Below are 260800 nucleotides of genomic sequence, written 5' to 3'. Positions count from 1 at the left end.
ACAAATCCAGAAAATCACCGCGTCTGATTTGGCAAGATTATTTTTAAACTATGGTGGAAAATAAGTATTTGGTCAATCACAAAAGTTCATCTCAATATTTTGTTATAAATCGGAACCTCGGATTACGAGTAACCCGGTGTGTGAGCATTTCGCTATACGAGCAAAGCTTGCTGAAAGTTTGTAACACAGTGTGCGAGCAATGCTTTGCTATATGAGCAAATACCGCAAACAATTCTGGTCCCGTACCTTCACCGCGCTCTGACCCGCTCTGGCTGCTTTATGTGGTCCGCAGGCACGTGGATTCGGTAACAATCGCAGCCAGTGCAGGGGCTGCTGCTGTCTGCTTCATGTCAGCCGGCGCTGAGCTCTCTGCACACCTCCCAAAGGCAGCATGATGGCCAATCAGAGGCAAGCGGCTCATGTGTATTACGTCAGCGCGCTGGCCAATCAGAGGCAAGCGGCTCATGTGCATGATGTCAGCGCACCGGCCAATCAGAGGCAAGCGGCTCATGTGTAGGACGTCAGCGCACCGGCCAATCAGAGGCAAGCAGCTCATGTGTATGATGTCAGCGCGCCGGCCAATCAGAGGCAAGCAGCTCATGTGTATGATGTCAGCGCGCCGCCCAATCAGAGGCAAGCAGCTCATGTGTATGATGTCTGCTGCTGAAGCACTGACAGCGGCAGCCCCTGCATCCGGCGTGATCGTTACCGGGTCCACATGCCTGTGGACTGCAAGAACCAGGGAAGAGGCCGCCAAGGAATGGAGGATAGGTGAGAAATGGGTGTGTGTGTGTGTGTGTAATGGCACAATAGGGGACCAAGATGGGGCATTGCTACAAATTGTGGAACAAATTGTCTGAATTTCAATTATTTCCTATGGGAAAATTTGCTTTGCTATTCAAGTAACTTGGATTACGAGCACACTCCCAGAACGAATTATGCTCATAATCCAAGGTTCCACTGTATATCCTTTGTTGGCAATGATAGAGGTGAAACGTTTTCTGTAACTCTTCACAAGGTTGGCACTCACTGTTGGTTGCATGTTGGCCCATTCCTCCTTGCTGATCTCCTCTAGAGCAGTGATGTTTTGGGCCTGTCGCTGGGCAACACGGACTTTCAACTCCCTCCAAGTTTTCTATGGGGTTGAGATCTGGAGACTGGCTAGGCAACTCCAGGACCTTCATATACTTCTTATGAAGCCACTCCTTCGTTGCCCTAGCGGTGTGTGAGATCATTATCATGCTAAAAGACCCAGCCATGTTTCATCTTCAATGCCCTTGCTGATCGAAGGAGGTTTGCAGCCAAAATCTCACAATACATGGCACCATTCATTCTTCATGTACACGGATCAGTCGTCCTGGTCCCTTTGCAGAGAAACAGCCCCAAAGCATGATGTTGCCACCCCCATGTTTCACATTAGGTATGGTGTTCTTTGGATGCAACTCAGCATTGTCTTTTCCTAACATGATAAGTTGTGTTTCTACCAAACAGTTCTACTTTGGTTTCATCAGACCATATGACCTTCTCCCAATACTCTTCTGGATAATCCAAATGCTCTCTAGAAATATTCAGACGGGCCCGGATAGGTACTGGCTTAATCAGAGGAACATGTCTGGCACTGCAGGATATGAGTCCTTGACGGCGTAGTGTGTTACTGATGGTAGCCTTTGTTATGAGGGTCCCTGCTCTATGCAGGTCTTTCACTAGATCCCCCCGTGTGGTTCTGGGATTTTTGCTCACCGTTCTGGTGATAATTTTGACGCCACAGGGTGAGATCTTGCGTGGAGCGCCAGATCGAGGGAGATTAGCATTGGTCTTGTATGTCTTCCATTTTCCTATAATTGCTCCCACAGTTTATTTCATCACACCAAGCTGCTTGCCTATCGCAAAATCAGTCTTCCCAGCATGGTGCTGAGCTACAGTTTTGTTTCTGGTGTCCTTCAACAGCTCTTTGGTCTTCACCATAGTGGAGTTTGGAGTGTGACAGTTTGATGTTGAGGACAGGTGTCTTTTATACCGATAACAAGTTCAAACAGCAGGTGCCATTACTACAGGTAATGAGTGGAGGACAGGGGAGCCTCTTAAAGAAGTTACAGGTCAAAAATCGTACATATTTTTAGGTAACTAAATACTTATTTTCCACCATAATTTGCAAAAAAAATCTTGCCAAAGCAGACACGGTGATTTTCTGGATTTGTTTTCTCATTTTGGCTCTCATAGTTGTGGTCACCTATGATGTCAATTACAGGCAAATCTCATCTTTAAAAAAAGGTGAATGTCACGGGGTCCTGCTCCCATATCACACAAGCAACAGAGCGAGAGATGCCGGTACAATTCGAAGAGCATTTATTCCAAGCAAATCAAAACGGTCCATAAGATAATCCACAAAATAGAGGGTAAAATTAGTCCAGTAACACAAATATAGTCCGTTAAGCGATAACTAAATGTCCAGGTCTCCCTGAGAAGCCACAGCTTCCCTCAGAGGTTCAATCTTCTTCCTTCTCTCTTCAAGTTCCCAACAGACTGCCTGAATCTCCCAGGTAAGCAAAGCGTTTACAGTTGGCTGGACTCTAGGCCCACCTTCCCCTACACCCAGGGACGGAAGCTCCTCAAGAGCCTATAACCTTGCACTATAGTGGGTGATTACTTACAAACAAACAATAGAAATGTACACAGAAGCAGTTCAAATAATGGACAGTGAACCAGGCTAAAAATAGGAATCTGTACAGCAAGATACACCTCCCCCATATCCCCACCATCACAGGAGAGAACTTGCACAATTGGTGGCTGACTAAGTACTTTTTTCCCCACTGTAGATCACTGTGTAATGATTATATAATATATAAAAATACAATAAGTATGGAAAGTATTCAGACCCCTTTCACGTTTTCACTCTGTTTCATTGCAGCCATTTGGTAAATTCAAAAAAAGTTTATTTTTTTCTCATTAATATACACTGCACCCCATTTTGACAGAAAAAAAAACAAATGTAGAAATGTTTGCAGATTTTTTAAAGCACAAAAACTGAAATCACAGGTATTCAGACCCTTGCTCAGTATTGAGTAGAAGCACCTTTTGAGCTAGTACAGCCATGAGCTTTCTAGGGAATGATGCAACAAGTTTTTCACACCTGGATTTGGGGATCCTCTGCCATTCGTCGTTGCAGATCCTCTCCGGTTCCGTCAGGTTGGATGGAGAACTTTGGTGGACAGCCATTTTCAGGTTTCTACAGAGGTGCTCAATTGGGTTTAGGTCAGGGCTCTGGCTGGGTCGGTCAACAATGGTCACAGAGTTGTTCTGAAGCCACTCCTTTGTTATTTTAGCTGTGTGCTTTGGGTCATTGTCTTGTTGGAAGGTGAACCTTCGGCCAAGTCTGAGGTCCAGAGTACTCTGGAAGGGGTTTTCTTCCAGGATATCTCTGCACTTGGCCGCATTCATTTTTCTTTCAGTTGCCACCAGTCGTCCTGTCCCTGCCCCCATACCATGATGCTGCTACCACCATGTCTTCCTGATGGGATTGTGTTGGACAGGTGATGAGCAGTGCCTGGTTTTCTCCACACATAGAATTATCACCAAAAAGTTCTAAGTGGTATCTTCATCTTATCAGACCAAACAATTTTATTTCTCATCGTCTGGGAGTCCTTGTGTTTTTTGCAAACTATGTTAGCTTTCATATGTCTTGCACTGAGGAGAGGCTTCCATTGGGCCACTGTGCTATAAAGGCCCAACTGGTGGAGGCTGCAGTGATAATGGACTTTGTGGAAGTTTCTCCCATCTCCCTACTGCATCTCTGGAGCTCAGCCGCAGCGATCTTGGTTTGTTTGTTTTTTACCTCTCTCACCAAGGCTCTTCTCCCACGATTGCTCAGTTTGGCTGGACAGCCAGGTCTAGGAAGAGTTCTGTTGGTCCCAAACTTCTTCCATTTAAGAATTATGGAGGCCTCTGTGCTCTTAGGAACCTTGAGTACTGCAGACATTATTTTGTAACCTTGGCCAGATTTATGCCTTGCCACAATTCTGTCTCTGAGCTCCTTGGGAAGTTCCTTTGACCTCATGATCCTCATTTGGTGTGACATGCAGTGTGAGCTGTGAGGTCTTATATAGACAGGTGTGCACCTTTCCAAATCCCGTCCTATCAGTTTAATTACACACAGCTGGACTCCAATGAAGGAGCAGAACCATCTCAAGGAGGATCACAAGGAAATGGACAGCAGGGGACTTACATATGAATGTCTGAGCAAAGGGGCTGAATACTTATGACCATGTGATATTTCAGTTTAAAAATTTTTCAAAAAGTTCTACATTTCTGTCAAGATGGGGCGCAGAGTGTACATTAATGCGAAAAATAATGATTTTAGAATTTACCAAATGGCTGCAATGAGACAAAGTGAAAAATTTAAAGGGGTCTGAATACTTTCCGTACCACCGTACATCCCTCTATGTGTAATGACTATATAATATATAGGAATAGATCCCTCTGTGTGTAATGACTACAGTATATAATATGAGTTTCACTTTTTGTATGAATTACTGAAATAAATTAACTTTTTGATGATCTTTAATTTATGGACATGTATGTGAGGTTTGGGTGTGGAGCTGGTGTTTTTATTGATATTCTGGGCTTTATGAGACCTTTTTATCTTTTTTCAATTGCACTCTTTTTGCTGCAACTGAAACTTCCCCAATCTTGTCAGTTGTAACAGAGTATAAAAAGGGCTATATACAGTGGATGTTCGATACTCCTGTGCCATCCGCCTCAGCTCGGGCACCAGTGGATCCACCATTGCTGCGGAAATCGCTGTAGCTGTAAGTTCAATGATTGTCTCATAGGAGCGCGTGCTTTATAGATGAACCTCTATGCAACATCCCATAGTCACAATGACGATAACTGTGCTGTAAGGACATTGCACCATTAGCTCTACTGCATATTAAAAAAAAAAAAAAAAAAAAAACACACAAGTAGTAAACATTACAGATCTCTATGCGATGACAGCAAGCAGAGATAACGATAGATTTGATAATAGCAGATTTATTGTTAAAGCCACAAAATACATATATGCAATGAGTAACCCCTTAATAACCAGATCAGACAGGGTCATTATAGCTGTAATAATCCATGATTGCTATGATTGATGTGGCCGCCATGGAGCAAGACAAGCTGAGCTCCACATGGGGCAGATGCCAGCCGTGTAAAATAGCCGACATCTGCCTCAGTGTTTAATAAAATGTAATCCCCTACTTGTTTTTCCCCAAGCAACAAAAAAAAAAAGTTTTCGCCAGGTCCATAAAAGTGATCTATTAAACTATGAAAGTTTCTGTATAATAATCATAAAGAAAAACAAAACTAAAACACCAAAGTTACAGGGCTGTTATCTTAACGCCCCCACAAAAAAAACCCCAAAAAACATTAAAAAGGCAATGAAAGTAAAAAAAATTAGTGTCCACGAATTTTAAAAATTAAAGAAAAAAAAAAAAAAAAGTAAAAGTTTGCCCTACAAAAAAAATAATAAAAAAAAATCATGGGGTGGGAAAGGGTTAAACATTCTGTTTCCCCATGACACAGGCTGCTGTTATGGCGAGCCTGGCTGCGGTAATCACAGGGTTACTAACTGGTGTAGACACTTCAAGGCCCAGTTGTGGCGCAGGTGCGGGTAGTTACATCATTTTAACAGCAGAGGAGAACAGGGAGCCATTATCCACCCGCCACACTGAGGCTCTGCATCGCTCACCACCAAAATTTAGAGCACTCATTAAGGGGTTAAATAAGGTGAGACCCAGAAGTTTTGCGAAGTGCCTTTAACTAAATACGAGTCCCCCACTCGTACTTGTCCCTAGTCTGACATTTAGGAGTTGTATTTGGCTCTGAAGACTGGCGACTTCTCCCTCTTTAGAACTTATTTCCTTCTTCTTCCGCAGCAGGTCTTCCTTGCGGTCCAGTTCTTCCTTCTCCAGCTCCTTCTGCCTCTTCATCTCGGCCTTAATCTGATCTGTGGCCTGTTTCAGAAGCTCCCACTGAACGTTTCGCTTTTGCTTCCTCTGAATCCCTCGATCGGCCTCTTGGAGACACACCTGCAGAAATTTCAGAACTTTACAGTCGGTGTCCGCACTGCGAGAAGCATTGGTAGTGGTGTAATTATCAAGATGGAAGATTTGTTGGGGACCCAGGTCTTCTATTAATTTTTTGATTTCGGCAGTATTTCGACCTCTGTGTTTCGTGAGAACAACAATAGGAAAAATTCCTCAAAAAAAAAAAAAAAAAGGGATAAGTCAACTTTATATAGCAGTGCTGGATATATTATATACAAATCACTACTCAGCATACAATTTATTTAGCGCTAAAATGTTGGATAAGTAATGTATGTACACAGTGACTGCATCAGCAGAATAGTGAGTGCAGCTCAGGATTATAATACAGGAGGTAACTCAGGATCAGTAATGTATGTACACAGTGACTGCACCAGCAGAATAGTGAGTGCAGCTCTGGAGTATAATACAGGAGGTAACTCAGGATCAGTAATGTAATGTATGTACACAGTGACTGCACCAGCAGAATAGTGAGTGCAGCTCTGGAGTATAATACAGGAGGAAACTCAGGATCAGTAATGTATGTACACAGTGACTGCACCAGCAGAATAGTGAGTGCAGCTCTGGAGTATAATACAGGAGGTAACTCAGGATCAGTAATGTAATGTATGTACACAGTGACTGCACCAGCAGAATAGTGAGTGCAGCTCAGGATTATAATACAGGAGGTAACTCAGGATCAGTAATGTAATGTATGTACACCGTGACTGCACCAGCAGAATAGTGAGTGCAGCTCTGGAGTATAATACAGGAGGTAACTCCGGATCAGTAATGTAATGTATGTATACAGTGACTGCACCAGCAGAATAGTGAGTGCAGCTCAGGATTATAATACAGGAGGTAACTCCGGATCAGTAATGTAATGTATGTACACAGTGACTGCACCAGCAGAATAGTGAGTGCAGCTCTGGAGTATAATACAGGAGGTAACTCCGGATCAGTAATGTAATGTATGTACACAGTGACTGCACCAGCAGAATAGCGAGTGCAGCTCTGGAGTATAATACAGGAGGTAACGCAGGATCAGTAATGTAATGTATGTACACAGTGACTGCACCAGCAGAATAGTGAGTGCAGCTCAGGATTATAATACAGGAGGTAACTCAGGATCAGTAATGTAATGTATGTACACAGTGACTGCACCAGCAGAATAGTGAGTGCAGCTCTGGAGTATAATACAGGAGGTAACTCCGGATCAGTAATGTAATGTATGTATACAGTGACTGCACCAGCAGAATAGTGAGTGCAGCTCAGGATTATAATACAGGAGGTAACTCCGGATCAGTAATGTAATGTATGTACACAGTGACTGCACCAGCAGAATAGCGAGTGCAGCTCTGGAGTATAATACAGGAGGTAACTCCGGATCAGTAATGTAATGTATGTACACAGTGACTGTACCAGCAGAATAGTGAGTGCAGCTCTGGAGTATAATACAGGAGGTAACACAGGATCAGTAATGTAATGTAATGTATGTATGTATACAGTGACTGCACCAGCAGAATAGTGAGTGCAGCTCTGGAGTATAATACAGGAGGTAACTCAGGATCAGTAATGTAAATGTATATACAGTGACTGCACCAGCAGAATAGTGAGTGCAGCTCAGGATTATAATACAGGAGGTAACTCAGGATCAGTAATGCAATGTATGTACACAGTGACTGCACCAGCAGAATAGTGAGTGCAGCTCTGGAGTATAATACAGGAGGTAACTCCGGATCAGTAATGTAATGTAATGTATTTATACAGTGACTGCACCAGCAGAATAGTGAGTGCAGCTCTGGAGTATAATACAGGAGGTAACTCCACGTGGGTAACGCTATGAAGAGGCTTCACGAGGCAACATCACACCAGTTCTACTTCCACTACACTAATAACTGAACTGCGTGACCATCGAGCAAATCTAGAGCGTTATTGGTTATTACAAAAGCTGCAAGCAATGGACCTTGATTTTTGGGCTTTCAGTGGCAGAATCTAAATCAGACACAGTTAATCTCATTGTTCACAGTTAAGGCATGCATTTCTGTGTGTGGCAATCAGTTTCAATATTGAATAAATCAAGATTATTAGCATTTTATGGGAAAAAGTATTACTCCTTTTTCAGCATAAAATTTTCATAAAATGTAAAGTGAATGATAAATCTAAGTATTTGCTGACCGCATGTCGCAGTCGTCCGTTTTTGGGGTACACCTGTCACTTCTCAGTTTTTGAAGGAATTCTGCAGGAGGTACTTTCAAACATCTTGGAGAACCGACCCCAGATCTTCTGTGTATGAGGCTTGCGTGGATCCTTCTGCCTCTTAATCCGTGGATGATGTGAGATCAGGGCTCTCTGGGGTGGGATTATTACCTACATGACTCCTCATGCTTAGTGACATTGGCTGGATGGTTGGGGGTCGTTGTCTCTGCAGAATAAATTTGAGCCAGACGCCTCCCTGATGGTAGTACATGATGGCGAAGTATCTGTCTGGATTACTCAGCATTGAGGACACCATTAATCCTGATAAAACCCCAACGCCATCTGCTAAAAATGCAGCCCTAAACTTATTTCACCCTCCACCATGCTCCACTGTTCCTGCAGACTCATTGTGCGGCTCTCAAGTTCTTCAGTGAACAAACTACTTCTGTTACTGCCACATGTTGTACATTGTGACATCTGTCAAAATCACCTGCCGCCATTTTTCAGCACCCAAGTTCATGTTTTTGTGCATAGTGGAGTCACTTTGCCTTGCTTTCATGTGGAAGGTATGGCTTTTTGGCCTCAATCTTCCATGAAGATCACTCCTGGACAGACGTCTCTGAATAGTAGATGGATCCCACTGGTTACTGCCAGTTCTGAGCTGATGGCACTGCTGGACATCTTCCGATTTTAAAGAAATGTAAAGAAAATGTGTCTTTCATCTCCTATACTAAGTTTTCTTATCCAGCCACTGCATCTACGGTCCCCAATGCTATCATTATATTGTGCTTCATAACAGCTTGCACGGATCATCCCAAAACCTCAGTCTGCATTCAGATATTTGCCTGGGAGAGACCTTGATGATGCAGTATAACTACCTTATGTTTTGTTCCAGTGCTCCATCTTTCCATAGTGTGTGACTTGTGACAAGAAATGGTCTTCTACAACCTCACCATTGTAGTAGAGTTTGGCAGTTTCTCACCCAGTTTTTAGCCTGCTACACAGCTGTTTCTATTTCAGTCAAGGACTGTTTCAGCCTACGTATGAGAGTGATGATAATTATCACCAATATGGTATAGCTGGTCCTACACAATATCCATGAGTACCTAGAACTAATGCGGTTTTAAAGATCAATGTTGGTCACCACCAAATTTTCACTGTGTATTTTGTTAACTAATCACTGCTGCTGTACATCGGAAAGTATCTCCGTAATCTGTGCTTATCACAATACAATACCTACCAGTTATTTCAAAGGCGTCCCTTAAGAGAGGGCTAAACTCATCCGCTATTTTCTTACTGAATAAACGATCCACACTGAAAAAAAAAAAAAAAAAGTCCAAATCACCTTTTGATGACCAGGACCAATTTTTTTTCCTGGCCTTGAAGAAAACAAGCTGGATGAAAGACACCCAAACCTCATATCCAGCCTATATTACAGGGAGATGTGAGGCCTGGGTGTCTCGTTCAGCCTGTAATAGTGATACCAAAAGAGAGCCTACACGTGTGATCAAAATTGTTTGTACCCCTCGATTAATGAAAAGAAAAACCCACAAGAGGTCAACTCATGAAATCGGCCTGGACAGAATCATCCTCACCATCCTCCCTCAAGAGTCCAGTTGTCTCATGTTTGAAGGTTGCCTTTTCCAGACGGCATGTTTCAGCTCTTTCCAAAGATGCTCGATAGGATTTAGAAATCAAACCATAGAGGTCTATATAGTTAATAATTTGTTCAAAGCCTTTGTTTGTGCTGAAGCTTCCAGAGGTCTCCAGTATGGAGACAGTAGTCACCTGCAAAACACACACACACACTCTTTGCTGTTAAAGGAGTTGTGACTGGCACAACCCGATCAGGTGAGTGCATCACTTCTATATGATTTTGCCCAATATATCGGGTAAGACCCTATTGCGCCTTTTCTCTCCTATTTAGTTACACTTCATGGTTGGCATTTCTAAGGTGATTTGCCTTTTGGATGCCAAACGTTGTGTATTATGGCATCCAAAGACTTAAATTTTGTTCTCATCTGGCCAGACTATATTGGCCAGTATTTGACAGGCTTGTCAAAAATTTGAGCAAACTTTAAACACTCTTGAATCTGCTTTATGTTCAGTAATTGGGTCATGCATGGTGAACGTGCATACAGGCCATGGAGGGGGTGGGGGGAAGACATTACTTTTTATTTGAAACAATTGTAACTACTGATTCCTGGTCTTTTTGTAGCCCTCAACAGGTGCTCCTTGCGTAATGCATGACAGACATTCCTGTAGTCTCCAGCTGTAAAAGGTCTCAGCATTTGGCTACAGAAGCTACTCTGAACTCTCTTTTCCCTGCTTGTGGTTTAGCCTTTCCTCTTTAGGACCCTGCAGATTTCCTCACCTTTTCAGCTGTTAAATACCTCAATCCCCCTTAATCTGTGCTGGTGATAGGTCTAATACACTTAAGTCTTCAGTGCAATCAGTCTGCTTCTAGTCATCTGGAGAAAATCAGGATTACATACCGGTAATGTTTTTTTTTCCAGAGCCACGACAGCGCCACCAGAGAGATTAGAAAGATAACACCATTAGTGAGTTACCACAGCCCGTAGAACCCTTCTTTCTGCCACCTCTGATATGACTTTCAGTAGATCTAGCCGGTAGTGCTTAAAGGTGGTCGGAGAAGACCAAGTGCTGCCCCTCAATTTAAATAAGAGTGATATCCGCACATTCAACCCGGGAGGTAGAATCAGATTTGGTAGAGTGTGCCATAACCCCCTGTGGCACTGTTTTATGCATCTCTAATAGCCTCCGTGACCCATCTAGGAATAGACCCCTTTGATGCTGAGAGTCCTTTCCTGAACCGTAGAAACAAACAAAGCCTTACTTTCCCTCCAGGGTTCCATAACCCCTAGAAACTGAAAAGGGACCTTCTAAAATTGAAGGAAAGAACTTTTTCTCCTTCGGGTCCTGGGGACAGGGACAAAAGGAGGGAAGGACAAGCCCCTGAGAACGATGGAAAGTCCCTGCCACCTTTGGCAGAAAGGCAAGTTCTGTATGCAGGATGACCCTATCATCCCTAATCTGAGTGCAAGGAGGGCCTGTAGGTCACCAACCCTCTAGGCCGGAGTCAATGCAAGTAGGAGAGCCACCTTGAGAGGCAGGGAACCGAACGGAGTTGTGGGCAATGGGCTGAAAGGGGCTCCATAAGAGCATCTAACACCAAATAATATCCCAAGAGGGAAAAACTACACAAGGAACAGGTGTATGCCAGTGACAGTAAGAAAATAATCTTTTACCCCTCTATTTCCTGCCAAATTGCAACTGTACAGTGCCCCTAAGGCTGACCCCTGCATTTTTAAAAGGCACTGACTGACAATCCCAATTCCAGACCGCTCTGGACTTCAGAATCGCCTGAGCAGGGGCCTCTTCCCTCGGGCAATGACCTATAGAGGACAGAATTTCTGCCATACTCTGTTATAAAACCTAGTGGGGTTGACTAAGCGCTCAACCCATCCGTTTCTTACCAAGGGTCTCTTTCAGGGTCAGGTATCAGACTCGGCGCATAGGTGTGGAACCTATCTAGGGTGGTGAGGGAAGCCAGGGGCTAGCGGTAGGTTGTCAGAGGTCACAGTCTCCTTTCCCTTTTCCTGTTGGCTTGGTACTTCCCTGTACCTACCATGACCTCTTAACTCTTGGAAAATTATTCTGTTAATTCATTTCACTGTGTTGGAAATCTTGGAGGCAGCACTTGGCTGTGGCCAATTTATAGTGAAAGTTTTTTCCTTCCCTGGATTATGGCCAACAGTGCTCACTGGAATCTTCAGTAGGTTAGAAATTCTTCCGTAACTAATGCCAGCACAATGTTTTGCAACAAAAATGTTGTAATGATCTTGAGACAGCTCACTGGTTTTACCCATCATGAGATGTTTCTTGTGTAGCCCCTTGGTAATGAGACCATTTTATAGGCCATCAGTTGAACCTTCTGATATTTTTCACCAAATGTCAGGATTGTTTTTTTAATTACTGTTAGATTTCAGTTGGTGTGAGGACTTTCCATGGCTTTTTCTTCTCTTTCCTGTGTCATTTCTCATTATTATATCCAATTTATGGACATCTATGGTTTGATTTCTTTGGCTGTGTGAATTTGATGGGTTGTTACTGACATCCGGTGAGAAATTTATGTCAATAGCACCTTTAGAAATACATGTCAACAATTTCTATTTCACCCCCTGTATGTATGTTTTAGCGGGTTTTAACACATTAATACTGTACATTTTTTTCATAACACATTCCCATTAATAGCTGATGTGACGATATACCTGCGGACGAGCACTGGCACTATGAAATCCACAGAGTGATGGTTGCATCTTTCTTCAAGCTGATTTACAGTTCTCTCATATTCAAACTCCCAATCCACCCTGGACATAGACCGCAGATTACCTACATGTAGAGAATAAGATTAAATTCAAAATACTTCCTATGGGATAAAAAAATCCAGAAGAAAAAAAAAAATCAGAGCACAGAACCGATCTTCCCAGGTGAAGTCAGTAAGGATAAGGCCAACCTATAGTGCCTATAGCGAGTGAAGGGGAAGACCATGTGGCCCCTGACAAGCTGCTCAATGGTGACATACGATCTTGCAGCCCAGGAGATGTCATTGCCCTTGTGCAGCGAACTTTCAGACCTGCAGGCACATACCTACCACAAGCCGAGCAGGCGAAGAAGTGGCTTTGCTGATCCATCCACCTAGTGGATTTAGAAGCCTCGAGCGTCTAGCTATTACCCTGAAAGAAAACAAACCGGACCTGCCTCTGCTGCATACAGATATTCCATAAGGAACCGCTAATGTCCACAGGCAATGCCCCCCCCCCCCCTCTTCCTGATCTTGCAGACTATCCCAAAGGATGGAAGAACAATACCCTTTTGAAGTAAGAAAAGTATAAAGTACTATCAGGAGGCAAGGAGGGGCAGCTTTCAGGACACCCTATCCTTGAAAGCTGAGTAATGGTGGAACTAAGATAGGGCCTGGAAGTCACTAACCCTACAAGCTGATGTGACGGTGTCAGGAAGTCTGTTTCAGAGACAGTAGTTAAATGACATGGACTCCAAGGAATCAATGGGGCTTCGTCAGAGCAGATAGGACGAGAATAAGGCCCCATGGGGGCAAGATACATTGCGCAGATGGCTAGACCATATCCGAACGAACCGGGAGTCCAGCGGACTCCAGACAGCACACAATGGTACCAGGTTGCAAGGGCCCATATTAGAACTCAGTGAACGTAATGACAGACCCAGTGTCAACCCCCTTCCGGAAAAACTAAGATTACCGCAAAAAGTCGTCGGTCCATCAGGGCTCACCCCTGGAAGACAAGAATATTGTCCAGGCTCAGGACCATGCTGGATCTAGTGGATCCCTGGAGGCTCCCTGTTCAAGGACAGGAAACCAACTGATGTGGGGAGAGGTACCGCCCATTTTTATCCTGGAGGTTTCCTGTCCTTGAAGGGCGGATCCCCTCTCTCTCGTGGCGCTGTCATGGGTGCTGGAAAAAGCGCTGCAGTGGTGAATAGCATATACACAACAGGGGATGTGAAGTGGAGAAGAACAGGTGGAATCGTAGAGCGCTTCAAATATTTGTCATGCTTTTTTCTTCACGCGTATCCCGCTTTTTATTCCCTGCCATCTTATTCCCCAATGTCTTGTCTACTTACGTAACTGCGCAGAAACCTCCAACCTCGCGTCTTTAGTCACATTATTTAGGCCCCGGTTGTCGACAATGTAGACCGTGTCTGTCAGCTTGTATTCCTCTCTTGTTGTGGTGAAGGGTTCTGCGGACGTTCCTGATCCAGCCTCATTACTAAACGGCAGATTATGGACCACGCACAGACAGGAGTTGATGAGAGAAGATTTTCCATCTCCCTCCAAGCCAAAGAGTTGCAGACATACTCTGGTGAAGCCGTGTCCTTGAAGGTTTCGGGATGACCCGGGCTTGTAGGAGGACAGAGCTTCTCGCATTGCAGCAACATCTTCAGAGTCTGCTAAAGGTGACTGCATGGCTCGCTGTATACAATTATAAAGATAAAGTCAAAAAAGGTTAAAGTTAACAATAGTATATATGCACAGAGTCTCATTATTGGGTATTTTTAGCTATGTTCTGTTTCGTGCTTCCAGAACAGCAAATTATGTCCAGAGCTGCACTCACTGTTCTGCTGGTGCAGTCACTGTGCACATACATTACATTACTTATCCCGAGTTACCTCTTGTATTATACTCCAGAGCTGCACTCACTGTTCTGCTGGTGCAGTCACTGTGTACATACATTACATTATTTATCCCGAGTTACCTCTTGTATTATACTCCAGAGCTGCACTCACTATTCTGCTGGTGCTGTCACTGTGTACATGTGGCGCCCTGGACTAGCCAGGTCGTCACAGGTAACACACACTCACCCCCCCACCCCCACTAGACAGTAACATTAGTCAAACACAAAACCCTTGTTGCCTCCCTCCAGGGTCTGATGTCCACACCAGGTGGGGCGGAGCCAAGTGGTTGTCCCCACCCACCGAGGAGTTCACAGGCCTGGAGGCGGGAAAAGTGACAGTTGAGTTCAGGAGTTGAGGAGGTTGAAGTGAGAGGAGTGAAGTGGAGAGTGTCTGGGTTTGTGGCCCAGGCACTGACAAGGTTGGCAGACGGTGGTGGCAGTCTGCAGGAGTGGTGAATCAACGCGGAACCGTAGGACCGGGGTCGGGCGGTGGCCCGCCGGTACCGACCGGGGAGCGAAGTGAAGCCAGCACACACAGGCAGGGCCATCGGACCCCGACTAGGCTTGGAGTCACCGTCAACAGTCAAATCCGAGTGTGACCGGAACCCCAGGGGTTTCCTAACAGCCAAAGACCCGTTAGAAGGCAACTGTCCGCACCGTGAGGGTATACAGCTACCGCCTAAGGCTAGAGACCCAAGGGCCAGCGCCTGCGGGCAAACGGGCTTTTCCGGCACCCATACACCGGGGAGCGGACTACCGTTGGGGACCCATCGTAGTCGAAACAGTACACAAAGGTGCAGGGAAAGACAGCCACCATCACCTGTCCGGGGAGAGACACAGCAGCCGGCTGCGGGACCCGTCCATCCAGCAGTTTGGTTTACCGAGGACTTTGTGCATCTCTTACTGAGTGAGTACACCCGTGCCATCCGGCACCGCACCGCGCTGTCCCTGTGTGGCGTCCTGGACAAGCCAGGGGCCACAGAGAACTACACCAACACACCCCACACTCCCGGTCAGGCACACCGAGGTCAGACACAAAACCCTTGTTGCCTTCCTCCAGGGGCTGATGTTCACACCAGGGGGTGGGCCAGGCGGTTGGCCCCGCCCACCGAGGAGTTCACAGTCCTGGAGGCGGGAAAACCAGGCAGATTAGTTGTGGAGTTGGAAGTGAAAGGAGTGAAGTGGCAGTTAAGCAGCCTGAAGTTGGTCTGGGTGTGTGGCCCGGACGGATCAGCAAGGTTGGCAGACGGTGGTGACCGTCTGCAAGAGTGGCCTATCGGAGTTTACCGTAAGGACCGTGTACGGGCGGTGGCCCGGTGGTACCGGACCGGTACGCAAAGAGAAGCCAGCACCATCTGGCAGGGGCTTACGGACCCCGGCAAGGCTAGGAGTCGCCGTGAATTTGCCGAATTCGTTAGTGAAGGGAACCTCCTGGGTTTCCCAACAGCCAAGTCCCGACAGAAGGCAACAGTCCAACCAAGAGAGGGAGACACCGCCAAGGCAACCGTTTCCCAGGGCCAGAGCCTGCGGGCAAAAGGGTCTCCTCCAGTCCATATCCAAGCTGGGGAGCGGGTTACCGGTGGGAACCCATTGGAACCATCTACCGTACATAGGTGCAGGGAAAGGCAGTCACCATCAACCTGCCGGGAGAAACAACACCGCAGCCGTCTGTGGGACCCGTCCATCCAGCCGTGTGTTTTACCGAGAACTGTGTCCTCATCGTTGGCTGAGTGAGTACCACCGTGCCGTGCGGCACAGTGCTGCCCCCGCGACCCTGCACCTCACCAGGCCCCGCAACCCGCCTGCCATCCATCCCTACCCCATCACCGGGCCCTGGGACCACCAATCCCCTACCCACGGAGGGGAGAACTAACAACTAAGCTGCTCCCTGTCACCGCTCCCGGGATCCCCGTCTAGAGCAGCGGTGGTGTCACCAATATCACCACAACCGTGGGTGGCGTCACGGACAATAATCAAAAACCCCCACAATCAACATCCCCTTTTCACTCACGGGCGAGGAACGCCGCTCGAGTCCCCGGGATCCGGCCCACCGCTCGATCCACCACCGAGCAGCTGCAGCAGCAGCGGCCGGACCCGAGCAGTGGGAGAGCACGGCGTCCCCTCCTCCGCCCGCGACAACTGCAACCCTGCACCTCACCAACCCTGCCTCCCCGTCACACCACCGGGCCCTGGGACCACCGACCCCTACCCACAGAGGGGGAAAACAGCATCCCAGCTGCTGCTCCCCACCATCGCTCCCGGGATCCCCGTCACCAGCAGCGGTGGTGCCCATCTTCACCACAACCCGTGGGTGGCGTCACGGACTAAATCCCCCAAAACCAGCCACCCTTTTCACTCACGGGCGAGAAGCGCCGCTCGAGTCCCCGGATCCGGCCCACCGCTCGAGCCACCGAGCAGCAGCCGCAGCAGCGTCGGACCCGAGCGTTAGCAAGCGCGCCGGCGGCGTCCTCCCCGCCCGCGACATACATACATTACATTATCCTGTACTGATCCCGAGTTACCTCCTGTATTATACTCCAGAGCTGCACTCACTCTTCTGCTGGTGCAGTCACTGTGTACATACATTACTGATCCTGAGTTACCTCCTGTATTATACTCCAGAGCTGCACTCACTATTCTGCTGGTGCAGTTACTGGAAACAGATGCTCATTTGAGATATCAAGGAGTGTGTATCAAAATTACCAAGTTAGGCTGGGGCCACAAGGGCACTACTGCAATTGAATCGCATGACTCGGCTACCGCTCTGCTGCGAGTGTGAGCCAAGTGTCATGTGACTGATGCGATCCTGCGATCGCAGCACAGCTGCAGAGGAGAGGGAGTAATCGTCCCATCTCCTGCATTGTCAGCTGATGCGTATATCACACTGTACTCCGCTGTAATGCGAGTGCAATGTGATGTTTCTCTCGCACCTATAGACTTGTATGGGTGCGAGTGTAAAATCGGATTCTACCCGAACCATGCTGCTATTATTTTCTCGGTTCAATTAAGGCTGAGGAGAAAAAATAAACACAAAACACATCGCCCATCTACCTCCGGAAGTGTTGTGCTGTGGGCTGAAAGCAAGACTCTTCCAGAGGTAGTTGGGCGGTGGTTTTTTTTGTTTTAATTTCTCCTTGAACAAAACATCTAAGAACGCAGAGTGTAAGTCCAATCTGAGCCGATTACACTCCCCGCAGCACGCACAACGCAGGTAATCACGCAGACACCAGCACAGCACAATACTCACCATGCGGATGTTCACATCATTTTCAGAGCTCAAACCCCGAACTTCAAGACGGTAGGTTCACTCATCTCTACGAGCGACCCCATAGAGTAACACGGATCCGGGTGGAATGCAATTTTCTTATCGCATCCCACTTGCTTAGTTTTGCTCGCCGTGTGTGCTAGTGCTTAATGCCAAAAACGCAGTTTACTGATTAAACATAGTGTTAAAGGTAATCTGTCACCAGGTTTTTGCTCCCCCTGATGTAGAGACAGAGACCCTGAGTCCAGCAACGTGTTACTTTCTGAGCGGTTTACTTCACTTTTATAAAATCACGGTTTTCTCTGCTGCAGATCTAGCAGTTATACAGCGCTCATGAATATGTTGGACTACCTGCAGTAGTCCTGTAATGATGATTACTGCTGATTAAACAGTGGTTTTATAGAAGCTACACTAATCAGCCCAATAAGTGACACATTGCTGGAATCAGGACCTCTGCCTCTATGTTATCCTGTTCTCACATTCAGTGGCAAAAACCTGGTGACAGATTCCTTTTAGTCAGGAGATGAACCGGGTGACAATATTAATGGAACGTCCTGACGGTGTCTGAGAAGGATCACTGTTTGCTCCGGCCCAATGTATCATGTCAGGGGGCTGATATGATCCATAGACCTCATTGTATTGCCAGGGTAGTGATGGGATGATTGGACTGCAGGCTAGAAAATGCCATATGCCAGACACACTTTGTGCTAGCCATCACGCCGCACCGTACACGCTTACTTTTCACACGCCTTCTAGTCCTAGAGGCCGGGACTTTGGCAGAGCCCTTCCCGGATGATAATAGCGGGGCGGCTGGGCACACCGGTCACAGTCAGATCAAAGGCACCAATACCAGTAATGAAAGTAGTAACCACTGTACAGGTATTAGGGGAGGCTCAAGCCAAAGCCAAAGCCAAAGCCAAAGCCAAAGCCAAAGCCAAAGCCAAAGCCAAAGCCAAAGCCAAAGCCAAAGCCAAAGCCAAAGCCAAAGCCAAAGCAGCAGATCAGCAGCAACACTACTCACCTTCCCAACCAGGCACAGCTGAAAACAATCAGCACTGCCCAGAGGAGATGGCGGGTTTATATATCCCTCTCCGGGGTCAGCTGACACTGCTGAGGTAACACCCGGTCTCCACCTTCATCCCAGAGAGGCAAAGGAAGGGGGTGAGGAAGACTGACTGGAAGAAAGAACCTCCCAGCACCTAGCTGAACCAGAAGACATGGCGTCCCATGTCCCCTGGCAACAGCTCCACTAGAGGACCCCTGCACCGCATAATCGCTGGGAGCAATGATACCTCACCCCCCAGCAATGCCATAACCTGAAGTGAATCCCTAAGGCTACTTTCACACATCTGTTTTTTGCCGTCAGGCACAATCCGGTGAATTGCAGATAAAACGGATCCGGCGCCGTCCAGCATGTTATATAATGGAAGCCTATGGGCGCCGGATCCATCGTAATGCAACAAAAAACGCAATTCTGCGACGGATTGCGTTTTTTAAACTGAGCATGCTCAGTACCACAATGGATCCGTCGAAACACGGAAGAAACGAATGGAAAAAAAACTGGTGCGATGGATCCGTTTTTTTCGACGAATCCGTCGCATACGTTTTTTTGTCGGATTGTGACAGCAAAATCCTGATGTGTAAAAGTAGCCTTAGAGCTCAAAACACGGCCAGAGCGAGCACCTACACTGGCCCCCACATTAGCTCCCACGCTGTGTAATGGCCCCCACATTAGCTCCCACGCTGTGTAATGGCCCCCACATTAGCTCCCACGCTGTGTAATGGCCCCCACATTAGCTCCCACGCTGTGTAATGGCCCCCACATTAGCTCCCACACTGTGTAATGGCCCCCACATTAGCTCCCACGCTGTGTAATGGCCCCCACATTAGCTCCCACACTGTGTAATGGCCCCCACATTAGCTCCCATACTGTGTAATGGCCTCCACATTAGCTCCCATACTGTGTAATGGCCCCCACATTAGCTCCCATACTGTGTAATGGCCTCCACATTAGCTCCCACACTGTGTAATGGCCCCCACATTAGCTCCCATACTGTGTAATGGCCCCCACATTAGCTCCCATACTGTGTAATGGCCTCCACATTAGCTCCCACGCTGTGTAATGGCCCCCACATTAGCTCCCACACTGTGTAATGGCCCCCACATTAGCTCCCACACTGTGTAATGGCCCCCACATTAGCTCCCACACTGTGTAATGGCCTCCACATTAGCTCCCACGCTGTGTAATGACCTCCACATTAGCTCCCACGCTGTGTAATGGCCCCCACATTAGCTCCCACGCTGTGTAATGGCCTCCACATTAGCTCCCACGCTGTGTAATGGCCCCCACATTAGCTCCCACACTGTGTAATGGCCCCCACATTAGCTCCCACGCTGTGTAATGGCCCCCACATTAGCTCCCATACTGTGTAATGGCCTCCACATTAGCTCCCACGCTGTGCAATGGCCCCCACATTAGCTCCCACGCTGTGTAATGGGCCCCACATTAGCTCCTACACTGTGTAATGGCCCCCACATTAGCTCACACACTGTGTAATTGTGTCGCCCTGGGCAAGCCAGGGGACACAGGTCACAACACCACCACACCCACACTCCAGGTAGGCACACCATGCTAACCAGAAATCCTTGTTGCGTTCCTCCAGGAGTCTGTTGATGCACACCAGGGGGTGGGCCAGGCGGTTGGCTCCGCCCACCAAGGAGCTCACAGCTCTGGAGGCAGGAAGTAACCAGGCAGTCAGCTCAGGGACGAGCTTGAGTAAAGGCAGATAGCCCCGGGCAGGGGAAGAGTGAAGTCTAGCTGAGGGCTAGAGTAAACAGAGAAGTGAAAGTGAAGGAAAGAAAAGTGGAAAAGGAGGAGAGCAAGAAGTGGTGACAGAGCAGAGAGTGTGCAGAGCCTGAGAGCCCAGCTTTGTGTAGGGCCAGAACAGCAAGGTCAGCGACGGCGGTGACTGTTTGGAGGGGGACCGTTTGGAAGTTCCTGGAAGGACCCCGTTGGCTGTGTGCCCGGTGGTCTGGAGCAGTGTTCCGAAGGACAGTCAGCACCAGGGCAGGGGCCTCTCGGACCCCGGCAAGGCTAGGAGTCGCCAAATTTGCCGAATCCATCAGTGAAGGGGATGTAGATCCCCCAACAACCAAGTCCCGATTGACGGCAACAGCCCAACCATTACAGGGGAGACACCGCCACCGCCAGGGCACCAGTTTCCCCAGGGCCAGCGCCTGCGGGCAAAGTGTAGAGCTCCTCCGGCCCAGATTGCAGTCGGGGAGCGGGTAACCGGAGGGAATCCACCGCTACCATCAGACAACACAGGTGCAAGGAAGAGAGACGTCACCGTCACCTACCGGGAGTGCAGGTGCAGCCGTCTGTGGGACCGTCCTACCAGCCGTTGGTTTACCGTACAAACTGTGTCCGTGTCTCAGGCTGAGTGAGTACCACCGTGCCGCAAGGCACAGCGCTGCCCCCGCGTCCCTGCGCCCACCGGGCCCTACACTTTACATCTCTCCACTGGGCCCCGGGATCACCAACCCCTACCCACGGAGGGGCAACACAACACCTGGCTGCTCCGCATCACCATCCCCGGGACCCCCATACTGAGCAGCGGTGGTGCAATCACCACAACCGTGGGTGGCGTCACGAACTATAACAATCCCCACACCCAACAAACACCCCCTTTCACTCACGGGCGAGGAGTGTCGCTCGAGACACCCCGGGATCCGGCCCACAGCTCGAGCCACCAGGAGCAACTGCCGGACCCGAGCAGAAGGGGTGAGCGCGGTGTGCTGACACCCTCCTCCCCGCCCGCGACAACTTGGCGTCACGAACAGGATCTTACCGCTCTGCCGTCTGGTAGAGGTGCGCCTTGTTACCGCCGGAGGTATCCGTCAGAAAAATTTCAGAAGCCGCCATCTTTGGCGCGAAAAGTTCCCGCTCGAGCGTCTTCTCGAGCAGTAGAGGCGCGAAGGCCAAAACCCCGCCCCAAGAGAGGAGGGGCCGGAAAGAGCTAAGGGGGACGGAAACAAGATGTCTGCGCCCGACGGAGCCGCTGGAGGAGAGGTGGTCGCAGCCGCAGCGGCACCCGCGGATGGGAATGGGCCTGCCCAGGTCCTGGCCGCACCGGCGGGAGGTGCCGCGGCCCCCGCGCTTGCTCAGGTCATGCCGTTTTCCTTGCCCTATGCACCCGGAGCTGCCTGGCTACCACAGTATGACGGGAAACCGGATGCCCTACAGGCCTTCCGGAAAAAGCTTAACCCGTTGCTAGAGCTGTACCCCCTGACTGATAAGCAACGTGCAGCGATAGTGCTAGGCCAGTTAACCGGTGCGGCGGAGCAGGAAGCGGAGACCTGGGCCGAGGGGGACCGGCTCTCTGTAGCCACCATCTTCGAGAAGCTACAGGCTGTCTTCGAGACCCGGACTGAAGCTGAGCTGAGGATGCAGTTTTACCAGTGCCGGCAACGAGCTGGGGATAGCATTCGGGACTATGCTCTACGTCTGCAGACCGCCCTCCGCACGCTGAAGCGGGTGAACTCTATTAATGAGGCGGATAGCAACAAGATGTTAGTGGAGCAATTTGCGCAGGGGATGAGGTCCCCTGAGGATCGTAAACAACTCCGGCTGTGGGCCCTGGAACACCCTGATGTGGACTTTGCTGTGTTAAAGGAGCGGGCTATCAAAGCACTACAGCCCCCAGCTGCTGAAGTTCTGGAACCCGTCCCGTGGCCCGTCGAGACAGCTCCTGTTATGGCGGCCTCAGCCAAACCGACCTCTGTAATGCCTGCAGCCCCGAGCAGCACAGTTGAAGAGTTGGCAGCCCAGGTCCGTCGCCTGGACGGAGACCTTGCCAAAATCCTTGCTGCACTGCAACCTCTGACCAGATCCCAGCCCCCAGCGCAGATACAGCTTGCTGACAGTCCCGAAGATGTTCTTTGGATGCAGCGGAGAAGCGCTAACAACCCGCGGAGCAGACCTCCAATCTGCTACAAGTGCCGTAAGCCGGGCCATTATAACCGACAGTGCCCGTTAAACGAGCAACCCCTGGGGCCCCGGGCCAATCCTCAGGAGTAGAACACCGTGGCCCCCCGGACTGGCGAGACCGATATGTCGGGGCCCGCCCTATCATCCCCGTGGCTGTGGACGGCATACCAGTGATGGCTCTCTTGGACACTGGATCACAGGTAACTACCATACCGTACACGTTGTATCAGCAGTATTGGGCCACAGACGAGCTGGCGCCTCCAGACAATAGTATAAATTTGATTGCCGCTAATGGACTTCCATTGACCCAGGTGGGGTATAAACAGGTGGCTATGACAGTGGGGCAAGCTGAACTGCAACATCAGGGCATGATTGTGATCATGAATGAACCCAGTGATCATAACCCGAAAATAGTGCTGGGAACCAATGTGATGGAACACTGCATGGCTGATGTGTTGAACCTATTGCAACAGCTAGCCACCACAGTGGCGGGGAGCCGGCAGAGGGCTGTGCAGCGTGAGATCCGCGCCCTGATGTACCGCCAGCATGTAAGCTCAACCGGAGGGGAGATTGGTGGAGTGAGAGTGATGGATGTTGCTCCATTGACTGTGCCCCCTAGGAGTGAGATGATGATTTGGTGTAGGGCAGCAGTAGGGCCTCAGGGGCGTGACTACCCTGCGATGATGGAGCCCATGCCTTCCGAGCACTGGCCCACTGTAGTAGCCGCCCGAGGGGTGGTAGATGTGAAGAAAGGGAGAGTGCCCGTGAGAGTGTTGAACTGTGGGGAGGAAGAAGTCAGGCTCCCCCGGTATGCCACCATTGCCAAGCTGCTCACCCTGGACCCTCACACCATCCATGAAGCCAGTCCATCCACACTCCCACCTACCACCAGCACTTCCCCACCCCAGGGGGACACAAAGGAGTGGCACCAACAGCTACATGTAGGCACGGATGACACCCCTACACATCACAGGGCAGGGGTACACAGGGTGGTGCAGGAGTACGAACAGGTTTTTAGTAAGCACCCCCTAGACTTTGGGCAGATCAAGGGGGTCCAACACCATATTCCCACGGGTGAACATCCCCCTATCAAAGAGAGGTATAGACCTATTCCCCCTGCACATTACCAGTGTGCCAAGGATATGTTGAGGAATATGAAGGAGGCAGGGGTTATTCGGGACAGCTGTAGTCCCTGGGCCGCTCCGTTGGTACTGGTCAAGAAGAAGGATGGTACTATGCGGATGTGTGTGGACTACCGGAAGATCAACCAGATAACCCATAAAGATGCCTATCCGTTGCCTCGTATCGAAGAGTCTTTGGCTGCACTAAGAACTGCAAACTACTTCTCGACCCTTGACCTCACCAGCGGATACTGGCAAGTGGCCGTGGCCCCAGAGGACCGGGAGAAGACCGCCTTCACCACCCCGATGGGGCTCTGCGAATTCAATAGCATGCCGTTTGGGCTGTGCAATGCCCCTGGGACCTTCCAACGGTTGATGGAGTGCTGTCTGGGACACTTAAACTTCGAGACCGTCCTGCTGTATTTGGATGATGTGATTGTTTATTCCCAGACGTATGAAGCCCATCTGGAGCACCTGGCCGAGGTGTTCGCGTCCCTTGCCAAGTACGGGATGAAGTTGAAGCCCTCAAAATGCCATCTGCTGAAACCCAGGGTGCAGTATCTAGGGCATGTGGTGAGTGCGGATGGTGTCGCCCCCGACCCTGAGAAGATCACTGCCATCCAGAGCTGGCTGAGACCAACCACAGTGAGGGAGGTAAGGCAGTTTCTGGGCCTGGTGGGATACTATCGGCGCTTTATAAAGGGGTACACGAAGATGGCTGCCCCCATGCAAGATCTCCTCGTGGGACAGACCAAAGGTGGAAGACCCATTGGAGCCCCACTGTCGTGGGAAGACAAGCATGAGGAGTCCTTTTGCCAGTTGAAGGCGGCCCTGACCGGAGAAGAGGTCCTGGCGTACCCTGATTATGGGCGCCCATTCATCCTCCACACGGACGCCAGTAACGTGGGGCTAGGAGCGGTCCTATCCCAGGTCCAGGATGGAAAGGAGAAGGTGATTGCCTACGCCAGCCGAAAACTCCGGCCGACCGAAAGGAACCCTGAGAATTATAGCTCTTTCAAGCTTGAGCTACTGGCGTTGGTGTGGGCTATCACGGAGCGGTTTCGGCACTATTTGGCGGCAGCAAAATTTACCGCATTCACGGACAACAATCCACTGACTCACCTGAACACGGCCAAGTTGGGCGCGCTGGAGCAGCGGTGGGTAGCCCGGTTAGCCAACTACGATTTCACCATAAAGTACCGAGCTGGTCGTGTCAACATCAATGCAGATGCACTCTCCCGGATGCCCCATTTGTCAGAAGAGGGGTGCGAGGATGACGACCTCGAGGAGATTGAGTTGCCTGCGTTCCACCAGCCGCCTACTGAAAGAGTACAAGTATGTCAGCAACGGGTGGATCTGGACCCGCGGCCCAGTCAAGAGTGGCAGGACGCCCAGGACCAAGCGCCAGCTGTCCGCCTTGTCAAGACCCTGGTGGAACAAGGTGCTATGGGAATAGACCCTGCCGCTCCAGCCGAAGCCCAACGCTTGTGGAAAGGACGAAAACGGCTCTACCTACACCAAGGGAGGCTGTACCGTGAGCTGATCAACCCAAAAACCCATGAGAAAATATGCCAGTTGATCGTTCCTCAAGCTGAGGTTGCTACTGTCCTGCGGGCATACCATGATGGTGCTGGCCACTTCGGGTGGAAGAAGCTGGAGATGCTGTTGAGGGAGCGGTTCTATTGGAGTGGGATGCGTGAATCGGTGGAAGCCTGGTGCCGAGAGTGCGGTCCTTGTACACTGAGGAGAAAGGACGAGACTAGCCAGAGGGCACCGTTACATCCCATCGTCACCCATCAGCCACTGGAGCTGGTCGCCCTGGACCATGTCAAACTCACCCCTAGCCGAAGTGGGTACACCTACGTATTGACCATGGTAGACCACTACTCAAGATTTATGGTGGTAGTCCCCGTTAAGGACTTGACTGGTCGAACCGCTGCTCGAGCGTTCCAGGCCTATTTTTGCCGACCCCATGGGTACCCCGAGAAGGTGCTGACTGACCAAGGCCCGGCTTTTGAAGCAGAAGTGTTTCACGAATTCTGCCAGTTGTACGGCTGCAAGAAGATCCGGACCACTCCGTACCACGCCCAAACCAACGGCATGTGCGAGAAAATGAACCACTTGGTCCTGGGGCTCCTCAAGACGCTACCGCTGGAAGAACGGAACATGTGGCCGGAAAAGTTACCCGACTTGGTCGACATGTACAATAATATCCCGTCCAGCTCGACGAAGTGCACCCCAGCGTATCTGATGAGGGCTCGGCCTGGCCGCCTGCCGGTGGATCTGGAGATGGGGTTGGAGGCTCCGGAAGCACTCCCTTCAACGGCAGAGTGAGAAAGTCGGAGGAGGGCCCAGTACCGGCAAATCCAGGAGTATGTGGAGAAAAACCTCAGTCGAAGTCGAGAACAGCAAGAGCACCGGTTCAACCAGAAGGCGCCTGCAGGTCCTTTCCAGCCAGGAGATGTGGTGCTGAAACGGAAGAGAAAAGCCCACAAACTGGATGACCAGTGGGAGCAAGTCCCTTACGGCGTACAACCCACCGAGTGGGACAATGGGAAGACCTACCAGATCAGTCGTGACCAAGGGGGCACCCTGGCCACAGTTTCTCGGGACCATCTAAAAAAATGCCCCCCAGCGTTGAAAGCAGAGGCTGAAGTACCGGTTCCTCCACCAGTGGAAAAGGCAGCAGAGGTAATCCACACTGTAAGGGGTGACTTCCCAGCAAACTGGCCTACACAGAACGGCGCGGTGATACTTCCAGTGATACTGTTCCCACAACCCGTGGATGAAGAAGTAGTGGAAGCGGTTAACCGTGAGCCAGAACCAGTGCCAGTGCCCAGGGATGAACCTGTACCCAGCCCCCCTGCACCTCCGCCTGCTCCACACTATAGCAGGGAGGAGGAACCAATTGTTCCCTCTACCCCACTGTCTAGCACCACTGACACCGGGCCCCGAAGGTCCACCCGTTCCAACCTAGGTAGACCCCCACTTAGGTACAGGGAGACCGTTCTATGAGTAAGAGGGGCCCGCAAATGTAAAAGAGTGTTGTGTGTCTGTTGAAAAGTTGAAAAGTTTGAAATGATAAGTGAAATTACCGAAGAAGTCACCTGATTTGTTTGTTGATTTGCAACCGGCAGGAGCTGGCACCGTTGTCCCCGTGGGGACCGTTTAAAATGCATGGGAACTATCCATGGACAAGCCCATGAACTTGCAGGGCACCACAAACGTTAAGTGGCTTGTAAATATGTTGGTTACCGTTACCGTTTCCGCAAAGCCGCCTCCGGAGAGGCAGGTTGGAGGGAGGGCCCTGAGCAGAGCAGGCTGGGGCCCAGCCACCAAAGGAACCGGTGGCTACCCTCTGGAGGGGAAGGACAGATCCCGCTCGGGTAACTTGTGCTGGACTGTGGGTCAAGGGGTGCTGCATGGGCTTTAGGGGCAGCATCAGGGCCAGGTTGCTTGGGTGGAAGAGAGCGGAAACCGTGACCGTAAACCGTTGCAACGTTTAAGAGAATGTGCCTCCCGTCTTGGGAAGAGTTTTTGATTAAAAATGTATTATGTTTTGCTTAACCCTGTTATCCCCTTTTTACAGAAAAATAAAACCGGTGTAGGACGGCAGCCCGCGGACGGTCTGCATTTTGCTAAGGGGGAATGTGTCGCCCTGGGTAAGCCAGGGGACACAGGTCACAACACCACCACACCCCACACTCCAGGTAGGCACACCATGCTAACCAGAAATCCTTGTTGCCTTCCTCCAGAAGTCTGTTGATGCACACCAGGGGGGTGGGCCAGGCGGTTGGCTCCGCCCACCAAGGAGCTCACAGCTCTGGAGGCAGGAAGTAACCAGGCAGTCAGCTCAGGGACGAGCTTGAGTAAAGGCAGATAGCCCCGGGCAGGGGAAGAGTGAAGTCTAGCTGAGGGCTAGAGTAAACAGAGAAGTGAAAGTGAAGGAAAGAAAAGTGGAAAAGGAGGAGAGCAAGAAGTGGTGACAGAGCAGAGAGTGTGCAGAGCCTGAGAGCCCAGCTTTGTGTAGGGCCAGAACAGCAAGGTCAGCGACGGCGGTGACTGTTTGGAGGGGGACCGTTTGGAAGTTCCTGGAAGGACCCCGTTGGCTGTGTGCCCGGTGGTCTGGAGCAGTGTTCCGAAGGACAGTCAGCACCAGGGCAGGGGCCTCTCGGACCCCGGCAAGGCTAGGAGTCGCCAAATTTGCCGAATCCATCAGTGAAGGGGACGTAGATCCCCCAACAACCATGTCCCGATTGACGGCAACAGCCCAACCATTACAGGGGAGACACCGCCACCGCCAGGGCACCAGTTTCCCCAGGGCCAGCGCCTGCGGGCAAAGTGTAGAGCTCCTCCGGCCCAGATTGCAGTCGGGGAGCGGGTAACCGGAGGGAATCCACCGCTACCATCAGACAACACAGGTGCAAGGAAGAGAGACGTCACCGTCACCTACCGGGAGTGCAGGTGCAGCCGTCTGTGGGACCGTCCTACCAGCCGTTGGTTTACCGTACAAACTGTGTCCGTGTCTCAGGCTGAGTGAGTACCACCGTGCCGCAAGGCACAGCGCTGCCCCCGCGTCCCTGCGCCCACCGGGCCCTACACTTTACATCTCTCCACTGGGCCCCGGGATCACCAACCCCTACCCACGGAGGGGCAACACAACACCTGGCTGCTCCGCATCACCATCCCCGGGACCCCCATACTGAGCAGCGGTGGTGCAATCACCACAACCGTGGGTGGCGTCACGAACTATAACAATCCCCACACCCAACAAACACCCCCTTTCACTCACGGGCGAAGAGTGTCGCTCGAGACACCCCGGGATCCGGCCCACAGCTCGAGCCACCAGGAGCAACTGCCGGACCCGAGCAGAAGGGGTGAGCGCGGTGTGCTGACACCCTCCTCCCCGCCCGCGACATAATGGCCCTCACATTAGCTCCCACGCTGTGTAATGGGCCCCACATTAGCTCCCTTACTATATAATGGCCCCCACGTTAGCTCCCACACTGTGCAATGGCCCCCACATTAGCTCCCATGCTGGATAATGCCCCCACATTAGATCCCTTATTATATAATGGACCCCACATTAGGTCCCACACTGTGTAATGGCCCCCACATTAGCTCCCTTACTCTATAATGGCCCCCAAATTAGCTCCCACACGGTGTAATGGCCCCCAAATTAACTCCCACACTGTAATGGCCCCCACATTAGCTCCCATACTGGATAATGGCCCCCTCATTAGGTCCCACACTGTGTAATAGCCCCCACATTAGCTCCCTTACTATATAATGGCCCCCACATTAGCTCCCACACTATGTATTGACCTTCACATTAGCTCCCTTACCATAAAATGGCCCCCACATTAGCTCTCACACTATGTAATGGCCCCCACATTAGCTCCCTTACTATATAATGCCCCCCCCCCACATTAGCTCCCACAGTGTGTAATGGCCCCCACATTAGCTCCCTTTCTATGTAATGGCCCCCACATTAGGTCCAACACGATACTGTGTAATGGCCCCCACATTAGCTCCCTTACTATATTATGGCCCCCACATTAGCTCCCTTTCTATGTAATGGCCCCCACATTAGCTCCCTTTCTATATAATGGCCCCCACATTAGCTCCCACACTGTGTAATGGCCCCCACATTAGCTCCCACACTGTATAATGGCCCCCACATTAGCTCCCATATTGGATAATGGCCCCGCATTAGCTCCCTTTCTATATAATGGCCCCCACATTAGCTCCCACACTGTATAATGGCCCCCACATTAGCTCCCACACTGTGTAAAGGCCCCCACATTAGCTCCCTTTCTATGTAATGGCCCCCATGTTAGGTCCAAGACGATACTGTGTAATGGCCCCCACATTAGTTCCCACACTGTGTAATGGCCCCCACATTAGCTCACACACTGTGTAATGGCCCTCACATTAGCTCCCACGCTGTGTAATGGGCCCCACATTAGCTCCCTTACTATATAATGGCCCCCACGTTAGCTCCCACACTGTGCAATGGCCCCCACATTAGCTCCCATGCTGGATAATGGCCCCATATTAGATCCCTTATTATATAATGGACCCCACATTAGGTCCCACACTGTGTAATGGCCCCCACATTAGCTCCCTTACTCTATAATGGCCCCCAAATTAGCTCCCACACGGTGTAATGGCCCCCAAATTAACTCCCACACTGTAATGGCCCCCACATTAGCTCCCATACTGGATAATGGCCCCCTCATTAGGTCCCACACTGTGTAATAGCCCCCACATTAGCTCCCTTACTATATAATGGCCCCCCCCCACATTAGCTCCCACAGTGTGTAATGGCCCCCACATTAGCTCCCTTTCTATGTAATGGCCCCCACATTAGGTCCAACACGATACTGTGTAATGGCCCCCACATTAGCTCCCTTACTATATAATGGCCCCCCCACATTAGCTCCCACACTGTGTAATAGCCCCCACATTAGCTCCCTTTCTATGTAATGGCCCCCACATTAGGTCCAACACGATACTGTGTAATGGCCCCCACATTAGCTCCCTTACTATATTATGGTCCCTACATTAGCTCCCACACTGTGTAATGGCCCCCACATTAGCTCCCTTTCTATGCAATGGCCCCCATGTTAGGTCCAACACGATACTGTGTAATGGCCCCCACATTAGTTCCCTTTCTATGTAATGGCCCCCACATTAGCTCCCTTTCTATATAATGGCCCCCACATTAGCTCCCACACTGTGTAATGGCCCCCACATTAGCTCCCTTTCTATGCAATGGCCCCCATGTTAGGTCCAACACGATACTGTGTAATGGCCCCCACATTAGTTCCCTTTCTATGTAATGGTCCCCACATTAGCTCCCTTTCTATATAATGGCCCCCACATTAGCTCCCATACTGGATAATGGCCCCCACATTAGCTCCCACACTGTATAATGGCCCCCACATTAGCTCCCATATTGGATAATGGCCCCGCATTAGCTCCCTTTCTATATAATGGCCCCCACATTAGCTCCCACACTGTATAATGGCCCCCACATTAGCTCCCACACTGTGTAATGGCCCCCACATTAGCTCCCTTTCTATGTAATGGCCCCCATGTTAGGTCCAACACGATACTGTGTAATGGCCCCCACATTAGCTCCCTTACTATATAAGGGCCCCCACATTAGCTCCCATACTGGATAATGGCCCCGCATTAGCTCCCATACTGTATAATGGCCCCCACATTAGCTCTCTTACTATATAATGGCCCCCACATTAGCTCTCTTACTCTATAATGGCCCCCAAATTACCTCCCACACTGTGTAATGGCACCCACATTAGCTCCCTTACTATAAAATGGCCCCCACATTAGTTCCCACACTGTGTAATGGCCCCCACATTAGCTCCCTTACTATATAATGGCCCCCATATTGGGTGCCACGCTGTGTAATGGCCCCCACATTAGCTCCATTATTATATAATGGCCCCCATATTGGGTGCCATGCTGTTTAATGGCCCCCACATTAGCTCCCTTACTATATAATGGCCCCGATATTGGGTGCCACGCTGTGTAATGGCCCCCACATTAGCTCCATTATTATATAATGGCCCCCATATTGGGTGCCATACTGTTTAATGGCCCCCACATTAGCTCCCTTACTATATAATGGCCCCCATATTGGGTGCCACGCTGTGTAATGGCCCCCACATTAGCTCCCTTACTATATAATGGCCCCCACATTAGTTCCCACACTGTGTAATGGCCCCCACATTAGCTCCATTATTATATAATGGCCCCCATATTGGGTGCCACGCTGTGTAATGGCCCCCACATTAGCTCCTAAACTGTGTAATGGTCCCACTGGTGTTGACTTTTGTTTCCATAAATTGTTTGAGATGAGGAAATCCCCATCGCTGCTTCTACTTAAAAGCCCGACTGTCAGGATGAAATATCCCTGTAGCGGGAACTTTTTAAAGTTTCCCATAAATATCCCTAACGTTTTGTGAGTTGTGTATATCCGATACCTAGAAGTACAGAGCTGCCAGCTTCTTATACCAGATCGGGTTGAGGATAGACGATGAATGTCCTAGGAGACAGAGTTTGGGTTTATGATTAAAGTTTATGAATATTCTTACTTTTGTACATTATTATATGATTTGTCTATATGTATATATACAAAAAATAAAAAATATGAGTTAGTTAATAAAAATCGATCTGCTTTAAAAAACAAATCTGCAGCACCAAGAAAGAAAAGTGGTGGAATGATGGAAATCCCAGGAGGAGACGTCACTGATCCTGAAATGATGGAAAAATTGAAGCAACATTTTCAAAAACATCTGGACTTCTCCGGTCTGGAGTCTGAGCGCAGAAATCCCGGCGCTTCCAGCCTCGGCTGCCAACTTTGAGGTCATTAATGGTCGTCTGAGGAAGCTTCTGCCACTGAATTTACTCAAGATCTCAATATGGTTATGGTGGTCTCCTAAAAAGAGCCACGCCTTGACTAGGTCCTTCCCGGAGGAATATCTGGCTATTTTCCGTGTCGAGACCCCTAACACAGGCTCCACGGACCTTTTTGATTTGCAAGATCTCAATATTGACATTCCCCCCCTGAACCTCAGTAATACCCGTGTTTTTCCAAAAACAAGACATGGTCTCTCATGGTGACACTTACTGGCACTCTCAAAACACTTTGTGTGGCAGTGGCACTCTTCTCCCCCCCACCCTCCCGGCCACATAGAGAAGAAGGAGGGAATCTGGATGATTGTGATGTCACACGTGGCTGCTTCTGCAGGAGCGAGCAGGTCCGGCCAGGAGGTGGGATCCAAGAGGGGGCACTCGGGAGTAAGAAGGTGGGACACTGGAGCGGTAGCCAATCCCACGCCATAGTGCAGTATTTTTTTCAAAAATGTGTAAGAAACACACAATGGAGTAATTTTAATGAAAACATTTTATTAGACAAAACTTTTTTTAAAAGGGAAAAAACACACCACTGTGTGTTTCCCTGTTCTGTAACAAATAATGCAGACAGAAAGGAGGTAACCTCACTATGTGGGGACCAGGATCAGTAGAAAATATGTATTGCACTCTGAATAATGGGAGAGGTCTACATTACACATACTGACACCTATAATGGCAGATTAAATACATTCCCTCAAAGTACAAAAAAGAACATAAAGTCCCAGGGGTCTGAACCCAAAGCGTAAAAACTTACATGAGTCCCTCTGCATGCTAACATACTAATATGTCCATCATATAAGGCAAAAAGGGAAGATATACAGTTAGGTACATACCCAGGGGGTTCAGACGGATGGGGGTTAATCTTGGATCCACGCCCAACGCGCGTTTCGGTTGCCTTTCTCAAGGGCCACCACACGTTGATCATGAAGACATAACCTATCGTCACATAACCTAACCTAGCACTGGAGATGGTGACTAACTAGGGCTTATTTTTGGAGTAGGGCTTATATTTATAGCCTACTCCAAAAATCCCTAAAAAACAAGCTGGGCTTATTTTTGGAAAAACAGGGTATCAGCCAAGGCAGAAAGTGCAATGATTTTTGTTCAGACCCCAACCTGAATAAATCCATATATTTGCACAATGTTGTTCCCATTTTTCCATCATTTGCAGATCAGTAACGTCTCCATCCTATGACTTCCATCGTTCCTTGACTAGGATTCCTTCTAGGTTTAGCAATTTAATGCATATTCACAAAGCTCCTTTCAAGACACTGTACATGAGGACTTGTCTCCAGGCTTTTTACTAGATAGTTTTTGGACCTCTTCCTTCAAAAATGTAGACTCAAGTTTAATTTGCTCAGTAGCCTGAGTGACGAATCTCTCCTGACGGTCTTCAGTCCTCCTCATCCTCAGGCCTCGTTCTGCCTCCTGAATGCACATGTTGAGAAATTCCAGAATCCGTTGGTCTTTTTCCTCCGTACGTTCACAATTGTTCTCGGTGTAGTTCTCCAGACAAATTTTCTTTGTGACACCAAGTTTTCCAAACTTATTCTTCATTTCTTCTCTGTTGTTCACATTGCAGTTGGTGATGACGACAATCGGGTGGACACCTGTTGTGTTACAGAATATACTAATGGTCAGTGATTCTAGCACCCCGCTTCATTGTTAAGCCCCTAGACGTATCAGAACTGTTTTAAAGGGAACCTGTCACCAGATTTGGTGACTATAAGCTGTGGCCACCACCAGTGAGCTCTTATATAGAGTATTCTAGAATACGGTATATAAGAGCCCAGGCCGCTCTGTAGAACATAAAAAACACTTTTATAATACCCACCTGGGGGGGGGTGAAAGGGCGGTCCAGTCCGATGGGTGTTGCTGCTCTACGGTCTGGCGCCTCCTCTCTCCGGTCTGGTACCTCCTCTTTGCAGCGATCTCCATCCTCCTTCTTCTGACACCCGTGTGCATGACGCGTCCTACGTCATACGTCCTACGTCATACACTCTCGCTGGCATTGAGGTCCTGTGCCGGAGCACTTTGATCTGCCCTGACCCTGTTCATGGCAGATCAAAGTATTGTAGTGCGCATGCGCAGGCGGTCTTTAACCTTTCCTCGCACCCGCGTTTTACAGTATTTTGATCTGCCCTCAGTAACGCAGATCAAAGTGCACCTGTACAGAACTGCAATGTCGGCTTGGAAGAAGGAGGATGGAGATCGCAGCAGAGAGGAGGTGCCGGATCAGAGAGAGGAGGCGCCGGATTCGAGAGCAGCGACACCCATTGGACCAGGTATATACTATATATACTAAGTGAGTATTATAAAAGTGTTTTTTTACGTTATATAGCGCGGCCTGGGCTTTTATATACAGCATTCTGGAATACTGTATATAGGAGCTCAGTGGTGGTGGCCGCAGCTTATAGTCACCAAATCTGGTGACAAGTTCCCTTTAAAACGCTCTAAATTGTGAATATATGACCGAAATTACAGATACTTCAAAATATTGTTATCTTTGTCTTTTTTAGGAAACACTCCAACAATTTGTTTACCTATATTTTCCTCAATGGGTTATTATTATTATTATTATTATTATTAATAGTAATAATCTGCATTATTGGAAACATATCAGACAAAAAGATGAAATTAAGTCGGCTGACAACCCGGACATGGTAAATAGACTAAAACAGGTAGATTATATAGACGCATTTAGTAATAATATATTATTAAATAATATAAATAATATTATTATTACGGTATATTATTTAATAATATATTATTACTAAATGCGTCTATATAATCTACCTGTATTAGTCTATGTACCATGTCCGGGTTGTCAGCCGACTTAATTTCATCTTTTTGTCTGATATGTTTCCAATAATGTAGATTTTTTATCCGATGATGCCACAGTCTCATTTTAATGCCCTTACTCCAGGTATCAGCCAAACATAGGTCTAATTTATACTGCATTGTTGTACCCTATGTGATGTATATACAGAAGTTTCAATGTACGGCCCCCTTCACATGTGCACGTGTTGCACAGTCCGTTTTCACCATCTGTGAGGCCATACGTGTGAACACGTGTGTCATCCCTGTGCTGTTCATGTGGCATATACCGGGAAAAAATGCATTAAAAAAATTACTAATTTTTATGTCTTACAGATTTGGAAAAATGATAGAGAGATGGATGGAGGGAGGACGAATGGATGGACATCGGGAGGATGTCAGAATTGGAGCATCGAATGGATGCGCCACTTCTGGGGAGGCTGCGAGCTGCTATTTTTAGGCTTTGAAGGACCAAAAACCATGGGCCTTCCCAGCCTGATAATATCAGCCCCCAGCTGTCTGCTTTACCTTGGCTGGTTACCAAAAATAGGAAAGGGGGGGTCGTCATATTTTTTTTATTTAATTATTTGGTTAATAGACAGCTGTAAATCTATCTATCTAGCTGTCTATCTATATCTACGATCTATTTCACATATATCATTATTTCATATATCTATTTGTCAGCTATTAAATTCATAGAAAATCATCTATGTATCTGACTGTATCTGTGCCTCCATTCGTCCCTCCCGCTCTCTATCTATCTATTATCTTTTCACATCTTTAACACATAAAATAAAACACTTCTTAAATGTATTTCGTTCTGGTACATGTCATCCGTGTGATGTACATGTTTTTCACAGACCTATAGTCTTCTACTGGCCCTTGTCATCCGTAACCAGGATAATTTGGTTAATTCCCAATACCCACGCATGTCTTTAGACTGGTCTATCCCTTCACCTCAATTATTCAACTATTCCAGTTTTGCCATTACAACAATTTTCTTCCAAATGTAGTCCCTTGTATCATCTGTTTCTACTCTCCAACGACTTAATAGACCTCTGTACCTTCACTTGTACACATACTGGCTGGTGACCGGTTCATGCAGCGTTCCCTAAATTGTAAAGTGTTGAGTAGTGATGTTCGAATGCTGGATACTCAAATTGACCAAACTGGACGCTCGGATGGGCTAGATTAGAGTAACGAATATAATGGAAGTCAATGGGAAACTCAATCTTTTTTCCTGCATGCACTACCATCAGCAGTACGTCCTCTTCCCCGTTCTTTACCGCACATCTTGCGCACTTTCAATTAGGTATGCAGCTAAGAACATTATTAATAGGAACTAGGATAGAAAGGACTTTTGGTTTTACAATGCAACAGAAAGGACTGTAAGGCATATTAATACTTGCTTAGATGTCACTAATATTGTATCCCTTCTCCAGCAGCTCTCCCTACACTACATGCAGCTATTAGCAGTAATATTAGAGAATAGAATAGATTAGACATAGCTCTGAAAAGGTCGTTTGGTTTTTTGTTGCAGCAGCAAAGACTGAAAGGTAATAATCTATGCCTAGATGCCTTTAATACACTATCCCTTCTCCAGCAGCTAGCCCTACACTAAATGCAGCTAACAGCAGTATTATTTGAGGATTTATTAGATTTTTTTTTACATTAGATGAACAAGGACTGTAAGATTAGAATCCCTGCCTAGATGTCTCTAATACACTATCCCTTCTCCAGCAGCTTTCCCTATACGAAATGCAGCTATTATTAGAGAACAGAATATATTTTTGTGTTGCAGCAGCAAGGACTGTGAGACAAAAAAAAGTCTAATACAATATCCTTTTCCAGCAGCTCTACCTACACTGTTTCAAGGGTAGAATGAGCCAATCGTCACATCACCAGGTCTTGTAAAGACCCTATGACGCAATGTGACTGGCCAACTTGGCTATGACATTTCAGTCATTGGCAGGCTATCCCTATATGTTTAGTGGCTGAAAAACAGCCGTGAAACATGCGGGGCAGGAACTCGAGCATGGCGCCTGAGCACCAGGCTACTCAATCGAGTATCGAGCAGTGGCAAGATGTTGCTGTGAAATATTTTGGCATTATACAAATAAAAATTATTATTATTATTATTATTATTATTATCAAAGGACGACTGGCAGCCAGGGACTTCTGACTGTGTTTTGCTGGTGTTAAACCCTTCTTGTGTCAATAGCTATTTCTAAATATAATATTATTGACATAGCTAAACTTATTATTATATGATATTGTAATGCAGCTTTCACTTAGCTTTACTGAGATACATCAAATCTGTAGTGAAAGGGCGCCACTCTTGTCCGTAGGTTATATGTGGTAGTGCAGTTTAGTCCCATCCAAATAGGTTCAATACAAATATATGTGATTATCTGACACAACCATGGATAAGAGTGACAGAAACGTCATTAATAAATTAATTGAATAATTCATAATTTACTAATATTGGAGTCAATCACTGATGTCACTGGCAACAAACCTGTGATTCTGAAGGAATTTGTGATCAGCTTTTCAAAGTCGCAACTATTTTCTTCCGTCAAGATATAGTTGCCTCTAAAAAAAAAAAAAAAAAAAGAGTAAGAACATATTCATATAGCACTCTTTCATTTTCCTGATGACATTTTCTTAGTTGCATGGTCCGTAAACAGCTGACAACACAGCAAAGGTGTCATGATTCTTTAGGGTGGCTCTGTTTTCTTGCAGAGCCAATATGTTTTGTGTGTGATGTATTTTCTGGTTCTAGGCCTGGTGGAAGGTGGATATTCGGTAGTGTCTCGTTCCGTATGATCTCTCTGCCTTATCTTGGAGGCGGCTCACCCGGAACGCCGCTAGTTATAGTTCCTGCCACACAGTATGTTTCTGGTTCCCGGGAGTGATTCTGATCTTGTCCTACTACCTTAGTTCCATTCCCCGTTCCCTCTCCTCCCCTGCTCTGACTGAACATCCTGCTTCCCTGACCTTTTTGTGACTCCGGCTCCATGCGCCCATTAGTCCCTTACGTGTCCTCTTAGCCTATGACTCTAGCTCATACCCCAACCTTGTCTCTGTTCCACTTTGGTTATTGACGCTCCTTCCTGGCTACTGACTCTCGGCTCTCACACGACCTCTGCTTCTCTCGCTTCCTCTGTATCGACGTTACTTCCTGGCTTCTGACTTGGTTTGAAGGACTACTCTGTAGACCTCTCCCAATAGGGTACTTGCGACCTCTAGCGATTATGCACCTCATTACACCTAGGTACACACTTGTGCCACCCAGTGGTTTAGCATCACAAAAGGGATCTCATTGTTGACAGTCAGGAGAAGGGTACTAAAAATGACCCAGACAAGAAGGGTTTAAATTTAGCACAATAGTGACATCACCTAGAACCGGTCGGCCCTCAAAAATTGATGAAAATACAAGAATAAAATTATTCCAAGAAGCAGACAGCAACATTAAAGGTGCTGCAGGAATTCCTGGCCAGTACTGGTTGTGTCCTGCGCATGACGACAATCTTCCGCTTTCCTCAGATATACGGCCTGTGGGGTAGGATAGGAAGGTGGAAGCCTTCTCTTACAATGTCTAACACATAAACATACACTAAGTCTGCAAAAAAAACATGAAAATGTGTTATGTCTGATGCATCCAAGGTTGAAATTTTTGGCCATAATTCCAAAGGGTAAGTGTGGTGCAAAGCCAACATTGTGCATCACCGGAAGATCACCATCCCCACAGTGAGGCATGGTGGAAGCAGTATTGTGCTTTGGGGTTGTTTTTCTACAGATGAAACTGGGGCTTTAGTCATGGTGGAAGTAATTATGAACATAACAAATATCAGTAAATTTTGTAAAAAAAATGTTCAGGCCTCTGGTAAAAAAATGAAGAGGAATGGCTTCGCTAGATGAGGACGAATGTTTTGGAATGGCCCAGACCTTAATCCAATGGAAGGTCTGTGGGTGAGTGCTGTACACAGGAGATGCCCTCAATCTGACAGATGTGGAGCTACTATGAGGAAGAGGAGGCAAAGATCTAGATGTCATAGACTCCAACCCAAAAATACTGAATGATGTCAGAGATTGAAAGAGGGCTTCACAAAGTATTAGTGTCACAATGCGTGTGGAGAGAAATAGGGACTGGGGCTCCTAGACTGGCCCTCAGGCTAGTGGGACCACAGAGATACCTCTAATAGTGAGGATGTCTGGGCCGCCTTCCTAGCCCTGCTCCTGGCTAGACCTGATCTAATATCACCTCTCCCCCAACCTAGGGGAGGACCGGGACAGGAGTGGTTAAACCCAGAGATATAAACAAATAGGGGAAACCAAAACTCTATCACACAGCAAGCTCACAAGCACACTCACACAGAGGTATAACACAACAAGAGATAGTGAGGAAAATAAGAGCAGGGAGGAAACAAGACGATGAGTGAACTCCACTACAACTCCAAGCACAAAGCAACACAATCACCAGCAGAACTGGGAAACAACAACACACAGACCAATATTGCATAAAAATATAGTCGGCATGGGCAGACCGACTCCACCATCTTATAAAGGAAGAGATCAAATGTGATAGGTCTCTGCAGCACTAAATGGTTTCTCTTTGGAAATCTTTAGGATAAATGGTCACAGCAGTGCAGTAGAGATTCCCTCACAGATCACAGCTGAGCCGAATTATTAGGCAGATGCCGAACAACATGAAATACCTGAAAACCAACACCGGCAAAATGAAATCTGCAGGACGATCCGTGTACTTGTGCGGAAGCCGCTCTAAGGTCACCTCCAGATTGTCCTTCTCCCAGGTCACCTCCCCAATGTCCCGTAAGGAGCCTGCGAGAGCAAAAGAGACCCATCTTGTGTCATCTGCAGCATAGATACACAGCTCAGCAGACAGCATCACAGGATAGGATTAGATACACAGCTCAACAGGCAGTATCACACAGGAGAGGATTAGATATACAGCTCAGCAGACAGTATCACACAGGAGAGGATTAGATATACAGCTCAGCAGGCAGTATCACACAGGAGAGGATTAGATACACCGCTCAGCAGACAGTATCACACAGGAGAGGATTAGATACACAGCTAAGCAGACAGTATCACACAGGAGAGGATTAGATACACAGCTAAGCAGACAGTATCACATAGGATAGGATTAGATACACAGCTCAGCATGCAGTATCACACAGGATAGGATTAGATACAGAGCTCAGCAGACAGTATCACACAGGAGAGGATTAGATACACAGCTCAGCAGACAGTATCACACAGGATAGGATTAGATACACAGCTCAGCAAACAGCATCACGTAATGGGATTAAATACACAGCTCAGCAAACATCACACAGGAGAGGATTAGATACACAGCTCAGCAGACAGTATCACACAGGAGAGGATTAGATACACAGCTCAGCAGACAGTATCACACAGGAGAGGATTAGATACACAGCTCAGCAAACATCACACAGGAGAGGATTAGATACACAGCTCAGCAGACAGTATCACACAGGAGAGGATTAGATACACAGCTCAGCATGCAGTATCACACAGGATAGGATTAGATACAGAGCTCAGCAGACAGTATCACACAGGAGAGGATTAGATACACAGCTCAGCAGACAGTATCACAGGATAGGATTAGATACACAGCTCAGCAGGCAGTATCACACAGGAGAGGATTAGATATACAGCTCAGCAGACAGTATCACACAGGAGAGGATTAGATATACAGCTCAGCAGGCAGTATCACACAGGATAGGATTAGATACACCGCTCAGCAGACAGTATCACACAGGAGAGGATTAGATACACAGCTAAGCAGACAGTATCACACAGGAGAGGATTAGATACACAGCTCAGCAGACAGTATCACACAGGAGAGGATTAGATACACAGCTAAGCAGACAGTATCACATAGGATAGGATTAGATACACAGCTCAGCATGCAGTATCACACAGGATAGGATTAGATACAGAGCTCAGCAGACAGTATCACACAGGAGAGGATTAGATACACAGCTCAGCAGACAGTAACAAACAGGATAGGGTTAGATACACAGCTCAGCAGACAGTATCACACAGGATAGGATTAGATGCACAGCTCAGCAGACAGTATCACACAGGATAGGATTAGATACACAGCTCAGCAGACAGTATCACACAGGAGAGGATTAGATACACGGCTCAGCAGACAGTATCACACAGGAGAGGATTAGATACACAGCTCAGCAGACAGTATCACACAGGATAGGATTAGATACACAGCTCAGCAGACAGTATCACACAGGATAGGATTAGATACACAGCTCAGCAGACAGTATCACACAGGAGAGGATTAGATACACAGCTCAGCAGACAGTATCACACAGGATAGGATTAGATGCACAGCTCAGCAGACAGTATCACACATTAGAGGTTGGGATACAGCTGGTCAGTCCTACATTATTTCAGAATACTACGGTAGGGTCTGATATTTACAGTCATATTATGTGCTATCACTTACGGAGCTGGGCGCAGGCCTCCAGGATTTCCTCTGTTGCTAGCTTTGTGAATCCTCGATTATCGACGATGACCAGCGCCTCCGTCAGCTCATGCTCATGTCTCCTGATTGTCAGTCCTCCTTGTGAAGTCCCAGCTCCGGCCACATTGTGATACTCCTCGTTCTTCACCACACACACACACGAGTTTACCAGGGATGATTTCCCGTGTCCCAACATCCCAAAGAGCTGCAGAGATACCCGCTGGTACCCGGGCACATTACCAGGGGTGAACTGGTGAACCCTCTCCAGCAGGCCTTCAGGCTGCTGAGCCATCTTAGGTGTGTTACGGAGTTGAAAGTGATGGCAGCCTGGCCGATAAAAGTATGAGAAGACTAGAACGAACAAGGAAGAGAATCAATACGAGATAGAAAATGAAAGAAAACTAAGAACAGAGGAAGTCAGAACATTCTACCTCCGAAGTAAGGGCCTCAGACTGGTGTCACCAAAGTCATCACCGCGTGATAAAACGTTCTGCAACTTTTCAATATAATTTTAAAAACAATTTCCCATCATTTTCAAGATCCCTGCATGCTGTCAATGAATGGATCGCAGGCTCGGAGGATGAAACCAGCTTATTTGTCACCGTTTATCGGATAACAAGTTGATCTATACCAGGTGTGTTAAAATCAAGACCCGCGTGCCAAATCCAGATCATTTTATGTGGTGCGAGGTCAAGACACATAAGAAATTACATTTCGGGCTGGCGAAATAATAGCTCTTGAGCCGATTGATCTCATGGTGGACTTCAGAAAAATGGCGCCAGTGCACATCTGCACATCTGCAGCCGTCTGCGCCATGTTACTGAAATTTTTAAATAAGGATGAAGAAACGACACCCAGAGGCAGCGGAGGTGCCGGACAGAGTTGAAGACCCTTCCACCAGACCCGTCCTACAGATATCAATAGCATAAAACTTCAAACACGGAGGAAAGAAAATATAGTATTATTTTAATCAGTGTGACAGCTCCAATATGGCCCTGTCTGTACTCTACTGATAGGTTCTCTTTACGTAGCAGAGTGGAGGTGTGTGTCGAAACTCAAAATCCAAGATGACACTTGCCCTCTGTGCTGGTGCTGTCAAGGAGAAATTCCACAGTTTCAGAAATCTCCTTCTTAACAGTGAATGTCTGCTGAAATCTCTAATTGAGCGTTACTGAAGGCTAGCAAGGAGGAATTCAGACCAAACAAAATGTTGCTGGTATAAGCTCCTTGTTCAGTAGTAAGAGGAGGTGCACACCCAAGTGCTTTATTTTTTTTTATTACACAAGCCTTTTATAGAGCAGTAATGGGTTAATCTTTTAGTAAAATTCCTAAGTATGCCATTGGCTATATTAAAGTATATGCAGAAAATCCGTGACGTTTATCCATTTTTTGGAACTTCCCCTCCAGCCCCTCCTGTGCTCCAACTCCATATCTTGCAGAGCTTTTGGCACGTAGCAACTCAGCCATAAACTTGAACTTGCACAGATAGCCAGTCCTTGTTATCAACATCTGCATTCCATTCCTGTGTATCAGTCTTCAGCTGCTGACCTTGGTATACACATACTTGCTTTCCTGATACCAGCAGTAATCAGAAAACAGGCTCTCCCTTGTATCAGACATCAGCTGCAGGTTATTAAGCTCCATCTTGCTCCTCATATACAAAAAAAACTTGGTTATAGAAAAGCATATAGAAATATACTGTATATATTTTGTACTTTCACAGTAGAAAAGCATATAGAAAAAATATTTTGTATTCTCACAGTGCCACCTCCTCTACTATGTATTGGCTACGCTTTATGGTGACACAGCCGGCGGTTAATAGAGGGGCAGAGCCAGAAAAATGGAGCTGGTGCCATATTGGAATGAAGGGGAAAAAAAGCTGAGGGGGAAAAAAGCGCAATAGGGTCTTACCCAACGGACATATAAGAATGATAAGAGAATGTGCTCACCTTATGGCGTTGTATGATACCCAACCAGAATTAAGGTATGTAACCACGTGCTAAAAAGTCCACGCACTAAAAAAGCCGAAGCAGATCAGTAACAAAGTTGATGTGGAACTGTGACTGTACTGTTGAAGGTATGACATAAGTCCAAAAGAACTGAATTAAGGTGGTTTTATTCTACGCGTTTCAAAATGTCTCCCCACTTCTTCATCAGGAAATCCACCGATCTACATGGAGCAGGTTCCACCTTTGAACCTTTAAAGGAAATCTGTCAGGAGGTTTTTGCTATGTAATCTGAGGACAGCATGCTGTAGGAGTTGAGAAACAAAAATCAACTGTGCTTCTCTTATCAGGATCCATGCTGTTGTTTACTTAAAATGAAGGCTTAATCACTTGGTGATTTTCATTACTGTACCTAGGTAACTCCTGCCAGGTTGTCCATAATCTGTGATTGACACTTCACAGTCTTTGTACAATCTCTATGGAGAGCCTGGGCAGGCGGTGACAGTTCTCAGCTTTGCTGCTTTGCTAAATCTAAAACCCTAGATTATATCAGAACGGCTGCTGCTAGTAAATTAAGTGATACATCGTTAGACTCAGAGTCTCTTTGCCTACATCCTCCTGCTCTCACATGAGGTAGCAAAAACTTGCTGACAGATTCACTTTTAATCATAGTAGATGTAGCCAGTACTTAACGTAGGGTCCAGCAACAGGAAGCAAGTTCCATCTAAGCAATACTTAGCTCTCAGTGCTACAACTCATGGACAGCTCTTGTACAGCCCTACTACCCAGGGACTGCTCTCGTATAGCCCTACAACTTAGGAACAGCTCTTGTATAGTCCTAATACCGAGGGACAGCTCTCGTATAGCCCTACTACCCAGGGACAGCTCTCTTATAGCCCTACAACTTAGGGACAGCTCTCGTATAGCCCTAATACCCAGGGACAGCTCTCGTATAGCCCTACTACCCAGGGACAGCTCTCGTATAGCCCTACTACCCAGGGACAGCTCTCGTATAGCCCTACTACCCAGGGACAGCTCTCGTATAGCTCTACTACCCAGGGATAGCTCTCGTACAGCCCTACTACCCAGGGACAGCTCTCGTATAGCCCTACTACCCAGGGACAGCTCTCGTATAGCCCTACTACCCAGGGACAGCTCTCGTACAGCCCTACTACCCAGGGACAGCTCTCGTATAGCCCTACTACCCAGGGACAGCTCTAGTATAGCCCTACTACCCAGGGACAGCTCTCGTACAGCCCTACTACCCAGGGACAGCTCTCGTATAGCCCTACTACCCAGGGACAGCTCTCGTACAGCCCGACTACCCAGGGACAGCTCTCGTATAGCCCTACTACCCAGGGACAGCTCTCGTATAGCCCTACTACCCAGGTACAGCTCTCGTACAGCCAGACTCCCCAGGGACGGCTCTCGTACAGCCCGACTACCTAGGGACGGCTCTCGTATAGCCCTACTGCCCAGGGACAGCTCTCGTACAGCCCGACTACCCAGGGATAGCTCTTGTATAGCCCTACAACTTAGGAACAGTTCTCGCAAAGCCCTACAACTTAGGGACAGCTCTCGTATAGCCCTACTACCCAGGGACAGCTCTCGTATAGCCCTACTACCCAGGGACAGCTCTCGTATAGCCCTACTACCCAGGGATAGCTCTCGTACAGCCCTACTACCCAGGGACAGCTCTCGTATAGCCCTACTACCCAGGGACAGCTCTCGTATAGCCCTTCTACCCAGGGACAGCTCTCGTATAGCCCTACTACCCAGGGACAGCTCTCGTACAGCCCGACTCCCCAGGGACAACTCTCGTATAGCCCTACTACCCAGGGACAGCTCTCGTATAGCCCTACTACCCAGGTGACAGCTCTCTTATAGCCCTAATACCCAGGGACAGCTCTCGTATAGCCCTACAACTTAGGGACAGCTCTCATATAGCCTTAATACCCAGGGACAGCTCTCGTATACCCCTACTACCCAGGGACAGCTCTCGTATAGCCCTACTACCCAGGGACAGCTCTCGTATAGCCCTACTACCCAGGTGACAGCTCTCTTATAGCCCTACTACCCAGGGACAGCTCTCTTATAGCCCTACAACTTAGGGACAGCTCTCATATAGCCCTAATACCCAGGGACAGCTCTCATATAGCCCTACTACCCAGGGACATCTCTCGTATAGTCCTACTACCCAGGGACAGCTCTCGTATAGCCCTACTACCCAGGGACAGCTCTCATATAGCCCCGCTACCCAGAGACAGCTCTCGTATAGCCCTACTACCCAGGGACAGCTCTCGGATAGCCCTACAACTACAACTTAGGGACAGCTCTCGTATAGCCTTAATACCCAGGGACAGCTCTCATACAGCCCTAATACCCAGGGACAGCTCTCGTATAGCCCTAATACCCAAGGACAGCTCTCGTATAGCCCTTCTTCCCAGGGACAGCTCTCTTATAGCCCTACAACTTAGGGACAGCTCTCGTATAGCCCTAATACCCAGGGACAGCTCTCGTATAGCCCTACTACCCAGGGACAGCTCTCATACAGCGCTAATACCCAGGGACAGCTCTCGTATAGTCCTACTAACCAGGGACAGCTCTCGTATAGTCCTACTACCCAGGGACAGCTCTCATACAGCCCTACTACCCAGGGACAGCTCTCGTATAGTACTACTACCCAGGGACAGCTCTCATACAGCCCTAATACCCAAGGACAGCTCTCGAATACTCCTACTACCCAGGGATAGCTCTGTTATAGCCCCCAGCCAGTTGGTGTATTGCAGTCTATACTCGTACCATGTTGCATGGAGATCTTCATGAGCCCTTACAGTTACATGTGGCCCTTTGAAGTCAACCATATTATTGATGTGGCCCTTGGTGAAATTGTGTGACACTCCTTTTCTATACTAAGCGTTTATGTAAACTGGTAACAGTGTAAGAAACCGCAGCTCTGAAAGCAGGACTAAATCTAGAAGGGTTTTCCTTGACTGTAAGCAGAGATGTTAAAATGATAAAAAAAGTTCAAAAGTCGCTATAATATGATGATAGTGCTTTATTGACATGATCCAGGGTCTCTCGCTCATGTACTTATCCAACAGTAATAATTGTTATTGGAAAAAAGGTTTTCCAGTTTTAGAAAAAAATTTTTTTCCCAGCTGCAATTGTTTTATTTGCAACTACTGTTTGTCTGCAGCGTTGACGTTATGTCTACAATGCTGCCACCAATCAGGGGCTCGTGCTGTCCTCTCAGGCAGAGCAGCTGAGCATACTGATTGGCTGCAGTGTGGTTGACTTGACATCAGTGTTGCAAACAATCACAGACACCAGTATATAGAGGAGGTCTCCTGTATGGTGTGGTATATAGAGGATGTGTCATGTGTGGTGTAGTATATAGAGGATGTGTCATGTGTGGTGTAGTATATAGAGGATGTGTCATGTGTGGTGTAGTATATAGAGGATGTGTCCTGTGTGGTGTAGTATACAGAGGATGTGTCCTGTGTGGTGCAGTATATAGAGGATGTGTCCTGTGTGGTGCAGTATATAGAGGATGTGTCCTGTGTGGTGTAGTATATAGAGGATGTGTCCTGTGTGGTGTGGTATATAGAGGATGTGTCCTGTGTGGTGTAGTATATAGAGGATGTGTCATGTGTGGTGTAGTATATAGAGGATGTGTCCTGTGTGGTGTAGTATATAGAGGATGTGTCCTGTGTGGTGTAGTATACAGAGGATGTGTCCTGTGTGGTGCAGTATATAGAGGATGTGTCCTGTGTGGTGCAGTATATAGAGGATGTGTCCTGTGTGGTGTAGTATATAGAGGATGTGTCCTGTGTGGTGTGGTATATAGAGGATGTGTCCTGTGTGGTGTAGCCTATAGAGGATGTGTCATGTGTGGTGTAGTATATAGAGGATGTGTCCTGTGTGGTGCAGTATATAGAGGATGTGTCCTGTGTGGTGCAGTATATAGAGGATGTGTCCTGTGTGGTGCAGTATATAGAGGATGTGACCTGTGTGGTGCAGTATATAGAGGGTGTGTCCTGTGTGGTGCAGTATATAGAGGATGTGTCCTGTGTGATGTAGTATATAGAGGATGTGTCGCGTGTGGTGCAGTATATGGAGGATGTGACCTATGTGATGTACTATATAGAGGATGTGTTGTTGTGAATACTGTCTGGTGGAGTTCTGCTCTTGGACTCCCTCCTGTGGTCGCTGAGGGTAGTGGTTAGATTCTGTTCCCCAGTTCTACACACCTGGTTTGCAGATCAAACCATGATTTTGGATACAGGTGTGTGCTGGCTGTTTATCTCTGCCAGTTGTCTGAAATACCAGAGGCTATAGGAGTCTGTCTCTTGTCCCTCTGGCTTCCCCGCTACCAAGCTAAGCTAAGTTCATGGTTTTGCTTCATACTTTTCGTGTTTTATTTGCTTATGCTTTTGTGAATTATCTCTGAAGGTTTTTTTGTATCATATCCTGTTTTGTTTGTGCCTTCAGATAAGGAAGATTTATCTTCCTAGTCAGTCTCTGCTATTTATTTTAGCAAGGGTTAGTCAGCAGGGTAATTGCTAGTTTTTTCCTACAATTTCACCAGAGTCTTGTACGGATTGTGAACGTGCGAGTATTGGATTACTCCTCCTTTTTTGCACATTCCATGTATGAAGTTTTGATAGGGTTTTTCATTCCGACCGCAAGAGTTCCCTATCCTGTATTTAGTATAGAGTGGCCTCTCTTTGCTCCATCTTGCCATTACTGTGAATGTCTTTTCATCTTCGCTCACAGTCAGTACATGTGGGTACATGCTGTGCAGTCCTATTTTTGCATATGTGAGGCCGCATGGCACACTTTAAAAAAAAATATTTTAGTGTTAGGACTGCCCCAGGAGATTTGCCTTGACGTTGGCGGGGTGGCTCGAAAAATTGCAATTTTGTTGCCAAAAATCTCATTTTTTCAATAGTACAGCTTGAAATGTTGGTACTGTGCACACTTTGCAATACATAATATTTTGAGAAGAGGTTGTTTACATGTGGGAGGCTGCCTATTTTTCTTTGAGGGAATCTGTTCTGACACAAGATTGTTTCTTTTCACTTTCTGCCTTGTGAGTTAAGTACTCCTCCGGCTGGGTTGGAAGGAATGTAGGATTGTCTGGTATGCTGCCCAGCTACTTCTAGTGTGGTGTTAAGTTCAGGGCTTGTGGTCGGTACGTTATTACCTATGACTCTGGTGGATTGTGATCATTGTAGTCATTGAACATCGGATCATAACAATGTGTCCTGTGTGGTGTAGTATATAGAGGATGTGTCCTGTGTGGTGTAGCATATAGAGGATGTGTCCTGTGTGGTGTAGTATATAGAGGATGTGTCCTGTGTGGAGTAGTATATAGAGGATGTATCCTGTGTGGTGTAGCATATAGAGGATGTGTCCTGTGTCATGTAATGTATAGAGGATGTGTCCTGTGTGATGTAGTATATAGAGGCGGTGTCGCGTGTGGTGCAGTATATAGAGGATGTGCCTGTGTGGTGCACTATATAGAGGATGTGCCCTGTGTCATGTAGTATATAGAGGAGGTGCCCTGTATGGTGCAGTATATAGAGGATGTGTCCTGTATGGTGCAGTATATAGAGGATGTGCCCTGTGTCATGTAGTATATAGAGGAGGTGTCCTGTGTGATGCAGTATATAGAGGATGTATCCTGTATGGTGCAGTATATAGAGGATGTGCCCTGTGTCATGTAGTATATAGAGGAGGTGTCAAGTGTGATGCAGTATATAGAGGATGTAACCTGTATGGTGCAGTATATAGAGGATGTGTCCTGTATGGTGCAGTATATAGAGGATGTGCCCTGTGTCATGTAGTAAATAGAGGATGTGTCCTGTGTGGTGTAGTATATAGAGGATGTGCCCTGTATGGTGCAGTAAATAGAGGATGTGTCATGTATGGTGCAGTATATAAAGGATGTGCCCTGTGTCATGTAGTATATAGAGGATGTCTCCTGTGTGGTGTATTATATAGAGGATGTGTCCTGTGTGGTGTAGTATATAGATGATGTGCCCTGTGTCATGTAGTATATAGAGGATGTGTCCTGTGTGGTGTAGCATATATAGAGGATGTGCCCTGTATGGTGCAGTATATAGAGGATGTGTCCTGTGTCATGTAGTATATAGAGGATGTGTCCTGTGTGGTGTAGTATATAGATGATGTGCCCTATGTCATGTAGTATATAGAGGATGTGTCCTGTGTGGTGTAATATATAGAGGATGTGCCCTGTATGGTGCAGTATATAGAGGATGTGCCCTGTATGGTGCAGTATATAGAGGATGTGCCCTGTATGGTGCAGTATATAGAGGATATATCGGCTCACATCACACTACACTTGGATTTCCTCCTCTTTCTGAGGTCCTGCAGCTCTTTATCTTTATCTTTATATATGTTTACTATTTGTCTTTGTTCCTCTTTGTTTTTTTCCAACTTTTCTTCCATTTCCCTTATTTTGTTCTCATGCTTTTCTTGTTCTTTCTCTAGTATGTGGTAAACTTGGTCCATGGCATGACGCACATACTCGATCTGAGGATCCTTTGTCGCCCTCCTCACACTTTCTTCCGCCTCGTGCAGACAGGTGTCCAGGAATCTCAGGATTTCCGCCTGTGTCTGGGGATTGTGCTCATGTTTTTCCACCGTGTAATTTTCTACCTGGAAGATCTTGATTGCTCCAAAATTCTTAAATAAGGGATGACAGTCGGCCACCATAGTTGTACGACTTGTGACCTTCGTCAGGACGATGATGGGATAAATATCTACAAGAAATATATTTAGAAAGCGTGAATTATAAAGACAGAAAAAATAGGAAAGTGACTATTAATATAACCGCCCAGTAATGCAGTGCTAAAACATCCATAAGGCCCCCTTCACCATTCAGGACTCCTGCGGAGATCTGTGTGGGAGTCTTGTAGATTTTACCTGTGATTTTGTGGGCTTCTCGGATGAAAGGTTCTATCTCCGCATATCGCTCTGTAGTGAGTAAACTTTCAGCACTGGAAAAAGGAGAACAAATGGTTACTCCCCACGGCCATATGTAGGACATGCATTAGATAGGAGTGTGCGCCCCACTCAGATGTTTTGTAGCACGGCCTTTATGGATCGGGTTCCCACCACAGAATACAAAGGGCTCGGTCATAACTAGAGTTGAGCGATGTTCAAGGTTCGAGGTTCGCCAATTTCATATTCGAGTGATTTTGGGGGCTGTTCTAGATCGAACTAGAACTCGAGCTTTTTGCTAAAAGCTCGATAGCTCGAATTACGTTCGAGAACGGTTCTATCAGCAAAAAGCCAAGCTAATTATGTGGCGCCCCTGAGGCTTCCGTCGCCACAGGTCATTGCACCCCATCCAGCGGTGTGATGCCCCATTCTGAGAGAGGAAGAGAGTGAACTCTGGTCCCCTGGTAAATCCACACTACACCCATTGTTAGGTACATACTGGGACCAGGGAAAGTGGCAGTTACCCCCCCATGCTGCATGCTGGGAGGGGTCGTAAGACCCATCCCTGCTCCTATAGGGTACAGCTTAGCAACTGGGGAGGTGGGAGGAGCCATCTGAGAGCAGACAAAGGGAGGAAGGTCAAGTTTAGTTAGTCTACCTCAGGGAGTGAGAGAGCCAGCATGTAGTTGGAGAAGAAGAACGAGAGAAAGGAGGGAGGAGGAGGCCGGCTGGTGGCAGGCAAGGAGGAGAAAAGAAAGACAAGAAAGAAAGGAAGAAAGAAGGAAAGGAAGCTCCAAGTCAGACAGGAGCAGAGAAACAGAAGGAGACGCTTCCTGGTGAAGATCCTGGGACCCAGAGGTCCAGGTGACACCACGTAGGAGACAGAAGGAGTCACAGGGCCACGGGTAGTCCTGGAGGTACCACGGGCAGTCCTAGAGGAACCAAGGAGAGGTCCTAGAGGCGCCACGGGTAGTTGCAGGCTGCGGTGGCCTGTTCCACAATAACATCGGTGGAGGGATTAAGCTGCGACAGGGGACGGTCCCTAGAGACTGGAGGAGTGCAAAATCATCTCCAAACAGTAAAAACCGAGGCCCAGGGAAGGTTGTAAACTCCCAGGGCCAGAACCCATAGCAGACTTCCAGAAAAGGGGTAATCAGCCGACAGGTGACCCCCCAGCCTGGAGGCTGTAGTGGAGGCCAAGCCAGGTCCATCCTAACAAAGGCAAGGCTAAGGAAGACAGCAGAAGAAAGAGACACTAAGAGAAGGGTACCGGCTTTTACTCTCAGAATCACCCAGAAACGGCGGAGGTCCCTGACGGTGGTCCCAGCAGTCCAAGGGTCCCTACAGCTGTGACAAGAAGTGTGAGTAAAGAACTTGAACTGCACCCTTGAAGTGGTCTCTGTTATTTCAGCTGCATAGACACTCACAAGCACCAACTGTGCAACGGGGATTGCTCCACCTGTGGGGAGCAGTACCACCATTGCTGCCATAACACCATCCTGGAGGCCTCACACAGCAGCGGCGGCTTAATAGCCGCATACCACAGGTGGCGTCACGAACACAACCATTAATAAGCAAGCCACATATTTTACTGACACCCACCAGGGCCACGGAGCCGGGCCCAGCCACCACTGACTACCACCGGACTAATCCGGCCCGGCACCGGGTGTCCCATAGCCCTGGGGTGGGCGAGTCAATTACTAGCTGGCTTTTCACTGTAATAGTGTAAGTCACTCTGTGACTCACACTATTATGAAATTTCAGCGTATAGTGTGCGGGGGCTGCGCGTTCAGATCACTGCTGCTCGGATAATGGCGATCGCCATTTTTTTTTTCTTCTTCCTTCCCTAAACGCGCACGTAGTGGGGCGGGCCAGCATGTCAGCCAATCCCAGACACACACACAGCTAAGTGGACTTTTTGCCAGACAAGCAAGGGCATGTGTCATAGGCGCTCCATGTCACATGTCCTTGCATTATAAATACAGCCATTTTCCCGTCTGGACGCCATTATCTGCCTTCTGCATCTGGGTGACAGTCACCGCTGACGCAGCTCCTGTCGCCGATCCTGCTGTGTACGTTCTACACACAGCGCTATACAGAATAGGGATAGAAGTTTCTTTCAGCCCTTTTAAGGGCTAATTACAGCAGGCTCAGAGCCATAGGTGACAGTCAGGTCCGTGGAAACAGTTTTTAACAGTTACAGATAACAGCGTCTGTGTAGCTAAGCTCAGGGACTACTTGCTGCATTTCACCATTAGGAGGGATAGAAAGTGAGGCTTCCTTTCCTCTACACTGAACCACAACCCGGCCACTGTACCCTCCTGCCCTTTATTGCAAAGCCATTTTAATTGCAGAGTGCTGCCAGTTAGTGCCATCCAAAGAGTGGCTGTTGTACTCCATTATTGATGCCAAGCAATCTCCAGCACCTCTGCATTGAACCCTTCTGCTCACTTTTACTAAGCTATTATACTAGCAAACACAGCAGAAACTTAGTGGCATCCAAAAAGTGGCTGTTGTACTCCATTTGTGTCCCACTTGTGCCAAGCAAGTCCCACCACCTCTGCATTCTACCCTCCAGCACATTTCGCTATGCTAATTTTTAGCAAACAGTGCTGACAGTTGTAGGGCAATAGTTGCATTGTCAAGGATAGTCATTGTTATATCTTCAGCTGTCAATAAAGCTAGACCACCTCTGCAATCTACACCACCTCTCAATTTTTACTACCACATTTTAATTGAACAATCTTGACGCTATCAAAATGAGTGGCAAAATGACAGATGCTGGTGGAAAAGGGAACAGGCGTGTTGGAAAAGGAAAAAAAGTTTGTGTCCATGGGGAAGGTGGTAAATCTACATTAACATCTGCTGAAGATAGGCCATCTTCTAGCAAAAGTAAGATGTCTACTAATTGCCGTGGACAATCCGATGTGCTACCTTTTTTACGAAACAAAACAACTGGAACAAAGATAGATAATGCACAAAAGAAGCACATGCTTCAATGGATCTCAAGTGGTCCAACAAGTGCCCTCTCCTCCACCTCAACTACCGCATCCAAAAAAACCCAGTCCTCTGAGTTGTCATCCCAATCAAACTTGCTTTCTCCCAGCCCTCAAGTCTCCATCCGCCCTGCACAGTATGGTGGAACAGAGATGGCTGAGTCTGCCGAGCTGTTCAGTCACACTATAGCCTGGGAATCAGAGGTCTGCTCCCAAGCTACAGTGAGTACAGAGCAGGAAATGGTCTGCAGTGATGGCCAGAACCTTTGTGACTCAGATTCAGGCTGTGAGGAACAACTTTCTGAGCATAACGTTGACCCTTATTCACAAACTGTAACACCTATTGGTAGAGACAATGAGGAACATATTGATGATGATGAGACGCAGATACCAGATTGGGATGACAACTTAAATATTCGGTCAGGGCAGAAAGAGGCTAGGTCTGAGGGTGAGGGGAGTGCAAACACAACGCTTGATGATGAAGTTCTAGATCCCACCTACTGTCAACCCACAGTCAGGCACTCGAGGAGGTCAACAGAGGCGGTGGAGGAGGATGCAACTGACGACGAAGTTACCTTGCGCATTCCTGGACAGAGTCGGAGTACTGGTAGCACATCTACAACTGCATCCTCAGCCACCACTCTGCCTATGAGCATTATTCGGGGTGGATCAACAGGTCGCATGGCCTCTAAGCCTTGCCTAGCCTGGTCCTTTTTTGACCTTGCAAAGGATCTCCCAAATCATGTGATCTGCAAAATTTGTCGCCAATCTATAAGTAGAGGCCAAAATCTCACCAGTTTGACAACTTCTTCCATGAATCGTCACATGAATAACAAGCATAAGTCCCAGTGGGAAGCTCACCGTGCTGCAATGTAGCCTAGCGGAGCGGACCATCCACCGCTGTCTGCCCCTTCCAGTGCATCCTCGCGCTATTCATCTTCTAGGACTGTGGGGACAGCTGTCACACCTGGTTTTCCACGCACAACTTTCCCCACTGTAACCGCAACAGACTGTTTGATTGGTAGGTCGTCAGTTGGTTTGGAAGAGGAAACAAGTGCGGGTGTACAGCTCTCTCAGACATCGATAGCACCAACGTTGGATGAAGGCAACATCATATCTACGCCTGCACTTTCCTCACAAACCTGCATTTTTCCAGGGACACCCTACTCACCACCATCTCCACACAGCAGCCAGATCTCTGTCCCTCAGATGTGGACAAATAAAAGGCCATTTCCTCCGACCCATGACAAAGCTAAGAGGTTGACTTTATCCCTCTGTAAGCTCTTGGCTACCGAAATGCTGCCTTTCCGCCTGGTGGACACACAGGATTTTCGAGACCTTATGTCTGTCGCTGTGCCCCAGTACCAGATGCCCAGTCGCCACTACTTCTCTAAGAAAGGTGTACCTGCACTACACCAGCATGTTGCACACAACATCACCGCTTCCTTGAGAAACTCTGTGTGTGAACGGGTGCATTTCACCACCAATACTTGGACCAGTAAGCATGGACAGGGACGTTACATGTCGCTGACTGGGCACTGGGTAACTATGGTGATAGATGGTGAAGGGTCTGCTGCACAAGTCTTGCCGTCCCCACGACTTGTGTGTCAATCCTCTGTCTGTCCAAGTTCCTCCACTGCTTCTGCCTCCTCAACCTCGTCTGGGTCCTCCACCTCCGCCCCAAGCCTGCCTGGTCAGGCCACCAGCGTTCTCACTGCGCAGAATGAATCACGCATCCCTCATTACTATGCTGGCAGCAGAGCGCAACGGCATCAGGCGGTCTTTATCTTGAAATGTCTTGGAAATAAGAGTCACACAGCGGCTGAGTTGTGGGCAGCTCTGGAGACTGAGTTTGGTAAATGGTTGTCTCCACTCAACCTGCAGCCTGGTAAGGCCGTGTGCGACAATGCTGCAAACCTGGGTGCGGCCCTTCGCCTGGGCAAGGTGACACACGTGCTTTGTATGGCTCACGTGTTGAACCTTGTTGTCCAGCAATTTTTAACACACTATCCCGGCCTAGACGGCCTTCTGAACAGGGCACGAAAACTGTCTGCTCACTTCCGCCGTTCAACTGCCGCAGCTGAGCGACTTGCATCGCTACAGAAGTCTTTCGGCCTGCTGGTTCATCGCCTGAAATGCGATGTGCCGACACGCTGGAATTCGACTCTCCACATGTTACAATGACTGTGGCAGCACCGCCGAGCCCTGGTGCAATACGTCATGACGTATAGCCTGGGCCAACGAGATGCAGAGGTGGGACAGATCACCCTGATGGAGTGGCCTCAGATCAAGGACCTATGCACCCTTCTGCACAGTTTCAACATGGCGACGAATATGTTTAGCGCTGACAATGCCATTATCAGCATGACGATTCCAGTCATTTACATGCTGGAGCACACGCTAAACACTATTCGTAGTCAGGGGGTGGGACAACAGGAAGGGGAGGAAGTACAGGAGGATTCATATGTGCAAGGGATAACAAGATCTAAAAGGTCCAGACGTTCATCATCACCAAGGCGGCAGGCATGGGACCATGGGGGACACGGATCAACAAGGGCACATGGTAGCAGGCAAAATGTTGAGGAAGGTGCAGGAGAACATGAAGAAATGGAGGACAAACTGTCCATGGGCATGGAAGACTCAGCGGATGAGGGAGACCTTGGTCAAATTTCAGTTGAAAGAGGTTGGGGGGAGATGTCAGAGGAAGAAAGAACGGTTAGCACCTCTATGCCACAAACACAGCGTGGACTTGGTCCGCATGGCTGCGCAAGACACATGAGTGCCTTCTTGCTGCACTACCTCCAACATGACCCTCGTATTGTCAAAATTAGAAGTGATGATGACTACTGGATTGCCACACTATTAGATCCCCGGTACAAGTCCAAATTTTGTGACATAATTCCAGCCATAGAAAGGGACGCACATATGCAGGAGTATCAGCAGAAGCTGTTACTCGATCTTAGCTCGGCTTTTCCACCAAACAACCGTGCAGGTGCAGGGAGTGAATCTCCCAGTTGTAACTTGCCAAACATGGGACGGTCTCATCATCTCCAACAGTCTACCCGTACCAGTAGCACCGTATCTGGTGCTGGTAACAGCAATTTTATGGAATCTTTTCAGAATTTTTTTAGACCCTCCTTTGCAAGGCCACCAGAGACAACAAGTCTGACACATAGTCAACGGCTGGAGAGGATGATACAGGAGTATCTCCAAATGAACATCGATGCCATGACTTTGCAAATGGAGCCTTGCTCATTTTGGGCTTCAAATCTTGAAAAATGGCCAGAGCTCTCCAGTTACGCCTTGGAGATTTTGTCGTGTCCAGCTGCCAGCGTTGTCTCTGAACGTGTCTTCAGTGCTGCTGGGTGTGTGCTGACAGATAAGTGTCGCGGGCGGGGAGGAGGGTGTCAGCACACCGCGCTCACCCCTTCTGCTCGGGTCCGGCAGTTGCTCCTGGTGGCTTGAGCTGCGGGCCGGATCCCGGGGTGTCTCGAGCGACACTCCTCGCCCGTGAGTGAAAAGGGGGTGTTTGTTGGGATTATAGTTCGTGACGCCACCCACGGTTGTGGTGATGGCACCACCGCTGCTCAGTGTGGGGGTCCCGGGGATGGTGATGGGAGCAGCCAGGTGTGGTGTTGCCCCTCCGTGGGTAGGGGTTGGTGATCCCGGGGCCCGGTGAAGAGATGCAAGGTGTAGGGCCTGAAGGGCGCAGGGACGCGGGGGCAGCGCTGTGCCTTGCGGCACTATGGTACTCACTCAGCCTGACACGGACACAGTTTGTACGGTAAACCAACGGCTAGTAGGACGGTCCCACAGACGGCTGCACCTGCCCTCCCGGTAGGTGACGGTGACTTCTCTCTTCCTTGCACCTGTGTGGTCTGGTGGTACCGGTGGATTCCCTCCGGTTACCCGCTCCCCGACTGCAATCTGGGCCGGAGGAGCTCTACACTTTGCCCGCAGGCGCTGGCCCTGGGGAAACTGGTGCCTTGGCGGTGGCGGTGTCTCCCCGTTAATGGTCGGGCTGTTGCCGTCAATCGGGACTTTGGTTGTTGGGGGATCTGCGTCCCCGTCACTGACGGATTCGGCAAATTGGGCGACTCCTAGCCTTGCCGGGGTCCGAGAGGCCCCTGCCCTGGTGCTGACTGTCCTTCGGAACACTGCTCCAGACCACCGGGCACACAGCCAACGGGGTCCTTCCAGGAACTTCCGAACTGTCCCACTCCGGACAGTCACCGCCGTCGCTGACCTTGCTGTTCTAGCCCTACACACAGCTGGGCTCTCAGGCTTCTCCTTCTCTCTGCTCTGTCACCACTTCTTGCTTTCCTCCTTTTCCACTTTCCTTTCCTTCACTTTCACTCCTGGTTGTTTCCTCTAGCCCTTCACTGGACTTCACTCTTCCCCTGCCCGGGGCTAACTGCCTGGTTTACTTCCTGCCTCCAGAGTCCTGAGCTCCTTGGTGGGCGGAGCCAACCGCCTGGCCCACCCCCTGGTGTGCATCACAGACTCCTGGAGGGAGGCAACAAGGATTTCTGGTTAGCAGGTGTGCCTACCTGGAGTGTGGGGTGTAATGGTGTTGTTATCTGTGTCCCCTGGCTTGCCCAGGGCGACACATTCCCCCTTAGCAAAATGCAGACCGTCCGCGGGCTGCCGTCCTACACCGGTTTTATTTTTCTGTAAAAGGGGATAACAAGGGTTAAACATAATATTAGCATAACATTTTTAATCAACTCTTCCCAAGACGGGAGGCACATTTTACTTTAACGTTTCAACGGTGTACGGTCACGGTTTCCGCTCTCTCCCACCCAAGCAACCTGGCCCTGATGCTGCCCCTAAAACCCAGGCAGCACCCCTTGACCCACAGTCCAGCACAAGTCACCCGAGCGGGATCTGTCCTTGCCCTCCAGAGGGTGGCCACCGGTCCCTTTGGTGGCTGGGCCCTGGCCTGCTCTGCTCAGGGCCCTCCCTCCAACCTGCCTCTCCGGAGGCGGCCTGCGGAACCGGTAACGGTACCCAACATATTTACAAGCCACTAACGTTTGTGGTTGCCCTGCAGAGTTCACGGGCTTGTCCATGGATAGTTCCCATGCATTTTAAACGGTCCCCACGGGGACAACGGTGCCGGCTCCTGCCGGTGGCAAATCACTGCAGCAAATCAGGTAACAAACTCGGGTAATCATCTTTCATCATTGCAGAATTTTCAAAAACTTTCAAACAAATAACTCAGTGGTGGTCCCAACGGGGGACGGTGCAACGGGCATCCGCTGCCCTACTCCGGTCCTGCTGCTGCTTCCTCCGAGGGAGGGGGTGCAGAGCTCACCTTGCTCTCCGGGCTGCCCTTCAGCTTTACGTCCAGGGCAAACCACCCCCTCTCTCCGCAGTGCCGAGTGTAACGCACCATGTCCCCTGGTATTAGGTTGCGGCCAGGATGCTCCTCGGGCAGATGGGCATGCACATCCCGCCGGGCTACAAACACCTCGGCCTCCAGGCCCGGTTCGTATATGAACCCGTAGCCCCGGCGGATATCGAAGCGCCGCACCTGCCCCTCGTAGAACGGGCCCCGGACACGGAAGGTCGCTTGCCGCAGGTTCTCCTTTTCCCGGATGGCTCGGGCTACCAGCTCGGCTTTTCTTCGCTCCCTCTCCGCGATTTCCAGGCCCAGCTTGGTCGGCTCCCTGTCCCAGTATGGCTCCGGCGCACGGGTTGAGCCCCGCGGGACATCCAGTACGTTACCCACTGTCAGAAAGGTGGGCGGCGTATCCCGCGGTGTCATGGCCTTGGGCGCTGCCTTGCAGCAACAACCCGGCGCCACCTCAGCCGAGGTGTGGGGGATGGGCACAGGGGCTTTCCGCAGTTGGGCCTTCGGCTCGGAGCGGGTCATCGGCTCCGGCTCGGGGAACTGCTCGGGGACTGTCTCTGGCACACTCTTCGGGGCCTTCCATGGCAATGCCTCCGGCTGGCTTCGGGCTCCGGCTACAGGTCGGTCCGCTGGGGCGGACGGGCTGGGTATCGCTACCGGTTGCGGTGGTAGCGGGCCTAGTGGCGGGGTCACGGCCTCCGGGACGGGTGGCGAAGGAGGCAACGGGGGGAGAGGGCTTGGACCGGGTCCCTCAGCCGCAGCGACCGGTCCCTCCGGGACATAGGGGCGTGGGTCACTCACCCTCCCTTCCTCCGCTTCCGCCTCGCGTCTCCGCGCGGCTGCCACAACGTCCGCCATGTCGGTCTCCCACTCCTCCATGAGGAGCTGCATCTTGACCTGCAGCCTTAGGTGGAGCTGCGCGGTCCGGATCTCCACCCACGCTGCGGTTCCCGGTGCGGGGGCCACGGTGTTTCGGGACGGCATCCACATGGTATCTCCACTGTTTGATTCCAGGAACGGTATTCTGGCAAGGTCCTGGCGTCCTTGCTTTTATAGCGGCGACTACATGCCGCCTGCCGCCATCGCGTCCCCCTTAGCTCTTTCCGGCCCCTCCTCTCTCGGGGCGGGGTTTTGGCCTTCGCGCTTCTACTGCTCGAGAAGACGCTCGAGCGGGAACTTTTCGCGCCAAAGATGGCGGCTTCTGAAATTTTTCTGCCGGATATCTCCGGCGGTCACAAGGCGCACCTCTACCTGACGGCAGAGCGGTAAGATCCTGTTCGTGACGCCAAGTTGTCGCGGGCGGGGAGGAGGGTGTCAGCACACCGCGCTCACCCCTTCTGCTCGGGTCCGGCAGTTGCTCCTGGTGGCTTGAGCTGCGGGCCGGATCCCGGGGTGTCTCGAGCGACACTCCTCGCCCGTGAGTGAAAAGGGGGTGTTTGTTGGGATTATAGTTCGTGACGCCACCCACGGTTGTGGTGATGGCACCACCGCTGCTCAGTGTGGGGGTCCCGGGGATGGTGATGGGAGCAGCCAGGTGTGGTGTTGCCCCTCCGTGGGTAGGGGTTGGTGATCCCGGGGCCCGGTGAAGAGATGCAAGGTGTAGGGCCTGAAGGGCGCAGGGACGCGGGGGCAGCGCTGTGCCTTGCGGCACTATGGTACTCACTCAGCCTGACACGGACACAGTTTGTACGGTAAACCAACGGCTAGTAGGACGGTCCCACAGACGGCTGCACCTGCCCTCCCGGTAGGTGACGGTGACTTCTCTCTTCCTTGCACCTGTGTGGTCTGGTGGTACCGGTGGATTCCCTCCGGTTACCCGCTCCCCGACTGCAATCTGGGCCGGAGGAGCTCTACACTTTGCCCGCAGGCGCTGGCCCTGGGGAAACTGGTGCCTTGGCGGTGGCGGTGTCTCCCCGTTAATGGTCGGGCTGTTGCCGTCAATCGGGACTTTGGTTGTTGGGGGATCTGCGTCCCCGTCACTGACGGATTCGGCAAATTGGGCGACTCCTAGCCTTGCCGGGGTCCGAGAGGCCCCTGCCCTGGTGCTGACTGTCCTTCGGAACACTGCTCCAGACCACCGGGCACACAGCCAACGGGGTCCTTCCAGGAACTTCCGAACTGTCCCACTCCGGACAGTCACCGCCGTCGCTGACCTTGCTGTTCTAGCCCTACACACAGCTGGGCTCTCAGGCTTCTCCTTCTCTCTGCTCTGTCACCACTTCTTGCTTTCCTCCTTTTCCACTTTCCTTTCCTTCACTTTCACTCCTGGTTGTTTCCTCTAGCCCTTCACTGGACTTCACTCTTCCCCTGCCCGGGGCTAACTGCCTGGTTTACTTCCTGCCTCCAGAGTCCTGAGCTCCTTGGTGGGCGGAGCCAACCGCCTGGCCCACCCCCTGGTGTGCATCACAGACTCCTGGAGGAAGGCAACAAGGATTTCTGGTTAGCAGGTGTGCCTACCTGGAGTGTGGGGTGTAATGGTGTTGTTATCTGTGTCCCCTGGCTTGCCCAGGGCGACACATAAGCGCACGCGTCTGTCCAGTGACAATGTGGACAGACTAACGTTCATCAAAATGAACAAGTCATGGATCCACAAGGAATTTACTACCCCTGTGTCATCCTGGGGAGAGTAAATGCTTGTGGATGTGGAATGTGCTGGATGCAAATCTAGCTGTGAAGTGTACAACTGGGGCACAAGTGCTGCCACTGAAGGGGTGTGTGTGGGGCCCAATTTTTGGAAAAAGTGATCTCCGCTTGGAGTCACCTTGCGGTGTTATACATGATTTTAGAAGGGCAAGCCATGCCTATATCTGTGTCTCGTCCTCGTTTTCCTCGTAACGCTGTTTTGTTTTCGCATGAGTATTTGTTCTTGTCACTTTCCCATGTATTTGTGTTGTGAGTTGTTTGTCACCTTTTGGACACCTTTGAGGGTGTTTTCTAGGTGTTTTTATGTGTTTGTGATTGCCTCCCATTATTTCCTATGGGGTTCGAGAGGTTCGTCGAACGGCTCGCCGAACCGAACTCGAACGCGACCTCTGTTCGGCGAACCAAGCTTGAGCTGAACCGTGACCGGTTCGCTCATGTCTAGTCATAACAGAACCTGGTACTTTACTATTTACAAGGCACAGTTCTTTGTCCTTCACGAGAAAAAACAATTCTCCAGATGCAAAACTCTCCGGGACACTTCCTTGTATGTCCCCACCTCACACCGGCCTCAAAAAGCCCGAAACTGGCTACAGTCTGTCTCACGATGCCCTGGAGCCGACATTGTCCAGGTCAGGGTGGCTCTACTTCACACTTCTTCTCTTCAATTCTCTCCCTGTATAGCTGAGCCGAACAGCGGGTAATATGTGATTGGTGAGGACGTTTTGCAGAAGTGGAGTTTTTCCAAGAGTCAGGGTGGTGAGACTGTGAAAAGTTTCAGGGCTGGAGGTGGAGCTTGGCCGGAGTCTCAAGAGGGTCTAAAAATATTGACAGTGTGGGGCCCTGAAATTCACAGGACCAAAGTGGAAACAAAGCACACAGGCTTGGATATTGGAAAACAACAAGAAAACACAGCAAAAATACCCGCTAGTTTCCCAGTTGGGGGCAGATGTAGTGCGCATGCGCGGTCGGTCTTTGACCTTTCGTTGCGGCTGGCAATTACACTACTTTGCTCTGCCCTCAGCTGGGCAGATCAAAGTGCGCATGTACAGGAGCACAATGTTGGACTCTGTGTGGATGATGTAGGACGAATCATCCACATGGGGCTGGGAATGAGGACGATGATTGTCACAGAGAGGAGGCACCGGACCGAGAACAGCGACACCCATTGGACCTGACCGCCTCCTAGGTGAGTAATATAAAGATTCCCTTTAAAGTGATCACTGATTATACAAATGTGATCAAAGTAAAGAAACAAAAAAAATAATTGAGACAATTACCTGTATACAAACACTGGGACAGTTATCTCCTTGGGGCGATCACTGTATTGTCGGTGAATCAGGTCTAATTTTTCTCGGAAGCTTCGGTCCCACTTCACCATATTATTACTGCGCATTTGACCTGTGTAAAAGACAGAGGTGAAATTGAAGGAGGTGCTGGGATCTGCCTGTGCTGCTCAGTGACTTGTGGTTTGCACAAATCTCTAAACATTAAGCTCCAACTTATACTATTTTAGGCTCCAAAGCCAGCAGGAGATTGCCACATTTATGTGATTTTTAACTTTTATATTTCCAATGTATTTTTAGTTTACACAGTAAAGAAATTAAAGCCTCAACAAGCTGCTGTAGATGGACATAGTGTCTGCAAGCGAAAACATCGCCATCTGCTGGTCAGAAATGGTAGTGAGAGGACAAGCAAGAACTTATGAGGTAAGAACATGTTTTCTCGGGGGAGAGATTGGAAGAGACGAAGGGTCAGGTGACAGTTGCTAAATATAAAAGACTCGGAAGTTCCGAGAAGGGGAGGAGCTGGCACCTGGGTCTATAGCAGGACGGTAGTGTGAGCAACGGTGTGATTTACAACCGCAGATCACAGAGAAGAACCAAAACCAGATCCAAGAGAAGATCTGAGACCAGATCCCAGAGAAGATCCAAGATCAGATCCCAGAGAAAACCCGAGATCAGATCCCAGAGAAAACTCGAGATCAGATCCCAGAGAAGATCTGAGATCAGATCCCAGAGAAGATCCGAGATCAGATCCCAAAGAAGATCCGAGATCAGATCCCAGAGAAGATCCAAAATTAGATCCCAGAGAAAACCCGAGACCAGATCCCAGAGAAGATCGGAGACCAGATCCCAAAGAAGACCCAAGACCAGTTACAAAAGAAAATCCACGACCAGATCCCAGAGAAGACCCGAGATCAGTTCCGTGAGAAGACCCGAGACCAGATCCCAGAGAAGATCTGAGACCAGATCCCAGAGAAGATGCGAAACCAGATCTCAGTGAAGAACCGAGACCAGATACCAGAGAAGATCTGAGACTAGATCCCAGAGAAGATCTGAGACCAGATACCAGAGAGGATCCGAGACCAGAAACCAGTGAAGATCCAAGACCAGATACCAGAGAAGATCTGAGACCAGATCCAAGAGAAGACCCGAGACCCGTTCTGAGAGAAGATCGACAACCAGTCCAAAGAGAAGACCCAAGGTCAGTTCCATGAGAAGACCCAAGACCATATCCCAGAGGAGATCTGAGGCCAGATACTAGAGAATATCTAACCTGATATAGCCAGAGCCAAGAGGGGTATAGACGACCAGACCACAGCAAATACCGTTTATGAGCCGTCACCTCCTGCATAAATGTACGGCACTAAGGAGGGACTGAGGCAGCGTTTCAGAGAACGAAGGCAGTCAGGGTACCGAGGGTTCAGAGCAGCTCACTATTTGGGACTTGCGGCCTAGTGGGTAGTATTGTTAACTCTTTTGTGGCCCGTAAAGGGACATTGTCTGTTAATGCCACATCTCCTGGGCGGGGGAGGATGTAAAAGAGTATACATTACATCACAGGATCACAAATTATTCTTTCTTTGTGGTAAAACATTTTTTAAAAACAGGCAGGGAAATGTTTTACCTCACAAAAAGATTCAGCTGTGGGGGGGCGTGGCTAGCTATGGAAGTGTGAGGCTGCTTTTCCTGGAGCTCCTGCTTCACCCTAACAAATCCACCGGCATCCACCTTCATTATGGGTAAATCGACCCGCAAAACCAGGTCCAGGGCTTCCTCACAGCCCCCTGCCATCAAGGGGGACATCGTTACCCTGCTTACCCGCCCCAATCCTCCCCGCCGTGAGCTCCATAATCTCCCGTCGGAGAAGCATGGAGGAGACTCACCACGCGGCAGGCACATGGAGGAGCTGGAGGTCAGCGCGGCCATCCACCAGACTCCCCTGAAGCAGACCGCATCCCCGCCACCACTGACTGGTAGTGACGGAGGGGCCCTCCAACGGTCACCCACGCGGTTGGAGGAAGGAAGAGGGGCAGCAACCCAGGATGGCGTTCCCCCACGTGACGGAGCGGCCGCTTACATGGAGGTGCCTGTTCATGCACAGGTCGGAGCGCACGGGGGAGAGCCTGGAGGAAAGCCCCAACCGCCGACCAAGGTACAGCAGCAGCCGGACCTCGCACGGAGAAGGGGCAGCATGGAGGACCGGCAGGATGCGGAGGCGCGGGATGAGGTGAGGCGCAGGGAGGGAGGGAAAGGCTGCGCTACCCCGACCCACATAACAGAGGCCCACAGGCAAACACAGGTCTCTCCACCACAGTCACCAAGGGAGAGACAGGTGTGCAGGGAGCCGCAGGGTACTGGAAGTACCTATAAAAACATAGGATCCCCTGCCAAGTCCTGCTACCGTGGGGTGGAATTGCAGGAGGGGGAGACGGCTGAGGGGGGGTCGCTGCCTTCCTGTTCCTTGCGCCCACCCACAGAGGCACCTGAAAAACATATATATCACCCCAGATCGGCAGCTGAGGCCCCAGGGTTAACCTCACAAGAACCCATATTGCAGGAAAGGTGGACCGACCCCCCTGCTTTACACACCACTACATCTCCGGCTCGGTGGTCAACGGGATCCTCCTGGCCCTCGGTCTCCCCCAGGGATACTGATGAGATAGAGATGGAGACGAGGCCATCACCACCTAGACAGGAGAAACGGATGACAACCACATGTCCAGAACACAGTGAGGCCGCGGCGGGCCTGATGAGCCCATCCTCATCTCCCACCAGTGATGATCGGAGATCCCCTGTGAACACAATGATGCCTAAACTCACAACATCAGAGGAAAACAGACCGGTAACCCTGGCAGATCTTCGCATACTATTAAATTCGCTATCCACTAAACAGGACATAACTAATCTAACGACTCAGATTGTCTCTCAATGCAAACAAGATTTTGCCATATTTCGCTCTGAGTTATCGGATCTCTCAACAAAAGTTGACTCACTCAACCAATCTCGTGACTCCATGACAAGTACCTTACAAACACTGACGGAAACCGTTAACCGTCATTCTTCTCAAATACAAAACCTCCAATCAACCCTAGACGACCTCGAAAACAGGAATAGGAGGAACAATTTAAGGATTAGGGGCCTGCCAGAATCCATCTCTACCGCAGATATCCCGGCCACACTAACTTCCATTTTCAACGGCCTACTACGGCGCCCTCCAGGCACTTTCATTGAGCTAGACAGGGCCCATAGAGCCCTCAGGCCTCCAGACCCAAAAAACCCACAACCAAGAGACATAATATGCCGGATCCACTTTTTCCAGCTAAAAGAATTAATCCTACAAGCAGCACGCCAGAAACGAACACTCTCTTATCAAGGCAAGCCTATCCGAATCATGCCGGACTTATCCCGCTATACATTGGCCCAGAGAGCTGCTATCAAACCATTACTCACCCTCTTATAGGAGAAGGAGATTCCCTTCAGATGGGGGTTTCCCTTCTCCCTGTCGGTGCGAAAGGGCCCCCAGACCTTTATGCTACGCACACCAGGAGACCTGCGAGAATTCCTATCCGGACTGGGCTTACCTACTATCACATTGCCTGACTGGGTGGCTCTCACGGAGAACGGCTTGAGTCTTCCTGGGAGACCCCCAAAATCATGGGGTCGTCCTCCTTTGGGCCTTCCCCACAGAGACAGATCAAAGGGAAGTGATAAAAGAGAACCGATAGCGGGTCGACACATCACAACCTAACGCTTTTACCTTGACGGGAGACAATAGCACCACTTTAGAACTGTTCATAAAACTCATGTGACCAACTGTCAGGAAAGGCCAAGAGGTGTAAAAGGAAGATGAAAGAAGGAAATGAACCTGAAACCTGCAATCTCGACAATACTTGCTGTGTAGATTGTTCCTTCTTCGGACTTACGGGATACCTTATAGTACTTAGTAACAAGGAGACCGATATATAATGCATAACTCTCTTCAAGTTTAACGGTTACCTTTTACAGGACCTGAGATATAATTCTCCTCTTACCCAGAGTCTAAATGCCATACCACTTAGCCGGTGGATATTCAGTTATATCAGGTTATAATGTTATACTAATTACAGTGTGTTGCAGGCTCCTGTGCTACCTTGTCACTTGCCAGACTAGACTTCGCCCCACATAGGGTGTGAGCCTCTGTCCCGCCTTTCAAGGTTGCACAAGCTCCTGTTCTACGTTAGTACCTTTTTAGTTTTTCTACTCAGAGGCTATACCTCTGTTTCTTGTTGTTATCTGAAACTCTGTCTCTTTGTATCTACTATACGCCCTAATCTCTCTGCCTTTACTTCCCTTACGACATCGCACGTAACCCTACGTTCATCAGAATCACTAAACTGTTCGGCCGGAATGACAGAAGTTCGAATTGCCTCCTTCAACGCCAAAGGTCTGAATACACCGGAAAAAAGAGCGCAAATCCTACAACATTTTCACCGACAAAAGGTACAGATAATATGTTTCCAAGAAACACACTTCAAAGTAAACCACACACCGAATATTAAACACAAACACTATACCACTTGGCATTTTGCCAATAATCCCCTCAATAAATCTAAGGGAGTTGCCATTGCCATCCACAGATCCCTCCCCCACCAACTGATCAGCTGCACGGTAGACAGAGAGGCCAGATACATTATTCTCACGTTAAAAATCGAAGGCCAAACGTTAACCTTGCTAAATGTATACGCCCCTAATCAGGATCAAGCCAACTTCATATCAAATTTGGTAGATGTCTCCTCCCCCTTGATACAGGGGACGGTAATTTTATGCGCCGATCTCAACCTCACACTAGACCCAGTACTAGACAATTCAAAGAAAAAATCGCACCTTTCATATAGAACCATTAAATACATCAAGAAAGCCCTTCTCAGGCTACAGCTGTGTGACGCCTGGAGACTACAACACCCGGCGGTCAGGGATTATACTTTTTATTCTACTCCACATGACTCCTATAGCAGGATTGATTATATCCTGGTCCAACACTCAGCCCTCCCATGGGTATCCTCCACGGTAATCGGTAACATTCTATGGTCGGACCACGCACCAATCTACTGCTCCCTGGCGATCCCCTCCCACTCTAAAACGGTACGCCCTTGGCGCTTAAATGAAAACCTGATTACTGACCCTGTGTGTCGGTCAGACATACAGGATACCATAAAACACTTTATCACAGACCACTTCTCCGACACAACTGCCCCTATTTTCAAATGGGAGGCACTCAAATGTGTGCTAAGAGGGGTCTTCATCAAACACGGCTCGCGCCTGAAAAAAGCAAAAGCCCAAGCCTTGAGCTCCGCCCTACAAACCGTTGCCAAACTTGAATTAGCCCATAAAAATGCGCTCTCGACAGAAACATTAAGAAATCTCCTCAAAGCAAGACAGGAAGTCAAAAAATTATTAGACGATTCTTATAAGCGATACCTCCAAATCGGACGTAGCCGCTTCTATGAATTCGGCAATAAACCTGGGAGGATGCTTGCTAGAGCTTTACGCTCGCAATGCACCCAAAACTTTATTCCCTGTGTCAAGGGGCCTACTGATACCATGGTCCATACTACAGCGGAGATATCAGACACTTTTCGTACATATTATTCAAATTTATACAACCTCCCCAAGCCGGTGAACCCCTCTCACTCAATCACATCCCCCTTCACTATCCCGAGTCCAGAAGCGTTAGCGGACCTAGAAAACCCTTTTGACCACTCAGAATTAGCAGAGGTAATAAAAAACCTACCGAGCAATAAAAGCCCGGGACCGGATGGATTTACAGGGAAATTCTATAAAACATTTGCAGACCTATTGTCTCCATTGATGTTGGTCGCATTCAACTCTATCTCTGAGTCCTGTCCATTCCCGGGTCAATCCTTGGCTGCTATGTAACGGTAATTCCTAAACCAGGAAAAGATCCGCACATCTGTAAAAGTTACCGTCCTATTGCCCTTTTAAATATTGACTTAAAAATTTTTGCTAAATTAATAGCTAATAGGCTAAATTCACTGCTCCCCTCGCTGATCCATCTGGATCAGGTGGGTTTTGTCCCAGGAAGAGAAGCAAGGGACAACACCCTAAAAACTATTGATATTATACACTACGCAAAGACCCATAAAATACCGTTGATGGTTCTATCCCTTGATGCCGAGAAGGCGTTTGATAGAATCTCATGGCCTTCCCTCTCACAAACTCTTACACATATTGGCCTCGGTCCCTCTTTTCGCGCTAAAATTCTCTCACTATATAATTCTCCAACAGCTAATTTAAAAATCAATGGTTCAATTTCAACCCCCTTTACCATCCATAATGGTACCCGACAGGGATGCCCCCTATCCCCCCTTCTTTATATATTAATTATGGAACACCTTTTGGCGGCCATCCGTAACAACCCTGAAATTCGTGGAATCAAAATAGCCGGTAAAGAATATAAATGCTCCGCATTCGCCGACAATCTCTTAATCTATATAACCAACCCAACGTCCTCCCTACCTAACTTGGTGGATCTCCTGGAGGGATTCGGTAGATGGTCCAATTTTAAGATCAATATGGATAAGTCCGAGGCCTTGAATGTGTCTCTCTCCAACGAGACGGTTCGGGTTCTGAGGTCGCATTATCCATTTAAGTGGCCCACGGACAATGTAATAACCTACTTGGGCATTCGGCTACCTTCGGATCTCTCCAGATTGTTCCATCTGAACTTTCAGCCTTTTCTCTCCAGATTGGACACTAATTTGGCCACATGGGAGCGTACGAGTTTCTCATGGTTCGGTCGCATTAACATATTAAAGATGACCATTCTGCCCAGACTATTGTACTTACTTCACACAATCCCCACCTACATCCCAGCATCGTTTTGGGATGGAATTCGGCGACAATTTAGGAACTTCGTATGGGCGTCAAAACACCCGAGACTCCGTTTGGAAACATTAACTCGACCCAAAGATGCGGGGGGGACGGGCTTACCGGATTGTCGTCGTTATTATCAAGCAGCAGCTCATGCTCGAGTCTTGGACCTAATCCACAATTATTCGACGAAAATGTGGGTCTGTGAAGCCCCGCTAGTATGTGTCGGTGCAGTACCTTCAGGGACTCCACGTGGATGGAACAGTCTGGTCACAGGTAGGGAATCTTCGGTTTTGATCGTGACGCCACTCTCAGTATTGCGGTCAGTGGGGACCGCCACTGCAGGTTAGGGGACGCCTGGGGCTGATGGTGGGTGCAGTCGGATGTAGTAGCCTCCTGAGAGTGAGGCAAGCCCCAGGGCCCGGTGTGGGTTTGTAGTACCACAAGTCGCAGAAGAACTCAAACACAGTCTAAAAGTCTTTCAATGTGTTTACTCACTGTTGGAAGGTCACGGTGAGATGCCCGGGCGACACTGTGATAACCAGGTGGAACCAGGAATTCCAGGAGGCCGTTCTGAGGGTAGCTGTCCACTCGCCTTCCTTGCACCCCTTCTGTTTTGGGAGGGTCCTTTGCTTGAAGCGTGGTAGGACCCCTCCAGGGAAGCTGTTACCACCCTGCTCCCCTCTCTCTGGCTCGTCTACCGGCAGCGTGGCCTTGGTGGGATGGCTTCTGGCCCTATCCCCTTATGGGCCTGCTGATTGCTGCTTGGCCCGAGCGCTGCGTAGTAGTGGTGAGGGCATGGAGTATCCCCACCTGTAGATTGAGCAGCTCTGACTGGTTTGCTGCCTGTACTGGGGATCTAGTTCCCCTTGGGTGCTCGGATACCGGGATCTCCGTACTCAGCCACCCCTCTTTCTCTGGATGCTCTTCAGGCCGACCCACAGTACTCCGTTCTCCTCCGCTTTCAGCTACAGCACTCCTCAGGACCTGTCTGCACGGGAGCTTCTCTGCTCCCCCCTCCATACACTTCAACTTCTTCCTCTCGACTCCCCTCTTCCTCTCTCTCTCTCTGCCCTGCTTCCTAGCAACCAGCCCCTGAACACACCCCTAGCTGGGAATTGAAAGTTAACTCCTTCTGGCTACTCAAGGGTCCCCTCTGGTGATGTGGGAAGCCTGGTCACTATATGTTTGTGTGTGCACCTCATCCTGGCCTTTGGAGATTACCTGGAAGCATTGCTCCCGCATGGGTGCAATACTCTGTGGTGCCTGACCAGGTCAGGGGCGCCACATTCCCCCTTAGTTATCATCAGCACGTCCTCGGGCTGCAAAGACAAGAGAAAGAAAAAGGTAAATACAAACTTTTCCCACACAGGGGCAATTATTTACATTTAAACATGCCAGGTACCATTCCACCACCAACCACCCACATGTCCGAAACCCACCCAAAAACCTCCAGGAGGTAGGTCACCGGTCCTTTTGGTAACCAGGTCTGGGCCATCACATTCCCCAGACCTTTCCTCCAATCTTCCTCTCCTGAGGAGAGTGGTGTAAGGTAGGCCCCATAAACAGGTGTACCCGCTTCCGAGTGTTGGAGGGCAGGCCCCATAAACAGGTGTGCCCCCTTGTTGGTGCAGAGCCATGCCCCTCAACAGGCAGACTCTGTGGTTGATACCAAGAAGGCAACTTTGTACAATGCAAAAGTTTGTGGTTAAAGCCAGTTCATAACCAGTGGTCTAACATTTTAAGGAGGTCTCACAATAGTCCTTGTGGGCACATTTCGCTTAAACGTTACCTAACTGTAAACAGGTTAAACATTACACTTCATACCGTCACTTTCAACTAAACTGTACTTTATCTATAGCGTAATGGGAGCTGACCAAAGTTGCTGCGGGTTGATCTACGCAGTACTATACTGTCATCTGTCTGAGGTTGTGTCCTCCCACCCGATGTATGTGTCTCAATGTGAATAATGGGTGTACTGGGTATTGATACCAATGCGTGGTTTTCTGCTTCAGCTACATTTGGCACTTCTAGGTTCTGAATAGGCTCCTCTGGGTCTCTTACTTCTCTAGATTGAGTGAATGTAATGACTGGAATAACAACGGCTCCATTGTATTGAGGCCAACTTGCTGGAAAATCTCCAAGCGCAGTATGGATCATCCTTTCTTTTGGTTCTTGAACTGGCAAAGGGTTGGGAATTTCTTCAGGGATTCTTAGTTGTTCAGGACATTTCTTTAGGCGATCTCTAGAAACGACAGCTGTTGTTTTTCCTCCATCTTTGCTGATAAGGCATGTCTTTTCATTGCTAAGCGTTGATGGTAATACGGTGTAGGGTTCTTCTTCCCAATGATTGTCAAGTTTATGACGCCTTCTCTTTCCTTTGAGAACTATGTCTCCTGGCATCAAAGGAACAGCAGGTGCTTTTCGATTGTAGGCCTTTTCTTGTTTCTCACGCTGCTGAGTCAGGCTTCGCTCCACACACTCTTGTACTTTCTTGTATTGGGCTTGGCGGTTGGAATCCCAATCAGCACCTTGTAGATGGTCTTCAGGGGTCTCAACTCCCATTTCCAGATCTACTGGCAATCTCCCTGGTCTGGCCCTCATCAGGTATGCCGGTGTGCAGTTCGTGGAACTCACAGGGATGTTGTTATACATGTCCACTAGATCGGGCAGCTTTTCCGGCCACTGACTTCGTTCTTCTAGTGGGAGCGTCTTCAGAAGGTCGAGAATGATGTGGTTCATCTTCTCACACATGCCATTGGTCTGAGGATGGTAAGGCGTAGTACGGATCTTCTGGCAGCCGTATAGGTTACAAAACTCCTTAAACACTTCAGCTTCAAAGGCTGGTCCTTGGTCAGTGAGCACTTGATCTGGATAGCCATGTGGTCGACAGAAGTGTGTCTGGAAAGCTTTGGCTGCAGTTTGACCTGTCAAGTCCTTGACTGGTACTACCACCAGGAATCTGGAGTAGTGGTCAACCATAGTGAGAGCGTAGTTGTAGCCTTGTCTGCTGGGTGCCAACTTTACATGGTCCAGGGCCACGATCTCCAAGGGCCGTTTAGTTTGGATTGGCTGGAGTGGTGCTCTCTGGCGGTGCTGGTCTTTCCTTCTAAGATTGCAGGGCCCGCAGTTTCGACACCACTTCTCTAGGGCAGATCTCATGCCCACCCAGTAGAATCTTACTTTAAGTAGGGCCTCCAGTTTCTTCCAACCAAAGTGGCCTGCACCATTGTGATAGGCTTCTAGCACCATCCTCGTATCCTTCTGTGGTACAATCACTTGCCACACCTTCTCATGCGTCCTCGGGTCAATGATGCTCCTGTAAAGTTTGTCTTGATAGATGAATAATCGACCCCTCTCCTTCCATAGGTACTGTGCCTCAGGTGGGGCTCCTTTGTCAAGGCTGGCGCCCGGCTGGCTGATCAGTTTCTTTACCAAGCCTACCGCTGGATCATTTTCCTGGGTCTCCTTCCAGTTGTAGTGAGGTAGTGGGTTCAGGGTCACCTCTTGGCGGTGGGCACGCGACTGCCGACACTGTTTTGCTCCATGGCGATGGAACGCTGGCAGCTCAATCTCTTCAAGATCATCTTCATCTTCACCCTCGTCTGCTAGGTGAGGCATCCTGGACAGAGCATCTGCGTTGCCGTTCTTGCGGCCAGCTCGATACTTGACAGTAAAGTCATAATTCGCCAGTCGGGCTACCCAACGCTGCTCCATGGCACCCAATTTAGCAGTATCCAAGTGGGTCAGGGGGTTGTTGTCCGTGAAGACAGTGAATTTGGTGGCTGCCAGGTAGTGCTTGAACCGCTCTGTGATAGCCCATACCATGGCCAGGAACTCTAGCTTGAATGAGCTATAATTCTCTGGGTTTCTTTCAGTAGGCCTGAGCTTCCTGCTGGCGTAAGCAATCACACGCTCTTTGCCTCCCTGCACCTGTGAAAGCACTGCTCCTAGTCCCACATTACTGGCATCTGTGTACAGTACGAATGGCAGACCGTAGTCAGGATAGGCTAGGATCTCTTCACCCGTCAAGGCCCCTTTCATTTGTCTGAAGGAGTGTTCTTCTGCTTCTCCCCAGTGAAATGGCGGGCCGGTGATCTTTCCTTTCTTCTTTGGGTGGCCTACCAGGAGCTCTTGCAAAGGCGCTGCCATTTTCGTGTAGCCCTTGATGAACCTTCTGTAGTAGCCTACCAAGCCAAGGAACTGACGTACCTCCCGGACGGTAGTAGGTGTGGGCCATTCCTGGATGACTGTGACCTTCTCTGGGTCCGGTGCTACTCCTTCTGCACTGACCACGTGACCTAGGTACTGGACCTTTGGCTTCAGTAAATGGCACTTGGATGGTTTCAGCTTCATTCCATATCGGGATAGTGCTTCAAAGACTTCAGCCAGGTGTTTCAGGTGGTCCTCGTAGGTCTTGGAGTACACGATGACATCATCCAGGTAGAGCAGGACGGTTTCAAAGTTGAGGTGCCCTAGGCAGCATTCCATAAGCCTCTGGAAGGTCCCGGGGGCATTGCAGAGTCCAAATGGCATGCTGTTGAACTCACAGAGGCCCATTGGGGTGGTGAAGGCCGTCTTCTCCCGATCTTCTTCTGCTACAGATACTTGCCAGTAGCCACTAGTAAGATCTAGGGTAGAAAAGTAGTTAGAGGCTTTCAAGGCAGCGAGGGATTCCTCTATCCTTGGCAAAGGGTAGGCATCCTTGTGTGTTATCTGATTTATCCGTCTGTAATCCACACACATCCTCATCGTGCCATCCTTCTTTCTTACCAGGACCAGGGGAGCCGCCCAGGGGCTACAACTGTCCCTTATGACGCCTGCCTCCTTCATGTCCTTCAGCATGTCCTTTGTGCGCTGGTAATGGGCTGGTGGAATAGGCCTATGTCTTTCCTTAATGGGAGGGTGACTGCCTGTGGGTATGTGATGTTGCACCCCTTTGATCCTACCGAAGTCTAGTGGGTTCTTACTAAAGACCTGCTCATATTCCTGCACGACCCTGTAAACCCCATGTTTCTGGTAGTCGGGTGTAGAGTCAGTCCCCACGTGTAGTTTCTGACACCAATCCTCTAACTGCTTTTGGGAGGTCTCGTCCTCTGTTGAGTCAGCTTGTGTCAGGGGACCTACAGGTGTTATGGCGTCATCTGAGCATGTAAACAGTTTGGCTATGGTAGCGTACCTTGGTAGTCTGGCTTCCTCCTCCCCACAGTTCAACACTCGTACAGGCACTCGTCCCTTGTGTACATCAACTACCCCCCTGGCTACCAGAATCGTGGGCCAGTGGTCTGAATGAGTGGGCTCTAGTACAGCCTGGTAATCTTGTCCTCTGAGACCTACCGCTGCTCTACACCACATCATCATTTCACTCCGTGGGGGTATCACAATGGGGTTAGCATCCATCACCCGTACACTACCAATCTCACCGCCAGTCTGTTTTACCTGTTGCTTCCTCAGAATGATTCGGATCTCCTTTTGCAAGGCTCTTTGCGACCTGCCCTCAGCACCTTCAACAATCTGGTGAAGCAACAACAACACTTCCCCTAGGCAATTTTCTATGACATTAGTGCCTAAAATCATTTGCGGGTTCCTTTCTCTAATATCAGTGTCCACAACAATCAGTCCTTGTCCCTTCATTTCCTGCCTTCCCACCTTTATGGTTACCTCTTTGACCCCGATCTGGTCTATAGGTTGTCCGTTGGCAGCATAGATGGTGAGGGAGGGGTCCGGTGGTCGGAGATCGTCGTCCGACCAAAACCTCCGATAAAGGACATACGGGATCGTGGTGACCTGAGAGCCGGTGTCCAATAACGCCGGGGTAGGGATCCCGTCCAGGACGATGGACAGGACAGGACGTCCACCCACGTACTGATCACAGCAGCGACTTGGGCCTGATCTTCTTAATCCTGAGGACTGGCCCCCGGCCCCAGGTTTGGCTCGTTTAAAGGACAGGCCCTTGCATAGTGTCCTGCCTCCTGGCAACGACGACAGATGGGTTGTCCCGATGAGTCATAGCGATCACTGCTCCTGCCTCGGGTTGCAGGACCTCTTCTCCTCCGCATCCAAGGGACGTCCTCTGGGTTGTCAGCTAGCAGGATCCGATGAGGGACTTTGGTCTCTGAGGGCAACTGCATTGCTTTCAGGATTTGTGCGACGTCCTTAGTGAGCTGTTGCACCTGGGAGGATAGTGTATTTATGGTCTCTGCTGACGTGTTGAGTCCTTTTGCAGTTATCAGGGCCTGCGAGGAGGATTCCGCTCCTGCAGCCGTGGAACTGGCAGGCCATGCTGGTGCGACGGGGTCTGTGTCCACAGGAGGTTGGAGTGCTTTCACTGCCCTGTCTTTCAGAATGGCAAAGTCCACGTCAGGGTGTTCCAGGGACCACAGCTTCATCTGCTTCCCATCCTCAGGAGAGCGCAGGCCCCGCAAGAATTGTTCCTTCATCATCCGGTTTCCTTCCTGATCACTGACAGGGTCCACCAGCTTGAGAGCCCGTAGTGCAGCCTGCAGCCTGAGGGCATAGTCTCTTATACTATCTTGGGGCTTCTGACGGCAGTTATAGAAGTCCGTCCTCAGCTCTCCCTCTGTGCGGTGTTCAAAAGCAGCTGCTAGTTTGGCAAAGATGGTCTCAACAGAGCTCCGGTCATCATTGGTCCAGGACTCAGCTTCCAATTCTGCTGCTTCAGTCAATTGTCCCAGCACCACAGCGGCCCTCTGCTTACCAGTCATCGCGTGCATGTCTAGCAGGGTGTTGATCTTCTTCTTAAACCCGGTCAGCGTGTCTATTTTACCGGCGTATTGGGGCAGCCATTGCGCCCCTGGGGCATACAACAAGGACACTGGCATTATGGGGGCGACTTCGGCCGGCGCAGCTGCGACCGCGGCACCGGCACCAGGCGCTGCTGCGTCCAGCGCGACGGGGGCTGGCATCGCTTGGGCTGCGTCGCCCTGACCAGGGGCATTACCTCCTGCAGCGTCCATTTTTCTTCAAAAAATCTGTGCGCTCCCTCTCCACTTCCGGGGTCAGTACGCTCTCTGAATTGTGGGGATTCTGGGGCGGCCACACCTCTTCGTGGGCGGTGCTCTTCTCCCTCGCGCGGGCTGCAGCGCGCGCTTTTGAAGATGGCAATATGGCGGCGGTTCAATTTTTGCGGTCGGACCTCTGAGGCACACGGTCACCTGTCTGAACAGGTCTAGTCCTAATCCTGTTCGTGACGCCAGAAGTTGTGAAGCCCCGCTAGTATGTGTCGGTGCAGTACCTTCAGGGACTCCACGTGGATGGAACAGTCTGGTCACAGGTAGGGAATCTTCGGTTTTGATCGTGACGCCACTCTCAGTATTGCGGTCAGTGGGGACCGCCACTGCAGGTTAGGGGACGCCTGGGGCTGATGGTGGGTGCAGTCGGATGTAGTAGCCTCCTGAGAGTGAGGCAAGCCCCAGGGCCCGGTGTGGGTTTGTAGTACCACAAGTCGCAGAAGAACTCAAACACAGTCTAAAAGTCTTTCAATGTGTTTACTCACTGTTGGAAGGTCACGGTGAGATGCCCGGGCGACACTGTGATAACCAGGTGGAACCAGGAATTCCAGGAGGCCGTTCTGAGGGTAGCTGTCCACTCGCCTTCCTTGCACCCCTTCTGTTTTGGGAGGGTCCTTTGCTTGAAGCGTGGTAGGACCCCTCCAGGGAAGCTGTTACCACCCTGCTCCCCTCTCTCTGGCTCGTCTACCGGCAGCGTGGCCTTGGTGGGATGGCTTCTGGCCCTATCCCCTTATGGGCCTGCTGATTGCTGCTTGGCCCGAGCGCTGCGTAGTAGTGGTGAGGGCATGGAGTATCCCCACCTGTAGATTGAGCAGCTCTGACTGGTTTGCTGCCTGTACTGGGGATCTAGTTCCCCTTGGGTGCTCGGATACCGGGATCTCCGTACTCAGCCACCCCTCTTTCTCTGGATGCTCTTCAGGCCGACCCACAGTACTCCGTTCTCCTCCGCTTTCAGCTACAGCACTCCTCAGGACCTGTCTGCACGGGAGCTTCTCTGCTCCCCCCTCCATACACTTCAACTTCTTCCTCTCGACTCCCCTCTTCCTCTCTCTCTCTGCCCTGCTTCCTAGCAACCAGCCCCTGAACACACCCCTAGCTGGGAATTGAAAGTTAACTCCTTCTGGCTACTCAAGGGTCCCCTCTGGTGATGTGGGAGGCCTGATCACTATATGTTTGTGTGTGCACCTCATCCTGGCCTTTGGAGATTACCTGGAAGCATTGCTCCCGCATGGGTGCAATACTCTGTGGTGCCTGACCAGGTCAGGGGCGCCACAGGTCCATATGGCAACGGATAGATGCCGGATCCCGGTGGGAACCCTGCCCTGGATTCGGTCTCCCTCATTGCTAAACAACCTAGAAATATCTTATACAACAGCCAACACGCTTAAGACTCTGAACTTCCCCTCGATGAAAAAAGGATTGGTGGACAGGAATGGTCCACTGTTTCCTATTTCAGGCAACCCCATGTTCGAACCAGGCTGTGTCGCCCCAATATTCCTAGGCCACCCCAAATCCCGCCCTCTGCGTTTTTACCAGGTGGCCCCAAACGGGATATTACTGTCTCTTAACACGATCCTGGGAGAAACCCCCCCAACGCCACGACAAGTATATGAATATACCCAGCTCCAGCACTTTTTTACATCTATCCCTGAAAAAGAAACATTGATACGCCCATTATCTACTTTTGAAACGCTTTGTCTCACAAAACCTGTCATCCCACATACGACCTCGGTTATCTACAGACTGCTCTCGGAAAAAGATCTCCTCTCCCTACCCTCTTATTGTAAAGCATGGGAGTCTGAACTGAATACAACCTTCACGAAAACCCAATGGGACAAGTGTTTCTCCCTCTCTCATAAATCAGTCATAGCATCTAAATCACAAGAAACGAGTTATAAAATAGTATCGAGATGGTACAGGGTTCCAGTAACAGTGAACAAATGGTTTCCAGGGGTGCCGGATACGTGTTGGCGATGTGGGACAGAGGCGGGAACGATGGTACACATATGGTGGTCATGCCCAACCCTGAACGCTTTTTGGAACGGAGTCCTCAGGATAGTGCTGGAAGTGACGGGAATTTCAGTTCCTCCGTCCCCGGAAGCAATTTTGCTCTATATGTTCCCCATATCCAAATCTAAATATAAAAAATCACTGCTTAGACATTTACTGCAGGCAGCAAAAACCGTGATCCCCAGACATTGGAGATCCATAGATCCCCCGTCGTTGGAGGAATGGTTTGAGGAAGTGGGCATGACACACCGCATGGAATTACTGGTGGCGGGGTCCCAACAGGAAAGGGATACAGTAGCCAAGACCTGGTTTCAATGGGAGGCGTTCTTGTCTTCTTCACTATACCACCACATCTTGAAATAATGTGCGATGTCTTAAACTCTTTCTGCCTTAATTCTTCTCTTACTTTCTAGCTTGCTATATTTCTTGCTCTACTTTAGTAGTTCTCTCTCTTCTGGTTGAATGTAGAGAGTCCCCCAAGTTTGGGGTTTACGATTGGAAATTTACTTGATTATATATAAGACCAGAAAAATAATTTTGGTAGTGCCATCCTATTACCAGACTATAATTATCAGCTTTATAAGAAATGGTTTATAATGGGATGGATTAGATGGCCAAAACGGCTTCAGTTGAATTTTATGTTATATCAAATGTTTATAACTTACTCCAAGCTATACATGAATCAATCAATCACCATTCTTTAATGTTTTTCATTTCCTGTATCAATAATTTGAAAATCAATAAAAACTTATTGTTAAAAAAAAAAAAAGATTCAGCTGTGATCACGCGCTGTGCTACCTGTAAATTTTCTTTTGCGTCCCCCTCAGCCCATGATCTGTGGTATGATCAGACCATGTCCTGTATGGTCAGACACGGCTATTACACAGCACATAGCAGGGCACATATATAAGATTATCTCAGCACAGGGACATTTTATATAAACGTATCCAATCGTATTATTATATTATTATTATTTCAAGATCAACTTTTTTCTTGGGAAAACCTTTTGAGTGAAAAACCTGTTGTTGGTTCAATGACCACTGTCTCCTCATTGGCTCTGCTGTTGCATATCTGTTAACAGTTTCAATAAAATCAGTGTTTTATTAGCAGAAGATTATCACTAGAGCACTACAGTAGGTGTCTTGTGCCATGTAGTGCTTCCTGCTCTGTGTAAGCACGCGCCCACCACTAATTAGTAGCTTTTTGCCTATGCACAGTGTACACAGAAAGCAGCCAATCGGAGGTGTGGGCGGGGTTATACAGAGCTCAGCATTTAGAGGATTGGCAGATCTGCAGCAGAGAAAACTGTGATTTTATTAAATCCTCATGAAGCCAAATGAGTGATATAACAGTGGAATCAGGGTCTCTGCCCCTACATTATACTGCTCTCGGATTACATAGGAAGACTGGTGACAAATTCCATGTAGCATATCAATTAAGCACCTTTTTCACAGCAGTAAATGCCGCTGTGGAAGGTTTTGCATCGGATATTATATAGGGGGTTACACCCAAACATAGATAAGTGTGTTAGGAGACATACCCATCTGGGCGGCCATCTCGTCCTGCTCCTCCGGGCTCATTTTACTAACCCCTCGGTTGTCGGTGATGAACACTTTCGGTGTCAGCTCGTATTCCTTCCTCTCCATAGTAATGGGGTAATTAGACTTCCCAGATCCAGCAACATTCATAAAGGCCCCTCGCTGGACGATATGGAGGCACGTGTTAATGAGGGAGGATTTGCCGTGCCCCGGCATCCCAAATAATTGCAGGTTCAGCTGTTCTTTACCAGGCTGAGTGCTGTAAAGGTGGATCGTCTGCAATAATGCGTCATCGGTTACAGACAGCGCCATTTCACTAAGCAAAAGAAAGAAGAAAAGCTATAAAAAATCAACAAAATATATATTGCACTTAAACTTATGACATAGGCGTAATACAAAAGCCACCGTTAAAGGGAAATGTGGAAAATTGGCCTAAAATTTACTTTTTCTTGAGTCCTTGTCATGACTACTTGGCTCTGATGGGGTTAAGTCAGGTGGGAGGAGTCTGTTCGGCCGTGCCTCGTTCCTCGTTGGAGGGGTCTGTTCAGCCGTGCCTCGTGCCTCGCTCCGGCACTCTTGCCGCATTATTATTGTGTGGAATCCTCCAGAACGCCGCTAGTAATAGCTCTGCTCTGCAGCGTGCGCCCTGGTTCCTGTGAGTTTACTCTGATCTGTCCCACCACCCAGCCTACCTCTCCCTGACCTCTGTTCCCCTAATTCTGTCCTCCCCTCTCATCTATTTGACTCTGGTCCCGTTTTGTGTCTTGGCCTCCAATCCCTCCTCTGCACTTACCTGATCTCCCGGCCTCCGACCTCGGTTACGTTCCCTGACTACGGCTCTGCTCCCCTTCGGTTCCTGACGTGACTCCTTGACTTCCGACCCCTTTGCTTCTATTTGACTATGACTTGCTCACCCCCTTGGTTAGACATGACGTCCCGGTTTTGACTTCAGCTTGTTTGACTATTCTGATGCCTGTGCTAGCGACCTCTTGTGGGCCTTTGTCTTACTGCATGTAGAAGTTTGATCTCTAAGTCCCTGCGCCCCCAAGGGTAAGCTTGACAGTCCTCATGCGGCACACGAAAGGGTTAAATACACTTTGTCTCCCCTATTAATTAGCAATTCAGTAGAATTACATCTCCCGGATCACCCCTCCAAGCTATCCTAAACTCTGCGGCCCGCTTAATCCACCTCTCCCCTCGCTATTCCCCAGCCTCGCCACTCTGCCAATCCCTTCACTGGCTTCCCATCACCCAAAGACTACAGTTCAAAACATTAACCATGACATACAAAGCCATCCACAACCTGTCTCCTCCTTACATATGTGACCTCGTCTCCCGGTACCTACCTGCACTCAACCTCAGATCCTCACAAGATCTCCTTCTCTACTCCTCTCTTATCTCCTCTTCCCACAATCGCGTACAAGATTTCTCCCGTGCATCCCCCATACTCTGGAACGCTCTACCTCAGCACATCAGACTCTCCCCTACCGTGGAAAGCTTCAAGAGGAACCTCAAGACCCATCTCTTCCAACAAGCCTACAACCTACAATAGCCCTCAGTCCAGTACACCACTGTGCAACCTGCTCTGTCCTCACCTATTGTACCATCACCCATTCCCTGTAGACTGTGAGCCCTCGCGGGCAGGGTCCTCTCTCCTCCTGTAGACTGTGAGCCCTCGCGGGCAGGGTCCTCTCTCCTCCTGTAGACTGTGAGGCCTCGCGGGCAGGGTCCTCTCTCCTCCTGTACCAGTCTGTTTTGTACTGTTAATGATTCTTGTATGTATACCCTCTTTCACTTGTAAAGCGCCATGGAATAAATGGCGCCATAATAATAAATAATAATAATAATTAAGCCAGTTAACCAATCATATCCCAATGAACATACTACCAAAGCGTGGGTGAAACACGTCGTGTGAAGAAGTCCATAAATGATGGGAGGGATGTTGTGCTGCGTGAGCACTCAAGGAAATTAAAATTTTGGTAAATTTTCCACTTCCTCATCATCCTCAGGCAGCAGACGAAAGGGACTTAAAAAGCAGCAAAAAGAAAAAAACGGTGGGACTAGTGGTTCGATGCCCCCATGAACACTCTTTTGTCGAAGGCCGAATCCTGTGAAGCTAAGACATCGAGACTGTAGTGCTTCACGAAGGTGGACGCAGATGACAAAGTACTGTACATATCTGAAGTAAAGGAACATAAGATGTCTCTGCCCAAGACGCACCTGTGGACCGGGTAGCGTGAGCACGAAGACTTTGTAGAAGGTAACAGTCCTTATTAATTTCTTTTAATAACCCGGCCAAAGAGGCTTTACTGACTTTTCCCCCGTTATTAGGACCTTAAAACTGTAGAAAAAAAGCTTCCGAATTTCTGAAAGTCGTTGTTCTATTTAGACGTTGGAGACATCTCTTAACGTACAGGAGGTGTCGTTTACTTTCAAGAACTATATCTGATGAGAGAATTGGTAGGTAGATATCTTGATTCAGATATTACATAGTGTGGCGCCCTGGACTAGTCAGGTCGTCACAGTTATCAGAGCACACCCACCCCCACCCCGAGACAGACACAACAGTCAAACACAAAACCCTTGTTGCCTCACTCCAGGGGCTGATGTCCACACCAGGTGGGGTGGAGCCAGGCGGTTGGCCCCACCTACTGAGGAGTTCACAGTCCTGGAGGCAGGAAACGGTAGTCAGTCTAGTTTAGACAGTGAAAGTGTGCAGAGCTACTGCAGGTGTCCGGGTTGGAGCCCGGGCACGTCCAGCAAGGTTGGCAGATGGTGGTGGCCATCTGCAGGAGTGGTGAACCGACGTTACACCGTAGGACCGGGGTCGGGCGGTGGCCCGCCGGTACCGAACTGTGAAACGAAGCGAAGCCAGCACAAACAAGCAGGGCCTGCGGACCCCGACCAGGCTTGGAGTCGCTGTAAAGGTCAAATCCGTCAGTGACCGGGACCCTAGGGGTTCCCTAACAACCAAGACCCGCTAGAAGGCAACCGTCCAACCAGAGAAGAAGGAAAATACAGCTACCGCAAAATCAGCTAAATCCCCAAACAAACAATCCCCTTTTCACTGTCCGGGCGAGGAGCGCCGCTCGAGTCCCCAGATCCGGCCCGCCGCTCGAGCCACCGAGCAGCAGCAGCCGCAGCAGCGCCGGACCCGAGCCCCGCAGCGAGCGAGCACAATAGGAAGGCACTTTTGGTAGAAACCCCGGCATTGTGCGTAGAATTACACAATCGGGTAAGAATCTTAGATATGGTTCTTTGAAGGAAAGAGCTTGTAGTTCCCCGATATTCTTTGCAGATGCGATAGCTACTAGAAATAGGGGGTTTATAGGATAGAAGCTTAAGAGTAGTGTGATGCTAGTCACTACTAACGGATAGTATAGACGGAAGGGTAGTCCGACAAGCCGGGGTCAGGAAACAGGAGGACACCGGGAGCAAGCAGAAATGCAGTCAAGTCACAAACCGAGGGTCAGAATTCCAGGTTCATAAATACTAAATTTATGGAGTAGACAGAGACGTGGTCAGGTAAAGGTCCGAGATCAGAAGCCAGGAGAAAACTACAAGAACAGGGAGCCAGCAGAGATGAATCAATCAACAGTCAAAACTTAGATCAGAACATGAGCACAAACACAAGAGCACAACTGCAGAACCAAAGAGTACGACTGGCGAAGTTCTGAGAGAGCATGCTCACTAATGAAACAGAGCAATTACCAGGAGCGTGGAACACCTGAGTAAGCACTTCCCAGAACCTGAATGGAATCCTGTGCTGTCAAACAACCTGCCAACAAGTGCTCAAAGAATCACAGCAAAAAAAGCCATCAGGCCGGGCTTACCTCTGCAGCGGCCATTTTGGGATGGCCAGCAGGTTGGGTTTACTTTTGCAGCAGCCATCTTGAGATGCCAAGCAGGTTGGGCTTACCTCTGCAGCGGCCATCTTTGGACACCCAGCAAGCTGAGCTTACCTCTGTAGTGGTCTTCTTGAACACCCAGGAAGCCGAGCTTACAATTGCAACTGCCATCTTGGGACATCTTACCTCTGTGGCAGCCATCTTGGGACACCTAGCAAGCCTAGCTAACCTCTGCAGTTGTTATTTGGGACACCCAGCAGGCTAAGCTTATTATGCAGTGGCCATTTTGGGACACCCATTAGGCTGGGCTTACCTCTGCAGCTGCCATCTTAGGACACTCAGTGTAAGGGGTGGACTATGCCCGTATACTCCTGCCCTGAAAACACCCACCACATTGTATTATCGTAGTGTGGACTGTGCAATGTCTATGTATATAACGTGGTTTTGCATAGAGTATGCGTTTCCATCTAGTGGCTGGTTGTAGGTAGTGCTCATAGATATAAATATTAGAATCTGGATAGAAACAGGAGGATTGTAGGAAGGAAACAGTTAAACAATGGAGAAGCCAGTCACAGGGAATAGGCTGACGCCATCTTACATACAGTAGTTAGATAGGGACTGATTAGTGATTAGATTGGACATACTCAATACCTTGGACTGTAATTAATAGGGAAGAGTTATCTCAAAAAGTAGTCTACAGTCAGTGAGACAGCGAACCCTAGAGGAGCAGCAAGACACAAGTATGGGTGGTGCATGGAGCAGGTTTGTGGCAGGAATGGGCGAGTCCTACCACGAAAGGTCTACTGGAGGACGCTTAGCATAGGCCTGGGTGAAAAGGCCACCACGGTTACGAACGTTAGAAGAGCTGAATAGTCTGTGCCCTCTGGTTGAGGGTCGTAAACGAATCCCTGTGGGTGGGCCGCCGACCTCGAGCTGATGGGATCTTAGTGACTCTGACGTGCAGGACCATGATGCCAGGCTGGGTGGAGAAGTATGGATCTATAATATCTGAGAAGCTGTGGCCAGAGGGAACGGAGGAAAATCATGTTAGGATAATGACCCATTACAGTAGCTCATCATCCTACTCTGAACCTTCGAAGGTATCAGCAAGTGTAGGGTCTGACACTATGACTATGGGCAACCCCCTCTCCCCATCCTGTCTATTTTAGCAAGGTTTACAAGGGTTTGGATAGGAGTGACTGGATGATGTCCCCTGCCATAGTCACTGCATCTCTAGGCGAGGCCTAGGAATCAAGGGATGAGAAGGTAGTCTGAGAGGACATAAACCTAAGGTCAACAATGGGCTTTGTAATGAAACAAGAGTAGGAGATGTTGTGCACGACGTGAGAGGCTTTGCTGCTGTGAACTAAGAGAACATGCCCGCCGTCTCAACTGTAAAGTTGGAACTTTATTCCAGCAGAAACATGGACTTATATAAACTAGAAAAACGGGCATGGTCGGCTTTACAGTGGGCATCTTCGGATGTGTTCATTGAACAGTGGTTTGGTCCATGGGCTGGTCAGTGGGTGTCAATGGGCTACTCCATGGGCTGGTCAGTGGGTTGGTCAATGGGCTAGTCCATGGGCTGGTCAGTGGGTTGGTCAATGGGCTAGTCCATGGGCTGGTCAGTGGGTTGGTCAATGGGCTAGTCCATGGGCTGGTCAGTGGGTTGGTCAAAGTGTTAGTGCATGGGCTGGTCAGTGGGTTGGTCCGTGACATCATCAATGGTGTTATTCCATGAGGTCATCAGTGGGGTGGTCTTCTAGGTTGACCAGTGGGTCTTTTTCCTTTATATGGTGATTCTTCTTACATCTGGAAATTATTTGCATACCAGCGGAGTATAGAGAACAAGGAAGCGGTAGCCATCTTTAATGTGTGTCACATGATGATATATCTGAACTGACTATGTAAGGTGAAATAATACATTTCATCAGTGATTTCCCACAAGCCCCTCTACGTCTCAAGATTAATTAAGTATTTGATCCAATGGCCGTCCTCAACACTGTCACCTTATTACAGTGTGTTTCAGGGTGCCTGTACCCCCACAGATTCTCCAGCTTGTCTGAGAGGCATTAGGGCACATGATGGCGATTCTCACTGGGGTGTAATACCATCTTAATAATGATTTCATGGCAGATTCATTAACCAAGCTACATTTTAGGGATATATTAGTTTTCAGGGTTCGGACCTGAGATGCCTGAGCCATCAGCGACTTGCAGCCGTTCCAAAGGTATAACCCACACGACACCACTCTTCGCACCCAGCCAGGTCCCTCAAACAACCAGAGAACACAAAAGCCCCCTTTCCTCCATGGGGAAGGCCAGGACGCCGTCTAAAAGAGGGATCCCCTCTCCAACAACCAGCGCTCTGGGCCGCCCTTTCACCATCAAGCTGGGCTTACCTCTGCAGCGGTCATCTTGGGTCACCCAGCAAGCTGGGCTTACCTCTGCAGCGGTCATCTTGGGTCACCCAGCAAGCCGGGCTTACCTCTGCAGCGGTCATCTTGGGTCACCCAGCAAGCCGGGCTTACTTCTGCAGCGGTCATCTTGGCTCACCCAGCAAGCCGGGCTTACCTCTGCAGCGGTCATCTTGGGTCACCCAGCAAGCCGGGCTTACTTCTGCAGCGGTCATCTTGGCTCACCCAGCAAGCCAGGCTTACCTCTGCAGTGGTCATCTTGGGTCACCCAGCAAGCCAGGCTTACCTCTGCAGTGGTCATCTTGTTTCACCCAGCAAGCCGGGCTTACCTCTGCAGTGGTCATCTTGTTTCACCCAGCAAGCCGGGCTTACTTCTGCAGCAGTCATCTGGGCTCACCCAGCAAGCCAGGCTTACCTCTGCAGTGGTCATCTTGTTTCACCCAGCAAGCCAGGCTTACCTCTGCAGTGGTCATCTTGTTTCACCCAGCAAGCCGGGCTTACCTCTGCAGTGGTCATCTTGTTTCACCCAGCAAGCCGGGCTTACTTCTGCAGCAGTCATCTGGGCTCACCCAGCAAGCCAGGCTTACCTCTGCAGCGGTCATCTTGGATCACCTCCATGGAGTAGAGCGAAGCCGCTCCCGTGGCACGAGCTTAAACAAGGCTGGATCCAGGCACCACTGGTGATGTAGTAGAGACTGGGGGTCCATAGTCTGGGACACAGCCTTGTATAGAGGGCTGCTCTTGTGTAGAGGGATAGAGATCCATACACGAGTCTCCAACTCTCCAGTTTCAGAAGAAAAAAAAAAATACATACGCCTCATCCTCCTAGGGAGTATGATTGGTTAATTGGCCTAATTCTAATGAACCGCTAATTAATATGTCTTTTATCCCGCCCAACCAAGTGTCTTTAACCCTTCCATGTGCTGCCTGACGCCAATGTGTGAACGGACTTGAACTCAAGGTATTAAATACTTCCTTAATACAAGTCGGCTTCCCCAGGGCTGATTGGGTGGACTGTATGGATATGCTGAGAGTTGTAGTCCCACAACACCTGGAGCATAAAACTTCAGGGATTACCTTTAAATCAACCAAATGCAAGAATAAATTTGTTCTAGCATAAAAATAATGTATCTACATGAGCCCGTGACTTACCCGTCTTCTGAGAGAAATCCACCGCTGTAAGGAGATCCTGAAGCTGCGACAATGACCAGGAAGAATGTGCATAAATGATAATAAAAAGACAAAGTCCTTGAGAGCATTTATAATACAAGAATCTTCCTGGTGTTTACAACGGAGGGAAGTAAATGAATAGTTATGTTTACTGGACAGAGGCATCGTACGTTAGCTCTTAGTACAGCTCTATGTGGAAAATATAACCACTATAATACCGCCCCCTATGTACAAGAATATAACCACTATAATACTGCCCCCTATGTACAAGAATATAGCTGCAATAATACTGGCCTCTGTGTACAAGAATATAACTACTATAATACTGCCCCTATGTACAAGAATATAACTACTATAATACTGCCCCCTATATACAAGAATATAACTACTATAATACTGCCCCCTATATACAAGAATATAACTACTATAATACTGCCCCTATGTACAAGAATATAACTACAATAATACTGGCCTCTGTGTACAAGAATATAACTACTATAATACTGCCCCTATTTACAAGAATATAACTACTATAATACTGCCCCTATGTACAAGAATATAACTACTATAATACTGCCCCCTATGTACAGGAATATAACTACTATAATACTGCCCCTATGTACAAGAATATAACTACTATAATACTGCCCCCTATATACAAGAATGTAACTACTATAATACTGCCCCCTATGTACAGGAATATAACTACTATAATACTGCCCCTATGTACAAGAATATAACTACTATAATACTGCCCCCTATGTACAAGAATATAACTACTATAATACTGCCCCCTATGTACAAGAATATAACTACTATAATACTGCCCCCCTATGTACAAGAATATAACTACTATAATACTGCCCCTATGTACAGGAATATAACTACTATAATACTGCCCCTATGTACAAGAATATAACTACAATAATACTGCCCCCTATGTACAATAATATAACTACTATAATACTGCCCCTATGTACAAGAATATAACTACTATAATACTGCCCCTATGTACAAGAATATAACTACTATAATACTGCTCCTATGTACAAGAATATAACTACTATAATACTGCCCCCTATGTACAGGAATATAACTACTATAATACTGCCCCTATGTACAAGAATATAACTACTATAATACTGCCCCTATGTACAAGAATATAACTACTATAATACTGCCCCCTATATACAAGAATGTAACTACTATAATACTGCCCCTATATACAAGAATATAACTACTATAATACTGCCCCTATGTACAAGAATATAACTACTATAATACTGCCCCTATGTACAAGAATATAACTACTATAATACTGCCCCTATGTACAAGAATATAACTACAATAATACTGGCCTCTGTGTACAAGAATATAACTACTATAATACTGCCCCTATATACAAGAATATAACTACTATAATACTGCCCCTATGTACAAGAATATAACTACTATAATACTGCCCCCTATATACAAGAATGTAACTACTATAATACTGCCCCTATGTACAGGAATATAACTACTATAATACTGCCCCTATGTACAAGAATATAACTACTATAATACTGCCCCTATGTACAAGAATATAACTACAATAATACTGGCCTCTGTGTACAAGAATATAACTACTATAATACTGCCCCTATGTACAGGAATATAACTACTATAATACTGCCCCTATGTACAAGAATATAACTACAATAATACTGGCCTCTGTGTACAAGAATATAACTACTATAATACTGCTCCTATATACAAGAATATAACTACTATAATACTGCCCCTATGTACAGGAATATAACTACTATAATACTGCCTCTATGTACAAGAATATAACTACAATAATACTGGCCTCTGTGTACAAGAATATAACTACTATAATACTGCCCCTATATACAAGAATATAACTACTATAATACTGCCCCTATGTACAAGAATATAACTACTATAATACTGCCACTATGTACAAGAATATAACTACTATAATACTGCCCCTATGTACAAGAATATAACTACTATAATACTGCCCCTATGTACAAGAATATAACTGCTATAATATACATAGGGGCAGTATTAGTAGTTCAAAAAAACACCAAAAAGGAGCCAAGACAAATGATATGTGCACACACAGAATGTGGTGAGCCTTCCTCATAAAGATGGCTGCAGCCAAGGTGCAAGATGCTGATGTCACAGCCACTCAACCTCCACACTAGGGGGGAGGGGCGGCTGCTTAGCATAAGACATGCACACTAATAAGGCTTGCACAGGGAGGGAGCCCATCATATAATGAGTGAAATGCACAGTGTCTGAACTGTGACCTATAAATGACGCCAGAAACCCAGGTCAGGCGGGCTAAACAGCACTATATAGGTGCATCTCGCACGGATACACGAGACGCACAGTGTCTGAATTAAGGCCTATAAATGCCGCACAACACCAGGTCCAGGCGGGTCAGTTAGCACTATGAGTACATAACACATGACAGGCTCACCATTTAACCACCTGAATTCAAAAGGTCCACACACATCCTGCAAAAATGGATAAAATGTGCCATACCTCAAATAGTGAGATATTAGTTTATATTTTGGCCCAAAATATGTAAGCTCGCAATCCGTTCGTCAAGGATTCTCACACTTGCGAGTCCCTACACTGAATTAGTTAAAAAAAAACACAAAGAACTATATAAAAAAACACCAAAAAGGAGCCCAGACAAATGATATGTGCACACACAGAATGTGGTGAGCCTTGACGAACGGATTGCGAGCTTACATATTTTGGTATGGCACATTTTATCCATTTTTGCAGGGTGTGTGGAGGTTGAGTGGCTGTGACATCAGCATCTTGCACCTTGGCTGCAGCCATCTTTATGAGGAAGGCTCACCACATTCTGTGTGTGCACATATCATTTGTCTTGGCTCCTTTTTGGTGTTTTTTTATATAGTTCTTTGTGTTTTTTCGCAGTATTAGTAGTTATATTCTTGTACATAGGCAGTATTACGATAGTTATATTCTTATACATTGGGGCAGTAAGAATATGACTACTATAATACTGCCTATGTACAAAAATATAACTACTATAATACTGCCCCCTAGGTATAGGAATATAACTACTATAATACTGCTTCTTTGTAATAAATGAACATGTTATAGCAGCTATATCCGTGTCTATAGTGGGCAGTATTAATGCAGTTTACAGGGCAGTATTATCACATTCTTGTACATAGCACGAAGTATAATTTGGGCATTTTACCTTCTGGGTATCTTATACTTGGTTGCTGGAAACTGTGAGGAACACATAACTTCTATAAACTATGTGGATACTACACTTATGGGTGATCATATTGATGAAAAGATCTATGTGAGGCCCTTTAGAAAGCCCCCAGATACTAATTCGAGTTTGTAGGCGCAATCCTGCCATCCATCCCATATCATCAAAAACATCCCTGTGGGGGAATTAACCAGAACCGAGCGGGACTGAATCTAACAGGTCTTGAATAGGGTGAGAGCAAGAAGTTACCCTCAACTCCAAAAACATTTTTTTTTTATAAATGTGGCCACTGGGAATGCATTGTATACAAACATACTAACCACTCAGGAATTTGTCTCATATGCCACTGGTGATAGTTTTCAGATTAAACAGTATGAGAACTGCAGCACTACAGGTGTTATATATTTGATTAATTGTACAGTATTTCATGTAAATTGCAATATGTGGGATGTACAGTGGGACCTATAAAAATAGGATAAAAAGGTACATTTCTCAATCAAAACAACCCAATAGCCTTTAACATTTCAGCAGTGTCCATTATTTTGCATGCGAGCATAATGGAGATACATCCTCACTCAAATACAAAGCGATAGAGAAGGTATACAAACCTGAATGAAAATAACCATAAAAATCCCAACATTTATTATATCAATACAATAAAACAAAAATTATTGAAATAATTAGCATTTGGAAAAAATACAATTTGGCACGGACCTCCATTGTGCTAGACCCCCATCGCGGTACCTATCACTCTGATCTCCATTCTAGACATATCACTGCTATAATGGCATTTTATAATGAAGACTTGTCCCAAATGTAAGATGGTTAAGTCCTAAGTCAATACTCTGTTTTTGTCTGGCTATACCATGATTAAGGTTTAAGTCCGAAACAGGTCGGTCCAGTCAAGGTCTGTAACCATACCCGAGTGAAGTTTTTGTTACAGTAATTTTCCAATAAACTAACTTTTATTCATCTACATCCTTGCCTGAGAGTTTTGTTCCTTTTAGATTTACTTCCGTCATTGGCCAGGACAGCTCCGTGCACAAACTGCGATTATCTCCACATGGACTTCATACGGTGAGCTGACATTTTTTCCCCTACTGTGATGTTCATCGTCATCTTCCTGTTAGTGTTAACCGATGACAATCACCAGAGAAAACCCCGGGAGCTGATGCTCTTTCCTTTAGTTAGGATCCATCTAATATACTATAAGACTTGCTGGGAGTTGTAGTTTTCAATTGCTGAAGAGACACATTAACTCACTTAATTTTCTTATATTTGGGACAGGTTTTCATTAGAAAATTACATTAAGCAGTAATATAGATAAAATGGAGATCAAAGTGATGGGTACCGCAATGGGGTCCAACAGAACGGAGGTCAACGCCAAGTTGTATGTTTTTTAAAGTGCCGATTATTTACCAATTTGTTTTACAGGATTGATTAAAGTAAATGTAAGGATTTTTTGGTTATTTTATTTCATACTATTATACAGCTAACTGTCCTAGAAACAGCTAGAAATGTAGATCTCTGATTGAAACCTGCAGATATTTTTTCTTAAGCCCTTTCTACTGCCGACACACCCAGTTGAAAATACACAAGTGTATTTACTCGAAACTGAATCATAGCGAAAGTGAAAGTGATCTGGTTCCTCTGTCTTTACCCCTTCCCCACTGGTGTACAGGTCCCATCATGTCAGTTCTTCTAAATATCTCACCACTTGTCACATCACATCAAAAAGTGGGCATTTTAGAGGACACGGTTCTGTGCCAAATCTATATCAAGAGCAGAATATTTTCATCCAGATTTAAGGGGAAACTAAAGGAAGGAAACTCCCATTGTGTTAAAACTGATGGCCCTGCCAAGCTACAAAGAGGGTGTGCGCTGGTAACAGCAGGGAAATATGGCAAGAATCTCTGCAATCTACCTCTAGGTTACCAGCCACCTCCGCAGACTATCAGCAGGGGCTGGTCTCCAAAAAGGTAAGGATGGCAGCATTTTCAATCATTGCTCAAGATGGTGGATACGATCAGCTTCTCTAATACTACAGAGGGAAAGCTACTTTTGCTTGTAGCATGGTAAAGTACGCAATATAGCCAACGGCCAATTTATGCCAACCATCAGGAGGACACCGATTCCCGGTAGGCAGAGGAGCAGCGCGCTGCTGAAGATAGAAACTGGAACTTCTGATTGTTACTGACTAACTGCTTCCAGCCAATTGCAGTGGGTCTGACCGGGCTTGTGATGGAGAGGAGTCTGCCGACGTCAGTGCCTACCTTAGCTTGATGTGTTTGAGGTTGCACATTCAGCTGAAGTGTATTGCGGCACAGAAACCCGTCAGGTCCCTGCACTGCATTACACTGCCACCCACTCAGAGGCCGGCAGCGGACATCGGCATGCCAAGCATTGGCGTCGCATAGCAGCGACATCATGCATGCAGATATCAGCTACCAGCCTCCACAGAAGAAGCCTAGCATCGTGGAAGTAATTAGAATATGTTTAAGGCGTTAAAAAAAAAAAAAAAAATAAAAAAAAAAAACACACCATCCACAGAACAGGGGACATATATACCAGTTAGGGATAGAAGATGGGGGACATACAGTATACCAGGATGGGCCTAGGACAGGGGACATATACCAGACTGGGGGATATAGACTGATGGGCAAAACATTATTACCCTTTTGCTCTTTTAATTTTCAGGCTCCATATCTCACCATACACTACAGCTCTGAGCACGAGACGACCTTCAGTTTATAGACAATCTTGGCTCTCTCATACATAAATGTGAATTGCAGCTATTTAGCATATTAGTTATGCAGATTCTCAGGTCACTGCATTGTTACTGTTTTGCTCCTGGAAAAATCTTTGTTCCTGTATAATACAAATTACAACCTGTTCTCACATTCTCTAATGGCTCAATGTGTTATTAGGTTGGCTCAAATCAAGGAGCAGCCATCAAAATTTCTCAAAAAAAACAAACAAAAACAAAACCCAAAAACCGAAACCCTGGCACCAACCATAGCTCTACGCCAACCTCTAATACAACGCTAACCTACTAAAACCCTGGTACCAACCCCAAACCCCGGTACCAACCCAACAATACTCCTAACCCCAACCCTACACCTACCTTTAGCCCACAGAAAAATGCTGCAACCCCCGCAGAATTTGGTGACGCCTTTGCCCGCCCCTTCCAATATACGCAGACACAACAAGTTATATAAAACAGCCTTTAATAAAGTGTTTACAGCAGTTAGTGGTCGTTAGTAGTCGCACATCGTCCCCTGCGCCCCAAGAGTCTCATTCCAGTTTTCCCCATAAGAGGACAGATAATATTAGAGGATCCGCCTCGTTCTGGCGGGAGGACGCGGTTATTAGAGTGTATATTACGCCCCATATACACAGTATACAGCGTGGGGGCCCAGCGGCTCCGCAGTCCCGTGACTCAGGTGTCGCTCAGCTGGCTGACGTCTGTGAGACGCGTCCCCTCCAAGATCTCGTGGACGTCCTCCATGGAAGTCGCTTGTCGGATTTTCTCCAGACTGACCTGTCGTGTGATCAGAAGTTATTAAAAAGTGGAGCACTTGCAAAAGACAAACACAGATTAAAGCTGTAGACCATTTGTTCCCTATGACAACACTTTCTGTTGTACGTTACAGCCCACGGTGACTTTCTACAGCCCCCGGCCACATTCCCGAGGACTGCAGTGCTCGGGACGGCAGCCAAGCTGCTGCCGACCCTTTAAATACCATTGCGTGATTCAAGGACGCGCATGTGGCTTGCATGCGCATACTAAAACGTCCTCACGCTGGCCAGCATTCTCAGGGCTCCCCTTGTGGGCAGGATAAGCAGCGCGAGAAGAAGAGGAGCAACAGTTTTACCGGCCTCTGCTGTATATGCCTCCCGATTCTGTGTGACTCCTTCCCACAGTACTGTCAGTCCACAACCCAGTGCTGTCTACCACCTAGTGCTGTGTGTACCCCCAGTGCTGTCTGTGCCCCCATAGTGATGTCCATGTTCCCCCAGTACTGTCCGTACCATCTAATGCTGTCCATGCCAGTCAGTGCTGTCCGTGTCCCTGCAGTGCTGTCCGTGTCCCCCCCAGTGCTGGGTACTCGCCATAGTTGTCCTTGCCCCACCCAACGCTGTCTGTGCCCGCCTGGAGAGGTTTATGCTTCCCCAGTCCTGTATGTGCCCCTCTAGTGTTGTCCGTGCCACAGTCAGTGCTGTCCTTGTCCCTGATTACTGTGTGTTGCCCAATGATGCCCGTGCCACAACCCCCCCTGTGATGTATGTGCTCTTCCTGTACTGTATATGCCCCCAGCCCCTCCTGTGATGTATATGCTCCCCCCTTTAATGTATATGCCCCCAACCCCCCCCCCTGTGCTGTATATACACTCAGTATCTCCTGTAACTTATGTGCCCTAGCATTTCCTATGATGTGTATGCCAAAGTGTTTCCTGTAATGTCTATGCCCCCAGCCTCTCCAGACAGACAAACCTGAAAAGAAGTTGTGAAAAACATAAATCAATATCACCGAACATCACAGCCGCACCGGCCACCCCATTAGGGGTGAGTTAATTGTTTGACCAAATATAGTAGGGTCATTTTTAATTTGATAATTGTGTGGCCTTGGAAATTTTCAAATGGCCCCCGGCAATAAAAAGGTTCCCCGCCCCTGCCATAGAGAACACATGCACACTTGGTCGAATTGTGGGAGGAAGAGCGGTCAGCGAGCGCGATCTGGGGCGTCCGAGCAGCAGGTTACCTGCAGCTTCTGTGATAGTCGCACAAAGTCCCTCTGCACCTCCTCGCTGGTCCGCAGCTCGGTCTGCAGCCTGGACACCTTGTTCCGTTCATCACCGAGGGCGAGATCCAGAGACGTCTGCGGACAGAGACAAGATCAGACGAGGAGCACAACGCCGGCACGGACCACGGGTGTCCTCTACCTTCTCCTCCTTTTCCTGCTGCAGAACCTTCTCCTGGTCCCCGAGAGACTCCCAGAGCTTCTGCACCTGACCCTCCGACTCCTGCAGCTGCACCTCCGCCTGTAGGGAGACGGGAGCAAGAACATCTACTGTTTACCCTGCAAAGGGGGGAGGGTGGGCCATCTTGGGAGGGTGAAGTCTGCGGTCAGAAGAATAAATGCCCAGAAGGGGAAAAAAAAAAAAAAAAAAAAAAAAAAAAAAAGCTCACAATATTGAAATATTGCTGCAACTGCTGAATGTGTGACGCATCAGTCAAAATGGTCTCATAATAAGTGACCAGTCAACAGGTGGCTGTCAGGCCAGGAGTAGGAAAATGGAGCGATGACGTGGAGGCGACGGCGCTGACTGAAGGGGTGTACGTTGGCTCACCTGCTTCCTGTCCTGCTGGATCCGCTCCATCTCTGTTCTCAGGCTGGAGAGCGTGGCTGCAAAAATCAGATAAAGCAGTGAGGGACGAGAGCGAAGCCGGACCCTGCCCCTCCCCTGACAAAACCCGCACACACCTTCCATAATCTCTGTAATACCGCGACCATGACGGCACCGGGAAGAGAAGGGAAACAGATTTTAATGCACTGGAAATCAGAAAATGTACGCAGCCTCTGTGCTTTATGTCTGGGGGTCACCAGAACTATTTAGGAATTATGGGAATCATGGCCATATCCAATGTGGGCTGTGACCGGACCATCGATCCGCGGCACAGAAGTAGGGTGCCCACTCAACAGACTGAGCTCACTCACCCCTCTCCTCAGTGTGGGTGTCTGCGGCCCTCCTCAGCTGCTCCTCCACCTCTTGTTTCGCCAGTTGTTCGACCTTCAGCTCCTCTTGAAGGGACACGATCTCGATACACAACCGCTCCTGTCTGTGCTGCGCTGCCCTCTTAAAAAAAAAAAAAATAAATAAAAAAAATATTAAAGACCCAAAATAGTAAGTAAAGTGCCCAATTAGCATTATGCAGGTTTGAACCCCAGATCAGGAGTCTTTGCCTGCACCTATATGTCTCACAGGCTTTAGCAGCTGCTGACTGACGCTGTGCACACAGTAATAGAGTCTCTATACCTGCGGGGTTGAGAGCTGCGTGGTCTGTCCAGCAGGGGGCGCCTGGAGACTTAGTGTCCTCAGCTTCTCGTTCTCATCATCGAGACAGCTCACCTCCTGACACAAGCGGCTGAAGGAGGCCGTCAGGGAAGCCTGGAGGAAAAACAAAACCCAAAAACAAAGCCAGGGCGTGACGGGGGAATTAGTGAGGATTCCTGATGTTCCACTGCTCAATTATCAAATTATATCATGATTATCAGGCACTAGTAACTCCCAAAACTAGAAATTCAGCAATCTGAACATTCTGCTCAATCCCAGGCAGCTGGCGTAAAGCATCCAGTCAGGCAAGGAGGAGGCAAGGGTGGTCAGCGTGAAAAGCGGATGTATAAGACGTCTGCTCAATGCCAGGCAGCTGGTGTAAAGCATCACGTCAGGCAAGGAGGAGGCATGAGTGGTCAGAGTGAAGAGCGGATGTATAAGACGTCTGCTCAATGCCAGGCAGCTGGTGTAAAGCATCCAGTCAGGTAAGGAGTAGGCAAGGGTGGTCAGAGTGAAGAGTGGATATATAAAATGTCTGCTCAATGCCTGGCAGCTAACGTAAAGCATCACGTCAGGCGAGGAGGAGGCATGAGCGGATGTATAAATCAGAGCAGAACTCACCATTTTCTGGGCCGTCTTCTGCTGGGTGTCGGTCAGGGTTTTCTGCAGACCTTGTAGGATTTCCTCAGAGCTTTTTATCTGCTCCAGTAACTGCTTCACCTACAGGAGACCGTTCAGACTGAGTCCATACACATACACATACACACATACACACATACACACATACACACATACACACATACACACATACACACACATACATACACACACATACACACATACACACATACACACACACACACATACACACATACACACATACACACATACACATACACATACACATACACATACACATACACATACACACATACACACATACACACATACACACATACACACATACACACATACACACATACACACATACACACATACACACATACACACATACACACATACACACATACACACATACACACACATACACACATACACACATACACACACATACACACACATACACACATACACATACACATACACACATACACATACACATACACACACACATACACACACACATACACACACACATACACACATACACACACACATACACACACACACACACACACACACACACACACACACACACACACACACACACACACACACACACACACACACATTTACATAATGACTCGCCTGGTTGGCACAGTCCTCAGAGCTGCACCTCAGGGCGTCCTGCAGCGCCTCCTTCTCCTGGGTCACCTTCTCCAGCCGCTCCGTGGTGCTCTGCAGGGCCGACCTCTGCTGCGCCCACTGACCCAAAACACAGAAATGTTACTACTGATACCCCACCCCCCCACCAATACCCAATCACACGACAGATATTGCCCTAAAGGGGTATTCCCATCTCGAAGATCCTATCCAATATGTAGTTGGTGTAATATTAGCAAATGCCTTCAAATGGAAATGTAGTATAGCTTTTCTGATCAGCTATGTCGCTTACCTCATGTGCAGGGCATTACAGCAGCTTGATATCCATGGTTACGATCACTCATATACACAGTTGCTAGTGGTTGTAACCAGGGCCGGCTCCAGGTTTTTGTGGTCTCCGGGTGAAAGAGTCTCAGTGGGCCCCATCCACACAGACACGCACAGATACATACACATATATTTAAAGAAAGAAAAAAAAACACACACACACACACACACACACACACACACACACACACACACACAATTTCTAATACTGGGAAGCCGGCAACAGCCTTCATTCACCGTCCCACTTGTGTCCATCCAGCTCCTCCTGGGCATGTGTTGGCTGCACATAGAGAACACTAACACTGCTGTATACATCACAAGAGAGTTTGGGGACATACACAGTACTGAGTGGCATACATATTACTGAGGAAAGGGGGTATACAGCAAAGGGGGGTATACAGCTCTAGAGAGGGGCAGTGGCTCTGGGGTGGGGGGGTGTGAGGTAAATCCGGAGATATGACGATAAATCATGATATTCAAGTTATGTCAGGAAGCCCTCTCCTGGTGTCACCCCCCCTTTCCTTCACACAACTTGTTTAGCAACCCATCCCATGGCCATCTCCTGTGATATGGAAATTAGGTGATGTGGGAACAAAGGACACAGGATGACTCCCTGCCGTCACCCTGTAACAAGAGTTGTATCTCATTATAAGGCTCTGGAACTAGCCAGACAGAACGACTCCAGTAAAAAATGGTTCATATCTCGCAAGCCATATTTCCGATAAATACGGCAACCATAAAAATGGTGTTTTCGCATGCGGACGATGCTGGCACACCTTTTTTATGGGAGCGGGAGCTTGGGAAATACCCCAGGCGTGATATCAGCCAATGTGGAACTAGTAGACAAGTCATGAAACCTCTCATTCTGTAGCTAAATTCATAACTGTCACAATGAGAGCATTGGCGTCCGCCTACGACGCTCCCAGGCCAAGTTATGGCCATATTCCATGTTGTGGATTTTGTCCATAACTCCAGCCAGGGGTGGAGCAGTGCTCCCTCTGAGGTCACGAAGGTAGGAGGGGACCTGGATGTGCCCAGGTTGATAACCCTACTTCGGCCATTTTCCAGTGTTCTTTCGCTGGGGGTCACGTGCAGGAAACATCTGTGGGAGTTCCTAGAAACCTGGTCTACAGCGCCCCCCTGTGGCCAGACGCACAAGGTAACTGATTGAATTGCATACCTGTTTGTAAACCATGCTTTATCTGTAACTGTACTCTGACATATGTATATTCTGTAGATTCCCTATTGTATATATTGTAGTTTCTAGGGTGCTTTAGGCTGATTAAATTATATAATTAATCTTGGGCTGTTCTGTTATCTCGATCTTGAATCCCACGTCTGTGTGTTCGGCTAATAGTTACCGTAAAGCGGTTGGTGGCAGCGAGTTGTGCCAAGGATTATTGTGAGGAGGCCAGTGAGATTCGGGGAGGTTTTATATATTCCGCCCGCGGAGGTCGGGGGAATATATACCCTACTCTCACTGGGGACCCTTCAATAATCGGCATAAGTAGTATAGCGGCCTCCTTGCTTGTTGTCGGGCAATTCCATAATTGGCCTGACTATAAGAGGGGCGCTAGAGAGCGCGTCACGTGCTCTGTCTGTCGGTCGGGAGGTATAAAGGAGGGGTGACCCCCACTTGTTACCCCCCGATTGTGACGTACTGGTAGCCAGCGCGGGGGATTTCTGAGTGACCCCCCCGGTGGTTTGTGACAGGGGGGACAAAACGCTCTGAGGTGGGGCCTCTATATTGCACTATGCAGCACCGATATGGCATTATGCAGCCCCCATATGGTACTATGCAGCCCCCATATGGCACACTGCAGAACCATAAAGCATTAGGCACCCTCATGTAGTTTTCAGCTCTCATATAGCACAATGCAGACCCATATAGCATTAGGCACCCTCATGTAGTATTCAGCCATATATAGCACAGTAGAGACCCATATAGCATTAGGCACCTTCATGTAGTATACAGCCCCTATATACCACAGTGCAGACCCTGATAGCAATAGGCACCTTCATGTAGTATACAGCCATATATAGCACAGTACAGAGCCAGATAGCATTAGCCACCGTCATGTAGTATATAGCCCCCATGGTCGTCTGGCCACAGTAACTTGCACAAACTCACTTTTCCCCGTTCCCCCCCTGATCCAGTCTCCTCGGCGCGTCCACTGCTGTCGCTCGCTCTGACCTCACTGCAGGCGCGCGGTGGTGACGTCACCGCGCTCCGCTGCAGTCCTGTCAGAACGTTGACACTCCAGACACAGGGGGAGAATGAAGAGAGAGGGAGTGCGCCGCGCCATCTCATCATTGCTTTCAATTGCAAGTGAAATGTCGATCATCAGCAGGGGAAGGGGGGGGGGCGCGGTAAGCAACATACCTAATCAGGAGAACTATACTACATTTCTAATTGGAAATAATATTATTACACCTACTACTTATTTGAATAGGATCTTGGCGATGGGAATACCTCTTTAACGTATACAGTATGACAGATGGAGACTATGCAAATATCCTAAACTATGAAATTGGTATCGTTCTGTGTATAGAGCTTCTATATGTTTCCATGGCAACAGACTACAAAGAAGCCCTGTGTAGTCGGATCCGTCACGTTCCTACCTAGTTTCTTTGGAAAGGCTGCAGGATCTGACTACGCAGGGTTTGCTTGTAGTCTGTTACCAGGACAACATACACGTCTGTATAGAAGCTGTATACACATCTGTGTTGCCTTAGTAACAGATAATCCTGTAATCATACTTAATTCCCCCCTCAAAATAAGTAGGCAAGAAGGAGGACACGTTTTATGGAACATAACGGCAATATCAGACTACACAGGGCTTGTTTGTGGTCTGTTACTATGGAAACACATAGATCTGTATAGGATGTTTACATCAGGCCTCTGCACACATACAGAGGAGTTGGCAGCAGCGCGGGCCCTCACCTCCTGCTCAGGCAGTAGCTGGTAGCCCGCCGGAGGGATGTATATGCACTCGGGCACCAGGGTGGCTGTAGAGATTAGGGAGGCCGTGTCCTCCTGGCCCTGGATCAGCCGCTCCCCCGGAAAAGAGGAGATGGAGACGCAATCAAAGCCTCGCGCAAAGGCCTCCGCCGTGGCCAGGAGCTCCGGGTCATCACAGGGGCCCTCAGGAGAGGACGAGAGGGGGTCCTGCCCAAAGCCGCCATCCTCTGCCTGCGACATCAGTACACGAAGGTTTCCTGAGGGCACAACATGGAAGAGATACACAAATTGATGGAGCAGATGCGCACGGCGGCCATTTCCCATTATCTGTGAAAGGCAAGTGGTGACCACTGCAGCCTATGATCAGCTGCAGCGTTAATGCTACATCATCATGGCTGAACTCCAGGATCCAGAGACCACATGTGTGACGGGGGAGGGGAGCGTTCAGACCTGGGCCTGACCAATCAGCGCATTAGGTTTTCCACTTTTCAATTCGCCATTGTAGTTTTTCACATTTTTGTGGCCGACTTTTCATAAAGTTGCAAAACATTTGCTTAAGTTGTCATCCCCTCCCCCAAAAATTTAAGAAAAAAAAAAATAAAATGAGAGATTAATTATATATATATATATATATATATATATATATAAAAATAAATGTTCTTCATAAATTAGGCATAGAAAGCAAAAAAATCAAAATCTGTTTTTATATATAAAATATTTGATTTTTAGGATTTTCATATAATATATATTTATTTTTATTTTTCCTCTCCTTCATTTTTTTTGGGGGGAGACACAAATCAAAAGTTTAGCAACTTTTTGGAAAAAAAAACAAAACAAACCCCAGAAAATGGCGCATCAGGATACATCTTTTTCTTGCAACGTCTCCGCTCTGTGCGATCGTAATAATCTAAATTATTCATTATGCAAAATTAATCTGCACCCACGAAGGGTTAATTCCATTAACCCCTGCACTGCTGCTGTCAGATTGTCAGCTCCTGGGGTCACCTCTGTCCTGGGGTAAGACTTATATTTTGCTATGATATTTAATGCCTGCACAGGGATTTTCATTGCTGTTGTAGAGGGACTACAACTCCCAGCATGCCGTGCACGCAGCACACTGTACCGGCACCGCTGCCGGCTGTCTCGGCACCTACCTCGCTTGCAGCCTCCTCCGCTTGCACTGAGATTCGGGGGGCGACTCCACTTCTACTTTCCTTCCCAAAACCCCCAACTTTCCTCCCAAGCAAATCCGCATCCGCATGGGACACGTTTCCGTATCCGCTCGGGAATCTCCGTCCCCGCTCGGCTCTGTGGACGCTTCGGTGATTTCCGGCAGCGCTCGGCTGCCTCTCGACTCCTATTGTCTTGCAGACGGCTCGGGCATTTCCGTCGCTGAAGGCAGAGAGTTCGGCAATTTCCGCCATAGATCACCAGTCCTTATACTGAAACCCATGAGTTCCAGCAGCCGGTCTCCACATGCAGCTGCTAATGATTAGGGGAAAATAGCTGCTGTCCTATGCTTAAAAGCTGATGCTTTAATGTATGGAGATAAGCAGCTGCCGGATAAATCAGCGCCGCTTATCTCGGATCCCATCCTACAACAGGAGGCGTTTATGCTGCTATACAGTGCTGCTATACAGTGCTGCTATACAGTGCTGATATACAGTGCTGCTATACAGTGCTGATATAACGGTACCATCTATTCTGCAAAGTCTGGACAAGTGTTTCCTACAATAACTGATCCCCGAAGTATGAAGTCAGAAATACACACATCCGCCATATCTGACAGCTACAAACAGGATGCAGCCGTGTGAGACCCTCCACACCACACTGCACCCATCTACACAGCCCGCATCATACTGGAACACACGGGGTTAATACAGAACCTCATAGTGAACCACCCTGTGATCCATAATCTTATCATGTATCTCTGTATACAGGGAGCTCCCCCTAGTGGTGGCTGCAGACAGGATCTTATCATGTATCTGTATACAGGGAGCTCCCCCTAGTGGTGGCTGCAGACAGGATCTTATCATGTATCTCTGTATACAGGGAGCTCCCCCTAGTGGTGGCTGCAGACAGGATCTTATCATGTATCTGTATACAGGGAGCTCCCCCTAGTGGTGGCTGCAGACAGGATCTTATCATGTATCTCTGTATACAGGGAGCTCCCCCTAGTGGTGGCTGCAGACAGGATCTTATCATGTATCTGTATACAGGGAGCTCCTCCTAGTGGTGGCTGCAGACAGGATCTTATCATGTATCTCTGTATACAGGGAGCTCCCCCTAGTGGTGGCTGCAGACAGGATCTTATCATGTATCTGTATACAGGGAGCTCCCCCTAGTGGTGGCTGCAGACAGGATCTTATCATGTATCTCTGTATACAGGGAGCTCCCCCTAGTGGTGACTGCAGACAGGATCTTATCATGTATCTCTGTATACAGGGAGCTCCCCCTAGTGGTGGCTGTAGACAGGATATTATCATGTATCTCTGTATACAGGGAGCTCCCCCTAGTGGTGACTGCAGACAGGATCTTATCATGTATCTCTGTATACAGGGAGCTCCCCCTAGTGGTGGCTGCAGACAGGATCTTATCATGTATCTGTATACAGGGAGCTCCCCCTAGTGGTGGCTGCAGACAGGATCTTATCATGTATCTCTGTATACAGGGAGCTCCCCCTAGTGGTGGCTGCAGACAGGATCTTATCATGTATCTGTATACAGGGAGCTCCCCCTAGTGGTGGCTGCAGACAGGATCTTATCATGTATCTCTGTATACAGGGAGCTCCCCCTAGTGGTGACTGCAGACAGGATCTTATCATGTATCTCTGTATACAGGGAGCTCCCCCTAGTGGTGGCTGTAGACAGGATATTATCATGTATCTCTGTATACAGGGAGCTCCCCCTAGTGGTGACTGCAGACAGGATCTTATCATGTATCTCTGTATACAGGGAGCTCCCCCTAGTGGTGGCTGCAGACAGGATCTTATCATGTATCTGTATACAGGGAGCTCCCCCTAGTGGTGGCTGCAGACAGGATCTTATCATGTATCTCTGTATACAGGGAGCTCCCCCTAGTGGTGGCTGCAGACAGGATCTTATCATGTATCTGTATACAGGGAGCTCCCCCTAGTGGTGGCTGCAGACAGGATCTTATCATGTATCTCTGTATACAGGGAGCTCCCCCTAGTGGTGGTTGCAGACAGGATCTTATCATGTATCTCTGTATACAGGGAGCTCCCCCTAGTGGTGGCTGCAGACAGGATCTTATCATGTATCTCTGTATACAGGGAGCTCCCCCTAGTGGTGGCTGCAGACAGGATCTTATCATGTATCTCTGTATACAGGGAGCTCCCTCTAGTGGTGGTTGCAGACAGGATCTTATCATGTATCTCTGTATACAGCGAGCTCCCCCTAGTGGTGGCTGCAGACAGGATCTTATCATGTATCTCTGTATACAGGGAGCTCCCCCTAGTGGTGGCTGCAGACAGGATATTATCATGTATCTCTGTATACAGGGAGCTCCCCCTAGTGGTGGCTGCAGACAGGATCTTATCATGTATCTGTATACAGGGAGCTCCTCCTAGTGGTGGCTGCAGACAGGATCTTATCATGTATCTCTGTATACAGGGAGCTCCCCCTAGTGGTGGCTGCAGACAGGATCTTATCATGTATCTCTGTATACAGGGAGCTCCTCCTAGTGGTGGCTGCAGACAGGACCTTATCATGTATCTCTGTATACAGGGAGCTCCCCCTAGTGGTGGCTGCAGACAGCATCTTATCATGTATCTCTGTATACAGGGAGCTCCCCCTAGTGGTGGCTGCAGACAGGATCTTATCATGTATCTGTATACAGGGAGCTCCCCCTAGTGGTGGCTGCAGACAGGATCTTATCATGTATCTGTATACAGGGAGCTCCTCCTAGTGGTGGCTGCAGACAGGATCTTATCATGTATCTCTGTATACAGGGAGCTCCCCCTAGTGGTGGCTGCAGACAGGATCTTATCATGTATCTGTATACAGGGAGCTCCCCCTAGTGGTGGCTGCAGACAGGATCTTATCATGTATCTCTGTATACAGGGAGCTCCCCCTAGTGGTGGCTGCAGACAGGATCTTATCATGTATCTGTATACAGGGAGCTCCCCCTAGTGGTGGCTGCAGACAGGATCTTATCATGTATCTCTGTATACAGGGAGCTCCCCCTAGTGGTGGTTGCAGACAGGATTTTATCATGTATCTCTGTATACAGGGAGCTCCCCCTAGTGGTGGCTGCAGACAGGATCTTATCATGTATGTCTGTATACAGGGAGCTCCCCCTAGTGGTGGCTGCAGACAGGATCTTATCATGTATCTCTGTATACAGGGAGCTCCCCCTAGTGGTGGCTGCAGACAGGATATTATCATGTATCTCTGTATACAGGGAGCTCCCCCTAGTGGTGGCTGCAGACAGGATCTTATCATGTATCTCTGTATACAGGGAGCTCCCTCTAGTGGTGGTTGCAGACAGGATCTTATCATGTATCTCTGTATACAGGGAGCTCCCCCTAGTGGTGGCTGCAGACAGGATATTATCATGTATCTCTGTATACAGGGAGCTCCCCCTAGTGGTGGCTGCAGACAGGATCTTATCATGTATCTCTGTAAACAGGGAGCTCCCCCTAGTGGTGGCTGCAGACAGGATCTTATCATGTATCTCTGTATACAGGGAGCTCCCCCTGGTGGTGGCTGCAGACAGGATCTTATCATGTATCTCTGTATACAGGGAGCTCCCCCTAGTGGTGGCTGCAGACAGGATCTTATCATGTATCTCTGTATACAGGGAGCTCCCCCTAGTGGTGGCTGCAGACAGGATATTATCATGTATCTCTGTATACAGGGAGCTCCCCCTAGTGGTGGCTGCAGACAGGATCTTATCATGTATCTCTGTATACAGGGAGCTCCCCCTAGTGGTGGCTGCAGACAGGATCTTATCATGTATCTCTGTATACAGGGAACTCCCCCTAGTGGTGGCTGCAGACAGGATCTTATCATGTATCTCTGTATACAGGGAGCTCCCTCTAGTGGTGACTGCAGACAGGATCTTATCATGTATCTCTGTATACAGGGAGCTCCCCCTAGTGGTGGCTGCAGACAGGATCTTATCATGTATCTCTGTATACAGGGAGCTCCCCCTAGTGGTGGCTGCAGACAGGATCTTATCATGTATCTCTGTATACAGGGAGCTCCCCCTAGTGGTGGCTGCAGACAGGATCTTATCATGTATCTGTATACAGGGAGCTCCCCCTAGTGGTGGCTGCAGACAGGATCTTATCATGTATCTCTGTATACAGGGAGCTCCCCCTAGTGGTGGCTGCAGACAGGATCTTATCATGTATCTGTATACAGGGAGCTCCCCCTAGTGGTGGCTGCAGACAGGATCTTATCATGTATCTCTGTATACAGGGAGCTCCCCCTAGTGGTGGCTGCAGACAGGATCTTATCATGTATCTGTATACAGGGAGCTCCCCCTAGTGGTGGCTGCAGACAGGATCTTATCATGTATCTCTGTATACAGGGAGCTCCCCCTAGTGGTGGCTGCAGACAGAATCTTATCATGTATCTCTGTATACAGGGAGCTCCCCCTAGTGGTGGCTGCAGACAGGATCTTATCATGTATCTCTGTATACAGGGAGCTCCCCCTAGTGGTGGCTGCAGACAGGATCTTATCATGTATCTGTATACAGGGAGCTCCCCCTAGTGGTGGCTGCAGACAGGATCTTATCATGTATCTCTGTATACAGGGAGCTCCCCCTAGTGGTGGCTGCAGACAGAATCTTATCATGTATCTCTGTATACAGGGAGCTCCCTCTAGTGGTGACTACAGACAGGATCTTATCATGTATCTCTGTATACAGGGAGCTCCCCCTAGTGGTGGCTACAGACAGTATATTATCATGTATCTCTGTATACAGGGAGCTCCCCCTAGTGGTGGCTGCAGACAGGATCTTATCATGTATCTCTGTATACAGGGAGCTCCCTCTAGTGGAGGCTGCAGACAGGATCTTATCATGTATCTCTGTATACAGGGAGCTCCCCCTAGTGATGGCGGCAGACAGGATCTTATCATGTATCTCTGTATACAGGGAGCTCCCCCTAGTGGAGGCTGCAGACAGGATCTTATCATGTATCTCTGTATACAGGGAGCTCCCCTTAGTGATGGCTGCAGACAGGATCTTATCATGTATCTCTGTATACAGGGAGCTCCCCCTAGTGGTGGCTGCAGACAGGATCTTATCATGTATCTCTGTATACAGGGAGCTCCCCCTAGTGGTGACTGCAGACAAGATCTTATCAAGTATCTCTGTATACAGGGAGCTCCCCGTAGTGGTGGCTGCAGACAGGATCTTATCATGTATCTCTGTATACAGGGAGCTCCCTCTAGTGGTGACTGCAGACAGGATCTTATCATGTATCTCTATATACAGGGAGCTCCCCCTAGTGGTGACTGCAGACAGGATCTTATCATGTATCTCTGTATACAGGGAGCTCCCCCTAGTGGTGGCTGCAGACAGGATCTTATCATGTATCTCTGTATACAGGGAGATCTCCCTAGTGGTGACTGCAGACAGGACCTTATGTATCTCTGTATACAGGGCGCTCCCCCTAGTGGTGGCTGCAGACAGGATCTTATCATGTATCTCTGTATACAGGGAGCTCCCCCTAGTGGTGGCTGCAGACAGGATCTTATCATTTATCTCTGTATACAGGGAGCTCCCCCTAGTGGTGACTGCAGACAGGATCTTATCATGTATCTCTGTATACAGGGGGCTCCCCCTAGTGGTGGCTGCAGACAGGATCTTATCATGTATCTCTGTATACAGGGAGCTCCCCCTAGTGGTGGCTACAGACAGGATCTTATCATGTATCTCTGTATACAGGGAGCTCCCCCTAGTGGTGACTGCAGACAGGATCTTATCATGTATCTCTGTATACAGGGAGCTCCCCCTAGTGGTGGCTGCAGACAGGATCTTATCATGTATCTCTGTATACAGGGAGCTCCCCCTAGTGGTGGCTGCAGACAGGATCTTATCATGTATCTCTGTATACAGGGAGCTCCCCCTAGTGGTGGCTGCAGACAGGATCTTATCATGTATCTCTGTATACAGGGAGCTCCCCCTAGTGGTGGCTGCAGACAGGATATTATCATGTATCTCTGTATATAGGGAGCTCCCCCTAGTGGTGACTGCAGACAGGATCTTATCATGTATCTCTGTATACAGGGAGCTCCCCCTAGTGGCGGCTGCAGACAGGATCTTATCATGTATCTCTGTATACAGGGAGCTCCCCCTAGTGGTGGCTGTAGACAGGATCTTATCTTGTATCTCTGTATACAGGGAGCTCCCCCTAGTGGTGGCTGCAGACAGGATCTTATCATGTATCTCTGTATACAGGGAGCTCCCCCTAGTGGTGGCTGTAGACAGGATCTTATCATGTATCTCTGTATCCAGGGAGCTCCCCCTAGTGGTGGCTGCAGACAGGATCTTATCATGTATCTCTGTATACAGGGAGCTCCCCCTAGTGGTGGCTGCAGACAGGATCTTATCATGTATCTCTGTATACAGGGAGCTCCCCCTAGTGGTGGCTGTAGACAGGATCTTATCATGTATCTCTGTATACAGGGAGCTCCCCCTAGTGATGGCTGCAGACAGGATCTTATCATGTATCTCTGTATACAGGGAGCTCCCCCTAGTGGTGGCTGCAGACAGGATCTTATCATGTATCTCTGTATACAGGGAGCTCCCCCTAGTGGTGACTGCAGACAGGATCTTATCCTGTATCTCTGTATACAGGGAGCTCCCCCTAGTGGTGGCTGCAGACAGGATCTTATCATGTATCTCTGTATACAGGGAGCTCCCCCTAGTGGTGGCTGCAGACAGGATCTTATCATGTATCTCTGTATACAGGGAGCTCCCCCTAGTGGTGGCTGCAGACAGGATCTTATCATGTATCTCTGTATACAGGGAGCTCCCCCTAGTGGTGGCTACAGACAGGATCTTATCATGTATCTCTGTATACAGAGAGCTCCCCCTAGTGGTGGCTGCAGACAGGATCTTATCATGTATCTCTGTATACAGTGAGCTCCCCCTAGTGGTGGCTGCAGGCAGGATATTATCATGTATCTCTGTATACAGGGAGCTCCCCCTAGTGGCAGCTGCAGACAGAATCTTATCATGTATCTCTGTATACAGGGAGCTCCCCCTAGTGGTGGCTGCAGACAGGATCTTATCATGTATCTCTGTATACAGGGAGCTCCCCCTAGTGGTGGCTGCAGACAGGATCTTATCAAGTATCTCTATATACAGGGAGCTCCCCCTAGTGGTGGCTGCAGACAGGATCTTATCATGTATCTCTGTATACAGCAAGCTCCCCCTAGTGGTGGCTGCAGACAGGATCTTATCATGTATCTCTGTATACAGGGAGCTCCCCCTAGTGGTGACTGCAGACAGGATCTTATCATGTATCTCTGTATACAGGGAGCTCCCCCTAGTGGTGGCTGCAGACAGGATCTTATCATGTATCTCTGTATACAGCAAGCTCCCCCTAGTGGTGGCTGCAGACAGGATCTTATCATGTATCTCTGTATACAGGGCGCTCCCCCTAGTGGTGGCTGCAGACAGGATCTTATCATGTATCTCTGTATACAGGGAGCTCCCCCTAGTGGTGACTGCAGACAGGATCTTATCATGTATCTCTGTATACAGGGAGCTCCCCCTAGTGGTGGCTGCAGACAGGATATTATCATGTATCTCTGTATACAGGAAGCTCCCCCTAGTGGTGGCTGCAGACAGGATCTTATCATGTATCTCTGTATACAGGAAGCTCCCCCTAGTGGTGGCTGCAGACAGGATCTTATCATGTATCTCTGTATACAGGGAGATCTCCCTAGTGGTGACTGCAGACAGGACCTTATGTATCTCTGTATACAGGGCGCTCCCCCTAGTGGTGGCTGCAGACAGGATCTTATCATGTATCTCTGTATACAGGGAGCTCCCCCTAGTGGTGGCTGCAGACAGGATCTTATCATTTATCTCTGTATACAGGGAGCTCCCCCTAGTGGTGACTGCAGACAGGATCTTATCATGTATCTCTGTATACAGGGGGCTCCCCCTAGTGGTGGCTGCAGACAGGATCTTATCATGTATCTCTGTATACAGGGAGCTCCCCCTAGTGGTGGCTACAGACAGGATCTTATCATGTATCTCTGTATACAGGGAGCTCCCCCTAGTGGTGACTGCAGACAGGATCTTATCATGTATCTCTGTATACAGGGAGCTCCCCCTAGTGGTGGCTGCAGACAGGATCTTATCATGTATCTCTGTATACAGGGAGCTCCCCCTAGTGGTGGCTGCAGACAGGATCTTATCATGTATCTCTGTATACAGGGAGCTCCCCCTAGTGGTGGCTGCAGACAGGATCTTATCATGTATCTCTGTATACAGGGAGCTCCCCCTAGTGGTGGCTGCAGACAGGATATTATCATGTATCTCTGTATATAGGGAGCTCCCCCTAGTGGTGACTGCAGACAGGATCTTATCATGTATCTCTGTATACAGGGAGCTCCCCCTAGTGGCGGCTGCAGACAGGATCTTATCATGTATCTCTGTATACAGGGAGCTCCCCCTAGTGGTGGCTGTAGACAGGATCTTATCTTGTATCTCTGTATACAGGGAGCTCCCCCTAGTGGTGGCTGCAGACAGGATCTTATCATGTATCTCTGTATACAGGGAGCTCCCCCTAGTGGTGGCTGTAGACAGGATCTTATCATGTATCTCTGTATCCAGGGAGCTCCCCCTAGTGGTGGCTGCAGACAGGATCTTATCATGTATCTCTGTATACAGGGAGCTCCCCCTAGTGGTGGCTGCAGACAGGATCTTATCATGTATCTCTGTATACAGGGAGCTCCCCCTAGTGGTGGCTGTAGACAGGATCTTATCATGTATCTCTGTATACAGGGAGCTCCCCCTAGTGATGGCTGCAGACAGGATCTTATCATGTATCTCTGTATACAGGGAGCTCCCCCTAGTGGTGGCTGCAGACAGGATCTTATCATGTATCTCTGTATACAGGGAGCTCCCCCTAGTGGTGACTGCAGACAGGATCTTATCATGTATCTCTGTATACAGGGAGCTCCCCCTAGTGGTGGCTGCAGACAGGATCTTATCATGTATCTCTGTATACAGGGAGCTCCCCCTAGTGGTGGCTGCAGACAGGATCTTATCATGTATCTCTGTATACAGGGAGCTCCCCCTAGTGGTGGCTGCAGACAGGATCTTATCATGTATCTCTGTATACAGGGAGCTCCCCCTAGTGGTGGCTACAGACAGGATCTTATCATGTATCTCTGTATACAGAGAGCTCCCCCTAGTGGTGGCTGCAGACAGGATCTTATCATGTATCTCTGTATACAGTGAGCTCCCCCTAGTGGTGGCTGCAGGCAGGATATTATCATGTATCTCTGTATACAGGGAGCTCCCCCTAGTGGCAGCTGCAGACAGAATCTTATCATGTATCTCTGTATACAGGGAGCTCCCCCTAGTGGTGGCTGCAGACAGGATCTTATCATGTATCTCTGTATACAGGGAGCTCCCCCTAGTGGTGGCTGCAGACAGGATCTTATCATGTATCTCTATATACAGGGAGCTCCCCCTAGTGGTGGCTGCAGACAGGATCTTATCATGTATCTCTGTATACAGCAAGCTCCCCCTAGTGGTGGCTGCAGACAGGATCTTATCATGTATCTCTGTATACAGGGAGCTCCCCCTAGTGGTGACTGCAGACAGGATCTTATCATGTATCTCTGTATACAGGGAGCTCCCCCTAGTGGTGGCTGCAGACAGGATCTTATCATGTATCTCTGTATACAGCAAGCTCCCCCTAGTGGTGGCTGCAGACAGGATCTTATCATGTATCTCTGTATACAGGGCGCTCCCCCTAGTGGTGGCTGCAGACAGGATCTTATCATGTATCTCTGTATACAGGGAGCTCCCCCTAGTGGTGACTGCAGACAGGATCTTATCATGTATCTCTGTATACAGGGAGCTCCCCCTAGTGGTGGCTGCAGACAGGATATTATCATGTATCTCTGTATACAGGAAGCTCCCCCTAGTGGTGGCTGCAGACAGGATCTTATCATGTATCTCTGTATACAGGAAGCTCCCCCTAGTGGTGACTGCAGACAGGATCTTATCATGTATCTCTGTATACAGGGAGCTCCCCCTAGTGGTGGCTGCAGACAGGATCTTATCATGTATCTCTGTATACAGGGAGCTCCCCCTAGTGGTGGCTGCAGACAGGATCTTATCATGTATCTCTGTATACAGGGAGCTCCCCCTAGTGGTGACTACAGACAGGATCTTATCATGTATCTCTGTATACAGGGAGCTCCCCCTAGTGGTGGCTGCAGACAGGATCTTATCATGTATCTGTATACAGGGAGCTCCCCCTAGTGGTGGCTGTAGACAGGATCTTATCATGTCTCTCTGTATACAGGGAGCTCCCCCTAGTGGTGGCTGCAGACAGGATCTTATCATGTATCTCTGTATACAGGGAGCTCCCCCTAGTGGTGGCTGCAGACAGGATCTTATCATGTATCTCTGTATACAGGGAGCTCCCCCTAGTGGTGGCTGCAGACAGGATCTTATCATGTATCTCTGTATACAGGGAGCTCCCCCTAGTGGTGACTGCAGACAGGATCTTATCATGTATCTCTGTATACAGGGAGCTCCCCCTAGTGGTGGCTGCAGACAGGATCTTATCATGTATCTCTGTATACAGGGAGCTCCCCCTAGTGGTGGCTGCAGACAGGATCTTATCATGTATCTCTGTATACAGGGAGCTCCCCCTAGTGGTGGCTGCAGACAGGATCTTATCATGTATCTCTGTATACAGGGAGCTTCCCCTAGTGGTGGCTACAGACAGGATCTTATCATGTATCTCTGTATACAGGGAGCTCCCCCTAGTGGTGGCTGCAGACAGGATCTTATCATGTATCTCTGTATACAGTGAGCTCCCCCTAGTGGTGGCTGCAGGCAGGATCTTATCATGTATCTCTGTATACAGGGAGCTCCCCCTAGTGGCAGCTGCAGACAGAATCTTATCATGTATCTCTGTATACAGGGAGCTCCCCCTAGTGGTGGCTGCAGACAGGATCTTACCATGTATCTCTGTATACAGGGAGCTCCCCCTAGTGGTGGCTGCAGACAGGATCTTATCATGTATCTCTATATACAGGGAGCTCCCCCTAGTGGTGGCTGCAGACAGGATCTTATCATGTATCTCTGTATACAGCAAGCAACCCCTAGTGGTGGCTGCAGACAGGATCTTATCATGTATCTCTGTATACAGGGAGCTCCCCCTAGTGGTGACTGCAGACAGGATCTTATCATGTATCTCTGTATACAGGGAGCTCCCCCTAGTGGTGGCTGCAGACAGGATCTTATCATGTATCTCTGTATACAGGGAGCTCCCCCTAGTGGTGGCTGCAGACATGATCGTATCATGTGTCTCTGTATACAGGGAGCTCCCCCTAGTGGTGGCTGCAGACAGTATCGTATCATGTGTCTCTGTACACAGGGAGCTCCCCCTAGTGGTGACTGCAGACAGGATCTTATCATGTATCTCTGTATACAGGGAGCTCCCCCTAGTGGTGGCTGCAGACAGGATCTTATCATGTATCTCTGTATACAGGGAGCTCCCCCTAGTGGTGACTGCAGACAGGATCTTATCATGTATCTCTGTATACAGGGAGCTCCCCCTAGTGGTGGCTGCAGACAGGATATTATCATGTATCTCTGTATACAGGAAGCTCCCCCTAGTGGTGGCTGCAGACAGGATCTTATCATGTATCTCTGTATACAGGAAGCTCCCCCTAGTGGTGACTGCAGACAGGATCTTATCATGTATCTCTGTATACAGGGAGCTCCCCCTAGTGGTGGCTGCAGACAGGATCTTATTATGTATCTCTGTATACAGGGAGCTCCCCCTAGTGGTGGCTGCAGACAGGATCTTATCATGTATCTCTGTATACAGGGAGCTCCCCCTAGTGGTGACTACAGACAGGATCTTATCATGTATCTCTGTATACAGGGAGCTCCCCCTAGTGGTGGCTGCAGACAGGATCTTATCATGTATCTGTATACAGGGAGCTCCCCCTAGTGGTGGCTGTAGACAGGATCTTATCATGTCTCTCTGTATACAGGGAGCTCCCCCTAGTGGTGGCTGCAGACAGGATCTTATCATGTATCTCTGTATACAGGGAGCTCCCCCTAGTGGTGGCTGCAGACAGGATCTTATCATGTATCTCTGTATACAGGGAGCTCCCCCTAGTGGTGACTGCAGACAGGATCTTATCATGTATCTCTGTATACAGGGAGCTCCCCCTAGTGGTGGCTGCAGACAGGATATTATCATGTATCTCTGTATACAGGAAGCTCCCCCTAGTGGTGGCTGCAGACAGGATCTTATCATGTATCTCTGTATACAGGAAGCTCCCCCTAGTGGTGGCTGCAGACAGGATCTTATCATGTATCTCTGTATACAAGGAGCTCCCCCTAGTGGTGGCTGCAGACAGGATCTTATCATGTATCTCTGTATACAGGGAGCTCCCCCTAGTGGTGGCTGCAGACAGGATCTTATTATGTATCTCTGTATACAGGGAGCTCCCCCTAGTGGTGGCTGCAGACAGGATCTTATCATGTATCTCTGTATACAGGGAGCTCCCCCTAGTGGTGACTACAGACAGGATCTTATCATGTATCTCTGTATACAGGGAGCTCCCCCTAGTGGTGGCTGCAGACAGGATCTTATCATGTATCTGTATACAGGGAGCTCCCCCTAGTGGTGGCTGTAGACAGGATCTTATCATGTCTCTCTGTATACAGGGAGCTCCCCCTAGTGGTGGCTGCAGACAGGATCTTATCATGTATCTCTGTATACAGGGAGCTCCCCCTAGTGGTGGCTGCAGACAGGATCTTATCATGTATCTCTGTATACAGGGAGCTCCCCCTAGTGGTGACTGCAGACAGGATCTTATCATGTATCTCTGTATACAGGGAGCTCCCCCTAGTGGTGGCTGCAGAAAGGATATTATCATGTATCTCTGTATACAGGAAGCTCCCCCTAGTGGTGGCTGCAGACAGGATCTTATCATGTATCTCTGTATACAGGAAGCTCCCCCTAGTGGTGGCTGCAGACAGGATCTTATCATGTATCTCTGTATACAGGGAGCTCCCCCTAGTGGTGACTGCAGACAGGATCTTATCATGTATCTCTGTATACAGGGAGCTCCCCCTAGTGGTGGCTGCAGACAGGATCTTATCATGTATCTCTGTATACAGGGAGCTCCCCCTAGTGGTGACTGCAGACAGGGTCTTATCATGTATCTCTGTATACAGGGAGCTCCCCCTAGTGGTGGCTGCAGACAGGATATTATCATGTATCTCTGTATACAGGAAGCTCCCCCTAGTGGTGGCTGCAGACAGGATCTTATCATGTATCTCTGTATACAGGAAGCTCCCCCTAGTGGTGACTGCAGACAGGATCTTATCATGTATCTCTGTATACAGGGAGCTCCCTCTAGTGGTGGCTGCAGACAGGATCTTATTATGTATCTCTGTATACAGGGAGCTCCCCCTAGTGGTGGCTGCAGACAGGATCTTATCATGTATCTCTGTATACAGGGAGCTCCCCCTAGTGGTGACTACAGACAGGATCTTATCATGTATCTCTGTATACAGGGAGCTCCCCCTAGTGGTGGCTGCAGACAGGATCTTATCATGTATCTGTATACAGGGAGCTCCCCCTAGTGGTGGCTGTAGACAGGATCTTATCATGTCTCTCTGTATACAGGGAGCTCCCCCTAGTGGTGGCTGCAGACAGGATCTTATGATGTATCTCTGTATACAGGGAGCTCCCCCTAGTGGTGGCTGCAGACAGAATCTTATCATGTATCTCTGTATACAGGGAGCTCCCCCTAGTGGTGGCTGCAGACAGGATCTTATCATGTATCTCTGTATACAGGGAGCTCCCCCTAGTGGTGGCTGCAGACAGGATCTTATCATGTATCTCTGTATACAGGGAGCTCCACCTAGTGGTGGCTGCAGACAGGATCTTATCATGTATCTCTGTATACAGGGAGCTCCTCCTAGTGGTGGCTGCAGACAGGATCCTATCATGTATCTCTGTATACAGGGAGCTCCCCCTAGTGGTGGCTGCAGACAGGATCTTATCATGTATCTCTGTATACAGCAAGCTCCCCCTAGTGGTGGCTGCAGACAGGATCTTATCATGTATCTCTGTATACAGGGAGCTCCCCCTAGTGGTGACTGCAGACAGGATCTTATCATGTATCTCTGTATACAGGGAGCTCCTCCTAGTGGTGGCTGCAGACAGGATCTTATCATGTATCTCTGTATACAGGGAGCTCCCCCTAGTGGCAGCTGCAGACAGAATCTTATCATGTATCTCTGTATACAGGGAGCTCCCCCTAGTGGTGGCTGCGGACAGGATCTTATAATGTATCTCTGTATACAGGGAGCTCCCCCTAGTGGTGGCTGCAGACAGGATCTTATCATGTATCTCTGTATACAGTGAGCTCCCCCTAGTGGTGGCTGCAGGCAGGATCTTATCATGTATCTCTGTATACAGGGAGCTCCCCCTAGTGGCAGCTGCAGACAGAATCTTATCATGTATCTCTGTATACAGGGAGCTCCCCCTAGTGGTGGCTGCAGACAGGATCTTATCATGTATCTCTGTATACAGGGAGCTTCTCCTAGTGGTGGCTGCAGGCAGGATCTTATCATGTATCTCTATATACAGGGAGCTCCCCCTAGTGGTGGCTGCAGACAGGATCTTATCATGTATCTCTGTATACAGGGAGCTCCCCCTAGTGGTGGCTGCAGACAGGATCTTATCATGTATCTCTGTATACAGGGAGCTCCCCCTAGTGGTGGCTGCAGACAGGATCTTACCATGTATCTCTGTATACAGGGAGCTCCCCCTAGTGGTGGCTGCAGACAGTATATTATCATGTATCTCTGTATACAGGGAGCTCCCCCTAGTGGTGGCAGCAGACAGGATCTTATCATGTATCTCTGTATACAGGGGCTCCCCCTAGTGGTGGCTGCAGACAGGATCTTATCATGTATCTCTGTATACAGCAAGCTCCCCCTAGTGGTGGCTGCAGACAGGATCTTATCATGTATCTCTGTATACAGGGAGCTCCCCCTAGTGGTGACTGCAGACAGGATCTTATCATGTATCTCTGTATACAGGGAGCTCCCCCTAGTGGTGACTGCAGACAGGATCTTATCATGTATCTCTGTATACAGGGAGCTCCCCCTAGTGGTGGCTGCAGACAAGATATTATCATGTATCTCTGTATACAGGAAGCTCCCCCTAGTGGTGGCTGCAGACAGAATCTTATCATGTATCTCTGTATACAGGGAGCTCCCCCTAGTGGTGGCTGCAGACAGGATCTTATCATGTATCTCTGTATACAGGGAGCTCCCCCTAGTGGTGACTGCATACAGGATCTTATCATGTATCTCTGTATACAGGGAGCTCCCCCTAGTGGTGACTGCAGACAGGATCTTATCATGTATCTCTGTATACAGGGAGCTCCCCCTAGTGGTGGCTGCAGACAGGATCTTATCATGTATCTCTGTATACAGGGAGCTCCCCCTAGTGGTGGCTGCAGACAGAATCTTATCATGTATCTCTGTATACAGGGAGCTCCCCCTAGTGGTGGCTGCAGACAGAATCTTATCATGTATCTCTGTATACAGGGAGCTCCCCCTAGTGGCAGCTGCAGACAGGATCTTATCATGTATCTCTGTATACAGCAAGCTCCACCTAGTGGTGGCTGCAGACAGGATCTTATCATGTATCTCTGTATACAGGGAGCTCCCCCTAGTGGTGACTGCAGACAGGATCTTATCATGTATCTCTGTATACAGGGAGCTCCCCCTAGTGGTGACTGCAGACAGGATCTTATCATGTATCTCTCTATACAGGGAGCTCCCCCTAGTGGTGGCTGCAGACAAAATCTTATCATGTATCTCTGTATACAGGGAGCTCCCCCTAGTGGTGGCTGCAGACAGGATCTTATCATGTATCTCTGTATACAGGGAGCTCCCCCTAGTGGTGACTGCAGACAGGATCTTATCATGTATGTCTGTATACAGGGAGCTCCCCCTAGTGGTGACTGCAGACAGGATCTTATCATGTATCTCTGTATACAGGGAGCTCCCCCTAGTGGTGGCTGCAGACAAGATATTATCATGTATCTCTGTATACAGGAAGCTCCCCCTAGTGGTGGCTGCAGACAGAATCTTATCATGTATCTCTGTATACAGGGAGCTCCCCCTAGTGGTGGCTGCAGACAGGATCTTATCATGTATCTCTGTATACAGGGAGCTCCCCCTAGTGGTGACTGCAGAAAGGATCTTATCATGTATCTCTGTATACAGGGAGCTCCCCCTAGTGGTGACTGCAGACAGGATCTTATCATGTATCTCTGTATACAGGGAGCTCCCCCTAGTGGTGGCTGCAGACAGGATCTTATCATGTATCTCTGTATACAGGGAGCTCCCCCTAGTGGTGGCTGCAGACAGAATCTTATCATGTATCTCTGTATACAGGGAGCTCCCCCTAGTGGTGGCTGCAGACAGAATCTTATCATGTATCTCTGTATACAGGGAGCTCCCCCTAGTGGCAGCTGCAGACAGGATCTTATCATGTATCTCTGTATACAGCAAGCTCCCCCTAGTGGTGGCTGCAGACAGGATCTTATCATGTATCTCTGTATACAGTGAGCTCCCCCTAGTGGTGGCTGCAGGCAGGATCTTATCATGTATCTCTATATACAGGGAGCTCTCCCTAGTGGCGGCTGCAGACAGAATCTTATCATGTATCTCTGTATACAGGGAGCTCCCCCTAGTGGCGGCTGCAGACAGAATCTTATCATGTATCTCTGTATACAGGGAGCTCCCCCTAGTGGCGGCTGCAGACAGGATCTTATCATGTATCTCTGTATACAGGGAGCTCCCCCTAGTGGTGACTGCAGACAGGATCTTATCATGTATCTCTGTATACAGGGAGCTCCCCCTAGTGGTGGCTGCAGACAGGATCTTATCATGTATCTCTGTATATAGGGAGCTCCCCCTAGTGGTGACTACAGACAGGATCTTATCATGTATCTCTGTATACAGGGAGCTCCCCCTAGTGGTGGCTGCAGACAGGATCTTATCATGTATCTGTATACAGGGAGCTCCCCCTAGTGGTGGCTGTAGACAGGATCTTATCATGTCTCTCTGTATACAGGGAGCTCCCCCTAGTGGTGGCTGCAGACAGGATCTTATCATGTATCTCTGTATACAGGGAGCTCCCCCTAGTGGTGACTGCAGACAGGATCTTATCATGTATCTCTGTATACAGCAAGCTCCCCCTAGTGGTGGCTGCAGACAGGATCTTATCATGTATCTCTGTATACAGGGAGCTCCCCCTAGTGGTGGCTGCAGACAGGATCTTATTATGTATCTCTGTATACAGGGAGCTCCCCCTAGTGGTGACTACAGACAGAATCTTATCATGTATCTCTGTATACAGGGAGCTCCCCCTAGTGGTGGCTGCAGACAGGATCTTATCATGTATCTGTATACAGGGAGCTCCCCCTAGTGGTGGCTGTAGACAGGATCTTATCATGTCTCTCTGTATACAGGGAGCTCCCCCTAGTGGTGGCTGCAGACAGGATCTTATCATGCATCTCTGTATACAGGGAGCTCCCCCTAGTGGTGGCTGCAGACAGGATCTTATCATGTATCTCTGTATACAGGGAGCTCCCCCTAGTGGTGACTGCAGACAGGATCTTATCATGTATCTCTGTATACAGGGAGCTCCCCCTAGTGGTGGCTGCAGACAGGATATTATCATGTATCTCTGTATACAGGAAGCTCCCCCTAGTGGTGGCTGCAGACAGGATCTTATCATGTATCTCTGTATACAGGAAGCTCCCCCTAGTGGTGGCTGCAGACAGGATCTTATCATGTATCTCTGTATACAAGGAGCTCCCCCTAGTGGTGGCTGCAGACAGGATCTTATCATGTATCTCTGTATACAGGGAGCTCCCCCTAGTGGTGGCTGCAGACAGGATCTTATTATGTATCTCTGTATACAGGGAGCTCCCCCTAGTGGTGGCTGCAGACAGGATCTTATCATGTATCTCTGTATACAGGGAGCTCCCCCTAGTGGTGACTACAGACAGGATCTTATCATGTATCTCTGTATACAGGGAGCTCCCCCTAGTGGTGGCTGCAGACAGGATCTTATCATGTATCTGTATACAGGGAGCTCCCCCTAGTGGTGGCTGTAGACAGGATCTTATCATGTCTCTCTGTATACAGGGAGCTCCCCCTAGTGGTGGCTGCAGACAGGATCTTATCATGTATCTCTGTATACAGGGAGCTCCCCCTAGTGGTGGCTGCAGACAGGATCTTATCATGTATCTCTGTATACAGGGAGCTCCCCCTAGTGGTGACTGCAGACAGGATCTTATCATGTATCTCTGTATACAGGGAGCTCCCCCTAGTGGTGGCTGCAGAAAGGATATTATCATGTATCTCTGTATACAGGAAGCTCCCCCTAGTGGTGGCTGCAGACAGGATCTTATCATGTATCTCTGTATACAGGAAGCTCCCCCTAGTGGTGGCTGCAGACAGGATCTTATCATGTATCTCTGTATACAGGGAGCTCCCCCTAGTGGTGACTGCAGACAGGATCTTATCATGTATCTCTGTATACAGGGAGCTCCCCCTAGTGGTGGCTGCAGACAGGATCTTATCATGTATCTCTGTATACAGGGAGCTCCCCCTAGTGGTGACTGCAGACAGGGTCTTATCATGTATCTCTGTATACAGGGAGCTCCCCCTAGTGGTGGCTGCAGACAGGATATTATCATGTATCTCTGTATACAGGAAGCTCCCCCTAGTGGTGGCTGCAGACAGGATCTTATCATGTATCTCTGTATACAGGAAGCTCCCCCTAGTGGTGACTGCAGACAGGATCTTATCATGTATCTCTGTATACAGGGAGCTCCCTCTAGTGGTGGCTGCAGACAGGATCTTATTATGTATCTCTGTATACAGGGAGCTCCCCCTAGTGGTGGCTGCAGACAGGATCTTATCATGTATCTCTGTATACAGGGAGCTCCCCCTAGTGGTGACTACAGACAGGATCTTATCATGTATCTCTGTATACAGGGAGCTCCCCCTAGTGGTGGCTGCAGACAGGATCTTATCATGTATCTGTATACAGGGAGCTCCCCCTAGTGGTGGCTGTAGACAGGATCTTATCATGTCTCTCTGTATACAGGGAGCTCCCCCTAGTGGTGGCTGCAGACAGGATCTTATGATGTATCTCTGTATACAGGGAGCTCCCCCTAGTGGTGGCTGCAGACAGAATCTTATCATGTATCTCTGTATACAGGGAGCTCCCCCTAGTGGTGGCTGCAGACAGGATCTTATCATGTATCTCTGTATACAGGGAGCTCCCCCTAGTGGTGGCTGCAGACCGGATCTTATCATGTATCTCTGTATACAGGGAGCTCCACCTAGTGGTGGCTGCAGACAGGATCTTATCATGTATCTCTGTATACAGGGAGCTCCTCCTAGTGGTGGCTGCAGACAGGATCCTATCATGTATCTCTGTATACAGGGAGCTCCCCCTAGTGGTGGCTGCAGACAGGATCTTATCATGTATCTCTGTATACAGCAAGCTCCCCCTAGTGGTGGCTGCAGACAGGATCTTATCATGTATCTCTGTATACAGGGAGCTCCCCCTAGTGGTGACTGCAGACAGGATCTTATCATGTATCTCTGTATACAGGGAGCTCCTCCTAGTGGTGGCTGCAGACAGGATCTTATCATGTATCTCTGTATACAGGGAGCTCCCCCTAGTGGCAGCTGCAGACAGAATCTTATCATGTATCTCTGTATACAGGGAGCTCCCCCTACTGGTGGCTGCGGACAGGATCTTATAATGTATCTCTGTATACAGGGAGCTCCCCCTAGTGGTGGCTGCAGACAGGATCTTATCATGTATCTCTGTATACAGTGAGCTCCCCCTAGTGGTGGCTGCAGGCAGGATCTTATCATGTATCTCTGTATACAGGGAGCTCCCCCTAGTGGCAGCTGCAGACAGAATCTTATCATGTATCTCTGTATACAGGGAGCTCCCCCTAGTGGTGGCTGCAGACAGGATCTTATCATGTATCTCTGTATACAGGGAGCTTCTCCTAGTGGTGGCTGCAGGCAGGATCTTATCATGTATCTCTATATACAGGGAGCTCCCCCTAGTGGTGGCTGCAGACAGGATCTTATCATGTATCTCTGTATACAGGGAGCTCCCCCTAGTGGTGGCTGCAGACAGGATCTTATCATGTATCTCTGTATACAGGGAGCTCCCCCTAGTGGTGGCTGCAGACAGGATCTTACCATGTATCTCTGTATACAGGGAGCTCCCCCTAGTGGTGGCTGCAGACAGTATATTATCATGTATCTCTGTATACAGGGAGCTCCCCCTAGTGGTGGCAGCAGACAGGATCTTATCATGTATCTCTGTATACAGGGGCTCCCCCTAGTGGTGGCTGCAGACAGGATCTTATCATGTATCTCTGTATACAGCAAGCTCCCCCTAGTGGTGGCTGCAGACAGGATCTTATCATGTATCTCTGTATACAGGGAGCTCCCCCTAGTGGTGACTGCAGACAGGATCTTATCATGTATCTCTGTATACAGGGAGCTCCCCCTAGTGGTGACTGCAGACAGGATCTTATCATGTATCTCTGTATACAGGGAGCTCCCCCTAGTGGTGGCTGCAGACAAGATATTATCATGTATCTCTGTATACAGGAAGCTCCCCCTAGTGGTGGCTGCAGACAGAATCTTATCATGTATCTCTGTATACAGGGAGCTCCCCCTAGTGGTGGCTGCAGACAGGATCTTATCATGTATCTCTGTATACAGGGAGCTCCCCCTAGTGGTGACTGCAGACAGGATCTTATCATGTATCTCTGTATACAGGGAGCTCCCCCTAGTGGTGACTGCAGACAGGATCTTATCATGTATCTCTGTATACAGGGAGCTCCCCCTAGTGGTGGCTGCAGACAGGATCTTATCATGTATCTCTGTATACAGGGAGCTCCCCCTAGTGGTGGCTGCAGACAGAATCTTATCATGTATCTCTGTATACAGGGAGCTCCCCCTAGTGGTGGCTGCAGAAAGAATCTTATCATGTATCTCTGTATACAGGGAGCTCCCCCTAGTGGCAGCTGCAGACAGGATCTTATCATGTATCTCTGTATACAGCAAGCTCCCCCTAGTGGTGGCTGCAGACAGGATCTTATCATGTATCTCTGTATACAGGGAGCTCCCCCTAGTGGTGACTGCAGACAGGATCTTATCATGTATCTCTGTATACAGGGAGCTCCCCCTAGTGGTGACTGCAGACAGGATCTTATCATGTATCTCTCTATACAGGGAGCTCCCCCTAGTGGTGGCTGCAGACAAAATCTTATCATGTATCTCTGTATACAGGGAGCTCCCCCTAGTGGTGGCTGCAGACAGGATCTTATCATGTATCTCTGTATACAGGGAGCTCCCCCTAGTGGTGACTGCAGACAGGATCTTATCATGTATCTCTGTATACAGGGAGCTCCCCCTAGTGGTGACTGCAGACAGGATCTTATCATGTATCTCTGTATACAGGGAGCTCCCCCTAGTGGTGGCTGCAGACAAGATATTATCATGTATCTCTGTATACAGGAAGCTCCCCCTAGTGGTGGCTGCAGACAGAATCTTATCATGTATCTCTGTATACAGGGAGCTCCCCCTAGTGGTGGCTGCAGACAGGATCTTATCATGTATCTCTGTATACAGGGAGCTCCCCCTAGTGGTGACTGCAGACAGGATCTTATCATGTATCTCTGTATACAGGGAGCTCCCCCTAGTGGTGACTGCAGACAGGATCTTATCATGTATCTCTGTATACAGGGAGCTCCCCCTAGTGGTGGCTGCAGACAGGATCTTATCATGTATCTCTGTATACAGGGAGCTCCCCCTAGTGGTGGCTGCAGACAGAATCTTATCATGTATCTCTGTATACATGGAGCTCCCCCTAGTGGTGGCTGCAGACAGAATCTTATCATGTATCTCTGTATACAGGGAGCTCCCCCTAGTGGCAGCTGCAGACAGGATCTTATCATGTATCTCTGTATACAGCAAGCTCCCCCTAGTGGTGGCTGCAGACAGGATCTTATCATGTATCTCTGTATACAGTGAGCTCCCCCTAGTGGTGGCTGCAGGCAGGATCTTATCATGTATCTCTATATACAGGGAGCTCTCCCTAGTGGCGGCTGCAGACAGAATCTTATCATGTATCTCTGTATACAGGGAGCTCCCCCTAGTGGCGGCTGCAGACAGAATCTTATCATGTATCTCTGTATACAGGGAGCTCCCCCTAGTGGCGGCTGCAGACAGGATCTTATCATGTATCTCTGTATACAGGGAGCTCCCCCTAGTGGTGACTGCAGACAGGATCTTATCATGTATCTCTGTATACAGGGAGCTCCCCCTAGTGGTGGCTGCAGACAGGATCTTATCATGTATCTCTGTATATAGGGAGCTCCCCCTAGTGGTGGCTGCAGACAGAATCTTATCATGTATCTCTGTATACAGGGAGCTCCCCCTAGTGGTGACTGCAGACAGGATCTTATCATGTATCTCTGTATACAGCAAGCTCCCCCTAGTGGTGGCTGCAGACAGGATCTTATCATGTATCTCTGTATACAGGGAGCTCCCCCTAGTGGTGACTGCAGACAGGATCTTATCATGTATCTCTGTATACAGCAAGCTCCCCCTAGTGGTGGCTGCAGACAGGATCTTATCATGTATCTCTGTATACAGGGAGCTCCCCCTAGTGGTGACTGCAGACAGGATCTTATCATGTATCTCTGTATACAGGGAGCTCCCCCTAGTGGTGACTGCAGACAGGATCTTATCATGTATCTCTGTATACAGGGAGCTCCCCCTAGTGGTGGCTGCAGACAGGATATTATCATGTATCTCTGTATACAGGAAGCTCCCCCTAGTGGTGGCTGCAGACAGGATCTTATCATGTATCTCTGTATACAGGGAGCTCCCCCTAGTGGTGGCTGCAGACAGAATCTTATCATGTATCTCTGTATACAGGGAGCTCCCCCTAGTGGTGGCTGCAGACAGGATCTTATCATGTATCTCTGTATACAGTGAGCTCCCCCTAGTGGTGGCTGCAGGCAGGATCTTATCATGTATCTCTATATACAGGGAGCTCTCCCTAGTGGCGGCTGCAGACAGAATCTTATCATGTATCTCTGTATACAGGGAGCTCCCCCTAGTGGCGGCTGCAGACAGAATCTTATCATGTATCTCTGTATACAGGGAGCTCCCCCTAGTGGCGGCTGCAGACAGGATCTTATCATGTATCTCTATATACAGGGAGCTCCCCCTAGTGGCGGCTGCAGACAGAATCTTATCATGTATCTCTATCTAGAGGGAGCTCCCCCTAGTGGCGGCTGCAGACAGGATCTTATCATGTATCTCTGTATACAGGGAGCTCCCCCTAGTGGTGGCTGCAGACAGAATCTTATCATGTATCTCTGTATACAGGGAGCTCCCCCTAGTGGTGACTGCAGACAGGATCTTATCATGTATCTCTGTATACAGCAAGCTCCCCCTAGTGGTGGCTGCAGACAGGATCTTATCATGTATCTCTGTATACAGGGAGCTCCCCCTAGTGGTGACTGCAGACAGGATCTTATCATGTATCTCTGTATACAGGGAGCTCCCCCTAGTGGTGACTGCAGACAGGATCTTATCATGTATCTCTGTATACAGGGAGCTCCCCCTAGTGGTGGCTGCAGACAGGATATTATCATGTATCTCTGTATACAGGAAGCTCCCCCTAGTGGTGGCTGCAGACAGGATCTTATCATGTATCTCTGTATACAGGGAGCTCCCCCTAGTGGTGGCTGCAGACAGAATCTTATCATGTATCTCTGTATACAGGGAGCTCCCCCTAGTGGTGGCTGCAGACAGGATCTTATCATGTATCTCTGTATACAGTGAGCTCCCCCTAGTGGTGGCTGCAGGCAGGATCTTATCATGTATCTCTATATACAGGGAGCTCTCCCTAGTGGCGGCTGCAGACAGAATCTTATCATGTATCTCTGTATACAGGGAGCTCCCCCTAGTGGCGGCTGCAGACAGAATCTTATCATGTATCTCTGTATACAGGGAGCTCCCCCTAGTGGCGGCTGCAGACAGGATCTTATCATGTATCTCTGTATACAGGGAGCTCCCCCTAGTGGCGGCTGCAGACAGAATCTTATCATGTATCTCTGTATACAGGGAGCTCCCCCTAGTGGTGGCTGCAGACAGGATCTTATCATGTATCTCTGTATACAGGGAGCTCCTCCTAGTGGTGGCTGCAGACAGGATCTTATCATGTATCTCTGTATACAGGGAGCTCCCCCTAGTGGTGGCTGCAGACATGATCTTATCATGTATCTCTGTATACAGGGAGCTCCCCCTAGTGGTGGCTGCAGACAGGATCTTATCATGTATCTCTGTATACAGGGAGCTCCCCCTAGTGGTGGCTGCAGACAGGATCTTATCATGTATCTCTGTATACAGGGAGCTCCCCCTAGTGGTGGCTGCAGACAGGATCTTATCATGTATCTCTGTATACAGGGAGCTCCCTCTAGTGGTGGCTGCAGACAGAATCTTATCATGTATCTCTGTATACAGGGAGCATCCCCTAGTGGTGTCTGCAGACAGGATCTTATCATGTATCTCTGTATACAGGGAGCTCCCCCTAGTGGTGGCTGCAGTCAGGATCTTATCATGTCTCTCTGTATACAGGGAGCTCCCCCTAGTGGTGGCTGCAGACAGGATCTTATCATGTATCTCTGTACACAGGGAGCTCCCTCTAGTGGTGGCTGCAGACAGAATCTTATCATGTATCTCTGTATACAGGGAGCTCCCCGTAGTGGAGGCTGCAGACAGAATCTTATCATGTATCTCTGTATACAGGGAGCTCCCCCTAGTGGTGGCTGCAGACAGGATCTTATCATGTATCTCTGTATACAGGGAGCTCCCCCTAGTGGTGGCTGCAGACAGGATCTTATCATGTATCTCTGTATACAGGGAGCTCCCCCTAGTGGTGTCTGCAGACAGGATCTTATCATGTATCTCTGTATACAGTGAGCTCCCCCTAGTGGTGGCTGCAGGCAGGATCTTATCATGTATCTCTGTATACAGGGAGCTCCCCCTAGTGGTGACTGCAGACAGGATCGTATCATGTATCTCTGTATACAGTGAGCTCCCCCTAGTGGTGGCTGCAGACATAATCTTATCATGTATCTCTGTATACAGGGAGCTCCCCCTAGTGGTGGCTGCAGACAGAATCTTATCATGTATCTCTGTATACAGGGAGCTCCCCCTAGTGGTGACTGCAGACAGGATCTTATCATGTATCTCTGTATACAGGGAGCTCCCCCTAGTGGTGACTGCAGACAGGATCTTATCATGTATCTCTGTATACAGGGAGCTCCCCCTAGTGGTGGCTGCAGACAGGATATTATCATGTATCTCTGTATACAGGGAGCTCCCCCTAGTGGTGGCTGCAGACAGAATCTTATCATGTATCTCTGTATACAGGGAGCTCCCCCTAGTGGTGGCTGCAGACAGAATCTTATCATGTATCTCTGTATACAGGGAGCTCCCCCTAGTGGCAGCTGCAGACAGGATCTTATCATGTATCTCTGTATACAGCAAGCTCCCCCTAGTGGTGGCTGCAGACAGGATCTTATCATGTATCTCTGTATACAGGGAGCTCCCCCTAGTGTTGACTGCAGACAGGATCTTATCATGTATCTCTGTATACAGGGAGCTCCCCCTAGTGGTGACTGCAGACAGGATCTTATCATGTATCTCTGTATACAGGGAGCTCCCCCTAGTGGTGGCTGCAGACAGGATCTTATCATGTATCTCTGTATACAGGAAGCTCCCCCTAGTGGTGGCTGCAGACAGAATCTTATCATGTATCTCTGTATACAGGGAGCTCCCCCTAGTGGTGACTGCAGACAGGATCTTATCATGTATCTCTGTATACAGCAAGCTCCCCCTAGTGGTGGCTGCAGACAGGATCTTATCATGTATCTCTGTATACAGGGAGCTCCCCCTAGTGGTGACTGCAGACAGGATCTTATCATGTATCTCTGTATACAGGGAGCTCCCCCTAGTGGTGACTCCAGACAGGATCTTATGTATCTCTGTATACAGGGAGCTCCCCCTAGTGGTGGCTGCAGACAGGATATTATCATGTATCTCTGTATACAGGGAGCTCCCCCTAGTGGTGGCTGCAGACAGGATATTATCATGTATCTCTGTATACAGGGAGCTCCCCCTAGTGGTGGCTGCAGACAGGATATTATCATGTATTTCTGTATACAGGAAGCTCCCCCTAGTGGTGGCTGCAGACAGGATCTTATCATGTATCTCTGTATACAGGGAGCTCCCCCTAGTGGTGACTGCAGACAGGATCTTATCATGTATCTCTGTATACAGGGAGCTCCCCCTAGTGGTGGCTGCAGACAGGATATTATCATGTATCTCTGTATACAGGAAGCTCCCCCTAGTGGTGGCTGCAGACAGGATCTTATCATGTATCTCTGTATACAGGGAGCTCCCCCTAGTGGTGGCTGCAGACAGAATCTTATCATGTATCTCTGTATACAGGGAGCTCCCCCTAGTGGTGGCTGCAGACAGGATCTTATCATGTATCTCTGTATACAGTGAGCTCCCCCTAGTGGTGGCTGCAGGCAGGATCTTATCATGTATCGCTATATACAGGGAGCTCTCCCTAGTGGCGGCTGCGGACAGAATCTTATCATGTATCTCTGTATACAGGGAGCTCCCCCTAGTGGCGGCTGCAGACAGAATCTTATCATGTATCTCTGTATACAGGGAGCTCCCCCTAGTGGCGGCTGCAGACAGGATCTTATCATGTATCTCTGTATACAGGGAGCTCCCCCTAGTGGCGGCTGCAGACAGAATCTTATCATGTATCTCTGTATACAGGGAGCTCCCCCTAGTGGTGGCTGCAGACAGGATCTTATCATGTGTCTCTGTATACAGGGAGCTCCTCCTAGTGGTGGCTGCAGACAGGATCTTATCATGTATCTCTGTATACAGGGAGCTCCCCCTAGTGGTGGCTGCAGACAGGATGTTATCATGTATCTCTGTATACAGGGAGCTCCCCCTAGTGGTGGCTGCAGACAGGATCTTATCATGTATCTCTGTATACAGGGAGCTCCCCCTAGTGGTGGCTGCAGACAGGATCTTATCATGTATCTCTGTATACAGGGAGCTCCCCCTAGTGGTGGCTGCAGACAGGATCTTATCATGTATCTCTGTATACAGGGAGCTCCCCCTAGTGGTGGCTGCAGACAGGATCTTATCATGTATCTCTGTATACAGGGAGCTCCCTCTAGTGGTGGCTGCAGACAGAATCTTATCATGTATCTCTGTATACAGGGAGCATCCCCTAGTGGTGTCTGCAGACAGGATCTTATCATGTATCTCTGTATACAGGGAGCTCCCTCTAGTGGTGGCTGCAGACAGAATCTTATCATGTATCTCTGTATACAGGGAGCTCCCCCTAGTGGCGGCTGCAGACAGGATCTTATCATGTATCTCTGTATACAGTGAGCTCCCCCTAGTGGTGGCTGCAGGCAGGATCTTATCATGTATCGCTATATACAGGGAGCTCTCCCTAGTGGCGGCTGCGGACAGAATCTTATCATGTATCTCTGTATACAGGGAGCTCCCCCTAGTGGCGGCTGCAGACAGAATCTTATCATGTATCTCTGTATACAGGGAACTCCCCCTAGTGGCGGCTGCAGACAGGATCTTATCATGTATCTCTGTATACAGGGAGCTCCCCCTAGTGGCGGCTGCAGACAGAATCTTATCATGTATCTCTGTATACAGGGAGCTCCCCCTAGTGGTGGCTGCAGACAGGATCTTATCATGTGTCTCTGTATACAGGGAGCTCCTCCTAGTGGTGGCTGCAGACAGGATCTTATCATGTATCTCTGTATACAGGGAGCTCCCCCTAGTGGTGGCTGCAGACAGGATGTTATCATGTATCTCTGTATACAGGGAGCTCCCCCTAGTGGTGGCTGCAGACAGGATCTTATCATGTATCTCTGTATACAGGGAGCTCCCCCTAGTGGTGGCTGCAGACAGGATCTTATCATGTATCTCTGTATACAGGGAGCTCCCCCTAGTGGTGGCTGCAGACAGGATCTTATCATGTATCTCTGTATACAGGGAGCTCCCCCTAGTGGTGGCTGCAGACAGGATCTTATCATGTATCTCTGTATACAGGGAGCTCCCTCTAGTGGTGGCTGCAGACAGAATCTTATCATGTATCTCTGTATACAGGGAGCATCCCCTAGTGGTGTCTGCAGACAGGATCTTATCATGTATCTCTGTATACAGGGAGCTCCCTCTAGTGGTGGCTGCAGACAGAATCTTATCATGTATCTCTGTATACAGGGAGCTCCCCCTAGTGGCGGCTGCAGACAGGATCTTATCATGTATCTCTGTATACAGGGAGCTCCCCCTAGTGGTGGCTGCAGACAGGATCTTATCATGTATCTCTGTATACACGGAGCTCCTCCTAGTGGTGGCTGCAGACAGGATCTTATCATGTATCTCTGTATACAGGGAGCTCCCCCTAGTGGTGGCTGCAGACAGGATCTTATCATGTATCTCTGTATACACGGAGCTCCTCCTAGTGGTGGCTGCAGACAGGATCTTATCATGTATATCTGTATACAGGGGGCTCCCTCTAGTGGTGGCTGCAGACAGAATCTTATCATGTATCTCTGTATACAGGGAGCTCCCCCTAGTGGTGTCTGCAGACAGGATCTTATCATGTATCTCTGTATACAGGGAGCTCCCCCTAGTGGCGGCTGCAGACAGAATCTTATCATTTATCTCTGTATACAGGGAGCTCCCCCTAGTGGTGGCTGCAGACATGATCTTATCATGTATCTCTGTATACACGGAGCTCCTCCTAGTGGTGGCTGCAGACAGGATCTTATCATGTATCTCTGTATACAGGGAGCTCCCCCTAGTGGTGGCTGCAGACAGGATCTTATCATGTATCTCTGTATACAGGGAGCTCCCCCTAGTGGTGGCTGCAGACAGGATCTTATCATGTATCTCTGTATACAGGGAGCTCCCCCTAGTGGTGGCTGCAGACAGGATCTTATCATGTATCTCTGTATACAGGGAGCTCCCCCTAGTGGTGGCTGCAGACAGGATCTTATCATGTATCTCTGTATACAGGGAGCTCCCCCTAGTGGTGGCTGCAGACAGGATCTTATCATGTATCTCTGTATACAGGGAGCTCCCTCTAGTGGTGGCTGCAGACAGAATCTTATCATGTATCTCTGTATACAGGGAGCATCCCCTAGTGGTGTCTGCAGACAGGATCTTATCATGTATCTCTGTATACAGGGAGCTCCCTCTAGTGGTGGCTGCAGACAGAATCTTATCATGTATCCCTGTATACAGGGAGCTCCCCCTAGTGGTGGCTGCAGGCAGGATCTTATCATGTATCTCTGTATACAGGGAGCTCCCCCTAGTGGTGACTGCAGACAGGATCGTATCATGTATCTCTGTATACAGTGAGCTCCCCCTAGTGGTGGCTGCAGACATAATCTTATCATGTATCTCTGTATACAGGGAGCTCCCCCTAGTGGTGGCTGCAGACAGAATCTTATCATGTATCTCTGTATACAGGGAGCTCCCCCTAGTGGTGGCTGCAGACAGGATATTATCATGTATCTCTGTATACAGGGAGCTCCCCCTAGTGGCGGCTGCAGACAGGATCTTATCACGTATCTCTGTATACAGGGAGCTCCCCCTAGTGGTGACTGCAGAAAGGATCTTATCATGTATCTCTGTATACAGGGAGCTCCCCGTAGTGGTGTCTGCAGACAGGATCTTATCATGTATCTCTGTATACAGGGAGCTCCCCCTAGTGGTGGCTGCAGACAGGATCTTATCATGTATCTCTGTATACAGGGAGCTCCCCCTAGTGGTGACTGCAGACAGGATCTTATGTATCTCTATATACAGGGAGCTCCCCCTAGTGGTGGCTTCAGACAGGATCTTATCATGTATCTCTGTATACAGGGAGCTCCCCCTAGTGGTGACTGCAGACAGGATCTTATCATGTATCTCTGTATACAGGGAGCTCCCCCTAGTGGTGGCTGCAGACAGGATCTTATCATGTATCTCTGTATACAGGGAGCTCCCCCTAGTGGTGGCTGCATACAGAATATTATCATGTATCTCTGTATACAGGGAGCTCCCCCTAGTGGTGGCTGCAGACAGGACCTTATCATGTATCTCTGTACACAGGGAGCTCCCCCTAGTGGTGGCTTCAGACAGGATCTTATCATGTATCTCTGTATACAGGGAGCTCCCCCTAGTGGTGACTGCAGACAGGATCTTATCATGTATCTCTGTATACAGGGAGCTCCCCCTAGTGGTGGCTGCAGACAGGATCTTATCATGTATCTCTGTATACAGGGAGCTCCCCCTAGTGGTGGCTGCATACAGAATATTATCATGTATCTCTGTATACAGGGAGCTCCCCCTAGTGGTGGCTGCAGACAGGACCTTATCATGTATCTCTGTACACAGGGAGCTCCCCCTAGTGGTGGCTTCAGACAGGATCTTATCATGTATCTCTGTATACAGGGAGCTCCCCCTAGTGGTGGCTGCAGACAGGATCTTATCCTGTATCTCTGTATACAGGGAGCTCCTCCTAGTGGTGGCTGCAGACAGGATCTTATCATGTATCTCTGTATACAGGGAGCTCCCCCTAGTGGTGGCTGCAGACAGGATCTTATCATGTATCTCTGTATACAGGGAGCTCCCCCTAGTGGTGGCTGCAGACAGGATCTTATCATGTATCTCTGTATACAGGGAGCTCCCCCTAGTGGTGGCTGCAGACAGGATCTTATCCTGTATCTCTGTATACAGGGAGCTCCTCCTAGTGGTGGCTGCAGACAGGATCTTATCATGTATCTCTGTATACAGGGAGCTCCCCCTAGTGGTGGCTGCAGACAGGATCTTATCATGTATCTCTGTATACAGGGAGCTCCCCCTAGTGGTGACTGCAGACAAGATCTTATCATGTATCTCTGTATACAGGGAGCTCCCCCTAGTGGTGACTGCAGACAGGATCTTATCATGTATCTCTGTATACAGGGAGCTCCCTCTAGTGGTGGCTGTATGTATCTATCTCAGAAATTTTCACTACTGAGAAAAAGAAGTTTGGTCTTATTTAGTATTAAAATAGTGTTAAAAGGCTAAAACTTCCCCATTTATATGTAATTCCCTCCGTGAGAAACTCCTTCATATTCATCATTATCAACTTCCACTATCGTTTCCACTGCGGTGGGAAAAAGAAGAAGAATGAATCGTGGTCTGAGGAGTTCATTGAAGAAAAAAGCAGCTTCTTATTGTTTATCGGCCGCTGCCTCCAGTGACACTTCTGCTTTATTTTTAGTGTTTTTACACACCATGGAGCTCTGACATTACAGGGGGGGGGGGGGCGTGTAGACTTCCTGATGGGACTTTAAAAACATAGGAAAGAAAAATAAACGGAAAAACAAAGTAAAAAATGTAATAAAATAAACTGACAAAAAACCCTTCCGAAAATCATAAACATCGCGCCACATGTAAAAGGTAAGAAATTAAAGTGTGAAAGTTAAAACAATAGAGAAAAAGTACAGTGCCTTGCAAAAGTATTGGTCCCCTTTGAATTTTTCAACCTTTTCCCACATTTTAGGCTTCAATCATAAAGATAAAATGTTAATGTTCTGGTGAAGAATCAACAACAATGGACACAATTGTGAAGATGAAGGAAATGTATTGCTTATTTTAAAGTTTTGAAAAAAATAAAAAACTGAAAATCGTGGCGTGCAATATTATTCATCCCCTTTACTTTCAGTGCAGCAAACTCACTCCAGAAGTTGATTGAGGATCTCTGAATGATACAATGTTGTCCTAAATGACTGATGATGATAAATATAAGCCTCTGTGTGTAATCAAGTCTCCGTATAAATGCCCCTGCTCTGTGATAGTCTCACTGTTCTGTGTAAAGCGCAGAGAGCATCATGAAGACCAAGGAACACAACAGGCAGGTCCAAGATACTGTTGTGGAGAAGTTTAAAGCCCGATTTGGTTACAAAAAGATTTCCAAACACCCCAAGAAGCAGTGTGCAAGCGATCATATTGAAATGGAAGAGGATCATACCACTGCAAATCTACCAAGACCCGGCCGTCCATCCAAACTTTCATCTCACACAAGGAGAAGACTGATCAGAGATGCAGCCAAGAGGCCCATGATCCCTCTGGATGATCTGCAGAGATCTACAGCTGAGGAGGGAGAGTCTGTCCATAGGACAACAATCAGTCCTACACTACACAAATCTGGCCTTTATGGAAGAGTGGCAAGAAGAAAGCCATTTCTCAAAGATATCCATAAAAAGTGTTGTTTAACGATTGCCACAAGCCACCTGGAGACACCAAACATGTGGAAGAAGAGGCTCTGCTCAGATGAAGCCAAAATAGAACTATATAGACACAATGCCAAACGATGTGTAACAGCAACACAGCTCATCACCCTGAACACACCATCCCCACTGTCAAACATGGTGGAGGCACCATCATGGTTTGGGCCTGCTTTTCTTCAGCAGGGACAGGGAAGATGGATGGAGCCAAATACAGGACCATTGTGGAAGAAAACCTGTTGGAGTCTGCAAAAGACCTGAGACTGGGACAGAGATTTGTCTTCCAACAAGACAATGATCCCAAACATAAAGCAAAATCTACAATGGAATGATTCACAAATAACCCTATCCAGGTGTTAGAATGGCCAAGTCACAGTCCAGACCTGAATCCAATCAAGAACCTGTGAAAAGAGCTGAATACTGCTGTTCACAAACGCCTCCATCCAACCTCACTCAGCTCCAGCTGTTTACAAAGAATGGGCGAGAATTTCACCTCTCCATGTGCAAAACTGATAGACACATACCCCAAGAGACTGTGCTGTAATCACAGAAAAAGGGGGCGCTACAAAGTATTCACTCACAGGGGATGAATAATATTGCACGCAACAATTTTCAGTTTATTATTTGTGTGCCAGTTGTTGAAGCCTGAAATATGGGAAAAGGTTGAAATAATCAAGGGGGAGGGGGGGGAATACTTTTGCAAGGCACTGTAAGTCACAAAAATAATAGTAAAGTCCAACCCAACCCTGTAACAGCGTTTATACAAAAATATAGACAAAATATCAGAGTAATAATAGTATCCCCCCCTCCAAAAAAAAGTCTACACGCTGATGGAAACCATAGTCTGAAAATGTTCACGTCAATAGAATAGTGTTGTGGGGATACTCTGAACTGTGCAGAGAGTGGGAGGAGGTGAGCTGTGCAGAGATCATTATAAATGAGGGGGTGGAGGTGAGCTGTGCAGAGATCATTATAAATGAGGGGGTGGAGGTGAGCTGTACAGAGATCATTATAAATGAGGGGGTGGAGGTGAGCTGTGCAGAGATCATTGTCAGGGAGAGGTAGGAGGTGAGTTGTACATAGCTCAATGCACAGAGAGAGGGAGAAGGTGAGCTGTGTAGAGAAGGAAAGGAGGTGATCTCTGCACAGTTCATTGTACAGAAAGGGGAAGAGTTGAGCTGTGCAGAAAGGTGGAATAGGTGAGCTGTGCAGAGAATGTGCAGAGAAGGGGAGGAGGTGAGCTGTGCAGAGGTCATTGTGCAGAAAGGGGGAAGAGTTTGAGCTGTGCCAAGATCTTTGTAAATGAGGGGGTGGAGGTGAGCTGTGAAAAGATCAATGTTCAGGGAGGGGTAGGAGGTGAGCTGTACACAACTAAATGTGCAGAGAGAGTGAGGAGGTGAGCTGTGTAGAGAGGGGCAGAAAGTGAGGTCTGCAGAGATCATTGTACAGGAAGGGGAGGAGGTGAGCTTTGCAGAGATCAATATGCAGACAGGTGGAGGAGAGGAACAGTGCAGAGACCAAAGTGAAGAGAAATGAAGGAGATGAGCTGTGCAGAGATAATTGTGAAGAGAGGGGAGAAGGTGAGCTTTTGTAGAAATTATTGAACAGAAGGCCGAGGAGGTGAGCTGTGCTGAGATCAATGTATAAAAGGGAGGAGTTCAGCTGTGCAGAGATCACTGTGCAGAGAGGGAAAGAGGTGCACTGTGCAGAGATCATTGTGAAGGGTGGGGGAGGAGGTGAGCTTTGTAGATAATATTGAACAAAAGGGGGAAAAGGTTTGTTGGGCAGAGATCAACATGCCGAATTGGGAGGACTTCAGCTAAGTAGGGATCAATTTGCAGAAAGGGAGAGGAGTTGAGCTGTGCAGAGATCATTGTGCAGAGAGGGGTAGGAGGAGAGCTATGCCGGGATCATAATATAGAAGGGGGAGGAGGTGACCTGTGCAGAGATCATAATATAGAAGGGGGAGGAGGTGAGCTGTGCAGAGATCATAATATAGAAGGAGGAGGAGGTGACCTGTGCAGAGATCATAATATAGAAGGGGAGCAGGTGAGCTGTGCAGAGATCATAATATAGAAGGGGAGGAGGTGAGCTGTGCAGAGATCATAATATAGAAGGGGAGGAGGTGAGCTGTGCAGAGATCATAATATAGAAGGGGAGGAGGTGAGTTGTGCAGAGGTTAATGCACAGAAAAGGGAAGTAGACCAGTTGTGCAGAAAGAGGGAGGAGGTGAGCTGTGAGAGCATCTATTGTGATTGGTGGATCCTGCCTTATATATATATATGATATTTTGTATTGTAATCTTGCCCATGATAAGCAGTATAATATACATTATATTGGGGGCCCGGGGGGGGGGGGGTCAGTGGTTAGTAGAGGGTTCATGTCCCAGCAGGACCTCTGGCAGCAGTCTGGATCTTCTCCCCATGTGGTGGGTTTCCTCGGGTCTCTGGTTTCGTCCCACACTGCAGAGACTGATGGGGAATGCAGACAGTGAGCCCCGATCTGTACAGCGCTATGGCATTAGTGGCGCTATATAGTGCCTATCTCGGGCTGAGGGTCAGTGTGCGCTGCAGTCGGATTATTTATACCGTGCTGTTTCCGTTCTGGCTCCGGGCTTCACATGTGGCTGCACGGATCAGCACTTCTCGTTTCGTTGTTTGCTGAGAATGTGACACATGAGAAATGTTCTCACTGTCAGGACTCCCCTGGCCCCGGCTGCTGCAGCGCCTCCTCCTCCTCCTGCAGCTGCAGCCGCTCCCGGGGGACGCAGAGGACTCTCTGCTCCTGTGACTCTGCGCTCACTGAGCGGCGCCATCAGTCACTCCTCGCCCGGGCATCATGCTGCTGCCGCTCCTCGCCCTCTGCCTGGGGGTCGCCTGCTCTGCCCAAAATCCAGAGTACGCCGGGATTACCACAGCACCGGCAGAAGGTAAAACGGTGCCCCAGGATGCAACTGATAATCCCTATGCAATCCTAAAATGATCCCTACTGTCCCTACATGATGATGATCCCTTGTCTTTCTATATCCTATATTGATCCCTACTGTCTCTACGTGGTGATGATGATACCTTCTCTTTCTATCAACTGTAATGATCCCTACTGTTTCTACGTGATGATGATTCCTTCTCTTTCTATAACCTTGAATGATCCCTACTGTTCCTGGTCCCTTCTCTTTCTATATCCTATATTGATCCCTACTGTCTCTAGTGATGATGATCCCTTCTCTTTCTATCAATTGTAATGATCCCTACTGTTTCTATGTGATGATGATCCCTTCTCTCTCTATAACCTATGATGATCCCTTCTCTTTCTATAACGTATAATGATCCCTACTGTCTCTACGTGCTGATGATCCCTTCTCTCTCTATAACGTATGATGATCCCTTTTCTTTCTATAACTTATAATGATCCCTACTGTCTCTACGTGCTGATGATCCCTTCTCTCTCTATAACCTATGATGATCCCTTCTCTTTCTATAACTTATAATGATCCCTACTGTCTTTACGTGATGATGATCCCTTCTCTTTCTATAACCTCTAATGATCCCTACTGTCTCTACGTGATGATCGTTTTTCTTTCTATAACCTATAATGATCCCTACTGTCCCTTTGTGATGATCATCCCTCCTCTTTCTATAACCTATGATGATCCCTACTGTCTCTATGTGAATATGATCTCTTCTCTTTCAATAACCTATAATGATCCCTACTGTCTGTACGTGATGATGACCCCTTCTCTTTCAATGACCTATAATGATCCCTACTGTCTGTACGTGATGATGACCCCTTCTCTTTCAATGACCTATAATGATCCCTACTGTCTATACGTGATGATGACCCCTTCTCTTTCTATGACCTATAATGATCCCTGCGGTCAATACATAATGATGACCCCTTCTTTTTCTATAACCTATAATGACCCCTACTGTCCCTACATGGTGATGATCCCTTCTTTTTCTATAACCTATAATGATCCTTACTGTCCCTATGTGATGATGATACCTTCTCTTTCTATCAACTGTAATGATCCCTACTGTTTCTACGTGATGATGATTCCTTCTCTTTCTATAACCTTGAATGATCCCTACTGTTCCTGGTCCCTTCTCTTTCTATATCCTATATTGATCCCTACTGTCTCTAGTGATGATGATCCCTTCTCTTTCTATCAATTGTAATGATCCCTACTGTTTCTATGTGATGATGATCCCTTCTCTCTCTATAACCTATGATGATCCCTTCTCTTTCTATAACGTATAATGATCCCTACTGTCTCTACGTGCTGATGATCCCTTCTCTCTCTATAACGTATGATGATCCCTTTTCTTTCTATAACTTATAATGATCCCTACTGTCTCTACGTGCTGATGATCCCTTCTCTCTCTATAACGTATGATGATCCCTTTTCTTTCTATAACTTATAATGATCCCTACTGTCTCTACGTGCTGATGATCCCTTCTCTCTCTATAACCTATGATGATCCCTTCTCTTTCTATAACTTATAATGATCCCTACTGTCTTTACGTGATGATGATCCCTTCTCTTTCTATAACCTCTAATGATCCCTACTGTCTCTACGTGATGATCGTTTTTCTTTCTATAACCTATAATGATCCCTACTGTCTCTACGTGATGATCGTTTTTCTTTCTATAACCTATAATGATCCCTACTGTCCCTTTGTGATGATCATCCCTCCTCTTTCTATAACCTATGATGATCCCTACTGTCTCTATGTGAATATGATCTCTTCTCTTTCAATAACCTATAATGATCCCTACTGTCTGTACGTGATGATGACCCCTTCTCTTTCAATGACCTATAATGATCCCTACTGTCTATACGTGATGATGACCCCTTCTCTTTCTATGACCTATAATGATCCCTGCGGTCAATACATAATGATGACCCCTTCTTTTTCTATAACCTATAATGACCCCTACTGTCCCTACATGGTGATGATCCCTTCTTTTTCTATAACCTATAATGATCCTTACTGTCCCTATGTGATGATGATTCCTTCTCTTTCTATAACCTTGAATGATCCCTACTGTTCCTGGTCCCTTCTCTTTCTATATCCTATATTGATCCCTACTGTCTCTAGTGATGATGATCCCTTCTCTTTCTATCAATTGTAATGATCCCTACTGTTTCTATGTGATGATGATCCCTTCTCTTTCTATAACCTATGATGATTCCTTCTCTCTCTATAACCTATGATGATCCCTTCTCTTTCTATAACGTATGATGATCCCTACTGTCTCTACGTGCTGATGATCCCTTCTCTCTCTATAACCTATGATGATCCCTTTTCTTTCTATAACTTATAATGATCCCTACTGTCTCTACGTGCTGATGATCCCTTCTCTCTCTATAACCTATGATGATCCCTTCTCTTTCTATAACTTATAATGATCCCTACTGTCTTTACGTGATGATGATCCCTTCTCTTTCTATAACCTCTAATGATCCCTACTGTCTCTACATGATGATCGTTTTTCTTTCTATAACCTATAATGATCCCTACTGTCCCTTTGTGATGATCATCCCTCCTCTTTCTGTAACCTATGATGATCCCTACTGTCTCTATGTGAATATGATCCTTTCTCTTTCTATAACCTAGTATGATCCCTACTGTCCCTACCTGATGATGATCTCTTCTCTTTCAATAACCTATAATGATCCCTACTGTCTGTACGTGATGATGACCCCTTCTCTTTCAATGACCTATAATGATCCCTACTGTCTATACGTGATGATGACCCCTTCTCTTTCTATGACCTATAATGATCCCTGCGGTCAATACATAATGATGATCCCTTCTTTTTCTATAACCTATAATGATCCTTACTGTCTCTACGTGATGATGATTCCTTCTCTTTCTATAACCTTGAATGATCCCTACTGTTCCTGATCCCTTCTCTTTCTATAACCTATAATGATCCTTACTGTCCCTATGTGATGATGATACCTTCTCTTTCTATAATCTATAATGATCCCTACTGTCTCTACGTGATCATGATTCCTTCTCTTTCTATAACCTTGAATGATCCCTACTGTTCCTGATCCCTTCTCTTTCTATATCCTATATTGATCGCTACTGTCTCTACATGATGATGATCCCTTCTCTTTCTATCAACTATACTGATCCCTACTGTTTCTACGTGATGATGATCCCTTCTCTTTTTATAACCTATAATGATCCCTACTGTCTCTACGTGCTGATAATCCTTTCTCTCTCTATAACCTATGATGATCCCTTCTCTTTCTATAACCTGAAGTGATCCCTACTATCCCTATGTGATGATGATTCCTTCTCTTTCTAGAACCTATAATGATCCCTATTGTCTCTACATAATGATGATCCCTTCTCTTTCTATAACCTCTAATGATCCCTACTGTCTCTACATGATGATAGTTTTTCTTTCTATAACCTATAATGATCCCTACTGTTCCTACGTGATGATCCCTTCTCTGTCTATAACCTATGATGATCCCTACGTGATAATGATCGCTTCTCTTTCTATAACCTATAATGATCCCTACTGTCCCTACGTGATAATGATCCCTTCTCTTTTTATAACCTATAATGATCCCTACTGTTCCTACGTGATGATCCCTTCTCTTTTTATAACCTATGATGATCCCAACTGTCCCTATGTGATGATGATCCCTTCTCTTTCTATAGCCTATGATGATCCCTACTGTCTCTATGTGAATATGATCCTTTCTCTTTCTATAACCTATGAAGATCCCTACTGTCTCTACCTGATGATGATCTCTTCTCTTTCAATAACCTATAATGATCCCTACTGTCTGTACGTGATGATGACCCCTTCTCTTTCTATGACCTATAATGATCCCTACTGTCTCAACGTGATGATGATCCCTTCTCTTTCTATAACCTATAATGATCCCTACTGTCCCTATGTGAAGATGATCCCTTCTCTTTCTATAACCTATGATGATCCCTCTGTGATGATGATCCCTTCTCTGTCTATAACCTATAATGATCCCTACTGTCTCTATGTGATGATGATCCCTACTCTCTATAAGAATCTCAATATCACCGTGAACTATTATATTATTTCTGCTCTGTATTCTGTGCAGTTTGAATGCTACAATGATCCCTACTCTCCCTACATTGTTAATCAGTAGAAATATGGAGAAATAAACCTAGGGGATGTGTTTACTATAATGTTCCCTACTCTTCCCCTTTTTTCTATCTGTTGTGTGATCCCTACTCTTTCCACACTATTATAGCCCTTGTTATGTATTGTAAAAAGAAAAAACAATCCTTGCTGTGTACGGTATATGTTATGACAGTGTTTACTTTCTGATCATTATAAACCTCTGTATTTTCTGCGATGATCCCTACTCTCTGCATTCAAGGACATCAGTTGTGTAATGATCCCTGTCATAATTTTATTTATCATGCTGTTTTATTCTATGATGATCCCTACTCTCTGTAACCTAACACTATTACTGACGTCATCCGACTACCAATCCCTATCTTACCATGTTCTCTTTGGTAATCTGTGATGATCCCTACTCTCTGTAACCTTACACTATTACTGACATCATCCGACTACCAATCCCTATCTTATCATGTTGTCTTCGGTAATCTGTGATGATCCCTACTCTCTGTAACCTAACACTATTACTGACATCATCCGACTACCAATCCCTATCTTATAATGTTGTCTTCGGTAATCTGTGATGATCCCTACTCTCTTTATAATCTATAACTAGTACTGTGTTATCATTTGTCTAGTGACCCCTATAATGATCCCTATGCTCTCATGATGTCCATGGTATTCTGTAATGATCCCTACTCTCCAAAACAATAATAAAAACAACTATTACGCCACTTTTCTAACGATCCCTACAATGATCCCCATCCTTTCATGCTTTCTCTGGTGTGCTGGGATGACCCCTTTTTTCTCTACATTCTGGGACTAGTACTGACATCACCTTCCTAACGATCCCTACAGTGATCCCTATCCTGGTATTCAGGAATGATCTGTGTTGTCATTATTATTGTTATTTTGCTTTTTTTTGTTAATTGTGATGATAATGGACAAAAAAAATGAAAAAGTCACTTATAAACTGTCACGATGCGACTGCGGCTGTCGCTTTCGGACCACAAATACACTCAGCGAGCGGTGTAACATAGGGAACACCAGGGTAACAATGCAACGGAGGGCCCTGGCACTAGGGAGAGGGGAGCGGCGTCACCTCCTACACTCACCTGAGGCTGATCCCTGCACTCCCTAATGTCCCTAGACGGGTCCTTCCCCCGTACGCCGATCACGTGCCTAGGCCCTCGCTGGCCCTGAACTCACCATGACTTGTGAAGGCCAGTGAGACGCAATCAGACAACACGAGGTGAGAAAGACAAATGGGAGGGGGAAGACAACAAATAACACTCCAGCAGGAACCTCTCAGCTGCAACTGATGCAACACCTCAGCTTCTCCAGAGACTGGCTCCTTCCAAGTGGACAGCATAGGTATGAGCTATAGCCGGCATAGGGAGGAGTGAGGAGTGGACACTTATAGCAGAAGGGAGTGGCTAACTACCTGTTAGATCACTGCAGGATAGAAATGGACCTTATCCCCTTCAGTACCGGATGCAATGAAATATGCTCCAACTCATGATATATTATGAGTGGGCACCGTGGATCTGCGATCAACAACACGCTGTGATCTTCTGATCTCCAGATCCTCCAAGATCACATGAGGCCGTGACAAAAGCAGGGTTAAGCCAGGGTGTCCGGAAGTGTCTTATCACACCACCTTCATTTGCCTCCTGGTGATCTACGTGTTGTTTTTTGTTTTCACTTTTCAGCATGTCTTTACTTTGAGTATTTTAGGAAAAAGTGGAAACCATCAGCAAGCTGCTGTTGATGGATCTGTTTCTCGTCATAGTCTCCGGATCTTAGAAGCCCAAACTCTGGACCCATCTCTTCATTCATTGTCTATGGGACTGTGTACACGCGCCACTATTTCCAGCAGTCCCATAGACAATGAATGGAGCATGCAGAGTGCGGGTCCCATCCTCCGGATGGCTGGAGGCCCCCCCCAGATCCCAGTATGTATCCCCAATAACATGAGATGGACTTTTTTGGGCCTTTCTACAGATCGGAGCTGGAATAAGAACCTCAATCAATAGCAAACTTGCTGATGGTTTCCATATTTAATATGTAAGAAATACTATATTATATTATTGAAGCCTCTGAACGATGTCTCCCCCCGTCAGGCTCCACATCTCTGCCCTGCGGACATTACTCCTCCGGTCCCGCCCCGCTGGTCCTGAAGCTGCAGATGGAGGAGCGCAGCAATGACTCATGGGTGATGGTGGGGATGTCGGCCATCGTCCGAGTATTGGATACCAGCAACCTGTCTCTTCTGCTGACTCCTGATAACAAGAACACTTCCAGAAATTTCTCCTGCTCCGTGGATGACGCCCCCAGCCATGCCCCCCACAGAGGTAAGACTGCAGATAGTGACCCCCGGCTGCCATCGGACGCGATCCCGACACCAACTAACACCTCTAATACTGTTTAGAACAAAATGTCTATTTTTTTGGCCAGAAACAGCGCCACCATGGTCCACAGGTTGTGTCTGGTATTGCAGCCCAGCTCCATTGTTGTGAATGGACATCCTCCATAAAATCATGAGCAGATCTGTCACTCAGGAGTCGGGGAAAGCTGGGTGACAACTCATAGTGTCTGTCACCCTATATACTATGGACGAGCACTTTAATCATGAAATTATAGTTTTGTCCATCTTGGAAGAAACTGAGGTGGGAAATGGCCGAAGTCCTTGCTGCCCTCGTGTCCCTGCGCTGTGCCCCTGCGCTGTGCCCCTGCGCTGTACCCCTGCGCTGTGCCCCTGCGCTGTACCCCTGTGCTGTGTCCCTGCGCTGTACCCCTGTGCTGTGTCCCTGCGCTGTGCCCCGGCGCTGTATCCCTGCGCTGTGCCCCTTCGCTGTACTTCTGCGCTGTACCCCTGTGCTGTGTCTCTGCGCTGTACCCCTGTGCTGTGTCCCTGCGCTGTGCCCCGGCGCTGTGTCCCTGCGCTGTACTCCTGCGCTGTGCCCCGGCGCTGTATCCCTGCGCTGTGCCCCGGCGCTGTGTCCCTGCGCTGTACTCCTGCGCTGTGCCCCGGCGCTGTATCCCTGTGCTGTGCCCCTGCGCTGTACTCCTGTGCTGTGCCCCTGCGCTGTACTCCTGCGCTGTGCCCCTGCGCTGTGCCCCTGCGCTGGATGTCAGGTTGTCAAGCAATGTGACCATAGCAACCAATATGTCCAACTGCTGAGCAAATAGCAGGAAACTGAGGGCAACAAAACAGCGATGAGGCCGTAAACTGAAATCAGAAAGTGACCAATTGTTTATATCAGGCTCTTGTGTTAAATTTGGAAACGTTTCCTCTCCAGACACCTCTGCCCTCTCTGGACTCCTCTGTGGGGGCCATTGCCTATATCTATAAGATGTGGGGGCCATTGCCTATATCTATAAGATGTGGGGGCCATTGCCTATGTCTATAAGATGTGGGGGCCATTGCCTATATCTATAAGATGTGGGGGCCGTTGCTTATGTCCATAAGATGTGGGGGCCATTGCCAATATCTATAAGATGTGGGGGGCATTGCCTATGTCCATAAGATGTGGGGGCCATTGCCAATATCTATAAGATGTGGGGGCCATTGCCTATGTCTATAAGATGTGGGGGGAATTGCCTATGTCCATAAGATGTGGAGGCCACTGCCTATGTCTATAAGATGTGGGGGTCATTGCCTATGTCTATAAGATGTGGGGGCCATTGCCTATGTCTATAAGATGTGGGGGCCATTGCCTATGTCTATAAGATGTGGGGGCCATTGCCTATGTCTATAAGATGTGGGGGCCATTGCCTATGTCTATAAGATGTGGGGGCCATTGCCTATGTCTATAAGATGTGGGGGCCATTGCCTATGTCTATAAGATGTGGGGGCCATTGCCTATGTCTATAAGATGTGGGGGCCATTGCCTATGTCTATAAGATGTGGGGGCCATTGCCTATGTCTATAAGATGTGGGGGCCATTGCCTATGTCCATAAGATGTGGAGGCCACTGCCTATGTCTATAAGATGTGGGGGCATTGCCTATGTCTATAAGATGTGGGGGCCATTGCCTATGTCCATAAGATGTGGAGGGCATTGCCTATGTCCATAAGATGTGAGGGTCATTGCCTATGTCTATAAGATGTGGGGGCCATTGCCTATGTCTATAAGATGTGGGGGCCATTGCCTATGTCCATAAGATGTGGGGGCCATTTCCTATGTCCATAAGATGTGGAGGGCATTGCCTATGTCCATAAGATGTGGGGGCCATTGCCTATGTCCATAAGATGTGGAGGCCACTGCCTATGTCTATAAGATGTGGGGGCATTGCCTATGTCCATAAGATGTGGGGGCCATTGCCTATGTCTATAAGATGTGGGGGCATTGCCTATGTCTATAAGATGTGGGGGCCATTGCCTATGTCCATAAGATGTGGAGGGCATTGCCTATGTCCATAAGATGTGGGGGCCATTTCCTATGTCCATAAGATGTGGAGGGCATTGCCTATGTCCATAAGATGTGGGGGCCATTGCCTATGTCCATAAGATGTGGAGGCCACTGCCTATGTCTATAAGATGTGGGGGCATTGCCTATGTCCATAAGATGTGGGGGCCATTGCCTATGTCCATAAGATGTGGAGGGCATTGCCTATGTCCATAAGGCTACTTTCACACATCAGTTTTTTGCCATCAGGTTCAATCCGGAAAAAAACGGGTAAAACGGATCCGGTACCGCATCCGTTTTTTTCCCCATAGACTTGCATTGTTACCGGATTGTACCGGATGGCTTTGCGTTGCATCCGTTTTTTTCCGGATGCGGCAAAATTAGTTAAAGCGGCGGCCGGAGGCAACGTAGCTTGCAACGTTTTTTTGTCCGGCAAAAAAACCGCATCGCGCCGGATCCGGCGCGATACGGCGTGTTTTACAATAGAAGCCTATGGACGCCGGATCCGGCGTAATGCGGTAAAAAACGGATGCGGCCGCCGGATCCGTTTTTCTAAACTGAGCATGCTCCAATGTAATTAACAAAACGGATCCAGCCAAAAAACGGACGAAAAGGATGCAAAAACGGATGCAAACCGTATCCACCGGATCCGTTTTTTAACGGATCCGGCATAACGGATCCGTTAAAAAAACGGATCCGGTGGATACGGTTTTCACTTTTTTTTCAGGATCCGTTGGATCAGGAAAAAAAAGGACTGTGCCTGAATACAGAAAACTGATGTGTGAAAGTAGCCTAAGATGTGGAGGGCATTGCCTATGTCCATAAGATGTGGGGGCCAATGCCTATATCTATAAGATGTGGGGGCCAATGCCTATGTCCATAAGATGTGGAGGGCATTGCCTATGTCCATAAGATGTGGAGGGCATTGCCTATGTCCATAAGATGTGGGGGCCAATGCCTATATCTATAAGATGTGGGGGCCAATGCCTATGTCCATAAGATGTGGGGGGAATTGCCTATGTCCATAAGATGTGGGGGGCATTGCCTATGTCCATAAGATGTGGGGGCCATTGCCTATGTCTATAAGATGTGGAGGGCATTGCCTATGTCCATAAGATGTGGGGGCCATTGCCTATGTCTATAAGATGTGGAGGGCATTGCCTATGTCCATAAGATGTGGGGGCCAATGCCTATATCTATAAGATGTGGGGGCCATTGCCTATGTCCATAAGATGTGGAGGGCATTGCCTATGTCTATAAGATGTGGGGGGCATTGCCTATGTCCATAAGATGTGGGGGGCATTGCCTATGTCCATAAGATGTGAGGGCCATTGCCTATGTCCATAAGATGTGAGGGTCATTGCCTATGTCCATAAGATGTGGGGGCCATTGCCTATGTCCATAAGATGTGAGGGCCATTGCCTATGTCCATAAGATGTGGGGGCCATTTCCTATGTCCATAAGATGTGGGGGCCATTTCCTATGTCCATAAGATGTGAAGGTCATTGACTATGTCCATAAGATGTGGGGGCCATTGCCTATGTCCATAAGATGCGGGGGGCATTGCCTATGTCCATAGGATGTGGGGGCCATTGTTTATGTCCATAAGATGTGGGGGGCACTGCCTATGTCCATAAGATGTGGGGGGCATTGCTTATGTCCATAAGATGTGGGGGCCATTGCCTATGTCCATAAGATGTGAGGGTCATTGACTATGTCCATAAGATGTGAGGGTCATTGACTATGTCCATAAGATGTGGAGGGCATTGCCTATGTCCATAAGATGTGAGGGTCATTGCCTATGTCCATAAGATGCGGGGGGCATTGCCTATGTCCATAGGATGTGGGGGCCATTGTTTATGTCCATAAGATGTGGGGGGCACTGCCTATGTCCATAAGATGTGGGGGGCATTGCTTATGTCCATAAGATGTGGGGGCCATTGCCTATGTCCATAAGATGTGAGGGTCATTGACTATGTCCATAAGATGTGAGGGTCATTGACTATGTCCATAAGATGTGGAGGGCATTGCCTATGTCCATAAGATGTGAGGGTCATTGACTATGTCCATAAGATGTGGGGGCCATTGCCTATGTCCATAAGATGTGGAGGGCATTGCCTATGTCCATAAGATGTGGGGGCCATTGCCTATGTCCATAAGATGTGGAGGGCATTGCCTATGTCCATAAGATGTGAGGGTCATTGCCTATATCTATAAGATGTGGGGGCCATTGCTTATGTCCATAAGATGTGGGGGGCATTGCGTATGTCTATAAGGTGTGGGGGGCATTGCCTATGTCCATAAGATGTGAGGGTCATTGACTATGTCCATAAGATGTGGGGGCCATTGCCTATGTCCATAAGATGTGGGGGGCATTGCCTATGTCCATAGGATGTGGGGGCCATTGCTAATGTCCATAAGATGTGGGGGACACTGCCTATGTCCATAAGATGTGGGGGGCATTGCCTATGTCCATAAGATGTGGGGGCCATTGCTTATGTCCATAAGATGTGGGGGGCACTGCCTATGTCCATAAGATGTGGGGGGCACTGCCTATGTCCATAAGATGTGGGGGGCACTGCCTATGTCCATAAGATGTGGGGGGCACTGCCTATGTCCATAAGATGTGGGGGCCATTGCTTATGTCCATAAGATGTGGGGGCCATTGCCTATGTCCATAAGATGTGGGGGCCATTGCCTATGTCTATAAGGTGTGGGGGCCATTGCCTATGTCCATAAGATGTGGGGGGCATTGGCTATGTCCATAAGATGTAGGGGGCATTGCTTATGTCCATAAGATGTGAGGGTCATTGCCTATGTCTATAAGATGTGGGGGGCATTGCCTATGTGTATAAGATGTGGGGGCCATTGCCTATGTCTATAAGATGTGGGGGCCATTGCCTATGTCTATAAGATGTGGGGGCCATTGCCTATGTCTATAAGATGTGGGGGGCATTGCCTATGTCTATAAGGTGTGGGGGCCATTGCCTATGTCAATAAGATGTGGGGGGCATTGCCTATGTCTATAAGATGTGGGGGGCATTGCCTATGTCTATAAGATGTGGGGGGCATTGCCTATGTCTATAAGGTGTGGGGGCCATTGCCTATGTCTATAAGGTGTGGGAGGCTTTTCCCTGTCCTAGACGTTGGGGCCCGGTGATGCCTCACGCCGATGACATTGCAGCAGATTACTACTTTGATGATGTCATCGCTTCCGTCGCTGATGTCACTGTTTCCAGGCCCGGGCTCAGTCCTCCCCACTTCTCTTCTTTCTTTCCCTCAGGTAAGGTGCGGACTAACATGGCGGAGGAGTGGATCACTTGCCACGCCCGGAGGAACTGGACCAAGGTGGAATGGTCCAGAGAGGGTGAAGTGATCGCGATGGTTGACAGAGTGAGGCCTCAGCTAAACGTCAGGGCGGCGAGGACAGGGCCATCGTTCATCTTCACCTCCATCATTGAGGAGGATTCCAGGGGCGTCTGCTGCCATAGAAACCGTACGATAAAGAGGTTAAATGCTACGTGTCGGGGGTCTCCTCAGCACAGCAATGCGACAGGTGAACCATCTGGGAGGACGGGGCTGACGTATGGTTGGGGGTGTACATGGGGGCACCAAGGGGGAGGCGTGTGGAGACCCCAGCAGCTCGCTGACTTGTTCCTTGTTTCCTCCTGGCAGGCTGGGAGCTGTTCCTGGACGGGAAATACTGGATCATCGTGGCGGTGGCGTCGTCCTCCGTGCTGCTCTACCTGCTGCTCGTGGGCTGCCTCGTAGGCATAAAACGCAGTGCGTGTTACATTATCCGGGAGTCCATATTTATCATTACCTCATGAAAAAATCCCGAAAAGTTCGGACTTTCTAATCAGCCGTGTGCTTCAGTTCTCCTCCATGTTCATAACATGCGATGAATGAGCTCTCGTCTTGTACCGTAATCTCAGGCCGTGTTCACACTGGCTTTTTTTTTTAGGTTTTTTTTATGCAAAAGTCGCTTTTTTGTGGACTTTCCGGAGGAGTTTTTTTCCCCCAGCATTTTTTAGCAGCCTTCTGATTGGACAGTGGCCTGTTTTGGGCCGGATTCCATCAGGATCCAGTTCCTAGATCTGACCTGCAATTTTTTTTCAAAAAAACCCCCCTCAATCACTTGTCATCTGAAGAGCAAAGATTTTCCCTAAAAATGGGGAGCAAGAGTGTTTTTAAAAAGCATTTTGGGGGGAAAAAAACTGCTAAAAACCCCTCAGTGTGAACATCGCTTAAGAAATTCTATGCAGAATTATTTGTTATTTCACAACCCAAGGAAAGCAGCGGGGTGACGATTATTATCTCACGTCTTCTTTACAGGAAGGAGAGCGAGGAGACGCCCCAAGAACAGGTGAGTGCCGCTGCATCTGCCCGTCGCTCCGCCCGCCATCCTGTGCCCGCACATTATTGACTTCCCCTTTAATAGAAGTACTGAATTGTGGCAGGGACGGGCGCTGTGAGGCGCAAGTGGCACAGGGGAGGGGGCATGGATTTGTGCCCCCTCCACCTCTATGGGCAGTGTCAGCAGGTTCATACATCCCCCACATAGTAACGCTCTCTCCCCATTAGTTTCTTCAAGATGAGTTCAGCCGCCAGGAATCTCTACACTGGATCCATCAACCCTGAGACAGGTAGAGCCACGTGTGGGAGACCCCTCCTCTTTCTTCCTCCTTACTCTTTTGTTTGCATTTCCCCTTTTTCTTTATTTCCCATCTTATCCTTCTCTTTCTCTTTTTTCCCCTTTTTTTATTACCCATCTTTTTTTTTTAATTTTTAGTATTCTCTCTTTATATATTTCGAGTCGTCTTATTCTTCTTATTTTTCTCCCATTTTGTATTTTTTCTTTTTTTTATATCCCATCTTTTCGTTCTCCTTTTTATCTGTACTATATTTTCCCTTTTTTAATTTCCCATTTTTTTAATCCTTTTTCACATTTTCTTTTTTATTCCTATTTTTTTTTTCCTTTATATTTTCCCTTTTTTATTTCCCTTATTTTTTACCCCTTTTTATCCTTTTTCTTCACATTTTCTCTCTTTTATTAATATCTCCTTTTCTTTTTAATATTTCCCTTATTTTAATTCCTCATCTTCTTTTTCTCCTTTTATCCTTCTCCATATTTCTTTTTTTTTCTTTTCTGCATTCTTTTTCTTCTTTATATTTTGCCTTTTTTTATTTCCCAACTTTTTACTCGTTTCACATTTTTTTTACTCATTCTTTCTTCCTATTTTTCCTTTTTTTTATTTCCCTTTATTTAGTTTTTCTCCTTTTTATCATTGTGTTACATTTTCCTTTTTCGAATTTCCCATCTTATTTTCTCCTTTTTTTCTTTCCTGCATTCTTTTTCTCCTTTATATTTTGCCTTTTTTTTATTTCCTTTTATTTGTTTTTTTCTTCTTTTTATCCTTGTGTTGTATTTTCCTTTTTCTAATTTCCCATCTTATTTTCTCCTTTTCTTTGCTTCTTCATATTTCTTTTTTTCTTTCCTGCCTTTTTCTCCTTTACATTTTGTTGTTTTTTTTTAATTCCCGATCCTCTTTTTCTCCTTTTTTTGCATCTTCACTTCATAATTTCCCTTATTTTTATTTCCTGTTTCTCCTGCTTTGTATTTTTTCACATTTGCCATCTTTTTTCTCTTTTTTTTTCAATATTATATTTTCTCTGTTTTATTTTCTATCTTCTTTTCCCCTACTTCACATTTTCCCTTTTTTTCATTTCTTGTCGTCTTTCTCTACATTTTTCAGTGTTTTCATTTTCCCTTTTCTTTTATTTCCTATTTTTTTTATTTCGACCTTTTTTATCTCCTGTCTTCTTTTTCCCCTTTATATTTTTTGTTTTCTATCTACTTTTTCTAATTTCTTTTTCTTATTTTCTCTTTTTTTTGTTCCTTAATCCTTTTTTTCTTCTTCATATTATCCTTTTCTTTTACTTTCTTCTTTTCTTTTTTTTGTTCCCCTTCCTCTTTTTCTCCTCTTTTTCCCTTTCTCATAGTTTCCATTTTTTTTTATTTCCCGTCTTCTTTTCCTCCTTCATTGCACTTAATCTTTTTTTTTTTATTTCCCATGTTCTGCTTCATATTTTCTTTTTCCATTCTCCAGTTTTGTTTCTTCGGACTACCCTTTTTGCGTTATTTCCTATTTTATTTTTCTATTTTCTTCCGTTTTTCTTTTTTTTGCCTTCTTTCTTTTTTTTCCTTTTTTTGTATTTTGCCTTTTTTATTTCCCATATTCTTTTTCTTCTTCCTCATATTTTCCCTTTTCTTTACGTCTTTTTTTGATGATGACACCAATAATTCTAATAATCACCGTCATCTCTTTATTGTTTGCGCCTCTGTAATCAGACGTCGCCCTCAAGGATCAGGACTTCACCTACCAGAACATGTCCATGTCTCCACCTAAAGTTGTCACCGATGATTGTTTTTCGGACAAGAGCTCCTTCGAGTCTGTGGGTGAGTGTGACGCTGTCTCGTTATATGTCAGAGATCCAAGATGACGATAAAGCCCCTGAGCAGCACCGGACGGGTTACTGGGAGCTCTACAGAGCGCCGCTACCTCTTTACTGGGAGCTCTACAGAGCGCCGCTACCTCTTTACTGGGAGCTCTACAGAGCGCCGCTACCTCTTTACTGGGAGCTCTACAGAGCGCCGCTACCTCTTTACTGGGAGCTCTACAGAGCGCCGCTGCCTCTTTACTGGGAGCTCTACAGAACACCGCTGCCTCTTTACTGGGAGCTCTACAGAGCGCCGCTGCCTCTTTACTGGGAGCTCTACAGAGCGCCGCTGCCTCTTTACTGGGAGCTCTACAGAGCGCCACTGCCTCTTTACTGGGAGCTCTACAGAGCGCCGCTGCCTCTTTACTGGGAGCTCTACAGAGCACCACTGCCTTTTTACTGGGAGCTCTACAGAGCACCGCTGCCTCTTTACTGGGAGCTCTACAGAGCGCCGCTGCCTCTTTACTGGGAGCTCTACAGAGCACCGCTGCCTCTTTACTGGGAGCTCTACAGAGCGCCGCTGCCTCTTTACTGGGAGCTCTACAGAGCGCCGCTGCCTCTTTACTGGGAGCTCTACAGAACACCGCTGCCTCTTTACTGGACACTCTACAGAGCACCGCTGCCTCTTTACTGGGAGCTCTACAGAGCGCCACTGCCTCTTTACTGGGAGCTCTACAGAGCGCCGCTGCCTCTTTACTGGGAGCTCTACAGAGCACCACTGCCTTTTTACTGGGCGCTCTACAGAGCACCGCTGCCTCTTTACTGGGAGCTCTACAGAGCGCCGCTGCCTCTTTACTGGGAGCTCTACAGAGCACCGCTGCCTCTTTACTGGGAGCTCTACAGAGCGCCGCTGCCTCTTTACTGGGAGCTCTACAGAGCGCCGCTGCCTCTTTACTGGGAGCTCTACAGAGCACCGCTGCCTCTTTACTGGACACTCTACAGAGCACCGCTGCCTCTTTACTGGGAGCTCTACAGAGCGCCGCTGCCTCTTTACTGGGAGCTCTACAGAGCGCCACTGCCTCTTTACTGGACACTCTACAGAGCGCCACTGCCTCTTTACTGGGAGCTCTACAGAGCGCCGCTGCCTCTTTACTGGGAGCTCTACAGAGCGCCACTGCCTCTTTACTGGACACTCTACAGAGCGCCACTGCCTTTTTACTGGGAGCTCTACAGAGCGCTGCTGCCTCTTTACTGGGAGCTCTACAGAGCGCCGCTGCCTCTTTACTGGACACTCTACAGAGCACCGCTGCCTCTTTACTGGGAGCTCTACAGAGCGCCACTGCCTCTTTACTGGGAGCTCTACAGAGCGCCGCTGTCTCTTTACTGGGAGCTCTACAGAGCACCGCTGCCTCTTTACTGGGAGCTCTACAGAGCACCGCTGTCTCTTTACTGGGAGCTCTACAGAGCGCCGCTACCTCTTTACTGGGAGCTCTACAGAGCGCCACTGCCTCTTTACTGGACACTCTACAGAGCGCCGCTGCCTCTTTACTGGGAGCTCTATAGAACGCCGCTGCCTCTTTGGAGTCCTTAGGAGTGATTGGGTAGTGATAAAGTCCCTGGATGTCCACGAGAGAGAATGGATACTGATAAAGTCCCTGGTGATCCAGGGGAGTGAATGGATAATTGTAAAGTCCCTGGTGGTCCAGGGGAGTGAATGGGTACTGATAAAGTTCCTGGTGATCCAGGGGAGTGAATGGATAATTGTAAAGTCCCTGGTGGTCCAGGGGAGTGAATGGGTACTGATAAAGTTCCTGGTGGTCCAGGGGAGTGAATGGGTAAAGGTAAAGTTCCTGGTGGTCCAGGGGAGTGAATGGGTAATGGTAAAGTCCCTGGTGGTCCAGGGGAGTGAATGGGTAATGGTAAAGTCCCTGGTGGTCCAGGGGAGTAAATAGATTATGGTAAAGTCTTTAGGTGTCCAGGAAAATGAATTGATTAATGGTCAAACTCCTGGTGGTCTAGAGAAGAGAAGGTGTACTGGTAAACTGGTAACATCCCTGGTGGTCCAGAGCACTGAAGAGGTCATGGTAAAATCTCTAGTTTTCCAAAACAGTACAGGGGGATTGGTAAAGTCCCTGGTGGTCCAGTGCAGTGAATGTTTATATGGACCATTCTCAAGTTGCTCCAGTTTTAAGGGGGGGCGCCTAAGAAAATGGGGGTCTGGTTCAGACAACCCATCAACATGGGCCCTGGGTGTCCGGAGGGAAGTCAGATTGAAGGCATGGCAGAGCCCAGGTGGGATGGAGGGTCTGCTGCAGTGTCCTGGGGGGGGGAGGGGGCTTCTGTCTTCCCCCTTCTTGCCCTCTATGACAGTGAATCCAGACCCCAGTTTCAGCTCCTCGCAGTTTCCTTCTCCATCCTGTCGTTTTGGAGACCCTGAATCCCCCTCTGAGCCCTTTCTCCCAGTTCTTCCCAGTATCGCCCCCCCCCCGGGTACCAGTGAGGTGACTTTCACCAGTGCAGATATTTGAGGACCGTCCCTCCCCGAACAGTCAGAACAGAAGAGGAAATGAGAGTCTCTTCTGCCTCGCTCTTGTTTTTGTGTCACGCTTCCCCAATTTCTTGCCCTCAAAAACATTTCTCTGCTCCTCTCCGGTGACAGGAGCCATTATAAGCCTTACAAAACCCAGCCGCGTTAAAGGGACAGTGACGCTTTAATTCCAAACCATTTTCAAGCTTGCTGTCAGTGACTGAAAGCTGCCCAGACCTTGCTCTGCTCACACAGCTGCGGGTTTGTAGCAGTGTGTCAATCCTCTGTGAGCCGTACACGGCAGCAGCACAGGTCTCCGGCCCTTTAATTGCTTTATGGTGTAATTTCTAGGCGGTGATTCCTATCTGGAGCCGGAGCCTGATGGAGGGGATCGGGCGTCCGACGGTAAGAACTTGCCCCCTTCCTTCACTCTTCTTCCCCATTCTCTGCCCTCATACATACAGGTGTAATACCCTCTCTCACCAGCAGGTGGCAGCTGCTATGAGGACCCCACCGAGGATCCGGATAATCACGCCGACTCCATAGGTAACGAGACCCCTGTGATGGGCAGGATGCTTTGGGAGTGAAATTCTATGGGGGATTTTTTGGAGTCCCCCCCACCAGTGACCGATGAACTAGATTAGTAAGGCAGTCAGGGCTTGGTTGCTCTGATGTCCAGGTTTGGGCTTTTCCTATGCAGAGCGCAGCAGTGGATATGGGTTTGTCATTAGCTGCTGCGCTTTGCACTGACAGTGACTTAGATAACAAAGCTCTCAGTATAATGAAGGGAGCCTTCCTATTTAGAGCGCATCAACCAATGATAAACTCATCTCAACTGCTGCGCTCTGCATAGGCAGCCAGCCACTGAGATGACAAAGCCTACACCACACCGTCTCTACTCACACTTTTTCTAACTCTAGAATTAGCTCTAGAACTAGGGTCAGAGTTAGGACTGGGGTTACCGGGTTCTGATTACGGTTAGTGTTAGCACTATGTGCGTGTTAGGACTGGGGTTAGATTTAGGGGCAGGGTTAGCATTAGACTAAGGTTAGAGTTGGGACTAGGGTTGGTTTTTGGACTGATGTTAGGGTTCTGACCAGGGCCTAGTGTTAGTGTTAGGTCTAGGGTTAGGATTAAACTAAAGGTAGAGTTAGGACTTGGGTTAGATTTAGGTCCAGGATTAGAATTAGAACTAGGGTTGGATTTAGGACTGAGGTTAGGGTTCTGACCAGGGTCTAGTCTTAGGTCTAGGGTTAGGATTAAACTAAAGGTAGAGTTAATACTAGGGACAGAGTCAGGACTGAGGTTAGGGTTCTGATTACGGTTAGGACTAGGGTTAGTTTTAGTTATAGGATTAGGATTAAGACTAAGGTCAGAGTTAGGCCTAGGGTCAGGATTAGAACTTTGGTTAGGACCAGGACTAGGACTAGGACTGTGGTTAGGGTTTGAGTAGTGTTAGGACTAGGATGAGGATTAAGACTCGTGTTAGAGTTTTGATGAAGGCTAGGACTGGGATTAAAGTTAAGACTAGAGATGGGATTAAGAGTCTGGTTAGGGCTAGGACCCGGGTCTAAGGGTTAGGGATTGTTTTAGCATAATTTAATATCAGTGTATAACTTTATATCATTGGGATGGGGGGGAGCACTGGTCTCGGCGCTTGTAACCCCCGCCGCACCCCTGAGGTGCCGGTAATAACCCCCGCCGCACCCCTGAGGTGCCGGTAATAACCCCTGCCACACCCCTGAGGTGCCGGTAATAACCCCCGCCGCACCCCTGAGGTGCCGGTAATAACCCCCGCCGCACCCCTGAGGTGCCGGTAATAACCCCCGCCGCACCCCTGAGGTGCCGGTAATAACCCCCGCCCCACCCCTGAGGTGCCGGTAATAACCCCCGCCGTACCCCTGAGGTGCCGGTAATAACCCCCGCCGTACCCCTGAGGTGCCGGTAATAACCCCCGCCCCACCCCTGAGGTGCCGGTAATAACCCCCGCCGTACCCCTGAGGTGCCGGTAATAACCCCTGCCCCACCCCTGAGGTGCCGGTAATAACCCCCGCCGTACCCCTGAGGTGCCGGTAATAACCCCCTCCCCACCCCTGAGGTGCCGGTAATAACCCCCGCCCCACCCCTGAGGTGCCGGTAATAACCCCCGCCACACCCCTGAGGTGCCGGTAATAACCCCCGCCCCACCCCTGAGGTGCCGGTAATAACCCCCGCCACACCCCTGAGGTGCCGGTAATAACCCCCGCCCCACCCCTGAGGTGCCGGTAATTACCCCCCGCTCCACCCCTGAGGTGCCGGTAATAACCCCCGCCGTACCCCTGAGGTGCCGGTAATAACCCCCGCCACACCCCTGAGGTGCCGGTAATAACCCCCGCCCCACCCCTGAGGTGCCGGTAATAACCCCCGCCGCACCCCTGAGGTGCCGGTAATAACCCCCGCCGCACCCCTGAGGTGCCGGTAATAACCCCTGCCACACCCCTGAGGTGCCGGTAATAACCCCCGCCGCACCCCTGAGGTGCCGGTAATAACCCCCGCCGCACCCCTGAGGTGCCGGTAATAACCCCCGCCGCACCCCTGAGGTGCCGGTAATAACCCCCGCCCCACCCCTGAGGTGCCGGTAATAACCCCCGCCGTACCCCTGAGGTGCCGGTAATAACCCCCGCCGTACCCCTGAGGTGCCGGTAATAACCCCCGCCCCACCCCTGAGGTGCCGGTAATAACCCCCGCCCCCACCCCTGAGGTGCCGGTAATAACCCCCGCCACACCCCTGAGGTGCCGGTAATAACCCCCGCCGTACCCCTGAGGTGCCGGTAATAACCCCCGCCACACCCCTGAGGTGCCGGTAATAACCCCCGCCCCACCCCTGAGGTGCCGGTAATAACCCCCGCCGCACCCCTGAGGTGCCGGTAATAACCCCCGCCGCACCCCTGAGGTGCCGGTAATAACCCCTGCCACACCCCTGAGGTGCCGGTAATAACCCCCGCCGCACCCCTGAGGTGCCGGTAATAACCCCCGCCGCACCCCTGAGGTGCCGGTAATAACCCCCGCCGCACCCCTGAGGTGCCGGTAATAACCCCCGCCCCACCTCTGAGGTGCCGGTAATAACCCCCGCCGTACCCCTGAGGTGCCGGTAATAACCCCCGCCGTACCCCTGAGGTGCCGGTAATAACCCCCGCCCCACCCCTGAGGTGCCGGTAATAACCCCCGCCGTACCCCTGAGGTGCCGGTAATAACCCCTGCCCCACCCCTGAGGTGCCGGTAATAACCCCCGCCGTACCCCTGAGGTGCCGGTAATAACCCCCGCCCCACCCCTGAGGTGCCGGTAATAACCCCCGCCCCACCCCTGAGGTGCCGGTAATAACCCCCGCCACACCCCTGAGGTGCCGGTAATAACCCCCGCCCCACCCCTGAGGTGCCGGTAATAACCCCCGCCACACCCCTGAGGTGCCGGTAATAACCCCCGCCCCACCCCTGAGGTGCCGGTAATAACCCCCCGCCCCACCCCTGAGGTGCCGGTAATAACCCCCGCCGTACCCCTGAGGTGCCGGTAATAACCCCCGCCACACCCCTGAGGTGCCGGTAATAACCCCCGCCCCACCCCTGAGGTGCCGGTAATAACCCCCGCCGTACCCCTGAGGTGCCGGTAATAACCCCCGCCGCACCCCTGAGGTGCCGGTAACATGGCTGACGTCCCCTCTCTTCTTTCTAGATGGCGACTGCTATGAAAACACTAATGAGCAGATGAAGGACGGCTCCATAGGTGCGGCGCAGAGCGGATCACATGTAGATGGATGGACCATGCCCTTATGGCGTGACTTCATGTATGTTCTTCCCGTGTCTCAGGGTCACAGTCGTATGAAGACATGAAAGGATCCATCTGTTTGCGGACGACGGCCGAGGCTCCTCCAGACGAGGGGGCAACACAAGACGAAGGTGGGAGGCCATCGCTATGGTCACCAGCCCGAGTGTGGTGCCACCTGCTGTCAGACATGGGGTATTACAGCCCAGCTCTGCCTGGGGATGTCCAGCTCCCACAATGCACTGCTCTCTACTGACATCCAATGGGCGGAGTCATGAAGGAAAAGGGGAGGAGACAGCAGGGGCTGAGACTGTGACTAAAGGATGGATATTTAGTTGTAATAATATCCGCGGATCAGACCAGCCGCCCCATAGTAAATATTACCGTCCCATACTAGATATATCACCGCTATTCCACCTCCAGACATTTTTCTTATTTACAGATGCAGATTCCTATGAGAACATGCAGAATCTTCTGTACGCCCAACCAACCCGTGTCCTTCACCCCCCACACAAAGAGGACCAGACCGAGGGCAGGAAGGCGAATCCGGCGAATCCCTCTACCCACCAGTCACAGAAAGTGTCCACAGAGCTGCAGGGACAAAGTATGTGATCCCCTGGGATAGGAAAATCACACCATATAGTGCCTAAGTAATGCCGCCATACAGTGCTCTTATAACTGTGCTACTACTAGAATAATACCGCCATACACTGCTCTAATAACTGTGCCACTACATGAATAATACTGCCATACAGTACTCTAATAACTGTGCTACTACTAGAATAATACCGCATACACTGCTCTAATAACTGTGCTACTACTAGAATAATACCGCCATACACTGCTCTAATAACTGTGCTACTACTAGAATAATACCGCCATACACTGCTCTAATAACTGTGCCACTACATGAATAATACCGCCATACACTGCTCTAATAACTGTGCTACTACTAGAATAATACCGCATACACTGCTCTAATAACTGTGCTACTACTAGAATAATACCGCCATACACTGCTCTAATAACTGTGCCACTACATGAATAATACCGCCATACACTGCTGTAATAACTGTGCTACTACTAGAATAATACCGCCATACACTGCTCTAATAACTGTGCCACTACATGAATAATAGCGCCATACACTGCTCTAATAACTGTGCCACTGCATGAATAATACCGCCATACACTGCTCTAACAACTGTGTCACTGCATGAATAATACCGCCATACACTGCTCTAATAACTGAGCTACTACTAGAATAATACCGCATACACTGCTCTAATAACTGTGACACTACATGAATAATACCACCATACACTACTCTAACTGTGCCACTACATGAATAATACCGCCATACACTACTCTAATAACTGTGCCACTACATGAATGATACCGCCATACACTACTCTAATAATTGTGACACTACATGAATAATACCGCCATACACTGCTGTAATAACTGTGCCACTACATAAATGATACCGCCATACACTACTCTAATAATTGTGACACTACATGAATAATACCGCCATACACTGCTGTGATAACTGTGACATGAACAGGACCGCATACACTGCTCTAATTACTACATGAATAATACCACCATACACTGCTCTAATGTCTGTGCCACTACATGAATAATACCGCCATACACTTCCCTAATAACTGTGCCACTACTAGAATAATACCACCACAGACTGTTCTAATAACTGTGCCACTACATAAATAATACTGCCATACACTGCTCTAATAACTGTGCCATTACATGAATAGTACTGCCATATATTATCCATGGGATGCCATCATGCGGGCTAAAAAAAGAGCCATATAGGACTCAAAGAATACATATAGTGTTCATACAGGGCCAAAAATCAACCATACAGTGTACATACCACCAATAGTACCTTATTAACACATTGGCATCATTACTTTGTGGCTGTTATTTAGCCCTGTATGACGGCATCACATGGGACATATAGGGCAGTATTATTGTTATATAAGCAGTTTTTGTTGTTGTTGTTTAGGTTCTGTATGAGGGTAATAACATATGGGCCAGGTGTGGGATGTTCTCAACTACCTTATGATAGTAGTATATAGCTTTTTGTGGACTATTAGGCGCTATATAATGGTAGTAAATAGTCACGGTATATGGGCCTTGGTATATACTGTACGGTGTTAGTACTTGGGCACTATAGGGTGGTATTATTTGGTGAATTTATGTGGACACTATTGTGCACTGTTTGATGCTAGTACAGTACTTGGTAGCTGTATATCAGTACTATTGTATACTCCATGGTATTAGTATTTGTGTACTATATGAGGGTACTATACGGGCTTTGTATATAGGTACTATAATGCACTGTTTGTTGGTAGGTTTTGGCTCCCTGTAATGGTATTATATGGTCACTGTATATGGGTACTTTTGTGCACTGTATGGTGCTAGTATATGTGCACTCTGTGGCTGTATTATATAGACATTACACGGTGGTACGATATGATATGGCCACTGTATAGAGGTACTTTGTGTACTGTATGGTACTGCTAGTATTTGTGCACTAGATGGTGGTATTATATGGTAATTATTTGGTGGTGTTATATGGTCACTGTATATGGGTACATTAGTATACTCTATGATGCTAGTATTTGTGCACTATATGGCGGTATTATATGGGCACTATATGGCGGTATTATGTGGGCACTGTATATGGGTACTTTAGTATACTCTATGGTGCTAGTATTTGTGCGCTGTATGGCGGTATAATATGGGCACTATATGGCGGTATTATATGGGCATTATATGGCGGTATTATATGGGCACTGTATATGGGTACTTTAGTATACTCTATGGTGCTAGTATTTGTGCGCTGTATGGCGGTATAATATGGGCACTATATGGCGGTATTATATGGGCATTATATGGCGGTATTATATGGGCACTGTATATGGGTACTTTAGTATACTCTATGGTGCTAGTATTTGTGCGCTGTATGGCGGTATAATATGAGCACTATATGGCGGTATTATATGGGCATTATATGGCGGTATTATATGGGCACTGTATATGGGTACTTTAGTATACTCTATGGTGCTAGTATTTGTGCGCTGTATGGTGTTATAATATGGGCACTATATGGCGGTATTATATGGGCATTATATGGCGGTATTATATGGGCACTATATGGCGGTATTATATGGGCACTATATGGCGGTATTATATGGGCACTATATGGCGGTATTATATGGGCACTATGTGGCGGTATTATATGGGCACTATATGGCGGTATTATATGGGCATTATATAGAGCTGTACTGTTTCTTCTGTCCTTGTAACACATTTTACCTTCTTCTCACTTTTTCTGTTTGGCAAGATGGAGATTTTTACATTTCCTATGAAAACAGCAAACTGTAAGAGGGGCAGACAAGACTCCCCGCAGCGGGACGGGCGGACGTCAGTGCAAACTATGGAGCTAACAATAAAACGCTCCGCACAAAGCTGCGCCGAGGCCGTGTGCTGCATCTATGGAGCCGGATGGAGATATCTAATAACGACGCCCCCGCGCGGTGGATGCTGCAGACGACATAATCGCCCCCGACCTGACAGACAGCGACTCAGGAAGCCCCCGCGCTGGTCCGTCCGGGATGAGAGAGAGGAGACCTCAGCACAGCAGTCTCTATGTCACAATTATGCAATTATACTCTTTATTTCATCATGATTTATTCATAAAAAAAAAAGAAATAAAAAAAGAAAAAACTTGCAGTTTTCACATTGACCACTAGATGGCAACACAACGCTGAGAGTCTCGTTTTACGACTGCTGTAAAGAGCCAGCGATCGGCAGCACTGATACAGACTGAACCCATGAGAGGGGTCGTACCCCGCAGCCAGGCTCCGGCCTTTACTTTACTCCTTGGGAGGAATCTTGGATACTGACAATTTTCTGTAAATAAAAATAAAACGTAAATAAAAATTGTGAAAAAATGATTTCATACTCAAATAAAAACGGTAGAAAATATGGTAAAATTCCTTTAATCCGGCGTCTGATAGTCTGTGTGTGACCTCCGACAGGACAGCGCACCCCTCTTTCTTCTTACAGCACACGTTTCCATGTTTTGGGGTCTCACAGGGTTTCTAGTCCGATAATCTGGCATATTCGGCTTAAAGGGGTCGTCCAGAAGTTGGGTAGTGGTGGCCTGTGCTTAGGACACGTCACCAGTATGAGATCGGCGGGGTCTGACACCCACAACCCCAGGGACCGCCTGTTATCAGCTGTGGACACAATGTACAGCGCCATAGTGGCCATTCTCAGTATTACAGCTCAGCTCCTATAGAAGTGTATGTGGTCTGAGCTGCAGTACCAAGAATGGTCACTACACGGCGCTATACATTGGGGCCATCAGCTCTGTGGAGGCGAATATCACTACATTGTCATAGCCACAGTCATTACTACACGTGTGAGGCCCACAGCGCCCTCTAGTGGTGAATACACACAATAACCACTCCAAGAACTACATTTCCCGGCATGCATAGGGCGCGCTGCGGCAGTTCCGGCGCTTCTGAGTGACGTCATGAGACGCGGTTTCTGTGGTAACCGGACGCCCCGGCCTGGTGATGGCGCCGGAGGTGGCGGTGCCTGGCGCCTTCTTGCTGCTCGTGGTCGTCCATTGCTGGAGCGGGGCAGTGAGCGGTAAGAAACGGAACAGGGAGGAACTGACGGAGAAATGTCCTCAAATTGTATAAGAACAGGTCGGCGGGCGTGTGTGACGTCATGTGTAAGGGAAGAGTGTCCAAATGATGTCATCTCTTCAGAGTATGGCGTGCAGAGAGAAAACGTCATACCTTAAAGGGATAGTGTCTACAGAACAGGGCCCTTAAAGGTATAGTGTCTACAGAACAGGGCCCTTAAAGGTATAGTGTCTACAGAACAGGACCCTTAAAGGGATAGTGTCTACAGAACAGGACCTTAAAGGGACAGTGTCTAAGGAAAAGGACCCTTAAAGGGACAGTGTTTACAGAACAGGACCCTTAAAGGGATAGTGTCTAACATTGTCACTGCTTTTTTAAGAAGCTGTAATGTTGACATTATCCCTTTAATTAACCCTTTGAGGCCATGTAATGCAGAAACTATCCCTTTAAGGGTCTACTCAGTTAATTTTTTAAAGGAAAAGACTTGAGAATCTCTTAAAGGGAAAGTACAGTACATGATATAATCTAAAGGGAGCGCGTTTACATGACGGCCTGTCTTTCAGTTATGGTGCCCACAGGGCTTCAGTTTTTAAAGGCAATGTGTCTGCATGGCATCATCTTTTAAAGGGATCTGGCAGATACCAAACAAATACAGTTTGGTTTTGTTTTGTTTGTCAGGAGCGACGATCTGCACGTGTGACCTCTCACCTGGAAGTTGTGACATTAACTGCTGCTGTGACCCCGACTGCTCGTCCGGAGACCCCACAAACGTCTTCTCCTTCTGTTTACCTGGAAGCACCAAGTAAGGACGTCCCCCGCACCTAAAATCCACCGTCCCTACAGATCTCTGGAGCAGTAGATTGTATTCACCGCTCCTAGTGTCGGCTTCCTCTCCTGGCTGATACCAGAGAATAATAGACGGTACTCACCGCTCCTAGTGTTGGCCTCCTCTCCTGACCTTGCTGATACCAGAGAGTATTAGATTGTACTTATCGCTCCTAGTGTCGGCCTTATCTCCTGACTCGGCTGATACCAGCGAGCAGTAGACTGTATTCACCAATCCTAAGGTCAGCCTCCTTTCCTGAAGTGGCTGATACCAGAGAGTAATAGATTGTATTCACCGCTCCAAGTGTTGTCCTCCTGTATTGAAGAGGCTGATACCAGAGAGCAGTAGGTTCTATTCATTGCTTCTAGTGTCAGCCTCCTGTCCTAGCTGATACCAGAGAGCAGTAGCTGACCTGTGATTCCCCGCAGGGCGGAGCGCTGGACGTGTCTCTATAACTGGCTCATCTTTCGGAATAACGCCCCGTACCCCTCCACCCTCCTGGGCGCGGCCCCCGCTCAGCTGTTCTGCGTCTCCACGGCTGATGGTAAGGAGCTGGTGCTGCGGTAAGGAGCTGGTGCTGCGGTAAGGTGCTGCAGTAAGGAGCTGGTGCTGCAGTAAGGAGCTGGTGCTGCGGTAAGGTGCTGGTGCTGCTTTAAGGTGCTGCGGTAAGGAGCTGGTGCTGCGGTAAGGAGCTGGTGCTGCTTTAAGGTGCTGCAGTAAGGAGCTGGTGCTACGGTAAGGTGCTGCGGTAAGGTGCTGGTGCTGCTTTAAGGTGCTGCAGTAAGGAGCTGGTGCTGCGGTAAGGTGCTGGTGCTGCTTTAAGGTGCTGCAGTAAGGAGCTGGTGCTGCGGTAAGGTGCTGGTGCTGCAGTAAGGAGCTGGTGCTGCGTCCGCCGGTTCCCTGCGCTCCGGTGTCTTCTGCCGCCCGCTGTGACGTCCTCTCTGTTTTTAGCTTCAGTGAATTACTTTGTGACCCCCCGGAGGGTGGATGCTGATACCTTCGCCTCCGTCAGTGCCCCATACAGTGGAGCGTCCTTCTTCCCGGCCTCGGCCAGCGCGCCCGCGTTCTCCGCCTTCTATCGGGTGAGAGTACGGAGCTGTGGGCGCCTCTCATCTCTGGGGGGAGGTGCTCGTCGCTCACATTTGCCGCTGTCTCCTCTTAGGCCGGCGATCCCGTTCTTACCGTCTCCACATCCGGTGTGTTGGGAGCGTTGAGGCAGCCGGCGCCGCTCGGGGATCAGAGTCTGTGTTCAGACAACAACCCTGCAAGTAAGTGGTCAATAGTCAGGACGATCGGGAAGTTTTGGACTTACAGCCGGGGGCGGAGAACCTGTGAGACGCACGACTATTATAGCTATTGTGAAGGTGGTCTGAGATGTAGTATGTTTGTTTAAATGTAAAAAGAATATATGTGTATGTAAATAATCAAAATGTAGATGTAGTTGCATAATAATCTGTCTGTCTATATAGCAATTGCACAGATCTATAGAAGTTGTATAGCCATGAAGGAGTTAACCAAAGATAATGAAGCCAGAATGTGAAGCTGCATAAGTGTTATCAGTAATGTTCACACAGAAGGAATGTACAGGAGGCAGGCAATGTGCTGTGAGAAATTGGGGAGTGAAGCACTCCCTGTTTAGCTTCAAGGTTATTCATGCTTACTGTATAATTGGATCTATCGAATACACGAGTCAGTTGACGCTGGCTGAAAGAGAGAGCATGTCTGTGTGTTCATTGTCTGATACATTGATATATCGACTCTGGTATACAGCTAATACGGCACTGTCTCTGGATATCCCTGTATGAAGACTCCATTAGCAGTCTTTACCCAAATTCCTCCCTTGACACTATAATGCAGGAAGGCAAAGCCTCTATGTGCAGGAGGTCGGAGGCCGGACCCCGGAGCTGTGACCAGTGTACACATAGGTGCAATGGCCACAACTCTGTGCAAAAGGGAAACCTGAGTGACCTGGCATCGATCCTGGACAGTGACAGTGTGACCTGCGACTACAAACATCACATTATGGCTAGTAGGGATAACACTTGATTAACCCTAGAACGCACACCTGGGGCCTCGCAGGCCTGCTAGGTTACTTGTTTTCTATGCTAGATTTCCATGGTTGCACGTTCTAGGGTTAAAAGGGAACAGATCACATCCAGAAAAGCCATTTACCTGCAGAAGGTGGGATAATATGCAGATATATAGCAGCAAAATCCTGTCTGGGGCAGCAGCTACAGGGAAAAAAACGAGGTATATTCTCCCTGTAGCTGCTCACTTCCAATCATAAGAGCTCTGTAATCACTCCCCCTACACGGTGATTGACACCCTACTCCGCAGTGTATGTGTGTGCGGCGTGGCATGTGTGTGCGGCGTGGCATGTGTGTAGCGCCTATATGTGGCAGCCTCTCTGTGCAGCTCCTGTGTGCGGCTCCTGTGCACAGCTCCTGTGTGCGGCGTCTGCGGCTCCTTTGTGCGGCTCCTGTGCGCGGCGTCTGCGGCTCCTGTGCGCGGCGTCTGCGGCTCATTTGTACGGCTCCTGTGCGCGGCGTCTGCGGCTCCTGTGCGGTTCCTGTGCGCGGCGTCTGCGGCTCCTGTGTGCGTCTCCTCTGTGCGGTGTCTGCGTGCGACTCCTGTGTGCGGTGTCTGCGTGCGGCTCCTGTGTGCGTCTCCTCTGTGCGGTGTCTGCGTGCGGCTCCTGTGTGCGGTGTCTGCGTGCGGCTCCTGTGTGCGGTGTCTGCGTGCGGCTCCTGTGTGCGGTGTCTGCGTGCGGCGTCTGTGTGCACCCTCTGCATGCGATCTCTATGTGCAGGGCAGTGATCACAGCGCTCACTGTACAGTGATTGGTGACTGCTCCTCCCCAATGACTGGACGGCAGCGGACTCAGGGAGGATATTACGTCACTTTCTCCCTGTAGCCGCTGCCTCAGTGCAGCAGTCAGACACGGTTTCTGTGCTATTTTCCTGCAGATCACCTCTATCCAGAGGCAAATGTAAAGAAATACAAGGTAGAAAGGAAGAAAATAAAGTACAGGCAGGTGAGGCAGTGATGGAGAACAGCTCGTGGTATGTGGTGCTCCCGGCACGTGCCGTGGTACATGGTGTACAATACTGATACAATAACAGCCATCTTTATTTCCCAGAATTCCTGCAGGATGACATCACTTCCTGCGTCCGTGCGCTCAGCAGTGTGACCTGTGAGACCGACCTCTCCCTGTCGGCGTCCTTTTATCACCAGGACGCGGCCGTTCTGAGGGTCCCGGCGGATGCGACAGAGAAGAGCGCCATGAGGGTGAGAGCGGGGCACCACAGGGAGGATGTGGGGGGCTGTGCTGTGGAGACCCTCCTCACCGCTCTGTGCTCTGTCCTCAGGTCCCCATCAGCAGCCGTGTGACCGACACCCCCGTCCTGCGAGGAGACGTCTGTAATAACGTGGTGACCCAGGTGACTGCACCATGATACACGGGGTCAGGACGGCAAACGCTCAGCCTCCGTAATGGCGGCCGTGTAGGGGGTGACTCTAAAGTTGCTTCTGTTCTGTTGGGTCCTGATCTTCCCCTTTCTCGCGGCAGGTGATCTACACGGTGCTGTACAATGGCACGCAGGGCATCACGGGCGTGAGCGTAGACTTCACCCTCAGCAACGTGTCTGCGGGGAGCGCCCGCCTCAGCCAGACCTTCTCCGTAGTGTATAAGGTGCGTCCTGCTCGTTGTATAGAGTCGTCTCCAGCTTCTCCCGTCCTGCTGGGACTTGTAGTTTGAGATCGGACATTTCCAGGCGCCGCTCTCCTCTTCCGCTGTCTCTTATGCCGTCCCGCTCTCTTCCACAGCCCGCAGCTTCGGCCTCGCAGGGTCCGGCCCAGTCGCGGAGTGGAAACCCGGGATATCTGGTTGGTCGTCCTGTGCTGAGTGACATCGGCTGTGTATCCTTCATTGTGTTTACCTGGATCCTGCCCAGTCCCAGCCCCCCCACAGCGCTACCCCAATCCCAGCCCCCCCATAACACTACCCCAATCCCAGCCTCCCCATAGCGCTACCATACATACAGTGCCTGCTCTCCGGCTCCCCCTGGTGTGCTCGTGCCGTTATGACTCCTGACTCCCCGCAGCTCTCTCTGCTGCGCTCTCTGGCGGGCGATTCTTGCAGCCGCAGCGACGTGCGGTTCGGAGTGAACTCCCTGAGCGGCTGTGTGATCCGGTGAGTGCCCCGTCCTTCGTGTTCTTGTCCCGTGTGTAATGAAATATTAACATGTTTCGTTCTTTCTTAGCGGCGGCGACTCAGAGACATGCGGCGACCTCTATACTCGGGCGTACCAGCTGCTGATCGGGGGACGAGCCCCAGGGAGCCTGGCAATGCTCGGTAATATCACCGCCGGACAGGACGGGGACCGGACGCCCATCATCTACCAGAACTGCAGCCTCCAGGTGAACTCCCATACAGAGCTGCTGCTAACTACAAGTCCCAGCATGCAGGGTGCCATAGGACAGAGTGTATGATCCTGACACCACTCCTCCGTCCTCAGGGTGACTGCGCCTCCGCCTGTCTCATCCCCACCTCCCTGCACATGCAGATCCTGTGGGCGAGGGTCGGCCTCCTGTCTAATCCTCAGGCTCAGGTTGTCGGGGCTCGCTTTGTCTTCAGGTGTCAGCTTGTACAGGTGAGTGTCTGGAGGCGGCGATGCCCCCGGGTGGTGGAGCCCTGTACTGACCACCATTTCCCCTCTGCAGTGTCGGGAGACCTCCGTTCTCCAGACGCAGGTCTCCTTCACTGATCTGACGAAACGCGGCCCGGCTCCACGCTACGGTGCGACCAGCTGAGCGACTACGGCCGTCCGGAACAGGGAGTACACCCAGGAACCTTCACCAGGCCGGAGTCGGACTGGCACGGGGGCCGGAGTCGGACCGGCGCTTGTATATAAGTGATGGGAATCCTCTAAATAAAGTATTTTTGTATTTAAATATTATTTCCTACTTCATCGATGAAGCGGGGGAGCATAGGTCCGAGATTTTCAAAAATTTGGCGGTGACATCCACAGGGGTGTGATAACTTACTGACAACGGCCCCCGACTAGTCACCCAGTAATCAACACATTAGAGGCCCAGTTATAAAAATGATTATATGACAGAGCAATTAGCCACCAAAAGGGGCTTCTATGAAAGTATACAGTGCCTTGCGAAAGTATTCAACCCTTCGGCATTTTCTGTGTTTTGCTTCCTCACAACCTGGAAGTTCCCGGTTTCTTTTTGAGGGTTTGTATCAGTTCATTTTCAGAACATTCCTACAACGGTAAACGTTTAGTTTCTTTTTATTGTGAAGCAAACAACAAATAGGAGAAAAGAATTGAAATCTTCAGTGTGCATAAGTATTCACCCCCGTAAAGTCAGTACTTTGTAGAGCCTCCTACAGAGGAAAGTGGAAAATGAGACTTCTCCCTTCTTTGTAGGTGGAAAAACTTGCACAATCGGCAGCGTATCAAATGCTTATTTTACGCACCGTACCTAATGTAAAATACGCAAGGTGTGACGTAAGGGACGGAGATGTGGACGTGCTGCCGATGGCGCACACAACAGAGGCCGTGGCACAGGTGAAGCTGCTGGAGCAAAACAAAACACGTTCATCCATCGCTTCCTGCCACACTTTCCAGGGGGGCGCGGGCACCACTCTTGAAGCTAGAACAGTGCGAACAGGTGGTCGGTTGGGTGGCAGATAATGCTTCTAGTGTTTACCAGCACCACCCCGTCTTCCACACGGTCCACAGTCTCACTAACCAAGAGTGTGGACCACATAATGCTCACCCTGATCCTCCTTCTGCCCTCCATAGCAAGCCTCCGGGACAAGTGACACTGAGGAGCTCTTTACATTTCTACTTATTAATTTTGCCCTCTTGCCAAGCATGTTTCATGAAGGACATGAGGTGGTCATGTACAGTGATGCCCAGATATTTGAGGAGCCACAGTCAGGAGATGACGACATTGGGGACGGCAATTTGTGTCTCAAGAGGTAGATGATGAGACACAGTAGTCAACAAGTGATGTTGTTAACAAGGCAGGAGGACCAGAGTGTGGAAGTGGAAGACGAGGTGGTGGACGATGAAGTCACGAACCCAACCTGGGAAGGTAGTGTGACGCGCTGGCAAAACCAGGTAGTCACAAATCGTTCACATCCTTGTTACCATCACAACCCACATCTAGGCATAACACTCAGCCATAAAACCTTGGTCACCCCCTCATGATAACTAGGACACATCAGTGGGCGGGATCAGGTGGATGAGAACGCCCACCTAGGGGTCCTGAGGAGTCGGGTGGGAACTCAAGAGACAAGCTTTGACAGTTGAAGTGTGGAGAGCTGACAGCAGTGTAGTCAGGGGTCGTAGCCCCTGGACTACTTGGCAGACGGTGAGCAGAGCCACAGGCGACGGAGCTCCGGTTGCGGGAGACCTAAAGTGGACTGGGGCAGGGTTGTAGCCCGCCGATACCGACAGCGGGAATCTGGTCTGGAGCACAGTTGGGGTGCCTGGACCCTAGGGCGAGGAAGGTTGCAAGCCCCTCTCCAATTAAACAGCCGGGGACAAGGTTCCAGACATTGTCCCAAATTTACTGCCCAGATAGAGCGAAACGGAAGACCAACGCGGGGGATAGGGTGCCCGCCAAGAACCCACTGAAATCCCAAGGGTCAGCTTTCACGGACCACAGCTCCCAACACAAATAGAACTGGGAGTGGACTTCTCCGTTCCATGCGAAGTTGTCCAAAAGAGAAGCTAACACAAAGTGAAGGAGGAAGAGTTATCTCATCAACCTGGGTGCGGGACCCGAGTGCACCCTCCAAAGGCTACCGGTCACTGGCAACTTGGTTTACTATTGGACTTGTGTGAAATTATTGAACTGTGAGTACACTACTGTCCCCTGGTCTGGTCCAGCGCGCCACCTCCAGCAGCCATTCCTCCCGTGTTCCGACACAGGGCCCCGGGACAACATCTCCCCTACCCGTGGAGGGGATCCCATCTTGCTGCCCCACTCCATCAGCCGGGCGCCCCATCACCAGGCAGCGGCGGTGTCACCATCCCTCACCGCAACCCACGGGTGGTGTCACAGACAACCTCCCTTGTAAATACCCCCTTTCTGACGGTTGTGAGGACGGGCGGACGTGCGAGCCGGGTCCAGTCACCACTCGAGCCGCAGCAGCGAACCCAGATCTGAGCAGGCCCCTGCCCGCAACAGTGTCATGCAGAGCGAGGACAGCAGCGCAAAGGGGGAGGGATCCGCATCACCGTAACAGTCAGTAAGAGGCAATGGGATTTGCAGAGGGAGAAGGCTTGCAACTGTTCCACATGGCAAGCTCCCAGGCCAAGGGGTTAGATGTTCTCAAGTTTGACGCTTTTTTTTTTTTAAAGAAAGTGTGATTGATAAAAGAACGGCCATTTCCAACCTGTGCTGTAAGATCAGCAGCATCAGGGGCCTGACCCCCACCAGCATGCTCAGGAACATGACATCAAAGCGCCTATGTAGGCCGAACACTAGAGTCCACAATCATCTGCGGGTGACACCACTGCCTCTTCCCCTGTGCTATGTGCTTGACAATCCCGTCCGGGATGCAGGCGCAGATGCTTCCAGCCCCCGAAAACTCTCGTTGCATAGTCGCAAGCACCATCAACCATGTCCCTGGACTTGGAACGCAAACGTAAATACCCAGCCACCCACACACAGGTCCAAACATTAGATGGGCACATTTCAAGACTGCTTGCCCTGGAAATCTTGCTGTTTAGGCATGTGGACACTGAGGCGATCTGCAACCTCATGGTAATGGTCGTTTCTCAGTACACGGTCCGTAGCCACCATTATTCTTCTCAGGGTGATGTCCCTGCTTTACATCGGCATTTGCCCCATAATATCACACATGGTCTGGGATGGTCCACGTAACAACCGACATGTGCACAAATGCTTGTGGCCAGGGACGCTACATTTTCCTCACTGGGTGAACCTTGTGGAGGCCAGGACCGTATCGGACCGCACACGTGTTTCTGAAGCTGAGAATTGCAGGCCCTAGACCTATCAGGCTTTCCTCCACCTTCTACACTAATTCCTGCTCCCCTTCACCAGCCTCCATCTCCAAATTGTCAACTTGGAGCAATAATCCCTATCAGTCGCAAGCGGCAACAGACACGATCTGTGGCTCTCACCATTGAACCTACAACCAGGTATGATGTGTGATAATGGCCGTAATATGGTCACAGCTCTGAAACTTGGAAAGCCTAGACACATGCCAGGTCTGGCCCATGTGTCAAGTTAGTGGTTCAGTGATTTTTAGAAACCTACCCAGTTTTGCCTGAGCTACTCATGAAGGTACGCCCCATGTGTGCCCATTTCCGCAAGTCTTACAAGCACCAGCTCACCGACTGGTGTGCGACCTGCCCACACTGTGGAAATCCACATTACACATTAGCAAGGCTTTGTGAGCAGCAGATTGTAGTAGTTGGATACCAGCTAGAACATGGCCCTCAGAATTCCGGCTATAAGGACGGACGATTGGGCATGGATTTCTGATATATATGTGGGGGGGGGGGGGGTTCTCCAAAACTTTGCGGAATTAACCAAGATGGTGAGCGGTTATGACACCACAATCAGAGTAAGGGTGCCCTCACACGAGCGTATAACTCGCATGAGTATCGGAACGCATCACCCGGCGCGGCTAGCTTCTCTGCTGACAGGAGCAGCTCAGCTGCATGTATTTCTATGCGGCTGACATGCTCCTGTCCGGAGAGTGTGCGGCCGCACCGAGTGATGCGTTCCGATACTCATGCGACTTATACGCTCGTGTGAGGGCACCCTAACCATCCCGCTTCTGTGTCTACTCAAAATTAAGGAGGAGGCTTTGCATGTGGACCATGTGGAGATGAAGAAAGTACACAGGGTGATAGTACCCAACCCAGCCTCATAGCAGTGCAGATTGGGTGATCATCAGGAGTAACAGGAGATAGTTGTCTACGCTAAAGCTGGTACTCCCCACACCAGCTATGCCCCATCTGTTCAGTGTTGATGGACTGAAGAGAAGATGGAGAGTTGTCCTCCTGGTGGGGACAGGGAAGGCTTGTGTTAGGAGTCTGGAACACATGGCTAACTTTATGTCCTGCTGCCTTTCCCATGACCCTCGTGTTAGGACCAGTGTCACACTTGCGTATGACTTGGCAAGTCACGCATCGGCATCACCCGACACGGCCGCACACTCTCAGACAGGAGCGAGTCGGCTGCATGCATTTCTATGCAGCTGACCCGTTCCTGTCCAAGAGTGTGCGACCGTGTCGGGTGATGCCGATGCGTGACTCGCCGAGTCATACGCAAGTGTAACTCTTGCCTTCTACGTATTTTGGCCAACATGGATTACTGGTTAGTCACCCTTCTCTACCCACGCTAAAAAGAGAACTTTTCATCTGTCCTTCCTGCGGTGGAGAGGGCTGGTAAAATGGTGCAATACCGATAGGCCCTAGTCGAACAAGTTGTACAAAAAATCCCATCCAACAACGCTGGCGGAAGAGGTCAGTTTCTTGGGCTACCAAGGAAGAGAGAGACGAGGGAGAAACACCAGAGGAACACAATCAAAGGGCTAGGACAGTTTCATTACCCCTCCCACCACCCAGACCCTGACGCACGGGGTAGCCTGACAAGAAGGGAAGATTTTTGGAATTTGATGGACTGTACCAGCAGCCTCCATGTTTCCTCTGTGCCATACAACTATTGGGTACCCAAGCTGAACACATGGCCTGCACTGTCCCCCTACACCATGGAGGTGCTGGCCTGTCAGAGTGGCTTTTTAGTGCCCCCGGTGGCATAAGAACTGATAGGCGCATCCACCTGTCAACTGACAATGCTGACAGGCTGATTTATCAAAATGAAAAAGGCCTGGATTTCCCCAAACTTCTCAACCCAACCGGATGACAGCAGTGGAACCAAAGCCAATTCAAATGTTCCTTTTTTTCTGGTGTACCCAAAAAAAAAAAAAAAAAAAAAGAGTATACAGTTAATGGTTTCTTTTTTTTCCTTCACCATATCAACAAGGTCATCATACAGCCCCCTTGCATCAAATTTTAAGACAGTAAACAGGTGGCCCTGCTCCAATTTTTTAGGGAGTCATAAGGTGGCCCTTGCTCCAAATTTTAAGACAGTACATAGGCAGCCCTAGCTCAACATTTTTAGAGAATCATCATGCAACCCTCACTCCATTTTTCAAGGGTATGGATTAATACCCTCTAATTTTTTTAGGATCTGTACCCACAGAGGTAAATATTTTTCAGCACTTGCACATTCTTAGGCTTTACCAGTCTAAGAATCCCACTTCTTAAAAAAGCTGGAATTTTTTTTTTTTCTGAACCCTCCTCTACATGTCTTCCAGGGAGTATTGCAATCACTCCTAATTGTTGTCAGCTCTTACACATAGTGCATAGGTAGTGGGACTTTTTGCCTCATAGATCCTAATATTTTGAACAGAATGTGTATGATGCCTTTCTTTAGGTCAAATCGAGGGTATCTGAGTCCCTTTTTCTTATAATTTTTGGCAAGTCTTGCATTCTCCGCATAGGCATTGAGGTAAAGTTTTTCCTTGATAAATTAAATAGGATGTATCTGACCACGTCACACACACTCCACATGCCCAGGTAAGGTAGGCATAGGGGAAATACGGTGAGAGATGGCCCAGCCTGAGTTTTAGTGAGCATTTTAGTTCTCCCTAATCAATAGTTGTCATCACTCTCGTCCAGCATCCAGCCAAGAGATTGTTCTGAAGAATATCGATGTTGCATGGTCTCCGACTTGTTCCTTCAATGCCTAGAAGACTCGGCCCTGTCCTTACACATCATGGAGATCATACACAATACTAGATCGAGTAGTTGTTGATGTGGGGTGTACTCATTTTTGCATCAATTACTTACCATAGCGACAACGCTCAATCTTAGAACTCTAAGATTCCTTCCCTCCAATCCAAAGAAAGACAGGAGCCGCCATATATTTCTACATTCATTTCAGACAAGATAAAAAGTTCTCATTAAAAAGCCAAAATTCAGCTTTTCAAAAGGGAAAAGACACACAGCAGTATTACCCCACCCCCACTCATCAGCTGGCCCACAGGTCCCTTATCATAGAAACCGATATGTAAACTCTGGAGGGGCTCCACAGAGCGAGGACTACACCTCCCATCATCCACAGGCACCGTCCCCGTCCCAGTCATTGCATCTATTGGTCCCTGAGCGGTAGGTTCACATCATTATCGTATATTTTCTGCTCGTACTGATCTGGAGCTGCATCTCTGCTTGTGCGCCAGTCACAGCAAGAGCTGCAATCACAATTCTCCTGGTCCCATGACGCGCTGCACCCCCCCATTTAGTGTTTACAGCCTATGCAGTGGTCTGAAGAGCAAAGCATTATAAGATCCCAGCCAGGGGTGAGTCCCAACTGTTCGAGGTAGAATGGTGGTTGCAGCTCTGGGTGTGACAGGAGCAGAATGGAAGGAAATCAATCTCAGCAGAAGCCGAGGGAATGTCAAACATTTTCTATAGATCATTCATTGTAACAGAACCTTAGAATTTCAGCCTCCAAAATGATTGTAAAAGTGACAAGTGCCATGATCCGAGCACGCAGCCAGACCCGCCCCGCCTGAGCCGCCAATCAAGCGCACAGCCGGGCCCGCCTCGCCTGGGCCACCGTCCGAACGCGCAGCCAGGCCCGCCTCGCCTGGGCCACCGTCCGAACGCGCAGCCAGGCCTGCCCCACCTAGGCTGCCAATTGAGCATACATCCGAGCCTGCCCCACCTAGGCTGCCAATTGAGCGCACAGCCGGGCCTACCCCACCTAGGCTGCCAATTGAGCGCACAGCCGAGCCTGCCCCACCTAGGCTGCCAATTGAGCGCACAGCCGGGCCTGCCCCACCAAGGCTGCCAATTGAGCGCACAGCCGGGCCTGCCCCACCTAGGCTGCCAATTGAGCGCACAGCCGGGCCTGCCCCACCTAGGCTGCCAATTGAGCGCACAGCCGGGCCTGCCCCACCTAGGCTGCCAATTGAGCGCACAGCCGGGCCTGCCCCAACTAGGCTGCCAATTGAGCGCACAGCCGGGCCTGCCCCAACTAGGCTGCCAATTGAGCGCACAGCCGGGCCTGCCCCAACTAGGCTGCCAATTGAGCGCACAGCCGGGCCTGCCCCACCTAGGCTGCCAATTGAGCGCACAGCCGGGCCTGCCCCACCTAGGCTGCCAATTGAGCGCACAGCTGACCCACACCTAGGCTATTCTCTGAGTGTGCAGCCAACCCATATGTACTGTCCGAGCAAGCAGAAAGGCCCCACCTAGGCTGCCATCCAAGCACACAGCTGGGCCCCCACCTAGGCCGGGATTTGAGTGTGTGGCTTGTCCCCACATATTTCACGATCAGTGCACTCATCTGATCCCCTTAAATCATGAGCCAAGGGCGCAAGGGCGCAAGGGCGCACACAGACCCCCTCACCTACGAGACGAGAGCACAACTGGAGCCACTTATGCCACAATCCACGCGAACAGCCAATCTCCCATAAACGCCACGGTCTGCGCGCACACAGACATACTTACAAGCCGCTCCCCCCCCCCCTCCCCATATGCGACAATACGAGAGTACAGCTGGACTCCCACAAGTGATGATTGCATGGATTGCGGCAGATCAGGCCAGTGTCCCTCCCCCTATGCCACAATGCTGGTTCCCCTATTTGCCATGATGCAGGCATGCTGTATGCCACGATTTCAGCAGTCAGCCCTATGCTACGATCGGAGTGCGCAGCCAATTCCCAAAATATATATATAAAAAAAAAAAAAGAAATTCTCAGCAGCAGTTCAGGTAGACGTTTGTAAATCTCCAGCATTCACCGGTACCAGTCAGAACTCCAGCTAAATGGCCCCCACCGGCATCACCCGCCCGACAGGTACGTGACTGATACCGGACATGATCAGTAAGAGCCGTATTCACACAGACGCAAGATATGACAGCAGTACAATTCACTACAGTGGTTACTTCCCCCGGATACAGTACCACATGATCCGAGCCCTAAGTGCCAACCCGGCCCGTGGTCCTTAACATTGAGCAAAAATGATGCATCGCACATGGCTGATCACCTGAGGGGGGAATCACGGATCCAGCAAGAGTGGTTTTACTTTTGCTCCCGGGTCCTGGAGAAGGCACCTGCTGGACCCAGAACAAGTGAGGTCACAATGTGGACCGGTGATCGATGGGTGTGATGGGCCCATTCGTCATCCTCAACACTGAGAGCATAGAGGTGGGCACCCTGCTGAACCAACAGCAGCTGCAAGCTGGGCCATTAAATGGTTAAAACTGGCAGTGCCGCAGGGTGCCTACCTCTGCAGCAGATCTACGCGATAGGTACAGAGTCCAAAGACCAAAATAAAAAAAAGGCAACGTAAAATGAATGCAGACACAAAGCACGAGCGCTAACAAAGGAAGGAGCCGCGACGGCGGTTGGGTGCAAGAAAAGCCCTGAGATTGCGTCTGCCGTAAGTCACCACACTGCAGTAAGGCACCACGAGGAGGAATGGACTCTGCACGTCTCACCCGACGGCGTCCTGCCCGCCGCGTCCATGGGGTTAAGGCAGAGACGGCTCCGGTGGCAGGTGGTCTTCAGCCCTGCACCTGGAGCCCCGGGGTGTCAGTGCGAGGTAACAAAGTCTCCCAGCCCATCAGAGTCCTCCTCCGCGGAGGAAAAAAAAGAGTCCTGGAGGGAGGTCAATGTCAGTGTGTCAGGGGGAAATAACGGGGAAAGGGCTACGGAGGGAAGGAGAGGGGGGAAGGGATCATTTCTTTTGCTTGTTTTTAGCAGAGTTTCGGGGTGGGGTGACTGGGCGGCTCTGGTTGACCCCTCCGTAAGCAAATAGCTTCTTGTCAGCAGGCTTCAAGATCTGTAAGGAAAGAGAGTCAAGAACGTGAGGCAATGAGAATAGTCCTATGTGAAGGGGGAAAATGGGGTCTACACTGACCTGGAAGGAGCACATCAGCGACTCGTCCACGCTCATCATGGACCCGGCATTGTCAAACTCCCCGCAGTAGTTGGGCGCGGAGAAAAGTGTCACCAGCTGTCGCTTTGCAAAGAATTCATAACCGTCCTCTACGACCTACCGGCAGAGCAGATGAAGGTTAGATGAGAGGACGGGTAGTGGGATTATGGTGGTCCCCCGCAGAGGAGGGTTAGATGAGAGGACGGGTGGTGGTATTGTGGTAGTCCCATGCAGAGCAGAAGAGGGTTAGATCAGGGGACAGGTGGGATAGCGGTGGTCCCGTGCAGAGGAGGGTTAGATCAGGGGATGGGTGGGATTGTGGTGTCCCCCCAAAGAGCAGAAGGTGGTTAGATCAGGGGCCGGGTGGGATAGCGGTAGTGCCATGCAGAGCAGAAGAGAGATCAGGGGACGGGTGGGATTGTGGTGTCCCCTGCAGAGGAGGGTTAGATCAGGGGACAGGTGGGATTGTAGTATCTCATGCAGAGCAGGATAGTGTTAGATCAGGGGACGAGTGGGATTGTGATGGTCCTGTGCAGAGCAGAGGAGGGTTAGATCAGGGGACAGATGGGATTGTGGTGTACCCTGTAGAGCAGAGGAGAGTCAGAGGATGGGTGGGATTGTGGTGGTCCCCGCTGAGTATTCCCCTCACCTGGTGCGCTCTACAGATCAGATCCAGGTCATGCTTGTGAAGAAATTTGGCTACAACATCAGCCCCGAAAGTGAAGGACACCCCACGATCATTTTCGCCCCAGCCAAGGACATCTTTGTCAGGATCAGACCACAGGAGATCACACAGAAGCCCCTGATCGGGGACATCTGTAGGACGCAGTATCCGTCGGACCTGCTCCATGGACTGCAGGTCGGGGGACAGACCTAGGAGAAGTCCCGGAGATCAGACACAGGAGAGGACAGATGCGGCTAAGCTCCTCTAGAGTAAACTGGGGGCATTAGCGGTCACGTCTCACCTCCATGGCAGCAAAAGATCTTCTCATCCACGATGGCAGCGACGGGTAAGCAGTTGAAGCAGTCGGTAAACGTCTTCCACAGCTTTATATTATACCGCCTTTTACCTGTGGAGAATGCGGCAAGGAGCATTATGAAAGGTGAAGCTCTGAAGCCTGGAGGACGGCGTCAGCCGCGCACTCATCCGCCCACTACTTACACTCATCGTAGAAGCCGTAGATGCGGTTGATGCTGGCGCACTCGTGGTTTCCGCGCAGTAAGAAGAAGTTCTCTGGGTATTTGATCTTGTACGCCAGGAGGAGGCAGATTGTTTCCAAGGATTGTTTCCCGCGGTCCACATAGTCACCCAAGAAGAGGTAGTTGCTTTCTGGAGGAAATCCGCCATATTCGAACAGTCTGAGGAGGTCGTAATACTGTCCGTGTACATCGCCTGGTGAGGAGGGAAAAAGGGGTTAGAATATTGAGTGCCGGACACCCTCTATCTATACGCAGGATGACCGGACAGACTCACCGCAGATCTTCAGGGGGGCCTCCAGCTCCAGGAGGATGGGCTGACTGAGGAAGATCTCCCTAGACTTTAGGCACAAGCCGCGGATCTCGTTCTCCGTCAGCTGCACGTTCTTCCCGGGACGACAACCTTTCACTGAGAGAAGGGAGAAAAGAATGATGACCTGGACAAACCAGAGGAGGCGCTAGTGAACCCCATATATCCTAATTATACAAGAAGTCCTTCACACTGACTAATGGCGAGATTCCAGAATAATCCGCATTATCGTTCCTATTCCCTGACAAGAGGCAGCTATCGTGAAAATGGAAGTGAGCGAGTCTTGTCAGCTGCATTGTGAGCGAGTACAACCTCGCCTGACGGGAGGAGAAAACCTCGACCAGCCGGAAATATCAGTCCAGCCGCACAAACATCCCTGACCGGCAGCTGCACGCAGGGTCATTATAGGACGGGTGCGTCCACAGAGGCGCACAAACCAGAATGACAAGTATGGCCACCGGGGTCCGGAGCAAAAGCAAACTGCAGCCGAGCATCTGCCAGCTACATCTCTGGAGTATGGAGCGGAAGGAGGTGATGACGGAGGGGGCAAAGGGGAGGCGGCGACCCAACGCGGGGGGGCAAGGAGAGGCGGCGACCCAACGCAGGGGGGGGGGGGAAGCAAAGGAGAGGCGGCGACCCAACGGAGGGGGCGGGGCAAAGGAGAGGCGGCGACCCAACGGATGGGGGGGGGGGGTGGCAAAGGAGAGGCGGCGACCCAACGGATGGGGGGGGCAAAGGAGAGGCGGCGACCCAACGGATGGGGGGGGGCAAAGGAGAGGCGGCGACCCAACGGATGGGGGGGGCAAAGGAGAGGCGGCGACCCAACGGATGGGGGGGGGGGGGCAAAGGAGAGGCGGCGACCCAACGGATGGGGGGGGGGGGCAAAGGAGAGGCGGCGACCCAACGGATGGGGGGGGGCAAAGGAGAGGCGGCGACCCAACGGATGGGGGGGGCAAAGGAGAGGCGGCGACCCAACGGATGGGGGGGGGCAAAGGAGAGGCGGCGACCCAACGGATGGGGGGGGGGCAAAGGAGAGGCGGCGACTCAACGGATGGGGGGGCAGAGGAGAGGCGGCGACCCAACGCGCGGGGGGGGGGGCAAAGGGCAGGCGGCGACCCAACGCAGGGGAAGGGGGGCAAATGATCTTTACTAATTTCTCATCGTGAGTGCGCCGTCCTGGGATCTCCGTGCACCAATGAGGACCCTTTAGAGGCAGTTACACCGTAGGCTGAAAACTTTATTACTGCAGGAATTCAGCCTTACATAAGACCCCACTCTGCTGCTATCAGTGACTAGAAACCGTTGTTTCCATTCAGTGGTAGGAAGCACAGAGTGGTCACAGTGTCAGGGCACCTGTCTGGCACCAGCAAATGCACAATGATCAGGATTGTAACTAAGCAAATGTCACTGAGAAACAACAAGCAGAGGAATTTCTATATACAGTGGGTACGGAAAGTATTCACACCCCTTTAAATGTTTCACTCGGTTTCATTCCAGCCATTTGGCACATTTTTCCTCATTAATGTGCACTCTGCACCCCATCCCCCATCTTGACAGAAAAAAAACAGAAATGTAGAAATTTTTGCAAATTTATTAAACAAGAAAAAAAAAAAATCTCACATGGTTATAAGTATTCAGCCCCTTTGCTCAGTATTGAGTAGAGGCCCCCTCCCTTTTGAGCTAGTACAGCCACGAGTCTTCTTGGGATCCTGGATTTGGGGATCCTTGGCCATTCTTCCTTGCAGATCCTCTCCAGTGCCGTCAGGTTGGATGGTGAACGTTGGTGGACGCCATTTTCAGGTCTCTCCAGAGATGCTCAATTGGGTTTAGGTCAGGGCTCTGGCTGGGCCAGTCAAGAATAGCCACAGAGTTGTTGTGAAGCCGCTCCTTTGTTATTTTAGCTGTGTGCTTAGGGTCATTGTCTTGTTTGAAGGTGAACCTTCTGCCAAGTCTGAGGTCCAGAGCGTCTGGAAGAGGTTTTCTTCCAGGATATCTCTGTACTTGGCCGCATTAATCTTTCCTTCAATTGTAGTCAGTCATCCTGTCCCTGCCCCCATAGCATGATGCTGCCACCACCATGCTTCACTGTGGGGATTGTATTGGGCAGGTGATGAGCAGTGCCTGGTTTTCTCCACACATACCGCTTAGAATCATCACCAAAAAGCTTTATCTTCGTCTCATCAGAGCAGAGAATCTTATTTCTCATAGTCTGGGAGTCCTTCATGTATTCTTTTTCAAACTATGCGGCTTTCATATGTCTTGCACTGAAGAGAGGCTTCCGTCGGGCCACTCTGCCATAAAGTCCCGACTGGTGGAGGCTGCAGTGATAGGTGACTTTGTGTAACTTTCTCCCATCTCCCGACTGCATGTCTGGAGCTCAGCCACAGTGATCTTGGGGATCTTCTTTACCTCTCTCACCAAGGCTCTTCTCCCACGATTGCTCAGTTTGGGTGGACGGCCGGGTCTAGGAAGAATTCTGGGGGTCCCAAACTTCTTCCATTTAAGGATTATGGAGGCCACTATGCTCTTAGGAACATTGAGTACTACAGAAATTCTTTTGTAACCTTGGCCAGATCTGTGCCTTGCCACAATTCTGTCTCTGAGCTCCTTGAGCAGTTCCTTTGACCTCATGATCCTCATTTGGTGTGACATGCGCTGTGAGGTCTTATATAGACAGGTGTGCGCCTTTCCAAATCAAGTCCCATCAGTGTAATTACACACAGCTGGACTCCAATGAAGGCGCAGAACCATCTCAAGGAGGATCACAAGGAAATGGACAGCATGGGACTTACATATGAGTGTCTGAGCAAAGGGGCTGAATACTTATGACCATGTGATAGTCAAGTTGTTCTTGTTTAATAAATTTGCAAAAATGTCTACATTTCTGTTTCTTTTCCTGACAAGATGGGGGATGGGGGCAGAGTGTACATTAATGAGAATTTACCAAATGGCTGCAATGAAACAAAGAGTGAAAAATTTAAAGGGGTGTGAATACTTTCTGTATCCACTGTACAACGCCTGCGACGCAGTGGTGCAGCCTCTGTGGCCGCAGCCGTTTCTTTCCATGATCGTTTTTTGCTCCCCGGATCTTTGGCTTTTTTCCCTGATCCTTTCTAATAAACCTGACATTTATGAGACGAGCTGCAGCGCAGACTGATGCAACACGTGGCAATAAGTGCCCGGGGGATCTCCTGCGTGCACCTCATCAGGACGCACAGTCCGCACATTACCGAGGTGCCATCGCTTACCACTACCGGACACTTTCCTCTGAACGAGGTCACATGGCGTAATCCCGCCGCCATTGTTTGCTTGCCCCATTATACGATACAGCAGAAGGCGCGAGATCAGAGCGGACCAGGATTGTCACATTTTCTGATTTATGGTCACACAATCCTATAGAGGGGAGGTCCAGGTTTTCTTTTAGGAAGCATTAAAAAAAAAACCAAAAAAAAATGAGATATAACATCCCGCCCAGCGATTTCCCGCTGCAGGGGTCTCATAGGCCTCTGTTATTTGTCCTGTAGCTTCGGTGCGATGGCCGCGCCCATCCGCCACAGTGATGGAGGCATGTATCTACGTGGCCTGTGATTGGCTGCTCCAGTCACATGGACACGGTCAGCACATCATCACTGCAGGACAGGTGAAGACTGGTGGGAGCCTCGGGGGTCATCAGATGGGAAGACTGCAAAAGACAAAATAATCCTGGACATCCCCTTTAAAATACTGGATTCTTATGGGTCTGTGAACAGATAATGGAAGAGAGGATGCAAGGCACCACCCACCGGCAAACGGGCCGCAGTCCCCCGCCACCGCCGAATAACGGGCCGCAGTCCCCCGCCGAATAACGGGCCGCAGTCCCCCGCCACCGCCGAATAACGGGCCGCAGTCCCCCGCCGAATAACGGGCCGCAGTCCCCCGCCACCGCCGAATAACGGGCCGCAGTCCCCCGCCGAATAACGGGCCGCAGTCCCCCGCCGAATAACGGGCCGCAGTCCCCCGCCGAATAACGGGCCGCAGTCCCCCGCCGAATAACGGGCCGCAGTCCCCCGCCGAATAACGGGCCGCAGTCCCCCGCCGAATAACGGGCCGCAGTCCCCCGCCGAATAACGGGCCGCAGTCCCCCGCCGAATAACGGGCCGCAGTCCCCCGCCGAATAACGGGCCGCAGTCCCCCGCCGAATAACGGGCCGCAGTCCCCCGCCGAATAACGGGCCGCAGTCCCCCGCCGAATAACGGGCCGCAGTCCCCCGCCGAATAACGGGCCGCAGTCCCCCGCCGAATAACGGGCCGCAGTCCCCCGCCACCGCCGAATAACGGGCCGCAGTCCCCCGCCACCGCCGAATAACGGGCCGCAGTCCCCCGCCACCGCCGAATAACGGGCCGCAGTCCCCCGCCACCGCCGAATAACGGGCCGCAGTCCCCCGCCACCGCCGAATAACGGGCCGCAGTCCCCCGCCACCGCCGAATAACGGGCCGCAGTCCCCCGCCACCGCCGAATAACGGGCCGCAGTCCCCCGCCACCGCCGAATAACGGGCCGCAGTCCCCCGCCACCGCCGAATAACGGGCCGCAGTCCCCCGCCACCGCCGAATAACGGGCCGCAGTCCCCCGCCACCGCCGAATAACGGGCCGCAGTCCCCCGCCACCGCCGAATAACGGGCCGCAGTCCCCCGCCCCCGCCGAATAACGGGCCGCAGTCCCCCGCCCCCGCCGAATAACGGGCCGCAGTCCCCCGCCCCCGTCGAATAACGGGCCTCCGCCCCCGCCGAATAACGGGCCTCCGCCCCCGCCGAATAACGGGCCTCCGCCCCCGCCGAATAACGGGCCTCCGCCCCCGCCGAATAACGGGCCTCCGCCCCCGCCACCACCGATAAACGGGCCTCCGCCACTACCGATAAACGAGCCTGTGTCCCCGCCAGTACCGATAAACGAGCCACAGCGCCCAACTCCCAATAAATGAGCCTCAGCCCATCAGGCCCCGTCGCCCCACCCTTACTATCTCCCCCCCCCTCTCCACATATAACATACAGCCCCATCATTATTAAAGTGGAAGGAACCGCAGCACCTTAGCCAGAAGTGGAGATCACGTAACGTTACAGAGCGGGGGGCTGAGTGCTGAGAGCAGAAAAGTCGCCACCGCTCTGCTGACCCCAAACACTGCACCTGCTGGGAGCTTCATGGTCGTGCACCTTCAATGACGAGCCGTATATCACTTAAGTCTCTAACATAACTGCCCGCTGTGAGCTCCATGCAAAGGGCGCTCACTGTGAGCTTCAGATGTAGCAGTGCTGGAAGCGTCATGTAGATTACGTCAGACCTACAGGGGTGTTTTGGGGGTTAATAAAGTGGTGAAAGAGGGTGTTTTTTGTCTTTTATTCCAAATAACGCATTATTTCGGTGTTTGTGTTTATTTCTTTTCACTTACAGATTAGTGATGGGAAGGAGAAGGGGTTCTCATAGACCCTCCCCATCACTAATCTAGGACTTGGTGGCAGCTGTGGTCTGCTATTATCTCCTTATTACCCTGATTGCTACTGCACCAGCGCAATCAGGAAGAGAGAGGTAAAGTGCCTTGGACTGTCGCATCTAATAGATGCAGTAATTCCAGGTGGCTGCAGGCTGATACTTTTAGGGTGGTGGGTGCCCAATAACCATGGGTATCAATAGCCTGAGAATACCAGACCCCAGCTGTCCGGCTTTATCTGTGCTGGGTATCATAATATGGAGGGATCCTATGCCAATTTTTTTAATTTATTATTTACTGTACAATATTAGACCAGCCCACTGGTGTCTGTGATTGGTTGCAGTCAGACAGCTGTCACTCAGGCTGGGGGTGTGTCTGACTCCAATCACAGATGCCGGTGGGCGGGGGAAGCAGTGCATATTCAATGAAGGTAATGAGCGGCCTGGGAAGAATGAGAGGTTGCGGGAGCAGTGTGACAGCCGCCCCCGGTGAATCAGCAAATATGCTCCTACCCCTTTACGCCGGATTCTGGTCCCCATAGATAATATGGGGACTGGCATCGGGCCAGATACCAGGGATCTATTCCCCTCAGACCCTGAGTCGGAGGAGGACTGATCTTCGAATTCTCCCATCACTAGCAAGAAACGCAGGGACAAAACGCAAAATGGACTGACATGCTACAGTGGTCACCACAAAGATGCAGCCAAAAAAACCACTGCAAAAATGAAATCTCAGACTTTGCTGGGGAAGGAAATGCGAGCAGGATTGGTGCCACAAGTGCATCTGAAAAAAAGCGCAGCGTGTGCACAGGGCCTAAAGCCGCCACCTCTGGACTCTGGAGGAGCCGTGCTGTGCAGGGATGGATCGCACTGCTCTGTCTGCGTCTGATGGAGGACGTTACCCCCTGACTGCATTGTGCCCCCTGTACAGATGAGGGTAATGCTCCGGGCTGTGATCAGGGGGCGGCCTCGGACCTAAGTCCCCGGTGATGGAATGGCAGTCTTCCCTCCTCTATATGCAGAATATCTGTGTGTGGAGCCCAATGAACACAAAACCACAGTTGTTACTTGATGGAAGTGCTCTTGTGCACGGCCTGTCTATAACACCAGACTGACCCTGCCAACATTAAAGGGAACCTGTCCGGTGCAATATGCAGAATCACGAGCAGTTCTGGGTGTATATTGCTAATCCCTGCCTCACCGTCCCTGTATACACTAGCATAAATAAAGAGATCTGTAGGAAAAGTATTTCTAAAGATTTATAATACAATAATAAGGCCAGGGACTAGTCCCCTGGGCGTTACTTCCCTTGGCTAGTTGACCCCCTTAGCATACAAGTACTCCCCTTTGGGCGTGCTAACATGCTAATGCATGCACAGCATAAGAGGATGGTTGCTCTCACCTCTGCCGCCACCGCTGGTTTTCAGCTCCGTGTGAATGATCAGAATGGCCCCGGACATCCGGTCATGCACACTACACCAGTTTGAAGCCGGGACGTGTACACTTGGTTTCATAGTACGCATGACTGGAAGTGCCGGGACTTCTGACCATGTGCACTGAGCAGGCGGCGATGGCAGCAGAGAGGTGACATCGACCATCTTCTGACGCTGCGCATTCATCAGCATGATAGCATGTAAATACGTCCCTGTGGGCGCACTAAGGGGGCCAACTAGCCAAGGGAAGTAACGCCCAGGGGACTAGTCCCTCGCTCATTAGCATATCATAAAGGATCTTTATAAATACTTTTTCTAAAGATCTCTTTATCTCTGCTACTAGGTACAGGGACTAGCAATATACACCCAGAACTGCTCGTGGTCCCGGGTGCATATTGGACCTGACAGGTTCCCTTTAGAACTTGAAATCTTGACTTCTTCACGAGATTTGACCCCCTGAATTTAGGCTTTTTAGAAATAAAGGAGAAAATGGACGTCTGCGTTTTTAATGTAGAACAACAATTTTTGTCCAAAGTATCCCCCCAAGCTCTTAAAGGGGAAGCAACCATTTAGTCACTACGGTGGTGGCAACCTGACAACCCGCTCTAAAGTCTAACCATCGCAAGTAACTGGGGCTCATTTATGAGAATCGCCTCACAGTAAGATCGTTCGGTTGCCTATAGCAACCAGAGTGCAGCTATCAGCAGTGAAGGGAAAGCTGAGCTCTGATTGGCTGCTCTGGACACTAGAACATCCTGACTGGGAGGAGCTTTCATCACTAACATGTGAGAAAATTCCCAGAAGCCACACGGAAGCACTTCCGTGTGACCTCGGTCGGGTGCCCGTGCAGTCTGTGTCCCGCTGCAGCCCCGCGGCTGCCCGCACTGCAGTGTGTCAGTGTCTGCCCACCCTGCAGTATCAGCAGCTTCTCACACTGCAGTGCATGCAGCCGCGGGGGTGACGAGCGCTGCTGTCAGGAGGTTACATGAGATCATTACCTGCTGTGACGATCTCCTGCTCTCCTGACGTCAGCGCTGTCACTGCCTTCTATGCCCACCGCGTTCTCATGTCACGTCTCGCGGGCAGCCCAAAACTGTCACTAGCGGTGACATCACGGGCACCCGCGATTCTTCGGTGTGAGCGCGGCAGGCATAGAAGTCAGGGACAGCTTTGACGTCAGGAGAGCAGGAGATCATCACAGCAGGTAATGATCTCATCTATGCTCCTGACAGCAGCGCTCGGCATCCCCTGCAGTGACCTGGGCTATTGATGTTAGCTCAGGTCACTGCATTGCTCTCTCAGCCAATGGAGAACATTCTGTTCTTCATTGACTGGGACAGTGACTATGGTATGGGTCGCTGTGGGACCTCCTTATTGGATTACACCGCACCTGGAATTGATTGTTCTTTTCAATAAATTGTTGAAAGAGGGAATGTGGGGAGTGTTTTTTCAAATAAAAAAACTTTGGCAATTTTTTTTAATTACTGACTGGGTTGGTGATGTCGAGTATCTGATAAACGCGTGACATCACTAACCCCAGGGCCTGATGCCAGGTGACATTACACATCTGGTATCAACCCCATATATTACCCCGTTTGCCACCGCACCAGGGCAACGGGATGAGTTGGTGCGAAGCACCAGGATTGGCGCATCTAATGGATGCGCCACTTCTGGGGCGGCTGTGGCCTGCTATTTTTAGGCTGGGGAGTGTCCAATAACGGTGGACCTCCAAAGTCTGAGAATACCAGACCACAGCTGTCTGCTTTACCTTGGCTGGTGATCCAATTTGGGGGGGGACCCCAGGTTTTTTGTTTTAAATTATTTATTTAATTTAAAATAACAGAGTGGGGTGCCCTCAGTTTTGGATTACCAGCCAAGGTACAGCTGCCAGCTGTGGTCCGCAGCCGTCTGCTTTACCCTAGCTGGCTACAAAAGATGGGGGGACCTAATGTCATTTTTTTTTTTTAAATTATTTATTTATTTTTTGGCTAAATACAAGGCTAGGCACCCTTTAGTGCCACATGAAAGTCACAAAAGGGTGCCAGCTTAGAATATGCAGGGGGGGTGGGACATTATATAGGTCTTTCTCATCTATCCATCCATCTATATATTCATTCCTCTCTGTCTCTAGATCTATCCATCTCTATATCTACTCATTTATCTTTCTTGCTGCTTCCGTTTTTTTGCGGTCCGCAAAAAAACGAAAGGCACATGGATGACACACGGACCGTATATGGAACGGAAGTCACATGGATGCATCCGAGAAAAAGTTTTAAAAACGGACCTTTTTTACGGCCCGCAAAAATGGAACGGTCATGTGAATGTAGCCTTAACGTGACCTTTGGGAGCGCAACCAACAATGTAACATTTCCTGTGAGTGAAGCCGCCGGTATTTTGCTGGTTATAATAAAATGTACAACTCACTTTATAGATCCACGTTACTTTGCCTCCGTATCTCTCATGTCTAGTAATGGGGGATAATTCCAGAGATGTACAGTACGGACAGGGGTGCAACCAAGCCACGGCCTGACCTGTCTACAGGAGCGCCCTCCCCAGGTCACATGCAGACTAGTCGTGCTCAGTCTCATCAGTACAAGTGAATGGAATGAGGCCGCGCACGACTAGTTGGAATGTGGCTGGAAGTCTAGAAACCGCAGACGTGAAGACATGTCCACAGCTCAGAAGCAACAGCGGAGAATCCTGACCGCATCCGGTGCGACCGTAAGCACTCAGACGTCTGCACAGCGCCTACAATGACGAGGACAATTTCTCTTTGTTTTTTTTGTTTTTTTAACTTTTCCTCCCCTGACTCCAATAGCCATAACATCAGCTCACATGGCCGCAACTGGGTTTGGTTTTTTTTGGGAAAGGGTGGGGTGGGGGGGGTGAGTGAGGCGGAATTATCAGATTCTTCGACATCCTGTACAGCTCTGTTCACACATCCAATAGTAAAAAAATAAAAAAAACGTATCCATAACAAACGGAGCTGACCGCCGCCAGCCACAGAGCCCCGCAGGCCACCGCCGCCAGCCGCAGAGCCCCGCAGGCCACCGCCGCCAGAGCCCCGCAGGCCACCGCCGCCAGCCACAGACAGAGCCCCGCAGGCCACCGCCACCAGCCGCAGACAGAGCCCCGCAGGCCACCGCCGCCAGCCACAGAGCCCCGCAGGCCACCGCCGCCAGCCGCAGAGCCCCGCAGGCCACCGCCACCAGCCGCAGAGCCCCGCAGGCAGCACAACAAAGGTTTTAATTCCCTTTGTGACGGACCTGTTTACACTTGAGAGGTCTCAAAGCTCCCGAAACATCCTGGACATGGGCAACGCTCAACCACTGCAGGATCTGGACATTATCCCCTTCCTGACCAGGCTCACTTTCATTTTTTTCCTCTTTTTTTGCTAATACACAGGGTTCTTTTTTATTTTCTGCCTTCCTCCAAAGGCTTGCATGACTTTCATATACTGCATGAGCCCTGCAGCGAATGTCACATGAGCCTCAGGAGAGCGATGATAATGAACACTGGGTCCGGAGGTGGAAGCACTGTCAGTGCTCCCCAATTTGTATGCAAAAAGGGAATCTGTCACCAGGTTTTTCCCCCTTATGAGCTGTGGAGCCCACCAGTGAGCCCTTATATAAAGTACTGTTACAGAGCACTGTATATAAGAGCCCAGGCCGCTCTGTAGAACGTAAACACAGTTATACTCACCGAGGGGGGGGGGTCTGATCCGGTAAGTGTCACTGCTCTTGGTCCGGCTCCTCTTCCATCTTGTGTGATCTCCATCCTCCTTCCCAGTGCTGTGTGGATGACGCGTCCTACATTATCCACACAGAGGCCGCCATTGTGGTCCTGCGCATGCGCACTTTGATCTGATCACAGCACTGTATAGCTTTTCCTTGCGCCTGCGCATTACAGTACTTTGCTCTGGCCTCAGCAGTATCAGCGTGCGCCTGCGCAGGACCGTAATGGCAGCCAGTGTGTGAATGATGTAGGACGCATCATCTGCAAAGAGCTGGGAAGGAGGACGGCGATTGTAAAAGATGGAGGAGGCGCCGGACCGAAACCAGAGACACTCATCGTAATGGACCGCCTTCCCTAGGTGACTATAATAACGGTGCTTTCTATGTTATACACAGCAGCCTGGACTCTTATATACAGTATTCCAGAATATTGATTGTAAAGTATCTCAGGTTGCAGGCTATAGAGGTAAACTTGGTGACAGGTTCCCTATAAGGGCTGCGGATAAAAGGAAGGCAGAAACGGTAACAGACCCCCTCTGCCTTCTCTATCTGGCTGCGTTGGCCCCATATTCCTGCAGCCGGTGACTCTGAAGTGACGTTTTGTAACGTCAGTACGGAGTATAGCACGGGCTGACCGGACGTTTGTATCCTGTGGGTGATGCAGGGTCCGGAGCACTATATGGGGGCACTGCGGTGTGTAGGGTAAGGGATGCCCCGTGGAGGCGGATGTGGTCCCTTCCGCAGGTGCACGGCTGTCGTGGTAACGTCAGTGCGGAGTATAGCACGGGCTGACCGGACGTTTGTATCCTGTGGGTGATGCAGGGTCCGGAGCCCTATATGGGGGCACTGCGGTGTGTAGGGTAAGGGATGCCCTGTGGAGGCGGATGTGGTCCCTTCCGCAGGTGCATGGCTGTCAAGGTAACGTCAGTGCGGAGTATAGCGCGGGCTGACCGGACGTTTGTATCCTATGGGTGATGCCGGGGTCCGGAGCCCTATATGGGGGGGCTGCGGTGTGTAGGGTAAGGGATGCCCTGTGGAGGCGGATGTGGTCCCTTCCGCAGGTGCACGGCTGTCGTGGTAACGTCAGTGCGGAGTATAGTGCGGGCTGACCGGACATTTGTATCCTGTGGTGATGCCGGGGTCCGGAGCCATATATATGGGGGGCTGCGGTGTGTAGGGTAAGGCATGCCCTGTGGAGGCGGATGTGGTCCCTTCCGCCGGTGCACGGCTGTCGTGGTAACGTCAGTGCGGAGTATAGTGCGGGCTGACCGGACATTTGTATCCTGTGGGTGATGCAGGGTCCGGAGCCCTATATGGGGGCACTGCGGTGTGTAGGGTAAGGGATGCCCTGTGGAGGCGGATGTGGTCCCTTCCGCAGGTGCACGGCTGTCGTGGTAACGTCAGTGCGGAGTATAGCGCGGGCTGACCGGACATTTGTATCCTGTGGGTAATGCCGGGGTCCGGAGCCCTATATATGGGGGGCACTGCGGTGTGTAGGGTAAGGGATGCCCTGTGGAGGCGGATGTGGTCCCTTCCGCAGGTGCACGGCTGTCGTGGTAACGTCAGTGCGGAGTATAGCGCGGGCTGACCGGACATTTGTATCCTGTGGTGATGCCGGGGTCCGGAGCCCTATATATGGGGGGCACTGCGGTGTGTAGGGTAAGGGATGCCCTGTGGAGGCGGATGTGGTCCCTTCCGCAGGTGCACGGCTGTCGTGGTAACGTCAGTGCGGAGTATAGCGCGGGCTGACCGGACATTTGTATCCTGTGGGTAATGCCGGGGTCCGGAGCCCTATATATAGGGGGCACTGCGGTGTGTAGGGTAAGGGATGCCCTGTGGAGGCGGATGTGGTCCCTTCCGCAGGTGCACGGCTGTCGTGGTAACGTCAGTGCGGAGTATAGCGCGGGCTGACCGGACATTTGTATCCTGTGGTGATGCCGGGGTCCGGAGCCCTATATATGGGGGGCACTGCGGTGTGTAGGGTAAGGGATGCCCTGTGGAGGCGGATGTGGTCCCTTCCGCAGGTGCACGGCTGTCGTGGTAACGTCAGTGCGGAGTATAGCGCGGGCTGACCGGACATTTGTATCCTGTGGGGGATGCCGGGGTCCGGAGCCCTATATATGGGGGGCACTGCGGTGTGTAGGGTAAGGGATGCCCTGTGGAGGCGGATGTGGTCCCTTCCGCAGGTGCACGGCTGTCGTGGTAACGTCAGTGCAGAGTATAGCGCGGGCTGACCAGACACTTGTATCCTATGGGTGATGCCGGGGTCCGGAGCCCTATATATGGGGGGCACTGCGGTGTGTAGGGTAAGGGATGCCCTGTGGAGGCGGATGTGGTCCCTTCCGCAGGTGCACGGCTGTCGTGGTAACGTCAGTGCGGAGTATAGCGCGGGCTGACCGGACATTTGTATCCTGTGGGGGATGCCGGGGTCCGGAGCCCTATATATGGGGGGCACTGCGGTGTGTAGGGTAAGGGATGCCCTGTGGAGGCGGATGTGGTCCCTTCCGCAGGTGCACGGCTGTCGTGGTAACGTCAGTGCAGAGTATAGCGCGGGCTGACCAGACACTTGTATCCTATGGGTGATGCCGGGGTCCGGAGCCCTATATATGGGGGGCACTGCGGTGTGTAGGGTAAGGGATGCCCTGTGGAGGCGGATGTGGTCCCTTCCGCAGGTGCACGGCTGTCGTGGTAACGTCAGTGCAGAGTATAGCGCGGGCTGACCGGACATTTGTATCCTGTGGGTGATGCCGGGGTCCGGAGCCCTATATATGGGGGGCTGCGGTGTGTAGGGTAACGGATGCCCTGTGGAGGCGGATGTGGTCCCTTCCGCAGGTGCACGGCTGTCGTGGTAACGTCAGTGCGGAGTATAGCGCGGGCTGACCGGATGTTTGTATCCTGTGGGTGATGCCGGGGTCCGGAGCCCTATATATGGGGGGCACTGCGGTGTGTAGGGTAAGGGATGCCCTGTGGAGGCGGATGTGGTCCCTTCCGCAGGTGCACGGTTGTCGTGGTAACGTCAGTGCGGAGTATAGCGCGGGCTGACCGGACGTTTGTATCCTGTGGGTGATGCCGGGGTCCGGAGCCCTATATATGGGGGGCACTGCGGTGTGTAGGGTAAGGGATGCCCTGTGGAGGCGGATGTGGTCCCTTCCGCCGGTGCACGGCTGTCGTGGTAACGTCAGTGCAGAGTATAGCGCGGGCTGACCGGACGTTTGTATCCTGTGGGTGATGCCGGGGTCCGGAGCCCTATATATGGGGGGCTGCGGTGTGTAGGGTAACGGATGCCCTGTGGAGGCGGATGTGGTCCCTTCCGCAGGTGCACGGCTGTCGTGGTAACGTCAGTGCAGAGTATAGCGCGGGCTGACCGGACATTTGTATCCTGTGGGTGATGCTGGGGTCCGGAGCCCTATATATGGGGGGCACTGCGGTGTGTAGGGTAAGGGATGCCCTGTGGAGGCGGATGTGGTCCCTTCCGCAGGTGCACGGCTGTCGTGGTAACGTCAGTGCGGAGTATAGCGCGGGCTGACCGGACGTTTGTATCCTATGGGTGATGCCGGGGTCCGGAGCCCTATATATGGGGGGCTGCGGTGTGTAGGGTAAGGGATGCCCTGTGGAGGCGGATGTGGTCCCTTCCGCAGGTGCACGGCTGTCGTGGTAACGTCAGTGCAGAGTATAGCGCGGGCTGACCGGACATTTGTATCCTGTGGGTGATGCCGGGGTCCGGAGCCCTATATATGGGGGGCACTGCGGTGTGTAGGGTAAGGGATGCCCTGTGGAGGCGGATGTGGTCCCTTCCGCAGGTGCACGGCTGTCGTGGTAACGTCAGTGCGGAGTATAGCGCGGGCTGACCGGACGTTTGTATCCTGTGGGTGATGCCGGGGTCCGGAGCCCTATATATGGGGGGCTGCGGTGTGTAGGGTAAGGGATGCCCTGTGGAGGCGGATGTGGTCCCTTCCGCAGGTGCACGGCTGTCGTGGTAACGTCAGTGCGGAGTATAGCGCGGGCTGACCGGACGTTTGTATCCTATGGGTGATGCCGGGGTCCGGAGCCCTATATATGGGGGGCTGCGGTGTGTAGGGTAAGGGATGCCCTGTGGAGGCGGATGTGGTCCCTTCCGCAGGTGCACGGCTGTCGTGGTAACGTCAGTGCAGAGTATAGCGCGGGCTGACCGGACATTTGTATCCTGTGGGTGATGCCGGGGTCCGGAGCCCTATATATGGGGGGCACTGCGGTGTGTAGGGTAAGGGATGCCCTGTGGAGGCGGATGTGGTCCCTTCCGCAGGTGCACGGCTGTCGTGGTAACGTCAGTGCGGAGTATAGCGCGGGCTGACCGGACGTTTGTATCCTGTGGGTGATGCCGGGGTCCGGAGCCCTATATATGGGGGGCTGCGGTGTGTAGGGTAAGGGATGCCCTGTGGAGGCGGATGTGGTCCCTTCCGCAGGTGCACGGCTGTCGTGGTAACGTCAGTGCGGAGTATAGCGCGGGCTGACCGGACGTTTGCATCCTGTGGGTGATGCCGGGGTCCGGAGCCCTATATATGGGGGGGCTGCGGTGTGTAGGGTAAGGGATGCCCTGTGGAGGCGGATGTGGTCCCTTCCGCAGGTGCACGGCTGTCGTGGTAACGTCAGTGCAGAGTATAGCGCGGGCTGACCGGACGTTTGTATCCTGTGGGTGATGCCGGGGTCCGGAGCCCTATATATGGGGGGCACTGCGGTGTGTAGGGTAAGGGATGCCCTGTGGAGGCGGATGTGGTCCCTTCCGCCGGTGCACGGCTGTCGTGGTAACGTCAGTGCAGAGTATAGCGCGGGCTGACCGGACGTTTGTATCCTGTGGGTGATGCCGGGGTCCGGAGCCCTATATATGGGGGGCTGCGGTGTGTAGGGTAACGGATGCCCTGTGGAGGCGGATGTGGTCCCTTCCGCAGGTGCACGGCTGTCGTGGTAACGTCAGTGCAGAGTATAGCGCGGGCTGACCGGACATTTGTATCCTGTGGGTGATGCTGGGGTCCGGAGCCCTATATATGGGGGGCACTGCGGTGTGTAGGGTAAGGGATGCCCTGTGGAGGCGGATGTGGTCCCTTCCGCAGGTGCACGGCTGTCGTGGTAACGTCAGTGCGGAGTATAGCGCGGGCTGACCGGACGTTTGTATCCTATGGGTGATGCCGGGGTCCGGAGCCCTATATATGGGGGGCTGCGGTGTGTAGGGTAAGGGATGCCCTGTGGAGGCGGATGTGGTCCCTTCCGCAGGTGCACGGCTGTCGTGGTAACGTCAGTGCAGAGTATAGCGCGGGCTGACCGGACATTTGTATCCTGTGGGTGATGCCGGGGTCCGGAGCCCTATATATGGGGGGCACTGCGGTGTGTAGGGTAAGGGATGCCCTGTGGAGGCGGATGTGGTCCCTTCCGCAGGTGCACGGCTGTCGTGGTAACGTCAGTGCGGAGTATAGCGCGGGCTGACCGGACGTTTGTATCCTGTGGGTGATGCCGGGGTCCGGAGCCCTATATATGGGGGGCTGCGGTGTGTAGGGTAAGGGATGCCCTGTGGAGGCGGATGTGGTCCCTTCCGCAGGTGCACGGCTGTCGTGGTAACGTCAGTGCGGAGTATAGCGCGGGCTGACCGGACGTTTGTATCCTATGGGTGATGCCGGGGTCCGGAGCCCTATATATGGGGGGCTGCGGTGTGTAGGGTAAGGGATGCCCTGTGGAGGCGGATGTGGTCCCTTCCGCAGGTGCACGGCTGTCGTGGTAACGTCAGTGCAGAGTATAGCGCGGGCTGACCGGACATTTGTATCCTGTGGGTGATGCCGGGGTCCGGAGCCCTATATATGGGGGGCACTGCGGTGTGTAGGGTAAGGGATGCCCTGTGGAGGCGGATGTGGTCCCTTCCGCAGGTGCACGGCTGTCGTGGTAACGTCAGTGCGGAGTATAGCGCGGGCTGACCGGACGTTTGTATCCTATGGGTGATGCCGGGGTCCGGAGCCCTATATATGGGGGGCTGCGGTGTGTAGGGTAAGGGATGCCCTGTGGAGGCGGATGTGGTCCCTTCCGCAGGTGCACGGCTGTCGTGGTAACGTCAGTGCAGAGTATAGCGCGGGCTGACCGGACATTTGTATCCTGTGGGTGATGCCGGGGTCCGGAGCCCTATATATGGGGGGCACTGCGGTGTGTAGGGTAAGGGATGCCCTGTGGAGGCGGATGTGGTCCCTTCCGCAGGTGCACGGCTGTCGTGGTAACGTCAGTGCGGAGTATAGCGTGGGCTGACCGGACGTTTGCATCCTGTGGGTGATGCCGGGGTCCGGAGCCCTATATATGGGGGGGCTGCGGTGTGTAGGGTAAGGGATGCCCTGTGGAGGCGGATGTGGTCCCTTCCGCAGGTGCACGGCTGTCGTGGTAACGTCAGTGCGGAGTATAGCGCGGGCTGACCGGACATTTGTATCCTGTGGTGATGCAGGGTCCGGAGCCCTATATATGGGGGGACTGCGGTGTGTAGGGTAAGGGATGCCCTGTGGAGGCGGATGTGGTCCCTTCCGCAGGTGCACGGCTGTCGTGGTAACGTCAGTGCGGAGTATAGCGCGGGCTGACCGGACGTTTGTATCCTGTGGGTGATGCCGGGGTCCGGAGCACTATATGGGGGGGCTGCGGTGTGTAGGGTAAGGGATGCCCTGTGGAGGCGGATGTGGTCCCTTCCGCAGGTGCACGGCTGTCGTGGTAACGTCAGTGCGGAGTATAGCGCGGGCTGACCGGATGTTTGTATCCTGTGGGTGATGCCGGGGTCCGGAGCCCTATATATGGGGGGCTGCGGTGTGTAGGGTAACGGATGCCCTGTGGAGGCGGATGTGGTCCCTTCCGCAGGTGCACGGCTGTCGTGGTAACGTCAGTGCGGAGTATAGCGCGGGCTGACCGGACATTTGTATCCTGTGGTGATGCCGGGGTCCGGAGCCCTATATGGGGGGCTGCGGTGTGTAGGGTAAGGGATGCCCTGTGGAGGCGGATGTGGTCCCTTCCGCCGGTGCACGGCTGTCGTGGTAACGTCATAGGGCCACAGCATCAATGTGACTGTCTGCAGCGGTTGCTGAGCGCCGCCGCCGCCGCCGCCCCTCCGCCCCCGTGCACACTCCCCCGCACACGAGGCGCCGTCCTCACCCTCCAGCAGCCGCTGTATGATGGAGTCCAGGTTCAGCTTCTCTCCGTCCCCCATGGTCACACTGATAACCGCAAACAGTCCCGAGTACGAGGCGATCACGTGCGCGCCGGTCCCGAGCTCCGCCGGCTAATGACGTCACCGCACGCCCGACAAGGCCTCTCCCCGGAGACGGCGGCGATACTTCTGTGAATGGAGGAGGAGCACGCAGCGCGCTCGCGTCACCAAGAAACGAACGATCCGATTGGCTGAGGATGACGGAGGAATTCGAACTCCTCCCCCCTCAGGACCACGCCTCTTTCCGTTGCGTGAGGAGTGGGATGAAGACACGCCCACCAGCTGCGCTCTGATTGCTCAAAGGCGAGGTCGCTGCTGATTGGTGGAATGTCTCAGCGGTAAAAGAGGCGGTGACTGTTAGTGACGTCAGGGCAGGGTGGACTCGAAGCGCTATTGGCTGCGCTTACGCTGAGTAATGGCGGACTGGAGTCACGTCCTGTGAGGCAAAACTAATTCCTGGTGACTCATATTAATAATCACCACCAAAATGGAGGACGCTCATAACTGCTTATAACCCTGACCTACAGCGGCTAAGATAACCAATCACAGTCCAGCTTTCATTTTTCAAGGGCAGTATAGGAAATGAAAGCAGCGCTCTGATTGGTTGCTATAAGCTCACTGTTTAAAAACTTGTCCATAGCAACCAATTAAAATACAGCTTATATTTTTCAAAAGCCTTATAAAAAATGAAAGCTGCATCCTGATTGGTTGGGTTGCAACAGCCTGTCCTTTCATAAATCTCCATAGTGGAGACAGATGTGTTCTCCGGCAAGAACAGGACATTCCCATTTATAAGGGAGAACATATAAGGGCAGCTGGCATATGCAGGAAGACACAGGGGTCATCAGCGGACCCCCGGCTGCCATGACAACCCATTGGCGCCCTGCAATCAGGGACTAATGTGCCATAGGTACCAGTCTGTCATAGGTCCTGAGGGGATGGATGGCAGCGGTGTATAATCTGGGTGCAGAACATGTTTATCAGGGTAGAGGAGAAGCTTTCTCATTTAGTTAATGGTCCATGTGTAAATAATAGTCCATGTGTGTGGTTGGTGGACGGACGCCATGTCCATTATGTGCTGCGACATCAGGAAGGAGGTGGTGGAGTCATGCCTGGGCCATAATCACGGGGAGAGAGCTGGTAACTAGAGTTGAGCGGATTGCTAATAATCCGGGTCCGGCGGATCAGTGGCAGGTTGACAATGAAGTCCAGATCCGAGGAGAGAAAAGAGAAAAAAGAGCCGAATACGGATTGTGCACCCGGAATCCCGCGTCCGGCTCGGATCCGGATCTAACGCTGAAACCGCGCGGATCCGCATTTTTAAAGTCCGGGTCCGCTCAACACTACTGGTAACTTCTTTAAGGTCCCTGAAAGTGGGAAAATTACCTCGGAAAAGTACATAGCGTATTTGATTGATCCCTTTCTTTCAACCTAAGGGCCCCGTCACACGGTACGATATATCGGGCGATCTGTCGTCGGGGGCACGGATTCCGTGACGCACATCCGGCATCGTTAGAGATGTCGTAGCGTGTGACACCACCGAACGACTGTGAACGAGCAAAAATACTCACCTTATCGTTGCTCGTTGAGACGTCGTTCATTTCCATAATGTTGTTCCTCCTTCTGCGCGCCGGTTGTTCGTCGTTCCCGTGGCAGCACACATCGCTCCGTGTGACACCCCGGGAACGACGAACACAGCTTACCTGCGGCTGCCGGCAATGCGGAAGGAAGGAGGAGGGCGGGATGTTACGTCCCGCTCATCTCCGCCCCTCCGATTCTATTGGGCGGCCGCTGTGTGATGTCGCTGTGACGCCGAACATCCCTCCCCCTTCAGGAAGAGGATGTTCGCCGCCCACAGCGAGGTCGTTGGGGAGGTGAGTACGTGTGACGGAGGGGGTTAACGACTTTGTGCGACACAGGCAATGAAGTGCCCGTGATGCACAAACGACGGGGGCGGGTGCAATCGCTCATGCAATCACACGATATATCATCTCGTGTAACGCCACCCTAAGTCATTGGCTGCTTTGGGAGTAAAAAGGAGAGAAACTCATGGTGCACCCACCACCCTTCCCCTGCCCTAAACCCTATTGAGAACCTTTGGAGAATCCTCCAGCACAAGTCTATGAGGATGGGAGGCCGATCACATCCAAACAGCAGGTCTGGAGGCCGATCACATCCAAACAGCAGCTCTGGAGGCCGATCACATCCAAACAGCGGCGCTGGAGGCCAAACAGCAGCTCTGGAGGCCAATCACATCCAAACAGCAGCTCTGGAGGCCGATCACATCCAAACAGCGGCGCTGGAGGCCGATCACATCCAAACAGCAGCTCTGGAGGCCAATCACATCCAAACAGCGGCGCTGGAGGCCAAACAGCAGCTCTGGAGGCCAATCACATCCAAACAGCAGCTCTGGAGGCCAATCACATCCAAACAGCAGCTCTGGAGGCCAAACAGCAGCTCTGGAGGCCAATCACATCCACACAGCAGCTCTGGAGGCCAATCACATCCAAGCAGCAGCTCTGGAGGTCAATCACATCCAAACAGCAGCTCTGAAGGCCAATCACATCCAAACAGCAGCTCTGGAGGCCAATCACATCCAAACAGCAGCTCTGGAGGCCAAATAGCAGCTCTGGAGGCCAATCACATCCACACAGCAGCTCTGGAGGCCAATCACATCCAAACAGCAGCTCCAGGAGGCCAATCACATCCAAACAGCAGCTCTGGAGGCCAATCACAGCCAAACAGCAGCTCCAGAAGGCCAATCACATCCAAACAGCAGCTCTGGAGGCCAATCACATCCAAACAGCAGCTCTGGAGGCCAATCACAGCCAAACAGCAGCTCCAGAAGGCCAATCACATCCAAACAGCAGCTCTGGAGGCCAATCACATCCAAACAGCAGCTCTGGAGGCCAATCACATCCAAACAGCAGCTCCAGTACGAATGACTGGATGCTGATCTCTCTCCATACATGATAGATTAATAGCATCAGCCAGAGCTGCGCTCTGAATGCTGCTGTTAACCATTTAGATTTCCAACAGTAGCAATTAAATGAGCGATTGCCGATGCAGGTGACATCAGCCTTTCCATGACACGATCATGGGGCAATGATGTGTGACAATGGCTGCCAAGAGCCTGTGGTGGAGGGGGACTATAGGAAGATGGGGGCTGATTCATTTACAATATATACTTCAGAACAGTGGTATTGTATTGTGGTGCAAGATGCTAGTGATTGGACGATCGCGGGTTCATATCTGATTACAATAAAAGGGGGAACAAAACAATAAAAGCTAAACAAAAATAAAAATAAAAAAAAAGTTATACACTGTGTGCAGAATTATTAGGCAAATGAGTATTGTGATCACATGATGCTTGTTATACATGTCGTCCTACTCCAAGCTGTATAGGCTGAGAGCCAACTACCAATTAAGTAAATCAGGTGATGTGCCTCTCTGTAATGAGGAGGGGTGCGGTGTAATGACATCAACACCCTATATAAGCTGTGCTTAATTATTAGGCAACTTCCTTTCCTTTGGCAAAATGGGTCAGAAGAGAGATGTGACGGGCTCTGAAAAGTCCATATTGTGAGATGTCTTGCAGAGGGATGCAGCAGTCATGAAATTGCCAAACTTTTGAAGCGTGATCACCGAACAATCAAGCGTTTCATTGCAAATAGTAAACAGGGTCGCAAGAAGCGTGCTGGGCAAAAAAGGGGCAAAATAACTGCCCATGAATTGAGGAAAATCAAGCGTGAAGCTGCCACGATGCCATTTGCCACCAGTTTGGCCATATTTCAGAGCTGCAACGTTACTGGAGTATCAAAAAGCACAAGGTGTGCAATACTCAGGGACATGGCCAAGGTAAGGAAGGCTGAAAAACCACCACCTGTGAACAAGACACAGAAGATAAAACCTCATGACTGGGCCAAGAAATATCTTAAGACTGATTTTTCAGAGGTTTTATGGACTGATGAGATGAGAGTGACTCTTGACAGAGAGCTCCACTCCGACTGAGACACCAGCAAGGTGGAGGTGGGCACTGGTATGGGCTGGGATCATCAAAGATCAACTTGTGGGACCTTTTCGGGTTGAGGATGGAGGAAGCTCAACTCCCAGACCTACTGTCAGTTTCTGGAAGACAACTTCTTCAAGCAGTGGTACAGGAAGAAGTCAGTATTATTCAAGAAAAACATGATTTTCATGCAGGACAATGCTCCATCACATGCATCCAACTACTCCACAGCGTGGCTGGTCAGAAAAGGTCTAAACGAGGAAAAAATGACATGGCTCCCTTGTTCACCTGATCTAAACCCCATAGAGAACCTGTGGTCCCTCATAAAATGCGAGATCTACTGGGAGGGAAAACAATCCACCTCTGGAGCAGTGTCTGGAGGCTGCGGTGGCTGGAGGCTGCAGTGGCTGGAGGCTGTGGAGGCTGCTGCACGCAATGTTGATCGTAAACAGATCAAGCAGTGACAGAATCTATGGATGGTCGGCTGCTGAGTGTCATCAGAAAGAAAGGGGGCGATATTGGGCACTCATTTTTTGGGTTTTGTTTTTGCATGTCAGAAATGTTTATTTCTAAATTTTGTGCAGTTATATTGGTTTACCTGGTGAAAATAAACAAGTGAGATGGGAATAGATTTGGTTTTTATTAAGTTGCCTAATAATTCTGCACAGTAATAGTTACCTGCACAAACAGAATCCTCCTAAGATAGCCAAATCTAAAAAACCCTCCAACTGCCAAAAATATTAAGCTTTGATATTTATGAGTCTTTTGGGCTGATTGAGAACATAGTTGTTGAGCAATAAAAAAATCCTCTAAAATACAACTTGCCTAATAATTCTGCACACGGTGTATTTATATATATATATATATATATATATATATATACACATACACCGTGTGCAGAATTATTAGGCAAGTTGTATTTTCTATTTTATTATTTATATATCTCTGTATGGATATGTGTATGTGTATATATATATATATATATATATATATATATATATACACACATACACACACACACACACATATACATACATACACACACACATATCCATACACAGATATATAAGTAATAAAGTCAAATAGAAAATATAAAACACATATTTGGAATCATCATATCTATAGGAGTTAAAAAAAAAAAAAATTTTTTTATATATCTAATATATAAAGCTGTGTGTGTGTGTGTGTTTATGTCCGGGATTGGCATCCGCACCATCGCAGCAACAGCCACAAAATTTTGCACACTTACACGTATGGACCCTGAGAGCATCATAGGCTATGTTTTGAGGGGAAATTTTAACCCCACGCTTTACAGTTATTCGCCAAAAAACCTGCCTCCATTAAAGCGAATGGAGCTGGGAGCCACAGTACAGCCAGAACTTCAGAAGAATGCGCAGCCACGCCCTTATATGGAATGTTGGTGTGTCACAATGCAGCCAGGGAAAGAGACAGACACAGACAGGGAAAGAGGCAGACAAAAAGAGACAGACTGACAGGGAAAGAGACAGGGAAAGAGACAGGGAAAGTGACAGGGAAAGTGACAGACAGGGAAAGAGATTGAGACATACGGAGAAAGAGATAGACAGGGAAAGAGATAGAGAGAGACAGAGAGATATATACAGAGGGGGAGACAGAGAATGGGAGAGAAACAGAGAGACAGTTACTATCCCGGGCAGTGCCGGGTGCTATGCTGTGAGGCAAAATTTTAACCTCGCGTGTTCCAATTTACCGATCAATTTTGCCCCTATCTACATAATGGGGAAAAAGTGAAACGAAAAGTGATGGGGGCAAATTGACAGCTGCCAGATGTGAACAAGGGGCACTTAAAAAATGAGAGCGATGGCGCCAAAGAGTATATACCGTACAGTTACTAAGGTGGGGCCCCGACATGGGATACTCACCGGACTCGGGGATATGAACACACACACAATGCGCCACACACTACCACGTGCTTGAACACATATACCACCCTCAGCACACATCTCACCACACATACACCAACCTCGCCACATAATCACCCTAAACACACACAAGTCTGGGATTATCCTTCACAAATAAAAATCTGATTACTAAGCAGCCAAACTACAAGAACAACAAATGTACCACATAGGAAATACGGCAGCTGTCAGTCACATGACCTGTCTATATGTGTATGTGTGAGCTAATATATACTGTCAGGGGGAGGGCTTTCTGTTGCCTGGAGATTTATCAGGCTGCCAATAGCAACCAATCACAGCTTAGCTTCTTTTTTGCTACAGTTAATTAATGTGAGCTCTGATTGGTTAATATAGGCAACAATTTAATAATTACATTTCTATCTATTTGTTTTGTGGTGTTTGTGTGCAGAATACATTTTTGTTAATACATTCTATTTTGTTAACAGCGGCTATTAACCCGGGCGAAGGCGGGTAGTACAGCTAATATATATTATATATACATAAAAATAAATTATATATTATATATATATATATATATATAAATATATATAAAAATATATATACATACATAATATATGTATATATAAAAATATATATATATAAAAAAATATATATATATATATATATATATATATATACACACATATATAAATATATACACACATATATAAATATATATATATTTATATATAGTATATATGTAATATTATAAAAATTGATCAATGGCAGAAATATATATATTTTTTATATTGTTGTGGCTAATATGCAAACATTTTTGCTTTGGCCCCTGATAAAAACACTCGGGGCGCATGAAGAACAATGACTCCAAATGACACTGAGAAGGTGAGAAATGCGCGGGGGGTTTCACACACCAATGTCACACAAAGACAGCAGCTGATTGGTTCTTGAGTGTGACGTCACAAAGTAACTCGCGCTGCGATTGGTTGGGAGAAAGGAGGAAGCGATGGCTGGGGAGCCCAGAGCCGGAGACGCCATCCGGACCTGTCTCTCACACTCGTCACCCAGTAGCTGCGCAGCAGGATCCTGGATCTTCAGGGAACATTGGGCTTAGTTCTGTCATTCAGATACTGAATGTATATATCTAAAGCTATAAATACAGAGGAAGCTGGAAAATCCATCCATACAGCAGCCGCCACCACCTCACCAGCCACCGGCCATAGAAGAGAGCAGAAGAGGGGAGGCTGCGGTGACAAGGTGCACAGCGCCGAGCCGGAACCTCACTCCCTATACCAAGACTCCTAAACCCCAAATCTGTCTCAACGCCAGACACGATTCCAGACATCAGGAAAAAGCCGAGAGGAGGGAACGTTCTACAAGTGACCGCCGGGAGCCGCGTCCATCAGCTCCACCCTACACCGTCTGCTGCAACGTCCGGCGGTCGGGGAGAGGACGCCGCTCATCAGCACTGACACCCCGCCATTGTTTACTCTCCTCAGAAGAGCAGACGCTGGATTTAACATATCTTAGCAAATTCAGTATGGCCGCAGGAGTCACCCCCGGAACACGGAAAGCAGCGCCGATCTATAGGAACAAGAGGGAATAACACACATCAGCATCAGAAAGAGCGCCATGTCATATGATAGCAGTTATATACTTGTACATAGGGGCAGTATTATAGTAGTTATATTCTTGTACATAGGGGCAGTATTATAGTAGTTATATTCTTGTACATAGGGGCAGTATTATAGTAGTTATATTCTTGTATATAGGGGCAGTATTATAGTAGTTATATTCTTGTACATAGGGGCAGTATTATAGTAGTTATATTCTTGTACATAGGGGGCAGTATTATAGTAGTTATATTCTTGTACATAGGGGGCAGTATTATAGTAGTTATATTCTTGTACATAGGGGGCAGTATTATAGTAGTTATATTCTTGTACATAGGGGGCAGTATTATAGTAGTTATATTCTTGTACATAGGGGGCAGTATTATAGTAGTTATATTCTTGTACATAGGGGGCAGTATTATAGTAGTTATATTCTTGTACATAGGGACAGTATTATAGCAGTTATATTCTTGTACATAGGGGCAGTATTATAGTAGTTATATTCTTGTACATAGGGGCAGTATTATAGTAGTTATATTCTTGTACATAGGGGCAGTATTATAGTAGTTATATTCTTGTACATAGGGACAGTATTATAGCAGTTATATTCTTGTACATAGGGGCAGTATTATAGTAGTTATATTCTTGTACATAGGGGCAGTATTATAGTAGTTATATTCTTGTACATAGGGGCAGTATTATAGTAGTTATATTCTTGTACATAGGGGCAGTATTATAGTAGTTATATTCTTGTACATAGGGGCAGTATTATAGTAGTTATATTCTTGTACATAGGGGCAGTATTATAGTAGTTATATTCTTGTACATAGGGGCAGTATTATAGTAGTTATATTCTTGTACATAGGGGGCAGTATTATAGTAGTTATATTCTTGTACATAGGGGCAGTATTATAGTAGTTATATTCTTGTACATAGGGGTAGTATTATAGTAGTTATATTCTTGTACATAGGGGCAGTATTATAGTAGTTATATTCTTGTACATAGGGGCAGTATTATAGTAGTTATATTCTTGTACATAGAGGCAGTATTATAGTAGTTATATTCTTGTACATAGGGGGCAGTATTATAGTAGTTATATTCCTGTACATAGGGGCAGTATTATAGTAGTTATATTCTTGTATATAGGGGCAGTATTATAGTAGTTATATTCTTGTATATAGGGGCAGTATTATAGTAGTTATATTCTTGTACATAGGGGGCAGTATTATAGTAGTTATATTCTTGTACATAGGGGACAGTATTATAGTAGTTATATTCTTGTACATAGGGGACAGTATTATAGTAGTTATATTCTTGTACATAGGGGACAGTATTATAGTAGTTATATTCTTGTACATAGGGGGCAGTATTATAGTAGTTATATTCTTGTATATAGGGGCAGTATTATAGTAGTTATATTCTTGTACATAGGGGACAGTATTATAGTAGTTATATTCTTGTATATAGGGGCAGTATTATAGTAGTTATATTCTTGTACATAGGGGCAGTATTATAGTAGTTATATTCTTGTATATAGGGGCAGTATTATAGTAGTTATATTCTTGTACATAGGGGGCAGTATTATAGTAGTTATATTCTTGTATATAGGGGCAGTATTATAGTAGTTATATTCTTGTATATAGGGGCAGTATTATAGTAGTTATATTCTTGTACATAGGGGCAGTATTATAGTAGTTATATTCTTGTACATAGGGGCAGTATTATAGTAGTTATATTCTTGTATATAGGGGCAGTATTATAGTAGTTATATTCTTGTACATAGGGGCAGTATTATAGTAGTTATATTCTTGTACATAGGGGCAGTATTGTAGTAGTTATATTCTTGTATATAGGGGCAGTATTATAGTAGTTATATTCTTGTACATAGGAGCAGTATTATAGTAGTTATATTCTTGTACATAGGAGCAGTATTATAGTAGTTATATTCTTGTACATAGGGGCAGTATTATAGTAGTTATATTCTTGTATATAGGGGCAGTATTATAGTAGTTATATTCTTGTACATAGGAGCAGTATTATAGTAGTTATATTCTTGTACATAGGAGCAGTATTATAGTAGTTATATTCTTGTACATAGGGGGCAGTATTATAGTAGTTATATTCTTGTACATAGGAGCAGTATTATAGTAGTTATATTCTTGTACATAGGGGCAGTATTATAGTAGTTATATTCTTGTACATAGGGGCAGTATTATAGTAGTTATATTCTTGTATATAGGGGCAGTATTATAGTAGTTATATTCTTGTACATAGGGGCAGTATTATAGTAGTTATATTCTTGTACATAGGGGCAGTATTATAGTAGTTATATTCTTGTATATAGGGGGCAGTATTATAGTAGTTATATTCTTGTATATAGGGGGCAGTATTATAGTAGTTATATTCTTGTACATAGGGGGCAGTATTATAGTAGTTATATTCTTGTATATAGGGGCAGTATTATAGTAGTTATATTCTTGTATATAGGGGCAGTAATATAGTAGTTATATTCTTGTACATAGGGGCAGTATTATAGTAGTTATATTCTTGTACATAGGGGCAGTATTATAGTAGTTATATTCTTGTACATAGGGGCAGTATTATAGTAGTTATATTCTTGTATATAAGGGCAGTATTATAGTAGTTATATTCTTGTACATAGGGGCAGTATTATAGTAGTTATATTCTTGTACATAGGGGCAGTATTATAGTAGTTATATTCTTGTACATAGGAGCAGTATTATAGTAGTTATATTCTTGTACATAGGGGCAGTATTATAGTAGTTATATTCTTGTATATAGGGGCAGTATTATAGTAGTTATATTCTTGTATATAGGAGCAGTATTATAGTAGTTATATTCTTGTACATAGGGGGCAGTATTATAGTAGTTATATTCTTGTACATAGGGGGCAGTATTACAGTAGTTATATTCTTGTACATAGGGGGCAGTATTACAGTAGTTATATTCTTGTACATAGGGGGCAGTATTATAGTAGTTATATTCTTGTACATAGGGGGCAGTATTATAGTAGTTATATTCTTGTACATAGGGGCAGTATTATAGTAGTTATATTCTTGTATATAGGGGCAGTATTATAGTAGTTATATTCTTGTACATAGGGGCAGTATTATAGTAGTTATATTCTTGTACATAGGGGGCAGTATTATAGTAGTTATATTCCTGTACATAGGGGCAGTATTATAGTAGTTATATTCTTGTATATAGGGGCAGTATTATAGTAGTTATATTCTTGTATATAGTGGCAGTATTATAGTAGTTATATTCTTGTACATAGGGGACAGTATTATAGTAGTTATATTCTTGTACATAGGGGACAGTATTATAGTAGTTATATTCTTGTACATAGGGGGCAGTATTATAGTAGTTATATTCTTGTATATAGGGGCAGTATTATAGTAGTTATATTCTTGTATATAGGGGCAGTATTATAGTAGTTATATTCTTGTATATAGGGGCAGTATTATAGTAGTTATATTCTTGTACATAGGGGCAGTATTATAGTAGTTATATTCTTGTACATAGGGGCAGTATTATAGTAGTTATATTCTTGTATATAGGGGCAGTATTATAGTAGTTATATTCTTGTACATAGGGGCAGTATTATAGTAGTTATATTCTTGTACATAGGGGCAGTATTATAGTAGTTATATTCTTGTACATAGGGGGCAGTATTATAGTAGTTATATTCTTGTACATAGGGGCAGTATTATAGTAGTTATATTCTTGTACATAGGAGCAGTATTATAGTAGTTATATTCTTGTACATAGGAGCAGTATTATAGTAGTTATATTCTTGTACATAGGGGCAGTATTATAGTAGTTATATTCTTGTACATAGGGGGCAGTATTATAGTAGTTATATTCTTGTACATAGGGGCAGTATTATAGTAGTTATATTCTTGTACATAGGGGCAGTATTATAGTAGTTATATTCTTGTACATAGGGGTAGTATTATAGTAGTTATATTCTTGTACATAGGAGCAGTATTATAGTAGTTATATTCTTGTACATAGGGGCAGTATTATAGTAGTTATATTCTTGTACATAGGGGCAGTATTATAGTAGTTATATTCTTGTACATAGGGGCAGTATTATAGTAGTTATATTCTTGTACATAGGGGTAGTATTATAGTAGTTATATTCTTGTACATAGGAGCAGTATTATAGTAGTTATATTCTTGTACATAGGGGCAGTATTATAGTAGTTATATTCTTGTACATAGGGGCAGTATTATAGTAGTTATATTCTTGTACATAGGGGCAGTATTATAGTAGTTATATTCTTGTACATAGGGGCAGTATTATAGTAGTTATATTCTTGTACATAGGGGCAGTATTATAGTAGTTATATTCTTGTACATAGGAGCAGTATTATAGTAGTTATATTCTTGTACATAGGGGCAGTATTATAGTAGTTATATTCTTGTACATAGGGGCAGTATTATAGTAGTTATATTCTTGTACATAGGGGCAGTATTATAGTAGTTATATTCTTGTACATAGGGGCAGTATTATAGTAGTTATATTCCTGTACATAGGGGCAGTATTATAATTCCGCATCTATAAATCTTACCGTCTCAGGGCGACTAGCTGACAGTTTCTCCCGGACTTCGTTAGATAAGCCGGCATCGAGGCTCATGTAGTCCAGGTTTTCTGGTAATAACAGGGACTCGTCTCTCTGAACCTCCGCGATCTCTTTTTGTTGGATGGTGACGTATAGCTCATACAAAGCTGTAATAGAAAACCTGCGTCACCTGCGCCCGGGAGGTTTCAGCAGATCTCGGACTGGTCGGTGTTGATCGCCGGTGCCTTAGTTTAGCCACAACATTAATGCCACATGTCGTCCGGCAGAGCGGGGCCGGGAGAGCGGAGCGGGGAGAGCGGAGCGGGGAGAGCGGAGCTGACGCCTTCACTCCTATAACACCTCTGTGGCTGGATGTGAATAGACTCCGCTCTCTGTCACTTACAGAATCGTTCTATGATTGTCTCATTAACTTTGGGTTTTATTTCCCCTACATTTTCTGCTTGCTGTCAGTGAATGGAAACATTCTGGAGAGCAGTGTGTATAATGACCGGGGTCAGTGTATGGAGGTTTGTGAAACCTCTGTAAGGTATCTCTGGAGAGCAGTGTGTATAATGACCGGGGTCAGTGTATGGAGGTTGGTGAAACCTCTGTAAGGTATCTCTGGAGAGCAGTGTGTATACAGACTGGGGTTCAGTGAGTGGAGGCTGAGATAGCTCTATTGGGATACTGCTGTATCTGAACCTGTGCGGCTGTACCGCGAGCTACACAGACTGTGATACCGTGTTATGTGCCTTTAGGCGGCAGAGGCTTTGTGATGTTACCAGGGTGCGGTTAATATGTATTTAAATAAACCACCCGGACTTTTCAATGGAAGTGTTGCTGTGCGCTAAGAGTATCCCCATCACACGTCCAACATTACAGCTGGAAAACCGGGCCCCAGTGTAAACGGCGCTGAGCGCTGCAGGCCCAGGAGAGTCCGCTGCCACGTATCAGTGCCAGTAACACGTATCGCCCGGGTGTGACGGCCTGAGGTGGATTCCGCCCCCAGAACCGCGGCTGCATTTACCTTCTATCTTTAAGCGCTGAGCTATATTAGGCTCCTCAGTAAATCTCTGCAGGAGGTCCGGGAACAGCCTGGCGAGGGTCTGCACCTCCACCCCGGAGTATCGCAGCATTTCCACACCGCTGGAGGAGAAGAAGATCACAGCGTTAGCGGGTGTGCGTTACGTCAGCGCTGAGTGTGGAGGGGGCTGTGCGTGGAGGGGGCTGTGTGTGGAGGGGGGCTGTGTGTGGAGGGAGGCTGTGTGTGGAGGGGGCTGTGTGTGGAGGGGGGCTGTGTGTGGAGGGAGGCTGTGTGTGGAGGGGGGCTGTGCGTGGAGGGGGGCTGTGTGTGGAGGGGGCTGTGTGTGGAGGGGGGCTGTGTGTGGAGGGGGGCTGTGTGTGGAGGGAGGCTGTGTGTGGAGGGGGGCTGTGTGTGGAGGGGGGCTGTGTGTGGAGGGGGGCTGTGCGTGGAGGGGGGCTGTGTGTGGAGGGGGCTGTGTGTGGAGGGGGGCTGTGTGTGGAGGGGGGCTGTGTGTGGAGGGAGGCTGTGTGTGGAGGGGGGCTGTGTGTGGAGGGGGGCTGTGTGTGGAGGGGGGCTGTGCGTGGAGGGGGCTGTGCGTGGAGGGGGCTGTGCGTGGAGGGGGGCTGTGTGTGGAGGGGGGCTGTGTGTGGAGGGGGGCTGTGTGTGGAGGGAGGCTGTGTGTGGAGGGGGCTGTGCGTGGAGGGGGCTGTGCGTGGAGGGGGGCTGTGTGTGGAGGGAGGCTGTGTGTGGAGGGGGCTGTGTGTGGAGGGGGCTGTGCGTGGAGGGGGGCTGTGTGTGGAGGGGGGCTGTGTGTGGAGGGGGGCTGTGCGTGGAGGGGGCTGTGCGTGGAGGGGAGCTGTGCGTGGAGGGAGGCTGTGTGTGGAGGGAGGCTGTGTGTGGAGGGAGGCTGTGTGTGGAGGGGGCTGTGCGTGGAGGGGGCTGTGCGTGGAGGGGGGCTGTGTGTGGAGGGAGGCTGTGTGTGGAGGGGGCTGTGTGTGGAGGGGGCTGTGCGTGGAGGGGGCTGTGCGTGGAGGGGGCTGTGCGTGGAGGGGGCTGTGCGTGGAGGAGGCTGTGCGTGGAGGGGGCTGTGCGTGGAGGGGGCTGTGCGTGGAGGGAGCTGTGCGTGGAGGAGGCTGTGCGTGGAGGGGGCTGTGCGTGGAGGGGGCTGTGCGTGGAGGGGGCTGTGCGTGGAGGGAGCTGTGCGTGGAGGAGGCTGTGCGTGGAGGGGGCTGTGCGTGGAGGGAGCTGTGCGTGGAGGAGGCTGTGCGTGGAGGAGGCTGTGCGTGGAGGGAGCTGTGCGTGGAGGAGGCTGTGCGTGGAGGGGGCTGTGCGTGGAGGGAGCTGTGCGTGGAGGAGGCTGTGCGTGGAGGGGGCTGTGCGTGGAGGAGGCTGTGTGTGGAGGGGGGCTGTGCGTGGAGGGGGCTGTGGGTGGAGGGAGCTGTGCGTGGAGGAGGCTGTGCGTGGAGGGGGCCGTGCGTGGAGGGGGCCGTGCGTGGAGGGGGCCGTGCGTGGAGGGGGGCCGTGCGTGGAGGGGGGCCGTGTGTGGAGGGGGGCAAGTGTGGAGGGGGCTGTGCGTGGAGGGGGTCGGCTCACTGTGCGGTTCACCAGCCCCCTTTCCTGACATTTCTGGTTAATGTACCTGAGGGCGCTGACGCGGACACTGCTGATGGGCGCCTCTGGGATCAACTTCTGCCACTTGACAGACGACAGCTGTAGGGAGCGGAGAGTTGACAGCGCTTCATCCAGAGCCTCCCTGGTGGCTTGTGCCCGGTCATACCTCTCCTGAGACACGCAGCCCGCGACTTCATATCCTGAAAAACACAAGGATGTGACATCCACGAACATCCGCGAATCCGACCCTGCGCCCAGACAATCCCGAAACCACCAAACAGTCCGGCTAACACTGGAGCAAACCCTCAGCTGTGACAAGTATTAGGCGAGGACGGGTCTATTCATTGTCAGCGATGACCTTTATCGGGAGGGCCGCTCCCGGTGGCCCTCTCCTCCTCCTCCTCACCCCTTAGTGAAAGCCGCGTGTCTGCGTTGTCCGGTCTCAGTGTCATGCGGTACTCCGCGCGGCTGGTGAACATGCGGTACGGCTCCCGGGTACCCTGCGTCGTCAGGTCATCGATGAGGACCCCGATGTATCCCTCCGTGCGGCTGACGGTGAAGGCGGGACGATCCGCGGCCCTGAGGGCGGCATTTATTCCTGCGATTATCCCCTGGAAGGAAAGCAGAAATATTCAGGAGGTAAATAACTAATCACAGAGAACAGGGGGGGACGTCACAGAGGGCAGGGGGGGACGTCACAGAGAACAGGGGGGGACGTCACAGAGGACAGGGGGAGGACGTCACAGAGAACAGGGGGGGACGTCACAGAGGACAGGGGGAGGACGTCACAGAGGGCAGCGGGGGGGGACGTCACAGAGGGCAGGGGGGGGGACGTCACAGAGGGCAGGGGGGGGACGTCACAGAGGGCAGGGGGGGGACGTCACAGAGGGCAGGGGGGGGGACGTCACAGAGGGCAGGGGGGGGACGTCACAGAGGGCAGGGGGGGGGACGTCACAGAGGGCAGGGGGGGGGACGTCACAGAGGGCAGGGGGGGGACGTCACAGAGGGCAGGGGGGGGACGTCACAGAGGGCAGGGGGGGACGTCACAGAGGGCAGGGGGAGGACGTCACAGAGGACAGGGGGGGGGACGTCACAGAGGGCAGGGGGAGGACGTCACAGAGGGCAGGGGAGGACATCACAGAGGGCAGGGGAGGACATCACAGAGGGCAGGGGGAGGACGTCACAGAGGGCAGGGGGAGGACGTCACAGAGGGCAGGGGGAGGACGTCACAGAGGGCAGGGGGAGGACGTCACAGAGGGCAGGGGGGGACGTCACAGAGGGCAGGGGGAGGACGTCACAGGGGGCAGGGGGGGGACGTCACAGAGGGCAGGGGGGGACGTCACAGGGGGCAGGGGGAGGACGTCACAGAGGGCAGGGGGAGGACGTCACAGAGGGCAGGGGGAGGACGTCACAGAGGGCAGGGGGAGGACGTCACAGAGGGCAGGGGAGGACATCACAGAGGGCAGGGGGAGGACGTCACAGAGGGCAGGGGGAGGACGTCACAGAGGGCAGGGGGAGGACGTCACAGAGGGCAGGGGGAGGACGTCACAGAGGGCAGGGGGAGGACGTCACAGAGGGCAGGGGGAGGACGTCACAGAGGGCAGGGGGAGGACGTCACAGAGGGCAGGGGGAGGACGTCACAGAGGGCAGGGGGAGGACGTCACAGAGGGCAGGGGAGGACGTCACAGAGGGCAGGGGGAGGACGTCACAGAGGGCAGGGGGAGGACGTCACAGAGGGCAGGGGGAGGACGTCACAGAGGGCAGGGGGAGGACGTCACAGAGGGCAGGGGGAGGACGTCACAGAGGGCAGGGGGAGGACGTCACAGAGGGCAGGGGGAGGACGTCACAGAGGGCAGGGGGAGGACGTCACAGAGGGCAGGGGGGGACGTCACAGAGGGCAGGGGGAGGACGTCACAGAGGGCAGGGGGAGGATGTCACAGGGGGCAGGTGGGGAGGTCACAGAGGGCAGGGGGAGGACGTCACAGAGGGCAGGGGGAGGACGTCACAGAGGGCAGGGGGGGACGTCACAGAGGGCAGGGGGAGGATGTCACAGAGGGCAGGGGGGGACGTCACAGAGGGCAGGGGGAGGACGTCAGAGGGCAGGGGGAGGACGTCACAGAGGGCAGGGGGAGGACGTCACAAAGGGCAGGGGGAGACGTCACAGAGGGCAGGGGGGGACGTCACAGAGGGCAGGTGGGGAGGTCACAGAGGGCAGGTGGGGAGGTCACAGGGGGCAGGTGGGGACGTCACAGGGGGCAGGTGGGGAGGTCACAGCGGGCCGGGGGAGGTCACAGAGGGAAGGTGGGAAGGTCACAGAGAGCAGGTGAGGACGTCACAGAGGGCAGGGGGAGGACGTCACAGAGGGCAGGGGGAGGACGTCACAGAGGGCAGGGGGAGGACGTCACAGAGGGCAGGGGGAGGACGTCACAGAGGGCAGGGGGAGGACGTCACAGAGGGCAGGGGGAGGACGTCACAGAGGGCAGGGGGAGGACGTCACAGAGGGCAGGGGGAGGACGTCACAGAGGGCAGGGGGAGGACGTCACAGAGGGCAGGGGGAGGACGTCACAGAGGGCAGGGGGAGGACGTCACAGAGGGCAGGGGGAGGACGTCACAGAGGGCAGGGGGAGGACGTCACAGAGGGCAGGGGGAGGACGTCACAGAGGGCAGGGGGAGGACGTCACAGAGGGCAGGGGGAGGACGTCACAGAGGGCAGGGGGAGGACGTCACAGAGGGCAGGGGGAGGACGTCACAGAGGGCAGGGGGGGACGTCACAGAGGGCAGGGGGAGGATGTCACAGAGGGCAGGGGGGACGTCACAGAGGGCAGGGGGAGGACGTCACAGAGGGCAGGGGGAGGACGTCACAGAGGGCAGGTGGGGAGGTCACAGGGGGCAGGTGGGGAGGTCACAGGGGGCAGGTGGGGAGGTCACAGAGGGCAGGGGGAGGACGTCACAAAGGGCAGGGGGAGGACGTCACAGAGGGCAGGGGGAGACGTCACAGAGGGCAGGGGGGGACGTCACAGAGGACAGGGGGGGGACGTCACAAAGGGCAGGGGGAGGACGTCACAAAGGGCAGGGGGAGGACGTCACAGAGGGCAGGGGGAGACGTCACAGAGGGCAGGGGGGGACGTCACAGAGGACAGGGGGGGACGTCACAGAGGGCAGGGGGAGGACGTCACAGAGGGCAGGGGGAGGATGTCACAGAGGGCAGGTGGGGAGGTCACAGGGGGCAGGTGGGGAGGTCACAGGGGGCAGGTGGGGAGGTCACAGCGGGCCGGGGGAGGTCACAGAGGGAAGGTGGGAAGGTCACAGAGGGAAGGTGGGGACGTCACAGAGGGAAGGTGGGGACGTCACAGGGGACAGGAGGAGAGGTCACAGCGGGCAGGTGGGGAGGTCACAGCGAGCAGGTGGGGAGGTCACAGCGGGCAGGTGGGGAGGTCACAGCGGGCAGGTGGGGAGGTCACAGCGGGCAGGTGGGGAGGTCACAGCGGGCAGGTGGGGAGGTCACAGCGGGCAGGTGGGGAAGTCACAGCGGGCAGGTGGGGGTCACCCACTACTTACCTGTGCAGCCGCCTCCTCGTAACCAGTGGTGCCATTGATCTGACCAGCCAAAAAGAGTCCTTGGACCAGAAGCGTCTCCAGAGAGGTGCGAAGCTGCCGAGGGTCCAGGAAGTCATACTGCACCCCGTACCCTGCGGAGGGGAAGAGCGGCGTCAGAACGATGGGCGACCCCTAACGCCAGGCTCCAGACTGTGCACCCACCGGGCATCAGCATTCGCGCCTTCTCCAGTCCTGGGATCTCCCGCAGCAGCCTCTCCTGAGCCTCGGCCGGGAGGGTCACAGACAGGCCCTGGGGGTAGATGACGTCGGAGTCCAGGCCCTCGGGCTCCAGCCAGATCTGGTGACTACGACCGGGAAAGCGCAGCACTTTGGACTCAATGGAGGGGCAGTACCTGAAGGAGAAGGTGGGGCGATCAGGAGAGGTCTCCGGGATGGATCGGGGGTGGTCGGGTCCTGCCGGACTCACCTGGGGCCGGCGCTGGTCTCCTTCACGTGACTGCTCAGGTGCAGGTTCTCCTGGATGATCCGCTCCACCGCGGCGGTGGTGTGCGTCAGGTGACATGGAAGTTGGTCTTCAGGCTACAATACATGGCAGGTTCACAGACAGGGGGGGAATGAGGTCCGATGTCCCCCGCCGCCCCCTGCTGGATCAGCGCCAGTACTGCATTGTGGGACATTTACATCGTACCTTGATCCAGACCCGGTCGTTCATAAAGCTGAAGGGCGTGGGGGGATCGTCGGCCTGGTGCCTCGTCACCGCACTGAAGTCTATGGAGTCCTTCGCGATTCGAGGCGGTGTCCCCGTCTTCAGCCGCCCAACAGCGAACCCCAGGCGCTCCAGCGTTTGTGCAAGGCCCACGGCCGGTTCCTCACCCCAGCGGCCGGCGGGGATATGCTCCGTACCGACCCGCACCACTCCGCGCAGAAACGTGCCGTTGGTCAGCACCACACTGCTGGCAAATATCCTACTGCCGTCCGCTGGAGAGAGGGAAATGATGGAGGATAAGTGTGCCGAAACTCTATGGGGAATACTGCTGCACCCGCCATGCTTTACACTGCAGCACTGATCGGATACAAGCATGTGGACAATACATACCCAGGATGACCCCGCCGACTCGACACTTTCCCGGGTGAGCAGAGTCCGGGGGGTCCAGGATTAAGTCCTCCACCGAGCCTTGTGTCACCGTGAGCCCCGGCGTGTCCAGGATCTCCTTCTGCAGAGTATACGGATGGTCATGTACACAGACGGTATATATATATATATACTGCCATCTACTGGCGAGCGGCGCACACCTGCAGGTTCTGCTTATATAACCGCCTGTCGATCTGCGCGCGGAGCCCCCACACCGCTGGACCTTTGCGTCGGTTTAGGACCTTGTAGTGGATCCCAGAGAGATCACAAATCCTCCCGCACACGCCGTCCAGGGCGTCCACTTCTCTCATCAGGTGACCTTTGCCGATGCCCCCGAAGGACGGGTTACAGGACATCTGACCTGCGGGGGGCACAGACCGGAGCGTTACGTGCGGACCCTGGGGAGCCTCGTCCCGCCGGTCGCAGAGCAGCCTGGGGTGTGTAGCGGCGCGATGCTGCGGGGATGGCGGCTGTTACCTATCGTCTCCACCTTGTGTGTGACCAGCAGGGTCCTGGCTCCGGCCCGCGCTGCGGCGGCTGCAGCTTCGGTGCCCGCGTGTCCTCCTCCCACCACCACCACATTGTAGTGCGCAGCCTCCTCCTCCCCCGGGGGGCAGCTGAGGGCGCGTCTACAGATCCGGGGAAACGAAGAGCGAACTCCATGATGGAGGATCCACTGCAAGAGAGAAACGGTCAGGGGAAGACGAACGGAAGAGAAAGAGGCCACAGCGGCCATGACACCCGAGCCCCCGACACACAGCAGCGAGATCCGGACACCGGCCCACCACCCACCGGAAATAACCAATGTACTGTACCAGCAAAGCACCGCCACAGGAAGGAGACTGCCGAGAGGACGCATCTAATCCTCTCCTGTGTGATACTGTCTGCTGAGCTGTGTATCTAATCCCACCATGTGTGATACTGTCTGCTGAGCCGTGTATCTAATCCTCTCCTGTGTGATACTGTCTGCTGAGCTGTGTATCTAATCCCACCATATGTGATACTGTCTGCTGAGCCGTGTATCTAATCCTCTCCTGTGTGATACTGTCTGCTGAGCTGTGCATCTAATCCTCTCCTGTGTGATACTGTCTGCTGAGCTGTGCATCTAATCCTATCCTGTGTGATACTGTCTGCTGAGCTGTGTATCTAATCCTCTCCTGTGTGATACTGTCTGCTGAGCTGTGCATCTAATCCTCTCCTGTGTGATACTGTCTGCTGAGCTGTGTATCTAATCCTCTCCTGTGTGATACTGTCTGCTGAGCTGTGCATCTAATCCTCTCCTGTGTGATACTGTCTGCTGAGCTGTGTATCTAATCCTCTCCTGTGTGATACTGTCTGCTGAGCCGTGTATCTAATCCTCTCCTGTGTGATACTGTCTGCTGAGCTGTGTATCTAATCCTCTCCTGTGTGATACTGTCTGCTGAGCTGTGTATCTAATCCTCTCCTGTGTGATACTGTCTGCTGAGCCGTGTATCTAATCCTATCCTGTGTGATACTGTCTGCTGAGCTGTGTATCTAATCCTCTCCTGTGTGATACTGTCTGCTGAGCCGTGTATCTAATCCTATCCTGTGTGATACTGTCTGCTGAGCTGTGTATCTAATCCTCTCCTGTGTGATACTGTCTGCTGAGCTGTGTATCTAATCCTATCCTGTGTGATACTGTCTGCTGAGCCGTGTATCTAATCCTCTCCTGTGTGACACTGTCTGCTGAGCTGTGTATCTAATCCTCTCCTGTGTGATACTGTCTGCTGAGCTGTGTATCTAATCCTCTCCTGTGTGATACTGTCTGCTGAGCTGTGTATCTAATCCTGTCCTGTGTGATACTGCCTGCTGAGCTGTGTATCTAATCCTATCCTGTGTGATACTGTCTGCTGAGAGGCCGCATCTAATCCTATCCTGTGTGATACTGTCTGCTGAGAGGCCGCATCTAATCCTATCCTGTGTGATACTGTCTGCTGAGCTGTGTATCTAATCCTCCCCTGTGTGATACTGTCTGCTGAGCCGTGTATCTAATCCTCTCCTGTGTGATACTGTCTGCTGAGCCGTGTATCTAATCCTATCCTGTGTGATACTGTCTGCTGAGCTGTGTATCTAATCCTCTCATGTGTGATACTGTCTGCTGAGCCGTGTATCTAATCCTATCCTGTGTGATACTGTCTGCTGAGCCGTGTATCTAATCCTATCCCGTGTGATACTGTCTGCTGAGCTGTGTATCTAACCCTATCCTGTGTGATACTGTCTGCTGAGCTGTGTATCTAATCCTCTCCTGTGTGATACTGTCTGCTGAGCTGTGTATCTAATCCTATCCTGTGTGATACTGTCTGCTGAGCTGTGCATCTAATCCTATCCTGTGTGATACTGTCTGCTGAGCTGTGTATCTAATCCTATCCTGTGTGATACTGTCTGCTGAGCTGTGTATCTAATCCCATCCTGTGATACTGTCTGCTGAGCTGTGCATCTAATCCTCTCCTGTGTGATACTGTCTGCTGAGCTGTGCATCTAATCCTCTCCTGTGTGATACTGTCTGCTGAGCTGTGCATCTAATCCTCTCCTGTGTGATACTGTCTGCTGAGCTGTGTATCTAATCCTCTCCTGTGTGATACTGTCTGCTGAGCTGTGTATCTAATCCTATCCCGTGTGATACTGTCTGCTGAGCCGTGTATCTAATCCTATCCCGTGTGATACTGTCTGCTGAGCTGTGTATCTAATCCTATCCCGTGTGATACTGTCTGCTGAGCCGTGTATCTAATCCTATCCCGTGTGATACTGTCTGCTGAGCCGTGTATCTAATCCTCTGAGGTGTGATACTGTCTGCTGAGCTGTGTATCTAATCCTATCCTGTGTGATATTATCTGCTGAGCTGTGTATCTAATCCTATCCTGTGTGATACTGTCTGCTGAGCCGTGTATCTAATCCTATCCCGTGTGATACTGTCTGCTGAGCTGTGTATCTAACCCTATCCTGTGTGATACTGTCTGCTGAGCTGTGTATCTAATCCTCTCCTGTGTGATACTGTCTGCTGAGCTGTGTATCTAATCCTCTCCTGTGTGATACTGTCTGCTGAGCTGTGTATCTAATCCTATCCTGTGTGATACTGTCTGCTGAGCTGTGCATCTAATCCTATCCTGTGTGATACTGTCTGCTGAGCTGTGTATCTAATCCTATCCTGTGTGATACTGTCTGCTGAGCTGTGTATCTAATCCCATCCTGTGATACTGTCTGCTGAGCTGTGCATCTAATCCTCTCCTGTGTGATACTGTCTGCTGAGCTGTGCATCTAATCCTCTCCTGTGTGATACTGTCTGCTGAGCTGTGCATCTAATCCTCTCCTGTGTGATACTGTCTGCTGAGCTGTGTATCTAATCCTCTTCTGTGTGATACTGTCTGCTGAGCTGTGTATCTAATCCTATCCTGTGTGATACTGTCTGCTTAGCTGTGTATCTAATCCTCTGAGGTGTGATACTGTCTGCTGAGCTGTGTATCTAATCCTATCCTGTGTGGTATTATCTGCTGAGCTGTGTATCTAATCCTATCCTGTGTGATACTGTCTGCTGAGCTGTGTATCTAATCCTATCCTGTGTGATACTGTCTGCTGAGCTGTGTATCTAATCCTCTCCTGTGTGATACTGTCTGCTGAGCTGTGTATCTAATCCTATCCTGTGTGATACTGTCTGCTGAGAGGCCGCATCTAATCCTATCCTGTGTGATACTGTATGCTGAGAGGCCGCATCTAATCCTCTCCTGTGTGATACTGTCTGCTGAGCTGTGGATCTAATCCTCTCCTGTGTGATACTGTCTGCTGAGCTGTGTATCTAATCCTCTCCTGTGTGATACTGTCTGCTGAGCCGTGTATCTAATCCTATCCTGTGTGATACTGTCTGCTGAACCGTGTATTTAATCCTATCCTGTGTGATACTGTCTGCTGAGCTGTGGATCTAATCCTCTCCTGTGTGATACTGTCTGCTGAGCTGTGTATCTAATCCTCTCCTGTGTGATACTGTCTGCTGAGCTGTGTATCTAATCCTCTCCCGTGTGATACTGTCTGCTGAGCTGTGAATCTAATCCTCTCCTGTGTGATACTGTCTGCTGAGCTGTGTATCTAATCCTCTCCTGTGTGATACTGTCTGCTGAGCTGTGTATCTAATCCTCTGCTGTGTGATACTGTCTGCTGAGCTGTGTATCTAATCCTCTCCCGTGTGATACTGTCTGCTGAGCTGTGTATCTAATCCTCTCCCGTGTGATACTGTCTGCTGAGCTGTGTATCTAATCCTCTCCTGTGTGATACTGTCTGCTGAGCGGTGTATCTAATCCTCTCCTGTGTGATACTGTCTGCTGAGCTGTGTATCTAATCCTCTCCTGTGTGATACTGTCTGCTGAGTCGTGTATCTAATCCTCTCCTGTGTGATACTGTCTGCTGAGCTGTGTATCTAATCCTCTGCTGTGTGATACTGTCTGCTGAGCTGTGTATCTAATCCTCTGCTGTGTGATACTGTCTGCTGAGCTGTGTATCTAATCCTCTCCTGTGTGATACTGTCTGCTGAGCTGTGTATCTAATCCTCTGCTGTGTGATGCTGTCTGCTGAGCTGTGTATCTAATCCTCTCCTGTGTGATACTGTCTGCTGAGCTGTGTATCTAATCCTCTCCAGTGGATACTCTCCTCGGGCCGTGTTTATACACAGGATATTATCACTTCTCTGTCCATACAGAGCTGACGCTTCGGTACAGTCTCACCTTTCCTCCTCGCTCTGCTACGGACGCCGCCATGAAGCTGATGACCTCCCACCATAGAGACTGGAGACGCTCTATCCGCTCGGAGGACTAAGATGATCGTCTCTATGGTGACAATGCACAATTTGGAGATGATGATTGTGGATGATGAGAGTCCTCTCCTATATTATGTGGATGATGAGAGTCCTCTCCTATATTGTGTGGATGATGAGAGTCCTCTCCTATATTGTGTGGATGATGAGAGTCCTCTCCTATATTATGTGGATGATGAGAGTCCTCTTATATTGTGTGGATGATGAGAGTCCTCTCCTATATTATGTGGATGATGAGAGTCCTCTCCTATATTGTGTGGATGATGAGAGTCCTCTCCTATATTATGTGGATGATGAGAGTCCTCTCCTATATTGTGTGGATGATGAGAGTCCTCTCCTATATTATGTGGATGATGAGAGTCCTCTCCTATATTATGTGGATGATGAGAGTCCTCTCCTATATTGTGTGGATGATGAGAGTCCTCTCCTATATTATGTGGATGATGAGAGTCCTCTTATATTGTGTGGATGATGAGAGTCCTCTTATATTATGTGGATGGTGAGAGTCCTCTCCTATATTATGTGGATGATGAGAGTCCTCTCCTATATTGTGTGGATGATGAGAGTCCTCTCCTATATTGTGTGGATGATGAGAGTCCTCTCCTATATTATGTGGATGATGAGAGTCCTCTCCTATATTGTGTGGATGATGAGAGTCCTCTCCTATATTATGTGGATGATGAGAGTCCTCTCTTATATTGTGTGGATGATGAGAGTCCTCTCCTATATTATGTGGATGATGAGAGTCCTCTTATATTATGTGGATGATGAGAGTCCTCTCCTATATTATGTGGATGATGAGAGTCCTCTCCTATATTATGTGGATGATGAGAGTCCTCTCCTATATTGTGTGGATGATGAGAGTCCTCTTATATTATGTGGATGATGAGAGTCCTCTCCTATATTATGTGGATGATGAGAGTCCTCTCCTATATTATGTGGATGATGAGAGTCCTCTCCTATATTATGTGGATGATGAGAGTCCTCTCCTATATTGTGTGGATGATGAGAGTCCTCTCCTATATTGTGTGGATGATGAGAGTCCTCTCCTATATTATGTGGATGATGAGAGTCCTCTTATATTGTGTGGATGATGAGAGTCCTCTTATATTATGTGGATGGTGAGAGTCCTCTCCTATATTATGTGGATGATGAGAGTCCTCTCCTATATTGTGTGGATGATGAGAGTCCTCTCCTATATTGTGTGGATGATGAGAGTCCTCTCTTATATTGTGTGGATGATGAGAGTCCTCTCCTATATTATGTGGATGATGAGAGTCCTCTTATATTATGTGGATGATGAGAGTCCTCTCCTATATTATGTGGATGATGAGAGTCCTCTCCTATATTATGTGGATGATGAGAGTCCTCTCCTATATTGTGTGGATGATGAGAGTCCTCTTATATTGTGTGGATGATGAGAGTCCTCTCCTATATTATGTGGATGATGAGAGTCCTCTCCTATATTATGTGGATGATGAGAGTCCTCTCCTATATTATGTGGATGATGAGAGTCCTCTCCTATATTATGTGGATGATGAGAGTCCTCTCCTATATTGTGTGGATGATGAGAGTCCTCTCCTATATTATGTGGATGATGAGAGTCCTCTCCTATATTGTGTGGATGATGAGAGTCCTCTCCTATATTATGTGGATGATGAGAGTCCTCTCCTATATTGTGTGGATGATGAGAGTCCTCTCCTATATTGTGTGGATGATGAGAGTCCTCTCCTATATTGTGTGGATGATGAGAGTCCTCTCCTATATTATGTGGATGATGAGAGTCCTCTCCTATATTGTGTGGATGATGAGAGTCCTCTCCTATATTGTGTGGATGATGAGAGTCCTCTCCTATATTATGTGGATGATGAGAGTCCTCTCCTATATTATGTGGATGATGAGAGTCCTCTCCTATATTGTGTGGATGATGAGAGTCCTCTCCTATATTATGTGGATGATGAGAGTCCTCTCCTATATTATGTGGATGATGAGAGTCCTCTCCTATATTATGTGGATGATGAGAGTCCTCTCCTATATTGTGTGGATGATGAGAGTCCTCTCCTATATTATGTGGATGATGAGAGTCCTCTCCTATATTGTGTGGATGATGAGAGTCCTCTCCTATATTGTGTGGATGATGAGAGTCCTCTCCTATATTGTGTGGATGATGAGAGTCCTCTCCTATATTGTGTGGATGATGAGAGTCCTCTCCTATATTATGTGGATGATGAGAGTCCTCTCCTATATTGTGTGGATGATGAGAGTCCTCTCCTATATTGTGTGGATGATGAGAGTCCTCTCCTATATTATGTGGATGATGAGAGTCCTCTCCTATATTATGTGGATGATGAGAGTCCTCTCCTATATTATGTGGATGATGAGAGTCCTCTCCTATATTGTGTGGATGATGAGAGTCCTCTCCTATATTATGTGGATGATGAGAGTCCTCTCTTATATTGTGTGGATGATGAGAGTCCTCTCCTATATTGTGTGGATGATGAGAGTCCTCTCTTATATTGTGTGGATGATGAGAGTCCTCTCCTATATTATGTGGATGATGAGAGTCCTCTTATATTATGTGGATGATGAGAGTCCTCTCCTATATTATGTGGATGATGAGAGTCCTCTCCTATATTATGTGGATGATGAGAGTCCTCTCCTATATTATGTGGATGATGAGAGTCCTCTCCTATATTGTGTGGATGATGAGAGTCCTCTCCTATATTATGTGGATGATGAGAGTCCTCTCCTATATTATGTGGATGATGAGAGTCCTCTCCTATATTATGTGGATGATGAGAGTCCTCTCCTATATTATGTGGATGATGAGAGTCCTCTCCTATATTGTGTGGATGATGAGAGTCCTCTCCTATATTATGTGGATGATGAGAGTCCTCTCCTATATTGTGTGGATGATGAGAGTCCTCTCCTATATTGTGTGGATGATGAGAGTCCTCTCCTATATTGTGTGGATGATGAGAGTCCTCTCCTATATTATGTGGATGATGAGAGTCCTCTCCTATATTGTGTGGATGATGAGAGTCCTCTCCTATATTGTGTGGATGATGAGAGTCCTCTCCTATATTATGTGGATGATGAGAGTCCTCTCCTATATTATGTGGATGATGAGAGTCCTCTCCTATATTGTGTGGATGATGAGAGTCCTCTCCTATATTATGTGGATGATGAGAGTCCTCTCCTATATTATGTGGATGATGAGAGTCCTCTCCTATATTATGTGGATGATGAGAGTCCTCTTATATTGTGTGGATGATGAGAGTCCTCTTATATTATGTGGATGGTGAGAGTCCTCTCCTATATTATGTGGATGATGAGAGTCCTCTCCTATATTGTGTGGATGATGAGAGTCCTCTCCTATATTGTGTGGATGATGAGAGTCCTCTCCTATATTATGTGGATGATGAGAGTCCTCTTATATTATGTGGATGATGAGAGTCCTCTCCTATATTATGTGGATGATGAGAGTCCTCTCTTATATTGTGTGGATGATGAGAGTCCTCTCCTATATTATGTGGATGATGAGAGTCCTCTTATATTATGTGGATGATGAGAGTCCTCTCCTATATTATGTGGATGATGAGAGTCCTCTCCTATATTATGTGGATGATGAGAGTCCTCTCCTATATTGTGTGGATGATGAGAGTCCTCTTATATTATGTGGATGATGAGAGTCCTCTCCTATATTATGTGGATGATGAGAGTCCTCTCCTATATTGTGTGGATGATGAGAGTCCTCTCCTATATTATGTGGATGATGAGAGTCCTCTTATATTATGTGGATGATGAGAGTCCTCTCCTATATTATGTGGATGATGAGAGTCCTCTCCTATATTATGTGGATGATGAGAGTCCTCTCCTATATTATGTGGATGATGAGAGTCCTCTTATATTATGTGGATGATGAGAGTCCTCTCCTATATTATGTGGATGATGAGAGTCCTCTCCTATATTGTGTGGATGATGAGAGTCCTCTCCTATATTGTGTGGATGATGAGAGTCCTCTCCTATATTATGTGGATGATGAGAGTCCTCTTATATTGTGTGGATGATGAGAGTCCTCTTATATTATGTGGATGATGAGAGTCCTCTCCTATATTATGTGGATGATGAGAGTCCTCTCCTATATTATGTGGATGATGAGAGTCCTCTCCTATATTGTGTGGATGATGAGAGTCCTCTTATATTGTGTGGATGATGAGAGTCCTCTCCTATATTATGTGGATGATGAGAGTCCTCTCCTATATTATGTGGATGATGAGAGTCCTCTCCTATATTATGTGGATGATGAGAGTCCTCTCCTATATTATGTGGATGATGAGAGTCCTCTCCTATATTGTGTGGATGATGAGAGTCCTCTCCTATATTATGTGGATGATGAGAGTCCTCTCCTATATTATGTGGATGATGAGAGTCCTCTCCTATATTGTGTGGATGATGAGAGTCCTCTTATATTGTGTGGATGATGAGAGTCCTCTCCTATATTATGTGGATGATGAGAGTCCTCTCCTATATTATGTGGATGATGAGAGTCCTCTCCTATATTATGTGGATGATGAGAGTCCTCTCCTATATTGTGTGGATGATGAGAGTCCTCTCCTATATTATGTGGATGATGAGAGTCCTCTCCTATATTATGTGGATGATGAGAGTCCTCTCCTATATTATGTGGATGATGAGAGTCCTCTCCTATATTATGTGGATGATGAGAGTCCTCTCCTATATTGTGTGGATGATGAGAGTCCTCTCCTATATTATGTGGATGATGAGAGTCCTCTCCTATATTGTGTGGATGATGAGAGTCCTCTCCTATATTGTGTGGATGATGAGAGTCCTCTCCTATATTGTGTGGATGATGAGAGTCCTCTCCTATATTATGTGGATGATGAGAGTCCTCTCCTATATTGTGTGGATGATGAGAGTCCTCTCCTATATTGTGTGGATGATGAGAGTCCTCTCCTATATTGTGTGGATGATGAGAGTCCTCTCATATTATGTGGATGATGAGAGTCCTCTCCTATATTATGTGGATGATGAGAGTCCTCTCCTATATTGTGTGGATGATGAGAGTCCTCTCCTATATTATGTGGATGATGAGAGTCCTCTCCTATATTATGTGGATGATGAGAGTCCTCTCCTATATTATGTGGATGATGAGAGTCCTCTCCTATATTATGTGGATGATGAGAGTCCTCTCCTATATTATGTGGATGATGAGAGTCCTCTCCTATATTATGTGGATGATGGGAGTCCTCTCCTATATTATGTGGATGATGAGAGTCCTCTCCTATATTATGTGGATGATGAGAGTCCTCTCCTATATTATGTGGATGATGAGAGTCCTCTCCTATATTATGTGGATGATGAGAGTCCTCTCCTATATTGTGTGGATGATGGGAGTCCTCTCCTATATTGTGTGGATGATGAGAGTCCTCTCCTATATTGTGTGGATGATGAGAGTCCTCTCCTATATTGTGTGGATGATGAGAGTCCTCTCCTATATTATGTGGATGATGAGAGTCCTCTCCTATATTATGTGGATGATGAGAGTCCTCTCCTATATTTTGTGGTGTTTTCCACATTTGGGGTCATTTTTGTATCTTCACCTCCAGTAACTCCATGGATTTGGGGCTGAGCTTTATTCTTACATTTTAGTTTCAGTTACTATTGTGGTCAGAAATCAGCTGAGAGGAGGTCTATATTCCGCAGTCACCCACCATAGCAGCTCACTGACAGTCCCTCAGTTACCTCATCCTGCAGTCACCCACCATAGCAGCTCACTGACAGTCCCTCAGTTAGGCAAAGTAGCTGGATAAATGGGGCATAGAAAATAAATTCAGACATAAAACGTAACTTTTACTGTGTTCCAATAAAACATGAACTTGCGTTCATAAAGTGAGTTAAAATCATAGGGTGACATTCATCCGATCACTCATGTATGCACCCTCAGGGTCAGTGGAAAGACCCAAATGATATGCGCTACCTTAGTTAGCTTAGAGTGGAAATACGGCTATACCACCTCAAACCACTATACCAGACCAAGATAGTAGTATCATAAACACACAGAACAGTATATATTCTGAACTCCCAGCTCAAGGGAAAAGGAACGTTCATGTGTGTGTATCAAAAGGGATACTCATAGGGGGAAGACCATATAAAGCAGTGGTCCCTATAAGCGGGAATGGTCTTACCACATCCCTCGATGCACGGCGGGCATAATCTATGGAATACCGGTTCCGTAGGGGGGGCTGTCACTCAGCACTTTAGATCCCAAACCAGCCGGTTATACCATGTCAGGCATGTCTCAGTAGGCTCCCACTCCCAACGTTTCAAAAATGGATCATCAGGGGAGTCCAGGTGGGATATAGGTAGCGGACATCAGTATATCATTATCATCCACCGATGTCCCGCACACTATAAGAGCAATGAACAGTAATCAGAAAAGCCCAAAAAGGATAGCAATGAACCGCATATCAATCGGTTATAGTAACTCACCGCTCACTGGCGTGTCTCCAGTCTCATTCAAAATAGCCGCGCTTCGCACCCGGAAGAGCGCTCCAGATAAAGCCCGGCGCATGCGCGGAATGGCTGGATTTTCGTGACGCGTACTCCCAGAACACCCCTTACCGGAAGTTACGCGTCATCCAGGCAACGTCACTGAAGCGACGTGGCCGTCCTCACCCGATGCAATCACATCCGGTTGAGTGGAACGCACGCATATCCATTACCAGGAAGCCGCAATAGCGCCTCCATAGCAACGATAACATCATATGTAGCTGCCGCGTTAGTGTTAGTGAATTCTAGGGCATGAAGGAACAAGTCCAAACAAAGAATGCCCATGTATATGGTATGTGTCACAGGTCAGGTATATGTAAAAAGTACCGGGCAATGGGTCAGAGGCCATATAAAGGTACCTGGGGAAAGGGAGGACAGATATAGCAGGGGGATGTATTATACCAAAAAGTCATCGAGAGAGGGAGGCCAATCCCAAGGGGGCGACCATCAGGGCAGTCACCCACCATAGCAGCTCACTGACAGGCCCTCAGTTACCTCATCCTGCAGTCACCCACCATAGCAGCTCACTGACAGGCCCTCAGTTACCTCATTCTGCAGTCACCCACCATAGCGGCTCACTGACAGGCCCTCAGCTACCTCATTCTGCAGTCACCCATCATAGCAGCTCACTGACAGGCCCTCAGTTACCTCATTCTGCAGTCACCCATCATAGCGGCTCACTGACAGGCCCTCAGCTACCTCATTCTGCAGTCACCCACCATAGCAGCTCACTGACAGGCCCTCAGTTACCTCATTCTGCAGTCACCCACCATAGCAGCTCACTGACAGGCCCTCAGTTACCTCATCCTGCAGTCACCCACCATAGCGGCTCACTGACAGGCCCTCAGCTACCTCATTCTGCAGTCACCCATCATAGCGGCTCACTGACAGGCCCTCAGTTACCTCATCCTGCAGTCACCCACCATAGCAGCTCACTGACAGGCCCTCAGTTACCTCATTCTGCAGTCACCCATCATAGCGGCTCACTGACAGACCCTCAGCTACCTCATCCTGCAGTCACCCACCATAGCAGCTTACTGACAGTCCCTCAGTTACCTCATTCTACAGTCACCCACCATAGCAGCTCACTGACAGGCCCTCAGTTACCTCATTCTGCAGTCACCCATCATAGCAGCTCACTGACAGGCCCTCAGTTACCTCATCCTGCAGTCACCCACCATAGCGGCTCACTGACAGGCCCTCAGTTACCTCATCCTGCAGTCACCCACCATAGCGGCTCACTGACAGGCCCTCAGGTACCTCATTCTGCAGCCACCCATCATAGCGGCTCACTGACAGACCCTCAGCTACCTCATTCTGCAGTCACCCACCATAGCAGCTCACTGACAGTCCCTCAGTTACCTCATTCTACAGTCACCCACCATAGCAGCTCACTGACAGGCCCTCAGTTACCTCATCCTGCAGTCACCCACCATAGCAGCTCACTGACAGGCCCTCAGTTACCTCATTCTGCAGTCACCCATCATAGCAGCTCACCGACAGTCCCTCAGTTACCTCATCCTGCAGTCACCCACCATAGCGGCTCACTGACAGGCCCTCAGCTACCTCATCCTGCAGTCACCCACCATAGCAGCTCACTGACAGTCCCTCAGTTACCTCATTCTACAGTCACCCACCATAGCAGCTCACTGACAGGCCCTCAGTTACCTCATTCTGCAGTCACCCATCATAGCGGCTCACTGACAGGCCCTCAGTTACCTCATTCTGCAGTCACCCATCATAGCAGCTCACTGACAGGCCCTCAGTTACCTCATCCTGCAGTTACCCACCATAGCGGCTCACTGACAGGCCCTCAGTTACCTCATCCTGCAGTCACCCATCATAGCAGCTCACTGACAGTCCCTCAGCTACCTCATCCTGCAGTCACCCACCATAGCAGCTCACTGACAGTCCCTCAGTTACCTCATCCTGCAGTCACCCACCATAGCGGCTCACTGACAGGCCCTCAGTTACCTCATTATGCAGTCACCCATCATAGCAGCTCACTGACAGGCCCTCAGCTACCTCATCCAGCAGTCACCCACCATAGCGGCTCACTGGCAGACCCTCAGTTACCTCATCCTGCAGTCACCCATCATAGCAGCTCACTGACAGGCCCTCAGCTACCTCATTCTGCAGTCACCCATCATAGCGGCTCACTGACAGTCCCTCAGTTACCTCATCCTGTAGTCACCTATCATAGCGGCTCATTGATAGGCCCTCAGTTACATCATACTACAGTCACCCATCATAGCGGCTCACTGACAGACCCTCAGTTACCTCATTCTGCAGTCACCCATCATAGCGGCTCACTGACAGACCCTCAGTTACCTCATTCTGCAGTCACCCATCATAGCGGCTCACTGACAGACCCTCAGTTACCTCATTCTGCAGTCACCCATCATAGCGGCTCACTGACAGTCCCTCAGTTACCTCATTCTGCAGTCACTCATCATAGCGGCTCATTGATAGGCCCTCAGTTACCTCACTCTGCAGTCACCCATCATAGCAGCTCACTGACAGGCACTCAGTTACCTCATTCTACAGTCAGCAATAGACAGTGTGACACAGCGGCTGTAGAGGTCAATCGGAGCGACATTTTTTAATGAAACCTAACTATAAAAATGATTTTTATCCAAAATGTCCTGAATGGTGAAGAATCCCTTCCCCATTGCTATCGAATATATAAAGCCGTGTGTGTGTGTGTGTGTGTGTGTGTGTGTGTGTGTGTGTGTGTGTCCGGGATTGGCATCTGCACCGTCGCAGCTACAGCCACAAAATTTTTCACACTCACACGTCTGGACCCCGAGAGCGTCATAGGCTATGTTTTGAGGGGAAAGTTTAACCCCGCACTTTACAGTTATTCACCAAAAAACCTGCCTCCATTAAAGCGAATGGAGCTGGGAGCCACAGTGCAGCCAGAACTTCAGAAGAATGCGCAGCCACGCACTTATATGGAATGTTGGTGTGTCACAATGCAGCCAGGGAAAGAGACAGACAGGGAAAGCGGCAGACACAGACAGGGTAAGAAACAGACATAGACAGGGTAAGAGACAGACACAAAGAGACAGACAAAGAGACAGACTGACAGGGAAAGAGACAGACAGGGAAAGAGAGAGACAGGTAAAGAGACAGACAGGGAAAGAGAGAGACAGGTAAAGAGACAGACACAGACAGGTAAAGAGACAGACTGAAAGGGAAAGAGACAGACAGGGAAAGAGACAGACAGGGAAAGAGACAGACAGGGAAAGAGACAGACAGGGAAAGAGACAGACAGGGAAAGAGACAGACATTTCGACAACAAAATAAGATTGCACTTGCAGTGGCATCTTCTTGAATTGCTGCTACGCTTTTAAAAGGTGGCAGGACAGCACATTCGACATTCAAACTACCACTTAACCTGTCTCACAGTGACAGCCCCGTGTGTAATATTGCCAAGGGATCAGGACTGGCCAAATTGCTTCAAAAATGCAGTGCCATCATTTGGGATGAATGCACCATGTCACACAAAAAGGCTCTGGAAGCAGTGGACAGACTGCTGCAAGACCTGCGTAGCAACAAATATATCATGGGAGGAGTAGTAGTTGTTTTGGCAGGTGACGTCCGCCAAACATTACCTGTTATTCCAAGATCAACCCCTGCAGACGAACTCAATGCCTGTCTCAAAGCATCATACCTTTGGAGAAAAGTAAAGAAAATGTCACTGAACACAAACATGAGGGTCTACATGACAGGTGATGTTTCTGCTGGACTGTTCTCGAGCCAGCTGTTGACTATTGGAGGTGGCAAAGCACCCGTAAGCTCAAGCACTGGACAGATCAGCTTCCCAAGCAACTAGGGTTGCATTGTGACTTCCATTGAGTTGTTGAAAGCAAAGGTTTTTCCAAACATCCAACTCCACTGCAAAAATTCTCTCTGGCCGTGTGTGAAAGAGCTATTCCAGCTCCCAAAAATGGCAGCGTCAACAAGATCAATCTTCAAATTCTAAATCTCCTTCCAGGTGTGTGCACAACCTACACGTCAGTGGATACAGTAATGGACCCTGCTCAAGCATTGTTTTATCCAACCGAGTTCCTCAATTCCTTGGAGCCACAAGGACCTCCTCCGCACAACCTTTCTAAAACCTGGAGCACCTATTCTGCTATTGAGGAATTTGGATCCACCAAAGCTGTGTAATGGAACAAGACTCTTGATTAAGAACCTGTCTCCACATGTAATTGAGGCAACCATTTTGACAGGATGGGCCACAGGAGAAGATGTTTTCATTCCAACAATTCCTCTTACCGTGTTTTTCCAAAAATAAGACCTCCCCCAAAAATAAGCCCTAGCGGGGATTTTCAGCATTTTCGGAGAAAGGCTTAAATATAAGCCCTCCCCCGAAAATAAGCCCTAGTCGCGGATCAATAATGCAGTGTCCGTGCAGCTAAAAAAGTTACAGATACTGCAGGACACTTCATTATAGACAGCGGCACCCGGCGATTACACTCACCCGACACTGAGCGGCAGGACCTGCGGTGATCACACACCCGCACACATCATATCTCACACACACACACACACACACACACACCCGCACACATCAGCTCTCACACACACACACACACACACACACCAGATCTCACACACAAACATCGGATCGCACAGTCAGATCGCACACAATCAGATCGCACACACAAACATCGGATCACACACACAAACATCAGATCGCACATACATCGGATCGTATACACACTCACCTCATCCAGCGACACCGATCTCTTCTCACCGGGAGAATCCTGAGAGGCAGTGCAGTGCAGCGAGACGAACAGGACCTGCAGCCGGACACGTGACTTGCTTCATTCCCTGCTGCCGTAAGTGCTGGATGTGATGTGATGTATGTGTGTGTGTGATCGGCTGTGTGTGTCTGCGTTCGGCTGTGTGTGCCTGTGATCGGCTGTGTGTATCTGTGATCGGATGTGTGTATCTGTGATCAGCTGTGTGCCTGTGATCGGATGTGTGTATCTGTGATCAGCTGTGTGTGCCTGTGATCAGCTGTGTGTGCCTGTGATCGGATATGTGTATCTGTGATTGGCTGTGTGTGCCTGCGATCGGATGTGTGTATCTGTGATCGGCTGTGTGTGCCTGCGATCGGATGTATCTGTGATCTGCTGTGTATATCTGCGATCGGCTGTGTGTGTGTCTGTGATCGGCCGTGTGTATCTGTGATCGGCCGTGTGTATCTGTGATCGGCCGTGTGTATCTGTGATCAGCTGTGTGTGCCTGTGGTCAGCTGTGTGTGCTTGTGATCAGCTGTATGTGCTTGTGATCAGCTGTGTGTGCCTGTGGTCAGCTGTGTATATCTGCGATCTGCTGTGTGTGTGATCTGCTGTGTGTGTGTGTGTGTGTGTATGTGTGTGTGTGAGAGAGTGTGTGTGTGTGTATCTGTGATCGGCTGTGTGTGCCTGCGATCTGCTGTGTGTGATCTGCTGTGTATATCTGCGATCTGCTGTGTGTGTGTGTGTGTGTGTGTGTGAGATATGCTGTGTGTGTGATCTGCTGTGTGTGTGTGTGTGTGAGATCTGCTGTGTGTGTGATCTGCTGTGTGTGTGTGTGTGTGTGTGTGTGTGATCGGCTGTGTGTGCCTGTGATTTGCTGTGTGTGTGATCTGTTGTGTGTGTGTGTGTATTTGTGATCGGCTGTGTGTGTGTGTGTGATCTGTTGTGTGTGTGTGTGTATTTGTGATCGGCTGTGTGTGCCTGCGATCTGCTGTGTGTGTGTGAGTGTGTGAGATCTGCTGTGTGTGTGTGAGATCTGCTGTGTGTGTGTGTGTGAGATATGCTGTGTGTGTGATCTGCTGTGTGTGTGTGTGTGAGATCTGCTGTGTGTGTGATCTGCTGTGTGTGTGTGTGTGTGTGTGTGTGTGTGCGTATCTGTGATTGGCTGTGTGTGCCTGTGATTTGCTGTGTGTGTGTGTGTGATCTGTTGTGTGTGTGTGTGTGTGTATCTGTGATCGGCTGTGTGTGCCTGCAATCTGCTGTGTGTGATCTGCTGTGTATATCTGCGATCTGCTGTGTGTGTGTGTGAGTGTGTGAGATATGCTGTGTGTGTGATCTGCTGTGTGTGTGTGTGATCTGCTGTGTATATCTGCGATCTGCTGTGTGTGTGTGTGTGTGTGAGTGTGAGATCTGCTGTGTGTGTGTGTGTGTGTGTGTGTGTGTGAGATATGCTGTGTGTGAGATATGCTGTGTGTGTGTGTGTGTGTGTGTGTGTGTGAGATATGCTGTGTGTGATATATGCTGTGTGTGAGATATGCTGTGTGTGTGAGTGTGTGTGTGTGTGAGATATGCTGTGTGTGTGAGTGTGTGTGTGTGTGTGAGATATGCTGTGTGTGATATATGCTGTGTGTGAGATATGCTGTGTGTGTGAGTGTGTGTGTGTGTGAGATATGCTGTGTGTGTGAGTGTGTGTGTGTGAGATTTGCTGTGTGTGTGATCTGCTGTGTGTGTCAGTGTGTCAGCTAGCAGCAAGGGAGAACGTCGTGCAGCACCGACCGGAGATCACAGGAGGACCTGGGAACCACGCAGACGTCCTGGTCTCGTGAGTATGAGTCTCCTGGGAAGGGGGGGGGGTGTCTGCTTTTTTTGGGGGTAAACTTACCCCCAACTGTGTTTCTCCAAGAATAAGACCTCCTCCAAAAATATGCCCTAGTGCTTTTTTTGGGGGGCAAGAAAAATATAAGACTGTCTTATTTTTGGAAAAACACGGTATTCCATCTGATTTGCCTTTTGATTTTAAACGCCTCCAGTTTCCTGTTCGACTGGCATTTGCTATGTCCCTCAACAAGGCTCAGGGACAGTCTTTGACAGTAGCTGGAATTGATTTACAACCTCCATGCTTGTCTCATGGTCGGGTTTATGTGGCCTGTTCAAGAGTTGGAGCAGCCAAAAATCTGTCCGTCTTTGCACCTGAAGGAAGGACTAAGAATGTCGTCTATCAAAAGGCTCTCGAATAAGGAGTAGAAGATTACTTCACATTACTTGGCCACTTTAAATAATTTAATAATTACATTTATATCTATTTGTTTTGTGTTTTTTGTGCAGAATACATTATTGTTATATATATGTATAATTAGTATGTGTGTGTGTGTGTTTCTCAGTCATGAGCCATTATGTCACCAAAGATCTCCTAATTGCTGGAGTGTAAAGGACACAGGCCGGTATATAATATTGTCTGCTAATCTCACACGAGGCCCCAGAGACCGGACGGCGATGGCACACCAGAAGGGAGGACATGGGGGATACAGATATTAAGGCCGTGTTCACACGTTGAGTATTCTGAGAGTTTTTTACCTCAGTATTTGTGGTGCAAACCACGAGTGGAAGAATCAGAGGAAAAGTAATAGAAACACAAGCACCACTGCTGGATTTACTGAGGTAAAAGCTGCCCGGGCCCTCAGCGTGTGAACATGGGCAAACATGGCCGCCTGTCATCCAGCACAGGCCGGAGCCAAAGCCAAACACCTCCACACTCCCGAAACAAGTCAGCAACGTGTCAGGCAGCGATAGTGGTCCAGAAATGGTTAATAGTGACTTTGTCACACAACTAGATTGTTTTGATGCTGCCATTTTGTTTACTCAGTGTGAGGAATGGAGAGCGTCTGTCAAAATTATTTGTATTTGCCAAATGCCAGAATAATGTGAGAGAATGTTTTAAGGCATTTTTCTTCCTTTCTGCGCAGTGACATTCCCTCCATGTCATTAGTATTCGGTGGCATCGCCCTTACACTGTGTGACTTGGGGGAAGCTGTGGAGACACAGGGCTCAGTGGGTGGTCTCGTCCACTAAAACCCGCCGCCTTTAGAAAGACAGCGTGGCTCAGGGCTCATCCCAACTGAACGCCGGCCTCCTTAACCGTGGGCGTAACACTACTCAGACAACACAGGGTGAGGGAATTACAATAATTAGACTTTATTGGATCCCCAAACAATTAACGGCACATAACAAAGAACCAGCAAAACACACAAATGTAACAGGCAACAGAGTCTCCCCCTTCCGCTGCTCACCAGGGATTTAGAATGTCCTTGCCTCAGAGGTTCCAGGGCCGCTTACTCCAGTCCAGCAGCACCCCGCTTTTGGCGGGCACCCACCGAGAAAGGAATAATGCCAGATTCAGGAAGCTGTGTGAGGTCTGCAAAGTCTGTACCAGGTGACTGAACTGTCCCAACCTGAGTGTCCTCCTTAGGTAGTCCTGGTTTGATGTTACAATCCTGGCAGCCGGAGTCGAAATCCCTAGGCTGTGGATATGGTCTCCAACCGGAACCGGAGCCTCTAGATTGAAGCCATAAGATATCCTGATCCTCTAGTCAGATCCAAAGAGCTTAGACTGGATCCATCAGCATCCATCAACCTTCATCAACCCTGGTGGCTTAAAGAAGTCCCTTTTATAGCCACAGCCTTCCACTAGGATACACTGCGTCCTCATCGATTGGTTGGACAAGATTGCTTCTCCCATTGGATGAATTTCAAGCTGCATGGATAATGTTCATTTAAATGATGTGCATAGAAAGACTCAGTATATCTACATGGAGTCGGCAAGTCACCGACTAGACAATGGCTACTAAGGTAATCACATTAGCAATACACACCTACAATACAATGATTACTGAAAAAGTCTGTAGAAACAATACGTCTGGCTTTCAGTGGCCAACACAATTACATTGAGTCAACAAGAGTCTTGTAAAAACAATGAGGGACTTCTCCCCCGTCTATAGACAATCTATCATGCTGTCTGGCTGGATTTTAAGAAACTGTAACCCATGAGAGTCCATGTCGTCACAGAAGCGTTTTGGATCCTTCCAGAAGCTTCTCACAATAGTTGGTGGAATTTGGGCAGATTCCTCCTCACAGATCTGGTGTAGCTGAGCCATGTTTGGAGGTCGCCGCTCGCTCCGGCCTTTTCAGCTTTTCCCATACATTTTCAATAGGATGGAGATTAGGGCTTTGTGATGGCCGCTCCAAAACACTGACTTTGTTCTCCTTAACCCTCTTTGTGACCAGTTTGGCAGTAGCTTCGGGTCATTGTCCATTTGGAAGACCCATTTCCACCCAAGCGTTAAGTTCCTGGCTGATGTCTTGAGATGTTCTTCAGTATTGCCACATAATCTTCTGTCCTCATGATGCTATTCTGTGAAGTCACCAGTCCCTCCTGCAGCAAAACAACCCCACACCATGATGCTGTCGCCCCCGTGTGTCACAGTTGGGATGATGTTCTTAGGTTTCAAAGCTTCTCCCTTTTTTACTCCAAACGTAACGATGGTCATTATGGCCAAACAGTTCAATTTTAGTTTCCTGAGACCACACGACGTCTGAAAAAATTAACCTCTTTGTTCCTGTGTGCATGTTCAAACATTAATCTGGCTTATTTATGTTTCTTTTGGAGTAATGGCTTCTTCCTGGCAGAGCGGCCTTTCAGCCCATGTTGATACAGGACTCGATTGACTGTGGATAATGACACAATGTTACCAGCTTCCGCCAGCATCTTCACAAGGTCTTTTGCTTTTGTTCTTGGGTTGATCTGCACATGTCTGACCAATGCACGTTCATCTCTGGTACACAGAACCCGTCTCCTTCCTGAGCGGTATGATGGCCGGACATTCCCATCTTGTTTGTTCTTGCGTATAATTGTTTGTACAGATGAACGAGGCACCTTCAGGAATCTGGAAATTGCACCCAAGGATGAACCAGACTTGTGCAAGTCCACACTTCTCTTCCTGAGATCTTGGCTGATTTCTTTTGACTTTCCCATGATGCCTCACAAAGAAGCCGTGTGTTTCAGGTGAGCATTACAATACATCCACAGGTGTGTCTTTAATTAACTCAGATGTTGTCAATAAACCTATCAAAAGCTTCCAAAAAGATGACATCATTATATGGGCAGTCCCATATTGTTTAAAGGCACAGTACTCTTAGTTTATGTAAACTTTTCCCTTTGAGTCGGCCCAAACAACCGAGATGTGTTCAGACACCGACCGCAATCTATGTCCAGTGGCTGCTGGATTTGTGGAAAGTGTTGCGCTCAATATTAATGCAAAAATTAAATTCTTGCCACCTTCTCCTTAAAAGTAACTTCCCAATGTTTAAAAATTGGTATATGTCAGCCCAGATCCCCAATGTTTATCCCTAGCTGAACAGAGCCCCCCCCCCCCCTAAAAAGTATAGAGTGAGTGGAGTTCCCCTTTAAGCCCCGCCCTCCCCAGTGAAATAACCACAGGACGCCAGCATTTTAGTTAAGTGTTTTTTTGTTTTTTTTTAATCTTGTTAAACAATACATTATTTGTATTTAGGAGGAAAGAAATGTCTTTTTCCTCCTTTTTTTTGTTTCTTTTTCTTTTTTTTCCTTTTTTGTATCTAAAACCGATTCAACAATGTTTGTATTTTTTTTTTCTTGGTATAATAAATAATTTAAAGATATACTTTTAGATCTTAAAAGGTAAATACGCTTTACAAATGCCAAAATGAACAAACAGAAAAAATAAAACCTCAGAAGAAAAAAAAAAAATTCCTATTCTCACTTAATACACAGTAGAAAAATAAATAAAAAAAATAAAAGAAAAAAAAAAGGATTAATGAACAGGGAAGAATTAATATATATATATCTGTAGTGTCCGGCCGGGAGGAATATATACACTCACTGTATATATATAATATATATATACACTCACACTCACACACACGTGTATAGGGGGCAGAAGGAAAAGCAGACCGCACCCTTGTTAAAAAAAAAAAAAAAAAAAAAAAAAAAAAAATGGAGACTCCACATCCCATTGAAATGATGGACTGGTGACGCCATCGGTTACCCACCGCGTGTGCACAGAGGTGGCGGTAACTGCAACCGCGAAGGCTCGATTTAATAATGGCCGATCTTAAATCATAAAGGGGTCCCATGTCACGTGGCCCCTTTAACCGATTAGTGCCCCCTCTAGTGGCAGTGATGGGCATTTTTTTTCTGGGGCCCGTGTGCTGCAGCTCATTACATAGCGAGTTGGCATTGTCTAAAGAATTAGGGACGAGTAAAAAAAAAAAAAAAATAAAATAAAAATTATATATATATATATTTACTCCAGAACCGGAGAGTTAGAGTAGATTACTATTCATAAAAAGGATCACTTCCCCTTTAATACTGGCCTAAAATAAAAAAAATGGATGTGGCCCTTTAAGGGGGTGGAGCCTGTAGTATCTGGGTATAAAGTCTCAGGTGTAGTGAGGTGAGGGGGTTCACAGCCCCCCAGTTATTATTATCTCCTGTACCGTTTCATTAAATTAATTAGGATTCATTTCGGTCACCGTCATTGGTGGAAACCGTAAGCTCCGCCCCCGAGGATCTGTTTGTATCTCTATAAGTCATCTTTTGTACCGATTTTGTTGCGCATTGACTCAGGTGACATCCAGAGCTGTATTCCAGATTCTGCGGCCGTATTTAGACCCCGTTCACAACCCCCTGGTCTCATGATTGCTGGCAAGAGAAAACCTTTAATGGGATGGGATAACGGACGCCTTAAAGCGGCACCTGCCCCGGACTCTGTAGGGATCCTACAATGCAATGCAATACATTTCACCCATCCTGTGAGACACGCATGTCCTGCATAGACAGGAGGGCAGCAGAATTATGAATTCAGCTCTGGCTGTGACTAGAAATACAGGTAAAATTAAGCTACATACATTTTCTCCCCTAAAAATCTAAGTATGAACTAACGTTAAAAAGTCGGATACCTGGTCCCGTCCCATTTTTGTACCTGGGCATCACCTGCGGAGATTTCTGGGCTGTACCGATATCCACCTCATTAGTGGGGGCCTTGTACCCGTCACCTCGTTTCTCCGCTATGTACCTTATTCAGTACCAGTGGTCGGATTATTCTCTGTATATATCAGTGTCCTCCGTGTCTCCCGCCCGTCCCTGTAATTCTGTATATATCAGTGTCCTCCATGTCTCCCGCCCGTCCCTGTAATTCTGTATATATCAGTGTCCTCCGTGTCTCCCGCCCGTCCCTGTAATTCTGTATATATCAGTGTCCTCCATGTCTCCCGCCCGTCCCTGTAATTCTGTATATATCAGTGTCCTCCGTGTTTCCCGCCCGTCCCTGTAATTCTGTATATATCAGTGTCCTCCGTGTTTCCCGCCCGTCCCTCTATGTAATTCTGTATATATCAGTGTCCTCCGTGTTTCCCGCCCGTCTCTGTATGTAATTCTGTATATATCAGTGTCCTCCGTGTCTCCCGCCCGTCCCTGTATGTAATTCTGTATATATCAGTGTCCTCCGTGTTTCCCGCCCGTCCCTGTATGTAATTCTGTATATATCAGTGTCCTCCGTGTCTCCCGCCCGTCCCTGTATGTAATTCTGTATATATCAGTGTCCTCCGTGTCTCCCGCCCGTCCCTGTATGTAATTCTGTATATATCAGTGTCCTCCGTGTCTCCCGCCCGTCCCTGTATGTAATTCTGTATATATCAGTGTCCTCCGTGTTTCCCGCCCGTCCCTCTATGTAATTCTGTATATATCAGTGTCCTCCGTGTCTCCCGCCCGTCCCTGTATGTAATTCTGTATATATCAGTGTCCTCCGTGTCTCCCGCCCGTCCCTGTATGTAATTCTGTATATATCAGTGTCCTCCGTGTCTCCCGCCCGTCCCTGTATGTAATTCTGTATATATCAGTGTCCTCCGTGTCTCCCGCCCGTCCCTGTAATTCTGTATATATCAGTGTCCTCCGTGTCTCCCGCCCGTCCCTGTAATTCTGTATATATCAGCGTCCTCCGTGTCTCCCGCCCGTCCCTGTATGTAATTCTGTATATATCAGTGTCCTCCGTGTCTCCCGCCCGTCCCTCTATGTAATTCTGTATATATCAGTGTCCTCCGTGTCTCCCGCCCATCCCTGTATGTAATTCTGTATATATCAGTGTCCTCCGTGTCTCCCGCCCGTCCCTCTATGTAATTCTGTATATATCAGTGTCCTGCGTGTCTCCCGCCCGTCCCTGTATGTAATTCTGTATATATCAGTGTCCTCCGTGTCTCCCGCCCGTCCCTGTATATAATTCTGTATATATCAGTGTCCTCCGTGTCTCCCGCCCGTCCCTCTATGTAATTCTGTATATATCAGTGTCCTCCGTGTCTCCCGCCCGTCCCTCTATGTAATTCTGTATATATCAGTGTCCTCCGTGTCTCCCGCCCGTCCCTGTATGTAAGGGGGGGGGGGCAGCGCCGGCTCCGCACCGTACCAAAGGGGCGGCCAAGAAACAATCCCATATGTTTCCTACCGTGGTCAGTGACCTCATTAATGGAAGAGTGTATTGTAAATAGGGAGCCACCCCCATCCTGACGCCTACATATAGGGGGCGATTAGGATTATCGTAGGGTCCGTACGAAACAAAGTACCTTTTTTTGGGTAGATCAGAGGGGTGCGTGCCAAACTTGGAGAGCGGTGGCCCCTCACCCCCCACCTCCTGTAGTGTAAAGGTAACGTGTAGTGTTTCCCAACCTACGAGGGTCACCCTGGGTGTCTGTTTTAGTGTGTCGGAGCAGATATAGAAAAAAAAATAAGCGGGAGCGAGAATATGAGGAAGTGTCACACATCCGTCTGCGGGGGGCTACCTGCCCGAACTCAGCAGCCTCGTAGGCGTATACGAGGCAAAGTCCGGTGAGGAGACCCCCACGGCCGGTCCGTGCATCGCGGATATGTGACCTACTCATACAAAGGAATACTGGTTGTTTACGGCTCGGGCCCTGGAGGCCGCGTTGGGGTCGCTGGCGTCCTCCAAGGTGGCGCTACCCGGCTGGAGCTGCTGCAGGCGGATGGCGGCTTCTTCCTGATCTTCGGCAGGTGACGGCCCCTCTTCGTGTTGGATCACGGGGGGCTCTGGTGGGGGTCTGCTGCTGCTGCTGCTGCTCATGGCCAAGGGTTCCTCTGGGGGAGAGGTGCTGAGCGGATGCCAAGGGGGCTGCAGGGTCCCCTCCGCGCTGTGGTGACGGGATAATGGATGGGGAGGCAGCGGGGGAGGGTTACGGCTGCTGGCCGCCTCTGCAACAAAACAAAAGACCAATCAGAAACAAAAGCTCAGACTCCGCCTACAAGATGGCGGCCGCAGAGGGGAAGAATTGCTTCACATTAGTCTGACTGGTTACAACTGTGACGGGTATCAAAATGTGTTGTGTCTTAAAGGGGCGGGCTGACCCATATACATCATAAAAAGGGGGACGATGTGTGTGTGGACACTAGTGAGTTGTAGGGGGTCTCACCTTCCCAGCCGGCGGGATGATGGTGGGTGGGGGGAGGGGGCGACACATAAGGGGCATGAATGGTTGTAATCAGCACTTACATACAGTCATTCGCTCCAATGGAGATGGGGTTTGATGGTGAGTCTGGGATGCGGTGGGGGACATCACACACGGTTGATCTACTGTCAGCCCTGTCTCGGCCTGCAAAGAACAGACGGGGCCCAGTCAGAGAAGAAGAAAATGTGGTGACGGGATGAGGGAGCGATGGAGGCGAGGGGGAGAGAAGAAGAAAAAAAGCAGAATAAAGCTCCAAAAGGCTCCGGCGATAGAATCATATACAGAAATTCCCGGAGAACAAGAGACATCTGCGCAGAGGAGGAGGAGGAGGCGTTCTGTGCCACCATCATACAGAGACCGGGGGGGGGCAGGCCCGGCCTCCTCAGGAGTCACGCAGCCCCTGGTTACATCTTTACATGCCAGATCCGGCAACCCTCAGCACCTGCGCAGGTGACAGCGCCCACCGGAGCGGACTAATGCAACAGCAGCCACTAGGGGGAGCGCACGGCTCCGCAGGAGACCGGACTCTTCACCGGCAGCCCAGGATAATTTACCGTATTTTTCGGATTAGAAGATGCAATTTTGGGAGGAAAATAAGGGGTGCGTCTTATAATCCGAATGTAGCTAACTGGGAGGTGGTGGAGAGGGGTAAGCAAGGACGGCGCCGGGGCTTCAAAAACATGGTGCCCGGAGGCAGTGCGTGCACAGATGGAGCGCACAGCTCAAGATCTCATCTGCACACGCGCCGCCTCCGGGCCATTGATCTCCCAGCAGCGGTCTTAAGCAAAATGGCGCGCGGAGGTGGCGCATGCGCAAAAGAGATCATCGCTCGTCATTAATCCAATAGCTCAATCTACACATGCGCCCCTGAAGCCCCAGTTTCTGGATGTTGCCTACCTCCGAGCGCCCACATCCGGGACCACCGCCTTGCTCCACCACCGCTGCCATCCCCTCCCAAATAAGAGAACACCGGATTGTAAGACAGGCCCCCTTTTTTTTCCCCTCTAAAGTTGGGGTGCGTCTTATAATCCAGTGCGTCTTATAATCTGAAAAATATGGTATATCTTTAATGCTGAGGCGCTATTAAAGGGGTTGCCCTCTACTGAGGATAGATCCTCCACATCAGGTGCGACACCCGGCTCTCGGACCAATCAGCTGTCTATAGAGCAGGACAGGCTTCATATGCCGCGTAGTGGCCGATCTCGGTACTGCAGATAGTATGGAAGTGATCTGACATGCAGTACCGATAGCGGCCACCACATGGAGCCACATAGATCCGGTTGGTCAGAGTGCCGGGTGTCAGACTCCCACGGATTAAAAGGGGCTGCGCAGGTGGTGATCGTTTCCCCATAAAGCGTCCCACTCACCGTGTAACCTCTGAGAAGAAACCACGTAGCTGATGAGGGTGACGTCGCTGGAGCCCCCCGACTCGAGAGGGATGGGGTGAACGCGGAAGTGTTCCAGCATGTCAAAGATGGTCTGGAACCACAGGTGCTGGACGCGGCACTGGTTGTCCTCGTTCAGGGACAGGCGGAGGTGCTGAGAAAAAACAAGAAGAGGAGAAAGAGGCGAGACATGAGAGGAAGGAGGACGCACAGGACGCAGCCTCGTCACAAGGGTCCGGGACCCCCGCCTCACCTTGGCCTTGCCCTGGAAGTTGAAGGTCAGCACGTACTCCCCTCTCCGCGTCTCGCTCTGCCGCACCAAGAAGACGCCGTGACTGTTGGTGCCTCCGGCCAATACGAGCTGTGCGGCTTTAAGACGTGACAGGGTCCCGTGGAACCACTGGTACTCGGACAGCGGGTGCTCCCCGTCACCAGGCTCCGGATCGGCTTGGAACAGGAATGAAGCTGTACGGAGGAGAGGACGAGTCAGGGAAGAGCTGAGCGAAACGTGCGCGTCCTCAGGGAATAGGAGGGTACCTGTGCCGTCAGCTGCGTCAGGGAAGGGGGCACTGATGGGGTTCTGTGTCCTCTCCCCCTCGTCGATGGGCGCTCTGGGGGGCAACTCCGGTGGCAGGAGCTCCATAGAGTCAAAGTGTGAGGGCGTAATGGAAACCGCGCTGGGCGATATGGAGGCAGTGGGGCGATCGGACAGACCGCCATAGGCTCCTGGGAACGGAATGGAGGATTATGGGAATTTACACCATCGTGTTACAATGCGAGTATGATCAGAGCCGGGTGATCCGGGGGTCACACGTCCCCCCATGTGCAGGGCCGCACCGCACCACCAGGGAACGCACCACACCACACCACCAGGGAACGCACCACCAGGGAACGCACCTTGGCAAAGCTGCTCACTGCTCTCCGTGGGTATCAGAGGTAGGTCCCGGCTGGGCATGCTTTCTGAATGGTTAATGTGTGGAAGGTCTGAGGTATCAGCTCCATCCCTGCCGGGAAAAAAGCAAGATATCACATACAAAACCTGATAACATCGTCATATATAGAGAGGACCTACAAAACATCAATACTCCAGAGCTGCACTCACTATTCTGCTGGTGCAGTCACTGTGTACATACATTACTGATCCTGAGTTACCTCCTGCATTATACTCCAGAGCTGCACTCACTATTCTGCTGGTGCAGTCACTGTGTACATACATTACTGATCCTGAGTTACCTTCTGTATTATACTCCAGAGCTGCACTCACTATTCTGCTGGTGCAGTCACTGTGTACATACATTACATTACTGATCCTGAGTTACCTCCTGTATTATACTCCAGAGCTGCACTCACTATTCTGCTGGTGCAGTCACTGTGTACATACATTACTGATCCCGAGTTACCTTCTGTATTATACTCCAGAGCTGCACTCACTATTCTGCTGGTGCAGTCACTGTGTACATACATTACATTACTGATCCTGAGTTACCTCCTGTATTATACTCCAGAGCTGCATTCACTATTCTGCTGGTGCAGTCACTGTGTACATACATTACTGATCCCGAGTTACCTTCTGTATTATACTCCAGAGCTGCACTCACTATTCTGCTGGTGCAGTCACTGTGTACATAGATTACATTACTGATCCTGAGTTACCTCCTGTATTATACTCCAGAGCTGCACTCACTATTCTGCTGGTGCAGTCACTGTGTACATACATTACATTACTGATCCTGTGTTACCTCCTGTATTATACTCCAGAGCTGTACTCACTATTCTGCTGGTGGAGTCACTGTGTACATTACTGATCCTGAGTTACCTCCTGTATTATACTCCAGAGCTGCACTCACTATTCTGCTGGTGCAGTCACTGTGTACATACATTACATTACTGATCCTGAGTTACCTCCTGTATTATACTCCAGAGCTGCACTCACTATTCTGCTGGTGCAGTCACTGTGTACATACATTACATTACTGATCCTGTGTTACCTCCTGTATTATACTCCAGAGCTGTACTCACTATTCTGCTGGTGGAGTCACTGTGTACATTACTGATCCTGAGTTACCTCCTGTATTATACTCCAGAGCTGCGCTCCTCTATGTTCTTCCGTGCACTCACCTTGACAACATGCAGTCGTATATGTCGGAGAGCCATGACCTCATCTGTAGGGGGTCCACTGACTCCAGGATATATTCTGAGGAATTCTCTGTCTGGAGTGATATATGTAAGGTTAGTTCTGCGTATCGAGTACAGGCGTCTGCAGACACCGGACAGAGCGGCAATCACACCGGACAGAGCGGCAATCACACAGCACAGAGCGGCAATCACACAGCACAGAGCGGCAATCACACAGCACAGAGCGGCAATCACACAGCACAGAGCGGCAATCACACAGCACAGAGCGGCAATCACACAGCACAGAGCGGCAATCACACAGCACAGAGCGGCAATCACACAGCACAGAGCAGCGATCACACAGCACAGAGCGGCAATCACACAGCACAGAGCGGCAATCACACAGGCGTCTCCCCACTCCCGGCACAGTGCGATCCATGAGTGGAGAATGAGCTGAGGATGGTGAAGTGCCGCACCCGTCCTGCTCCATACACCGGACCCACAGAAAACACAAGACCATCAGCACAACAGGGACGATATCATGTGTAATAACTGCCCCCCCCCCAATCCCCAGCAGGCCAGGAGCATGGGAGGCCGCCTCCAAACCCCAAAATGCGGGAGGCCCCCCACCCCATCCATCCTCCCAGGAGGAGCACGGGAAGCCCCCATCCATCCATCTTCCCAGGAGGAGCACGGGAAGCCCCCATCCATCCATCTTCCCTGGAGGAGCACGGGAAGCCCCCCCCATCCATTCATCCATCTTCCCTGGAGGAGCACGGGAAGCCCCCCCCATTCATTCATCCATCCTCCCAGGAGAAGCACGGGAAGCCCCCCCCATCCATTCATCCATCCTTCCAGGAGGAGCACGGGAAGCCCCCCCATCCATTCATCCATCCTTCCAGGAGGAGCACGGGAAGCCCCCCCCATCCATTCATCCATCCTTCCAGGAGGAGCACGGGAAGCCCCCCCATCCATTCATCCATCCTTCCAGGAGGAGCACGGGAAGCCCCCCCCATCCATTCATCCATCCTTCCAGGAGGAGCACGGGAAGCCCCCCCCATCCATTCATCCATCCTTCCAGGAGGAGCACGGGAAGCCCCCCCCATCCATTCATCCATCCTTCCAGGAGGAGCACGGGAAGCCCCCCCCATCCATTCATCCATCTTCCCAGGAGGAGCACGGGAAGCCCCCCCCATCCATTCATCCATCTTCCCAGGAGGAGCACGGGAAGCCCCCCCCATCCATTCATCCATCTTCCCAGGAGGAGCACGGGAAGCCCCCCCATCCATTCATCCATCTTCCCAGGAGGAGCACGGGAAGCCCCCCCCATCCATTCATCCATCTTCCCAGGAGGAGCACGGGAAGCCCCCCCCATCCATTTATCCATCTTCCCAGGAGGAGCACGGGAAGCCCCCCCCATCCATTCATCCATCTTCCCAGGAGGAGCACGGGAAGCCCCCCCATCCATTCATCCATCTTCCCAGGAGGAGCACGGGAAGCCCCCCCCATCCATTTATCCATCTTCCCAGAAGGAGCACGGGAAGCCCCCCCCATCCATTCATCCATCCTTCCAGGAGGAGCACGGGAAGCCCCCCCATCCATTCATCCATCTTCCCAGGAGGAGCACGGGAAGCCCCCCCCATCCATTCATCCATCTTCCCAGGAGGAGCACGGGAAGCCCCCCCCATCCATTCATCCATCTTCCCAGAAGGAGCACGGGAAGCCCCCCCCATCCATTCATCCATCCTTCCAGGAGGAGCACGGGAAGCCCCCCCATCCATTCATCCATCTTCCCAGGAGGAGCACGGGAAGCCCCCCCCATCCATTCATCCATCTTCCCAGGAGGAGCACGGGAAGCCCCCCCCATCCATTCATCCATCTTCCCAGGAGGAGCACGGGAAGCCCCCCCCATCCATTCATCCATCTTCCCAGGAGGAGCACGGGAAGCCCCCCCCATCCATTCATCCATCTTCCCAGGAGGAGCACGGGAAGCCCCCCCCATCCATTCATCTTCCCAGGAGGAGCACGGGAAGCCCCCCCATCCATTCATCTTCCCAGGAGGCCCACGGGAAGCCCCCCCCATCCATTCATCTTCCCAGGAGGACCACGGGAAGCCCCCCCCATCCATCCATCTTCCCAGGAGGACCACGGGAAGCCCCCCTCATCCATCCATCTTCCCAGGAGGACCACGGGAAGCCCCCCCATCCATCCATCTTCCCAGGAGGACCACGGGAAGCCCCCCCCATCCATCCATCTTCCCAGGAAGACCACGGGAAGCCCCCCCCCCATCCATCCATCTTCCCAGGTGGACCACGGGAAGCCCCCCCCATCCATCCATCTTCCCAGGTGGACCACGGGAAGCCCCCTCCCATCCATCCATCTTCCCAGGTGGACCACGGGAAGCCCCTCCCATCCATCTTCCCAGGAGGAGCACGGGAAGCCCCCCCCATCCATCTTCCCAGGAGGAGCACGGGAAGCCCCCCCCATCCATCCATCTTCCCAGGAGGAGCACGGGAAGCCCCCCCATCCATCCATCTTCCCAGGAGGAGCACGGGAAGCCCCCCCCATCCATCCATCTTCCCAGGAGGAGCACGGGAAGCCCCCCCCATCCATCCATCTTCCCAGGAGGAGCACGGGAAGCCCCCCCCATCCATCCATCTTCCCAGGAGGAGCACGGGAAGCCCCCCCCATCCATCCATCCATCTTCCCAGGAGGAGCACGGGAAGCCCCCCCATCCATCCATCTTCCCAGGAGGAGCACGGGAAGCCCCCCCCATCCATCCATCTTCCCAGGAGGAGCACGGGAAGCCCCCCCCATCCATCCATCCATCTTCCCAGGAGGAGCACGGGAAGCCCCCCCATTTATTCATCTTCCCAGGAGGAGCATGGGAAGCCCCCCCATCCATCTATCTTCCCAGGAGGAGCACGGGAGCCTCCCCCCCCCCCCCATCCCCTTCTTCTGGGAGCACAGGAGGCTGCCCCCCCTTCCCAGGAGGCCGCCCCCCTCACCTCCTCCACCGGCCGCGCCAGTTACCTTCAGCACGAATGTGTTCTCCTTATCTGGCATCTCCAGAGGGGTTGTGGTCCGAACGTCAGCAATGGATGAACAGATGATGCTGAGCCGCGGCTTGGCGGCCTGCGGGAGAGACAGGGAGGGGTTACGAGGCGCCACTTATCCCCGGAAATCGCACATTATAACATCTGTTAACTACAATGTTTCCCTTCACTGGCAGCAAGCAGAGGTCTCACCTTGGGAGGAATGTAGAACTCCAGCAGGTAGCCCTCCGCCTCGGCCTTCCGCAGGAGCAGCCGGCACTTCTGCCAGCGAGGTTTGCTGCTGCTGTTCACCTCCTCGGCCACCACATAATTGAGGACCCCTTCCCTCTTGACGTCCCGCAGGTCGGCTCTGGGGGCCGGAGGTCGGCTAAGCCTCAGCTTCTCGAATCTATGCGTCCATCTATCCCCTCCGGCCCTGCCGCCTGCCGAGGAATTGCAGTTGCTGTTGGCCCCTGTCTCGTCTGTGGGAGACTCCGCTGAGCTTTTCCACTGCAGGATCCCCCGGACGCTCCCCCGCACGCTGCGGCTCACGTTTCGCAGCGAAAATCTCTTCTTCAGGCGCGGTTTGGCCGTGGTCGAGGATGTGGAGAATTCCTCCGAGCTATGAGACTGACTGCTGGAGAGACCGGACGTGATGCCGGAGGAGTCCTGCCGGGGTTGAGTCTCTACCGGAGAGGCCAGGGAGGAGTCGCTGCAGGTCTCCGACAGGTCCCTGGTGGAGGTCTGCGCTCCCGTAAACGGTGCGATGCTGAAGCGGGTGGGGGAGGGGCCGTCGGGGCCGTGGGTCTTGTTCACCTCTGTCTCAAAGTGCTCCACAAAATGCTCGGCAAAGCGTCTGGAGAAGCTGCTTTCAGCCCCGGGCGTGGCATACTGCGGGTTCTCACTCAGGAACGTGCGGAGGCGACGGGCGAAGTCGAGAGCAGCGGCGTGAGCGTGGATCTCACAGAACTCCTTCCAGTTTGGTGAAGGCGAGGAGGAGGAGGAGGGACCCTCCAGGGGTAAGCTACCATTCATGGCGGGGGCTCCTGCAGGATCAGCTGCTGGACACAAGGACAAACACGTGAGGAAACAGAGCGGGAGAGCGACATCAGCTGCACAATGCTGCGCACGATCAGAAGCCTCTGGCCGCAGGGGGAGTGGCCCTTTATATAGGATGTGTGGCGCCATTATACACTGCAGTTACTGGCCCGATAATGAGCGGTCTCCACCATTATAAGCTGCTGCACAAGGTTGAATTCACACATAATACCCGGCCATCCAGTCCCACGAGCAGCCGACCCACTCCCAACCCTATCCACCGGCCCCCGAGCAGCCGACCCATTCCCAGCCCTGTCCACCGGGCCCCCGAGCAGCCGACCCATTCCCAGCCCTGTCCACCGGCCCCCCGAGCAGCCGACCCATTCCCAGCCCTGTCCACCGGCCCCCCGAGCAGCCGACCCATTCCCAGCCCTGTCCACCGGCCCCCCGAGCAGCCGACCCACTCCCAGCTCTATCCACTGGCCCCCAAGCAGCCAACCTATCCCATCCCGTCCCCCGAGCCACCATCCAATCATGACCTTAGCCCATCCTCCGAGCAGCCGACCGACTCCCAGCCCTATCCACCGGCCCCCGAGCAGCCGACCCACTCCCAGCTCTATCCACTGGCCCCCAAGCAGCCAACCTGTCCCATCCTGTCCCCCGAGCCACCATGCAATCATGACCTTAGCCCATCCTCCGAGCAGCCGACTCATTCCCAGCTCTGTCCACTGGCCCAGCCCCTGAGCAACCAACCTGTCCCATCCTGTTCCCCGAGCCACCAGCCAATCATGGCCTTAGCCCATCCTCCGAGCAGCTGGTTCGTTCCATCCCCCAGCCGCCGGGCCGGTCCAGGCCAGTCTTTTCCCAGAGCTGCTGGCCCATTTTCCGGTCCATGTCCCCAGCCACCGGCCCGTCCCTCGGCCCCCAGCTGCTTATAAGAGACAGTTAACGCAGGACATTAGATGAGCTGGCCGGGCATTGTGATCCTAAACTCTGCCTGTGACAGCCAGCCCATCCCTCGGCCCCAGCCCTGCCCTTCAGCCCGCCGGCCCATTCCTCAGCCCCCGAACCCACATCTCGGCCCCCAGCCCCGCCGGACTTTCCCTTGGCCCCCGGGCCCCACCAGACCGTCCCTCGGCCCCAGCCCTGCCTCTCGGCCCCGCCAGCCCGTCCCTCGGTCCCCAGCCCCGTCCCTCGGTCCCCAGCCCAGCCGGACCGTCCCTCGGTCCCCAGCCCCGCCGGACCGTCCCCAGCCTCGTCCCTTGGCCCCCAGCCTCGCCGGACCGTCCCTCGGTCCCCAGCCTCGTCCCTTGGTCCCCAGCACCGCCGGACCGTCCCTCGGTCCCCAGCCTCGTCCCTTGGCCCCCAGACTGTCCCTCGGACCCGCCATTGTGACCCTATCCTCTGCCTGAGACATTTAAATGGACTGTTATGTGCAATGATAAGCCCTTGCTGCAAGATTCCTGGCCTTTTAAGTGGGCGGCTTAGCATTGCGCACTGTGTGGCGGTGACCCGGGGCTGTGTACATGCTGTAGTGGCCGCTCCTCACCAGCTAATCTCCCGGCCATTGATGATAATCCCTGTGCACGGCGGTGCCGGCTGTAATAAGCCGCTGTTTATAAACTGCCCTTTCACTTTCAGCAGGAGGCGGCGCGCGGTGACCACACGAGTCCTCCGGACGCTGCCCAATATCAGCTCTGACACCCTCCTATACTTTACACTAAGAATCTGATTGTCAGTACTGATGTAATTGTGACACGGCCAGAAGGGAAGCCTCCATGCTTTACACTGCAGGCTGCGTTCATTACTCACGGCTGCTGTTTCGGGGGCTCATACTCACCTCTTGGGATCACTTTTGCCTCTCCCCATCCTGTCCCGGCTCCTCTCTGCACAGGGCCCCCGGGATGTGGCCCCTGGCTGTGTGCGATCCTCCTGGGCTGTGGCCCCAGCCTTTCTGCCGCTCCGCTCACTCGTTAAGGCTCCGGACGCCGCTGATCTCCGGGGAGATTGTGGCCTCAGGTCATTAATGGCTACACAGAATGTGGGGTCCCGGGGAGGAGCGGGGGGGGGGGGGAATATCTAACCCCCTCCCCTTTAAGAGAAGCAGAAGGGGGGCTTAAAGGGCAACTCTACAGCTGCAGTCTGAAGGCTGCTCAGGACGGCCCCTGAGGTCAGGATCACAGGACCCCCAGGGTCTGGGCTGGGGGGCTCCGGGGGAGGGGCCTCTGTGACAGTATTCAGGAATATCCCCGGATGTAAAGCGGGGGAGGGGGGCAGTGACAGTGCTGGCCTCCTGTCAGTCAGCCTGTGCTGCTGGCAATGTGGAGGCCTCAGTCTGGGCCTTCTCTGGCCGATCACAGACCCCCAGCCCCGAGAGGTCACAGCGGCATCTCCCCGGGATGAGCGGCCCCTCCCTGCACTGCTCCCCGGTCCTTCTTGTTGACTGACTCGGTCCAGTCGCGTCCCAGGGGCTGCGGCCTCGACACTAGAGCGCCTGCGCACTGAGCGTGACGTCACCACCAGAACCATCGAGGAGCCATGTAAACAAAGCAAGAGCGTCTTACGCGTACCAGAGAGGTGAGCGGTGACCTGCAGAGCGCCGCAGAGCCAGAGCCGAGAAGATATACCTGTGACGTGCGCGCCCCCTGCTGTAGGACGGAGTGTACTGCGCCAGATACAGTACAGTCACCGGTGTCATGTGGCCATTGTGTGTATAGCACCTTGCTTTTTACTACACACACAGAGTCCCCCCCCACACCACACACAGAGCCCTCCACCACACACAGAACCCTCCACACCACACACAGAGCCCCCCATACTACACACAGAGCCCCCCCCCCACACCACACACAGAGCCCCACACACAGAGCCCTCCACCACACACAGAACCCTCCACACCACACACAGAGCCCTCCACCACACACAGAACCCTCCACACCACACACAGAGCCCCCCATACTACACACAGAGCCCCCCCCACACCACACACAGAACCCCACACACAGAGCCCTCCACCACACACAGAACCCTCCACACCACACACAGAGCCCCCCATACTACACACAGAGCCCCCCCCCACACCACACACAGAGCCCTCCACCACACACAGAACCCTCCACACCACACACAGAGCCCCCCATACTACACACAGAGCCCCCCCCACACCACACACAGAACCCCACACACAGAGCCCTCCACCACACACAGAACCCTCCACACCACACACAGAGCCCCCCATACTACACACAGAGCCCCCCCCACACCACACACAGAGCCCCCCCTCCACCACACACACAGAACCCTCCGACACCACACACAGAGCCCCCCATACTACACACAGAGCCCCCCCCCACACCACACACCGAGCCCTCCACCACACACAGAACCCTCCACACCACACACAGAGCCCCCCATACTACACACAGAGCCCCCCCACACCACACACAGAACCCCACACACAGAGCCCTCCACCACACACAGAACCCTCCACACCACACACAGAGCCCCCCATACTACACACAGAGCCCCCCCCACACCACACACAGAGCCCCCCCTCCACCACACACACAGAACCCTCCAACACCACACACAGAGCCCCCCATACTACACACAGAGCCCCCCCCCACACCACACACAGAGCCCTCCACCACACACAGAGCCCCCCCCCACACCACACACAGAGCCCTCCACCACACACAGAACCCTCCACACCACACACAGAGCCCCCCATACTACACACAGAACCACACACACACCACACACAGAACCCCACACACAGAGCCCTCCACCACACACAGAACCCTCCACACCACACACAGAGCCCCCCATACTACACACAGAGCCCCCCCCCCACACCACACACAGAGCCCTCCACCACACACAGAACCCTCCAACACCACACACAGAGCCCCCCATACTACACACAGAACCACACACACACCACACACAGAGCCCTCCACCACACACAGAACCCTCCACACCACACACAGAGCCCCCCATACTACACACAGAGCCCCCCCCACACCACACACAGAACCCCACACACAGAGCCCTCCACCACACACAGAACCCTCCACACCACACACAGAGCCCCCCATACTACACACAGAGCCCCCCCCACACCACACACAGAGCCCCCCCCTCCACCACACACACAGAACCCTCCAACACCACAGAGCCCCCCATACTACACACAGAGCCCCCCCCACACCACACACAGAGCCCCCCCCTCCACCACACACACAGAACCCTCCAACACCACACACAGAGCCCCCCATACTACACACAGAGCCCCCCCCACACCACACACAGAGCCCTCCACCACACACAGAACCCTCCACACCACACACAGAGCCCCCCATACTACACACAGAGCCCCCCCCACACCACACACAGAACCCCACACACAGAGCCCTCCACCACACACAGAACCCTCCACACCACACACAGAGCCCCCCATACTACACACAGAGCCCCCCCCACACCACACACAGAGCCCCCCCTCCACCACACACACAGAACCCTCCGACACCACACACAGAGCCCCCCATACTACACACAGAGCCCCCCCCCACACCACACACCGAGCCCTCCACCACACACAGAACCCTCCAACACCACACACAGAGCCCCCCATACTACACACAGAGTCCCCCCCCACACCACACACAGAGCCCTCCACCACACACAGAACCCTCCACACCACACACAGAGCCCCCCATACTACACACAGAGCCCCCCCACACCACACACAGAACCCCACACACAGAGCCCTCCACCACACACAGAACCCTCCACACCACACACAGAGCCCCCCATACTACACACAGAGCCCCCCCCCACACCACACACAGAGCCCCCCCTCCACCACACACACAGAACCCTCCAACACCACACACAGAGCCCCCCATACTACACACAGAGCCCCCCCCCACACCACACACAGAGCCCTCCACCACACACAGAGCCCCCCCCCACACCACACACAGAGCCCTCCACCACACACACAGAACCCTCCACACCACACACAGAGCCCCCCATACTACACACAGAGCCCCCCCCCACACCACACACAGAGCCCTCCACCACACACACAGAACCCTCCACACCACACACAGAGCCCTCCACCACACACAGAGCCCTCCACCACACACAGAACCCTCCACACCACACACAGAGCCCCCCCCCCCCACACCACACACAGAGTCCTCCACACCACACACAGATCCCCACACACCACACACAGAGCCCCCCATACTACACACAGAGCCCCCCCCACACCACACACAGAGCCCCCCCCTCCACCACACACACAGAACCCTCCAACACCACACACAGAGCCCCCCATACTACACACAGAGCCCCCCCCCACACCACACACAGAGCCCTCCACCACACACAGAACCCCCCCCCCCCACACCACACACAGAGCCCTCCACCACACACAGAGCCCTCCACCACACACAGAACCCTCCACACCACACACAGAGCCCCCCCACACCACACACAGAGCCCTCCACACCACACACAGATCCCCACACACCACACACAGAGCCCCCCATACTACACACAGAGCCCTCCAACACACTCAGAACCCTCCACACCACACACAGAGCCCCCCCACACCACACACAGAGACCCCCATACTACACACAGAGCCCCCCCACACCACACACAGAGCCCTCCACCACACACACAGAGCCCCCCATACTACACACAGAGCCCCCCCCACACCACACACAGAACCCCACACACAGAACCCCACACAGATGCCCCACACCACACACAGAGCCCCCCTACACCACACACAGAGCCCCCCCACACCACACACAGAGACCCCCCCACACCACACACAGAGCCCCCCATACTACACACAGAGCCCCCCCACACCACACACAGAGCCCCCCCATACTACACACAGAGCCCCCCCACACCACACACAGAACCCTCCACACCACACACAGAGCCCCCCCACACCACACACAGAGCCCCCCCATACTACACACAGAGCCCCCCCCACACCACACACAGAGCCCCCCTTACTACACACAGAGCCCCCCCCCACACCACACACAGAGACCCCCCACACCACACACAGAGCCCCCCATACTACACACAGAGCCCCCCCACACCACACACAGAGCCCCCCCACACCACACACAGAGCCCCCCCACACCACACACAGCGCCCCCCATACTACACACAGAGCCCCCCATACTACACACAGAGCCCCCCCACACCACACACAGAGCCCCCCCACACCACACACAGCGCCCCCCATACTACACACAGAGCCCCCCACACCACACACAGAGCCCCCCCACACCACACACAGAACCCCACACACAGAGCCCCACAACACACAGAGAGACCCCCCCACATCACACACATAGCCCCCCCACACCACACAAAGAGACCCCCACACCACACACAGAGCCCCCCACACCACACACAGAGCCCCCCATACTACACACAGAGCCCCCCCACACCACACACAGAGCCTCCCCCCCACACCACACACAGAGCCCCTCCACACCACACACAGAGCCCCCCCATTCTACACACAGAACTACACACACCACACACACACAGAACACCACACACAGAGCCCCCTACACCACACACAGAGCCCACCACACACAGAGCCCCCCCCCACACCACACACAGAGACACCCACACCACACACAGAACCCCACACACAGAGCCCCACACCACACAGAGAGACCCCCCCCACATCACACACAGAGCCCCCCATACTACACAGAGACCCCCACACCACACACAGAGCCCCCACCCCACACCACACACAGGGACCCCCACACCACACACAGAGCCCCACACCACACACAGAGACCCCCCACATCACACACAGAGCCCCCCATAGTACACACAGAGACCCCCACACCACACACAGAGCCCCCATACTACACACAGAGCCCCCCCACACCACACACAGAGACCCCCCATACTACACACACATAACCCCACACAGATATCACACACAGAGACACCCCCCACCACACACAGAGCCCCCTATAATACACACACACACACAGAACCCCACAGACAGAGCCCACCACACACAGAGCACCCCACACCAAACACAGAGACCCCCACATCACCCCCACCACACACACAGAACCCCACATACATAGAGACCCCCCATACTACACACACATAACCCCACACAGATGCCCCACACCACAGAGACCCCCCACACCACACACAGAGCCCCCCATACTACACACACACACACGCACAGAGCCACACACACACACACACACACAGACCCCCATACTACACACACAGAGCCCCACACACACACACAGACCCCCCACACCACACACAAAGCCCCCCATACTACACACACACACAGAGCCCCCCATACTACACACACACACACACACACACGAAGACCCCCATACTACACACACAGAGCCCCACACACACACACACAGACCCCCCACACCACACACAAAGCCCCCCATACTACACACACACACACACACACACACACACACACACAGAGATCCCCCACACCACACACAGAGCCCCCCATACTACACACACACACACACACACAGAGCCCCCCATACTACACACACACACACACACAGAGCCCCACACACCACACACACACACACACAGAGCCCCCCATACCACACACACACACACACACACACACAGAGCCCCCCCATACTACACACACCACACACACACAGAGCCCCCCCCCCACACACACACACACACAGACCCCCCACACCACACACAGAGACTCCCATACTACACACAAACACAGAGCCCCACACACCACACAGAGCCCCCCATACTACACACACACACACACACACACACACACACACACACACACACAGCCCCACACACACACACAGAGATCCCCCACACCACACACAGAGCCCCCCATACTACACACACACACACACACACACACACACAGCCCCACACACACACACACACACACACAGATCCCCCACACCACACACAGAGCCCCCATACCACACACAGAGACCCCCATACTACACACACACACAGAGACCCCCCACACCACACACAGAGCCCCCATACTACACACACACACACACACACACACACAGAGATCCCCCACACCCCCCCCACACACACACACACACAGACCCCCCACACCACACACAGAGACCCCCCATACTACACACAAACACAGAGCCCCACACACCACACAGAGCCCCCCATACTACACACAGAACCCCACAGACAGAGCCCCCCATACCACACATAAAGCACCCCACACCACACACAGAGCCCCCCACAGCACACACACAGAAACCCCCACCACTCACACAGAACCCCCCACCACACAGAACCCCCCATACTACACACACACACAGAACCACACACAGAGCCCCACAGACAGAGCCCCCCCACACCACACACACAGAACCCCACACCACACACAGAGCCCCCATACTACACCCACAGATCCCCAACACACACATAATCCCACACAGATCTCCCATACTACACAGAACCCCACACCACACACAGAGCCCCCCATACTACACACACACAGAACCACACACAGAGCCCCACAGACAGAGCCCCCCCCCCCCACACCACACACAGAGCCCCCATACTACACACACAGAACACCACACACACAAAACCCCACACCACACACAGAGCCCCCCATACTACACACACAGAGTCCCACACACACAGAATCCCACACAGATCCCTCCATACTATACACACAAGACCCCACACCACACACACAGAACCCCACACCACACACAGAGCCCCCCATACTACACACACACACAGAGACCCCCCACACCACACACAGAGCCCCCATACTACACACACACACACACACACACACACAGAGATCCCCCACACCCCCCCCCACACACACACACACACAGACCCCCCACACCACACACAGAGACCCCCCATACTACACACAAACACAGAGCCCCACACACCACACAGAGCCCCCCATACTACACACAGAACCCCACAGACAGAGCCCCCCATACCACACATAAAGCACCCCACACCACACACAGAGCCCCCCACAGCACACACACAGAAACCCCCACCACTCACACAGAACCCCCCACCACACAGAACCCCCCATACTACACACACACACAGAACCACACACAGAGCCCCACAGACAGAGCCCCCCCACACCACACACACAGAACCCCACACCACACACAGAGCCTCCATACTACACCCACAGATCCCCAACACACACATAATCCCACACAGATCTCCCATACTACACAGAACCCCACACCACACACAGAGCCCCCCATACTACACACACACAGAACCACACACAGAGCCCCACAGACAGAGCCCCCCCCCCCCCCACACCACACACAGAGCCCCCATACTACACACACAGAACACCACACACACAAAACCCCACACCACACACAGAGCCCCCCATACTACACACACAGAGTCCCACACACACAGAATCCCACACAGATCCCTCCATACTATACACACAAGACCCCACACCACACACACAGAACCCCACACCACACACAGAGCC

General features: G+C 50.0%; 9 protein-coding genes across 14 annotated transcripts; 2 read left to right on the top strand and 7 right to left on the bottom strand.

Annotated features, from left to right (window-relative positions):
- Positions 1 to 32056: 32056 nt before the first annotated feature.
- LOC142246473 (uncharacterized) lies at positions 32057 to 41999 on the bottom strand. The gene is made up of 4 exons (XM_075319533.1): positions 41647 to 41999; positions 39851 to 39974; positions 37651 to 37724; positions 32057 to 33925 (listed from the first exon to the last, which is right to left on the bottom strand). The coding sequence occupies exons 1-4, from the start codon at positions 41954 to 41956 to the stop codon at positions 33579 to 33581; spliced, it is 855 nt and encodes a 284-aa protein (XP_075175648.1). The 5' UTR covers positions 41957 to 41999; the 3' UTR covers positions 32057 to 33578.
- Positions 42000 to 46668: 4669 nt separating this feature from the next.
- On the bottom strand, positions 46669 to 87762 carry LOC142246472 (uncharacterized). Its single transcript, XM_075319531.1, has 5 exons — positions 87726 to 87762; positions 80312 to 80625; positions 62855 to 62975; positions 50565 to 50638; positions 46669 to 50401 (listed from the first exon to the last, which is right to left on the bottom strand). The coding sequence occupies exons 2-5, from the start codon at positions 80619 to 80621 to the stop codon at positions 49965 to 49967; spliced, it is 942 nt and encodes a 313-aa protein (XP_075175646.1). The 5' UTR covers positions 80622 to 80625; positions 87726 to 87762; the 3' UTR covers positions 46669 to 49964.
- A 6476-nt stretch (positions 87763 to 94238) lies between these two features.
- LOC142246471 (rab GTPase-binding effector protein 1-like) lies at positions 94239 to 96473 on the bottom strand. Its single transcript, XM_075319530.1, has 4 exons — positions 96363 to 96473; positions 95955 to 96053; positions 95774 to 95890; positions 94239 to 94552 (listed from the first exon to the last, which is right to left on the bottom strand). Exons 1-4 carry the CDS (start codon positions 96390 to 96392, stop codon positions 94451 to 94453), a joined length of 348 nt encoding a protein of 115 aa, XP_075175645.1. The 5' UTR covers positions 96393 to 96473; the 3' UTR covers positions 94239 to 94450.
- A 225-nt stretch (positions 96474 to 96698) lies between these two features.
- LOC142246470 (rab GTPase-binding effector protein 2-like) lies at positions 96699 to 102940 on the bottom strand. The gene is made up of 6 exons (XM_075319529.1): positions 102795 to 102940; positions 101623 to 101897; positions 98337 to 98453; positions 97689 to 97787; positions 97050 to 97181; positions 96699 to 96869 (listed from the first exon to the last, which is right to left on the bottom strand). The coding sequence occupies exons 2-6, from the start codon at positions 101878 to 101880 to the stop codon at positions 96723 to 96725; spliced, it is 753 nt and encodes a 250-aa protein (XP_075175644.1). The 5' UTR covers positions 101881 to 101897; positions 102795 to 102940; the 3' UTR covers positions 96699 to 96722.
- A 35158-nt stretch (positions 102941 to 138098) lies between these two features.
- CD19 (CD19 molecule) lies at positions 138099 to 163689 on the top strand. Of its 2 annotated transcripts, none has more exons than XM_075319528.1 (13): positions 138099 to 138304; positions 144631 to 144861; positions 150202 to 150474; positions 150594 to 150701; positions 151254 to 151284; positions 151503 to 151564; positions 153271 to 153378; positions 156238 to 156291; positions 156376 to 156432; positions 159596 to 159646; positions 159730 to 159819; positions 160128 to 160289; positions 163059 to 163689. In XM_075319528.1, exons 1-13 carry the CDS (start codon positions 138214 to 138216, stop codon positions 163097 to 163099), a joined length of 1359 nt encoding a protein of 452 aa, XP_075175643.1. In that variant the 5' UTR covers positions 138099 to 138213; the 3' UTR covers positions 163100 to 163689. The 2 variants fall into 2 exon arrangements, with proteins under 2 accessions (XP_075175643.1, XP_075175642.1); XM_075319527.1 differs by having other exon boundaries at positions 156373 to 156432.
- Positions 163690 to 164259: 570 nt separating this feature from the next.
- On the top strand, positions 164260 to 170152 carry TCTN3 (tectonic family member 3). The gene is made up of 13 exons (XM_075318483.1): positions 164260 to 164374; positions 165052 to 165175; positions 165628 to 165743; positions 166151 to 166281; positions 166362 to 166467; positions 168339 to 168487; positions 168568 to 168639; positions 168768 to 168890; positions 169025 to 169117; positions 169303 to 169391; positions 169462 to 169618; positions 169717 to 169851; positions 169922 to 170152. The coding sequence occupies exons 1-13, from the start codon at positions 164299 to 164301 to the stop codon at positions 170009 to 170011; spliced, it is 1461 nt and encodes a 486-aa protein (XP_075174598.1). The 5' UTR covers positions 164260 to 164298; the 3' UTR covers positions 170012 to 170152.
- Positions 170153 to 176186: 6034 nt separating this feature from the next.
- LOC142245618 (serine/threonine-protein phosphatase PP1-gamma catalytic subunit B-like) lies at positions 176187 to 198699 on the bottom strand. The gene is made up of 7 exons (XM_075318484.1): positions 198487 to 198699; positions 180683 to 180814; positions 180371 to 180601; positions 180174 to 180278; positions 179858 to 180081; positions 179191 to 179325; positions 176187 to 179112 (listed from the first exon to the last, which is right to left on the bottom strand). The coding sequence occupies exons 1-7, from the start codon at positions 198539 to 198541 to the stop codon at positions 179008 to 179010; spliced, it is 987 nt and encodes a 328-aa protein (XP_075174599.1). The 5' UTR covers positions 198542 to 198699; the 3' UTR covers positions 176187 to 179007.
- Positions 198700 to 205210: 6511 nt separating this feature from the next.
- Positions 205211 to 234229, bottom strand: MTO1 (mitochondrial tRNA translation optimization 1). The gene is made up of 14 exons (XM_075319526.1): positions 234102 to 234229; positions 222704 to 222805; positions 218451 to 218649; positions 218135 to 218334; positions 217938 to 218055; positions 217530 to 217819; positions 217308 to 217420; positions 217043 to 217233; positions 216842 to 216972; positions 213690 to 213894; positions 213312 to 213483; positions 211676 to 211794; positions 210658 to 210815; positions 205211 to 206029 (listed from the first exon to the last, which is right to left on the bottom strand). Exons 2-14 carry the CDS (start codon positions 222734 to 222736, stop codon positions 205859 to 205861), a joined length of 2100 nt encoding a protein of 699 aa, XP_075175641.1. The 5' UTR covers positions 222737 to 222805; positions 234102 to 234229; the 3' UTR covers positions 205211 to 205858.
- Positions 234230 to 240128: 5899 nt separating this feature from the next.
- SH2B1 (SH2B adaptor protein 1) lies at positions 240129 to 253721 on the bottom strand. Of its 5 annotated transcripts, XM_075318482.1 has the most exons (10): positions 253079 to 253721; positions 250414 to 251258; positions 250199 to 250300; positions 247169 to 247260; positions 245948 to 246054; positions 245588 to 245776; positions 245304 to 245515; positions 245033 to 245204; positions 243710 to 243809; positions 243292 to 243411 (listed from the first exon to the last, which is right to left on the bottom strand). In XM_075318482.1, the coding sequence occupies exons 2-10, from the start codon at positions 251233 to 251235 to the stop codon at positions 243393 to 243395; spliced, it is 1815 nt and encodes a 604-aa protein (XP_075174597.1). In that variant the 5' UTR covers positions 251236 to 251258; positions 253079 to 253721; the 3' UTR covers positions 243292 to 243392. The 5 variants fall into 5 exon arrangements, with proteins under 5 accessions (XP_075174595.1, XP_075174594.1, XP_075174593.1 ...); XM_075318480.1 differs by lacking the exon at positions 243710 to 243809 and having other exon boundaries at positions 240129 to 243411; XM_075318481.1 differs by having other exon boundaries at positions 245304 to 245776.
- Between the last annotated feature and the right edge of the window lie 7079 nt (positions 253722 to 260800).

This window comes from Anomaloglossus baeobatrachus, chromosome 7 (assembly GCF_048569485.1).
Source record: "Anomaloglossus baeobatrachus isolate aAnoBae1 chromosome 7, aAnoBae1.hap1, whole genome shotgun sequence".
NCBI lineage: Eukaryota > Metazoa > Chordata > Amphibia > Anura > Aromobatidae > Anomaloglossus > Anomaloglossus baeobatrachus.
Note: the sequence above shows the minus strand (reverse complement) of the source record. Positions and strands in the feature narration are given on the sequence as shown.

Coding starts and splice junctions, on each gene's coding strand:
- LOC142246473 (XM_075319533.1), bottom strand. CDS start 41,956: ATGGCTCAGCAGCCTGAAGGCCTGCTGGAGAGGGTTCACCAGTTCACC. Junction 39,975..41,646: donor GGAGGCCTGCGCCCAGCTCC/GTAAGTGATAGC, acceptor TTGCTCTCGCAG/GCTCCTTACGGGACATTGGG. Junction 33,926..37,650: donor AAATTCCTTCAGAATCACAG/GTTTGTTGCCAG, acceptor GTAACACAACAG/GTGTCCACCCGATTGTCGTC.
- LOC142246472 (XM_075319531.1), bottom strand. CDS start 80,621: ATGGCGCTGTCTGTAACCGATGACGCATTATTGCAGACGATCCACCTT. Junction 62,976..80,311: donor CGAGATGGCCGCCCAGATGG/GTATGTCTCCTA, acceptor TCTTTTACACAG/GTCAAATGCGCAGTAATAAT. Junction 50,639..62,854: donor GTCCCAGTGTTTGTATACAG/GTAATTGTCTCA, acceptor TCCTTTTTCCAG/TGCTGAAAGTTTACTCACTA.
- LOC142246471 (XM_075319530.1), bottom strand. CDS start 96,392: ATGGAGCGGATCCAGCAGGACAGGAAGCAG. Junction 96,054..96,362: donor TCCAGCAGGACAGGAAGCAG/GTGAGCCAACGT, acceptor GTCTCCCTACAG/GCGGAGGTGCAGCTGCAGGA. Junction 94,553..95,773: donor GACTATCACAGAAGCTGCAG/GTAACCTGCTGC, acceptor ATCACACGACAG/GTCAGTCTGGAGAAAATCCG.
- LOC142246470 (XM_075319529.1), bottom strand. CDS start 101,880: ATGTCGCAGGCAGAGGATGGCGGCTTTGGGCAGGACCCCCTCTCGTCC. Junction 98,454..101,622: donor AGCTACTGCCTGAGCAGGAG/GTGAGGGCCCGC, acceptor GTTTTGGGTCAG/TGGGCGCAGCAGAGGTCGGC. Junction 96,870..97,049: donor CGCAGCTCTCAACCCCGCAG/GTATAGAGACTC, acceptor TTTTTTTTTAAG/AGGGCAGCGCAGCACAGACA.
- CD19 (XM_075319527.1), top strand. CDS start 138,214: ATGCTGCTGCCGCTCCTCGCCCTCTGCCTGGGGGTCGCCTGCTCTGCC. Junction 150,702..151,253: donor CCTCGTAGGCATAAAACGCA/GTGCGTGTTACA, acceptor TCTTCTTTACAG/GAAGGAGAGCGAGGAGACGC. Junction 159,820..160,127: donor GGGGGCAACACAAGACGAAG/GTGGGAGGCCAT, acceptor TCTTATTTACAG/ATGCAGATTCCTATGAGAAC.
- TCTN3 (XM_075318483.1), top strand. CDS start 164,299: ATGGCGCCGGAGGTGGCGGTGCCTGGCGCCTTCTTGCTGCTCGTGGTC. Junction 166,468..168,338: donor TTCAGACAACAACCCTGCAA/GTAAGTGGTCAA, acceptor TTTATTTCCCAG/AATTCCTGCAGGATGACATC. Junction 169,619..169,716: donor ACCAGAACTGCAGCCTCCAG/GTGAACTCCCAT, acceptor CTCCGTCCTCAG/GGTGACTGCGCCTCCGCCTG.
- LOC142245618 (XM_075318484.1), bottom strand. CDS start 198,541: ATGGGGGACGGAGAGAAGCTGAACCTGGACTCCATCATACAGCGGCTG. Junction 180,082..180,173: donor GATCTTTTGCTGCCATGGAG/GTGAGACGTGAC, acceptor GACTTCTCCTAG/GTCTGTCCCCCGACCTGCAG. Junction 179,113..179,190: donor CGCTGATGTGCTCCTTCCAG/GTCAGTGTAGAC, acceptor CTTTCCTTACAG/ATCTTGAAGCCTGCTGACAA.
- MTO1 (XM_075319526.1), bottom strand. CDS start 222,736: ATGGCGGCGTCCGTAGCAGAGCGAGGAGGAAAG. Junction 218,650..222,703: donor TAGCAGAGCGAGGAGGAAAG/GTGAGACTGTAC, acceptor TCTCTCTTGCAG/TGGATCCTCCATCATGGAGT. Junction 210,816..211,675: donor TCAGCGCTTAAAGATAGAAG/GTAAATGCAGCC, acceptor TTTCTATTACAG/CTTTGTATGAGCTATACGTC.
- SH2B1 (XM_075318479.1), bottom strand. CDS start 251,235: ATGAATGGTAGCTTACCCCTGGAGGGTCCCTCCTCCTCCTCCTCGCCT. Junction 250,301..250,413: donor AGTTCTACATTCCTCCCAAG/GTGAGACCTCTG, acceptor TCTCTCCCGCAG/GCCGCCAAGCCGCGGCTCAG. Junction 247,261..250,198: donor AGAACACATTCGTGCTGAAG/GTAACTGGCGCG, acceptor ATATCACTCCAG/ACAGAGAATTCCTCAGAATA.